Below are 288,358 nucleotides of genomic sequence, written 5' to 3'. Positions count from 1 at the left end.
CTAGGATGTGCACGACAGTTTTCACAGATACAAATGAATGTCCATGTGCAAGCATTCTGCTCATTCCAGTTCCTTTCCAAGTTTAGGGCACAGCCAAGGGTTTTCACCAGTCAGCTCATCAGTTCGTTGCCTTGAAAAAAAAATATAACAGTTTCAGAGTTTTGAATGAGGGTTGCAGCTACCACAGCTGCACTGAATCCTCCAACTGCATGTATTCAAATCGTTGTACTGTTCCAGGAAGAATTTTCGGTACAAATAACTCAATTTTGGCTTGTTTAGATATCAGCGCAGCTGTCCTCTTTTCGCGCAGAGAGCTTTGATGCCAGTTGTTTCAGCGATTTTGAAGCTGATGCGCCAGCTCACCCAGTGCATGCGAAGACAAGCGGACAAAATGTTGCTTTCAACCTGTTATTCTTTGTTCCTATTTGTTCTTTTTAATAGATTCACGGTACTTGTAGGCTTCCCTAAGGCTTTCAGGGCAACTTTTGGTCAGCGGGTTGAAAATTTTCACATCAAAATAGGTTTTTTTAAACCTCGATTCCAAATCCGTTGTCCGTCGGCCTTGATATCTAACCTTGCATCATCATCATCATCATTTGTCGTTGATTTAAGAGCAAAGGATTCAACTTGCAACAGCTGAAGATGAGGTTCGATCTCAACATCATGACTCAACAAGTTCGTTAAGGAATCGCGAAGTTTATTATTTCTCATATGCGTGTATCCTCCTTTCAGACAGTGGAGCGCATATGCCACGGTGAAATTTTCATTGCATTCGCATAGTGATGGCATCTTCACTGTGTCCCAGCCATAGCGAAGGGCGATACCATCACGAAACTCGATTTTGGTTAGGTCAAATTGATATCGGTTCAATGGCATAGCGTTCAACTAGCTTGATGCTCCCTTTTCACAAGCTAAGTCAAGTGAGCGAATCTCGTTCTTATTCAATTCGCTGTTAATTCTCGTCTTTTTTGATTGCAAGCTCTTTCTCCTTATTGATTTCCTGTATGATTTTTGTTGCCTTAGTTCAGCTTCGGGCAGAGATAGGGATAAGGGACTCGACAGTTGAACTGATCGTTCTCATTCCTTAAAGCGGCCCTCAGGTTTGAGGATGTTCATGCCCCCCTCCTTATCGTCAACGAAAGGATATTCTTATATTTCAGATTGTAGGCTGGAGTCTTTAAAAGATTAACTAATAGCTAATCGTTAATTGAGTTCTCACATTCTCGTAGAAGGTCTTCAATATTGGGTGTTGCACGTGCTGTGAGTGTCACACGTAAAAAAAAAGGATGTACTAAAAACCTTGGGTTTCTTGGTTAAAGATTTACGTTAAAACTTGATTTATTACCTGATTTATGGCTGACTCAAGGTTAATAGATGTCAGAAAAGAAAATAGACCTTTGATTAGACAAAGCTCGGGCTTCGACCCAAATCAACAAAACTGACATATCTTTGTTGACGTGGTCAATTTACTACGATGATAGATCTGATAATGGGTACCCACCAAAGCGAGGATTAAATTCATTCATTGAACACCAAACCTACCATCAGAATTAACCACTCGATTAAATCTTAACTTATTTAAATCAAATTTTCTTCGCAATGATCTACTTAATAATTTACCATCTAGCTTTGCATTTTAAACAAGTGCCACGCTCAAATAGCCGAAGACATAGGGTAATGTGCACGGGCGCCTATCAAAGTGGCGACAGAGATTAAAGGTAAATAGAAAAAATTACAGTGTCAATAAGATTTAAGGGCTACTGAAATAGAGTGTCAAAAAGTAGTTCGGGTTTTGAACATTATTATTCAAATAATTTGAACAACAGTAGCTTTTAAATAAAAAACGGATGGCGCGGCACTCCTCAAAAACGCAGTTACCACAGACTTTTACGGGTTCAAATGATTTTGAAAGTTATGTTACACACTTTGAGCAATTGTCACAACTTTAAAAAGGGCTAAAGAAAAGAAACAGTAAGCGGCGCCGAAACCAAAATCGATGAACGCCCGCATTATATTGCGTTAAAGCTACAAAAGTTGGGTAATGATTTCTATCGTAATCTTTTGGAGGACACTAGGAAGATATATGATGAATAGCTTTAAGAAAACATTATTATGATAAACCCGTAGTTTTCCAGGGGAAGCTTGCTAGGAGAGTCCAGCAGCCGGGTGAAAAAATAACAGATTTTCTCAGTGATTTGCAATCCTTAGCCTTGAAAGCGTACACTTGAGAATTTAGCTTTGGAAGCGCAGACAATGATTTAGAAAGAGCATTACTTTTTGCAGCAGTCACGAGAATTGAAGAGAAGTATAATGAGCCGCGGGATTCTGCCATCCAATTGAATTTAAAAAAATCAACTATTTAATTCGATTTATGATTTAGTGCGAAAATTTTAGACTAACCAATCTAACAGGTAAGGTTAATGTGATAGATTAATTTGGTCCTTCCGTTCATCACGGGTTCCAAATTTGGCAATTTCGGTGTTTCTGACAGTGACTTCCAACTTCCCAGGTTCACAAATCACTGACGGGAATTGATCAGTCTTTTGCATAACCGAACCAGGGGCTAACACTTCATATAGCCCGTAAAGGTTCTTTTTGGACCGTCTTTTCGGGTGCTTCCTGCGGACAATTTCTAACTGCAATGTATGCTCCTTGAGGGTATAGGGCGGTGAACTTTTGTTGAGCTTAAGAAGCGAGATTCATTGTCACCCGCAAGCCGTTCACGAGAGAGGGCTTCACTAGTGGCCGTGCACATGTTTTTGTCGACTTCTTCGTCACTACGATAATTTTTCCAATGATCTTCTGGCAGCAATTCATTGGGTGTTCTAAATGATCACACAAACATTGTTCACAAATTTGAACTTTTCTGTAGCCGGCACTATTTTACCGAATAGAAAAAAGCTAAAGATTTGTAAAAATAAAAGTAAAGATAACACCTAGATACTCCATTTTAATATATATAACAATTGTTTTAATAAGTAGAAACACTTTTTATTAGAAATAAATATTGCCGGTAGATTGTCAGAATATAGCTGCTATTGCTTCCTAGATAAAGCACTTTGATATGCTCCAACCCAGAACACGCATGCTTTAACTTCAGCAAGAGAAATGAATAGGACAAAACTTTCTTGCGGACCTTGTTTGTTGAATCTACCATGAATAATTGGAGTAATGTCATCAGCATACTTGATCAAATGTCCGTTCACGTCTGAAACTTGCAACTCTTCGTAGACAAAATTTGAACATTATAGAGCCAAATGTTGTTCACTGAGGACCATCACAACATGACTGTTGGCGCCACTTCAAATCAGCTACGAAAGCCATCAGAGAGCAAGAATTAACATTTGAAACTGAAAAAACTTGAAATTTGTCAAAACTCAAAAATTGTCAAAACTGAAAAGTTGGGACCGAAAATTTGTCCACCCCCCCGATTTTGGAAAGGCAAAACCCGAGCAACACGAGGTTATGGCAGACGGTTAGGGTTACCTCTAAGCTATCCATGGAACCAACGAACATTATTGCATCAGACCCACAAGTGTGGCTATTAGCACTTATATGGTGCAAAATTGGCATTTTTCGATTTTTTGTTATTTATTGTTAAACTTCTTAAGTTGTTTATATTATGATTCTCTAGATGACCATTAAAAGTGAAATACCGTACATTCGAGGCATTTAGAGCCACGTAATAACCATCCGTGCTTATGTTAACAAAAGTAAATATTAATGTAATTTGACATTTATTATGTAAACAATGACCTAAATCATTTTCTTGATTAACCAATCAGAAACAAGTAGCGATTATGTTATAAATGATAAATATTTGTTTGTTTACTTTAAACAAAATGTTTGATTTGTGAAACCGTATTGTATTTAGAACCATTAGAAACTGTTACCAGGAGCAGATGGCTCTCAGATTGACTAAAATTTGATTCTTTAACAACTTTAGTCTTTTTTGTTAAGTGTTGCTAGATCTCTAAGGTCTTGCGAGTTTTAAGTTAGTTGAGCTTACTTGACGAGAAATTTGCAACAATACTAGCTACTGGTTGAAGACTTACAAATTTCAGGACGAGATTAAACATAGATTATCACTAAGGATTTTTTATCTTCAATCAACAAAATTAAAGTTACAGTCCTTTGAATACGTCCGAGTGACTAATTGTTTCTGCGAGATCGTTAGTCAATCAAACGCAGTGAAGAACCAGGCCGGCGTAGAACTCGAGAACCAGGCTGTGATATATCGGTTCCGCTGAGATTCTTGAGCAGCCGCAACATTTGATCCGCCGACCCGGACAGCAACAGCAGCAGTGACACGAACAGCAACAAATCTTTGATTCGACCTGGTGGACCAAAACATAACCAGCAACGATGGCCAGCAAAAGTCCCAACAGACACTGGAAGACAACTGATTGGAAGGCGAATGGTCAACTCAAGACGTTAGAGAAAGAGCAAGCTCACCTAATCAAGTCCTTCTCCAGACACCTCAACGAGCTAGAAGGTGACACAAAACAAAACAGTGACAGCCGAAGGTGCTTATGGATGTTTCTTCGAGACGTACGACAACTTGGAAGACAACCTACAACAGTAAAGGTTACTATTAAAACCAAAGTTATTTGAAAACTTTGACAATGACACCAAGTGTATGTTAGAAGAATTGAGGAAAGTTTTGCAATGGGTAGTTGACAAAGTACCAGATCTCGGGGACATTGAAGATTGTCCCGCAATAGTGGACTACCGGAAAGATACATTGCGAGAGTACAAATTATTGGGAGATTATGTTCAAATTAAGAACGAATTGTTAGAACTCGAAAACAAATTGAAAGCAGAAAATTTAAGCGAATCCGAAAAACAGATACCGTGTGATCAGGCGGAACGGTTATTAGAGAAGCTAGATGAAATTTGCGCAGAAACTCTTCGAATAGCGAAGACAGGAGCTTGTCACCATGGGTTTGCGAAGTTCAGTAATGTTAGGAGTCACTTTCAAGACCTGATCAAACAGTACAGCTCAGCAAGGATTGTGGAAACCAAACATCTCTAGTGTCATCTACATCGGCTGGTGACAAAGACCCAAACGACAAAACTGTATTTTATACAGGAAATGGAGCAATAGAAAACGCTGAGGAGAACGTCGAGGTCTCTTCCAAGAATTCTGCTCCACATGTAAGCAGAAAACAACCCAGTATCGCCAACTCGCGATCATCAAAAAGGCGACAGATCAAAGAAAAGGAGCTTGAAAACCTAAGAGCAAAGAAAGAAACAGAGCATTGACTGCGAGAGAGCCAGTTGGAGTTAGAGCAGGAGCGCGAAGAAATAGAACTTCGTCGCCAGCAACAAGAGTTACATCAACAACAACAACAAGAAGATGAACTGCGTCTTCTACAGCATGAGCGAGCTTTTGAAAACAAAAGAAAAAAAGCAGCGGAAGACGATTAACAACGACGTCTCAAATCTGAGCTGACCAAAGGAAGCTCAAGAGCATCTGGACCACAAGGCAGATGAGATAGAAAGTGTTGGATCAAAACAAAATCACGAAAGAACAGCCGGATGGGCAGAATCAGTGGCTCAACAGTCTGTGCATAGACGGCCACTATCTTCAAATTTTTTTATCGACCCTCCACCGAATATTACACAGGACAGAGTTGACAAACGTTTCAGCACCTACCCGAAAACTACCCCACTGTTCCAACCGGGTGAAGGACTTTTCTCAACGCAACTGACAGAACCGAGAATTCTCATGAAACCAAAAATCCGTAAACCAATTAGAGTAACGGACCAACCAGTACCGCCGTTGACAAGGACGACGTTTCAGCAGCAAGGAACGTCAGCTGTTCAAGACAGAAACAGGAGTCATAGTCCCATTAACAAATTTCGAAACAGGTCTGCCGAGAGCAGAAACAGGAGCACAATGAATCACAGCACTCCCCAACTCATCTAACAACCAGTACCAAGCAGTGGTGCCAGTGGCTTGCCAAATTTAAAACTGACTGAGTTTTCAGGAGACCCACTGGAGTGACCAGAGTGGCCAGGTCTTTTTGTTGTTGTTGTTCATCAAAAGCAAATCAGCGATACAGAAAAGATGCAATACCTGAAGACCAGTCTCACGGGTCAAGCGAAAGCAGCAATATTGGGAATGGGATTCAGCTCACAATCATACTATCATGCTTGGGATATACTCTGTGAGAAGTATGGCAGATCAGATTTCATAGTCAATGATCAATTCAAGAAAGTACACTCACTCATCCTCCAGTTAGGCATGTCGATTCTACGAGCATCGTCAAATTCGCAAATATGGTTACCAATGTGGTCAACACTTTGACTCAACTTGGATACACATCCGACCTAGAATCAGAAGGAGGGTTAAGTTCAGCAACGAGAAAACTTTCTCCACAACTGAGAGAACAGTGGTTGCAGTATATGCAAGATCATCGATTACTGAGAGGCAAACTGATTGTTTTCAAAGAGTGGCTTGCCTCCAAAGCTGTAATTCATGAGAACTTGTTAGCACAGACAAACTCGTCGTTTGACAAAAACAAAACTCAAAAACAATGATAAACCGAAGACGAGTACCTTTGCTTCAAACGCTGAAGAGTCAAGCAAATTCAAGAATCTTGAATGTCACTTCAAAGACAGACAACATCCTATTTGGACGTGTGAAAAATTTAAATCACTACAAGTAAACGAACGACGAGAGCATGTCCAGAAGTTCCGACTGTGTTTCAATTGCTTGAGGCCAGGTCACATGTCTAAGGACTGCAAAAGCAGAACATGCAGTGTACCCAGATGTGGAAGGCGACACAACAGGCTTTTGCACAGCGACCTACCGAAGAAGGAAACTACAAAGAATGTCTCAGATGCTACAACGGCAGTAGCAACTAATATCATCCAAGGAGGACTTCCAGTGGTACGAATTAAGCTGGCAAACAGAGACTTAAGCCTAATTGTACTAGTAATTCGTGATTCAAGATCCTCGATCTCATTTGTAGAAAAGTCTGTGGTGTCTAAACTTCAACCTCAAGGAGGAAAAGCGTCCTTATCAGTAGCAGGGATCCATGGCTCACAAGATGTCAAGACTGAAATAGTGCTGATAGCTGTGTCAGCCTATGAGAAGTCTCGACCTTTGACAACAGTGCAATTCTACGTTCACGAAAAACTGAAATTGGATGACCAGATTATGGAGCTGCAAGAGTTGAAAGACCGCTACCCACATCTGAGGAACTGCCTAATCAGAGCTACAATCAGAGTTACAATCAGAGCTAAAATTGGCTGGGCCTTAAGTGGTCCGCTACCACCGAAGCAGGCAACAACTCTCAACCACAGCAACATCAATTGCAGATGATAAACTAGCAAACCAGTTGAGAAAGTAGTGGGGTATCGAGTCCTACGCTTCAAACTGCGATGTCACCGGACATTCAAGGGAAGAGCAACGAGCAATCAAGACATTGGAGCAAACAACGCGATTCAACGTTGAAAGATCTGAAATAGGACTTCTGTGGCGAGAGGACGAAAAGAAGTTACCAAACAATTTTTACTCTGCAATGGGGCAACTCAAGTCTCTAGAACGACACCTGCAGAAAGACAAAACAAATCAAAATCGCTATCAGGAAACCATTGACACGGTTGTCAACGCTGGATACGTTCGGAAAGTTGATCAAGCTGAACTGAATGAAACCAAAGACAAACTGCAATGGTAATTACCACATGCAGTGTACCCAGCTGTGGAAGGCGAAACAACAGGCTTTTGCACAGCGAACTACCGAAGAAGGAAACTACAAAGAATGTCTCGGGTGCTACAACGGCAGTAGCAACTAATATCACCCAAGGAGGACTTCCAGTGGTACGAATTAAGCTGACAAACAGACGCTTAAGCCAAAATGTACTAGTAATGTGTGATTCAGGATCCTCGATCTCATTTGTAGACAAGTCTGCGGTGTCTAAACTTCAACTTCAAGGAGGAAAAGCGTCCTTATCAGTAGCAGGGATCCATGGCTCACAAGATGACAAGACTGAAATAGTGCCGATAGCTGTGTCAGCCCATGAGAAGTCTCGACTATTGACAACAGTGCAATTCTACGTTCACGAAAAATTGAAATTGGATGACCAGGTTGTGGAGCTGCAAGAGTTGAAAGACCGCTACCCACATCTGAGGAACTTGCCTAATCAGAGCTACAATCTAAACGATGTTCATGTGATTCTTGGACAAGATTGTTACGACATTCATCACCCTTTTGAATTCAAGAAGTCAGAGGACAAAGCTGCACCATGGGCAGTGAAATTAAAAATTGGCTGGGCCTTAAGTGGTCCGCTACCACCGAAGCAGGCAGCAACTCTAGCAACCACAGCAACATCAATTGCAGATAATAAACTAGCAAACCAGTTGAGAAAGTGGTGGGATATCGAGTCCTACTCTTCAAACTGCGATGTCACCGGAAATTCAAGGGAAGAGCAACGAGCAACCAAGACATTGGAGCAAACAACGCGATTCAACGTTGAAAGATCTGAAATAGGACTTCTGTGGCGAGAGGACGAAGTGAAGTTACCAAACAATTTTTACTCTGCAATGGGGCAACTCATGTCTCTAGAATGACACCTGCAGAAAGACGAAACAAAGCAAAACCGCTATCAGGAAACCATTAACACGGATGTCAACGCTGGATACGTTCGGAAAGTTGATCAAGCTGAACTGAATGAAACCAAAGACAAACTGCAATGGTATTTACCACATCATCCCGTCATAAACCCGCACAAACCCGAAAAAGTCCGAAGAGTGTGCAACGCAGCAGCAAAGTATCAAGGTGTATCCCTAAACGACAACTTTCTACCTGGTCCAGACCTGCTGCAGAGTCTAATCGAAATTATTTTTTGCTTCCGAGAACACCAAACAGCTTTATCAGCCGACATAGAGGCAATGTTTCTTCAAGTTGCTGTCCCAAATGATGACAGCCGCTGCTTACAATTTCTCTGGCGAGAAGATCCAGAGCAGAAAATGGAAGTCTACGAGCATACACAACACGTATTTGGGGCGAAGAGCTCGCCGACTTGTGCAAATTACGCTTTTCATCAAGTGGCGAAAGATAACGCGAAAGAAGACAAAAATCTTGTCAAAGCGGTTCCGCAAAACTTCTACATGGACGACTTCCTCAAGTCAGTCAGAACCCCTCAGGAAGCGATTGAAATCTACCAGAAAGTCAGAGAGATTCTTTACAAAGGTGCATTCAATTTGAGGAAATGGATAACAAGTGACGATGAAGTCAAGTCACAGATTCCAGAGACAGACAGGTCAACGAAAGTTGTGAAAACTTTCGAAACGGAAGCGCAATCACCTTCAATCCTAGGACTCAATTGGAATGTTAACACAGACAGTCTTATTGTCTGTTGTGGAACTGAGCAAGAAGTTCCAGCAAAAATAACTCAAAGAATTGTCCTATCCTTTGTCTCAGCAGTGTTCGACCCACTTGGGATTTGTTCACCCTTCACCATATGAATGCGATTTCTACTCAAAACTATCTGGGCAGCTATGGGACAAGCATGGGACAGAGAATTGTCAGCAGAGCACTAAAACTATTCAGTGATTGGTGCTCTGAGTTGAGAGAAATAAGAACGATGTCAATAAATCGACCTTATTTTGAAAACGGATGCACAAATTTGAGACTACACATTTTCACAGACGCGTCAGAAGAAGCAATGTGCATCGTGGCATATCTGCAAGATGAAGGAACGTTAAGACTCACCTATGTGATAGGAAAATGCCGTATAGCACCCAACAGACACATGACGATACCGAAGTTAGAACTCCAAGCCGCAGTTTACGGAGTTCGTCTCAGAACGCAGATTCTAAACGAACATGATGTCAGAATTGACAAAATCTATCATTGGACCGACTCATCAACAGTGCTACAGTAGCTACAGACAGCGCACAAGAAACGACAAGTGTTCGTTGCGAACAGAGCAGCGGAAATACTGGAAAACTCATCGATGTGTCGATGGAGACACGTCAAAGGTGTCGAAAACCCTGCCCACATCGGAACCCGAGGAATGTCCATCGAAATCCTCAAGGAGTCCGTATGGCTAAACGAGCCGGCATGGCTCCAAGCAGATGAAGAAAAGTGGCCAAAGCCGTGGTGCCAAGTGAACGAACTCGAACCTGAGCAAATTACGAGTACTGTAGCAACAGAAACAAAACTAGACCAACTATTTGACTGGAGACGTTACAGTACCCTCAACCGAATTAGAAACTTCCTTGCCTATTGCATGAGGTTCGAGAAAAAGCATTAGGGTACCCTCAAAGCAGACGACATTCATCAAGCAGAGCAAATAATATTTCGATTTGTTTAAAACGAAAGCTTTCCGAATGTTTCGAAGTCTATAGCAAACAGCAAGGAAATTTCCAAAACATGAAACATTGCCAAATTGTCACCCTTCATAGAGAAAGATGGAACAATTAGAGTGAAAGGCCGACTGAAGCATTCAAACCTTGATTATAATGCAAAACACCCAATATTATTAACCGCTAAACGTCCAGTTGTACAACTTCTGTTGGAGAGAGCGCATCAAGACAACCTACATGAGGGCACAGAATACGTGAGAAACGTGCTCCAACAAGAATACTGGATCATCGGGTTGAGAAATGCATTAAGAAAAATCAAGTCAAGATGTATCAAATGCAGACATAGGAACGCCAACCCAATCCACCCACTGATGGCAGATCTACCCCGAGAACGACTAGATGAACATGTTTCCCCATTCACCCATACTGAAGTTGACTACTTCGGACCTTTTGAAGTCAAGTTCTTGCGACGTACCTTGAAGAAATGGTGCTGCCTCTTCACTTGTCTGACAACGAGAGCAGTACACATCGAAGTCGCACAGTCATTGGACACCGAGTCATGTCTAGCTGCAGTGACATGATTCCTTGCAAGACGTGGCTACCCGAACACCAGCATTAATGACAGTGGAACAAACTTTGTTGGAGCAGTCAAAAAGCATTCATGAACGAGTGGGGCAAAGATAAGATTGAGAGTGACTTAGCACTGAAAAAAATTGTTTGGAAATTCAATCCTCCCGGAGCTCCTCACTATGGTGGAATCTGGGAAAGACTTGTTCATAGTTAAAAGAAGGTCATGATTGCAATCTTGGACAACCAAAGCCTCACGAAAAAGTGCTCAGAACAACAATTTTTCTTGTGGAACAAAGACTCAACGCAAGACCCCTGACAGCAGTAAGTGACGACCCTGAAGATTTGACAGCACTCACGCCTAATCATTTCTTGCTAGGACGAGAGAACGCGAGTGCACCATTCATGCCATCCAGTGAACGCTACCATGACCTGAAAAAAATTATTCAAAACGGCTCAAGCATATGCCGACATGATCTCGAAAAGATGGACTTGCAAATATCTTCCACAATGGAACCAGAGATCGAAGTGGTCAAAAGAACATGTGCGAAACCTGAAAGAAGGCGGTTTAGTTTGGCTAGTAGATGACTCTGTGAAACGCTGTGCATACAAAAATGGACCAATCATTGAGATCTTTACTGACAAAGACGGAGTTGTAAGATCAGCGGGAGTCAAAATGGCACATGGAGAGCTAAACCGGCCAGTCGTGAAGTTAGCGCCAGTGTTCTACGATGGTGTTTCCGAGATCGAAAACAGGGCCGGCGATGTTGGCGCCACTTCAAATCAGCTACAAAAGCCATCAGACTGCAAGAAATAACTTTTGAAACTGAAAAAACTTGAAATTTGTCAAAACTCAAAAATGGTCAAAACTGAAAAATTTTACAAGTTAGGACAGAAAATTTGCCCCCCCCCCCGATTTTGGAAAGGCAAAACCCGAGCAACCCGAGGTTATGGCAGACGGATAGCGTTACCTCTAAGCTATCCATGGACCCAACGAACATTATTGCATCAGACCCACAAGTGTGGCTATTAGCACTTATATGGTGCAAAATTGGCATTTTTCGATATTTTGTTATTTATTGTTAAATTTCTTAAGTTGTTTATATTATGATTCTCTAGATGACCATTAAAGGTGAAATACCGTACATTCGAGGCATTTAGAGCCACGTAATAACCATCCGTGCCTATGTCAACAAAAGTAAATATTAAAGTAATTTGACATTTATTATGTAAACAATGACCTAAATCATTTTCCTGATTAACCAATCGGAAAAAAGTAGCGATGATGTCATAAATGATAAATATTTGATTATTTACTTTAACCCAATTGTTTGATTAGTGAAACCGTATTGTATTTAGAACCATTAGAAACTGTTACCAAGAGCAGTTGGCTCTCAGATTGCCTAAAATTTGATTCTTTAACAAGCAGTTGGCTCTCAGATTGCCTAAAATTTGATTTAATCTTTTTTGTTAAGTTAACAACTTTAGTCTTTTTTGTTAAGTTTTGCTAGATCTTAAGATTTTAAGTTAGTTGAGCGTACTCGACGAGAAGTTTGCAACAATACTAGCTACTGGTTGAAGCCTTACAAACTTCAGGACGAGATTGAACATAGATTATCACTAAGAGTTTTCTTAATTTCAATCAACAAAATTAAAGTTACAGTCTTTTAAATACGTCCGAGCGACTAATTAATTCTGCGAGATAGTTAGTCAATCGAACCCAGTGAAAAACCAGGCCGGCGTAAAACTCGAGAACCCGGCTGTGATATATCGGTTCCGCTGAGATTCTTGAGCAGCCGTAACAATGACCAAAGCACTGTTGACTGTTCTTTGTTGATATCCACATATTTGATCCTATTACGCAGAAAACCGGTCATAAAATAAACAATGTCCGACTGATTAGCCACCAACTCCCTCGGGTTCTCCACAATTCGGTCTCTAGGAAGCCGGTCAAAAGCTTTGCTCACATCGAGAGCAAAGATTCGCACATAATCAGAATTCTTGCTGTGATTTTTGCAAACGTGTAGCGTCTGCAGCAATGCATGTTGCGTGGAACTTCCTTTCCGAAAGCCAAACTGATTTCTAGAAAAATTCTTATTATAGGCAGAAACAAATTGTTCAAAAATGAGTCTCTCGAATTGACCAGACAAAATCGATGTTACCTATTTTGGCCAAAGATCGTTCAATGAATTAACATGTCTTTTTTTGGAACTGGAATAACACGTGATATCTTGAATGCCAATTGAAAATAACCATTCCTGAGCAACTCATTGTACAAAGGATGGAGAACAGTGGCCCGGTTTTGAGAAACTGGATCTAATCTGTTTTAGCCCCCCATTGTATTTTATGATCCCCAGTTAGAAATTATTTGTTGTTATATGGCACGTAACTTTGTAAGAAAATAGCACGTGCACCTTGGTGTTAAAAAAAATTCTGCTCACTAAAAAGAGGATGGGGAGCAAAACAGAATATATCGGAGAATTCGGAAACAACCGAGAAAGAAGTGCGTCAGGACCGGGAAAAGATTTCTTGATCTTCTTGGGACTCTTATAAATCTGTTGCAAAGAAAAGGTAGGGGGTAATTTGACACCAACCAGGGAGGATTCAAGTAAAATGTCAGAAAAAAATAGTAGATACTTTAACGTATTTTTCGTTGATCTCACTCGCAGCAAAGGCAATTAGCGCAGCGTTTTGCTATCCACCCAGTACTCTATTGCACGTTTTCCGCCAATCTTTACTGTTGCGGTAGTCCTTGGGCTACGTTTTTGAATTGATAAATCATGAAATCTTGTCCTTCAGACGCCTATCTTCGAATAACTGACACCTCCAAAATGTACGTTGTTTCTTTCTTGAAACATGCTTTATCTGCGGAGTTATATACTTTGGTTGTCTACTAAAAATTTTTACTTGGACAAGAGGACAATCAAGATCCCGGAAAATTGATGTCTTTGAGCAGATCGAACAACTTCATATATTTGGAACTCTGTTTAAAATACAAATCAATTACAAGGATCCTTGTTATTATTATTATTATTATTATTATTATTATTATTATTATTATTATTATTATTATTATTATTATTATTATTATTGTTATTATTATTATGATTATTATTATTATTATTACTATTACTATTATTATTGTTATTATTATTCTTATTACTACTATTATTATTACTATTATTATAAATATTAATATTTTTATTATTATTATTTATTATTATTATTATTATTATTATTATTATTATTATTATTATTATTATTATTATTATTATTATTATTATTATTATTATTATTATTATTATTATTATTATTATTATTATTATTATTATTATTATTATTATTATTATTATTATTATTATTATTATTATTATTAGTATTAGTTGTCTGATCACGCAGCGGAAAAATACAATCAAATGAATGAATAACAAGTTAAAAGCCGGATACAAGAAAAATGTCTGGAGTTAATTGTAGGTTGAAGGGCAACGAAAAATTAAGAACTAAATCAATATATCGTATAAAATTTACTTCACTAAATGAAATGATAATGATGAAGAATTCTACAGGTATCACAGATCTTGTTGAAAGTCTTCAGACCGAGCAACGCCAATTAATAGAAATGGCTTCTGAAAAAGGAACTCAAGCTGGCTCACAGCTCTACCGCTTAAACGTTTCGGTTTCACGCTAATGAAGTCCGAAATTAGAGATGGGCTTAGATATAATATCGAGGCCAAACACCCATTAATTGTCCTTCCGGTGAAAAGTTCAACCTGTCACAATCTCTCTACTGTGTGAATGGTGGGTATACACACTTGAGAAACAACGTGATGCTAGATCATGCACGAAGTTTGCTATGATGTCAAAGATGCGCCAACTCTTCAGTTCCTTCAAGGGGATTCCCTTATACAAAAAATTATTAGCTCTGATTAAAACTCGTGACTGGACAATAAAGCGAATAGCCTAGGGACTCCAGTTTTAGCCGTTATTCCTTCGAGGTGAAGATCTGTAATCCACTCGCCAAGTCATGCCCGAAAAACTCTATAAAAGCGTGTGAATACCATGAGCGGTTGAAGTGCCTCAAGTATGAGCAACGAATACTTGACGTCTAGAAGCGCAATTTTGTTCCATTTGGGATTTGCTGCCTGGGGGTGCACTATAACTATACTGGGACGCAATAACATACATACGCACGAGAAAAAGTTTTGCTCTCCTGCGCAGCGTTATGTTGTTGTTGCTGTTGTTGTTTTGGATTCCCAGTTGGAGGGGCCTGTGCCCCCGCTGTCTGTTCAGAAATTTGTCCAGTTGTTGCTGCAACTCCCACAGTCGCAGCATTGCTGCCACGTGCAGACGTTGTTTTCGGAAAACCGATTTTCCACGTGCCACCACATAAGATTGATGATTCTGTTCTTTAGTCCAACTTTGCAATTAAAGTCAACTTCGTCATGTATTCTGTTCACTATTCTAGCAGTCCTGTAGACAAATTCAATACCTTTTCGCTCAGTTTGTGTTTTAATTAACTTCAGCGTTACTTGCCCTCTGTTGTTCCCTGATTGAATGGGTAAGTTAATTTTGTGCTAATCAATGTGCTTGTAAAGTTTCGAAAGGAACAAAAGATCATCCAATTGAATGAAGTGGGGTAGAGGTAGGACATTCAGTAGTTTCAAATGAGCGTTGTAGTCACCACGGTGGGGTCCGCACACCAATTTCAGTACCCGCCTTTGACGATTTTCGGGCTTCCGTTGATCTGTTCTAGACTGGTACGAGCAATTCAATCCGTAGAGAAAAATGGGTAGTATGGCTGATTTGTATAGTACAAATTTCACTGAGAATTTGATACTGATGGCAACATTTTTCCTCAAACAGTTGATTACTTTTTTTGCTTTCTCGATTCGATGCTCGATGTGCGTACTCCAGTTTAGCGTGTCCGCAATGTAGACTCCCAGGTTTTTCACTTCCCAGGCTCCCCTAGCGGTTGTTTGTTTAATTATAGACATGCGCGTGTCCCCCACAATTTGAGTAAATGGCATTTGTCGATTGCTAGTTTCATTTTATTTGATTTCACCCGTTTCGCATTTCTCTTTATATCAGTTTGAAAATCTTCGTTTGATATACCGATGGCTAGGATTTTTAGGTCGTCCGCAAAAATGAAAGGTTGTTTGAATGTTAGAACATCGGGAAGATCGTTTATAGAGATGCAAAAGAGTAAAGGCCCCAGTAGGGAGCCTTGTGGTACTCCGCTGGTCACTTGTAATTCTTTCGATGTGTGATCTTCAATTCGTACGTATTGTTTTCGCTGATTTATGTAGTCGTATAGAATGTCTAGGAAACATCCACCTGAACCGATGACACATAGTGTGGAGATGAGCAGTTGCCTCACAGGGTGCCGTGGTTCCAAACGCCTGAGTGACAACGATAACTCATACAGTGCCGTAGTGTGGGAGGGGAGAGTAGATGCATAACAAATTGACTTGATTTTTTTCTTTTTCCCTTTAACACAAGTGGCTTTGCTCGTAAGCCGCGTAGGACAATCCAATGGATGAGTAGTGATCCCCCATTATGAGACATCACTGTATGGTAAATGATTTTAAAGACAGGGCACTATAGCTCTTTTAGAGCTGCGGCATGAGAAATTTCAACATAAAAATCACTGCATCGTATTTAGTTTTAAAGACAAGGCACTAACGCTTTTAGAGCTGCGTCAAAAGAATTGAATTCCTATAAAGGATAATATGTTATGAGACAACTCCGCTCAAATAGAAAATCAATTCTCAGCTCTAAAGAGTTATAGTGCCTTGTCTCTAAAATTATATACGATGCAGTGAAGTTTATGTAGAAGTTTAATTCTGATGACGCAGCTCTAAAGGCTATTGTGCCTAGTCTTTGAATTTATATACGATGGAATGTCTCATAGTAAAGGATCACAACTCATTCATTGGATTGTCCTGCTCAGCTTAAGAGCAACCCCTTTTTATTTGCTACCGGAAAATAATATAAAAATGTAGAGAATAAAGTGAGGAATTGGCGAAATAATTGTTGTGATAAACTTATTCAATAGTGTTCTTTGAGATGATGATAGTGAGAGGGCAGCTGTGGTGGCCCTTACGTTTCTCGCTGCGTTTTCGTTATTTGGTGCTCTCCAGTCACAGACGGACGTTGCCAAGAGCCGATTCGAGGGGAAGGGATTTGTCGCCACCGGAGTTCTCTCGGGACTCAGTATTCACGAAAGGCCCAGAAACCGGAGAAATCGATCTTCTATCATATTCGATGGGCAGATCCGTCAACTAAATTTATCATTTGGCACGACGCGATCAACAATTCCTTAGAAATTCGCCCCAACAACTTCAACAACCCCCTTACTGGTCACCAACTTGTGAACTCTTTGAAGTCGATTTTGAACAGAATAAAACTGATAGTTTACTGTCGGAGATTTGAACGTCAATCCGAAGAGTTAACGCAGGACATTTATCAGGAACTGAAAGAAGCCGATCTTCCTGTCGTTAGCGTGGTAAGGGACATAGCATTACGGAAGGGCGCAATAAGTCAAGAATTGGAAGAAAAATACAGCCGTCTTCATCAACCCCATAATCTGGACTTAAAAAACTTCTACGTCGTCTTGAAACATCAAGGGACAAGGACAGCATCTGGCGGAAGAAGAAAAAAAGCTGTCAGGTAGGCGTCGTCGAAATCTGAAACTGAAGGAACTATCATCATCTAGCAGTTCCTCAACAGTTACCCCTGAAGTAAAATCGTCACCCTCTTGCGACCTACGAATAGTGATTAAAACTGGTCAGCTACGGCGACTCAGAATAAAGTGGTCAACACCCAAGCGTTCGGCACCTAGTCTTCGCAGAACCCGCAAAAACCCTCCGATTCATTGACATAAAAGTTTTGATAAGCAAACAATTTTTCGGTTTTATCTAATGCCCGCTCAAGTCAGCAGGGCACAGGTGCAACTCAGGTGAAGTTGAAACTGTAATTGAACAAGTGACCGCTCAAAGCAGCAGGACACTGTGAAATCCGGTTTCATTTGATGTCTCGAAAACATAACACCCGATTAAACTCCGCATAGGAAATGGGACAGAGATTCTGCGAGACATGCAAGCACGATATTTCTGCAGACGAACCAGACTTCCACTGTTTTACTATGAAGTGCGATTTCATTTGACTGAAGCCTGTACAAACCTCAGCAAAGGAGCACTGTATGGAATCATTGAGCTCGGGAGCATTGCTTTACTACTCTGTCATGCATGCGTAACAAGCAAACAGGGGGTAGGTTTATAGAAACCGCTTCGAAAATACAACAGCCGAAAGAGGATAAACAATTGAAGCAACTCCAATCGGAGGTCGAGGAAAATAAAAAGTCACCTCTGAGATAAATGTGACCGTCGACAAGAAGGCAAGCGTCTCGACAGTGCCGCCTCCAAATCAACCTTCTCCAAGGCCACAACCTACGCCACTACATCCTACGTAACCCGAGGGAATCCGAGTTAGGGGAGTGCCTGAAAGCACTTCAAAACTTGCCCGAGAAAGGAGTGGACACGACATGGGAAATAAAAGAAATGCTCACGTTTCTGTCAATCGAGTGTCAAATCTCTGAACTGAAATGGATAGGTGCGTATCAGGCGCATAAGACCAGAACTATTCTCTTCTTCGTAGCAAAAGACCAGAACTATTCTCTTCTTCGTAGCAAAAGTATCAACGAAGACTTATTCTCTTATCGCTGAGCAAACTGAAGAACTACGAAAAGAAGTTTTTTGTCAGCAAAGATCTAACTCCAGAGGAAGCCAAGCAAGAGAGACTACTGCTAGCAAGAAGAAAAGAACTGATTGAATCTGGGGTAAATCGGAAAGACCTCAGAATCAAAGATCTAAAGCTGAGACAGAAAATAGAAGACGAGTGGTAAGAAATCGAAGTAAGCGGTAACGCTTCGACCCATCCATTGACTATCCACAAGCCCCAAAGAAAAAGATAACGAAGTCCATCTTCGTTTGTACAACGTAAGAAGTATAGTGGACATTCAAAGAAGAATGAACTTTGCAAACGTTCTTACAGACTGCGACAACTACAAAATCATTTGTCTCAGTGAAACTTGGCTTGTACCTGAAATACCTGACATCGCTTTGTTTATGGACAGTTTTTTAGTTCACAAAAATGACAGATCATTTCTGTGAACTATAAAACTGTCCAAAAACGCCTTAATTTAGACCCAACATTCTCGGATACCATAGCCTTTTTACCATAGATTATTCTTGCATAATACGTTGTATCTACAGTGCTCCAAAAGGAACTCAGTACCGACACCCACCTCTCCTTCTGTCTGACATTCTTACTACTCTCGACACAATTGAACGACAGTCAGCAGCGAGTGTGAATCTCATTGTGTGTGACATAAATTTTGAGTGCATAGATTGGCAGCAGATGGCATTGTTACATTATGACGAGGCCGTCTTCCTTGAACACCTATACGACCACAGCTTCCAGCAAATGACAAACGGACAGAAAAATCATTTGGATTAAGTCCTTACAGACAGCACTGACTCTATATTGAATGTGTGTGTACACAACAAGATCAAACAGATTCACAATTTGGATCACGACCCCTTCCAATTGAAGTTAAACGCTTCTAACTGGTTCAAAGTGGGGAAACCCAACCTGGAAAATAGAGAATTCAGCATTTTCTCTTACACAAAGCGGATAGGAATCACATCGAAGCTCAGATTGAAGCCCACCCTGTCTTGCCATATTGTTACAGTAATGTGCATGTGATGGTGGATCCTTGTATGAGTGGCTATTTAACATCTTTGAAGAGAACATTCCAAAGAAAACCAAGCGATTGAGTCTTCCTCCATGGGTGAGCAAGGAAACATCCAAATTCATCAAAAGGAGAAATACACAAAAAAAGTAGTCCAAAGAAAGCCCAGTGAATCCAATCACACGAAACTAATTTTATTGCAAAACCTATTAACTGAACAGTTGAATGATGATCAACGAGCATATGAGGAATCAGTCTTCAAATGCGGCTGATTCTCTGAAATACAGAAGTATTTTAAAAGCATCCGAAAGTCTAGACAGCTTCCGTCAAAAATCTGCCTAGACGGAGAGAAAGCCATTACAGACTTACAAAAAGCAGAGCTTTTCAATAAGTTCTTCCAGTCACTTTTTACTCAAGAGCACTATCAAAAGAGATTCGACCCATATGCCGTGTTGAAAATTGACAAATTGCATTTCACACAAACGGAGGTGGAAACAGCTCTCAATAATCTGCCCCTTGGGAAAGCTAGAGGCCCAGATGGAATAGGGAACCTGCCTCTCAAACGTACAGCTCGATCTCTATCTGTCTCTGAAACGTGTTTTCAACACAATTGCAACAAGCATAGGTTTCCAGCCGATTGGAATACTAGCAATATCTTTCCACTTTACAGCGACCGAGACAAACAATGTATCTCGAGTTATCGCCTCATTCCGCTCTTAGCTTGTGTTTCTAAAGTTCTGGAGTCCCTGATTTTCGACAAGTTATTCAGCGCAGTTGGGGGTGTTATACGTCCCGAACATCACGGCTTCACGAAACAAAAGTCAAAAGTCACTCAAATGACTCTCAATCTAAGTACACTCTTTAACAATCTGAACGCAGACACTCTGGCAACAATCTATTTGGACTTGGAAAAAACCTTTGATAAAGTTTGCCACGGGATGTTAACTTAGAACTTACACAACTATTGTGTAATGGGAAGAGCTCTTGAGCTGATTGAAAGCTACCTGCAGGGACGGAAACAAAGAGTACGAATAGGAAACGCAGGTTCATTTGAGCTCGATGTTCAAAATAGAGTGCCACAAGGCTCAGTACTAGGACCCCTATTTTTCGTTTTTTTCATCAACGATCTGCCTCAACGCGTTATATCTGATTGCTATGGATATGTCGACGACTATAAAGTCTTTGGCACAAATAACATCACCATGCAAATTGATGCTGCAAATATCTGGAAATGGTGCACTGAAAATTTAATGAAACTAAACGTCAGCAAATGCAAAGCCCTCTGTATAAAAGGAGAAACGAAGGTTACTTTAAATGGATGGGAGCTTGGAAAGTCAGAAAAAGAGAAGGACCTTGGAATCATGATCCACAAGGACCGCAACTGGACAGCAAACGCCAACCGCCGCTGCGAAAAGGCGTTGAAAGCTTTCTTCACCATCAAAAGGAACTTTGCAAGCCTGGCAAGCCAAGAAAAACCTATATTGGAGTTATATCGTACCAATTATCTCATACGGGTCAGTTCTCTGGAAACAAAACAAACAAGATCTGAAAAAAACTGAAGCAATCCAGATGAAAGCTACGAAATGGATCTTATCCACCGGACAACTGACATACAAAAGCCGACTGCGCAGACGATATCCTTCCTCTATCGCTCTATCATGAGCTCCACGTGCTATTGTTATTTCTGGACATGTTCAGTGTCAGATACGACATTGAATGGCAAAATTTCATACAGGTCACCGAATTGCATGACCAGAACACAAGAACGGGAGATCCAAGACGTTTCAAGACTAGAAATCTTTCGAGTCAGAAACAAGAGAGCGATGATGGGCAAACAAAACACGGTGGGATGTTGATTGCCATCCAAAAACAGTTAAGGCACAAACGCCATAAATAAGAACCCAAATTCTCGGATACCATAGCTTTATTACCATAGATTATTCTTGCATATTTGTTTAATCTACAGTGCTCCAATATGAAACCAGTACCGTCACCCACCTCTCCTTCCTGTCTGACATTCTTACTACTCTCGACACGATTGGACGACAGTCAGCAGCAAGTGTGAATCTCATTGTGGGCGACATAAATTTTGATTGCACAGATTGGCAGCAGATGGCATTGTCACATTATGACGAGGCCGTCTTCCTTGAAGACCTATTCGACCAGAACTTCCAGCAAATGATAAAAGGACAGAAAAAGCATTTGGATGTAGTCCTTACGAACAACGCTGACCATATATTGAATGTGTTTGTAGACAACAAGATCAAACAGATGCAGAATTTGGATCACGACCCCTTCCAATTGAAGTTAAACGCTTCTAACTGGTTCGAAGTGGGAAAACCCAAACTGGAAGTTTGGGTACACATTCAAGCAGATTTCAGCATTTTCTCTTACAGCAAAACGGATTGGAATCACATCGAAGCTCAGATTGAAGCCCACCTTTTCTTGCCATATTGTTACAGTAACGTGCATGTGATAGTGGATCTTTGGTATGAGTGGCTATTTAACATCTTTGAAGAGAATATTCCAAAGAAAACCAAACAATGATTGAGTCTTCCTCCATTGGTGAGCAAGGAAACATCCAATTTCATCAAAAGGAGAAATACACAAAAAAAGTAGTCCAAAGAAAGCCCAGTGAATCCAATCACACGAAACTAATTTTATTGCAAAACCTTTTAACTGAACAGTTGAATGATGATCAACGAGCATATGAGGAATCAGTCTTCAAAAGCTGCAGATTCTTTGAAATACAGAATTATTTTAAAAGCATCCGAAAATCTACACAACTTCCGTAAGAAATTTAACTAGACGGAGAGAACGCCATTACAGACTTACAAAAAGCAGAGCTTTTTAATAAATTCTTCCAGTCAGTTTTTACTAAAGAGCACTATCAAAAGAGATTCGACCCATATGCCGTGAAAACAGCTCTCAATAATCTGCCCTTGGGAAAGCTAGAGGCCCAGATGGAGTAGGGAACCTGCCTCTCAAACGTACAGCTCGATCTCTATCTGTCTCTGAAACGTGTTTTCAACACAATTGCAACAAGCATAGGTTTCCAGCCGATTGGAATACTAGCAATATCTTTCCACTTTACAAGGACCGAGACAAACAATGTATCTCGAGTTATCGCCTCATTCCGCTCTTAGCTTGTGTTTCTAAAGTTCTGGAGTCCCTGATTTTCGACAAACAATACAGCGCAGTTGGGAGTGTTATACGTCCAGAACATCACGGCTTCAAGAAATAAAAGTCAACATTCACTCAAATGACTCTCTATCTAAGTACAGTCTTTGACAATCAGAACGCAGACACTCTGGCAAAAATCTGTATGGACTTTGAAAAAGCCTTTGACAAAGTTTGCTACAGGAAGTTAACTGAGAAATTAAACAACTATGGTGTAATGGGAGGAGCTCTTGAGCTGATTGAAAGATACCTGCAGGGACGGAAACAAAGAGTACGAATAGGAAATGCAGTTTCATCTGAGCTTGATGTTCAAAGTGAAGTGCCATAAGGCTCAGTACTAGGGCCCCTACCTTTCGTTCTTTTCATCAACGATCTGCCTCAACGCGTTATTTCTGATTGCTATGGATATATCAACGACTATAAAGTCTTTGGCACAAACAACATAGCCATGCAAATTGATGCTGCTAATATCTGGAAATGGTGCACTGAAAATTTAATGAAAATAAACGTCAGCAAATGCAACGTCGTCTGTAAAAAAGGAGAAACGAAGGTTACAGTAAATGGATGCGAGCGTGGAAAGTCAGAAAAAAAGAAGGACCTTGGAATCATGATCCACAGGGATCTCACCTGGACGGCAAACGCCAACCGCCCCTGCAAAGAGGCGTTGAAAGCTTTCTTCACCATCAAAAGGAACGTTGCAAGAGGAACTGCCTGGCAAGCCAAGAAAAATCTATATCGGAGTTAAATTGCACCTATTATTTCATACGGGTCAGTTCTCTGGAAACCAAACAAACAAGACCTGAAAAAAGTTTCAATCCAGATGAAAGATACGAAATGGATCTTATCCACCGGACAACTGACATACAAAGACCAACTGCGCAGACGATATCCTTCCTCCATCGCTCTATCATGTGCTCCACGTGCTATTGTTATTCTCGGACATTTTCAGTGGCAGATACGACCTTGAATGGCAAAAATTTCATACAGGTCACCGAATTGCATGACCAGAACACAAGAACGGGAGATACAATACGTTTCAAGAACAGAAATCTCTCGAGAAAGAAACAGGAGAGCGATTTCTGGACTAGAGGCGTCTACCTTTCGAACCTTATTGGTCGAAAAGTTGGTCAAAGTGTCCACTCTATACCAGCCGCAAGCTGAAAAAGGACGATAACAGAAGTCTACACAAGTTTCTTCAACTCATATGCCTATGCCGGAAAGAATTTAGCCTCACCCAAGACCTCCATTGCGCCAAAGGCGGGTATACGCACCTACGACACAACGAAATCAAAGACGAGTTTGCAAACCTGATGGATGACGTTTGCCACGATGTCCAGATAGAGCCAAAATTTCTCACGGAGAAATTTTCTCGAGTAATTCCACCACTACTGATTATGACGCTCGACTGGACATCAAGGTAAGCGGTCTGTGGGGCTGCCCATTTAATCGCACTTTCTTCGATGTGAAGATTTTCAACCCTCATGCGAAGAGCTGCCTTAAGACGATAACAGATGCATACAAATATCATGAGAGCATCAAGCGAAATAAGTACGAAGAGCGAATCCGCGATATTGAACACAGCAGCACTTCAATACATTGGTTTTTTGCTTGCTCGGGCGGTGCTGGGCCATCAGCATTGCGCGCTATGAAACAACTCGCAAACAAGATCATCGAAAAACGCGGAGAGCCGTACGCTGACACTACAAGCTACATCCGAAAGAAAATTAGCTTCTGAGGAGCTGTATCTCTGCTTGAGGGAATGTCGCGCCCTCAAGCCTCGTGTTCTCAGTGAGAGTTTGATTAGCGCCGTCGTGGAGGAGGGAAGGCTGCACTGAGTGTTTGGCTGCTTATCTTTTTTCCTTTGCTTATTCCTTGATATTCCATTTTTGTTTTAGTCCTTCCATATGTGTGCTATATATATATATAAAAGTGCTTTCCCTTCCACAATATCTCCAATTACTTGGGGACATCGTTCAGATGTGCCTTGGACAAGAGATTGGCATCGAACCTGCTATCCCTGAACTCCGGCGGCGCTTTCTTAAAGATCGCACTGAAGGTATCCCACTGATTGATGCCAGGAACGCATTTAATAGCTTGAATAGAGATCTGGCTCTAAAAATCATCAGAAAGCTTTGTCCCTCAATTTATAGAGCAACCAGAAGCTCGTATAAGACCCCATCAGACCTCTTCATTGAAAAAAAGTAATCAAGTCTCAAGAAGGAACAACACAAGGTGATCCAATAGCCATGGCAATGTACGGAATTGGTACACTTTCTCTCATCGACAGGGTCGAAAATCAAAATCTGACTCATAAAGGGTACGCAGATGACGGTAATGTGGCCGGTAGCCTTGAATCAATGCGAATCGTGCTAGATAAGCTCTTTGAACAAGGCAGTGCATTCGGCTAAAAGGGATCAAATGTCATCTTATTACAAAACCTGAATTTTTTCAGAAGGCGAACAAAGTTTTTTCGGGATTACATGTTGATGTTATCAAAAGTCATTGAGTTCTGGGTTCAGTTATTGGATCTGAGAGAAAAGTCAGTGAACTACTCTAACATGCTTGAGAAACTCTCCAAACATAGTAAGGTGTCCCCTCAGAATATGTACAAATCATTTACAAACGGATTGCAACACAAGTTGACTTTTATTGCTAGGACTACTCCAAACGCGGACAGTCTGCTGAGGGAAGCCTAAAAAATAATTGATAAAAATCTTATACCTTCAATGCTGAATTATCCCTCTTACAGTGACAGATACCGGAAGGTTTTCTCTCTTCCTCTTAAAGAGGGTGGGCTAAGCATTCTTCTTACTGAAGACAGGGGAAACGAATATGAAAGATCTATTCTGATTTGTGAGCCGTTACAGAATCATAACGCTATAGATGCAGAGTTTTATCACGGGAAAATACTTCAGAAAATCAGAAAAGAAAAACAGCAACAAGCTCGAGCGAAAAAGTTGGCAATCAAAGATCTCATCAATGAAAAAGAGGCATATTCTTTAGATTTGGCTATGGAAAAAGGAGCATCATGCTGGCTAAACGCACTTTCAATGAAAAGATATCATTTTGATTTAACTAAGGGTGAGTTTAGAGATGGAATTGCTCGTAGATGTGGATGGGATCCCGTAAAATGGCCATCAAGATGCGCATGTGGAGAAAATTTTAATGTAGCGCATGCTCTTCATTGTCCAAAAGATGGCTATACGCACATAAGACACAATGACATCCGTGACTCTTTTGCCAACCTGCTCAATGAGGTCTGCAATGATGTCGAAGTAGAGCCCTGTCTTCAGTCTTTGCAATGGAGAAACTTCGCAAATAGAACTACCACTATTGATGACGACGCTCGACTAGATATCAAAGCTTATGGTTTCTTCAATTCACGCTTCAGCAGAACGTTCTTTGATATGAAAGTGTTTAATCCGTATGCGAAGATTTGCCCAAGAAGCATGCCGGATTCCTACAAATATCACGAGTCCATCAAGATGTTGAAATACGAACAAAAGATAATCGATGTCGAGAAAGCCACCTTCTGTCCGTTAATCTTCTCGTGTACAGGAGGAGCTGGTCCGTCAGCATCAAAAGCCATACAGAGATTGGCTTCCAGGATCAGCGATAAGAAAGAAGATTCATATTCGGACGTGATCAAGTACATAAGGACAAAATTAAATTTCGCTCTTCTACGTAGCTCCATACACTGCCTCCGTGGCGCGCGCTCCATGCGCCGGCGCCCTGCAGTAGAAGCGTCAATAGGAACCATTGTAGAGGAAGGGAGGCTGTTGTGCTAAATGCTTGGTATTTTTTCTAATCTTGATTCAAAATCACTACATATTATACTTTAATTGCTACTTACCTTATCTATTTTGTTTATAATTCTGATGCTTTATTTTCATTATCCTTTGCATCTGATGCATCAATTTTTGACTACTGTCAGAATTTATAAATAGTAGTAGTAGTAGTAGAGAAGGCTTCTGGAAATTCATCCACGGGTGGTCCACACCCTTCTTCGTCAGTTAGATGAGCTTTGTGTGGATGTTACAGTTCGTACATAAGCAGCAAACTCTCCAGGTACAGGGGTCGTTCTCCATAAATCGATTCCCAAGGAATTGCGTGTAGATATTGGTTATCCTTTCTTTTCTTTTTGATTTGCTCCTTAAGTCTGTTATTCTACAAAAAATGTTGTATAAGATAGCTGTTCTTATCCAAAAATTTTCATCGCTCTTACATAGTCTTGTTTTGGCAACAATAACTTCATGTGTGCCTTGTCTTGTTCTTTCATTTGTGTTGTACTTAATGAACTGATTTACATTTATGTTGTATTCGCCGTCGGCAATATTACAGTAAAGTAAGAGACTGTGGAGTTCTAAGTACATCGCAAGAGGTAGAATATTCAGAGTTAGAAGCCTGTTTTTGTAGTCGATGGAGTTTCCAAGGATCCATTTTGTTGCATTTTTCTGTAGTTTCTCTAGCAAGACTAGATCCCCTTTATTAGGGTGCCATACCTCGCTCGCGTATGATATAACGGGGACAACATAGCCTTTATACGCGTTTAGTTTGTTAATGACTGACGTTTTGTTTGATGTATTTCTTTTTAGGTACCAGAGTGCTCGCATTGCTTTGGAAAAACGTCTATTTGCGTTCGCTGTCCAGGTGAGATTTTCCGTAACTACGACACCTAAATTTTTTTGACTGTTCACGGGTTTAACGATTTGGTCGCACATTTTAACTTGTCTTTTTTTCTTGATAAAAAGTTTGCTACATTTGTCTTCGTGAAGGAACATTTCGTTTTCTAGGCACCAGAAATGTAGTTTATCCAAATCTTTTTCGAGCGAATTATAGTTGCTACTGATCAGTTTGTAGTCGTCGGCATACCCATATGTAAGACTATTATCTATAGATTCTGGGAGCTTATTTATACAGGCAAGAAACAGTAGTGGCCCAAGTAGGGACCCTTGGGGGACTCCGCTGGTAACTATTAAAAAACTAGAAAAACTTTGGTTAATTCTTACTTGTTGTTTTCTGTTAGTAAGATAGTCTGCAATGATGTCTAATGCTTTGCCGCCTAGTCCCAGGGTAAATAGTTTCTGCAAAAGTTTATCGTGGGGTACTTTATCGAACGCTTTTTGGAAATCTAGGTAGAAAACCGCTAACTCCTCAGTCAATTTTTGGTCATTGAAAGTGTAGATTTTATGAAGGAAACATGGAAGTTGGACAGTGGTTGAGCGTTTCGGCCGGAAACCGTATTGTGAGTCGTGAATCTGATCGTTAATACAATTGAAAAGGCCGTCAAAAATTACTTTTTCAAAAATTTTGGATGGACATGAGAGACAATTTATTGGTCTGTAGTTATGGATGGCAGTCTTGTTCCCGTCCTTATAAATTGGTGTAATAACACTTTCCTTCCATTGTGAGGGAAATTTTCCTTTATTGAGGCAGGTTTTAAAAATAGAATGTAATGAGACACTCAGACTAGTTGAAAGTTGTTTTAGGATCAAGTTTCCTATTCCGTCCAGGCCTTTGCTTTTACTGATGTCTAATTTCTGTAAAATAAGGCTAATCTGATCTCTTGTGCATGTTATTATGTTGTGAATATTTTTAGGGAATTGTTGGTTGGTATTCTTAGTTTTCGAGTTAAACACGTTATGGAAAAATTGGTTGAAAAGTTCGGCTTTGTTCAAGTCGTCTGTTGCTTTGATTTGACCGTTAGACATTTCGCTGGGATACGGTGGTGCTTTTTTAACTGACCTTAGAAAACCCTGTATTTTACTGAACTTTTTGGAGCTGAACACTTCAGTTTCATAATTCAGTTTATCTTCTTTCGTTCTTTTAGATATTTCATCATTCAATTGAATGATTTTGGATAGTGTTGCTTGGTTGTTGTTTTTTCTGTATTTTCGTTGCATTGTGTCTAATTTTTTGATAAGATGTGACGTTTCTTTAGAGATCCAGGGAGGCAGGTTTGCTCTGTGAGTTGTCACTTTTGGTACGTTTTCGTTCAATAGTTTGTTGAACCAGCGGTACCACTGATTCAAGAGCTCGTCAATATTACTGTAGCAGTACGGTTGAAAGGGTCTCTCTAATACTATCTCGTTTAGTTTTTGCCAATCGACGTTGTTTAGAGCAAATTTTCCCAATCTATTCGTTTTTGATTTATCGACAGAGAAAAAGAATTTTGTTCGGAATGGGTAATTGTCTGAGCACTTAGCGTTGCCTATTTTGTATTGGTTGCCTAGCGTGTTATCAATATTAGACTCTATCCAGAGCTGGGGCTCGTTTACCAAAAACACATCTAGTTGCTTGGTATTACCCGTTAAGTCTCTAAAGTCAAATACTTGTTCGAAGTTAAGTTCAGTTAAAAGGCTTAGACAGTCATTTTCATACTCATCACTTGAGTGCATTGTTTTCCAGTCAGTGCTTACAAAATTAATATCACCTGTAACAATTATTGAATTACATTCCATAGATTTTTGTTTGTTTGTTACATGATTGAAAAAGTGCTGGAATGTGTCGAGACTCCATCTGTAGGGGCTGTTTTTTGGTGGGTTATAAATACATGCGATTATAAAGGAAGAGTTACTTGAAGATATGTTAATTACAACTGTGTCTAGGAATTTGTGACTCGATGAGATGTCTTTGGCATTCAGGGTTTCTTTGACAGCAACAAGGACGCCCCCGTGTTTTGTTTTCCCGTCATCAGATAATCGATCTTGCCGAAAAATTTCGTAACCTTTTAAAAATAGTGCTTCGTTTGGGACTGCGTCAGTGAGCCAGGTTTCCGTCAGGCATATAAAGTCAAAGTTTTTACATAGTAAAGAGTTCGCGAGACAGCATCGTCGCGTGAGCTCCAGAATGCTTCGGACATTAAAAGTAACAATTGTAATCTCAGCTTTGTTCAGGTGATTTAGTCAATCCTCCCAATCTTCAACCCAGTCATTGTTGACTTTCCTAAAGCGCTTAAGATTTTGGATCTTTATTTCATTTCTGTTGATATTGCCTGTTTGGAGCAGTTCAAGTCTTCTTTTCAGTAGTTTGTTTTCAATTTGTACTTCTTGTGGAGTGAGTTCTTTGCTTATGTACACTTTCTTATTATAGTTCCGCAGTTTTGATAAAGACATTAGTAAGATACGTTTGTCCCAGCTGTTAGCGAGTTTGATAAGGATTGGTCTACATTTGTTCACTTTGTATGTACCGAGTCGACGGCAGTCGTTGATTTGGGTGTTAATGTTCAGGAAGCTCATTATTGCATTTACTTCTGATCTGTCTGACTCAGCCCTTTTTCTCGGGTCCTCATTTTTGCTCTCTTCAATTCCTCGGATCCTTACACCATTGTCTTCAACTAATCGCTTGTTTTGGACCTCTTTATGTTCGGTTGGAAGTTCTTGTGGTCCTCCCGTTGGTATCGCTGATACTTTAAGCTTTTCATTTATCTTTCTCTCAATTGTTTCGGTGACCACACTTGTGAGAACTTCTTAATTGTCAGCGCTGGATTTGTTGCTTTGGTGATTTTTCACTGCCTCAATAACGATATCTCTTTTGTTCAGAGAGACGCATTGGTTGCAGAGGAGAAAGATGTTAATATTTACTTCTTGTAGAGCAGCTATGACTTGATCACTCATTTTTGTACATTTCGATGTCATATGCATGGTCTTTTCACAAGATATGCACCTAAAGACGGCCTGATTTTTATTTATGTTGTACGCGCATGTTTCGCATTTGATTGTGAGTGTTTCTGATCGCTCAATCTGCGGTTTTCCAGTAGGGGGGCTCATCGTTTATTTTTAAGCTTTTCCCAAATTCAAATAAAAAAACACAGAAAAAAAGCAAACAATGTCCTGTAGAACCCAAATGGGCACTCTCGGACTTTTTTTTTTATTTACCTAGATTGAGACTGGGGGTAGCGTTTTCAGACAATTCACCGCTGGAACTCAAAAAGGCACCCTTGGATCACTGTCTGAAACTGCCGCACTTGCACGTAACTGCGCACTTTATGTGCTCGGGGTGGCCTCTGCTGTCAGTTGCGATTGAATAGTTTTCGTAAAGTATTTTGTTTTTGAGGATTTTCTTTACTCCGCTAATGCCAAAATTGTTCAGGTGCACCCCGTCGTCGTCGATATGATGTACGTTGCTGTATACTTCGTGGGATGTTCCGCGGTATCGCCACTTCGCGTTGCGACTCAGGGATTGAATCAGACTGTTTGTAGCGACTGAACGTTTGGTCGATTCGCCTCGAGGTGTTATTCCAATAACAAAAACTTCTTCTGCTACTAGCACTAATTCGTTTGCAAGCTTTCCGAGTTCTTCGGCAACGTCGATTGGCTCTTTGACCGTGAGTCGATCGCCGTAGAATAAATCGTTACCACCGATGAATAAAACGATTGTATTGTAAGCGCCTTTTTGAGGAATGTAATTGGATGCGTGTCGTATTTGTGCTACAGGGAGTGATAAAATGTTGAAATTTGGAAAGAATAGGTTTTTCGCTTGTGAGTCTGCAATTAATAAATTCCTCTGGGGTGATGTCTTGAATGTGTGGAATCTCATCGGATTTCACCCGTCCAAGCTAGGAACGGACGGGACTTGGAAAATCGGAATGTCCGTTAGAACCCAATCGGGCACTCTTGGACAAGAAAAAAGAAACTGGTTCGTGTTCCTAGCTACAGTTAATCTGAAATCACACGATTTGAAAAGGGGAAATTATCTATTTAATAAGTTTATCAATGAGTTTATCAATTAATAATGAAATCATCGTTAACTTCTATCAACAAACGCTATTTAATAAGTTTATCACAACACATAGGAGTTGACTTGCTGCCCCCGAGTTGACCGACTGCCCTTTTAGGGGAGGGGCTTTCTCTTAATTGACCCATTTTCTTCCACTTGTTAGTTATTTTTGTGACTGGGCCGTCTTTACACTGTCTGGAGGGGAACAGCTTGGAGTGCAGCATCCGGCTACTAAGTGCTACTCATCATGCCCTATTTTCCGACCTACATCCATCGATGCCGGTGTACACGGCCCTTTATTTTTTTATTTCGTTTTTTATCATTTATACGTAATTACTCCATATACATACGATCGTGGTAACTATAAAATATTGTTTTTCAGATTCAACTGAACACCAATCAGTCATCCACTATGGAGAAGAATATTTCAAAGAAAAGGAAGTTTGTCGCCCATGGTGTCTTCAAGGCTGAGCTCAACGAATTTCTCACCCGAGAGTTGGCCGAAGACGGTTACTCAGGCGTCGAGGTGCGAGTCACTCCAATCAGAACTGAAATCATCATCCTGGCCACGCGAACCCAGAGCGTCCTTGGACCCAAGGGACGAAGGATTAAGGAATTGACAGCGCTTGTTCAAAAACGATTTGGCTTCCCCGAAAACACAGTGGAGCTTTACGTTGAACGAGTGGTAGATCGTGGGCTTTGTGCAATTGCTCAGGCTGAGTCACTCCGATACAAACTTCTCAATGGACTGGCTGTTAGACGAGCATGTTATGGTGTTTTGCGTTTCATTATGGAATCAGGAGCTAAAGGTGTTGAAATTGTCGTGAGTGGGAAACTCCGAGGACAGCGAGCCAAGGCAATGAAGTTTGTCGACGGCTTTATGATCCACTCCGGTAGTCCAGTTCAAGATTACGTGGACTTCGCAGTGAGGCATGTTGAAATGAGACAAGGAATCTTGGGTATCAAGGTCAAAATTATGCACGCATTCGATGAGACTGGGAAGAAGGGACCCAGAACACGATTGCCCGATGTCATTCACATCTGTGAACCCAAAGAAGAGGTTGACCCGAAGGAACCGTGGTCTGAAAACAAGACGCCCAAGCCTCCTGTGGCGCCACCCCAAGCTATGCCCCAACCGGCATTCAGCTGAATGAGTTGAAGACTGACAACCTATTCTTTATCAATTGTGAAATGAATTGAAATGTTGTCGTCTAATTCTTTTCCTGTAACTAGAAAAAGTAACAATGAATGATGATAAACCCTTTTCAGTTTGTGAGAGCCACATAAAAGAAACGGAGCTCTTGACTGCAAAATCATTTGCTGTTGGCCATCGAAGTTTTTTGGCGTACTTAATCTCTTAAAGAGAATAGAAGCAAAAGTCCAAAAAGCTCAATTCAACCTCAAATTTTCAGCTCAGTGCTGAATGGGTTTAGCACTGAACGATTGCTTAGGGTGGTAAATTATAAACACTCCAGACTCTCCTTGTTTAAATTAAGTGCAAATCTAAGAATTGGCGAATGAATCAGCTGTCGTCCTTGATTATCTATGGCCCTCAACTCGGCCTCTCTATGATAGCAACCCCTTTATGGGGAAAGGTGGTGTTGAGACAACAGATAGACCTGCGTTACGCTTTTTAATAGCCGCACAGCGTTAGCTGGGGCTATTATTGGCCTTCTCTTGGTTTTTTACAATTCAAAGAATTTGAATTGTATTGGGGCGCTGTCTTTTTTGTAAGATCTGTTCACACATTTTCATGATTTATGATTTTTGAAGTCAAATTGGATTAGTGATTTTGGTCACGCCGAAACAGGAAATGGAGCGAAAAAACGAGTGGTTTTGCGGCGTGAAATTTTTTTGCTCTAATTTTTAAGCAGAGTGAGAAAACGGTGTTTGAACAAAAATTCACTTTCTCGCTAGTGGTTTTTTGTTCTCATGCGGCAATTTCACTTTGATTTTTACTGTTTTTTCGATTTTTTGGATCTGATTTTTTTTTAGAAATCTGCCCGCTATGTTTTGTAAGTATTTTTTCTACAAAAATTGTGTTAAGTCCAAGATTGACCAATCAGAGCGAGAGAACTATTCGGTTTTTTTGATATTTTGCACTGCGCTCTTCCGGGGTCGTCCAAATTAAGTGAATGCAGAGTTGTTTCGGAAATGAGAAATTGTCTTATTTTTTTCAGCTAATGTAGCATGTTAACGGAGAACCGTTTTTGGCCGTTTTATTCAAAAATGTAAGAATCACGACTGAAGTCAAAATTTAATTGTTTAGCATTTAATAATTAAATTAATTAATTGCTCTCACGCAAAAATTGAAACAATTATTTTAAACGTGTGCTTTTTTCATGCAAAATATTTGCTTGATCGTTTTTGCGCTTTCGTTCTAGAACATTCTTTCCATTTCTGGATTGACGTTCTGACGCTTCACTTCTTAACTATTGTGTGATCTAAAGTGCCCTTATTCAGAAAGTAAGTGGGATCCTAAAACAATTGTATCGTAAGATAGGATGTTACAAGGCCCTTATAGACGAGTTTTTATTGCTTTCGTCTAACTCGCGGGAGCTCGAGAATTTGAACACCTCGCTAGTTGGAAATTTCGCACCTATATTTTTTCTAGGTTACAGCCTTCTTTGAATTAATTTGCCCCGCCTGTCGTCGTTTGAGATCTTTTTGTCCGATATTAGTTGTGTAGTTTAATAGTCAGCATAACGGACGAGATTGTACTGTCTGTCTGGGTAATAAGGGAAACTTTGAACCATTGACACGACACCGATATTTGGTTGTTATATACCTGTGCAAACGTGTTTGGACTTTTTTTATTTGGGAGTTGATAAAATAGGAAACTTGAAGTAAATTTGGCAAAAGTGGGGACCATGTGTTTTGGAACTATTTTTGACTACGAAATCAAAAGTACATGGGAGATCAATGTGCAATGAGTGCAGAGGCATTAAAAAAGCTAAATTTTTTTGAATAAAAATTGAAAATGGATTTTTCTGGATGCTATCCCAAGTTCCTTGTTAATAGTGATACGATAGCCTGAGTTCCAGCTTAACTTGTTTTTAAAGTACTGAAGTTCTCCAATAACAGGGTTTGTATCGGATTGTTACGTGTCCCTAAAATTTGACCTTCATTGAAAATTAACGAAATGAATAATTCCAATCTTGTTATAAGTTAGGACTTACATAGCTAATTTTGTTACCTTTTGCGCCTATTTGTACCTATTTTTGGTATTGTCGGTATCTTACTCTTTTCCATATTATTGTGGAAACACAACTGCAAGTTCCGTTAAGATACATCTGCAAAATACACGTTTTCAATTTGAGCTTTTGTGACAAATTTTCGAAAGCTACTTTCACACAACTCAAGCCAGCTCTTTGATAATGTCAAGTTAAAATCAGGTTACTATCAAAAGCAAAGTTGAGATGTCGTAGTACTTATCAGAATGCGAACCTTTAAAGTACGTGAAAGGGCCTTGGAATGTTTTTCGTAATGCAAAATTTCCGGTAGTTGCTAGTAAGCGGCAGTAACATCTTTCGCTTGTACTCAGTATCGTCTATAACAAAATTTTTTTGAAACTAAATTTTTGTTTTTTAGTGGTTTGATAAGACTGATGTTGGAGACGCTACGTTCCCTAATTGATCAGATTATTTGGAATCAAAGATGTGTGCCTGAGTTTTTCATTGCTGGACCTCTTTAAACTGTTTCTCTGAAACCTATGCATTTGATTTGACCGACACGGTTTTCACATACTAATTCTGCTGCATTTTCTGCACAGTTCAAGTTATCTGAGGTTTTAATTCTAGATCGTTTACAATCTAGAATAAGTGTCCCGCGCATCAAAGTTTTTTGCAGGTACTTATTTTCAGAAATAAATTTTGGACTTAATTTTAATCGAAAAGCGAACAATTTTGTTGCACACTCCAGTTATTGAGATCGTCAAGTTCTCTGCAGGTTGCCAATGTGAGATGCACTAGGACTGAGCGGGTTCAATTTGTCAGCAAAGGTCATTTTTTTATTAAATTTTTAGTTGAAATAATTTCATTCTCAAGATTTTGTTACGGAATGGAACAGGTTAAATACTCCTCAGGTTCACTTGCTCTCAAATAATCACAAATTTAATCACAGTATCAGTATTGTTATTATTATATTAATATTGCAATGGCTCTTTGTTCTGATAGCTATAAATAGGTTTTGAGTGCTTCTTTTTGTCTGTTAACTGGTATTTTCTTGTGCTGTTCGAGCAAAAACTCGGTTAGATCAATTCTAAAAAAGTTTTTTTTGTAAAACTCTCACTGAAGAGGCTAATTTATTCCACTTTGCACGCTTTTTAGGATGAAAGATTTTAGCAAACGACTAGTAATAATTTCAAAATTTTCAGATGCTCCTTAGTGTCTTATAAGTTTGATGTTTCCTTAAGCCAACTTCCGAGGTAGGTCAAATTTTTTTCGAGAATGGCAAACTTTTTTACCCAGTTAATTTGCCTATTTATGTGTTGAATTTTTTTGCTGTAAGAGTTTGAAGAAGTATTTGGCTGAAGGAAGATTAGAGAGTTCAGTTGAAGTGAAAACATCAATTCCTCATTTTAAAGGATTTTGGTTTCTTACAAAATATAGAGAACGAATTGCATTAGCCATTTTACTTAAAACCGAGTTTAGGTAATTTTCAATGATTAGATTTGAATCATTTTTTTCTCCTAGATAACTACAAGCATGAATTGATATAATGTCTTCACCTTTAAAAGAAAACCCTGGATCTGAATTAGTATGAAATATAACGAATAATTCTTTTAACGGCATTTAATGAGTTAGTTCTCTGTCAGGCATTTGCTTGTTTCTTCAAACTTTTTTTCAATTTTTTATGTGTTTTCAAATTTGCGTTCAATGCTAGTCTAAACCAGTAATGGCGATGATAATAATGGCCGTAGAAAAACTACGAAATGATTTTGAGCTAATGTATTATGCTTGTGGTCTAATCATGCGAGTTAGTTTGCCGTCTTTTTTTCTCGTTTCGTATGATGGTATCTAGTTGGGTGTCAACCTAGATTGTAAGACTAGATTTTTCAGATAGGTTTGTAGCATATTTTTAGAAATTTAACCGATGCTAACCCCAGAGAATTCAATTGAATTTTTGTACTGTCAAATTTTAGATTCAAGTTCTCAAAGAAATTAATAAGAATTTTTTTGTGAATCTTTTTTACGTCATCCTGCTATGAATGCGAGTTGAAACGATGATCATTTTGTTTGACAAATCAAATAAAATATTATTATCCAATCCGCTTTTGAGTTTCAAGCACGCATTTTTTTGTTCTGATCTGAAGTTAAATTTTGTCTCGCGCAAAAATTTGCTCTCCAATGATTTGGATCAGTTTGAGTCAATAATGAGCTCGGATGTCCGATTTGATTATTAATCGCAAAATTATTAAAGGTTTGTAAATGTAATCGAACCTCCACAGACGAGAGCAGGAGTGAAAATTAAAATTTTAATGTTAAATCTAAAGCAAATTTCAATTTAGGAACAAACGCATCACAAAGCTAATTGTCTCAAGTTCCGTGAATAGTCAATATGTTTCCGACTATTGCTCATACTAAAAGTTTGTAGCATCCAAATTTTGGGTATCAGGAGTTGGCATTCTTTGCATGGGTTAACTTGAGGGAATATTGTTCACGCGTTGTAAAATTAGTTTTCATGCTTAAGATAGAAAGAAAGACTTCAATTTTACAATTAAGGTATTCAAACAAGCTTTAATCACTTAAGAAACAGTCATTGACAGTCATAAAATAATAAAAAAAAGTCAAAATAAGAAATAATTCTTTTTAAAAGGGGGAAGCAATTTGACTTCGACAAATCACGCAGTGTTATAACCTATTTCGACGAAGATGGCCAAACGTTAAGTGAAAAGTATCGGAAGGAGCTTCCGCATTGAGATTGTTAATGATAACATCTTTTGGATGTTCTCTGCTTCTTGCTATTTTGAGTCCTCAGCTTCTGATTTCTCGCAGTACAAAAGTTTTTATTATACTTGAATTTTTATCGGTTAATGCGGCCCTTCATAATTGAGTAGTTCTATGTCGGCAAATCGCGCTCCCTATAGTTAGATTGGTAGTACACAGGTGGTAAAAATTTGCTACTTTGCGTTACTTGATGTGTTAAATGGAACATTGCGACGAAGAAATGTGAGGGTTTGACGCGCTTTTGTCAGCTTGCGACGCAAATGATGGTCCCATTTTAAATTTTCGGTTTATTTCAAGTCCTATGTCAGGTGTTAGTAACGCTAGTGAGTTCGCTGCTGTCAAGGCACAGGATTCCACTGCAACCTGTGCTTAGATTTATAAAACATCTTTTTGCCTTGACAAGTAAAGCAAATTGATGTCTTGTTTTCGCATTGTGAAGCACTAAACATTTGAAAAGTTTGGTCAAAGGAGCATGTCATCAACAATATCTGAGTTTTCATGATTGTTGCAGCTTATAGCTGCTGTTGATTGTTATAGTAAATCAAGTAAAAATATGTAAAGCAGATTTGCTGTCATAAGGAAGAGATGACTGCTCGTTTCCCAGTACCATAAAAGGCGCAATAGTTGGCTTTGCATTTTTTTAACACGACGAAAACCTTATCAGCATTGGAAAACTTAGGATCGAGAATTGTTCCACACAATAAATGTTCTCGCCAAGGAATTGCTATTAAGTGTTCCGAAGTATAAATGTTTCCAAAGTTGACAAAAGGCTTTTAACTTCCTGCATCAAAATAGTTTCTTCGAAACTTCACTTCGAATGAACACAGGTTGCTTCCAACGTGAATTGGTTACGTTGATACCTGGTAGAAAAATGGACTTAGCTGGTCAGAAAAAAGAATAAGCGAAGCATAGCTCTTCCAGGCCTCTGGGTATTAGACAAATATCAGATCAAACTAATTTCTACTATCATGTGTTGGGACATTAACATTTTATTCGAGTAAAAGATGTTGCGTCGATGAACTTCCAACTTTATCCAAGCATAATAAAGTGGCCAAAAAATTGTCTCAAACTTCTCACTACACGCCACAATCCAGCAACCTTAAAGAAACCTTAACGCGTCCTTTTTTCACTCCCCATATCTTCCTCTCAAGCTTAATCTGGCTTCACTAAGCAACAGCTAGACACTACGGAAACCAATTGAATGACCGTGGGTTGAAAGCAGTTTGCCCGAAATTAGCCGATTTTCTAGTGATAGATGTTACCACTATGTTGGCAATTGTTTTTAGATAAAATTAGTAAAAATTTTGTTAAAATATTGGCTGTAAGCACTGTTAATTAGCAAAATATTCCAACATAATAAAATAAATGTTGGCAAATGCGTCAATTGGAGGTTAATAGCTACCCCAGCAGATGCTGAGTAGCTATTATTGGCTGTTTTGTTTATACGAACCATAGGTGAGTAATAGCTTTCTGGCGTTTTGAATCCAAAGGTTTTGGATTGTGGTTGGCACTGTCTTTTTATAACGATCTGTTCAAACTTTTTCCGACTTTTTGAGTGGCGACTTAGTCATGCTGGTGTTAAAAGGAGCGAGAAAGCTATTGGGTTTGAAGTGAGTGTTTTATCAATCTTTCTTCAAAGTGGGTGGAGAAATCGTGTACCAACAAATTTTCGGGTTTTGAGAGTGATTTTTTGCACGTGCGGCATTTTGAATTTTCACACGTAGTTTTTGATATTTCTCACATCAATTGCTCTCAAATGAAGTTCGTATCAATTATATTAATCCTGTCTTTTTAATGCTATTTTTGCGTGACAGATTTTTTGTCTGACCAATTTGACTTTTCGTCCTCAAAAACGGGATAAACAGGTAGCGCCTAGAGGGCATTCAGTTCTCTTAGTGCCCTTCAGCTCACTAGTCTCCAAGTATGCGATTCACAGAAACTGTTGGAGACTTATGCGTATGGTGCGAAGGGCGGTTCTTAGAGGTTTACCCCCCCTCCACATCAGCCTCTCCTCATTCACCCCACCCCCTAATCCAAACCCATGCACATCGTTCATGCCGTAAAGGCCCCGTGCAGCCAAAGACCTCCCACCGTTGCCCTCCCCCACAGTTGGCCCCAATCACCCCCGGCCCCTTCAATTAAGCTAAAGCTAGCCTAACTAAAATGTAGCTAGCTACTGACAAAGCCAACCGCTCCCCGGTTGTTTGAGAGCAATTCGCCCGACGTTAGTCAGTAATATTCTTTCTCCTTACTCTCAACAATGACATGTTTAGGTAAATTTTTCGCTCTCAATGAAGTTCGGAGCAATTATTGTAAACGTGTAGGTCTTTTTTTGCATATTTTGCTCTTGACCGTTTTTTTCTTTTCTTGAACATTCTTGACTTAAGTGACTTTCACGCTTTTGTTCTTCAGTTTTGAGTGATAACTTGCTCTTATTCGGACTTGAAGCTTGTTGCTAAAATAAAATCGATTGCAGCATAGCAACAATAAGGGCTTGATAGCCGAGTGGGGAGTGGAGAGGGATGGAGAGGTCCATGGTTCGAATCACAGCGTGGTCAACTATTTCTGCACCCATATAGAAATATATATATATATATATATATATATATATATTATATATATATATATATATGTTACAGCCCCTGAGTTAAATTGCATCGCCTGTCTTTCGAGAGCAATTTTTCCGACATTAGTCGGTTTATGTTTAATGTTTTGAGATCATTTATAGTTGCTTGTCTTTGAGACTATAGGCTTGTCTTTCAAACATATAGGCAAAATTTTATCTTTTGGCCGTTTGCTGTTTATTTTGTTACCTTTTCACGCAGTCTCGTTAATGAGAAGGGTCATTGTTTGCTAATGAGGCATAAAATGAATCTAATTATTTGTTTGATAGTAAGTTTTTGGTGACTTTGGGTTTATTTGTTTTTTTTGTAAATTATTAGCGAAAATTTGAGTGTTGTCCTTATTTCTTGTTCGTTTTCTTCTTTTATCGGTTAGCCTCATCAAGCTTAGGTCTTTTTGATCCTTAATGCGGAATATGTGTGTCAATGCGGAATATGAGTTTCATTAAGGACATGTTTAACGGGTTGGTAATGACGAATAGGTTAACTTAACAGACGATTCGAGTTCATAGCTGTTGGTTTCATGACTTCAAAATTATTTTCAAAAAAATTTGCGAATTTTTTTGAATTTCGCTGTTTTGTTGATCATTTTGTTATGCAAACTGGTCCCAATAACCGCAGTTCTTATTGGTTGCTTATGTGGCACAAGTGAAACATTTTAATTGCGTTAGTTTGATGATAAAGTTTTGTTCGACATGACGCTCGCTGACTGTTTTCTAAAATGGTCAGAATTTCTTGATTTTTTCTTCGTTGTTCAATTTGTTCTTAGTCTAATTGATGACAGGCGTTATTGTTTGCGAAGCAGGCATAAGCAAAGTTATGATGCTTTAAATGGTTTTTGTCGATTGCAGTGGCTTTGACGAAATACACTGTTAGTTTTAAAAAATTGTTTCTGGTTCGCCGGTTTTTGCTGCTTCTCTTCAATGGTCCTCAATAATAACCGGGGCATTCTATATATTGTAAACGTGTAGGTCTTTTTTTGCATATTTTGCTCTTGACCGTTTTTTTCTTTTCTTGAACATTCTTGACTTAAGTGACTTTCACGCTTTTGTTCTTCAGTTTTGAGTGATAACTTGCTCTTATTCGGACTTGAAGCTTGTTGCTAAAATAAAATCGATTGCAGCATAGCAACAATAAGGGCTTGATAGCCGAGTGGGGAGTGGAGAGGGATGGAGAGGTCCATGGTTCGAATCACAGCGTGGTCAACTATTTCTGCACCCATATAGAAATATATATATATATATATATATATATATATATATATATATATATTATATATATATATGTTACAGCCCCTGAGTTAAATTGCATCGCCTGTCTTTCGAGAGCAATTTTTCCGACATTAGTCGGTTTATGTTTAATGTTTTGAGATCATTTATAGTTGCTTGTCTTTGAGACTATAGGCTTGTCTTTCAAACATATAGGCAAAATTTTATCTTTTGGCCGTTTGCTGTTTATTTTGTTACCTTTTCACGCAGTCTCGTTAATGAGAAGGGTCATTGTTTGCTAATGAGGCATAAAATGAATCTAATTATTTGTTTGATAGTAAGTTTTTGGTGACTTTGGGTTTATTTGTTTTTTTTGTAAATTATTAGCGAAAATTTGAGTGTTGTCCTTATTTCTTGTTCGTTTTCTTCTTTTATCGGTTAGCCTCATCAAGCTTAGGTCTTTTTGATCCTTAATGCGGAATATGTGTGTCAATGCGGAATATGAGTTTCATTAAGGACATGTTTAACGGGTTGGTAATGACGAATAGGTTAACTTAACAGACGATTCGAGTTCATAGCTGTTGGTTTCATGACTTCAAAATTATTTTCAAAAAAATTTGCGAATTTTTTTGAATTTCGCTGTTTTGTTGATCATTTTGTTATGCAAACTGGTCCCAATAACCGCAGTTCTTATTGGTTGCTTATGTGGCACAAGTGAAACATTTTAATTGCGTTAGTTTGATGATAAAGTTTTGTTCGACATGACGCTCGCTGACTGTTTTCTAAAATGGTCAGAATTTCTTGATTTTTTCTTCGTTGTTCAATTTGTTCTTAGTCTAATTGATGACAGGCGTTATTGTTTGCGAAGCAGGCATAAGCAAAGTTATGATGCTTTAAATGGTTTTTGTCGATTGCAGTGGCTTTGACGAAATACACTGTTAGTTTTAAAAAATTGTTTCTGGTTCGCCGGTTTTTGCTGCTTCTCTTCAATGGTCCTCAATAATAACTGGGGCATTCTAGTGTAGCGTATTTTTTAGTCAATTTAGTGGCCTATGATTTCTGAAGTTGCATGATGAGCTCTGGTCGAGGATTTTAGTATATATTTATGTGTTTGTTCTGACTTGGACGGCACTGGTTTTCAAAAAGATTCTAATTTTTGCGAAGTTTCTTTTCGCACTTTTTGTCGATCATTGATTTTAGCATCGTTGTTGTATGTTATGAGCATCCTAAGAAGGGGCAGTGTAAAATGTCAACACTTTTATAAATAGTTGCTTTTAATTTTTATTTTGCTCTGGTACAATTTTTCCAGATTTTTTGTTCAATTATGCTTGTTTTACTGCCAAGTTCGAGGTTGCTGGAAAAGTGTTGACGTTCAGTTCGTAAGTTAGAAAATCATTAAAATTTAATTCATGAATTCCTGGTATGTTTTTGTTTAGCTAAATGCGAAAGAAGTCATTTTGAGTTACCTCACTCAGATGAATTTTTCACTGATTTGAGTTCAATTGAGGTCACAATGGCAATTTTCTTTAACTAAAAAATATCAGATCGATTGGTTTTGCCTCCCCTTCCCACATGAAATCAATTCGTTATTTTAAGTGTGTATTTCAAAATTCTGTTTGATGTAAATTTTTTGAAGTTTTTCTTAGATTAGAGGATGGCATTAGTTTTTAAGGCAGGAACTTCAAGTGTTTGAGGTAAGACGAAATTAAATGAAATGCCCTCTAATTGGTTTTTGCTTAGTTCAGTTGGAGGATTTGAGATCAATTGAGGCTATCGCAGTCTAATTAATGGCTAGTTGAGGGCAGCTCTACAGTACAAAGTTTTAAAGTATTTAAAGAACACACAAAAATTAGAAAAACCTTTTCAATAAAATGTCTGTATTTTCACTGATAATTTCAGGCTAAGCTTCTGTGAAAATATCGCTGCTATTTTATGGCAATTTACCCGCTATGTTTTGCTTTTGACGCTCGGAGCCACTTGGATATTTCAATCGTTAACTTTGCAATTCTATTAATTTAGGCTGAAAACTATAAAGTTTGTTTTCAACCAATCGGATAACTCTTCTGTTTGTCCATGATTTCAAGTGAATTGAAAATTAGGCGTTTCCTGTTATTTTTACTTTTTTGTTTTCTTACCTCATCAATTTTAGAATGCATATGGCCTAGTTTACGGACACAACCTGAAATCTTTGTTTTTTAAGCTTATTCTTGCAATCTCCAGGCTGTCATTAACTGTGATTGCGTTAACTAAAAGGAGCCATTATTGGTCTTCTCTTAATTGTAACAAAGCGAAGGTCAGTAATGCTTTTCTAAAAAAATGTTTTTCCCAGGTTAGGTTGCTGACGTGATAAAAAGCGAACGGTATGGCATTGCACAGAAGTCGCTCATTATTCGAAGTTTTTTTGCACTGGAGGTCTTTTTTTCCTCGTCTTAGACATTCTGCTGCAACCTTTTTATTTAGCTCAGTAAAACTTTTCGCGTGAATTCACTCAAATTTAACGGAATACATATTCTAATAATGTAATTACGCGTAAAATTGAGCCCGAAACAGCTTTTTCTAGACCTATTTCTCAATTTATTTTTTGATTGTGTTTAGCACTGGTACTTCTTTTTTTTGGCACTGGTACTTCACATTGCAGATAATTGCAATCTCAAATTTGATCTCTCGAGATGTCTATTAATTTTTGTGTTGTTAATTTTGGTCCAACTTTACTGATTAACACAAAATTTTTGGCTTTTGCGAGTTTCTGACTATTTAAGAGTCTGGCTGTTTTACCGATTTCGTTTTTTTTTCATTTTGGACCGGAAACCAAAAATTCATCTGCGTCACATCTAACTAACTTTACATGATTTCTCTGGTTTTTCGTAATTTCGTTGTCTTAATTTCGTGTTTGTTTCTTACGACCGTGTTCTTACTCCCAGTTTACTGATTTCTCGGTCGTTCTTTGGTTCATGCGATTTTAATGCTTGAATTGGAATGAGGTTTTGTATAAATGGTGACACGTGACTTGCCTCACTTCATTGTCAATTTTGCCTTATTCAATCCAGAAAGTTACAGTCAACTGAAGACATCTCATCTCTATTTGATTGTTGTTCCGACCCACTGTAGTGGGGGAGGAACTATATACTCAAACGGGTCTTTCTTGTTCAGTCAATTTTCGCCGATCGATATATTCATCGTAGAGGGTTGTGAGTGGTATCATTAGAAAGCCTGTCCAGCGTAGAATGTGGAATTAAAAAGTTTTTTTTTTAGTTTTTTAATAATATCACTGAATTTAGTAAAAAATATAACTAAAAAGTTTCCTGAATTTCGTTTTTTACACGAAGTTGCCGAGGTTTAAAGTTTTGTAAACATTTGACTGATTTTCGTTGTTTCTGATCACTTTTTCCGTATTTTTATGCAATCTTTTTACTCTCTAAACACATGAGTAATTTTCAACTGTTTGGTTTAATTTTTTGGCTAAAGTTTTTGCTTAAATTTGTCAAATTTCAGCCTTTTTTCCTTCAAAATATCTCGAAATAGGCTTTTGTAATCCAATTTGTTGAAATCTAAAGTATTAATACACCTAATAATTGCTGACACACATTTTTGTGACTCAGACAAGCTAGTTTTAATTGTGGATCCTTTCAGAGTGTACTTGAATTAAACGTTTGCCGGTTATTCGCTAATTTAACCCTTTAATTAAGCAGAATGCATGATTTATGTTTGATATATTTACTTTTTGTCAAATAATCCATATCCATAATAATCTGAACATTAAAGTGTTCCTAATTGACAAGCGGCAATAGGTAAGCTAGTTATGGTCTAATCGTTGTTTCTTAAAGTTCAAAAAACTGATTGTAATCAGTCGATGTCTTTTTAAAAAAAATGATCGCGTTTCCCCATTTCTTAAGTTAATTACTGAAAAAAAACAATTAATATCAAAAAGTACTAATAACAGGTCCAACTGATTGCCTTCCTAGGGAGTTTCAAGGAAACCTATTTTGCTTTTTAGTTGAAAGCTTATGCTGGTTTTAATTTTAAAAATCATTTTTTTAAAAATGAACAATGATTTATTGAGCCCTGCGACTTTCATCTCTTTTCTTGGTCAACTTCTAGCTAAAGGTCAGCAAATACAGGTGACATTCGGTTTTAAATCGATCAAAAATTAACACTTAATGCGACCTTAATGTTTAAGTAATTGTTTTTCTGCTTTGATGCTACAAGTTTTCGTACAAAATTTATAATTCTTTGACCTTTTCCTGTCATTCAGTTTCTTTTTACGCTCTTGTCATTTTTTTGACAGTTCAAGTGTCGTATTCTGGGCATTTTAAAGAAGGCACATTTTAACGCATTGGTTTGTCGGCGAATGGATTACTGCTTAGAGTCTGTCTTCTAGAAGAATTTTATTTTTTTTGTTTTTCGTCGTTATTTGTCGTCTTTTTTGTAGTCATTTGATAAACTGTTGATAAGGTCTGAGTTTCTTCCTATGGATAAAAAAAGGAACCTATGTACTGATTATGGTTGATTGCTAAAGTTTTTCGTGACTTGGAAATCAAATGTTTTAAAAAAAGTATACGGATGTTTTTTTTAGTTTCACGTTTGGCTGTTTATTTTACCGACATGGTACCTATTCTCAATAAATACAGGCTGTTCGTGAACTTATTGTTGACGAAGAAAGTCACAATTGAACATATGGCTTTTTTGGTGAATCGCTTATTATTTTAACGGCCTCGATACCGGTTTTTTTGCAAAAGAAGACATTGTAGTTTGATTTTCGGTCTTTGTTTGTCATTCGCTGTGAAGTCGAATGAGACGCACTGCATAGTTGCAGGTCATAGCGGCTTGCTTTGGAAAAACTTTTGGCTGCTTTCATTTGATAGCTAAAGTTCTTCATGACTTTGCCATCAAATGTTTTAGAAGATATATGAAGATACTTTTCAAAATTGAACTTGGCTGTTTTTTTGTCTACATGTTATCTTGTCTCCTTACCTACAAATTGAATATTGAATTATAAGTGTTAACGAATTGCACAATTGAATAAATATAAGGTTTTTAGTGCAATGCTTATTGTTTTACGCCTTCAATGACAGTTTCTTTAAAAAATAAATGTTTTGATTTTTGTCTTGCTATTTATCGTTGTTTTTGTAGATGTATGACACCTACTGGTTAATAGCTAATCCCAATGATTTTTTGGGAAATAGAAACCCTATTCAGTGGTTTCAGTTGCTTTATAATTCTTTGATGCCTTTGAAGTCAATATTTTTCGAAAAAATTTTTAAAAGTTAAAATTTAAAAGTCAAAATTTAGAATTTTGATAAATATAAATGTATTTTTACACTTCTCCCTTTTTGTTCATTTTTTAAAGCTTGTTACCCAGTCTCATTTTTCAGCTGTCAGATATCTCCCTGTTTGGTTTTAAAGAAGACGCAATTGACTATATCTTATTTTTTACTGATTATAATATGGTTTCAACGGCTTCGTCGCCATTTTATTGAAAAACTTAACGGAAATTTTTGTTTTTCATCCGGATTTGACCTTTATATTTGTAAACGTTCGACATATTCCATAATTTGACAGGTCTAAGTGTCTTTCTTTTATATTACGAATGAAAATAAATCTATTCAAAATTTCAATTGATATCTAATGGATTTCATTGAATTATATGTTTTCGAGAAGACAAACGTTTTTTTTTGTAAATTCGTCCTTTTTGTGCTTTTTCCTCTGCTTGCGTCTGCGTTGCCTCTCATCAAAGAGTGGGCCCATGTTTTTTCAAGCGAAAAACAAGCCAGTTTGTTCAGTTTAGGTTTTATTTGATACTCTTTTTTGACTTCGCAATTGTTTAGTTTCTTCTTCAATAAAATAGACATTGAGTATTGGATGTAAATGCTTGTTGTTGCTATTTGATTTTTTTTTGTCTTGTCTCGTAGTCTTAATAATGACAAGTATCATGGGCCCACTAGCGCGGCAATATTTACTTTAATATGTGATTTGAGCTAGAGACAATTTTTCTTATTCATACACCAATTATTGTTGTTCAATATCGGAGAATTTTTGAAAGTTTTCTATATCTTCCTCATTTGGTCAACAATTAAGCCAAACTTGTGGATATGCGGGGTCGGAACCTTATGTGCGAACGCACATTACTGAGCCTCCTTGTTATTGGTTTACTTTTAGAAAATCTCTAAAATTCTTCACTTATCTAAGATTTTGAATATTTGCAAGCTGATTTCAGAGATCATTACATTTGACCTGATCTGTTCTGCTTTGCAGCATATGTTGTAACTCGGGCTCTGAAAAATAACTACTGGAGATACGTTGTATCAAAAATTACAGAGCATTGTTTAAAATTTGATTCTACCTCTTACGTAATGGTTACGTGACTCTGCTTGAAGTCACTGAGAACTTCTGGCGTTTATCGAGAACCGCGAAGCGTTTCGAGATATTAAGTCAGAATTTTGAAGTGACTTCTGCAGAGTCACTAACCATGCTTAAAACACGAAACGCGCGCGTTTTAAAATGACGAAAGTCAACGAAATTCAACTTCTGGCTAAGTAGCAACTTCTAGCATTTTAACTTCTGGCACTGCAGACTTTCGGCATTTTGAAATGTGCACGTGTGTGTTTTAAGTTCGAATAATTGTTTATCGTGGCTACTTATAACCATACCTCATTTTTTTGATATGAGAAGTTTTTTAAGCTGTACTTTTTGGTTCGTTGCAGTCATAAGGTATTATATCGTTTTGTGACATTGCACAGGTCTTTAAGATGGCATTGATTATCATCCAAATTTTGTTTAAGATTTTTGACGATGCGTGTTGGTCGGGCCTTCAAATTTTTGTCCTATAGCTTTGCAACGTATTACGCAGGTGTGAACGCACATTTGCATTACCATCTGTTCACGTCCAAAGACATTGATGTCCCTCACCCAGTATGGAACATCCCTGAAGAGAGCAAAGCAGCATTCCAGAAACATCAGAAATTAGTCATGGCTACTGAAAATCTCATTCGAGGACAACTTGAACCATCAGATGTGAACAAATATTTCAACAAGCAGTTATTTTACAACAGTCATTTTCTCAGTTTGAAAAACGAGACCATTTTGAAGTACTTTTTGGGTCCATTTCGTCACAGAGTTGAAATTGAGCCCGTTATGGAGTACCACACAAACTGTGGATTTTGCTTATTACTCAAATTTGACCCGGGAAAGAAGTCTTGGTTCTCGCCGTTGTATAGTACTTGTTTACTGTTTGTCAATATGCAGGATGATAAAGTTAGTGGGATGACATTTCACGTGAACCAGAAATGTTTTATCACTGGCAGTTTTAAAAGGAATAGAGTTATGGGTCCTCAGCATGATTTTATCAGAACTGTTAATAGCGTCTTCGTTGATGCAATCTTATCTGTTATGCCAAATTCTGCTAAGATGTAGTTGCGCTATTATTTTTGAATAATTTTCTGATAAATTTTTGATATGCATCCATGATTGCTTCCCTTGAGATGTCTATATTCCATGAAATTTAAGGAATTGAAAAGCTATTGCGTTTTTTGGCTAATTTTTAACGAAGCTATTCTTTGAAGCGTTATAAAAATAACTGAAAATTGGAGTTTGAATTTTGAAATTTAATTTTCAATACTTCAATTTTTTAATTTTTGAGTTGATTCTAAAAGGAGGAACGTGAGTCAACAAACAGGACTAATTTTTGGCGATAGGCCCTTTGTACTCTGATTGCGGTGATGTTAGCTGAGGTTCCTAGTGTCGCATAATTTTGAGATAGAAGTTGGTTTGAGATACAGTGCGCTGGTTGATTTGTTTGTGATTATGACCATATACGGACAGTGCAGTCGGATGAGCCTGTGAGTAAGTAGTCTCCCTCTCTTGAAAATACACACGTCTGTACTGTGTCTTCGTGTCCACTCAAATTCAACACCTGAAATATGAAACTACGTTTGAAGCAGAGATAAAAGACAGCGGTAAATGAAATTGACGTTTCTCTTGTGAATGCATCAACTTCTGTAGCATTTTTCTGTAAAAATCAGTGAAAAAAGTTTTAAACACTAGTAAACCAACTGTGTAGAATTTTTCAATCCATTTGCTGTTTTGAGTTTTGAATCATTTGGTGTTTTTATCCCTCGGTCATTTCTCCCCTTCTCAGGCTACTTTTTGAGCTATCTTTTGCATATTATTCTAAAATTTAGTGTTTTCGTGATCGAAACCGCTATTACTCCACAAACTCTGAGCAGTTAAGCTCTATTGCGGGCTCTAATAATCTTCAATATATTACGACAAAGAAAAGAACCTGTAATTCATTAAAATTTGCTATTAATATTGGGTTCGAATTTTTTGCTACCTGAATATGTTAATGTGTTATTTCTGTTAACATCACTGACAAGACCGACAAAACGTTATCATAACGAGTTCGATATTCTCATCGAAAACTTAAATTCCTTATATAGCTGTGAAAGCGATGGCAAATTGTTATTGGCCTTGTTTATTTGTAAAAATTTTGACAATTTCAATGCGTCATCGGTGGGCTGTCTTTGAAATCTGTTCATCTGATTGATTGTTAAAGCCATTTTAAGGTCAAATTGGAGTGCTTCCTTAAGTTACACTAAAGCGGTAAAGGGAGCAAAAAATTGTGAAAACAATTGTTTGACTTGGCCGTTTTTCGCTTTGGTAAAAAAAATGTAGATAAAACCTGTAGTATTGCTCTCATTGACTTCGAAACCACTAGCAAATGGAACGTTTTTTTTTCAGTTTACTTTTTGTTACTTGTTCATATAGAATCTGAGTTTTAAATCACTCTTCTTGTATGTTTAGGCTGATGTCCATATGTCTTTGGATTATTTAATTGCAGAATTGTAATTCAGGACTGCCTGGGTCTTGCTATGGTTTTAAAAGTCAAAACTTAGAATTTTGATAAATATAAATGTATTTTTACACTTCTCCCTTTTTGTTCATTTTTTAAAGCTTGTTACCCAGTCTCATTTTTCAGCTGTCAGATATCTCCCTGTTTGGTTTTAAAGAAGACGCAATTGACTATATCTTATTTTTTACTGATTATAATATGGTTTCAACGGCTTCGTCGCCATTTTATTGAAAAACTTAACGGAAATTTTTGTTTTTCATCCGGATTTGACCTTTATATTTGTAAACGTTCGACATATTCCATAATTTGACAGGTCTAAGTGTCTTTATTTTATATTACGAATGAAAATAAATCTATTCAAAATTTCAATTGATATCTAATGGATTTCATTGAATTATATGTTTTCGAGAAGACAAACGTTTTTTTTTTGTAAATTCGTCCTTTTTGTGCTTTTTCCTCTGCTTGCGTCTGCGTTGCCTCTCATCAAAGAGTGGGCCCATGTTTTTTCAAGCGAAAAACAAGCCAGTTTGTTCAGTTTAGGTTTTATTTGATACTCTTTTTTGACTTCGCAATTGTTTAGTTTCTTCTTCAATAAAATAGACATTGAGTATTGGATGTAAATGCTTGTTGTTGCTATTTGATTTTTTTTTGTCTTGTCTCGTAGTCTTAATAATGACAAGTATCATGGGCCCACTAGCGCGGCAATATTTACTTTAATATGTGATTTGAGCTAGAGACAATTTTTCTTATTCATACACCAATTATTGTTGTTCAATATCGGAGAATTTTTGAAAGTTTTCTATATCTTCCTCATTTGGTCAACAATTAAGCCAAACTTGTGGATATGCGGGGTCGGAACCTTATGTGCGAACGCACATTACTGAGCCTCCTTGTTATTGGTTTACTTTTAGAAAATCTCTAAAATTCTTCACTTATCTAAGATTTTGAATATTTGCAAGCTGATTTCAGAGATCATTACATTTGACCTGATCTGTTCTGCTTTGCAGCATATGTTGTAACTCGGGCTCTGAAAAATAACTACTGGAGATACGTTGTATCAAAAATTACAGAGCATTGTTTAAAATTTGATTCTACCTCTTACGTAATGGTTACGTGACTCTGCTTGAAGTCACTGAGAACTTCTGGCGTTTATCGAGAACCGCGAAGCGTTTCGAGATATTAAGTCAGAATTTTGAAGTGACTTCTGCAGAGTCACTAACCATGCTTAAAACACGAAACGCGCGCGTTTTAAAATGACGAAAGTCAACGAAATTCAACTTCTGGCTAAGTAGCAACTTCTAGCATTTTAACTTCTGGCACTGCAGACTTTCGGCATTTTGAAATGTGCACGTGTGTGTTTTAAGTTCGAATAATTGTTTATCGTGGCTACTTATAACCATACCGCATTTTTTTGATATGAGAAGTTTTTTAAGCTGTACTTTTTGGTTCGTTGCAGTCATAAGGTATTATATCGTTTTGTGACATTGCACAGGTCTTTAAGATGGCATTGATTATCATCCAAATTTTGTTTAAGATTTTTGACGATGCGTGTTGGTCGGGCCTTCAAATTTTTGTCCTATAGCTTTGCAACGTATTACGCAGGTGTGAACGCACATTTGCATTACCATCTGTTCACGTCCAAAGACATTGATGTCCCTCACCCAGTATGGAACATCCCTGAAGAGAGCAAAGCAGCATTCCAGAAACATCAGAAATTAGTCATGGCTACTGAAAATCTCATTCGAGGAAATCTTGCACCATCAGATGTGAACAAATATTTCAACAAGCAGTTATTTTACAACAGTCATTTTCTCAGTTTGAAAAACGAGACCATTTTGAAGTACTTTTTGGGTCCATTTCGTCACAGAGTTGAAATTGAGCCCGTTATGGAGTACCACACAAACTGTGGGTTTTGCTTATTACTCAAATTTGACCCGGGAAAGAAGTCTTGGTTCCCGCCGTTGTATAGTACTTGTTTACTGTTTGTCAATATGCAGGACGATAAAGTTAGTGGAATGACATTTCACGTAAATCAGAAATGTTTTATCACTGGCAGTTTCAAGAGGAACAGAGTGATGGGTCCTCAGCATGATTTTATCAGAACAGTTAATAGCTTCTTCGTCGATGCAATCTTATCTGTTATACCAAATTCTGCTAAAATGTAGTCGCAATTATTGTCGATAATTTCCCGCCCTTTTTGGCATGCGATCATGATAGATTCCCTTGAAATGTCAAAATTCCATGAAGTTTAAGGAATTGAAAAGCTATTGCGTTTTTTGGCTAATTATGTAACAAAGCTATTCTTTGAAGCGTTATAAAAATAATTTGAACTTGAATTTTGAAATTTAATTTTCAATACTTCAATTTTATAATTTTTGAGTTGATTCTAAAAGGAGGAACGTGGTTCAAACATAAGGACTAATTTTTGGCGATAGCTCCTTTATACTCTGGTTGCTGTGATGTTAGCTGAGGTTCCTAGTGTCGCATAATTTTGAGATAGAAGTTGTGAGATTGTTGATTTGTTGGATTATGACCATATACGGACAGTGCAGTCGGATGAGCCTGTGAGTAAGTAGTCTCCTTCTCTTGAGAATACACACGTCTGTACTGTGTCTTCGTGTCCACTCAAATTCAACACCTGAAATATGAAACTACGCTTGAAGCAGAGATAAGTGACAACGGTATATGAAATTGACGTTTCTCTTGTGAATGCATCAAGTTCTTTAGCAATTTTCTGTAAAAACCAGCGAAAAAAGTTCAGTATAATTTTTAACTCCATTTGCTGGTTTTTTGAGCTTTCAATCATTTAGTGTCTTTATCCCTCGGTCTTCATCCGTTAAATTTCTCCCGACTCTACTTTTTGAGCTATCTGTTGCATATGATTCTAAAATTTAGTGTTTTCGTGACGGAACCCTGTTACTCAACAAACTCAGCAGTTAACCTTCAATATATTACGACAATTAAAGAAAGAACCTTAAATTCATTAAAAAATTTGCTATTAATAAGGGTTTGAAATTTGTATTGCTTGAATATGTTATTATTTGTCAACATGACTGCCAATACCGACCAAAGGTCATAATAATGAGTTCGACGTCCTAGTCGAAAACTTTTTAAATTCCTTATATAGCTGTGAAAGCGATGGCAAACTGTTGTTGGCCTTGTTTATTTGTAAAATTTTGATAATTTCAATTGCATCATTGGTGTGCTGTCTTTGAAATCTGTTCATCTGATTGTTTGTTAATGCCAATTTAAGGTCAAATTGGAGTGCTTTTTTAAGTGTAAAGGGTGAACAGGAGAAGGGAGCAAAAAAGTTGAAAACAAATAGTTGTCTTCACCGTTTTTCGCTTTGGCATTAAATGATGCCAATAAAAGGTTGGTTTTTAAAAAAAAGTAGATAAAACGTGTAGTATTGCTCTCAATGACTTCAAAACCACTAGCAAATGGAAGGTTTTTTTCAGTTTTTAGTTTTTGTGACTTGTTCATATAGAATCTGAGTTTTAAAGGACTCTTCTTGCATATTTAGGCTGATATCCGTGTCTTTGGGGTTATTTAATTGCAGAATTGTAATTCAGGACGGCCTTCTTGCTATGTTTTTCCGTTTTATCAAGATTTTTGTTGCAACCTTCATTGATATCCTCGTTTTTATTGGAGAGTTAATATCAACTGAAATATCTTTATTTGATAGTTTATGGATGATACGCAAACTGGTCTCAAAAACTAAACCCCTTTCATATCCTTGGTTTTGGGGACATAAAATAGCGAGCCAGAACAGATGATCAGCGTCACCACAAATATTGCTAACTCAAGCACCGCTTCATAATAACTCGGTTCGTCAAACATTCGTAAACTTACCAAAATTTATTTACGCTAGGTGTCAAACTACCCACAAATGTGGCTCACAGAATTCGATGTTCAGATTTTAGGTTTTTTCGAAAATCTTAATATCTGTCGTTTGTGACTTAATGTTTTTGTGAGGTGGTTACTACAGTGCTTATAATGCAATAATACCTTGTCGGTTGAAATGTCGACCATCTTGATGGTTCCATCACTACTTGAGAGAGACAGAACTGAGCATCCTGGGTCGAATGCTGCCTTGTTGCAGGGGTAGGGTCCCACATCTATCGTCTTTATAGGGGACACTGTTCGCACATCCCACAGTTTCACTATGCCATACGAATCACACGAGGCAATTGTTTCGCCCCTGAAAAGTAGACGAGGCGCGTAATCAGTTGTTCACGATTCACAGGCTGAAAATGGTACTGTGAAAGTGAACAGTACTGGATTGGAACCAGAATAGTAGTAAGGAATAGGTAGATTATTTTTTACCAGACGGGGAGGCGAGTCTGCGCATTTTGCTGGCATAATTTTGAATCTAAGTGCGAATGGGTGTCATGGCTAAAATGTGTCGAAATCTGGGACAGACCCTCTCGTTTAATACTACACAGTATGTAACTGTGAGCATGTTAGTATGATTGAAGATGCACATATATGTTCTGTTATGAAATGAGTGTGACCTGATATTGAATACAGCATCATTGACGGAGTGAACGTGTCCATAGAATGTCTGAGCACATAGAGCAGTCCTCGCATCCCACAGAGACACTGTCTTGTCAGCTGATGAAGTGCAGACAGTGTTTGAGTACCTGAGGAACTCCACTGAGTTGACAGAATCTGTGTGTCCTCGTAAAGTCTGTCTACATCGCAGTGAGTTCAAGTCCCACACTTTGGCTGTGTTGTCCACCGATCTAGAATGCGGCCAAAAATTTTGGTTAAGTTTTAGAAAGTGGTAATTTAGTTTATTTTAAGAAGAGTAAGTTTGTGTTTGTTGTTCGACATGTTTACGATCTTTCTAAATCGCATTTCAATCGGCTGTTTATGATGGTCTATAAACAATACTTTGTTCACAATATGAAATATGTCGATCATTCATCCTAGAAAAGTGTGTGCAGGTTTTACGAACAAGATTTTCTTGTAAAAGAGTTTAAAAAATTGACAGTTGAAGCGTAGTCTTCAATAAATTTGACCTGGTTTAACGATCTAAAGTATTTGGATTGTTTTGATGTGGTGTTTTTCTTAACATCTACTCACACTTTTTTCGGCTTTTTCACGTCAGTGAGAAGTCAAATTAGCCTGGTGATTTAGTCACGCCTAAAGAGGGAAAGAAAAATCGAGTTGGTTTGAATCGTGATATGCTTTCAAACTACCTTAAAAGTGGAGTGAAAAGTTGGTGTTTGAACAATTTTACGATTTTTGAGATTAATTTTGTTTCACATGCGTGGATTCTGTTTTCAGTGTTTTTTCTTTCTTCAGTGTTTTAATACGATAAATATGTGCTTTAATTGAACCTCTTTGCAATTGCTTGAATTCATCAACCGGCAGTTAATGATTGTTATTAATAGCCGCAAAGCAATAGCTGAGGCTATTATTAGCCTTCTCTTGGTTTTTTATTTATTTCGTTGTCATGATTTTTGTTACAACCATATGACGTCACCACCGTGCGTGACGTCATTTTTCACTCTTAGTGGAGGTAGTTTTTTATAATCATTTGCGTGATTAAATTTTCGGTCACACGTGATTTACCTCTCTTAAAAATGACTTCCTCGCTGAAATTGACTTTTCTTTGCTTTAGTTTAAAGAGATGAGGTCAAATGAGGACTTGTCACTCTAATTGAAGGTTATTTAAGAGCAGCTATTAGATTAGAAACAGCAATAAGTTAAACAGATTCTTAATCAAAATTTAACATCTCAGCCCTTACCCATCTATGAAGCTATTGCGGCTATTTTCTGACAATTTGCCAGCTATGTTCACAATTTGTTGTCGTAAAAATTTAGTGAGTATTTGATTTTTGACCCGTTTTTTTTATTTCTGTTGTCTTATCACATAGTAGCAAAGATCACAGGTCTGATTGACTCAAAATGAGTCAGAAATGAACTTAATTAATGGTTTGAGTTAACAGCTTCTGGTTTGCATGACTTAAACACTTTTTTCAAAAATTTTTAAGATTGCCAGTGTTGTACGTTTTGTCGTCTTCCCATTTAATCTCATTAGGGACAGGTCTCATAGGGTGCTAATTGGTTTTTAAATCCATTTAACTGTTTCTGCTCACAGCTAACGCTTTTTAAGACTTCGAGGTTGAGTATAAGATATTTTATCAATTTTTTGGCAAGGTTTTTTGGCTAGTTACTTATCTCATTGTCTCATTAATGACAGGTCTCATGTTTGCTAATGACGCATAAATTAATCGAATGAGTTATTTCAGACCGTAGCTTATGAGTTTGTGATTTTTACACTATTTCTTTTCGAGAAATATTAGATTTTGTTTTCAAAAATTGAAAGTTGATTCGTTAGTTTTGCATGATTTGGATGTTTTTCCTATGGTTTGATTGCTTTTTCTTCTTGGCTTTCAAGTGTGGCTTACTTGTGGTCAACTTATTAGCTTCAAAATTTAGCGAACATTTTCATTGACTGAGATACCGTTTGTTATCGAAACCGTCGAGTGAATTTGTTAATCTTGCCTTCTTTTGTTGTGATATTTTTTTTCTCCCACTAGAACGGCTTAAAAGTTAATTAATTTATGACTTCCAAAACTTTATGGTGTTCTGCGGTTTAGCATTTTGGTGACGTTGTTTTATTAATTTTAGGCCACTGACTTTCAAATATATTCATTTCTGCCGAATGATTTATATCGTTTCTTTGGTTTTTGTATCAATCTAAGGACGAGTAGAGCCATTGTTTTCATAATTAATAGCCGCCCTCATCTTCTCAGCCGGCTATTATTGCGCTCGTATTGTTTTTTACTTCGTCAAACTTTTTTTCGCTTTACCATTTTGCCGCTTTTTCGACATTTTGCGTGAAATCTTTTTGACTTCTCTGGGCTAGTTTCTCTCTTCTCTCATTCTGCTAAAAGTGATTTTGAACATCAGTTGCTAAGCAAAGCAATTCGAAATGAACAGAGTCGGTATAAAAAATTGAAGTCACAAATAGAAACGGGATAAACCCATAAAGCCCAATTTTAGATGCCCGCTATTTGAACGTCGTTCCTATAAGTCTTAGTTACCATCTCTAATGCTTATTGGTATTGATAGTAGCCCCTGTAGCCTCTGTCTAAGAAACAGAAGTGCGTTATGTTCAACTACGAAATGCCATCAAAATAAATCGGACTTTTCAATATATTCTATTCGTTCAATCCCAATCATGCATATTGGAATCAACGGCGGCTATTTTCCGGCAATCTGCCGGGTATGTTTTGATATTAGTATTAGTTATTCTTAAAACATTACATTCTGGAAACAGAAATCTTCAAATGGTTTTTGGTGCGATTGTTTTGCAAATTTAGGGTCATGGACTTTGTTGACTGCCCTTGTTTGATGTTAATGTAAAAATAATAGCTGTGAGTTCACTAGTGAATAACTTTTTGATTGTAAATCAGGACTTGTTCTGCTATGTTATTTTACTTAGTCGAATAAAAATTTGTTTCGCTTTTGTTGGTACCTCATTTTACCGTTTTTCGACATATTTTACGTCTCTATGCTAGTTTCATTCTGGGCTTACTCTGCTCAAAGTGCTTTTGAACAGCAATCGCTCAGCAAAGCAATATAAAATGAACAGAATTGCTTTTGTTCTTTCAATCCCAATCGTTATGGGAATCAACGGTTGCTATATTCTGGCAATCTGCCGGGTATGTTTTCAATCCTCTGGTGTATTTAAAGTACATTACTTATAACATTAATCATTATATTATAGGCCTATAATTCTTTTGTAGAACAAGAACGTTGAGATTGCCAATTAATTTTTGAAATGTTTTCATATACTGTTTTCGAAAACTAATAATGTTGAGGTCTTATAGAAAACGGATGGCCCGTTCATAGAAATTGTTAAAACAGATGAACCGATCTTTTTCATTATCTGGAAAACTTTCAATGTCATATGAGGTGAATACAAAGTTACGACATTTAGATTCGTGTAAACGCAAAATATTAGTGAAATATTAAAAAAATATAACCGACTAACGTTGAAAGAATTGCTCTCCAACGACTAGTGGGAGCTGGAATATGTTGCGGCCTGCTTCAGTCGGGGGGACTAAGTTCACTTATTGGGGGTTCAAATGACGTCATTAGAAGTTATTATATACCGCGCTATAACCGCTAATAAAAATTAAACATTAAATAATAACAATTAAACATTTTTTTTGTATTAAACCACTAATAATAAATGAGACCAATTTCGCCACATTTTTTATTTAAATTATAGTGGTGAACTGTTGCCATTTGAGTTCAGCTACTGACTCTTGTGATTGAGAGAGGAATTTATATCACGGAAAACGAAGGGCCTAATAGTCACTCCAAAAGTCAAACCGGTCAAGCAGAAATGTTGCATAAAAAGACCGGCTCGTTTACATTAATTGCTTCATACTTCGTTCGAGAGCATTTAAAGTGAGTAAAATTACAATGATTTGGGCGCTCTTTTGATCTGACTTTTGGAATTAGAGAAATTTAGATCACGCAAAACCGAAAACTAGGCGGAAAAACTGGAAAAGTCAAAATGGTTTGGCAAAAGTTTTGCATAAAAAAGAGCAGCACGTTTAAAATAATTGCTTCAGACTTCGTTCGTTTGAGAACAATTAAAAAAATTTTGCATAATGAATTCAGAAAAAGACGCCTAAATACAATGACCATGTTTTAAAATAATTTTCTTCGCACAGGTTTGCATTTAGAATATTTTTTTTCAGTATTCTGGTATGTGAACAATAGTTTGTGGTCAACAAAGCCTTGTTGGTGCGAAGCGGATTTATCCTCACTTTTTTGCTTGTTTTTATTACTTGTTCTGGTTTGTTGACGCAAAAATTGACGTTTGGGCAATTCTATAAATGGCAAAAAGTTTTTTGAAGCGGTACTGAAAAGTCAGGTTTCGTTCTTTTCTCTTATTTTAAGCAGTATTGGTATGCTTTCCCTGAATTGTTTTCATGGAGAATGAAAACATGCAGGATAAAATTTGAGCTCAGGTGTTTGAGGGGTTGAAATATATTGTACTAACGCACATTGCAGAAGTTGTCTTTGATTGCTTTAAGTAAACTCGAGCAAATTGAGTCTCGAGCAAATTTTGAATACAGTGAGACACAATAGACTGGTCACAATCAAAGTATCAATTCTGACGACATTTTAATAACTTATGACGTCATTGTGAGGCCATTGGCTTTTATCACCTGTACACACCTCGGTGAATATACTCTTAGTGTTTTCAAAGTTGTTGCTGCGTTTTACGAGTCTATTGTTTTTAAAAACTAATTTACTGCTTCCAATTCAACTAACGAGCTTGCAACGAAATGTCCGGAGTGATGGTAGCTGACACTCCAGACTGCAAACTGGTGTTCAGCGAATGTGTGGATACACCTGCCCTCTTCGAATGACCACATCTTGACAGTGGAGTCCCCACTGGAAGTGGCCAGTCTCTCCCCATCGTATGAGAAATCGCATCCTGACAGCCATTCCGTGTGTCCCTCCCCTGTCATCACAATCTCACCTGTCGGGATCTGGAAAGAAGAAGAAGAATGTTTCTATCGTAGTTCTACGTGCGAATTGATATCACCCCTTTTAGCGATAATGTTTGAATTGGTTTTCAGAATCTAAGGACATGTTATTAACTCAACACAAACACATCACTCAGATCTGACAGGTCATCGGGCCATCATTATAGAGTTGAGGACAATGGAAAGGCACAATTAAATAATTTTGGCTTTTTCTTTGTTTAGACCACTTCTCGAAAAATAGCACAACCAAACTTGACTTAACCAGGAACCCGGCCGATTGTCAAAATTATTAATTAAAATGGATGCCGAAGGAAAAGCCATACGTTTCGTTGCTTTGCTAAAACATGGTGAAGTGTGCTCATTAATTGAATTATGACGTATATTGTAGGAAAAATTGTAGTTTGACGAATTTTTAGATTTTATTTGCCTGCCACATTTTCCACTTTCTGTCATCACTTGTGGTCACTAGCATGTCCTCTTTGGGATGAAGTGCCATGGAGCTCACAGCCAAATCGTGTGCCTGGAATGTATGTGTCAACCTGAACCCTCCGACCCTCGTCAAGTGTGCACATGGAGGGATGACCTTTGAGAGGTCAGGGTTCACTCCTTTGTCCTTGGGCCAAACTGTGTCTTCCGTATGACGAGGCAGTTTGATATTGGTAACGTCCATAGGGTCAAGGGTGTTGGGTTTAGCATTGGCCAGATCGCTTCTTCTGGCTTCGTAAAGACGTTGCTGGGTTCCGCCCAAAGTGCTGTCAACTCGCGAGGGTGCTTCAGGGGTTCTTGACAGCTTCCCTGTAATTTTACCTCCTTCGGCGAAGGTGAAATTTGTCTGGCTTTCAGAGCGAATATTATTGACTGATTTCAAAGTAGCTTGAAGACCCGATACCTGTCCTAATGCTCTGTCGCGTTCAAGTTTGCTCAGCATTTTTTCACGCATAGCGACTTCGTACTTCTTTTTCAGGTGTTGAAGTGCTGGCTCATAGGAGTCATAGTGCTTTCTAAGCTTTGCAAGATTGTCAATGAGAGAATTTTTCTCCTGAACTACTCTGCGATGATGCATTCGATGGAAGTCGCGCTCTTTCCTCATTTTAATGAAGTGATCCTTAGCGCCGCTTGCCGCTGCTTTAAACCGTTCCAATTCCTGTTTCAAGTACTGGTTCTCGTGATCAAGTTGACTGTTCTTAACATACACATCAGGCACTGTTCCCATATCGGAGCTGGACAGTTTTCCTTTATGCTTAAGCTCATACCATTCATGTTGGAAACAATCTAGTGTGCGCCACATGTTGTTTTTGACTAGGAAGTTCCTCACAAAGTCGTCGACAACCTCTGGTCTGTATGTCAGGGTGGCTTCGGGTATCGGAGGTGGAGTCAAACTGCCCTTTTGAATGTCTTTATCTGCCGATGCCTCTTTCAGGATTTGCACGGCGACATTCAAATCCTCGTCTCCTAAACGACCATCAGCATCAGACCGCCGGTAAGCTCTATCAGTTAAAGATGAGTGATGGTTTTTTTTTATTTGTATGAATAAAATGTATCTTTGTGGTCAGTGCGCCGCCTCTAGTGGTTTTCATGGAGAGATTGCCATGAGAAAATTTCATGGGATTCGATTTCATATCTTTTTAACATTTCTCAGAGTCTGCGTTTAAGGTGAGATTTTTAATTTCTCTCAAAATTAGTCCAAAGCAATTGTTGTGAACGTGTAAGCCTTTTTGTTGACTATTAGCTAGGAATTAAATTATTTTGCTTAAGCAATTAAAGTGGCCTTTTCGTCTTCAAAAGTGGTAATAACTGGTCTCAGCAGCTCTGTTAGTGGTTTAGTACTCTCTTAAGTGTTCGGATTAGCGAAGCTGTTGAGGAAAGCTTAGAGAGGCAGATATTCATGGTTTAAAGGGCGATCTTGAAGCCCTCCTCTTTTATCTTGGCACTCTGAGGAACTCTTGGAACTCTGTTTAAGCTGGCGACAACCAAAACTTCACCTGTCGCTGGAAAGCAGTTGCATCCAACGCTAGCTGGTTATGTTATATTTGGAACTATCTGATAACTGATGCAGATTACTGATAGTAAAATACTTCTTGGGTTAAAACTATAGTCGCAAAAGTCTATTGGACTATTTTTCCGGTTCCTTTTCTGTTTACTATAAGCCGGCTGTGCTTTATACTTGTGATGGATCTTCCAAAACAGTTTTCTAAGCATAAGCGAAGCTTCATAATGTCATGTTTTAATTACTTATGAAAAAACTTTGTTGCTCAGCTCACAACAAGTTTGCTCAAATTTTCACTTACTAGGTTGGACTTTTTAAATTTAGATTTTGAAATTTTAAAGTTCATGAATGGAATTTTTTGATTTTCTGATTACCTCGTTACGTTTTGAAAACCAGTAGCTGAAATCAGTGACAAAGCAAACATTGCAGACAAAATGTGAATAAATGGAAGCTAAATTCGTTAAATCCTTCATGCTAATTTTAGCGACCTTAGCAATGCGTAAATTGGTGACTAATCCCCCCAAATATAAGGACTAAATTACAGTCGGCCACGATATCAAAGGATTAGAGTCAATAAACTTGTCACCATTTTACGCACGTTTAGAATGCGAAAACTACCGATGTATATATCAGCGTTTGAGCGTGTCAGCGTTTTTCGCACTCGCTTACTTTCCTGATCTTTATACATGTGTGCGGAAAACAGCGATCATGCTGAGTATATATATTTAGTACGTTGTGATTTTTGTTTTGGAATGGTGTTTCTGCACTGAGTTATATATTTGTAATTTTTCTGAATGAGCTATATTTCTGCTACTGAGTGTGTACAGGATGCGTCGTTTTGGACATAGGTGTTACTGATCTTCAAAAAAGTTTCAAAATGGTTTTCATCGTTTTCTAATCCAAACATAAGTATCAATTTTTTGTGACGTCTTTATTTTGTATTGTAGTGAGATGTGCTCATAATTCATGGAATAAGTTTCAAAGCGTGTTTTTAATGTTGAAACTGAAAGTGGAGTGGGTAGCGGAGTAGCTTCACATGGTATTTTTGGAGTAGTGTAAAGATGTTATATTTATCTAGGGCAAATGGTAGTCATAAACAGAAGGTGGTCGTTTGAGAGCAATTTGTCAGAGTTTTCTCTTATAATTGGTTATGTTTTCGGGTAATTTTTTATGCTCTGAGACTGCAGCTGTTTCCGACTCGGAAACAGCTCTGAGACTGCAGCTGTTTCCGACTACAGCTGTTTCCGACTACAAAGCTGTTTCCGACTACATTTTCTTTTAAAATGTATTTTGCCGTTAACTAATACTTCGACTCCTTATTTTTAGTCTGGGTAGTCAAGAGTTATTCTGCGATAAAAACAAAGGGGTTGCAGTATCAGCAATTGTATTGGCGCTTGTTGCATGTTTGAAGGTTGCTTTTTAACTGAAGTTGTTTGATTAGTTTCGATGTCTGTTTTTGCACCCTCATGAATGGAATTTGTTGATTTTCTGATTACCTCGTTACGTTTTGAAAACCAGTAGCTGAAATCAGTGACAAAGCAAACATTGCAGACAAAATGTAAATAAATGGAAGCTAAATTCGTTAAATCCTTCATGCTAATTTTAGCGACCTTAGCAATGCGTAAATTGGTGACTAATCCCCCCAAATATAAGGACTAAATTACAGTCGGCCACGATATCAAAGGATTAGAGTCAATAGACTTGTCACCATTTTACGCACGTTTAGAATGCGAAAACTACCGATGTATATATCAGCGTTTGAGCGTGTCAGCGTTTTTCGCACTCGCTTACTTTCCTGATCTTTATACATGTGTGCGGAAAACAGCGATCATGCTGAGTATATATATATATATATATATATATATCTAGTACGTTGTGATTTTTGTTTTGGAATGGTGTTTCTGCACTGAGTTATATATTTGTAATTTTTCTGAATGAGCTATATTTCTGTTACTGAGTGTGTACAGGATGCGTCGTTTTGGACATAGGTGTTACTGATCTTCAAAAATGTTTCAAAATGGTTTTCATCGTTTTCTAATCCAAACATAAGTATCAATTTTTTGTGACGTCTTTATTTTGTATTGTAGTGAGATGTGCTCATAATTCATGGAATAAGTTTCAAAGCGTGTTTTTAATGTTGAAACTGAAAGTGGAGGGGGTAGCGGAGTAGCTTCACATGGTATTTTTGGAGTAGTGTAAAGATGTTATATTTATCTAGGGCAAATGGTAGTCATAAAGAGAAGGTGGTCGTTTGAGAGCAATTTGTCAGAGTTTTCTCTTATAATTGGTTATGTTTTCGGGTAATTTTTTATGCTCTGAGACTTCAGCTGTTTCCGACTCGGAAACAGCTCTGAGACTGCAGCTGTTTCCGACTACAGCTGTTTCCGACTACAAAGCTGTTTCCGACTACATTTTCTTTTAAAATGTAGTTTGCCGTTAACTAATACTTCGACTCCTTATTTTTAGTCTGGTTAGTCAAGAGTTATTCTGCGATAAAAACAAAGGGGTTGCAGTATCAGCAATTGTATTGGCGCTTGTTGCATGTTTGAAGGTTGCTTTTTAAGTGAAGTTGTTTGATTAGTTTCGATGTCTGTTTTTGCACCCTCATGAAAGCAATAGAGCTATCATTATTTTCATGCCCTTTTCATATGAATATTTTTCTTATTCTCTCTCATTGGGGCAAATTTTATCCGAATTGTTGTGAAGTGAATTGTAGTGTTTGTCATAAATGTCTACGTTCTGGCTCATATCAAATTCAGAATTGATCTTCATTGTTTTTTGCCCTCAGAAAGCTGGCAGCTGAACAGTTTTAATCACGTTTTGCCTGAGACCTTCTTTTATAGTTTTTGGATTTCAAACTATGCTAGATTTAATCACTAGTCTTGTGTTGAAGTTTCGCATACGGTAATTCTGCGAAGCGGCGCTTCAATGTTGTTTTCGAATGAACATTCCGTCATAAATTGAAAATACCTGCCCAGAACTGTGCTACGATCTTTAGTTATTCTTCAGTTTTCAAAATTTATTTGTTTCGAACCCTACAAATATAAGTACCAACTCGACTTATTGTCAAGCCATTTTTTGGTCGGGAGATGTTATCTGCGGACAAATACTAACATGATATCATTCAAAAGCTCTTCAAAAAATCAAACAATTTTTCAAATTTTTGATATAAGAATTTTTTGGGTAAAAATGTGCAAAGTATTTTGATTAGTACCATTTTTTGTTCGCAATTCATATTCATTGAGAAAGATTTTTTCAGTGAAACGCATCTTTTGTTCGCCTTGCGTTGTGAAATGGAAGATATCTAAAGTTATATGAAACGTCTTTGGGGACACTTTTCAATTATGTAGTTAACTGGATAATTACGCATTTTCTATAGGAATTGTTTCTGTGTAAAAATGAATTTTGGAATAACTTGCTGCTGATGTGTAAAGCGCCAGTTTTTCTCCGTAGAAAGGGAGATTTGGAGAACAGTTGCATACTTAGATTAATATAAATTTAGACCTATTTCTTTTTCATTTAAGTTGTTTTTCATACTGTAGTTATGCAAAGAGGCGCTGCAATAATGTTTTGGAATGAAAATCTCGCCATAAATTGAAAATGCCTGTCCTGAACTGTGCTATGCTCTTTAGTTCTTCAATTTTCAAAAATTATTTTGTTCCAACCCTACCAATTCAAGTGCCATCTTGTTGGCGCCACCATTGAAAAAGAGCATAAGCCAACAGAATTGGAATCAGATCTCTAAAACTTGAAATTTTGTCAAAATTCAGAAATGCCCAAATCTGAACAAAAATTTTAGACTAAAAAATCTGCTCACCCCACCCGATTTTGAAGGGAAAACCTCAGCAACCAAAGGTTTTGGCGCATTATTAATCTAACCTCTAAGCTACCCATGGACCCAACGAACGGTATTGGATCATACCTACAAATGTCGGCATTTGCATTTAAATGGTGCTAAAAACATTTTTCGATATTTCCCATTCGTGAAATTTCTTATTGCTAATTCTATTATCCTTTAAGTGTTTATTTATGGTCAAATTTCATACATTTGAGGCATTTAGTTTTACCTATGTATCAGTCTTGTTTATGTTAACAAAATCAAATAGTGCAGCAATTTGACATTTAATATGTAAATATTGACCTCAATCACTTGATTAACCAATCAGAAACAAGTAACAATGATGCTATAAATGATATCTTACTGATTATTTACCTTAACCGAATTGTTTGGATAATGCAACGATATTTTATTTTGAACCATTAGAAACTGTTACAGAGAGGAGTTGGCTCTCAGATGGACTATAGTTTGATTCTTAATCAACTTTAGTCTTTTGTGCTAAGTTTTGATAGATTTTAATATCTGCGTTTCTAAGTTAGTTGAGCTTTTAATAAGAAGTTGGAAACATTACTATCATTTGGTTGAAGCCTTACAAACTTTAGCACGAGATTGAACATAGTTTATCACTAAGGATCTTCTTAACATCAATCAAACTTAAATTTACAGTCCTTTAATACGTACGGGAGACCAAGTTTCGACGAGATTTAGTTAATCGAATATAGCTAAGCACTAGGCAGGCTGTGAAAATTAAATTCCGCTGCAATTCTGGAGCGGCCGCATCACAGATGTACCTATTTGAAGCAATTTTTGGCCGGAAGATGTTATCTGCGGAGAAATACGAACGTGGTATCATTCCAAAGCTTCTGAAAAAATTCATAAATTTCTTCATTTTTGGATTCGATATTATTAAGGGTAAAAGTTTGTAAAATGTTTTGATAGTTTCAATTTTTATATGAGTTTCACAATTATTAACGAAGGGTTTATTTTCATTGAAATGCATCTTTCGTTTGTTTGCCGTTGTGAAAATGAAGACATAAAAGTTATGAAATAACTTTGGGGACTGTTTTTAATTATTTTATTTAACCGTATGAAGAACTCAATTAAGCTTTTCCTTTCTAAATTTTTTCGTGTAAAAATGGAGTTTTGAATAAACTGCGGTAAAAAGTGTAAATCGGCAGTTTTGTTTAATAGCCGCACGGCGATAGCTGGGGCTATTATTGGCATTCTCTTGGTTTTTTTTTGTTTCGTTGTCGCGATTTTTGTTACGACCATATGACGTCATAACCACTTCAAATCTGCTTTTTTTCATACGGTCATGCAATTTCAACTGAAATGCGTGCGTGACGTCATTTTTCGCTCTTATTGGAGCGAAATTTTTTATTACAATTCAAAGAATTTGAATTGTATTGGGGTGCTGTCTTTTTTTTTAAGATCTGTTCACACATTTTCATGATTTTTGAAGTCGAATTGGAGTAGTGATTTTGGTCACGCCGAAACAGGAAATGGAGCGACAAAGCTAGTGGTTTTGCGGCGTGAATGTTTTTAGCTCTAATTTTAAAGTAGAGTGAGAAAATGGTGTTTGAACAAAAATTCGGTTTCTCGGTAGTGGTTTTTTGTTCACATGCGGCAATTTCACTCTGATTTTTACTGTTTTTTCGATTTTTTTGGATCGGATTTTTTTCTAAATGGTTTTCCCAATCCATTCAAAGCTCATTCTAGGCCTAGTTTTTTGTGTGAAATAAATTTTCTTTTCTCGTTAGTGGTTTTTTTGTTCACATGCGGCATTTTCACATTGATTTTCTGTTTTTTTCTTATTTTTTTATCAGAATTTTTTAAAAATGGTTTTCTCAATTCACTCTTAGTCCATTCTAGGTCTGGTTTGTCTGTTTAGTCAATGAAAATTCTTTGAATTGTACGTCAGGACTTGTCCTGCTATGGTTTTTCATTCGTGTGATTAAATTTTTGGTCACACTGGACTTAGCTCACTCTCAAAAATGACTTCCTGGCTTTGAAATTGACTTTTATTTACTTTAATTCAAAGAGACAAGGTCAAATAGGTGTGCTTGTGTCACTCTAAATGAAGGTTATTTGAGAGCAGCTAATAGAGGTAGCAAAAACTTATACAGATTTTTAATCAAAATATAACATCAGTCTTCAATGAAAAGACGATTTTTTGGTCTGTCTTTTGTACTGTTTTTTTGAGACTGCAGATCTACGTAGCTATTCCGTCTATTTTCTGGCAATCTGCCAGCTATGTTCCTTAGTGTTATATTGGAGAGAATCGAAGAACAGTTGCATACTTAGTTGTTTAAGATAAATTTTGACCAATTTTTCTTTCACAGAAATCAGTTCCCCTTAGGTAGACATACATATACAATTGTTACTTAATTTTACTCCCAACTTTTTCAAAGCTATTCCTTGTTTGGTTTACAATAGTGACTCAAAACTTCTTTAATCAATTTGAATTTTGTCCGTCTGCTTTGCAATTGAGCTGCGGTTTTTATATCAAATAAGTAATGATTGAAGGCAGGAAAATTTAGGAAGGCTAATAAAATTTCAACAACTTCCCAGGTAAACTTTTAAAAAAAATTGACAAAAAAATTATTTCCGAATTTTTTAACAAATAAAAACAAATTCATTCAAATATCTTTTTTGTCGCAATGGGCAATGTCATTTAGAACTTGTCAGTGCTAACAAAATCATTGATCCAATGGACGCGGGAAGGTCTGCACATGCGTCTGATGGGCTGGTGGGGCACAATATTTTATGCATTGTTTCTTATAAGACGCGTTGAAAAATTGACTGAACGCCCATTACCGATTCTCTTTGCTAGTTTTCAGTCTGACTGACCTTCGTATTGGATGAGAGCTTCGTCATCGTCGATGTGTACCTCTTCGTATGCGATCTCGTTATCTGACTCTGGATCTCCTGGGATGGTGGCTGGCTCCAAGAAGTACGCCTCGTCTTCCCTCTCTCCAGCTGCAGCTCCCACCGATGTTGCCATCTTCACAATACAATACCTCTCACAGTACCTAGTACAGCAGGGTTCTTTCTTATTATAGCACTCCCGTTCACAAGCGTAAAGTTAGTGTTTCAGAGCTAACGCTACCAATCATGCTGTTTCAGATTTTGGTTATTAACTGACGCTGCAAAGACAACAAACATTAAATTGGTAAATTGTCGGCATTCTAAGCTTTTGTTATGATGCAATAGTTGATGAGGGTGTTTAAAGCCGGGTACATTTTAAAGGGAAAAGTTTTTGATTTTCACGATAAGATGGGAGTGCTGTAATGTGAAGAATCCTCTGTTGATCTAAATAAAAATGGAAAGTTCAATGCAAAATTGTAACACACGTAAATTTTATTTTTCAATGCCTGTAATGTGTTTTAGTAGAATGCGTTGGTGTAATGCTGAACGCACGTGTTTATTTTGAAGCCGCTCAATCTTTTCAACTAACAGAAAGGACTTATGAGTTATTTTACTGAATGTCTTTGTTACAAATAAACAACTAATTCACCATTTGTTTACAGTTGATTTAAAACCACTTTGTAGTGTCATAAAACCAGAATCTAACCGCATGTGTATTAAAACTTAAATTATATAGTGTTTACGTGAAGACCTCTTTTTTGGAAAATTGTAATTTTGTTACATACTGCACTGTGCCTGAAGAATAAGTTTTAAATGTTTTTCTTCTACAAATCACTAATTTTTTCAGAGGAACAAATTCGTGTTCCTCATTTTTTGCTATTAAACTTGACAAAGAAGTTGATCAGTTTTTAATTGATAGATCTATCGATTCTCTTTCATTCAGATTTTGAATTTCTCTCCCAAACATTGTTGTTTCATTTTTGTTAACTGTTTTATCAAAATGTTATCGAAACTTTCTCAAACTTCAAACACCGGCAAACGTTTTAAATTTTCAAAAACAGATATTAATATAGTCTATCCCCTAAAGATTTAAACTTGAACCTGAACCGTTCAACTCTCAACATTTTTTAATCGCTCGCTTATTTAACTTGACAGGCAACGCTAAATATCGGTTGATGTTGGAACTTTGACATTTGAAAGGGTGGATTGCGGTGCAACTTCATGGGAAAGACAATATAATTTTTTTTCAGATGTTGGCAATGAATGGCCGAAAACGTTACAGAAAATCTCAACTCTCTGAACATTTCGGTGGAAAATTCCACTTCAGAAGGTGGACTATTATTACAACTTAATAAAACGGCTGGCAGTTCCTCCAATTTTTCAATCGCTTCAACAGAGACCAACTCAAATGGCGATGATGATTCTTGTTCGTCAATAACAGACGGCGAATCAAAATTCACCAGTGATATCCAATCAGATATCGACGATGAAGGTGATGGAAGAAAATCACGACACAGTAAAATCAGTTCTCCTGAAAATTGTGTTTATTTTGTAACGAGCAAACCGGAAGGCAGATTGCTCTATTTGGACAAGAACTCAAAAACAATCCGAGAGTTTCCAAGAAATGAACCGGTTTCAAATGGGTTGTCTAATGAAGATAGTTCATTATCAACTCCAGTTCCGGTTAATATAGTTTCATGCAGTGCGCACAAACATTCTATTTGGGCGTTGACGGATGATGGGTTTATTTATCTCTATCAGTTTCCGGCAGCGTCCAGAATTAGACACCAAGTGCACACATATGAGAACCAGAGATATCGTCCATTCATGGGCGGATGGACCTCAAAGCTGTTGCCGATTGACAGGTTAGTGGTGCATTTTTACGAGCTAATTTATTCGATTCATTCATCTTGAGGGATACCTCTACAATAAATTATTCACCTAACTTCCAGAATGAAGCCAAAAAATTGATCGCGATACACTTGATCAATCAAGTTTAGAACATTCTAGAATAACATGTTAATAGTTGTTGAAGTTTTTATCATTTTCGAAGAACGTGTGTAAAATGTGCAAATTATTATTGCAGTGAAAGTAATTGCTCTAACATTTTTTATAATGGGGGAATATATATATATATATATATATATATATGTGTGTGTGTGTGTGTGTGTGTGTGCGTGTGTGTGTGAGGCTGGCTTTTTTCTTCAGTCAAATTTTCACTTTTTATTTACGCATCGTAGAGTAAAAAGACAAAAAAGCTATTTTGCAGGCTATTTGACAGATCTCTTTGAAATATAAGATAAACAAAAACGGAGAAATTTGTCGTAAAAATAGTTAGGTTAAAGGAGTTTTGAAAATCAATTATTTTGTTTTATTAATAATTTTGTTTTATCACTATATTGAACAGATTTTTAGAAAATAGAGGACTTCTGTCAATTTTGAGCTCACAAAAATCAAATTGGAAAATGTAAAACAAAGCCGCATAACGTATTCTTTTCTACTTTTTTGTAATCTTTTATTTTTGTTGTCGTCATTCTTTTTATCAGAGATATCCATTTCAGTTTTCTTTCAAAACGCGGAGACGTAAAAATTGTTTCATAGGAGGAGCATCAATTCAACCAAAATCTTCATTGAAAAATAAAGATGGAAATCTTCTTATATTTTTAATTTTAAGTAACTTTCTCTGGCATAATGCAAAACAGGAAAATTTGAGAGTTAGACAGTTTATGGACCACCAGGATGAAAATGTTCATTTTTTAAAATTAGAAAATTGTTTTTGGCTTGTTTTTTGAAATTGCTCTTCGAACTGATTTTTCGAGGCTGTGGGCGTTTCTGTAAACTGTAAAACTAAATAGTTCATTATTTATGATACTCATAAAAAACAAAGTTTTTTGAAAGATGAAAAAATAAATTTCTTTGCTTTTCAGTTCACATTAAAATTATAGAAGTTTTCTATTTCGAAAAAACTCCAAACTTAAGAGTGAAAAGGCCCAGACGAAACATTTGCGGAAAACTAATGTACTTCAATGCTACTGAATAAGAGTCTTAAAAGATAGCCTTTAGCGTTCTCTCGCATGTTAGACATAAGTAGAAGTAGAATTCAAAAACTAAGTCAAAATCTTCTAAAAAAATTGATTTGCTACCAATTGGGGTTTAAATTCGTTTTAGAATAAAAATGTTTCTTTAACAGATTTAGCTTTTAACACATCTGCGAGATTTTAAAAAACGAATTGTTTTTTTTATGATCACAAATGATCAAAAATGTTTTAAAGAGGTTTATTTCAAATTTTGGGGTCAACTTTACTGTTACTGATTTAATTGCTTCCAGAAATCCGCCCTTATCTTTCCAGTTCGCCAAGTAAATTAAGCGAGACCTAAATAAACGATGACTAACCGTGGATAAAGATCAATTGATAAAAGGAAAAATTAAAAAAAATTGTCGTGTGTTTGTGTGTGCTTGTCGGTGTATATGTGCGTTTGTGTAATGTGTGTGTGTGTGTGGAAACATATAGAATGCAAAATTTCCCGCAAAACTTCCTGTTACGTACTGATTTTTAAATAGTGATCCTCGTGGTGTTATTGAGGTTTATATTTGAAGTAATTAACTTGAATAATTAGCATTTTACAAGGACTTATTTTGGTGTTTCACAGTGCGATTTTTAGCAGATATATTTTGAATAAAATTAGCTAGTAATAGCCTTTTATTGAGCGGTTCAGATGCGTGATATATCCACTAGTTTGCCTTGCTTTTTAGTGTTAATTTAGTCGCTATTTCTTCTGTAACTAAGTTTACCAAACTTGGAGTTTTTTCAAGAGAATTTCCAGTTCAATCTTTATTTATTTTTAGCAAGAATTGTTTAATAATTTTAACAAGAAGTTTCTCAAGTTTATGAAGTTTTATGAGATGATAGGCAACTGATTGTCAGGCTGGTTCTCCGGTGTTCTGCTGATAGTGGGTTCCGAAAGATTGAGTTGTATTGGTCCTTCGCAAATATTTACTGATTTTCAAGTTGGGCAATTTCCGGCTTTTGTACGTCTCTTGGTGTTTGTTCAGTACATATACAATTCCGTATTAGCACCTACTTTATCAGAATAATTACTTCACCAAGTACATAATCTCTCATGAAGTTATTTACTGATTATGTGAATTTTTCATCAAGAAACTCAAAAAAGTAAATATTGAGGCTTTTAGGCACTTGAAGTGTTTGCTTAGTAAAACTGTCAATCTGCAGTTGTTTCTCGTAAACATAAACAAATTAGAGGTTACAGGCCTAGATGGAAATACTGGCTATATATGGCCTTGAAACGAACTGATATTAATTAATATAAAGCACTTAATTATGGATATTTTAAGGAATATCATCACGTAACTATGAGGGACGAAATAGGGGCGTGACACTACCCGACTTTATGAAAATTTTCCATGAAAAATTTTGAGAAGGAACTGGGTTTTTACAATTTTTCTATAAAACGTATAATCTGCACGAGTATAAGGATATAAACATATTTTTGTTGGAGCCACCCAATTTATGTTTTCTTAGAAAAGTGTTTAGGAACGAAAGCATTTAAGTTAAAGACAATTGAAGAAGTTAAGAGAAATAAAGTTTAAGTTAAGACAAATGCGATAAAGGTTAAAGTGAGGAAAATTAAGACAAGATTAAGAGCTTTGAAGGAACATTAAGAATGTGAAAGTGCGCTAATGTTGAATAAAGAGTGAGAACATAAGATAAAGTTAGGATTAAGAGGAGACTTTGAATTTGCACTGAAAAGAATCGTGGTTATTTCTTTGAATAATGGCACTAAACTTGATGTTGGGAAAACACATATGGTCGAACTGAATGGATGATTTAAAGCACTGGTTTATGATGTGGATTGGAGAACTAGTTTGAACTTATAAAGCACTGATTTGTAGAACTTAATGAATGAAGGGATATTTTAACTGTTAAAAGAATAATACTTGTCGAACTATATAAGACTTTCAAGAGCTTAAAGCATACTCTCCTCTCGGGATTGAGCTTGATGGTCCAGTTCGTCGTCTGTGTTAAATCGGTCCATGGTGTTGAGTGATATGGTAGAAGTTGCAGGCATGGAATTTCGTCGTTGTCGTTTGAGGGTTCCAAGTTTTTCTGGAGAGATGACTGTTGGCGGTTGCTTGAGTTGTTTGTCAAGAGTTGTGACTAAATCTGCTTTTAGATGTTTGGGCACGGAAACTACTGGGTTTAGCGGTACATTGGTTCCGTTGAGCTTCATGAAATTTGGTACCATTCTTCGTACAAAGGCTACTTTATGGTATAAGAACATGAAGAGAATATGTAACGCTAGATTTCCGATAAAAACAATAATGGTTAATGAAAGGGAAAGTTTGATCGATACGTAAGATTCAAGTTTATCAATTAGTGCTGGCTTGAATGTCTTCATTTCAGTGGTAATTGGCTTTGCTATGGCATCTAGTGACTCTGTTGATAATTTTCTGTTCGAGTAAATAAATTCCGTTTTAACTTTCTTCAATAAATCGAGATTTGCTTCGGTGGGAGAGTCATATTTCAGAAGTTCATGTATGTTAGGCACTGAATCAATTAAATGGGCAAGTGGATCTGGTAATTTAACATTAATTCTGGTTGCTGGAAGGTACTGACAACTTTGTAAATCAGCTCGAATCTTAATGTTGTCACTGAACATTGTATGTCCACATTTTAATGTGATTAAACAGATGTTACAACCTTTGTGAGGAACATTGATGTGTCGGCCATTTTAATCCGTACCAATCTCACTAAGGGTATAATCACTTGAAGCTGATGTGAGGAGCCAAATTCCATATCCGAGGTTCTGTGCTCGTTCTGGGTTGGGTAACACAACCTTCTCTGTATCACATACTTTCAATGCTGAGATTGTGTGGTGAAACTTGAGGGTTGCTAGACACGAGGAGAATCCTAGGTGGGTTTCCATTGTCTCATGACAGATTCTGTATCGTGGCGATCCAAGGCAGTTGTCATACTGAGCTTTCGTCAGTACTGTGGTTTCCATCTGTCCTTCTGAGATTGCTAAGTACTCTCCCTCTATTACATATCGTAAGGCGTCTATGGAGTCCTTCTGAGGCATAGGAAGTACTATTGCACGATAAACTTCGAACACTGTCTGGCTAGAGGCTAGGGGAATGGCTAGTGTCAGTAAAAGTCCGTCTTCAACTGTCGAAATCTCTTGTACTAATTTTGCATCGTAGTACGAAAGTATGTCAGTCATGGGTATTGCCAAAGTTAGACGATCTGGGGCGTTCTTTTGGCTATCATGGACTGAATCAAGGATCTTTATCAAAGATTTACGAGGTACTAAGGAGATTGGAAGACGTTTGTCAAGCAAAGTAGGAATTGCGTTTATAACATTAATTCGAAAAGAATATAAGGCTGCTCTGTAACTTTTAATATCTGCATAAAGAGTGAGAAGTAATGAAGCTGCTGTATCAAAGTTAAAATTCAATTGTTGCTGTGATAATTGGATTTCCATGCAGGTTGCTAGTGCGTTCAGATTGTGATCTATAATTGCAAACTGTTCCTCTACTAGTTTCCAGTTTCTGTTCTGGTTTTCTTGCATTTCGTTTTGAACTTTGTAAACCTTTGCAAGTTCGTCGGCAACTAGAAAAAATTTCTCATCGGTTTGTGCGCCGATTTCCATTACATAGTCATTGAGGCTGTTGAAACTGTTGGCTAATCTGTCGATGTTCTCAGCATTTTGGGACGTTCGCTGACAAGATCCGAAGATTCCTGTAATTCCACCGCATCCCCCGCTACTCATTGCGATTCCTGGACCAAAGAGTCCAATTCCAGCAACTGCGGCTGCTATTGCAAGCGGGGCGGCTCGTTTTTGTCGAGTGTGAGGGTCTTCTTCGACTCTAGTAAGGAGTTTTTCAGTCTCGTTGCACAATTTTAGGACTTCAATTTCGGCTTCTATGGTTTCATTGAGTATTTTCGTGTAAAGCCAATCAACATTGAAGGCAGCTGTTTGGTTCCGGTAAGTAGTGCTATGGGTAAGGTTGCAAAATTCCGATTGCGTGATCCATTTTTTCGAGAGTTCATTAAGTAGAGTCTCTACTTGTTGTCTGATAGTGAAATTATAGCGAGGAAACGGTACTAAAAATTCCACATTTATGAACTTCTCGGTAATCAGAATCTTTCCTTCTTTATGGAAGATGATGCCTTTATCCAGAGCTGCTTCTGTATTAATCGGGGTTTCAAAAGTGGGGCCGAAAAGTAAGAGATTCAACACAATTATGAGTAACATTTTCATATTTCAATAATATCGACTATGTTTCAGGACAATCTTCTACTGATGTGGCTCTTCTGAGTGTTTCAACTGGCTATTTGGTCTTCCGGTGTTTATTTGCTCATTTATTTACTTTTACTCGGGCTTCTAGATCTAGTTTTCTCAATATGGTACTTGTTTATGTGATGTTTGTTTATTTCAGGTGTACTTTACTTTTAGGTGATGTGTGCTGATGTGTGTATTTATTGATATTACTACTGAATATGGTGTTTAAACATATTGAAGTGTGGTTATTTGGTTGAATGATGGGTGTGTGATGATGGGGGTAGTGGTTGGGGGGGGTCGAATTATGCAGTCTTTACATGTTTTTTCGAGTTTTTCAGATTATTTTGCCCACAATATTGCACCATGTGCTTTAATATCACTGTTTCTGTCATAATTATTGGGTGCTGTGTGAATGGGACCAGGTTTGTTGGAAGGAACGCTGTTCACTGGTCAAGATTGAAACATCCAAAGTGCAATATGACAGCAGTAGATGATATAGTTATTGATAATGGGAGTGGTGGTGGGACTGAGTGGTGGATTATTATTATATTAGTATTCTTTTTATTATTATCATTAGTATCTGGATTGTTGGGAGTGTGGGCAAATCGAAGGAGGAGGAGGAGGGAAGTGGGGAGATCAGGGGAGGCTGTCGAGGAAGATTCAGTGTGACTTATTGCTTATTTTTATTTTATTTAACTATTTTAATAGTTGTAATATTGTGTAATAGTAATATTAATATGACTGTGTAAGGACTATTGGGACTGACTGTAATATTGTAAATTTACATGTAATATTGACTGGTGCTACTTATATACTTCGTACATGGTGCTAGTAATATGGTAGTAATTAATATATCAAGACTTGTTTTGTGGCGGGGGGGTTGAGGATATAAGTAGGGGACAAAAGGGAGAATTAGAGAGGCGTAGTAAATAAGTGAATGCTAGTGAAGGGTGTAATTGTGTGTTCAAAGCGTTGTTGTGTGTTTTGCGGCATGTGTTATTAACTATTAGTGGTCATTATAGCATGGTATTTAAACGTCCTTTGCATTTATTGCATAAATTGTTCTGTTTGTGTGTTTTCATTCCTGTGATTGTTCATTTTTAACTTAACACTTTAGTTTTCTGCTTGCTTAATAACTAGTTTGACTCAATTTTTAAACTTTCAGATAGTTATTGTGAATCATGGATGTTGCTCAGTATGAGGATTTTCTGACTTTCTTGCGAAGCAAGTCGTTGTCTCAGTCTAAATGGATGTATCCATCATTTGTTCGGTCATCTGAGGAGCGACGAGCTTATCGGGACAAAGCAGAACATATGGTTCTGGGGACAAAGAACGTGGGAACATCAGAATTGGCCGTACATCGGGAGGTGTTGATGTGATGTACAAAGTGGAAGTGAAGGTGGGCAGCGAGATGCAAGTTCAGGAGAAGGAAAATCCAACTCAGCAGATGGTGTCTCAGGAGTTGGCTTCGCTTCATGTTGGGTTTAGTGCTTCAGCAAAGCACATTACTCGTGTGAGGTCACAAGTCGATCGCCTGAAAGCTGCTGGGTTCTTCTTTCCACGGTCAATGGGAGGATTGCAGGCCGCTGTTGAAAGGTAATTGCATATATTTATAATTATTTATATTTTTATTTGTTTTTCTTTAGTTTGTGTAGTAGTTGTAGTATTTTACTAGTTGTGAAGTGGTGTATGCTTATTGTTTAGAGCTAATCGTGAGTGTGTGCCATGTTTCGTGAAGAAGATGTTCGGCAAAGAGGTGCACTGCACTTTTTTCCGTGCAAATCTTCGTGCAAATGTGTGTGCCGAATTGGGGTACGAGTTTTACAATGACATTTATGCTGAGCATGTGGACATAGTGTCATTCAAAACTCCAAAGTTGCTTGGTGCGGCTGGTGTGAGGGCCGAAGTTGGTGGTCTGTGTGCTCTCAGTGCTCTGTACTACACCTTAACTGGTCGGAAGTCAGGTATTTGTTGTGTTTTGTCGCAATTTTCACTAAGTTTATTACTTTAATTCACATTTGTTTGGTTTGTTGCAGACAAGAAGGTTCCCAAGCATAATGTTCGCGCTCTACGCTTGGCTATTGTGGCCAAGATGAGTTCGCCTGGATTCTCTGAGCTTGTAAAGGACCAGTTAGGGTACTTTGTGTCGGAGTATGAGATTGCTGAGAGTGAAGATAATGGGTCGTTGGCCGAGTTCTGGGTAAAGTTTTATTGTAATTACTATTAATTCTGATATGTGCATGTGTAGGTAGGTACTCTTTGAGGTTTAGTTGTTTAGTTTGTCGGTATGGCTTCTTTCCTGGGATGCAACGTCAATATTTATTGGCAGTATACTGAGGAAATGGGGGGCGGCTGGGTGTGTTACAGGCATTCTATCAATGCTAAAGCCACCGCTCCTGCTGTACTGATCCAGTGCATCGGGAAATTCATCGACAATGAGTATCGGTACCATTGCGAGCCAATTGTGGACTTTCCAAAGTGAGTATTTAGCTGTTTGTTGTGCAGATTTATCGTGTTTTTTATGTAATTTCCGGGCTTTTTGTTCATTATATTGACATTTAAACAGGTTAGACGATGCTGAGCGGTACTTGACTCGTTCTACTAGGACAAGGGGTCAGTCCGGTCAGTGTACTAGTGGTCGTGGTACCGTAGCTGAGGATAGCGCCGATGAGAATTGACTAGTGTCGGTGCAATTATATTCATCATGTAGTTTAGTTTCATCTATAGGTGAGTTTTTACTTATTATTTGTCAATTGTAGCTTTGTTAATTGGATTTGACTGTTGGGACTAGCAGCTGTGAAGTGTGTGAACGTGTGGTAACATTTGAATTGCAGTGTGTGACTTTATAATGACATATTTGTGAAAGTGAAATTTTGGTGACATAACTTTTTTGATTTTTGGGGATTAACTTTAATTTACTTGTCAATTATTGATCATAGACTGGTTCTAATGGTTCTAGATACTTGTCCTGGTTGTTGGCAGCACTTGTATGTAATTTGGATTGATTTGGAAGAGTATTTGGTACTGATTTTCACATGTAATTTTTTCGTAATTTTGGTCATTTTTCCGCATCAGGGCTGGTGTGGTAAATATGTGGATTTTTCAATTTTTATTGAACTTTGGGCAAATTTTTTGGCTTGGCCCACTCAGTAGACATCGGTGGGGAATAACTATGCAATAAATTCAGGTTTTTGGACACTTTTTGGTCAACTTTTTTACTGATGTCTGAAAAAGCGAAAAATGCGAAAAATTGAGGGCTCCAGCGTCACTCAATTTTTAGATTGCTCCGATTGGGCTCAAAATTGGTAGGTCGCCTCAGTGGCTTAAAAAACCCTGCAGCGCAAAAATTTGGCGCAATTTAAGCTTTTTTCGCAAAGTTATGATTGTTTTCGTGATCTGAACCTGGCTATTTTTGAATCATGAAATTTGAGTTGCATAAGTCGTCACTGTTCATACATTATCAGTTTTGAATGGTTAAAATGGTGCTGTCTGTGCTTGGTACTAATGTAGATTACTGAATTATAGGGTTTGAAGCTATTTATCGGGTCTTAGCGTTGATTTTTGGGTCCAAAATGCAAATTTTCAAGCATGATTTTTCCACTAATTAAGCTTCTTCGAGACATGTGTCAGTCTGGTGATTCTCTAGTGGCCTAAATCAGGTGCTAACTGTTGTTACTGATATCTGTGGCTATCAGGGGTAGCATTTTGGTAGGTTTGGAGTTGATTAACTTAGGTTTTATACCAGTTTTTCTGTGAAATGTACTGAATTTTTACTTGTGAAGCGTCATGTTTGGTGCATAAGTTGACATAGATTGAAGATAATTGATTTTTGACAGTAATTGTGGGTCATACTAGTGAGTACTGTGTTGGTGGCAGCTATTGGTGTGGTTTAATGCATTATTTGACTATAATATATTGAGTTTTTCACTTTAGAATTTCGGACCAAATTTTGTGAAATATGTGCAATTTTCGATTTTTTCACTTTTTTCAACATTTACGAATTTCTATGCGATTGTATGGATTTATTAGGCTTAGACAACTACTAGGGAGACTGAATATTGGATATGGGCTCATAATTCGGCTATTTGATACTATTTTTCTGGGCTAAATCTGGCTCTATTTTGGCAAATTTGAGAAGAGTTTGGTAGGCTTCAGTTTTTTACTATTATTTCAACATTTTACTTAACAATTTTCAATATTCAATTTTGATATGGGCGTGTAGAGCTTGAGCATGCGGATGTTTTAAGCTAATAATATCGGATTTTCAATCAATATTTTGGATTTTATGAACATGTGCGTGAATTTTCAAAAAGTCTCCAAAATTGGGGGGCCCAGCGTCACTCAATTTTTAAAATGCTCCGATTGAGCTCAAAATTGGTGAATCGCTTTATCGGCTCAAAAAACCCTGCAGCGCAAAAATTTGGGCAGTTTCAACTATTTTTTCATGAGTTATAACGTTTTTGCTGCAGTGAACCTGGGTTTTTTGAAAAGGCTCAGATAGGGGATAGGTTATTGGCTATGAGGCTATGAAAACTTGTTCAGAATGATTGATATTGCTATGGTTGGACTGCTCATGAGTGGGGCTATCCGAATTAACGATAAAATTGGGCATATTCGGGTATTAAGATGCATGTTTGATCACTTTTTTCGGAAATTTCACTCGATTTTTTGTGACTTTCGTTACTATGGCAGTCTTTTCTCAGCTTATATTGGCACTAGGGGGCTGGGAGTGCATATTGTGGGAGCTATAGATGTGGGCGTGCTGATGGTATGGTTAATTTTTGTCAGATGTTAATATTTTTGACTCTAGTGGGAAATAACTGGATTTTTCCTGACAAAATTGTGGCGTTTTGAGAGCTTATTTGGGTTTAAGTCTTCATGGTTGATACTGGGATGAGCTGCGACTGGTTTTTATGGTACTACCAAGCTAGTGGGGGGTTGCACTAGGGTTGTAGGGGGTATAGGTGGCTTTTATCGGTTCAGGTGGAGAATAAAATGACAAAATTTTTGAAGCGGAGGATTGAAGCAGAAGCGCAATTTTCGTTTTTTCGTCATTTTTCAACATATACTTGGAAATATTTGGTTTTAACGGTTGTTTGAGGTTGTACCATGTGGGTGGCAGCTGAGGGTAGCTGCTGGAGGCATTTGGGACAGTTTTTGGCATGTTTTTGGGATATAATTTACACTACATTTTAATCAATTTTAACGCACTTTGATAGGGTTCGGTATTTTTGTCATAACTCAACTTCTATTGTTTTTTGACGGGATTTTTGGCTACTGGGATGTCAAGCGTGAGCAGTAGGATGGTCTAGGGCTATAAAATGGGTCAATTGGGTGTTTTTTGTGGGAGTTATCATTGAATTCGAGCGGATTCGAAAAGTGTCAAAAATTGAGGGCTCCAGCGTCACTCGATTTTTAAAGTTCTCCAAATCGCTTCAAAATTTGCAGGTCGGTTCCTCGGCTTGAAAAATGCTGCAGCGCAAAAATTTGGGGTGATCGGGGCATTTCTCACAATTCTATGACTATTTTTCTGAAGTGAACCTAGGTTTTTCGGAAGGGTCAATTTTAGGCTAAGTTTTTGGTACTTAGAACGGGTCGAATGGGGTCAATAATAGCTGGAATCGCTTTTACTGGATAAGGGCTTTTCAGAACAATAGGTTAATCCAGGTTCAGACAAGTAGTTCTGGAGATATAACAAAATAACTAGGATTTGAGGTCAAAATTTTTCGAATTTTTGGCGATTTTTGGACTTTAGGGCTAAGTTGCTCAGGCTTGTTGGGCTTCTGGGGCTAATGGAGGGTAATACTGGACTGTACTTGCTAATGGATATAGATGGTTATAGGTAGAGGGTCGAAGACTTGACATATAAGCTCAAAAATGATATTAAAATCCAATTTATCATAGCCACTAGCGAGTTTTGGAAGACTTAAGTGTTTAATTTCTGCATCTATTACTATTTCTCTCAGTTCATAAAGACTTGCTAATACAGATTCGTAAGTGGGTTTGTGGTAGTATCTGAATTTTATAACTAAACTGAAGATGTAACGTTCAGAAATGGGGTCGAAGTAAATTAAAACTGAGCCGATATCAGGTGGATATCTAAGTCTAATTGCACTTGGGGCTGCTGGGTACCAGCTTTTGACTTGTCTGGCTAATCCCTTTGCCATTGCAAGGTCTGCTGATATACAGTGTGCAAAAGAATGTGGAGAGTATAAGATATTCGTTGGTGAACTTAGATAAGTTGCATTTATTTCTTGACTAAAGTGATTTAAGTTTTGATTTGAAGAGCCTGGTGAAGAGTTTTTTGTTTGAGATCTGGTTACTGGTTTGTTTGCTGAACTGCTGGGCTTTTTCCCTGAATATTTTGCTATGCTTGCTCTAACTTGATCTAGTTTTGTCTCTCTACTTGGAGTATTTGACTGTTTTGATGCTTGTGCTGATGCTTTTATTGCTTCGCGTTTTTCTTCTTGTTCCAGTCTGGCACGTGCATTTTTTAGTCTAGGACTGCCTGATCTTTTAACTCGGTTGGTTAGGTAAGGGTTTGTTCGATCTTCTTTATGCAACATTATTTCTCTATCACGTTTAAATCCGCGTACATTTTTCCGCTGTTGGTAGTCTGTTGATTTGAATGAACTTTTCTCTGGTTTTCGTTTTGGGTTATAAGGTCTGGCTCTTATTTTTCTATCAGTTAAAGCAAATTGTTCTTCGTGTGTTTCTGGAGGCGATTCAATATCGAATGGTACTATTGACGGTTGTGGCTGTTGAGATGGTAGAAACATTTCATCGTCTGATGAGGATGATACAAGAGGAACACGAACTTCTGGTTCTTGCTGTCTAATTTCGTCAGCAATTAACGGATTAACTGGTATTCGGGCAATTTATTCTGCGTCCAGGTTTAGGTCAGCTAAATTTTCATCTGAACTGCTATTTTCATCAAATAAATTTGGGACTGCTTCGTCTGAACTTGAGGAATCAAATACTGGAAGATGGACTGGGGCAGTTCGTGGTCTAACTGCTGGTGCTACTACCCTTGGTGGTGCTGGTGGTACTGCTGGAGGTGCTGCTACTGCTGGTCCTGCTAATGGTCCACCTAGGGGAACATTTATGGTCACTCTGACTGTATCTTGTTTCTCTTTTGTAGCTTGTTTTGTTTCCTTTTCTTGTTCATTTATCAGTTCTGGAATGTGTCTATCAAAAAGCTCTGGCTCCATGTGTTGTCTTCTAGATGGATCTGGTTGAAAGTTTACTGGGTTGATGACTTCGAGGTCTTCAGGAGTTTCACTTGGTTGGATTGGTTTCAATCTGATTCGATGAACACATTGGGTGTAATTCGTATTTACTTTTCGAATGATCAGTAAGGACTTTTTCCACTTTATATAGCGGTAGCCATTTCTGAACTTGGGAAGCTATTACTGTTGATTGCTCTAATAGCTTAGGGTTTAAAAGTAAACAGAATGATTTCTCCAGAATCGGTTTTGCTGATGCTTTTTGATCATAATACTTTTTGTACTTCAAGTATGCAGTTGTTAATTTTTCTTTGTTTTCTCCAAACTTTTGCATCATGGCATCTTGCAGTTCATTTACAAAATCGGAATTTACTGCTACTGCATCCATTACTTTTCTGGAGAATCGTATGTCAAGGGTTTTATGGGTTCTCTGCCATGGAATAAAGTTGAAGGACAACAATTTGTTGCTGAATGATATGAAGTATTATGAATAAAGGTTGCAAGAGGAACATATTTATGCCATTCTTTCCATTGTTCTTCTGTATTAAGTTTCAGAATTCGCTTCAGTGGTCCGTGAGATCGTTCTACTGCTCCAATAGTCTGAGGGTGCTTTAGTGAGGCATGTTTTAACTTTACTTCTAGTAAACTTGCTAGTTCTGACATTAATTCAGAAGTAAAGTTAGTTCCTAAGTCACTAAGTATTGTTTGAGGAATGTAGCTGTGTTGGAAGAACACCTTTACTAGTTCTCGGGCTACTGTGTCGGCATATCCATTTGTTAATGGAACTGCGAATAGGTACTTTGTGAAGACATCTATTGCACTCAAAACATACTTATACTGCGATGACTTTAGGGGGCCTACTAAATCCATTTGGAGCATATCTCCTGGATATGATTGTAGTGAACTGACTGGTTGTAACTTGGGTGTGATGTGGCTTTTTGGTACTCTGTTAAGTTGAAGACAAGTGAGGCAATTTTTGATGAAACTAATGAAATGTTCGGTGAAGCCTGGGTAATAAAATCGCTTTCTAAATTCCTGAATTGTTGCTTTGATGCCTAAGTGACCTGCTGTTTGTGAATTATGGAGCCTATATATAGTCTCTTTCCACAAATGCTTAGGTATGCAGAATTGTTTATGAAGTACTTTTCCAGTATCATCATAAAAATTCCGGTATAAGACATTCCCTTCAAGAATTAATCTATTTAGATGCTTATGGTACTTTTTTAAGTTGGTTGTAGCATACTTTAAGTCTGGTTGTTGATTATTTTGTTGAATCCAGTTTATTACTGTTCTATTATCTGCATCTCTTTGCTGTTCTTCTGCTAAATTCAGGCTAATTAGGTTATCTGTAAGGTCTGGAAACTCATCTAATGGATTTGGGTACTCAATTGAATTTATTTCTTGTTTTCTTTTAAGTTTTAGTAGCCCTTGTATTTCTGTGATTGGTGAATTACTTTGTTTCTTTTTATAATCCTCATACACTCCAAGTTTTTTAAGGACGTCTAGTTCAGCGTTGTTAGCTTCGTCGTCAAAGTTGTCAATATCAAATAATACGTTCAGTTCAACATCAGGATTTTGTGCTTCTGTATCAATTTCTATTTCTCTTACTGGAATTTTATCTGTTAACTTTGAAGACATTGTTGCTGATTTGTCATTCTCCATTCGCGAGAGAAAATCCGCTGCGTAATTAGCGCGTCCAGGAATGTGAGCAATTACTATATTAAAGGCGAGTATTCTGTCTAAACAATTCCAAAGAGATGGTGGTATTACTTTTGACTGGAAGAATTGTGTGAGGCTTTTGTTGTCAGTGAGTATAATTACTTGTTTGCTTGATCCCCAAATGTAGTGTGAAAAGTAGTCCAGTGCATAGTACAAAGCTAGGAACTCTTTGTAATAAATTGAGAACTTTAATTGTGTGGCATTAAACAAATGCGATCCAAACGAAACGGGAGCGTATGTTTTCTTTTCTTTCTTTCCTGTTTCATTTACATAGTCTTCCACCATTAGTACAAAACCTGCACCGTGGTAACTAGCGTCACAAAGAATTACATACTGTAGCCCTGGTTTTGGTAATCGCAATGTTATATTCGTTGCTTCCATTAGATCCTTCTTTATTACTTCTAATGCTTTTACATGTTCTTCTGTGGTTTCTATTACTGCATCCTTCTTCAGGAGCTTGTAAAATGACATTAGTTTTTCACCTAAGTTAGGAATGTAATTTCGGAAGAATTGCGTGAAGCCAATTAGTCGTTTTACTTGTTTTGTCGTTTTTGGCATTCTAAATTTATCTAAAAATTTAGTTATTTTCGCTTTTTCTGGTGATATTCCTTCTGCACTGATATTATTTCCAAGGAATTTCATTGTATCTGTTGCTATTTCACACATTCAGGAGACAATTTCAGTCCCGATTGACGTATACATGTAAAAATTTCTCGTAAAGAGGGTACCAATTGTTCAAAATTTGTTACTGCATTTCCAATATCATCCATAAACTGGGTACAGTTTCCTGAAGCTAAGCATGGGTCCAAGTAATGTCTAATAAAGGAACTGAATCCTGTTACTGACTTATTCAATCCTTGTGCAAGACATTTATAAGCATAAGTTCTCGAAGCAAAGTTAAATGCTAGCAGTTGCACTGATACATCGTCTGCCATTTGCACACAGTGGTATGCTTGAGAACAGTCAAGTTTCGTAAACAATTTTTTTCCCGGCAAAGTAATTTATTGCGTCACTCATGTTGGAAATCGGGAAGTTGGTATTCACGTAGTCATTTTTCAACAAGTGGTTTACTTTTCTCAAGTCAATTAATAGTCTAAGTCTTCCTGAATTCTTTCGTTGTGCGAAAAGTGGACTACTATATCTTGATTGAGACAAAGTTGTTATAAGTCCGTAATAATGCTCTAGTGCGAGCTCTACTTGTAGCTCATTTCTCAAATGGACGGGCGTTGGAGGGCCTTGTTCGTAAATTGGTATGCTTCTTTCTGGAGTTAACTTTATTTTTAAATCTATTATATCCAACGTCAAATCTGTGCTTTGCAAAAATGTCACTGAATTCAACTAATAGTTCACCTACTACTGCTTTTTGCTCATCATTGAGGGCCGATTTTTCCCATGGGAATTTGCTCAAAAAGGTTATTTTATCCTGATAATTACCCTTTGGATCTAATTTCTCCATTTCTTGCAGTTTTAACAATTGCTCAAATATTTCTCTCTGCAAAGGCGACAAATTTGTCGGATCTGGGCACGTTTCAGGCGTTGGGAACCACAATTTTTCATATTCTGGTGCTGGTTTCGCTGGTTGAGCCTTTCTTTTTGGGGTGTCTGTAACTTGAATTAGTTGATTTATTTCTGTTAAATAATTTTCGCTCCTTTTTGCCACATTAATTAGTTGAGGATCTACTTCTAACAACTTTTCAGCTTGGTCTGATGTTAAGAATGAAAATTTGGCTATTTCTTCGCCTTTATTTATGGTAATTGGGTGATCGGTAATGTTCAGGACATAGATGTACAGAATGTTATTTTCAGCAACTTTACTTAAAGAAGATGTTAATATTACTTCACTGTCTTTTTCAAAGATTTCGTTTGGAATTATTACCCCACAGAGGTCAGTGAATGATTCTAGTTTATCATAAAGCTTACATTCTAATACTGCTTGTTGATTTGGCTGTAAGACTTGCTTTTTCTGTGTATAAACTCCAAATTTTTTACGTTTTACCACTCTTCTGGGTTGCTTTTCTGGCTTTATTTCGTTTATTTGTAGTGTTTGATCAGGGAATTTAATGTAGCTTTCTCCTGGGCAGATGCTAACTTTATGTGTAACAAAGAATGGGTTGCCTAGGATTACAGGAGTTGTGACAATTAATACAAGGAAATCTTCTGTAAATGTTTGTGTGCCCAATTTAAATGTAATTTTAATTGCTTTATCAATTTTAACTATGTTTCCGTTTGCCATTTTAACTTTATCTAGATCTGGCTTTTCTATTTCTGTTATTGAATTGATATTTGTGTTAATTAGTTCCTTGTAAAACTCACGACTTATCACATTTGCAAATGCTCCTGTATCAATTAGTGCGCGTCTTTCTAATTCTCCATTAAACTTAACTTTAACATAGGACAATGTTCTGCCTAAAAGTGGGACAATGCTGAATAATTGCTGAACATGTGGTGTTGGCTTTGGTACGGGTTGAGGTACTTGCGTTTGGAGTTGCATAGAATTATTAACTTTACTTTTATTATTATTACTTTTGCGTTTTCTACGCTTTTTGTTACTTTTAATATAAACTGGCTCTATTACTTTATCTAAACTAGGACTAGACGTGCTTTCGTTATAATGGTTAACTGAGTTTTTATAATTTTTATTTTGTTTTTTAAAGTTGGGTGGCTTTATTAGTTTTTATTAGTCATACCTCTCATATTTCTACTTTGGAGTGCACCAGCACGACTAAATTCTTTTGCTTTTTGCATACCATATCGGTCTTGTGCTGGACTATCGTAAACTATACCCTGTCTAAGAAGGTTTTGAGGAGTATTTTTCGTTGGGAACCGGTAAACTGGTCTATTAACATAAGCTGGATGAACAAATGGGGGACTGTCTGAAGGTTCGGTCCAATAATTACGAGTTTGTGGCTGTTCGTTATAATGAAACGGTCTAGGGGCATTAAATTGTGGTCTAAACTCTCGGTAATTATTAGCACGAGGGGCATACTGTTGCTGGGGCCGATAGTTTTTCTGAACTGGACGGTAATTAGACTGATATTGAGGGTAATTTGGTCGATAATTTTGGTATTGGGGGCGGAAATTTTGTCTATAACTTTGTCTGTAGAATTGTTGAGGGTAATGTGGTGTGAATGTGTTTACTGGGCCTTGTTCTGATGGCTCATTTTTAGGTGCTGTTCTCTGCTCAAGTTTCTGCTCAAGTTCTTTCTGATTATTTGAAATAGTAGCTATTGCTTTTAACATTTTATCAGTATTTGCTTCCGTTATTTCATTAAAACCGTCGTCAAAGTACTCTTCTCTGTTACACATCTCCCTTATTGCAATTTGTTGGCTAGCTAAGGTGCATAATTGATCAATGGTATCTGTATCTGGCCTTTCTAAGAGCTTAGGCTTAAGCCAGTTTGGCATAGACTTAATAAAGAAGCGCTTTATTTGCTCGTTTTTTCGATTTTCTGACATTTCAATGGCAGATTCTCTTGCTGCTGTCTCTCTTTCGAATCTACGAGCCTCTGGGTCACCTGCTCCTGCTGGCGCTACCACTATTTCAGGTGCTGGATATGCTTTATTGGCTTCAGTTTTTAATTTTACTAAGAAATTTTTAACAGTATCTGTTTTTGGATTAAACTTTTGATTCTCTAACTTTATAAATCTGATCTCTCTCAAGTCATCCTGCGTGAATCTATTTCTTAGAGCTGTTATACTGTCTTCGAAGACTAGTCTGGTAGCCTCTGGTAAGGTCAAGAAGTATCGCAAGGCATCTCCTTTTAAATGTAATTGCAAAAAGTTCGCTTGTTGTGCGTTTGCGATTGCTGCGACTCCGATTGCACCTGTTATTAGTTGTTCAAACTCGTTAAAATTGTCAGTTTCGGATCCGGAAAAGGGCGTGATGTTGATCTGCGCGTGTGCCATTTCGCTTTTTACCCGTTTAGATTTTTACTTTTCGTTCAATCAGTCTTATTTTCGTTCTAAAGTATTAAATAGCACGCTTAACTTAACTTAATGGAGAGATTAAGGGGATTTAAGTGAAGAAAACAGTTAAATGAATAGCACAAGAATATCAGAAAAGAAACTACTGAAACCATTCGTTCTAAAAATAATAAAGAAGGGCTGCTTATAGACCTATTCCTAAAGCTCCGGTCGAATCGTCAGACTTATATCGTTGAAGCCGTATGGGCCGCCGAAGTCTCACCTCTAAAGAGTGCCCCTTAGTTTAGGAAAATTCGTGGGGACCACGACCGCACAGGCCTTGTGGAAGCTGCACTCAAATAGGCAACAGCATAATTGACCGAAGTCACTGTTTGGTTCATTAACCTCCGGAGCTGGGTGGGGAAATAAAATATAATTGTTTTTTATTTTAGTTTAAACTTTTGTTTTGCCCTCTTTTTTAGTTAATAATTAAGTTATGGTTTCAGTAATTTATTATTCTGATGTTATCTGATAATCAGTGATGATGTTATCAAGGTTAATTTCTTTATCAGATTGAAGTTTGTGACGGATAAGTCCAAATTTACGAGATTTCTGATTTAAACTTTTTGCTGTCCAATAAATTGCTACACGTTTATCGTCTTTATCTAGCACATAAATAACAATAGACTTATAAACTGAAGATGAAAAAGCGGTTACTATCTGAGCTTGCGTTTTACTGTTGTTTTGGGTATAATTAATGTGGTTTCCTTCAATATGTTCAGCAAAATTAGGGGAAGCACGACAATTGTTAATAGCGGGGAGAATTTGTTCTTTATAAATAGACATAAATAAAGCACCAAAATTAATTTTACAAATTCATTTACTCACAATATCCTCGCTTGCAAATACCCTGTGTTGTTTTTGTCCGTTGTGGCGGCTGTGGTTGAGTTTGTTCCAGTTATTGTCCACTCAAACACTTTTGTATTACTGTTACACTTAGTCCACAGAGACACAAACACAGTTTCCACCCATTCTTTCCTTTGTTACTGCTTTTTGTGTTATCATCTTGCTCGGAAAGGAAGTGCTGGATGTGGTTCTGGATGATTGGAGGCTCTTAAGGTAATGTAGAGGAAGAGAAGAAAGAAAACAACAGAATAAAGAAAGGAAATATCGAAAATATCAAGGAATTAATCGAATTATCGGTCCGTTAAACTGGAAAACAGTTAATAACTCCTGTCACCATGTTACGCACTGATTTTTAAATAGTGATCCTCGTGGTGTTATTGAGGTTTATATTTGAAGTAATTAACTTGAATAATTAGCATTTTACAAGGACTTATTTTGGTGTTTCACAGTGCGATTTTTAGCAGATATATTTTGAATAAAATTAGCTAGTAATAGCCTTTTATTGAGCGGTTCAGATGCGTGATATATCCACTAGTTTTCCTTGCTTTTTAGTGTTAATTTAGTCGCTATTGCTTCTGTAACTAAGTTTACCAAACTTGGAGTTTTTTCAAGAGAATTTCCAGTTCAATCTTTATTTATTTTTAGCAAGAATTGTTTAATAATTTTAACAAGAAGTTTCTCAAGTTTATCAAGTTTTATGAGATGATAGGCAACTGATTGTCAGGCTGGTTCTCCGGTGTTCTGCTGATAGTGGGTTCCGAAAGATTGTGCCTTGAGTTGTATTGGTCCTTCGCAAATATTTACTGATTTTCAAGTTGGGCAATTTCCGGCTTTTGTACGTCTCTTGGTGTTTGTTCAGTACATATACAATTCCGTATTAGCACCTACTTTATCAGAATAATTACTTCACCAAGTACATAATCTCTCATGAAGTTATTTACTGATTATGTGAATTTATCATCAAGAAACTCAAAAAAGTAAATATTGAGGCTTTTAGGCACTTGAAGTGTTTGCTTAGTAAAACTGTCAATCTGCAGTTGTTTCTCGTAAACATAAACAAATTAGAGGTTACAGGCCTAGATGGAAATACTGGCTATATATGGCCTTGAAACTAACTGAATATTAATTAATATAAAGCACTTAATTATGGATATTTTAAGGAATATCATCACGTAACTATGAGGGACGAAATAGGGGCGTGACACTTCCGAAAACAGTTTTATTTAAAAGTTTATTGTCAAAATTACAATTACCGATACAGTTGCCTCAAAAACTCCGCACCTAGTTATATAGGAAAAGATCAGTTGCCAAAAAGAGAATTTTAAAGAATTGTTCTGTTTTGGTGTTGGGGTATGTTTTTGTGTGTTTAGTATAATGTTCTTGGTATATGTTTTTGTAAGTTTTGTCTTCGTCTTTTAAATTGTATTACACTTACCTATCTGGAAGAGAGATTTAAAAGATTTTAGTTTTTGCCGCAATAGGGCGGCTTAATTTTCGGTTCAAACAGTACAAGTAATTTTCTCCAATGCTTATAAGTTGTTTTCAGATACTCTCAACGGTTTCTCTGACAGAAATTAATGGTTGTTTCTGCAACCTTGAGAGGAATGATGGAACATTCTGTGCTACGCACAGACACGCACGAGCCGTCTTGTTCAAAGTTATTTAAGCTACATGTGTTCAGTTATCTACCAACACAGTGCATAGCTCTAATACTACTCCTGTGTTTTGCCGTCAGAAAGAAAATTTTTGAGATCAAAATTTGGTATATTGCATTTGATGACCGCATTTGATGAACAGATTCTTATAAATTGATTCCAATAAATGGAACACTGATAAATATCTGGTGTGCCGTACCGAAAACTTGTCTTTCATACACGTTTCGCTTTATCTTTAAAATACGTGTGAATTCAAATACCTTTTGCCTCGATACGATTACAGGTCTTCTTTATTGGAAAGTTTTTATTGGGAAATGTTTTAACGATATTGAAGTAAAAACATCGAATGTGCATTTTGTTGCCTTTACTGAAAACTTTTTTAAAAAATGACAAGTTTTCTGCCACTTACGTTAATCAGCAGACATAATTCACTCAGTTGAACAAAATGTCATTCCTCTCAAATTTATCTTATCTTAGTTATTGAAGGCAACCTTTTTGACAAAATTACGACTCCGCTCAAATCTTCCATTTATTGCAACAATTATTTTGACAGACCAAAAACAAGAGTTGGGGCCTGCAGTTACACCCTTAATTAGAACTTTACTGGGTCAAGGAGAGCCAAGATAATTATCCACGCGTAAAAAGTTTTATGGTAAAAAGGCAAATTTTTGTCAGGAGCGCAACCAGAAATAGAACATAAAAACTGCACCATTTTTTCGCTCAAAATTTAATTCGAACCCGTTATTGGGGAAAGACATCTCTTCATTGCGTAACTCTTGATGAAATATGTTTTCTAACTGTCGTTTATTTGACGAAGCTTCTCCTTAAGCTTGTTCAATGGTTTTTGTAATAATTTAACTTAAAATGGCTAATATTCACACTGCCGAATAATTGCAGATTTTGATAACTTTTTAATAGCAACAAACTTACGAAGTTTGTTGAGGCAATTGTAAACGTGCGTCTTTTTGATGCAAAATTTTGCTCGATCATTTCTTCTGGAAGTTCTTCCTATTTCACTTCTCGAGTAACTTTTTCACGCTTGAATTCTTAATGTTTGCTCGGGTTAAATTGCTCTTATTCAGAAATTCAGTCTGTTGCTAAAAGAAAAGCGATTGCAAGACAAGTTATCACAAGCTTCTGATAGCCTAGTGAGTAATAGGTTAGTATAGTACGCAGGTCAGGAGTTCGAGACCTCCTTGGGTGGAATTTTTTGTAACCATAAAATAATCTAGACTACCCCCCTTGAATTATATTGCCCCGCCTATAGGTCAAGAGCAATTTATTGTTTAATTGTTTTAACTATTAATATTCCTTCGTTTTTCTTTAAAAAATATGTTTGTCAATTCAGTTCGTCTGTTATAAATTACCTCCGGCAATGATAAATGAGGCCATCAGTTTTATGAAGTTACCCTGGAACAAAAACAATCAGAAATTTTGCAAGATAAATTTTTTGTCGTCCTAAAATTTTCAAGGCTTATTCTCTTGGAAGAATTTCTCGTAGAGCTCCACTCTGTATGCATTTAGATAATTGAGTTGCAATGAAGCAACAGCTTGTCTGTCGTTGATATTACTTGAAGTATTTTTTTAGGTACCCTTGGAGTAGCAAAGGAGGCCAGAGATCTCTTCCTAAGGATTCCTTTCACCTCTTCAACTCTCACTGTTGGGAATGGGAATCGCCGTGGAAGCTAGCTGAGGTTGTCGATGGACAGGCGACAGAACAAGGTGTGTACGTGGTCATCTTCAGTCTAGCGTTTGAGCTGCTTTCTCAGTACTGGCGTTCATCGAGAACCGGCTATCGGTTCCAGATGTTACCCAGGATTCCGAAGTGACTTCTGTCAAAGACGAGAGTTGAAAATGCCGAAACTTCATGCAAGTCAACTTCTGGCTCTGCAGACTTTGAAAAATATGGCGTGTTTTGGGGTTAAGAATATAATGAGCACGGCATGCATTAAGCTGGTTCGGGAGTGCGGGGGCATCAAAGGAATAGATCCAATTCTGACAATTAGTTTGAATGAAATTTTTAGACGGGTGGCAGTACGCAGGGAACTTTACGAGTCACAACTTTGGTGCCAAGTCAGTGTTGACTGTTTGCAGACGTCGGAAGTGGATTCGAAACATGATCTACTCTAAATATCACGAGTGGGTTAGAGTAGACCTGGCATCCACCAGTCCCAACATATACCCAAAGTCTGGCACTGAAATATTCCTCAGATCCAGGAAGAGGGAGATTGTCTGTCTGGCTGTTGGAGGCTCCAGACTCAACGGGGCTGTCAAAGGTTCAAATTTAATTTTGGGAGCTTTTCCGATGTACTATGTTATGGCACGGGATCCATTACTGAGGTGTTGCATAACGAAAAGATCCGAGTTTTGCTATGATTGTAAATTTTGTGAAATTGTGAATTGGAGTTTACAACTGAAGGCTCTTTTATGTTGAGGGGTCACAAAACAGAACCTTCAGGCCCTACTTTGCTCATTCCCAACAGTAGTAATATGCGAGCACATCAGGGGGGTAAGGTAAAAAGACGTACCTATGTATAAAGATTACGTATAGCCATTTTCCCTCAAATCCCAAAGACGTACCTCACAGCATGACACCTAAGCTATTCACACGAAGGAGATTAGCCAGATAATCTTTTAGTAATAAATCAGTAAGGTTCTTTGCCCACTCTCCTATTACACTTAACTATTGTCGACTTACCAATGACGTACCTCGCAGTATGATACACAGCTGTTCACACGAAGGGTATTAGCAAGATAATCCCTTAATAACAAAATGGGTCATTTAATCGTTCCCATATTACACTTTGCTAATGTCAATTGCAAAAGACGTACCTCACAACATGATACCCAATCTGTTCACACGAAGGGGATTAGCTATGTAATGTTTTAATATTAATTTAGATAGGATGACTCATTTACAGTGATATACGGCATACGTGATTTTCAAAGACGTACCTCACAGCATGACACCTAAGCTATTCACACGAAGGAGATTAGCCAGATAATCTTTTAATAATAAATCAGTAAGGTTCTTTACCCACTCTCATATTACACTTTACTATTGTCGACTTACCAATGACGTACCTCGCAGTATGATACACAGCTGTTCACACGAAGGGGATTAGCAAGATAATCCCTTTATAACAAAGTGGGTCATTTACCCCCTTCCCATCTTACACTTCACTAATGTCAATTGTCAAGGACGTACCTCACAGCATGATACCCTAGCTTTTCACACGAAGTGGATTAGCAAGATAGTGCCTTAACAACAAATCAGTAAGGTCATTTTTCCTTTACCATATTACACTTTACTAATGTTAAATCCCGAAGACGTACCTCACAGCATGACAACCAAGTTGTTCACACGAAGGAGATTAGCAAGATAGTGCCTTAGCAACAAATCAGTAAGGTCATTTATCCCTTACCAAATTTCACTTTACTAATGTCAGATTCCAGGGACGTACCTCAGAGCATGATCCCCAAGCTGTTCACACGAAGAGGATTAGCAAGATAGTACCTTAACAACAAATCAGTAAGGTCATTGACCCCTACCATTTTACACTTTATAATGTAAACTCAATCTCATGTCTCTTTTTTGAAAAACGTCAGTTAATCCCGCGTAGATAAAAACTACCTGACTCTTGCGAAAAAAAATGTTGCTGAAAAATACCATATTGCAAAAAGGTTCCCAACTATTGCTAAAAAATACCCATTTTTTGGCATAAAATACCCAATTCTCGGCAAAAAATACCCAATTCTTGTTAACAAATACCCAATCCTTGGCAAAAATACCTAATTCTTGCCAAGAAATACCCATTTTTTTTACCAAAAAATACCAAATTATTGCCAGAAATTACCCAATTATTGCCCAAAACTACCCAATTTTTGCTTAAAAAAATACCGAATTCTGGCCAAAAATTACCCAATTATTGCCAAATACCACTTATTGCCAAAAAATACGCAATTTTTGCTAACAAAAATACCGAATTCTTGCCAAAAATTACCCAATTATTGCCAAATACCACTTATTGCCAAAAAATACGCAATTTTCGCTAACAAAAATACCAAATTCCTGCCAAAAATTATCCAATTATTGCCAAATACCAATTTTGCTAAAAATTACCCAGTTTTTGTTAAAACATACCCAATTTTTGCCAAAAGGCACCCAATTATAGCCAAAAATTAACCAATTCTTGGCATAAAATACCAAATTCTTGTTAGAAAAAACACAATTCTTGCCAAAAAATACCCAAATCTTGACAAAAATACCCAATTCTTGCCAGAAATACCCAATTCTTACCAAAAAATACCTAAATTTTATCCAATAAGTATCCAGTTTTAGTCAAAGGCACCGAGTTTTATCAACACTCTGAAATTGAGATCAAAATTTTACTCGAATTCTTAAAAAATTGTTCTAACTTACTCCCAATATTCCCACAATTTCGTAATTTCAGAACTTTACACGTTTCAAAAATTTCTTGAATAAAAAATCTACAGAGGATTAATTTCAAATTACGATTTATTTGACTCTTTTGAGACTCTTGAGACTTTTTAAAACGAAAAATTAAGAACTGTTTCACGCTGCTGAATAAAATTTTCAAAGACGTACCTCACAGCATGACACCTAAGCTATTCACACGAAGGAGATTAGCCAGATAATCTTTTAGTAATAAATCAGTAAGGTTCTTTGCCCACTCTCCTATTACACTTAACTATTGTCGACTTACCAATGACGTACCTCGCAGTATGATACACAGCTGTTCACACGAAGGGGATTAGCAAGATAATCCCTTTATAACAAAATGGGTCATTTACCCCCTTCCCATCTTACACTTCACTAATGTCAACTGTCAAGGACGTACCTCACAGCATGATACCCTAGCTTTTCACACGAAGTGGATTAGCAAGATAGTGCCTTAACCACAAATCAGTAGGGCCATTTTTCCTTTACCATATTACACTTTACTAATGTTAAATCCCGAAGACGTACCTCACAGCATGACAACCAAGTTGTTCACACGAAGGAGATTAGCAAGATAGTGCCTTAGCAACAAATCAGTAAGGTCATTTATCCCTTACCAAATTTCACTTTACTAATGTCAGATTCCAGGGACGTACCTCAGAGCATGATCCCCAAGCTGTTCACACGAAGAGGATTAGCAAGATAGTACCTTAACAACAAATCAGTAAGGTCATTGACCCCTACCATTTTACACTTTATAATGTAAACTCAATCTCATGTCTCTTTTTTGAAAAACGTCAGTTAATCCCGCGCAGATAAAAACTACCTGACTCTTGCGAAAAAAAAATGTTGCTGAAAAATACCATATTGCAAAAAGGTTCCCAACTATTGCTAAAAAATACCCATTTCTTGGCATAAAATATCCAATTCTCGGCAAAAAATACCCAATTCTTGTTAACAAATACCCAATTCTTGGCAAAAATACCTAATTCTTGCCAAGAAATACCCATTTTTTACCAAAAAATACCAAATTATTGCCAGAAATTACCCAATTATTGCCCAAAACTACCCAATTTTTGCTAAAAAAAAAATACCGAATTCTGGCCAAAAATTACCCAATTATTGCCAAATACCACTTATTGCCAAAAAATACGCAATTTTTGCTAACAAAAATACCGAATTCTTGCCAAAAATTACCCAATTATTGCCAAATACCACTTATTGCCAAAAAATACGCAATTTTCGCTAACAAAAATACCAAATTCCTGCCAAAAATTATCCAATTATTGCCAAATACCAATTTTGCTAAAAATTACCCATTTTTTGTTAAAACATACCCAATTTTTGCCAAAAGGCACCCAATTATAGCCAAAAATTAACCAATTCTTGGCATAAAATACCAAATTCTTGTTAGAAAAAACACAATTCTTGCCAAAAAATACCCAAATCTTGACAAAAATACCCAATTCTTGCCAGAAATACCCAATTCTTACCAGAAAATACCTAAATTTTATCCAATAAGTATCCAGTTTTAGTCAAAGGCACCGAGTTTTATCAACACTCTGAAAACGAAAAATTAAGAACTGTTTCACGCTGCTGAACAAAATTTTGTTTGTGAAAGAGATAAGCCTTTTTTTAAACTATTCATTTCAATTCAGCATGAAACTCAAGTTGTTCACATGAAGGAGATTAAAAGATAAAGCCTTAATAACAAACTATTTAGGTCATTTACCCTTTCCTATATTACACTTCACTAACGTCAATTTCCAAAGATGAACCTTACAGGATGATAGCCAAGCTGTTCATACGAAGGGGATTAGCAGGATATTAATCTCTTAATAGCAAACTATTTAGGTCATGTACTCCTTCCCATAGTACACTTTTTAATATAAAATTCCAAAGACGTACCTCACAGCATGATAGAATCCGTCCATAATAAAGGGATTAGCAAGATAGCGCCTTTACAACAATTTCTTTGGGTCATTTACCGTTTCCCATATTACACTTTAATAATGTCAATTTCCAAATAGGTACCTCACAGCATGATAACCACGCTGTTCACACAAAGGGGACTAGAAAGATAATCCCTCAATAACAATTAGTTAGGTCTTTGACCCCTCCCCACACTTACACTTTATTAATGTCAATTTCCGAAGACGTACTTGACAGCATGATACCTAAGCTGTTTACACGAAGGGGATTAGCAAGCTAGAGACTTATCATCAACTTTAAAAAGTTTTAAAACTTTAAAAAAAACTTTGAATGTCAATTTAAAAAGATGTATCTCACTGCATGATGTGCAAGCTGTTCACGCGAATTGGATTAGCAAGATGATCCTTCAATAACAATTTCCAGCTCTTGAAAGAAAACACCCCATTATTGTCAAAAATGCCCAATCATTGCCAAAAACACCCAATTTATGACACGAAACATCCAGTTATTGCCAAAAATAGCGAAATATTGCCAAAAAATACCAAATTTTTGCCAAAAAAGTCTAATTCGAGTTCGGAAATACCCGTTTCTAGTCCAGAAATACCCCATTTTTAGCAAAAAAACAATTGTTATGTTAACAAAAATTTGTTCCTTCCAAAAAAGAACCCAGTTATAGCAAAAACAGCCCAATACCTACCAAACAAAAACACAAATCTCGCCCAAAAATTCTCATTTTTACCACAAAGTGGCGAAATCTTGTCAAAAAAAACAACAAACTCTACCCAATTTATTAGAATTTTGAAAAATATTCAAAAAGCAAGCAAATTAACAAAATTTCATCAAAATTCATCTAAAACATAAAAAATTAGACAATCTTGCCATCATCTGTATTTATCAAAATTCTTCCCGACACTCCATTTATTTAGTGACCTTACAAACATCAACTTTTGACATCTTTTGTGAATACAAATTGTCTCAGCTGATTGATATAGGTTTTGTGAGCACAAATTTGTTAGAATTTTTTACTATCGTTGAAAATTAGTTATAAAATGTATGATTTTAATTATAGTAGTTTAACAATTACGCACTTCTATCTTCAAAATTACGGACAGTTAGATGATCTCATCCTTGTAGATGGGTCACTGACCTCTCTGAAACAAAGTTTAGTTCAACTACGTTGTATTATTGCCACCATTACGGAAATCCAGGTATTGTATGGGCTCATTGAAGTCATATGAACGAAATGTAATCCACACTACTTACGATATGATTATTCATGCTTTATCAAAGCACGCACAGCTAACGTGATATAAGTTTTGCTCATAGTATCGTAATAATTCACTATTGCGTCATAATGATATCAGTTTTCATCATAGTGTACAATTAAAAGTCCCATTCATTGTGTTTTTTTCCTTCTCTTCATCAGCTCAACTATAGCTAGCTTTTATTCTTTTCTTGAGACAATTTCAATATCCTTCTTTTACAAAACTAAGTTGTTAACTATAAACCCTTCAGTGAAGTTTCGTCATCTCTTTGATCTCTTCCTATTTCCCATTCCACTAAGTCTTTTCTGTTATGAAATATGAAAACAGGCAAGAAAAAACAAATAAATGGCTATAATGTAAACTCAATCTCATGTCTCTTTTTTCAAAAACGTCAGTTAATCCCGCGTAGATAAAAACTACCTGACTCTTGCAAAAAAAAAATTTTTGCTGAAAAATACCATATTGCCAAAAGGTTCCTAACTATTGCTAAAAAAATACCCATTTCTTGGCATAAAATACCAAATTCTTGTTAGAAAAAACACAATTCTTGCCAAAAAACACCCAAATCTTTGCAAAAAATACCCAATTCTTGCCAGAAATACCCAATTCTTAACAAAAAATACCTAAATTTTATCCATTAAATATCCAGTTTTAGTCGAAGGCACCGAGTTTTATCAACATGCACTGAAAAACTACCCGAAATTGAGCTCAAAATTTTTCTCAAATTTTTTAAAATTGTTTTAATTTACTCCCAATATACCCACAATTTCGTAATTTCAGAACTGTACACGTTTCAAAAATTTCTTGGATAAAAAATCTACAGAGGATTAATTTTAAATAACGATTTATTTGAGACTCAATTAAAACAAAAAATATAAGAACTGTTTCCCGCTGCTGAACAAAATTTTGTTTGTGAAAGAGATAAGCCTTTTTTCAAAACTATTCATTTCGACTCAGCATGAAGCTCAAGTTTTTCACACGAAGGAGATTAAAAGATAAAGCCTTAATAACAAACTATTTAGGTCATTTACCCTTTGCTGTATTACTTTTCACTAACGTCAGTTTCCAAAGATGTACCTTACAGGATGATACCCAAGTTGTTCATACGAAGGGGATTAAACACGTACCTCACAGCTTGATAGAATCCGTCTATAATAAGGGGATTAGCAAGATAGCGCCTTTACAACAAATTTTTTGGGTCATTTTCGAAGTGGATTAGCAAGATAATCCTTCAATAACAAATTCCAACTCTTGAAAGAAAACACCCCGTTATTGTCAAAAATGCCCAAGCATTGCCAAAAACACCCAATTTATGACACGAAACATCCAATTACTGCCAAAAATAGCGAAGTATTGCCAAAAAATACCAAATTCTTGCCAAAAAGATCTAATTCTAGCCCGGAAATACCCGTTTCTAGTCCAGAAATACCCCATTTTTAGCGGAAAAAGAATTCTTATGTGAACAAAATTTCGTTGTTCCTTTCAAAAAAGAACCCAGTTATAGCAAAAACTGCCGAATACCTGCCAAACACACAAATCTCGCCCAAAAATTCTCATTTTTACCACAAAGTTGCGAAATCTTGTCAAAAAAAACAACAAACTCTACCCAATTTATTAGAATTTTGAAAAATATTCAAAAAGCAAGCAAATTAACAAAATTTCATCAAAATTCATCTAAAACATAAAAAATTAGACAATCTTGCCATCATCTGTTTTTACCAAAATTCTTCCCGACGATCCATTTATTTAGTGACCTTACAAACATCAACTTTTGACATCTTTTGTGAATACAAATTGTCTCAGCTGATTGATAAAGGTTTTATGAGCACAAATTTGTTACGAATTTTTTACTATCGTCGAAAATTAGTCATAAAATGTATGATTTTAATCATAGTATTTTAACAATTATGTCCTTCCATCTTCAAAATTACGGACAATTAAATGATCTCATCCTTGTAGATGGGTCACTGACCTCTCTGAAACAAAGTTTAAATCAACTACGTCGTATTATTGCCACAATTACGGATATCCAGGTATTGTATGGGCTCATTGAAGTCATATGAACAAAGTGTAAGCCACGCTACTTTTGATATGATTATTCATGCTTTTAAAAAGCACGCACAGCTAACGTGATAAGTCTTACTCATAGTATCGTAATAATTACTTCACTATTGCGTCATAATGATATCAGTTTTTATCATAGTGTACAAACAAAAGTCCCATTCATTGTGTTTCTTCTCCTTCTCTTCTACAGCTCAACTATAGCTAGCTTTTATTCTTTTCTTGAGACAATTTCAATCTCCTTCTTTCACAAAACTAAGTTGTTAACTATAAACACTTAAGTGAAGTTTCGTCATCTCTTTTATCTCTCCCTATTTCCCATTCCACGTGTCATTTCTGTTATGAAATATGAAAACAGGCAAGAAAAAACAAATAAATGGCTGTTTTTATCATCGTACTCATTCGCAAATAGCATATTAATTCAGCTAGGTATTCAGAGGGGGCAATTTAACCTTAACTTAAGTTTTTTCAGGATTTCAACCGTCTTCAACCATAAAAAAGATGGAATAATGAACGTCAAATCTGTCAAATTGAGCGAAAATCTCAAAGACCACTTCTTCCCCGATTTCACTGATTATCTAGCAATTATAAAGGCGAGAAAAACATGCTTCGGCTGGGTAGCTGATCCTCCATTCCCAATTCCGAGGCAACTTCTGGTCTTCATTGTTGCTATCGAGACTTTGCCTGAAGTCTTTGTACCATATAAACGACAACTCTAGGTTTCTACCAAAACCACAACAAAAACAATTTTACAAGTCTCAGACAACAAGGAACTGAGCAGATCAGTCCGTGAGCAATTCTGTGATTTTGATTTGTCCTATAGAATAATATATGAACATCAACTGGGATTTTTTGAGGAGGAGAGGGAACTTAAATTTCTCTGGTGTGTGTCTGACGAGAAGTTGTGAAGTTGAATTGGAAATAGTTGGTTTGGAATTAATGTGGTTATCCGATAATGGACCGTAGTCGACATACGACCGCAAATTATCTGAAAAGTTCTCATATGGATAGGTTTATTAACAACAGGTTTCTCAAGTCCCTGAATGAGCTGACAGACCAGATTTTTGAGGTAGAAATGAGCAAGCCACGTACTAAGCATAAAGAACTAATAATTGTTGGGTTCTTTATTTTCCTGTTCGTCAAAGTTACCATGTTGCAACTTACGTTTCTTATCCTCTCTCTGCGGTCCAGAGAAATATGAGTTGATTGAAATGGATACTGCTATTCTTTACTTACAATTTAGTAAGGAAACATTTGACGAAATCAGTCTACCAGAAATGCAACCATTGTGGTACTGGATGTTGCAAACCGATTGCAGTGATAATTTTGCAGCAGACTCCGGCAGCAATTGTTTACCAGGAGAACAATGCAATAATCATGCAACCTTTGAAAACAGAACGCCTGGTTTTTTCGTCTCAGAAAATACTAGTTTCAGATATGAAGTTTTACAGGAAGTACAAACAAAAATAATCAGCCAAAGGAATAACTTCTGATTGCCAGTTTCAGTTACCATATAACTCAGCAGGTCGTCTCAGTTTGCTCGATGGAGGACACATTTTTTCTTCCTTCTCATCACCTTCTGGCTTTCTACTTGCCTCACTCTCAGGGTTGTTGACAACAAGAGCCCTTCTTTTGACCGTCTTTTTTGTGCAATACGCCGGTTGCTCACATTTGAGGGAAGTATTTTCAGATATGGCTTCAATTGCATCATGAAGAAATATGATCTTGGTAATCTAAACATTCATCGACTACTTTACTGAGGATAGTTCTGGCAGACTTGAGTGGAATATTTTTAACAGTGGATGCTCCCTGTACTTCTTTCATTGAATCTTGTCCAGTTTTTATAGAAAAACACGAAAAGGGGACAGCCGTGTTACAGTTTTTACTGCCAAACTTGAGGTCAAGTGCGATCTCTTTTTTACACTTGCAATAATACTCTCTGTCAATGGCCCATTTTCCCAATCGTCACAATCGCGATCAGGTTTCTGCTCTTGCAAATTGCCATACTCGTAAGACACACACCAGAGAGATTTTAGTTCCCTCTCCTCCTCAAAAAATCCCGGTTGATTTTCATACATTGTTTTATAGGACAACTCATAATCACAGAATTGGTCGCGGACTGATCTGATCAGTCCCATGTTGTCTGAGACTTGTAAAGTTGTGTTTTGGTTGTGATTTTTGTAGAAATCTACAGTTGTCTGTTTGTATGGTACAGAGACTTTAGCCAAATTCTCGATAGCACTAATGAAGACCACAAGTTGCCTCGGAATTGAGAATAGAGGATCAGCTTCCCAGCCGAGGCACGTTTTCTCTCCTTTATAATTGCTACATCATCATTGAAATCGGGGAAGAACAAATGGGCTTTGAGATTTTCGCTCAATTTCACAGATTTGATGTTCATTTTCCAGCCTATTTTTGGTTGTAAACGGTTGCAAATCTGAAAAAACTTGAGTTAAGGTTAAATTGCCTCCTCTAAATACATTGCTGAATCTTTCTCTCTGAAGAATTAATATGCTATTTGCGAATGAGAACGATGATAAAAATAGCCATTTGTTTTTTTTCCTGTTTTCATTTTTCATAACAGAAATGACTTTCGTGGAATGGGAAATAGGAAGAGATCCTGGAGAAGACTAATTTTCTTTGAAGGGTTTATAGTTGACAACTTAGTTTTGAAACAGAAGATTGAAGTTGTCTCAATTTAAGAACAAAAGCTAGCTATAGTTGAGCTGTTGAAGAGAAGGAAAAGAAACACAATGAATTGGACTTCTATTTGTACACTATGATGTAAAATTATATCATTATGACCTAATAGTGAAATAATTATTACGTTACTTAGGATTGGTTCTTATATCACGTGAGCTGTGCGTGCTTTGATAAAGTATGAATAATCAAATCGTAAGTAGTGTGGATTATACTTTGTTCACATGAATTCAATGAGCCCATGCAATACCTGGATATCCGTAATTGTGGCAATCATATGACGTAGTTGAACTAAACTTTGTTTCAATGAGGTCAGTTACCCATCTACAATGACGAGATCATCTAATTGTTCGTAATTTTGAAGATAAAAGGACGTAAATGTTAAACTACTATTATTAAACTGATACATTTTATGTCTAATTTTAGACGATAGTGAATAATTCGTGACATGTTTGTGCTCATAAAACCTATTTCAATCAGCTGAGAAGATTTGTCTTCAAAAGGTGATGTCAAAAGTTGATGTTTGTGAGTTCACTAAATAATTGGATTGTCGGGAAGATTTTTGACAGATACAGATGATGGCGAGATTGTCTAATGTTTATATGTTTTGGATAAATATTGATGAAATTTTGTTAATTTGATTACTTTGGATTTTTTTTTGAAAATTCTACTAAATTGTGTAGAGCTTGGTTGTTTTTTTTGACAAGGTGTCTCTATTTTGTCGTAAAATGGGAATTTTGGGCGAGATTAGTGTGGTTTTGTTTGGCAGGTATTGGGCAGTTTTTGCTAGAACTGGATTCTTTTTTGGGGAGGAACTATGAGTTTTTGTTAACATAAAATTTGTGTTTTTTGCTAAAAATGGTGTATTTCTGGACCAGTCACGGGTTTTTGGGCTAGAATTGGTTCTTCTTGGCAAGAATTTGGTATTTTTTGGCTATACTGCGCTAATTTTGGAAATAATTGGATGTTTCGTTTCAAGAATTGGGTGTTTTTGGCAATATTTGGGCCTTTTTGACAATAATGGGTTCATTTCCTTCAAGAGTTGGAATTTGTTATTGAGTGATTATCTTGCTAATCCATTTCGTGTGAACGGCTTTGACATCATGTGGTGAGGTACATCTTTGTAAATTGACATTTGTAAAGTGTAATATGGGAAAAAGTGAATGACCTTACTAAGTTGTTGTTAAGGCTCTATCTTGATAATCCCCTTCTTGTAAACAGCTTAGGTATCATGCTGTGAAGTACGTCTTTGCAAAATTGACATTAGTAAAGTGTAAGTGGGTGAAGGGGTTTATGACCTAACTAATTGTTATTGACGGTTTATCTTGCTAGTCCCCTTCATGCGAACAGCGTGGGTATCATGCTGTGAGGTACATCTTTGGAAATTGACATTAGTAAAGTGTAATTCAGGAAAGGGTAAATGAGCTAAATAGTTTGTTATTAAGGCTTTATCTTGCTAATCTCCTTCGTATGAACAACTTGATTTTCATACTGAGTCAAAATGAGTAGTTTAAAAAATAAAGGCTTATCTCTTTCTCAGAATTATGCTCAGCAGCGGGAAACAGTTTATTTTTTTTTGTTATATGTGAGTCTCAAATGAGTCGTAATTTACACTTAATCCTCTATAGAGTTTTTAACCAAGAAATTTTTGAAACGTGTAAGGTTCTGAAATTATGAAATTGTGGGAATATTGAGAGTAAATTAGAACAATTTTGGAAAAATTTGAGTAATTTTCGTTCAATTTTGGATAATTTTTCAGAATATGTTGATAAAACTTGATGCTTTCGACTAGTTTGATATTTTTTCATTAGATTTAGGTATTTTTTGCTAAGGTTTGGCTATTTTTTGGCAAGAATTGAGTATTTTTTGTCGAGAATTGGATTATTTGTCAAGAATCTTGTTTTTGGCAGGAGTTGGGTAATTTATGCCAAGAAGGTTATTTTTTGCCAAGAGTTTTGTTTTTTTGGCAAGAATTGGGTTTTTGCCAAAAGTTTGGTATTTAATGCCAAGAATTGGTCTTTTTTGGCAATAATTGGGTACTTTTTGCCAAGAGATGGGTATTTCATAGCAAAAATTGTGTACTTTTTAGCAAAGTTTGGTATTTTTTGGCAATAATTGGTTTTTTTTTGGCAACAATTGGGTAGTTTCTGGCAATAATTGGGTTTTTTTGCCAAGAATTGGGTATTTGTGGGCATGAATTGGGTGTTTTTCGCCAAGAATTGGGTATTTTATTCCAAGAAAAGGGTGTTTTTTTAGCAATAATTGGGTTATTTTTCAATAATTGTGTATTTTTTAGCAAAAAGTTTTTTTCGCAAGAGTCGGGTATTTTTTATCTACGCGAGATAAACTGATTTTTTTCAAAAAGGACATGAGATCGAGTAATAAGCTTATATCCCAACAGTTGAATAACCACTGTTTCTTCAATACCCTACTGAACCCCTAGTTCCATCTGGTGAACATAAGATTCATCCTAATTATTTTGTTGTTATGGCACTATCTTGCTAATCACCTTCGTGTGAACAGCTTGGGTGTCATTCTGTGAGGTACGTCTGTGGAGGTTTACATTATAAAAGTGTAATATGGTGTGGGTCAATGACCTTTCTGATTTGCTGTTAAGGCACTATCTTGCTAATCTCCTTCGTGTGAACAGCTTGGGTATCATGCTGTGAGGTACGTCCTTGAAATCTGACGTTAAATTGAAATTTGGTAAAAGGTAAATGACGTTACTGATTTGTTGTAAAGGCACTATCTTGCTAATCCCCTTCGTGTGAACAGCTTGGTTGTCATGCTGTGAGTTGAGTCTTCGGGATTTAGCATTAGTAATGTGTAATTTGGTAAGGGAAAAATGACCTGATTTGTTGTTAAGGCACTATCTTGCTAATCCCCTTCGTGTGAAAAGCTAGGGTATTATGCTGTGAGTTACTTCCTTGACAATTGACATTAGTGAAGTGTAATATGGGCAGGGGGTAAATTACCCATTTTGTGGTATCATGCTGTGAGGTACGTAATTTGAAAGTCGACAATAATAAAGTGTATTATGAGAGTGGGTAAATGACCATACTGATTTTTTAAGAGATTATCTTGCTACTCTCCTTCGTGTGAACAGCTTGTGTGTGATGCTGTGAGGTATGTCTTTGAAAATCGCGTGTAACGTACATAACTGGAAATGAGCCAGCCTATCTAATTTAATATTAAAACATTACCTAGCTAATCCCGTTCGTGTGAACAGCTTGGGTATCATGTTGTGTGGTACTTCTTTGGCAATTGACATTAGTAAAGTGTAATATGGGAACGTTTAAATGACCCATTTTGTTATTAAGGGATTATCTTGCTAATCCCCTTCGGATGAACAGCGTGGGTATCATGCTATGAGGTACGTCTTTGGGATTTGAGGGAAAATGGGCTATACGTAATCTTTATACATAGGTACGTCTTTTTACCCCCCCCCCCCCCCCTGATCTGCTCGCATATTACTACTCTCAACCCCTGGAGGAAGTCTGATATGAATTTAAAAGATCGAATCTCAATGCTTGCACAATTTGTTGAGCTAATTTTCCATGTTCTCTTGGGTCACCGTTAACAAATTGAAAGAATGTTGGATATAATTGTGGTCTTTTCCAAGATCTGCTGCGTAGAGAGATAAAATGCTTCTTCGTTTGATTAAATCCCATTTTATTTTGGCTAAATTAATCTTCTTTTAACAAGTTCCCAATTCATATCTTATTTCCCTGAGAATTAACATGAATAGACAAAAGGCAGTTCGGATATGAGTGGTACGATTTTCTCCCTGATAAAAATTGCTTAAAATAGATCAAAGCAGCTTTTGGTACTCATCACTATCAGTCCCAAGTTGTGTGACTTGATGCTGGAACTCTTTATTCTCCAAGCTCGTCTGGAATACATTTTTAGAATAGACGCTTTCTAAAACCTCTTCTCGCTGAGTTCTTCCTCTCAAATGAAAGATTTATGCGCATATTTGGCCCCTTAGTGCAAACGCTTAATTTGGTTAGCAATTGTATCTCTAGGTTTGCACAGTTTCATGAATTCTGTCATTCTGTCGCTTTTTTTCATTTGGCCCTTTCTTCTGATCTAAAGAGAGGTTGGCCAATATCTTTTTCTTCGGATTCACTCTTTTGGATAGATTGCGTGGTTTCGGAAGTTTCTGATTGATTGCTCTGGGACAAATTTAAGCAATTATTGTTAACGTGTGTGTTCAAAATTTTTTATGCAAACCATTTTTGCGCTCCTGGCTGTCTAGACTATTCTTTGACTTCGTAAGTGACCCTATAAATTGAATTGCCCCGCTCGTCGATCGAGAGCAATTCATTCGATATTATTCGGTTAAGTAAAAGTAAGCATTTTGAAAGCAATAAATTATTTCCTGTTTTTTTATTGGTTAAAATGCTGTTAAAGTTAATCATTCGATAGTTGATGGCAACTGAAGGTAGTGTTCATTCAAATCATAAATTTGATTTTTTTATTGTGGCCCTTGCAAATGACTGAATCTGTCAGATTTCGATGAACAAAACCAATTAAATTTTAAATAGAATGAATACTGCAAACTACTATTTTTCGACGTATTTGAATCGATATAGATCTCAGAAATGCTTACCTGCTGGAAATTATTCAGTGATATCATTGTTTGCTCAAAAAGTTTTAGTTCCCCTCAATCTAGGATAAAAGCAATAAGTAAAAAATCTAACAATATTTCTATAATTTGTTGTGATCTTAAGAAGTATTTTTGAAAATTATTTGGTGACTCAAAACAACATGAATGTAATAAAATACAACGGATTCGAGTTATATTCAAAGATGATAACAAGAGAAACAAACTGTCAAAAGTTATACTTTGCATAGTTGGGAAGTTCTCGTCAAATTTGTTCAGACCTTAATTTCATTCTAAAAAAATGGTTGGTTACAGGTGTTATGTGCGATTTTACAGATTTGTACAGAGAGTTTAAGATTGTAAAAGACTTAAGATTGTTCAAGAGTGCCAAAATTTTCTGTTAAATCATCACAAAATAAACGAAGAAAACATTTTCAACTGCAGAGATACCATAGACGACTTTGAAGCATTTCTAACATTTGCCCTGTAAGTTACAAACATCTTTCCATTGTCTTCGCATTAAGATGCAATAACAGAAGGGAAAGGAAGTGGTTTGGGAAAATTTTAGACAGAAACTATTTTGCCTATAGAAACCGGAAAAATGATATATCTGAAACCAAATTATTGGATAATTCAAAATCTAAGAAATAGTCGGGAAAAAGGAATCGAAAATGGCAAATTAATTAATATTTCATAAAAAATTCAGATCCTGCTTGGAGAATGTTGAGGAATGTATAAAATACTGCAAGAATTACAGGGAGTGAAATCTAGAGAATCCCAGTTTCCATTTCTTGACACTTGTGAAAGAATATATGACAGCCTTCTCATTACAAATGCGCAAGTTCCTCAATGAGTATCTTTCATCAGCAATCTTTAGAGCTTTGGCAACAAATGGGATTAAATTGATAACAAATTAAACAGATAGCAAATTTTCTTGGGCTGACGATATTTGTAATGTTCTAATCAAATTATCTGCAAATATGTTTTTGCCCTATTTGAGTTAGATCAACCTTTCAGTCTGATTGCCTCATTCCTCTAAACTTGCTTAACTTACTATGGAACATACTGAACCAACAAAATGAGCTAGTTTTTTAAAATATTTATTTTTGGATCTCAAATAAAGCTTTTGATACAATAATTCACTCTCTGCTCTTGGAAAAGATACGGCATACACTAAAAGCTTAAATCATACTAGAGTAAAAGATATCAAAAGTGTATTGTGGATGGAGCTTTGTTGTAAGGGTAGCCCTATCATGTAAAGAGCTAGCTGATGATTAGTTTTAAGCCCGCTATTATTGTTTTACGTTATTGACCTACCATTATGCTGAAAATATGTTATTATCGTATAATGCTGTTCTTTTTCTGTCTTGCTTCCAATTTTGCTGACGCAGAAAAGTACTAAATTTATATTTTGCAGTAACAAGTTGCTTCTCAAGGCTTACTCTTTCAAAATGTCTTTCTCATCGTTAATGAAATGCATCATTCTGAGCTTGTTGACATCCAAGGTGGCTACTAGATGCCTGAAAAAAAGCTATCGATAGTATTACATAGGATCATAAAGAAAACGACTCTGTACAACACAAACAGTGTTCTGGCAGAAATGGAAAAGCGCTTTATCAAAAAACATTATCGATAAGTGGAAACGGGACTTGGATATTCGAAGTGGAAAAACTGGAATGAATAACCAAGCCTTCATTAACAGGCCGAAAGAGAACGAAGAACGAAGAAGAAAGCATCAAAACTAAGGAGGCAAACAATAAGAGACCTAATAGTGAGGACAAAGAAACGAAAAAAAAAAGACCGCGATTTAATTCTAACAAAGTAACCAAAAATGTGGAAAAAATGCACGTTGTCTGTAAGACTTTGAAATTAGGATTAAAGAAGTCTTTAACATGTTTATGGTTAGAATTGGCTCATCTATTAGCTATCAATGCATGTATTTTTCTCACACATCATTTTTTCAAACAAAGCTATCACCCACTAAAATGGATAACAGGAGAAAAGGCAACATATTATTGCTATAGAAAACTTCAAAAAGCTCTAATACTGGCATTAAAAAGCATCAAAACTCAAAAAATCAAGTTGTTCCGGTAATGACAACTTCCGATAAAAACTAGCTGATAAAGACTAATGCTATAAATTTTTAAACGCCTATTTTTTTTATTTATAGCGAAGAGATTAGTAGCTAAGGAAGCTATTGCTGTTCTTTTTAGCGGCTATGTCTGGAAGCACGGTCCAGAGGCGCATTTTTATTAAGCTATAATTGTTCCGACCCCTCTTGAGGGGGGGGAGAACTATATACTCAAATGGTTTTTTTTGTTCAGTCAATTTTGGCCGATCGATATATTCATCGTAGAGATTTGAGACTGGTATCATTGGAAAGCTTGTCCAGTGTAGAATATGGAATTAAAAAGATTTTTTTGATTTTCATTTTTGACCGGGAGATATCGAGGTTTAAACTTTCGAGAAAAAAAGAGTGAATTCGGTTGATTTCATTCACATTTTTTCGGAATTTTTGACAAAATTCTGCCAATTTTGATAAAATTTAATAAAATTTTTCAAAAAAATCTTGTTGATTTTACGTTTAAAGAAAAAATATATTGTCGGCTCATTGAACTTTTTTCGTCACAAACTCCGGCTAAATATTTCACAAAATTCAGACTTTTTCATCAAAAACAGCACGAAATAAGTTTCTTTAGTCGACTCTGATTAAACTTTCAGGAAGTGCACACCCAAACACCACTAGCAAAATCTTTGTAGACTGAAAGGGGGCTAATTCCACTTCAACTTCCTTTGAGAGTACTCTGAAAATAAAATTTTGCCGTTTTTTGCTAACTTTATTCGTTGATTATCAAAAACGCAGCATTTATTTTTGATTCTTTAACTAACAAAATGTCTATATCAATGACATTCCAAAAATTAAATAATCCTTATGGACAATCAGCATTAGCAGGACTAGTTCTCTACCAATCCTGGACCGTTACAATCCAAAAATAATTTGGATTGTCATCAGTCTGTTTTTTATTAAAAAAATTTGATCTTTTTCATGTTATTTAAATAACAGAACATTTCAAATCAAAACTCACTAGTGATAGGTTCTATTGGCTTCATAATTAGATTGAAATTAATTTATCTAGTTGATTCCTTGAAAGTTTATGGTCGTTTTGACTTGTAAAATATTTGATTTTTAAATAAAAAATGTCTTATTGAAGTTTGCCTCCATTTTTCTCTTTTTGGTCAACTTGTAGCTTAGTCTCAGCAACGTAGAGTGCTCCTTCTTTCTGCTGATTTCAAAATTAATCTTTATTGCGGTTGTACGCCTCAAATAATGGTGTTCTGGCCTTGATACTACTAGATTTCACAATTTTTGTTTAAATTTTTGGGTTTTTGCCCATTTTTCATGTTTTCTAGTTTTGTCAAATTATCACGTTATTGTCAGTTCATATATCAGAATTTTAGCGATCAAAATCACATACAATTGATAATATTTAAATCCTTAAAGATATAGATTGTGGTTCTTTACCGCTTTGACAATACTTTCTCGAAGATTTTAATTGAATTTTTTTTAGTTTTGTCTTTAACTGTCGTATTTACTTTGTCTTTTTAGTCGTATTTAATTTTTTGTACAATGAACTGGTTTGATTGGTTTTTCCTGGAAATTAGATGAGCCGATGATCTGATATTAGAAGCTAGATAATGGCTTTCTTGACTTTGAAAACAATTGTTCTCCAAAATGAGAAAAAAAACATTTCAACTTCGCAATTTTGTTCCTTTTATTGTTTGTTTGTTACCTGGTCTCGTTAATTAAAGGTTAAAGATGACATTTTTTTGTCAAGAGAAGGTGTTAAAAGAGTTTGGTGTCACAAAATGTAATCTTTTTAAAGAATTCGTTATGACTTTACTGGCTTCGACACGGGTTTTTCACAAAAAAAAGTAAATTTTTTTTTTGATTTTCGTCATATTTGACATTTTTTTTGCAGACGTAAGACATGTTCTGGATAACTGCAGGTCTCGAAGGCTTCTTTCGGAAGAATTAACGAACCTATTCAATTTTTTCATTTTATAATTAATGGCTTTCATGTCTTTGGAAATAATTTTTTTTCGATTAAAACAAGTATTACATAATCTTGCTTTTTTTCTTTTGAGTCCAATTGTTACCTAGTTTTATTAATGAGAATTCAAATAGTACATTTCAAGGGAAGGTATCAAAAGGGATTGGTGTCACAAAATCTAATGTTTTAAGAGAATTTGTTATGACTTTACTGGCTTCCGCACGGGTTTTTCACAAAAAAAAAGTAAATGATTTTTTGATTTTTGTCATATTTGACGTTCCTTTTGTTGACGTAAGACATATTCTGGATAAATGCATGTCTCAAGGGCTTCTTTTGGAAGAATGGACGAACCTATTCAAATTTTTCATTTTGTAATTAATGGCTTTCATGTCTTTGGAAATAAATTTTTTTCGAAAAAAAAGTATTACATAATTTTGCATTTTTTCTTTTTTTGTCTAATTGTTGCTTATTTTCATTAAAGAGCGGCCGCATAATACATTATCGGTGTTCGACGAAGGTGCGATCAAACATATTTATGGGGCCAAAGTATGGCTTTACGGCTTCCAAAGCGTTTTCTTGCAAGTTTTAATTGATTTTTAGTTTGATGTCTATTTCTTGTTCTTTTTGTAACTGCATAAAACATTGATTATCAAGAGTTCTTAATTCCCTTCTTTAGAAGCATTGGTAATTTTAAACCTGTGGGATTTTTTGTTGATTCCTAATGGTTTTCATTACTTTGAATTTAATTTTTTTTTTAATTCAGCGAATTTTCTAACTTTAAAGTTTCTCTTCTTTTTTTTGTCTAATTGTTACCAAGCCTGATTATGAGCTGGTGAATAACTATTTTGTTCGGGTGAATTACAAGTTATTTTGTTTTGTTTCATCTGACGCTATTTTGACTTTGTTATTAAGTTTTGTTTTTTTAAAACGGACAAATTTTTTGATGTAATTAATGTTTGTTGTTGTTTGATTTTGCCGTTCGTCTTCGCTCGCTTTCTTAATATCGGCATATCTCATCAATCTAATGCATCATTTTTACTCCACTGAGTTATTGGCTTTGGAGGCTATCTTTTCGTTCATACATCAGTTTTTTTGAAAAGTACTTGAATTTTTTGTGTTTTTCTATCTGTTCCTCATTTGGTAGACAATTTTGCCAAAATTGTGGATGAGCGGGGTCGGAACTTTATGTGCAATCGCACGTTACCGAGCCGCCTTGTTTAGTCTTTTTAGATACAATGTTTATTACAATGTTGATTATTCTTTTTCCAACTCTTGGTCATAACACTCGTTGCTTCAGGATTGTGAGTTTCGCACTAGTTTGTTTCAATCAGTGAGAAAGTTTATTGTCCGTACAGGCCAGTCTGCTTTTTGTGATTTGATTTTTTTGCTCAGTTCAATTTTGTACAAATATCCAATTGTATATCACAGTATATATATCTCTGGCTGAATTCTTTGTGGTACAATTTTTGACTCCAGTAGTTTTAATTCAGCTTACCGTTAGTAATTCGCAGATATTCAATGTTTTGCTCATGAATTTAATGGAATTTTAGAATAGCAATTTTTTCTTGTCACCCATTTTGGTGTTGGATTTTTTCAGGACATCTTTCGGTGTGGGCCTTGACATCCGACAACAGGGTTCTGTTCCGTGACGGAGTTTCAGCTCACAGACCAGAGGGATCCCACTGGCGTCTTGTGGACTCAGTTGTAGAATCCATTAATCAAATAGCAGTCGGTCCAACAGGTGCGACCTGGATCGTTACTTGGAACGGAAGTCTCCTCGTCCGACGAGATGTGAGTGCTAGAACCCCTTGGGGTTCTAAATGGGTTACCCTAGTCGCACCCGAGGATAGAATTGTGCCCAGATTCCAAAGAGTCAGCATAGGAGAGAAAAGTGCCTGGGCCATTTCTGCCAGCGCCCAGAAAGTTTACTATTTGCCCAACATTGATGCCAAATTCATCGACTATAAATGGATTGAAGTTGTGGGTGAAATGTTTGGAGTCTATGTTGGTCTGAATAATCACGTTTGGGCAGTTCCTCTCACTGAAAGATCTGGTATTTTTTACAGAGACAAAGTAGTCCCCGATGAGATTTGCGGCCGGTCATGGACAAAGTTAGAGGTCGATTTGAAAGATGTGATTTTTTGCAGTTCTCAAAGTGATGCAACTTCTACTTTTACGAATGCCTCTGAAATGACTGTGTGCAAAATAAGGGAGATTTCGTCTACTTCATTTGAATGGAATCCTGCGATTGCCTTTAGTTGCTTTTCAAAATCGGCCAAGTTTAAAATTCAGCCAAAATCACGGCTTGAAGTTATAAATAACTTCAAAAGAAGAAATTCGAAGGAGTTTACACCTTTCTATCTGGAAGCTGAGTTTTTGGAACATCAACTGATTGAAAAGGATGAAATTTATGATAATGTAGATAACAGAGAGCGTTTAACAGTAGAAGTATACACAAATATTCAGACATCAAAAAACAGTTTGAAAGTTAACAGCAAACTCTTGAAGTGTCAACTTTCGGTTAAGCCTCAACTTGATTCCAATATCGAGTTTCTAAACTTTGAATTCGAAGACTCAAATATTTGGGCAGTTTATCTAGAAGTTTCGAGAATAGTTTGTGTACGACAAAAACACGACCTGGACAATGCTACTTTAATGGTCAACATCTTGCCTTTCGATAATAACTCAGGGTTCTTTTCAATTGTGTTTCCTACTTACAAGGAATTGTTCACTTGGTGCGATGATTTCAAATGTTTTACCAGTTCAATTCAAAGCAGAGCTAACCTTACTCAGCAGTGTCGATTCGATAATCAATTGTTTTTCATCGATGACTTAGGAAGTGCATTTGCTCATTCAAAGTCAATAACAAATGAAAGTTTCACTATGACGTGGGAACCTTTAGAAGGACATTGGAGTGATATTCTGGTATTTGGAAGACTTCTCTTGGGTGTAACTCACGATAAATCGATATGGATAAACAACTCTGTCACTGCGGAAAAGAACGTGGAAGAAACTATGGATCTGGATGTAATGCATGATTCTGTGTTTGTAACTGTGCAAGAAATCGAAACTTGGACCGTTGCCATTGGATACCGTGGTAAATATTTTACATGCTCCCCAAGAATATTCTGGAATGAATTGATGGCGAGCAACAAGTACGAATCAACTTCGGATCTGAGTTGTGTCCAGCTGCCGAACACGAGATGGGAATGGGCATCGAATGACTGGGTCGTGGATTACACGAATGCCGATCGCGATGGGTGGTCTTACGGATCAGACATTGAGAACCCGAGGTTATTTCACCCAGTTCCAGACAGAGGCGACCATTACAGAAAACGGACTCACAAACGTCTATGTATTTTCAAACAGAAAAGTAGCTGGAAGCTGTTATCGACGAAACCTGCTATCGTTGAACTTGCGACCACTACTCAAAAGCCGAAGAAAGGGATTTTGGTGCTCGACGAACAATCCAGTCAGAAAATGTCAAAATGTTTTTCAAAGGATTCCTTATCGTCTTCAGATTACTCAAGTACCACCACTGCGTATCACAAGTCTCATCAGTTGTGGGCTTTGGACGAAGATGGGTTTCTGTTTAAAGCAGTGATTGATGTGGATAAAATTGAAGGCAATTTGAGTGGAGAGGAGTACTGGGGGTGGAGTGAGTGTTTGTCGTGGAAACAGGTGGAACTGGACAATCAACTGGTGTCGATCACTGCCGTCGATTATTCCGGAGGGTTAGTATTCTGAATACAATCATATGCATTTAATTAGCAGATTGATAGCAGTGTGAACGAATTTTGAACGAGAAACACTGATTTTTAAATTGAGAATTATGCTTATCGAGAAAAGCCGCAACTTTAAGAAAATCCATAAATTTAATTTTCCATTTTTAAGTTTCTCTATTTTATTTTTATAGCTGCGAAGCTGTAAGCTGAGCGTAGCTATATTGCGGTGCTCTTCGTTTTTTGTTTCGTCGTCTGACGCTCCATTTTCGTTTTTTATTTGTTCTAGATCATTAAGTCTCGTCACTGCTTAAATGGTTTTTTTCGCGCTTGATTTCACGCTTTCTGCGTGACCTAAATTGCGGTTATTCAGAAGTTGTCTGTTGCTGAAACAAAGTTGATTGTAAGAGGAAAGATTGTATGGTCCGTCAGCCGAGTGGTTAAGGTGACTGGCTGTTCATCAGGAGATCGGCCGCGGCTGTGAAAAATTTTTTGCACCCAAAAACAACCTATCAACTACTCATTTCTGTATCTTTTTCCATCTGTATTTTACAGCACGCAAGTCTATTTTGCAGCTATTCAGAAATCTGCCGGCTATGTTTATGATTGGAAAGTTGCGAGTAGGGGTTGTCTGCTTCTGGTCCTGTTGTCTATGCTCGTGGAGTCTCTTTGTAATGTACAAAGTGACAAAACTTTTCACTCCAAAATTTTAGACAAAACTATCGGAGAAATACATTCTTTTTTTCTTTTTCTTTCTTTCAACAAAGTCGTTTTAGTTCATAACGAACGTCTTCTGCGAATATGACTGTGTTTTAAATCAAAAATTTAGATTCTTTGCGTTTTGCTCTTGTTTGATTTTTCATTGTTCCGACCCCCACTTTAGTGGGGAGAGAGGAACTATATACTCAAATGGTTTTTTTGTTCAGTCAATTTTGGCCGATCGATATAATCATCATAGAGAAGTGAGTGGTATCATTAGAAAGCCAGTCCAGCGTAGAATAAGGAATTAAAAAGATTTTTCTCAATTTTCCGCTTTTTATAGGGAGATATCGAGGTTTAAAGTTTTGTGAATAATTGCTGTTTTTATTCACATTTTCAGTATTTTTGACCAAATTTTTATCAATTTTGCTAATAAAATGTAAAAATCGTTAACTGTACTGCTTTTTATTTCATCTCTAAAGATAATAGAGGGTTGCTGATTTGTTCGATCCGTGTTTTTTTGGCTAGAATCTATGCTAAATTTTTCAAAAATCAGACTTTTTCGAGAAAAATAGGACCACATTTGCTTTTTTAGCCCACTTGCTTTAAATTTGCTGGAAGTAGACACCTTAAAACTGCGGTTGAAGTCTTCTTCAGCTCAGAAAGGAGCTAGTTGTAATCTTGCTAGCTTTATAAGTCTGCTGGATCATAATTTTGCAAGTTTTTTTTGCAAATTTAAACTCGATAATTACAAAAAAGAGCATTATTTATTTTTTTGACAAACTGAAAATTTTGTTTAAAAACTGATCCATTTCGCAATCGTTGGAACAATTGAATGTTTTGCTAGACGCGCAGCAAGATCTGGACTTATCTTGATCTGACCGTGTATCCTTACGATAAAAAGTTTTTAGATTTAAATGGGGCGCGACCTTTTTTTCAAATCATTTCCGCTATGTAAATGTTTTTATGTAAATTACTGACCAGAATCTCAAATCAGGGCTCAATTAATGACAGATACTATTTGCAAAAAAGATGTCCAACGAAATTATAACATGGTTTAAGAGTTAAGCTCATGGTTTTCACGGCTGTGACCAATTGTTTTCGAAAAAGTTTTATAGATTTCTTGAGTTTTGCATTCATTTGTTATACGTTTTGTAGCCCAACGACTTAGTGTCCCCAATCAAAGATGCGATTAATTTTGAGGAGGGGTAGATGAACCTAGACAATTCTTTCAGTTTTTATCTAATGTCTCTTATGTGTTCGAATATACTTGTTTTAAGGAGAGATCGGTGAATTTTTGAACTTTGCCACTATTTTATCTTATTTCTCTCAACTTCGGGCTCAGCCTCAGTAAAAACAGGCAAATACCAATTCCGTGTGATTAATACATTTTTGTTGGAAACGGTTTTATATTCAACTTATGTTTTCCTTGTTTTGATACTACGCGTTTTCAAATATTTTTTTTTTTTTCATTTTCATTTTTTAGAATAATTGAATTTTTTATGAGTCCATTTCGTTTCCTTCTCGAATTATCACATTGTTGGCAAATCTAATTGAAGAAAGCATAGACTTTTGCTTTGGAATTTTTGAACAGCGTTAGAAAAATGCGTATCTGAATATATTAATTGTTTTTGTTGAATAGTTTATGCTTTTTTGGGCTGAGACCAAGTTATCTCGCAAAATTTTGTGCATTTTTTGCTGTTTTTTAATGTTTGTCTTTCTTTTTGTTGATTTCTGCCATTTACTTGATAACGATAGGTCTCAATTGCTTCCCCAGGACGTATATCTCCACCTAGATAAAGATCTCAGTTTAGAGCTGTTTGCTTTAATGACTTTCAAATTAAAATTTTTTAAAACAGTTTTTTTTCAACTGTCTCTTTTTTCTCAACTTGGCCACCATGTTACTCAATCTCACTGATTATAAGTCTCAATTACGTTTGATGATTCATCCATTTTTATTGCGCTTTGTTATACGTTGTGACTGATTGCTTCGACCATTTATTTTCAAAAAAAAATTTCGAGATTTATATACTGTTCAACTTTCGAGTTCCATTTTGTTGTCTACGTTGTTCTTTTATAGGGAAGGCTCCCTGATGTAGAGATGAGGAGAAACATGATTTACAGTTCTTGCTTGTAAAATCTAATAAGTATAGTGCCTTGAATAGTGTGATGTAAAATTGTTTGAAGTTTTGGCTTCTTTGTGTGTTTGTTATGTATTTGTTATTTTGTGGGGTCGTGGCGTGTTCTCATTATTTATAGGCCCAATTGGCTTTCTGAGGTGTTGCAACTTAATCCATCGCTTTTTGATGAAATCTTAAATCTGTTATGACTTTTGGAAATGTTTGTTACCAAAACAAATTTGGGTATTTGAGCTTTGTCATTTTTTTTTTTTAATTTTTTGGTCAAATTGTAGTTCATTCTTTGCAAACACAGGTCACAACCCGTTTGCAGTGAGCTATAAATTAACCCGTGCAACATTTTAAGCTTCAAACTTCCGTTTCTCGGCTTTTTTGTCACTTTGACTACGAGACTTCATAAAATGTTTGAGATTTTTATATATTCGTACATTTTAGAGGATTTTTATTTTTTTTTTGGTTTATAACAATAATCGTAAGCCCCATTGGCTTCAAAATTTTGCGCAATTGAAGATTGGAGATTGGTGTGTCTCAATTGCTTAGTGTGGAGATATAACTAAAAGTTCAGTGATTTCAGGTGATATTTAATGACACTAATAGCTCTGAAGTTAATTGTTTTCAAAAAAAGAAACGTATTTTTTAACTTTGCACCTCTTTGCTATCTTTTCACTTTTTGTCGAGCTGTTAACCTGTCGCATTGAGAACCGGTCCCATATTTTTTCTAATGAAGTATAGGTTAAACTGTTTTGTTTAGATTTTGTCTGATGCGAGTTTGATTTTGTAGACATCGAGTTGTGGTCGTAAATAATGTTCGTTTTTTGATTTTTTTAATGATCTTTTTAGTAGTTTTATTATCAAAAACTGTCATCGGCCCTCTAGCGTGGCATTATAATATTCCATTGGTTGTTAATTGAACGATATCTAAGTTTTTGGTCTCTTCATATGGTAGCCAATTAAGTTAAGAATGTGGATGAGCGGGGTCGGAACATTATGTGCGTACACACATTATCGAGCCTCCTTGTTTCGTTTTGTTATCACTTAGTCTCAATTTTGGTCCGTGTCATCGGTTTCTGTTAAGGCATAACTGATTGGAAATCATCTCTTTGGATGCAATGGATATATGGTAGTCTAATTATTGATTTGAAATCATATCTGGTGGTCTTAATGATGTATGCAATTTGTTGTCAAAAATATTTGAGTTTTTGAATTTTGCCGTTTTTTGTCTTTGCGATCTTCTGGTGAAATTACCCCTAATGCGGTGTAATTTAATCCATTTATCGGCTTTCTTTTAGATATTTTATGCTGTTGTATGATTTTTAGTATAGAATTATGTTTTTGTTACTTAAAAATACCAATTTTCAAAAAGATTCTGGTTTTATTAAATTTTGAATTTGTGCCCCTTTTTACTTTGTCTGTCATTGATTTCTGAAGACCTTGAACTCTGAAAACGTTGTCAGAGTTTTGTTCAAATTGATTTTTTACAACACTAGTTTTCGCAGAAATTGGTCTTTAATTTTTGTTTTTTGTTTGTGGATTTAGGGTGATATGCTTTATTAACTGTCAAAGTTTACTGGGAAGTTTAATAACTGTCAAAGATCTAGTAATTTGATGATGTTGAGGTCATCAGTTACTACATGTTTTTAGATTGTAATTCAGGACTTGTCATGTTTTTTGTCACTTCTTTAATGAACATATGACGTTACGCTCACTTCAAATCTATCTTCATACATTCACGCAGTTTTGACTGAACTGCGTGCGTGACGTCCTTTTTCACGTTTTTTTTATCTGTTCAGGCTATTATGTCTTTGGTCGCTCGTGACTTACCTAACTCTCAAAAATGACTTCCTCGCTTTCGAATTGATTTTTGCTAACTAATTGAAGGAGATGAGGTCATGTCAATCTGAATTGAGGTTATTTGAGTATAGCTAATAGTTAAACAGCACACAAATTGTACAATAGAATAATTATACAAAAGACCTCGGAGCAATTAGTTATAAAAACTGATATTTCTATTATTCGATTTCATGTTTTTTTTTCATGATCTTTTCGAGACTGCAGAGCTTCAAAGCTATTGCAACTAATTTCCAATGATCTGCCTGTGAGCTTTTCTTCTTTTTCTTTTTTCTATCTTTCCTTTCCTTCCTTTCTCTTTTTTTAAATTCTCAAACAGTCGTATCCTTTAACAAGTTGTAAAAGTTAGAAACGCGAAACGCAGAAAAAGATAGCGTACATACTTGACGGACAGCAGAAGGCAACTTTGCCTAGTTAAAAGACTGGAATTTTTTGAGGTTTAAAGCTTTTGAACATTTTTTGTAACTTGAATCGAATCCAAGTTTAAATTGCCTTGGTCTCTGAAGTGTCCGCTCAATTTGATGCTAGTTTTTGTCAAAGTTTTAAAGCTCGTACTCCTTTACCCAATAAAGTTTAGTTGGTAAAGGTAGTTTTCTTCTGACGCACCGATGTTTTCGAAATATTATACGGCTGATTTGATTTTCTATTCTATTGATTGGATTGTTGTTTTATTTGATTGGACCGATCTGTATTTAAGTATTCTACAATGAAGAAGACATTGTACATTTGACATGAAAGCTAAAAATGAGCTGCTTTATACTCGGTCCTTTTTTGCGTGAATTAACATCGGAAATGAAGACATGTGCTTGTTCAGACAATTACTGATTGGATTAAGCAACGATGGTATCACCCTTCTCTTCTTCTATCGAGACTACTTCAACCCGGTTGATGGTCCGTACATCGTGGAACCCAAGAAGCATCACAAAAAGTTGACCAATATTTGTGCAGGAGGCGATGCTTGCACTTTGGCAGTCCTGGACTGTTACAAGACCCTGTGGATTAGAGAGGGAACGTCCTGGGATTTTCCGGAAGGTCACGGTTGGACGAAATTAGTTCACAACGTATCTGACGTCAGCATTGACCTTGACAACTCTATATGGGTCGTGCTATCTGATTATAACAGTCAGAAAGGAGTAATGGCTTATCTTTTTGATTCGTCTACAGGGTGTAACTACTTAGAATCAGATCCTAATATGGTCCAAGCACCCAAACTGAGTTTGAACAGAAGGTATCAGTGTGGAGTTGTGATTGGACCAAACATCAAGCATATCTCTTGTCAGTCATTTTCCGTAAAGCCATCGGTATAATCTATCTATAAACGGCAACGGTTTTTTCGTTTCACACTAGGACATAATAATCACAATGGTGCTGTATTTATTACTATGAGTACTATAGAGATTAATTTAGAATTTTGATAGCATATGTTTCTGCTTGACGATAATATTTTATATTTAATTGGGATTAGTTGATTGCTGAGAAACGGAATTTTGGGTTTTTATTGTCAGCTAGTTTTCACCTACCCAGGTTTAATTAACTTCTGCGTGGTAAAAATTAAATGGCAGCATTATGACTAAATATTGCTTAATAACTTCAACTGCTAACAATTGTGACCTCTGAGAAAAGTTTGACTCGTCGTAATTCGTTTTTCCAAAATGAAGATGGTGTGTTTAAAACTTCTAACAATTTTTCGAAGTATTGCTTTTAACTACACTGCAACGAAATTTGTAGCAATCATTGGAGTCCTGGTGACGTTTTATGTTAAATTGTTCATTTGGTTGGTTGACTTTTCCTCTACAAACGGGACAATTTAGTGAAGCGCGAGGGCATGAAATTGCACTGTAGATCCCACAGATTTTCACTAGTCTCTAAGTGTACACATTTGTTAGTTCTAATCTAGTGCTAATGAAATTTTTCAATTTATACTTGATCAACATGTACATATACAGATCTGTGATTCTTCAATAAAACAAAACAAAAAGGGATAAACCATGGATTCCAAGGAACTCAAAAAATTAATAGCAGAAAAATATCATTTGTACAGTCAATACAAATTTTCTCAAAACTACGATGTTTTCGACGAGTTCGAAAAATGCCGTAACCTAGTGAACCGAAAATTACGAGATGCACATCACAGATATTCTGCTGATGTTTTTAAGCAATGTGAAACATCGAAGCAGAAATGGAATTTCATCAATAAAAAATTAGGAAACCACAAACAAGGTATGTGTCTGAAATTGAAACAAACGGAGCCAAGACCGTAGGCAAAAAAGCAATCTGCAATGCATTTAATAAATATTTCTCGGAAATGGATAAATTTTCTGGTGATTTCGTTCCTCTCAATATCCATAAGTTGGATCACTGTTCTGAAAAATTCATTTTAAGAGTATTGACTTTAAAAGAAATCTACAAAACCTTTGACAGTTTAGAAAGAAGTAAATCACCGGGTCCGGTATTTGTCCATGCGTGGTCTTTAAAGGCGGCGAAATACGCAATTGGTACTCATCAGCAATTTATTTAAAATTAATATATTCAAAACAGTGTCTTTCCAACTTTTCTAAAACTTGCATATGTCACACCAATTCACAAAAAGGATCAACAACTTAAGTGTGCAACTATCGACCAATTTCGATCACACCAACTTTTGCTAGGCTTTTCGAGAAGCTTCTCCTTTCTCAAATGATGGATCACATTATAAAAACAATCTGTTGAATAAAGAGCAATTTTGTTTCCAAAACAAAAAATCTTCAACAGATGCAGTATCATTTTCCATTGAGACAGTAATAGAAAACCATGAAAATGGGAAAAACACTGCAGCAATTTTCTTGGACCTTGCAAAAGCATTCAATTCAATTTCGCCCAAAATATTTCTTAAAAAAGTAGAGTGCTTCAGCTTCTCTGAGCCTGCAGTTAATTTATTGAAATCTTTTCTCGAAGATCACAATGCGTCAAAATAGGCACCGAGGTCTTAGAACACATTTTCGTTAATCATGGAGTACCGCAAGGCACAGTGTTAGGACCCCTAATTTTTCTTTTATACGTTAACGATTTTTCAGATGACTTTGAGCCTGTTGAATTTGCAGACGATACTAGTATTTTATGTCGATATGAACCAGGAGAAACAATTGCAACAAAATTGAAAATATTTTATTGAAGCGGACAGTTACTTAAAGGAAAATCAACTCACTTTGAATGCTGATAAAACAGACTTCTTTATTTTTCTACCAGGGACGAATTAGAACTAAAAATTACTTTTAACGGATATTGAGTAGTCTGCTGAGGGTTGTTGTTATCTAGGAACAGACCTTGACTCAAAATTTAATTTTGAAGCACATCTAAAAGAAGTTTTTTTTAAAAAAAAAATGGCGGCCGCCATTTGCTCACTATATTTGGTAAGAAACCATTGTTATTTGGAAGTAAGGCTGCAAGTTTTTGAAATTTTTGTCCTGTCTCATTTGTCATTCAGTGGAGTTTATTTACAAACATTGTCAGTAAAAAAACATACAGCGTATAAATCGAGAGATTAACTGGGGCATAAAAGTGTGTTATATGCGTCGTAAATTCGAACCTTGTCCTGCTATCCTTCTCAAATTGTTTGTCCTACCTGCTCAATTAATTATTTCAAAGTTTAATATATTGAATTTCCACAGACTTGAATCACAGAATAGTATCAGAAACATTTAAAATGTGCAAACCGCCTACAGTTAAAACAGAACAAACGGACAAAACAGCTGATAATAAGAATGCAAAAGTATACTAAGCAGAGTAAAAGATCTTGGATTTTGAAGAGCATACAAAAATGGAATAAGTTACCCTTTAACGTAAGAGAGACGGAGAACAACTCTTTTCAAAAGAACTTTAACAGAGTTTTTGCATCGTCAGCATGAAAAGTTTCCAATAGATAGACAGTTAGGATCATTCGTGTCTTATTTTTATATTTAGTGGAACTAACAGCTTTATGGATAAAATCAATTAATAACCAGAAGATTAATGTATAATTTTGATTATTTGAATAAATATTCCTGATTATTCTGAAGGCATGTAAACTTTTACCTCTCGGTAATTTTATTAATTTCATGTTTGAAAAAAAACGGATTGTCAGCTGGAGGCCCTTGCAGTGCTAAAATTTCAAAGTGATCTGGAAAATCAGGATTAATCAAATAAATATAGGTTTTAAAAAACAATTTTTCCTCTCTTATCACATTGTTGAAACAATTGGTCTTTGAGATTGAAACACAAGTTTTCAAGAAAAATACTTCGTTCGAGAGGCTACAGAAACCACCAAAGAGGCCAACGAATTTCAATTTTGAAAATATTTTTCTAGAAATTTTGGTTTCTGTATTTTACTTGCAGTTGAGTTGAGGAGTATCACTGTTGTTCCTTTGAATTCTGCTTCTGACAAATGAAACTAGAGAAATTTATTATGTGGCAGTAATTAGTTTTCTTAAGTTAGTCATTGATTTCAAAGACGAATGAAATTGAATGTTTTTTTCTTTTTTTTAAAATACAAAAATGTATGTTTAAATTTTTGATTCCCATGTCCAAGTTTTCTTGTTTTGATTAAATCAAAAATTTATTGCAATAGTTAAAAGTAAAAGCCTAAGCTGAGTCTTAAGAAGAGAAAGAATATAATTTAATAATTTAATACACTCCTTAACGCGTACTTTTCCCAAATTTTTTTCTTAAAAAAGAAATGCCCTTTTCTTGTTTTCATTTCAATTTTTAAACAGCTCCCCTTTTTCAACCGGCAATGAAGTTAGTTCATTTTTTTTTATAAATATCAAAATTAGCCTTCAAGGGCTAGAAAATGATGTTTCTCTTTTTTCTCTACGATGCCTAAAACAAAAAAGTGAAAATTTGACTGAGGAAAAAGAAAAGAGCCGGCCGCGCATATATTCCTCCATTTTTAAAAAATGTTGGAACAATAACTTGAAATTTAACTTTTTTGCACAAATAGGAAAAATTGATTATCTTAATGCACAGGGGGAAGACGTAGCAAAAATTTAGTTAAATTGCAAGAAAAGTACTTGTAGTTAACTAAGAGGACGCTGGCAAACGCTGGAATTAATGCTGTAGCAGTTCAGAAGTCAATTAGTTTGTAGCACGGTTAATATCATCGAGATTTTATTGCGTCGATTAAAAGCTGTTTTCATGTGTAAGATATTGTATGTTCATAAATTGTTTATGGAAAGGGGAGAATTGGGCAAAAGAGTTATGTAACGCAATATGTTGCTTGCTGAAATTTAGGATTTTGTTTCTCTGCTATGAATTAAGTAAAGAATAATTGAAACTGTAAAATGATCTATCGTCAATTGCGTTGCGCTGCTTTTTTGACCCAACAAAGATTTACCATTTGAAAATATTCCTTATACTCGCCAATTTTCCAGCCTTATCTGAGAACGGAAACGTACTTCGTTGATATTTGAAAATGGATCATTGATAAAACTTTAAATTATTAAATCTAAGCGAACAAAATTTTGCAATAAATTATTCTAGAATATCAAAATTGTATCTATCAAGAAATGTACATCTAATTAAATATCTAAATTTCAGAATTAATCTATCCATTTAATTGTAGCGTTTGAATTGTAACAGTTAATATTAAGTCCTTCTAATATATTGCAACTGTATACTGCTTGCTGAAAGGACTCGGTCTATGGAAGTGGGCATGTATATTGTAATACTGTGATACTTTTTACAAAGTGGCTCATTGCTCGGCTAAGGTGAATAATTGTGTATCCGACATTTGAATCGGACTGGCTATTTGTCATCTGTCCACGGTTGCGCTGTTGTTGTCGTGGGATCCTTTTGCTGAGAGATGTGACATCTTTCGAGGAGTTGTATCTTCTAGGTCGGAATCGTCGCTCATTATTGTTGTTGTTATTCTGTTGTTTTTGTTTAATGTTTACACCCCGAAACCACCGCCCACTGTTCCCTGCTCAAGGAGAATTCTCATCAAATCTTCGTCCATTTTAGATCCGACTCAAAATAAGATATAAACAAAGTTTTAGCCTTTTTGGGCAACTTTACCGTTTATTCGCTTAACAAGGAGTGAACGGAAGGGATAAAAGTTATAACTAGAGAAATTAAGTTACTCCAGTTAGATTTTTCAAGTTCTTCCTTAAAGTTTATTTGAAACCCAAGTAAAAACGATTTGAAATGGGCTGCTTTATGATAAAGTTTTGTTCTGTATAGGTTGAGTTATCTAATAGGCGTTGGAAAAGTTTTCCGCTTACTGGAGCAAATTTTGCAAAGAAAGTTTGTTTTTTATAGCTGACTGTTTTGTGGATTGTGTTGGTTTGGAATGGCTGATTTAATTGTGACTCTCTCTTAAATGCTCTCTCTCTCTTGGAATTGGTTCAAAAGCTGACTTAGTTCGAACAAATGTCAAGTATTTTGGAAAGGTATTGTTGATTAATGTTTTGTTGATTACTGTTCTCACCAAATATGGACATGGCTTTGATGAGTGATTACGTAAAGTATGTTTGACAATCGATAAGTGTTTTGCTAGCTTTCAAGTCACTCTCTTCAGTAATGACGTCACTGAAGTACTTGTTTGTTGTTGTGTTGCCAATTGAGTCATTATTACATAATTTGCAAACTTACTACAAAGCTGCTCGAGAATGTTCGCCGCGTGAATTTCATCTGTTTTAGGATTTTAATGCTCTCCCGGTATAAAGCCTATTTTGGAATAAATACCAATGTTATTGTTAAAGTATATTTAAGTTCTTCAACTTTCAACTGACCGATCGGCTTTCATTTAGTCGGTAAATTTTGAGTTGTTTTAATTGTGGGCGTTTCAAAAGGGGTTTGACTGAACTTATGCCGACAATACAATATTGTGAAGTTTTCTCTGTGGTTTGACTTCATTATTTTGCCATTCAATGGTTACTTAATTATTATGAAGTCAAATTAAATGCGTCATTTCGTGAACAGATCTGCCATTTTGATAAAGGTAAAGGTGTGTTTTGTGGAGCTAAAGATAAGGCCAGAACAGTAGGTTAAAGGTCAGTGATTGCCTGGTTTGGGTCGTTGGAAGCTCACAGATTAACTTGATAAGATCATTTTAAATTCAAATTTAAATTCAGGGTGACGTCATGATTCATTTGCAGGAGTGCAATTGAAGAATACGAAAAACGTTTGGTTTAAAAGATCGATCAAGTTTAAATGTTAAAAGTAGACATTCAAAGATATTTTGTAGCATGACTAACGGATGTGATCATTTTACTTGGCTGTAGTCTAGGAAGAGGTCGAAACCACAGGACACCTTCTTGAGAAGGTTGAATTCATTACTCGAATGTGATTCGCCAATTGCAGCAATGTGTTCAGAAGTTTAAAGCTGCTGTGATCTGAAAAAAAGTAAGCTTTTTGTCAAAAGTCATCAACTATACTGCTTTGCGTTGATTTGTAGTTAAACTCTTATAAGCATATTGCTGTATCTGTGCTGTGTTACTTATGCGTTAAATAATTCGTTTTCGGAAGTCAATTAGCTGACAGATATTGCAATATTTTTTGAGCCACCAAATGTCACATCAAAATTGAGCATATTCTAAGTTCTCATCCTGCCGTTTTTACTGACTACTATTTTTAATTGCTCTTGAAAAGTTTGAAGCATTTATTGTAAACGTCTGTCTTTTTGCAAATTTTTTTGCTTGACCGTTTTGTTTGAGAACATTCTCCGATTTCACTTCTGCAGTGACGTTTTCGCGCTTGATTGCTTGATTCTGCGTGACCTAAATTGCTGTTAATCAAAAATTAAGCGTGATGCTTAAACAATTTCGATTGTAAGATAAGCTAACACATGGCAATGATAGTCAAGCGATCAATGCTTCTGTCTAGTGCGGCGAGGTCGAAGAGTTCGCACACCTCCTTGGGTGGATTTTTTGCACCCAAAACAAATTCTCTATGCTACAGCTACCTCTGAATTAAATTGCCCCGTCTGCCCTTCGAGAGCAGTTTGTCGGAAGTTAGTCGGTTCATTGTGGGGGAATATATATGCGAGGCTGGCTTTTTCGTTTTCGTCAAAGTTTCACTTTTTGTTTATGCATCGTAGCGAAAAAAGACTAATATCATTTTGTACCCCTAAGAGGCTAGTTTTGAATTTTGTGTTTTGGATGTAAATAATGTTTCTTGTTGTTAATTGGTTTTGTTGTTGAGAAAAGGCAAAAACAATTTGAAGTACATTGTTTATCTTTCTGTTTTATCGTTTTCTCGCAAAGTTTAGTTAAACTTCTGTTTTCTGTCTTGATTTGTTGTTTGTTTTTGTAGACGTAAATGAAATTCTGGATAATGACGGGTCTTAATGACTTCATATTGAGGTATGATTTAACATGAACTTATATTGTTTGTCTTGTCTCGTAGTCTTAGTAATGACAAGTCTCATCGGCCCTTAAATGCGGCTTTATTTATTTTACAAAGTGGTTTGAATTGGAAGCTTTTTTAAAAAATCATACAGCAACTATTTTTGAACAATATTTGTATTTTTGAAAGTTTTCTCTCTCTTCCTCATTTGGTAGACAATTAAGCCAAAAATGTTGATAAACGGGGTCGAAACATTGTGTGCGAACGCACATTACCGAGCTTACTTGTCATTTTGAAGGTTAGCTCGAAATAATTGATATTGACTCGTATTATCAAAACCCTAATGTTCTGTAAATTTATAGTTAGCTGGAAACAGCTGAAAATTGTATTAAAAGTATTAAATAATTTGTAGTGCAAAAATTTACCAACATTTTAGCATGATTAATAATGAAGGAAAAAACTGTATTAATATTATTCAAGTAACCGTTTAAGAAAGTTTGCGAGTCGTTTTTTCCGAGTTGATAAATGCAAATTTTGCATTTCAACCTCTGCTAGAAAACTCAATTTCTAACTGGTTTAACAGTGGTACTTTAGTAAAGGTGACAAAACATTCGTTTGAGGTTCTTTTCATAATCAAACTATCTTTTTCTTCAATAAAGCAGCGCTATCATCGTACAGGCAGAGGCAATTTTCCTTTGTTGGAAACTTTTGAAAATTTTACTGAAATTTTGCTGATTACCGAGGAAGGTCTTTTATCGGTTATTTGCACAAATGCTTTCAATATGACTAAATTTGGTACGAAAAATTGGAAATTAAAGAGCAATTGTTTCCCAATTTCACCATTTGTATCTCTAAATTTGTTAATTTAAAATATCGACATTGAAGAGGTAACAGTTTAGTAGGAGTTGGGAAATCCTAACTTAATAATTAAACACGCCTTTCCCTTTAAAACAACAGGTGTGTATTTTTTTACTGTAATGGAAGCATATAGAGATATCAACTGTAATAAAGACAATCAGCAAAGCTTATGAAGCTAAGACGTGGTTACATAAAAATCATGACTTCTACATTTCCGATTTCATTTTTAACGATTTGACTTTCTTACATGACTATACTTGATACAATGACCTCTAATTGCTACTGTATCCTACATATCTCCCCCTCCTGAGTGTCGGAGACCCAAAACACCGTAAAATTAGAATATCCACCAAAATTCGCAAATTACCCAGAATATCGTAGAGTATCCATCAAAACTCGCAAAATATCCAGAATATCGTAGAATATCCTCCAAAATATTACCCAAATCGTCCTATAGGTTGTCCACAATGCCCAGCAGCTTGTCCACATCGCCCAGTAGGTTGTCCAAGTCGTCCAAAAGTAATGGCGAAAATGGAAAGTAATTAAACAAATATATATAGCAAACAATGTCTTAATACCAATAAATGGTTACAATTGACTAAAGAATGCTTAATTAAGCAAAGTTTCTGTCGTAAAAGAGGAGAAATTATGTTTTAAAATGGACGAATTTGACCAAAATTTGGGAAAATTTTGTGCGTTTTCGTACGAAGCTTGCCTTTAAGGTTGCTTGTAGTTGTAAATAATGGAAAATTTTTCCGAGTTGATAAATGCAAATTTTGCTTTTCAACCTCTGCTAGAAAACTCAATTTCTAACTGGTTCAACAGTGGTACTTTAGTAAAGGTGACAAAACATTCGTTTGAGGTTCTTTTCATAATCAAACTATCTTTTTCTTCAATAAAGCAGCGCTATCATCGTACAGGCAGAGGCAATTTTCCTTTGGAAACTTTTGAAAATTTTACTTGAATTTTGCTGATTACTGAGGAAGGTCTTTAATCGGTTATCTGCACAAATGCTTTCAATCTGACTAAATTTGGTACGAAAAATCGGAAATTAAAGAGCAATTTTTTACCATTTATATCTCTCTAAATTTTTAAATTAAAATGATCGACATTGAAGAGGTAACAGTTTTGTATGAGTTGGGGAATCCTAACTGAATATTTAAATACGCCTTTCCCTTTAAAACAGTAGGTATGTATTTTTTTTCTGTAATGGAAGCATATAGAGATATCAGCTGTAATAAAGACAATCAGCAAAGCTTATGAAGCTAAGTCGTGGTTACATAAAAATCATGACTTCTACATTTCCGATTTCATTTTGAACGATTTGACTTTCTTACATGACTATACTTGATAGAATGACCTCTAATTGCTACTGTATCCTACATATCTCCCCCTCCTGAGTGTCGGAGACTCAAAACACCGTAAAATTAGAATATCCACCAAAATTCGTAAAATTACCCAGAATATCGTAGAATATCCAACAAAGTAATACCCAAATCGTCCCATAGGTTGTCCGCAATGCCCAGTAGCTTGTCCACATCGCCCAGTAGGTTGTCCCTAAAGTAAAATAAGCTGAAATAACCTAAAATAACCAAATTTATCAAAAATAGCGAAAATGGAAAGTAATTAAACAAATATATAACAAACAATGTCTTTTAATACCAATAAGTGGTTACAAATGAGTAAAGAATGCTGAATTAGGCAAAGGTTCTGTCGTAAAGGAGGAGAAATCATGTGTTAAAATGGACGAATTTGGCCAAATTTTGGGAAAATTTTGTACTTTTTCCGTACGAAACTTACCTTTAAGATTGCTTGTAGTTAATAATTGATAGTAAACAATGGCAGTTTTTATTACTTTCAATTTGATGGGGAGTTCTTGGGACAAAATATAAATAGATAACCGGAAAAAAATAATTGGGGAGAGTAACAATGTTGCAAACAATCTGCAAAAAGCTGCAATTAAGTCAACATAAAGGCAAAATTGTTCAATTACTGCGCGTGTTCTCAGATTCTATGCGCACATACTTGACAGTGAGAGCGCTTTTGCACGTTGAGCAGAAACATGAGCCTTTTGGGTGTGCTCTTAAGCCTACAAAATCTAAATGAAAACATTTGATGAGGCAATTTTTGTTAAAACATTTGGGCATTGATCGATTATATGGCTCATTACAAAGACAATAGCGCTCTTGAAAAGTTAATTTTGTCTCAACGTTGCTCTTAATTGGGCTTTCTTTTGCATTACTTTTTGGCTGATGGCTCTTTTGGCGGCTAAAGGCAATTTGCACGGTTTTAGCCTTTGCGCTGTTTTCAACTCATGATTTGAAAGAGAGTACATCATGTTGACCAGAATAAGGAGCCTCTAAGGGCTGTTTTACACGGTCAACACGCAGCCAGATATGAGAACATTCAGAGAGTTCTTTCGGAATAAAAATGTTGACTTTGGAACTTGATCTTCTTTTTCTCTCTGAGGGGAAAACTAAACATTCTAGATGACTTTGTAGCTGGCGAATATACTCAGAAGGCAACTTTTCTAATTTATCATTGACTATGGCATTCGGGAATAGATCATCAAGACCAGTGGTGGCCGATAATGCAGAAATTCCATTTTCGTCAGGTTTAATTCGAATTCCAAACAGAACAATAGGCAAGGCTCTGAGCCAATCGCTTCTAGCCGACTTTAAAGCCTCTTCATGTGTTCTATAAAATCTTTCCATCTGACCGTTTGATTGAGATTGATAAGCAGTTGTTCTTAGTTGATAAGAGTCAATAGTTTTTGCTAAGCATTCGAAGAGTTCTCTTTCGAATTGAGAACCTCTGTCTGTGGTTATGTATGAAGGCACGCCAGATCTAGAAAACCAGGAATTTCGAAAGGCATCACTTTTAACAACAGCTGTAATTGATGGTACAGGTTGTGCTTCAACCCATTTTGTCATTCTGTCGGCAAACGTTACAAGATACCTATGAGGAGAATCGAACTGCTGAAAAAGGTCCCACAATATCTGGATGTATATGACTGAATCTGGTAGTGCCTTCATTAAACTGGCATGTCTTAGGTTTTGTGTGTCTTGAAATTTTGTTCTGTTGGCACTGAAGATATTCTTTGCACCACAATTTGATATTTTGTCCAGCTTTGGCCATGTAATTCTTGCTAGAATCATCCTTTTTGCAACTTTCCAATCAGGATGACATAAGTCATGGAACTGGCTGAAAATAGGAAAGCGACAATCCGGAGATAAAATAGGTCGTGGAACAACAGATTTATTACAGAGAAGTTTCTCATTGCCAATAGTAACCTCTTGAACTCCGTTCAAATTTTCATTTGTCATTTGAGTACGAAAATTTGTCTGTCTTTTCGCTATTTCTGGTAAATCAAAAATATCGATATAGACGCCGGATATATTTTGAGATTGTTCATTAGTACCAACTAAAGGACAAGAGAAACAATCGGCATCGATATTTTTTTCGATCCAGACAAATGGTGAATTACATCTATATATTCAGCTATAAAAGAAAGCTGTCTGGCTTGTCAAGGACTATGGTTATTAGATGCGCTTAATCGATAAAAAGTGCAAGCTATAGGCTCGTGGTCGGTGAAAACAACAGTTTTTTTGCCTTCTATGAGAGAACGAAATTTAACGGTTGCAACATAAAGTGCAAGCAGTTCATTGTCAAAAGTGCTATAATTTCGTTCTGCCTGTGTTAGGCGTCTAGAGAAAAATGCAAGTGGTCGGTTTTTGTCTGAACTCGATATCTCATTGAGAGCTGCACCAATAGCTGTTTCTGAAGCATCAGCTGTTAATGACAAGGTGGTATCTTGTGATATATGGTGAAGAAGTACTGATTTGCTCAAGCCTTCTTTAAGTGCGCTAAAAGATTCTGAATGCTGGGGAAGCCAATCATAAGTGCTTTCCATGGTATTCAAAAGCAAATTAGCTTTATTCATTTTTTTCCTGTGTTGGTTGACTTGAATTAAGAAGATGCTGGAAAGGTTCAATAATTTGGGCATATTGCGGAATATGCTTCCTGTAAAAAGAAGACATACCCATTATTCTTCGGAGCTCTTTGTAACTTTTGGGTTCTTCTAAACCAATCAAGCTTTCAACTTTTGATGCAAGTGGTTGAATACCATCAGAGGAAATTTCAAATCCTAAGAAATCAACAGTTTCTTTAAGCCATAGTCAGGTTTTTACGCAAGCCATAATCATTTAATCTTTTTAACAAGCGGTCAAGTGTTTCAAGATGTGACTCATTATCAGAGGATGCAACCAATACGTCGTCTTAGTACACAAACACATCTGATACATCGTGAATGACGCGTTTTTCCTGAATTCTTCAGACCGAATGGCTTTCTGATAAATTGGAACAAACCAAAAGGTGTAGTTATGGCTGTTTTTTTCTATATCATCTGAGTGAAGCGGCATCTGATGGTATGTTTTGACCAAGTCAAGTTTGCTAAAAATTTGTCTGCCATTGAGTTCAACCATTGAAAGCTGAGGCATTGAATAACTATCTCTGGCAGTTATAAGATTTAGAGATCGATTGTCGCCACAGGGTCTCCAGTCGCCTATTTCTTTCTTCGGAACCATATGCAAAGGCGATGAATACAGACTCTTAGATGGTCGTATTATACAGAGCCGTTGCATTTCATCAGAAGCGTTTTTGGCAATTTTTAGTTTTTCTGGAGTCAACTGTCTTGGTTTAGAGAAAACTGGTTTCCCGGATGTTTCAATTTTTTGGACTGTTTTATTTTCTGCTTCGACATCAAAACTAACATCAGCAAAAACATCAGAATATCTTTCCATGATTGCTCTTTGTCTATCGTTTTCAATTGACAGAAAAACATTTAACAACCTGGACTGATAAATGACTGTATGCAACTGGTGTTAAAGATTGTCTCGTAGAAAGACCTGTGACGTTGTCAGTTAAGGTGAGGTTATCACAATTAACTGTAATGTTGAATTCATTCAGGAAGTCTAAGCCATTAATATTGTCTTTGACATCTGCTAACAGTTCTAGTTTTGACATCCATTGACAGTTCTAAGTTTTGTTACAGTAGGTGTTAAGAAGTTTGTATTAACAAAACTTGGCATAATAATAATTGATTGAACCTGTGTCTGCTATGAAATCAATTGGATTGTCTCCTAATTTAGCGGCTATGCGAATGCAGAGATTAACCCAAGAGGTTGCCGCGCACAAACTAGGGGTTACTAGCTTGACGGATTTGCTAGAGAGTTTGCGCGAGAAGTTGGTTCTATGTTTTTGGGCTTCTGTCCTGGCCACTGACACCATGTTTTACATGATTTTGCTTTTTCAGCAAAGTAGAGATGATAGCGACAAATTTTTGGTCTTTGACCTGCTGTGAAAGGTCTATATGTGTTCTTGATTGATGTTTGACTTTGAGTGGTTTACTGATTGGTTGTTTTTCGTTGAATGCTGATTGTACAATGGTCTTGTTGGCATCTGCTGTGTAGAGTCTGCAATTACGTTTGGAGGACTTGTGGCAACTACAGTATTTGAGTCGCTGTAAATTGTATCAGCTAATTTGGCAAATTGTTCAACAGGAAGTTTTAGGTGGGCTGAGAGTGCTGTTTTCACAGAATTTGGCATTGCTTGCATTAACCTGTGCTTTATGACATCGTCATCTAACGTCAAGTTACATTCAGCAAGCTTTCGTTGAATTCTCATCAAGCACAATGAAGGTTTTTGACCGTCAAATGAAATCATTCCCAGGGCTTCTTCAATCGTTTCTTGTTTTGACTTCTGGAAAATGCCGGAGATATGATCTTTGATGTCTCTATAATTGTCTATGCCCATTGGAAGATTGATTGCAACGTTTTCAGGAATTGCAGCAAGTATGTGATGGAATTTTGTCTCATCATTTGTTATTCCGGCAAGGACAAATTGAGATTTCATTTGACGGAACCATAATCCAGGATTTGACCTGTAGAAAACAGGAGGTTTCACAGAAACTCTTCCAACGTAACCACCTGAAGCTAAATTTTGCTGAGCAAGCAACAAAATTGGATCTATCGCTCCAGCAAGAGTTTGGGACCCTGATGGAAATTGTCCCCCAATACCCGAACCTACCAAACCTGCAGTGTCACCTGAACCTGTACCTATTCCTGTACCCGCTATACCAATACCTGTTATTACCATACCCGAACCTGTACCTATCAATCATCGACCAGTACCTACCAAACCCTGACGAGTACCTACCGAAACTGAACCTACCGTACCCAACCCCCCCCCCCCAAGCCTGTACCTACCGGGCTACCCCTTGAACCATACATCACCGTAAAACCTGTAATGGGAAAAAATATTGGGGCCCCGGAAAAGAAACGCGTATATTAACAGTTAAACGTCACCATTGTAGGAGTTGGGGAATCCTAACTTAATATTTAAATACGCGTTTCCCTTTAAAACAATAGGTATGTATTTTTTAATGTAATGGAAGCGTAAACAATATTTGTATTTTTGAAAGTTTTCTCTCTCTCTTCCTCATTTGGTAGACAATTAAGCCAAAAATGTTGATAAACGGGGTCGAAACATTGTGTGCGAACGCACATTACCGAGCTTACTTGTCATTTTGAAGGTTAGCTCGAAATAATTGATATTGACTCGTATTATCAAAACCCTAATGTTCTGTAAATTTATAGTTAGCTTGAAACAGCTGAAAATTGTATTAATTAAAAGTATTAAATAGTTTGTAGTGCAAAGATTTATCCACATTTTAGCATGATAAGGATTAAACTGTATTGTTGTTATTCAAGTAGCTGTTTAAGAAAGTTTGAGAGTCGTTTTTTCCGAGTTGATAAATGCAAATATTGCATTTCAACCTCTGCTAGAAAACTCAATTTCTAACTGGTTTAACAGTGGTACTTTAGTAAAGGTGACAAAACATTCGTTTGCACTTCTTTTAATAATCAATTTATATTTTTCTTCAATAAAGCAGCGCTATCATCGTACAGGCAGAGGCAATTTTCCTTTGTTGGAAACTTTTGAAAATTTTACTGAAATTTTGCTGATTACTGAGGAAGGTCTTTAATCGGTTATTTGCACACATGCTTTCAGTCTGACTAAATTTGGTTAAAAAATCGGAAATTAAAGAGCAATTTTTTCCCAATTTCACCATTTATTTATATCTCTCTAAATTTGTTAATTGAAATTATCGACATTGAAGAGGTAACAGTTTTGTAGGAGTTGGGGAATCGTAACATAATATTTAAACACGCCTTTCCCTTAAAAACAATAGGTATGTATTTTTTACTGTAATGGAAGCATATAGAGATATCGACTGTAATAAAGACAATCAACAAAGCTTATGAAGCTAAGACGTGGTTAGATAAAAACCATGATTTCTACATTTCCGATTTCATTTTGAACGATTTGACTTTCTTACATGACTATACTTGATACAATGACCTCTAATTGCTACTGTATCCTACAGTTTTTCGTTATGTCATTACAAAATCGAGAGGCTGATAATTTAAAAGTTTTTTGTATAAAGTTTTAATCTTAAGATTCAGTTTTTTAGTTGAAAGAGTAAGGTGCAAATTTCCCTATTGAATGACAGAACAACTTGATTACTTTTTGATGTTTCATCTCAAACTATTTCCATGGCCTGTTCTGGATCCATGCAGCAATGTTGTTTCTACCATGTTCGTTGTGTTCACTATATATTGCTGTTTCAACATCTTTTTCACGATGCTTGTTGTTATATTCCTCATAGCTGAGAATTACTCTAGAACCTTTGAATTTAATTCGTAATTGTAATTTTGATTTTTGTCTTTCTCCAATGATTTATTTGAACTTTAAAGGCGGTTTGTTTTCAAAAAGGCGGTTTGATTACTTCAAGGCAAAAACAGCCAAGTCCGGAGGCAATACTGCCTTCTATGTTGCCTGGAGACCTTTTTTTATGTACAAAGTTGAACTTTGATGTTCTTATTTTGGTTTGCCAGTAGGGCTTTGATAAATTTGGCTAATTGGGTGACTCGTATATTTAAAACGACTGACATTTTTCTTCTGATGTTGGCCTATTACTGCCTCATCACTTACTCCAATTATTTTTGCCCAAAATGAAACAGTGTAAAATGTGGACCTACTTCTTTGCGTGCTTTCAACTTCTCTTCATGATTTGGCGAAGAAATCAAAAAGGAAAACAAAACGAAAACGCAAACTTTTTTTAAAAAACATCAAAATGTCAAGCAAATTAGTTGAAAATTTGACGGTTAACTGTAGGCGCTATTTTGTTACGCCAGAAGGTCGAGTGTTCGCATATGGCGGATCCTCGCAATTTGCTATTTGTCTTGCATTCAGTGGGCTGACAGACTAGTTCATTGTTCACTTCGCTTGTGTGTCTCAGTTGTCAGTTCACGACATAATTGCTAAGAGATCACATTCAACTGCAATAGTTTAAAAGCATCGAGTGGTTTAGGTACAGAACTTCGGCTGTGCTGCCTTCCACCTGAGGACTGTTTCGTGTTACAGGGTTTCCCATAACGTTGAAATAAGTCAACTTTTAAAAGTCACTTGACAGTTCAGAATTCAAATTTCTCGTGAAAAGAAACCTGATGAGATCAGGAGCGGACGTTCGAATTTATTACATTTAGAAAAAATATATTATAAATTTGAACTTAATTCAACTTAATGAAGAAAGTACGAAGACACAAATGACAAAATGGATCTCCATTTGAATGTTAAGTGCCTTTATTTCAACTTTATGGGAGACGCCATATATAGCGTGTCCAATAAAGTTGAAATATATAAAAGTTTCAAAAATCACTTGACAGAGTTTGAAGTTCAAACGTAAAAATGTTACACAAAACAAGTTGAAAATGGATGTTGACAATCAAATGACAACCTGGATGCTAACTGCATGTTCTTATGGTTTTCGGACGTTTGATTATTGTTCCAACCTTTTCCGAAATGGGGGAATAGTTAAAATGGAGTTTTGATTTTCATGAGTCTTTTAAAGTTTCAAGCCAAAAAATTAAATATTTTAAACTATTTTTAAATCTTTTTTCTGTTTTAAAAAAATTCGTAAAAATAAGGTCTTATGCGCCAGGTATCTTTTCTCCTGATTGAAAACTAGCGAGTGAACCAATGTCTTTATGTATCGAAAACTTTGTTGATTGATTAGAAAGCATTCAGAGCTCCGAAAATTCTTTTTGGTATCAATTCGACGTATTTCAGAGCGTATAACTTTTTTTTCAGTTTCAAAACCGCGGAGACGTAAAAATAGATGAAATCAAATTTAAAAAATCAGAATTTTTCAGCGAAAAAAATGGTTTTTTTTCTTTTCTTTATTTTGTCAGAGAAGATATTGCGAACTAGTGTGATGTAGCTTACAATGCCAAAGAGTTTGAAAATTAGGGAGTTTACTTTTTGCAAGGCTGAAAAAATTGATATAAAATATATTCTTTTAAATTTGAAAATTATTTTGACTACCCTTCATTTTGAATTTGTTCCTTGACTTGGTTTGTTTCTGTCTATTGAAAATTAAAGTTTGAAATTTAAGAAAATTTGAAGCGAACTTTCTTTTCTTTTCAGTTTTAAAGAAAATTATTAAAATTTTTGTTCTTTAGCAATAGAGGATGGAAACCTCAAATTTCCTGAAAATAAATTTTGTTCAGCACTAATTAACTGCCTTTTAGGCCAACAAAAGTGTTCTGTTAAATGTTGGACACAAATAGAGGCAGCGTGTTAAAACTGTTAGAAATCTTACAAAATTATAAAAATTGCGGTTTTAGAGATTCTTCTAACACAATTTTGTTGTCACTTAAGCAAGCTGTTAAACCATCTGTCCGATTTTGAAAAATTAATTTGCCCCTTTACCTCATGAAACATCAAAAACGACGCAATTTTTCGATAAACTTATTAAAATTTCATTTCTATGTTTGGTGTCAGTTTTTTGTATTGTTCATATTTTCAGGGAAGATCGTCACTGTAATCTGATGTAGCTAACGCAATACCAAGGAATTTGGGAGTTTGAGAGTTTAAGGATGGCCAGGCTCGTAAACTCAATACAAATGTTCATAGTTTTTTAATGAAAATTAGAAAAATATTTTGCCTACCCTTCCTTTTGAAATTGCTATCCTAACTGATCTTTCAAGTCTTTGAGCATTTTGTCATTAGAAAGTTAATTTTTTTGATAGTTTTTGATTTCTTATATTTTTCAAATTCAAGCACCTAAGGGCTGAAAACAAATTATTTGCAGCACAACTAAATTTCTGCATTTTAGCCCAACACAACCGCTACCAAACATATTAAACAAAAATAAGGCAGAGTGTAAAAACTGTTCGCAATTATACAAAATTAAAATAATTGCTAAAAGTTTGCCACAAATTGCGGTTTTTAAACATTTTTAACACAATTTTGCTCTCATTAAATCAAGTTGATAACCCATTTGGGAGATATCAAAATAAAAATTGGTCCCTTAATCTCGTGAAGCGTCAAAAAGGCCTTAATAAAAATTATAAGTTCCTTTGCAAAATGTAGTTGCAAAGATTTTTTGGTATTTAAGCTGCTGCTGAATAATTGAACACCAATGAACTCGAGATTTAGAAGGTTAACGGATCGCCAAGGTTAAAAACGTCGTACAAATGTTTAAAAGTTTTTTTTTGAAAATAGAAGAAAATTATTGTTAGTCTCTGAGTGATCTGTTAAATAAAAATTGAAGTTTTTGTATCGTGATTCTCATCAAATAAAACTGAGACTTATTCAAGAACTTTAAAAAAATTTAGTATCTGTTTTTCAGTTCTTGTAAATTTTATTAGAATTTTCTTTCTTTAAAAATACATTACAATGAGTGAAAGGCCGATATCATAAAAATTACACAACGAGTTTTTGTCACCACTACTAATTAACTACCTTTTGGGCAAACAAAAGCGTTCCGTTAATTGTTAAACACATAGAGGCAGAGTGAAAGATTCTTCTGGCAAATTTGTTTTCACCAAATCAAGCTGGTAACCCATCTGCAAGATTTTGAAAAATTAAGGGGCCAATTAAGCTCATGAAGATTCAAAACCGACACAATTTTGCGAAAGACGAAAAGTTCCATTCAAAGTTTAGTGTCAAAATACGATTACTGATACAATTACCTCAATTTGTTACAAGTACTTTCCTACAATTGATAAACGTTGCTTTCGGAAACTACCAACTATTTCTCTGACAGAACTTAAACTTATTTCTGCTTCCTTGAGAAGTATGTTGCAACGTTCTGTGGTACGCACAGACTCTCACGAGTCTTCTTTTTTTCAAGTTTATGGGACAGACTATATTTAAAACAATTACAACCGGTAATTGTTCCTATTATTGTTACGTTTTTGAAGGCTCCAATTCTTTTCCCTCAGATTCGTATAGCCCCGCGTATCCTAAGACCATATCATCTCACCCCTCTATCATTTCAACCCGCAAATTTTTCAGCCCAATACCCGTTTCCAAAACTACTTATCCCATAGTTTGGGTGGTAATACAGCAATATTTTACCCAAACCATACGTATGCCTAATCTTTTATGTCAATGGTACCAATTATATATGAATCAAATCGAGGTGAAATGCTGGAGGGGCAAATTAACAGAGGTTAGACAATTGGTGTTTACTCAAATAGGGGTCAGAAAGCTGCGCACCTTTTTTGAATTAGAGACCAGTAATTTGCCTGCTGACCCCTCCTATGTTCTAGACCACCGCATATGTGATTCCTTACAATACCTATTTTTTTTTCTGTTTTTACGTAATTACAGTTTAAACTTGCGGTTAAGCAGAGATTATATTTTAAGCAATTGCTTTTTCTCTTGATGAAATTATTCATAGCCCCCAGATTTTGTTGCTGAAAATGTGAAACTGATTTGAATGCTGCGCCAACTTAGTCGATTTAACAATTTTAGAATTGGAAATGAAGCTTTTATTATCTAATTTTTTCCAACCCAGCTCACACCTCGTTAGAGGTTATAAAGTTTATTGTCTTAGACGTACTCTTACCCCCTCCCCCATCTCTCACCTGCTGTAAAATATGTACCCTTTTGTCCTTTCATGTGTGCATGGTCTAATTGATTTGGTACAACATGGGAACAGTATAAAGTGGTGTGTCAAAGGGCTGTTATTGATGCGTGATTTTATGGTTTCAAAATTTGATTGATATTTTTCCTTGTCTGATTTGGGAGCACCTTTTCCCTTATCTACACTCAAATGCACTCTACCTCATTTCACCTCCTTCTATTTCTCAAATCCCACCAAACAGCGCTTAAGTGAATTTTAATTGCCCAACAACATTTTCTGCGTTTATTCAACCATTTTTGAATGACATGCATTTGAAACTCTTTTTGTGACCCGTAAGCGTGTGCTTCCTTTTAGCGCCCATAGTTTTGGGAAAAATCGATTTGAAATTCAAAATCGGCTTATATTAACGCCTGTGTGTCTTTTAATTACCTACCGCTCATAAAATTTTCTCATCGTATTTTGGATTGAATTGTTTTTTTTTGTAGATAGCTTTAAGAAGGTAGTTCAAAATTAATTTCAAAATATAAGCAAGTTAGCAGTTATTGTTGGTGTGAGCAAATTGAATAAGTAATGTTTGTTTGATTCAACGTCGTTCGTATCAATAAAAGCGTGTTTATCTATTTGGAAGCTCTTTTATCTCTTATTTGTCTGAAGGGCTTTTATGTTTATTTATCAGGCATCATTTGATGCTGTCTGCCTTTTATTCAAATCATGCTTCCCATTTCTGCGATTTATTCCTGCCTATGTTTGCGTTCCTAGAACGTTCTTTGTTTATATTTGTTTCTCTATTGCTGTTTTGTGAAACAGTAAATCAGCTGGTCCCCGAGTTATGCTAATAATTGCTTTGTTATAACCGGTTGTCATTTTCACGTCTATGAATTAAGCAAAAATGTCAGCAACGTTTAAATTTTCTCTTTACGCCTTTCAGGATTATAATTTGTTAGAGAGTTGCAAAACGTTATTTTGACAAAAATTTGTGGTCATATTTATTCCATTGATATTGGATCGACTTGTCGAATTCCATGTTTTGTTTTCTTTTCATGATTGTTTCACGATCCATTAACTGGCCATTGTTTAGTATCCTTCACTGTTGGCAGATGATTGTTCACTTTTATTACGGGCCAGGACACAAAAAGGTCTCCTGGTTTAACTATCCAGCCGTTCTTGTATATTTTTATTGCTCCCTTTTTAGCCATAATTTTGTCCCAGTTATTGCCGGCTGTTAAACAAGTGAAGCGTTCTTTCTTTACTTCCAATGGACAAGGAGGTGAAAATTCGAATCTGTTTTCTTCTCATAGGTGAGTTGGGTTATTTTTGGGTTTTTCTGTTTATAGCCCCAAATACAATTATAACCCAAGTGATGTGTTGGGTAAAGACTGCAATGATTAATTAGAGATAAATTGGGCATCTGTGATACTGATTACTGTGAAAATGGTCGAATAAATACAGAGCAGATGACAATGATCTTGTACTATTTATCGTGTGCGAAGATCAGAATATATGTTTAAACCTGCTCTTAATATCGCCCATGTGCCTTTATTTGATTGATCCATTTTTATCTGCTTTGGAATCTTAAATACATTAAAAACCATTAAAATTTGCTATGATTGTGCAACCTAAGTAATGCAACGAGATATTAAGGTTCGATCGAAAGAGTAAGATTTACTTTCTGTCTTTGCTCCAAATATGCAGTTTTTAAATCTATTTTAATGGCCATGAATTCCCAGTCTTGTCAACGTTTAAGGAAGTCAATTGAAGATGTAGAAATTGAGGCCATAAAAAACGTGGACTGTCATGTGGAAGAACTTTATCAGTATTGAATGGAAAATAAATCTATTTTCTGGTCATTCTACTCTCATAATTGGTTAGAGTGACTTTTTAATGAGCATTCAAATATCAGCAGTTTTTGAAATCAATGAAGATGGTTGTAAAAGTAGAAACTTAATCTTCGTCGGTTAGCGCCATGACGGTAGCGTAATGGCCATATTCAGTACTGTCTCATCTTATGATTGTCAATGGCTTCATTTTTACAATATTATAATTGTTTCTTTTTTGTGCTCTAATAGTGGCCCTATTATCAAATACTTTTTTGTGAAGTTGGACAAAATTGCACTGATACTTGGAGGCTGTTGAAATATTCTCTTAAGTATTTCTCGAGGCTGTATAGTTATAATTTGTTGTTTCGGGAGTTATAGAAGCAGAGTATTAGAACTAATAGAAGCAGCAATAAGTTTTACAGATTACAATCAAAATCTGACATCTCCACATTTAATTTAAAAAAGTAAAAGAAACAGACCAAAAAAGAACCTTTCTTCTGTAATTGCACATCTACAAAGCTATTGCGGATACTTTCTGGCAATCTGCCAGCTATGTTATGACTGTTGTTTACATGATTGAAAAGAAACCGTTCACTTGACTTGTGGTTCTAGTCAATTTTTTCCACATTTGCTATATATTAAATTTTTACTTGCAAGTCAAAGTATCCGACAATTTGTTTATGGTTGAGCTGTGGCCTTGATAACCCAGATAATTTTTAGGCAATAACTTTTTTCTCCTGCTTCCACAATTGCTGTGGAAAATGAAGCATCTTTGTATTGTTAATAGCATTGTCTACGCAACCGGCTATTGTTGAGTTCCTAGCGGTTTCAATTATATTAAACGTGCGGTCTTTTTTCCAGACTCAACTTGTCTCTTTTTTCATCACTCTGAGAAGCAGGAGTAAGCCTAACCACATAAGGCAATCTAAATAACGTGCATATTCTGATTATTAAAAAATCACTTGTTCTAATCACAACCGACAGTATGAGAATCAATCAACTCCTATTTTCCATCCATCTGCTCGGAATTTCATGTTTGACCATAGTTATCAAATACTTTTTTTTGCGAAGTTGGAGAAAATTGCACTGATAGGCTATTGAAATGTGCTCTTAAGGTTTTCTCGAGGCTGTTTAGTTATAATTTGTCGGATGGTATGAGAATCAATCAACTATTTTCCAGCGATCTGCTCGGTTTTTCATGTTTGACTATAATGATTAAATCAGAAAGATGAGATTTAAGTATGAGTTGTTATTGTATTTGCCTCATTAGTGTCTGGCCTCTAATTGAAAAGTTGAGGATTTTAATAATGGCAGCGAAGTGTACCTGTTTTTTGTCGAGGTTACGATCGCTGCTGACTTCTATGAGTGCTATGTGGTGAAGTATAATTGAAAACATATTTAATTTTAACGTGATTTTTTGTGTATGGTAAAACATTTTATCCCATTTCGTGATTAACTTTTTAACCAGTAGTGTTTTCTCAACAGACATGAAAGAAATTTGCATGATGACGACGAACGTATTTTATGAGCCGATGAACGTGTTTTAGATAAAAATTGATACTAAATTTGAGTAACAGTACTGTTGGTGAACTGTTCGTTTGATTGCGTTTGCAAGGTGACATTGACACGAAAGCTCAGAGTTTCGTGGCCGAAGTGTTAATTGAGGCAACCTGGGCCTCAGAGGAATCTGGAGATGAGTTCGATCCCAAACTGGTCATCACCAATCTGGAGGAGTCCAGGAAAGAAACAACATGGCGCAGCTGCGAGTATGACACAGAGTCAGAGACCTCATATGTCACCATGCACTGGAGAATCAAAGGAGTATTCTATGAGAATATGGAGCTGGAAAACTTCCCAAGAGATGTAAGTGCCTTAACGTTTAATTCCGTGTTTTTCAATCTTCGTAAATCTTTGAATGAAGCAGATGAGTATCCTAGTTGTTCAGATTTTTTGGTTAAATTGTTTTAATAACATGTCATTTGTCTGCCACTTTTCTCTAAAATAAACTTCTGAAAGAATTTAAACAAATGAGTCTGAGCTAAATTGCGCTTGACATTAATTTTTCATAATCCAGACTGCATTAAAACGAAGTTCTAATAGCTGCATCATTAATGGATTCGGATATAAATTACTGACTCTAGCTGGGCAAAAATTTTAAACAAAACTTGATAACATGGAAGAGCTCAAATGTATTTTGATGAACTTGTTTTTCTGTCTCAGGTGCAAGATATAAGTATCAGCGTATCAAGTGACTGGCATGCAAACGAGATTGAGCTGATGCTGGATTACTCCAAGATGAGCACTCTAGATGTGGCCAACTTCCAGGATGACCAGGAGTGGACTCTGTTCAGACATGTGGAATTGGAAAGAGTGCCGGAGGATCCGGAAAGTGAAATTGAACTGGGATATACGGCTGGATTTGTGATTGCCAGGTGCAGAGTGGCAAGGAGATCCAAGTTAGTCTTTAATTATTTGCACTTTTTTGAGGTCTTTACCCACAATTATGGCCCTCATCTTCTCTATGCTACTCGTTCACTTTTTTTCAACACTGAAGGTCCCTCTGATGACGTGCACTCATCTATATCTACATTCAGGAATTCTTCAATCATTTTGTCCATAATGTTGAGTCTGTCCCCACTGTATTTCGGTTAGCACAGCATACTCAGGAGTTTCTCACTGATCAGAAATCTCCAGCGCGTCGTTAACAACATTCATGAAAACTATAGCCTTTCTGACTTCGAATCTTCAAGAGCTCCACTTGAGTCAACTTTTGACTACTGTTGACATAGGATTGCGTGCTCCATAACATTGTTGCACAGCCAATGCGCGACTACATCAGAGGAGGAGTTGTTGCCACCGTTCATCAGAGGAGCAAGTGATATCGACATAAAAATTTGTAACGTTGAAGCGTTTGAACTTGATTTTAATTTGCTTGGTGGCACTCCTAAGTAATTTGACCAAATCTTGTGACCTTTTTAATTGTTCCACGACGGTTGACTGCGCTATAACTATGTAGTAATCCATTTAGAACTTTTCGCAGACTGGCTGCTCCTCATCGGAGATCTCTGACTCTGTCTCTCGCGTTTCGCAGTAATGCGTAATTTGCGAACGTCGGTAAATCCTTCGCACCGAAGATGTGCCTGGTGTACTGTTGCACCCCGATGTTTATGAAAAACGCCACAATAAACAACGAATCCGTCGCAAGTGCACATATACGCAAGAACATACCTTCACAGGCAGTTTCAACGGAGAACTGATGCTGACGGAAGGGCATCAGAGTGTGGATTAGTTTCTTCGACGAGTCCGTACTGGTGGGATATATCTTCTTGAATGTCATGCCTTAAAATTTTGAAGCTCTTTCCAGACCCCTGCAAACTTTTTCTCGTCTTGTTGGCGTTTACAACCGAGTGATGAAGTGGAAACAATTCTCTTTCATTACAATGCTTACTATTCCGATCTTTCAGATTGATCATATAACCTTCTTCGAGAACGTCGTGTATGGTTCATAACGTTCGCGTATTATGGGATACTTGCTGAACCTCTTTCCAGGACTTGAATTGAGTCGTCGCTTTAAAGTAATTTTTGGGTAGTTTTATATGATAACTCTTCTTCTGCTTATTATTTTCTACCTTTTAGAATCGGCTATGTAGGTGCTAATGCCAAGTGCTATATTGCATGAAGACTGAGTTATCGTTGTAGTTTCCTTTCTAGTAAAGGCTTAAAATTGCGAGTTTTTGCTAAGTGCTATTCAGAGCAGGGGTTCGGTAAAAACGCTCTTTTTCTGCTACAAGTTTTTTATTCAAGTCCAAGTAACCAACTGAACTGTAGTGAGCAGAATCGTCTTAATGAATTTCAAAATAATGAATGCGTGCTGTATAAATTTACAAGTCTTTTTCAACCAATCAGAATTTAGCATCGTCATATTTTACTTCATCAGAAGACCAGAGCTTGCATACATACCTGATAGTTTGTACTAAAAGGGGTCTGTGGCTGTCTGCATCTGGTCCTATTTCGACTTATTTACTTATAGGCAGTTGAGCACAATTCCGATTTAGCAGAGTGAGCTGGAGGCATACAGTGCTATTAAGCAGGTCAGTAGTAACATGAGCAAGAGTGGAGGGGGGGGGGGTAAAAGGATGTACCTATGTATTAACATTAGGTATAACCTCTTTCCCTCCAATTTCCAAAGATGTACCTCCTCAGAGCATGATAGCCAAGCTGTTCACACGAAAGGGGTTAGCAAGATAATGTTTATTTTATAAATTAGATAGGATGACTCATTGACAGTTACGTAAGATTTGCGTAATTTTCAAAGACGTATCTCACAGCATGATACCCAAGCTGTCTATACGAAAAGGATTAGCAAGATAGTGCCGTAACAACAAATTATTTAGGATGAGACATATGTTCAGCAGAAGGAACCAGGGGGGATTAGTAGGTTGCTAAAGAAACAGCGGGTATCCAACTGTTGGGACATAAGCTAATTACTCATTCTCATATCTTTTTTTTTTTAAAAAATGTCGTTGAACTTAAATAAATTTTGTTTAAAAAATGTCGGTTTACTTAAATAATTTTTGATTTAAAAATGTCTTTTTTTACAAAAGGTTTTTAACAAAAAATGTACATCTTGATTTTTCTTAAGTTTCAATTTTAACATATTTCAATTTTATTAAAATCATCTTTTTGTTTAAAATAGCGTTTTACTGTGTCGTTTTAAGCTGAAGATTCATTTTCCCGATTTCAGAAAAAGTTGTATTATTTTTTTTGAAAATTTCCATTTGTTCTCCAATAAAATAATCTGCCAGATCTGATTTTTGAACGTGTTGCTGATCAGAAACATGATCGATTTATTTTGTTTTTTGTCTTGGTTGAACATAAGTGGTCTAAAAAAATGCAAATAACTCCGATTCTTCCTTTACTTCCTTCAACATCTTTTCTTTCAAAACTTCATTCAGATTTAGATTAAGCTCCTAACACGGAAGCATCAACATTTAAAACGGTATTAACCGATAACAATTTGTATTATACTTTGAGGTGGATTGCACTAGAATAAAAACAGAGACTACTAGCTTGACACTTCCGAAGGATTTATGGAGAACTTTAGAGGCAGCTTGACATCATAATCTCCACCTAGTCGAAGAAAAATTCAACAATTCATTGTGTTCTCTCCAAACTTATTTTCAAACCATTGAAAGAATTCCAAAAGAACAAGGGTTTCACCCGTTGAAAGACAGCAAAGGTATTCTGCTCCCGTACTCTCGTGACGTAAATCACTACGGTGTTTGTTGGGTAGAAGACATGTTCTGCAAACGTGCCGACTCGTTTTCTAAGAAATCAGAAGCCTTCAATCTTCCCTATATCGAGGACCTTACTCTTCCTGCGATCCTGGAAAATTCAAATGACAATGATGAGAGTGAATCATCTCAACCAAATATCCCTTTCTCGAACTACGTGTATTCTCCAATCTAAGTCTTAATAGTGAGATAACTCGCATGTGTTCGATGCCAAATTTTCCCTCACGTGACTAAATATAGAAAACTCATCTTTGACATCACGTGATGTTACTGAAAACAGAATTGACATATTTGTTACGTCATGATATACACTCCATTTTTACTAGTTACGATTTATTTCGTAAGATCTTATTGGTTACGAAGTTTTTTTTCGCAATTCTTCTCGTTCTTACCTAAATTTCATTGGTTCAATATATCACGCTCTTTCTTGAAGATAATTCATTCATTTTTTCTTTCCACTTTCAATATTCAGTTACCCTTGTATACCCAATTTTTCTTATTTCTGGCTTAAAAACTTGTTTTAATAAAAGTACTTCACATTCTCGCGTCACAGATGTATCAAAGCTCAGTCTCACTTAACTCCAAAAAACATTTCTGTCCCATCAGCAAACGAAATCTCAAAGGAAAACCAGTTGTTCCCTCACCACAGTTCGATTACCATAAAGTTCGATTGCCATAGTTACCATAACTTATCAACGATAAAAAGACAACACCGACTCAAAACCAAATGAGGAGCACTATGGAAGAAACAACTGTTTGTCCCTTCAAGAATATGATCATCGAATGTTTCAAATCAGCATCCCAGAGGAAACCATCGACACAAGCTATAACTGGACTCATTTGAAAGTCTTTCGCGAAAAATTGGAAACTGAACTTGTTTTGCATCAGTTTCTGATGCTATCGGTCGGAGAATTGAAGCTTGTTGTTGAAAAGTTACGTGAGATGATAAAAGAAGCACTAATGTTCAAACCTACTGTAGGCACTGCAAAGCTGGTGATTGATGACACTTTGTTCAGGCCCACTTATGTAGAAAAAGCTCGATATGTTCTGGGAGCTGAGTGAGAGACGGAAGATGTGTGTGACTAGAATATTTCTCCACGATGATCCGAACCGATGTTGTTCCACAATCAAGCTGTTGACACGAGAGACTCAAAAGGAGAAATTTAGAAGAAAAAGCTTTTTTTTCGGTCGGAGTTGGGGAGACGGAGAAACTACTTAGAATGACTGATAAAATTTTTTCGGTCACAAACCAATAAAGGTTGCAAAGTGCATAAAAGTAGTTTTAAATTTTTGTATTGTACTTTGTGATGTTTGTATTCAATAACTTTTTAGTATTTAATGTTTCGATACAGTTGCTTGATATGAACATTGAGGAAATTGCCGCGTTAGAGAAAAAAATCAGTAAAGTGAAAATACGAAAAGGAAAAACTATTTTTTAGCTCTCTGTCCAAGCTTGGACAAAAGTGTAGATCTGGATAAAATCAACAGAGAAGCTCTGTTGTGGGGACTAATAGGAGGTGGTGACTCAAAGCTAGAAAAACTTTTCAAATGGTCAAAAATTTTTATGACATGCTACATTTCTTGATGCCGCGGTATACCTGAAAATAAATCTGAATATCGGCCCTGGATATTGTTATATGGTACGATTTTTTAATTCTATAATGAATTTTTTTTCTTGGGACATGTTACAGGTCTTGCATATTGTTGTATTTTTGAATTGTCACCACGATTCCAATTAATTAAAATGCGAATCATCATTGCCTAAGGACGAACAAAAATCAGTTGCTCTCTAATGACAGATCATCTCAATCATGCATCTGACTTTATATTCGATAATAATAATCAAGAAAGGCCTCCTTGGAAAGTTTGTGGACGCACTTGCTCTCGAACAGCTTTTGTCATTTTTGCAGTGCTCAGTTGTAATACTACTGCTTCTGTTTTCAATTGTTAACCTTATTTTTGCTAGCTCTTGTGACGAACGAACAGTTTGGAGTGCTATTCTATCAAGTGCCGTTAGTTATATACTTCCTAATCCCAGAGCTTAAAATGAACAAGATCATTTCAACAAACGAACGCATTATGTATCTTGTTGGTCCTTCCGGATCTGGAAAAACTGTTTTTTATCAATGATATGCTATGAATGATCACTTTTCAGCCATCATTTGATCGAATTTCATGCTTTTATAAGCAATTTCAGCCATAGCAATTGCAGACATAGAATTCATTCATGGCGTTGAGTTGGATTTAATTGATAACTTAACCGCTGACGGCAATAAATTTTTACTTATATTTGATGATTGATTGGACATTCTTTCCAATTCAAAAAAAATTCAACGGAGCTGCGACAGCAGGTAGACATGGAAATCTAAATTGTGTCTATATCATGCATAATCTCATCCATAAAAACAGAACTGGACCTGTTGCCGAGCTGCAGACTACTCATATTGTTTTGTTCAAATCACCGAGAGATGTGCACCAAATTAATATTTTGGGAAGACAGCTAGATCTCGGAAAACAATTAAAACAGTGGGATGATGATGCAACACAAGATGGTCATCTTATGATTGTTTTGAGACCGTCTTTACCTGATTTGTTAAGATCTTGTTCAAATGTAACATTATTTCCCTCAGAATTCTTTATACCAAACAGTCGTGCTCGTATTTGTGATATTAATGATAAACGCACAAAACTATTATACTCTGAAGCTCTTTCGGAGTCTCAGCAAGGAACTTCAACCTGCTTTCCTTCTACATTGTCCTAAGAGTTCATCAGACTTCTCTGTAAGTGTATTGTAAACTTGATTGAAGGAAACCTCACAGGAGTAAGGAGAAACCAGTTTGCTCGCTTCCAAAAACAACTTAGAAGCGTCACTTCAAAATCAACAACCCTATATTCCAAAAGACTTATATTGGGTTCAAAAGCTGGAATAACAATTTTAAGTTACAAATATCAACCTTGTATGAAATTTTGAACTTTCTTCAATGAGTGAGGTCAAAACGTTTGTTCTTGTTCCAAATGAACTGTGGGAGACCAGAAAAAGAAACTATCAGAGATCTATAAAAAAGAGGAAAGTTTTTCCAGTTATCAAAAAAGCGAAAGAAGTTAATGCTGAAGAAACTGATCGTCCACCTAAAGAACTTAAGACAGATCTGGAATTCACTATAAGAATAATCGGGAGGCATTGAAAACTTTGAAAGAGATACACTAGAACAAACGGTTGAAAATTTCACTTTCCAAAACAATTTTAACAACGTTGACACAGGAGCTGATATAAAAACCTTTCTTCATTCAATTACAGTGAAAAACGCTCCAGTTGATCCAAACTCTTACATAATTCTTAGAGTGCTAAATCTCAGACCAGATCTGGTTAAAAATAACATTTTGAGGACACAGTATGGCTCAGACTGTCAATTACAGTTTCAGATAGAATCAAATTGCAGAAGTTGTATGAAGGGAAGGGACCAACAGCTTTCGGCTCTATATTTAATCTAACAAAAGCAAGTGTACTCAGTCGCGACAAAGTTACAGATTTTATACAGTCAAGAGGCTCCTATACAAAGTACAAAGGGTTACACAAAATTATCCCCGGCTAAATACGCATGCTCGCTATATTGAGATATGGTGCTTAGATCTCGCACAATTGGGTAAACTATCACAATGGAACCGAGGTATCAAATTTTTACTCGTTACTGTTGATGATTTCTCGTATTTTGCAAGTAGAAGAATTACGAAGCAAAGGAGCAGAGGCTGTGAAAGCAGCTTTTATCAAAATCTGTTCGAAGAACAAATTGAGTTTTCCAAAAATTTATGGTTAGACCCAGGGGAAGAGTTTTTTTGGAGATTTGGCCAATTTCTGCGAGGACGTGGGAGTCAAATATTGTCACAGTTATAGTGAAACAAAAGTAAATTTTGGCGAGAAAGCTACACAAACCCTGAATTTACCGCTACCTGCAAGAAAACGACACATCCTACATCAAAGACCTGCAACTGTTTGTTGACGTCTTTAACTCTAGAATCCATCGAAGTATTGGGTTGGCGCCCAAAGATGTAGTAAATGCTGTCTTTTCAACTGTCGTACAAGCGAATGAAACTACGAAAGAACAAGAAGCCCAAGTTCCAAGTAGGTGATAAAGTTAGGCTAGCATTAGTAGATCACACATGTCAAAAAGGATAAAAAGCCTCACTATGCACACAAAATTTTTCTAAATCGAAAAAAAACACTTTGGCGACTTCCCGAATTACTTCGTTGTTGATCAGAAAAGTGAAAACTTTGATAGAATCTTTTACAAGCAAGAAATGTCAATAGTTAAATAACTATTTATTTGGTCGCGCTAGAAAATGTGTGGTTACAATATGCCTTATAGTAAAGGATTTCCTCGTCAGAGAGGGCGTGGTTTTGGGAGCGTTGGCTAGAACAGTCGCTAGAACAACTGTTCTCAAGAAATACGTTTTACCTGCGGCAAAAAATTGGACGAGATGTAAGCGAGTCAGCAATTCCGGAAATTGGTGGTGTTTTATCAGAACAGACTTCGATTAAAAAAGCAGTAAAGAAAACTGCAAAAACTTCAATAGGAGAACAACTTGGTGGTAAAAAAAGAGGGTAAAACACTAGGCAAAATGTTGTTCGGCAAAAAATTTGGAAAGACTTTCTGAAGAACCTTGACTAATCATTTTCCCCAAACAAACGTCACACAGAACAGTCAAACAAACGTCACACAGAACAGTCAAACACAGAACAGTCAATTCGTTTATCTAGAATTGGTTTCCAACGCTTCCTCTCAGGTTTATCTTCAAAATACAATAGCTTAGTTCTCTAATTTTCTTCCCGACAAATTTGAACTGGATGGATCTGGTGAAGTAGCTGTAGTCGTAGTGTCGTGTGCCGGTATTTGTTATAACATTGAAGGCGGATTGAAGACATTTCTTTATGATGAGAAATTGAAGCTTGTATTCTCCATTCAACCAGCAGTTTTTAACTCTATGGACGAATTTGCTAAGGGTCTTACAGATATACCAAAAAAGCACGACATCCCACAAAATTAGATCCTCAATTTTCTATCAACATCGACAAAACGAAGGCTGACTTGTTGCAGTAGAGGATCTCAAAATATATCATTCAGCAAAATTTTGGCTGCTAACTTGGGCGTTAAAGCCGACAAACCCGTTATGCCTTAATCGAAAGGATCATACAATACCAAGTCATGGGCAACTGCAGATCTGCCTTTTGATATTACTGGAACACATACAGTTTGACTCTACTTAGATATAGTTGAACCCAATTAAAGCGGTGGTGCGAAATGTCCTCTTTACCCTCCTTCCCATTCAAACACCGAAAGTTCCATAATGATGAGATTTTTAACAGATCTCAGGTTCTGAGTTATCGCAGTTTCGAACACTTAAATATTTTAAAAATAGCCCAACAACTATGACAATTTACAGTCCAAACCTCGTTTAATTAGGTAAGTTGCTATGTAATAAATGGAATGTGGCCTTTTTGTTTCCTTTCTCCATTTTCTTCTGATATCCTTTTTTCCAGGTATGGTCCCGAAATATTTCCCGGAATTTTGGGAGAGAATCTTAATTTCTCACTGCTTTCCGGTAAGATCTCAACAGATGATCCTGGAATTCCTGCCGAAAATTACTTCCCGGATGTCCCGGGGAATCTTGATATCTCCCTGTTTTACCGGTAAGATCCCGACAATTGATCCCGCAGTTCCTGCCGGGAATTTTCCCCCGAAATTCCTGTCAGGATTTTTAAATTTCCCTGTTTACCGCCGGGAAATGCGTTATCTCACTCCATCTTACCACATCCTACATTCCCCGTAAGTTTCCAGGTAAGAAAGACGGATGTTTCTCGGAACTCTCCCAGATCTTAGTGGGAAAATATCTGGGATCTTACTAAGATATCCGGGAATCGTTACCCTGGGAATAATCAAAGACTATGATTCTTAACTAATACTGGTGGTAGTTAAGTAGAACGTCTAAATCACGCAGTTGGTTATGTTAAAGAAGATAAAAAACATTAAAAGACTAAATTAGAAGTAGTTGTTGACCGTAAATATAAGAAAAGAGAAGATTTTAAATGTTAACTTTCAAACATATGGTTATATGACTTAACAAAACCCTATGGATCTAAATCAATGGTTACAGTTAACAAGAGAGACATATAAAGGTTTTGATTTTGAGTTAAATAGGATTTTAAAAAGTACAAGTAAACATAAAAAAATCAAACAAAACTATCAATTCGTAGTTGTGTAGAATTACCCTTATATCTTAAAACAAAAGCAAAAGCTGTATTGAATTATATTAATAATAAGTCTAATTGTTTACGATTATGTATTACAGCGGCACTAAATCCTGTTACAAACTGTTTTTCGGAATCAAATTCTTGGGGATAAATTGATTGATGATTGGAACAGTGAAGAGAGTATGAGTGGTTATGTTATTAAAATACAAAACAAATTTAATATTGACATTGGTTTTACAACGTTGCTGGAAATAGTAATGTAGAGTTATTACAAAGAAGTGTACAACTTAAAGAGGATAAGAAAAAATATTAGAGTTTTCATTTGGGTAACCATGCAGCTCTAAGAAAATGAGTTTTGAGAAAATATGTTAGAAAGAGCAAATAATACTAGACTTAAATTATGATTTTGTGATAGATGCACCATTTGGTATTATTCTGGTTCTAAATATAGTGAAAAGAAGAATGTGGTATTACAAATACTCCTAAAAGTTTTCGAAAGACACACTTTGAATTTATACATGCACACTAAAGCTGAGAAGTGAAGAAAAACTATTCTGACATTGAATGTAAGACTAGTGATGTGAAACAATCAATTTGTTTAAAGACATCTTAACACATCCCAATTAGTGTAGTTATATATTTAATGGTGAAAATACATCACACTTCGGTTTAGATTGCATTAAAGAGGTTGCTGAAGATAATTAAAATAGACACTAAATACAGTTTAAACTTTAATGAACCAAATACTTAACGTACGTTACATCAAGAAGTTAGTAATATAGCTTATAGAAGTAAAAATGAACGTAGAAGAAAATAAAGAGATCATTGTCATTAAAAAGGAAAAAAGCGCCCATGTTTAAAACATGTAATCTTAGATGTAAACCCGAAAACTTTATATCAGTTACATTTCATATTGGTAGTAGATAATTTAGTGTCATTGTTTAAGGAATGGCCTAAACAGGTCGAAGATGTTTTTAGATAATAACAGTTTTGTAAGATAAGATAGCTAATTCACAACAGGACATCAACAGCAACATGAACAGCAACGAATCTTCAATTCGATTTGATGAACCAAACCAAACCAGCAACAATGGAAAACAAATGATTAGAAGGCAGGTATTCAACTCATCGAAAGGATCATACAATACCAAGTCATGGGCAACTGCAGATCTGCCTTTTGATATTACTGGAACACATACAGTTTGACTCTACTTAGATATAGTTGAACCCAATTAAAGCGGTGGTGCGAAATGTCCTCTTTACCCTCCTTCCCATTCAAACACCGAGAGTTCCATAATGATGAGATTTTTAACAGATCTCAGGTTCTGAGTTATCGCAGTTTCGAACACTTAAATATTTTAAAAATAGCCCAACAACTACGACCATTTACAGCCCAATCCTCGTTTAATTAGGTAATTTGCTATGTAATAAATGGAATGTGGCCTTTTTGTTTCCTTTCTCCATTTTCTTCTATCCTTTTTTCCAGGTATGGTCCCGAAATATTTCCCGGAATTTTGGGAGAGAATCTTAATTTCTCACTGCTTTCCGGTAAGATCTCAACAGATGATCCTGGAATTCCTGCCGAAAAATACTTCCCGGATGTCCCGGGGAATCTTGATATCTCCCTGTTTTACCGGTAAGATCCCGACAATTGATCCCGCAGTTCCTGCCGGGAATTTTCCCCCGAAATTCCTGTCAGGATTTTTAAATTTCCCTGTTTACCGCCGGGAAATGCGTTATCTCACTCCATCTTACCACATCCTACATTCCCCGTAAGTTTCCAGGTAAGAAAGACGGATGTTTCTCGGAACTCTCCCAGATCTTAGTGGGAAAATATCTGGGATCTTACTAAGATATCCGGGAATCGTTACCCTGGGAATAATCAAAGACTATGGTTCTTAACTAATACTGGTGGTAGTTAAGTAGAACGTCTAAATCACGCAGTTGGTTATGTTAAAGAAGATAAAAAACATTAAAAGACTAAATTAGAAGTAGTTGTTGACCGTAAATATAAGAAAAGAGAAGATTTTAAATGTTAACTTTCAAACATATGGTTATATGACTTAACAAAACCCTATGGATCTAAATCAATGGTTACAGTTAACAAGAGAGACATATAAAGGTTTTGATTTTGAGTTAAATAGGATTTTAAAAAGTACAAGTAAACATAAAAAAATCAAACAAAACTATCAATTCGTAGTTGTGTAGAATTACCCTTATATCTTAAAACAAAAGCAAAAGCTGTATTGAATATTATTAATAATAAGTCTAATTGTTTACGATTATGTATTACAGCGGCACTAAATCCTGTTACAAACTGTTTTTCGGAATCAAATTCTTGGGGATAAATTGATTGATGATTGGAACAGTGAAGAGAGTATGAGTGGTTATGTTATTAAAATACAAAACAAATTTAATATTGACATTGGTTTTACAACGTTGCTGGAAATAGTAATGTAGAGTTATTACAAAGAAGTGTACAACTTAAAGAGGATAAGAAAAAATATTAGAGTTTTCATTTGGGTAACCATGCAGCTCTAAGAAAATGAGTTTTGAGAAAATATGTTAGAAAGAGCAAATAATACTAGACTTAAATTATGATTTTGTGATAGATGCACCATTTGGTATTATTCTGGTTCTAAATATAGTGAAAAGAAGAATGTGGTATTACAAATACTCCTAAAAGTTTTCGAAAGACACACTTTGAATTTATACGTGCACACTAAAGCTGAGAAGTGAAGAAAAACTATTCTGACATTGAATGTAAGACTAGTGATGTGAAACAATCAATTTGTTTAAGGACATCTTAACACATCCCAATTAGTGTAGTTATATTTTAAATGGTGAAAATACATCACACTTCGGTTTAGATTGCATTAAAGAGGTTGCTGAAGATAATTAAAATAGACACTAAATACAGTTTAAACTTTAATGAACCAGATACTTAACGTACGTTACATCAAGAAGTTAGTAATATAGCTTATAGAAGTAAAAATGAACGTAGAAGAAAATAAAGAGATCATTGTCATGAAAAAGGAAAAAAGCGCCCATGTTTAAAACATGTAATCTTAGATATAAACCCGAAAACTTTATATCAGTTACATTTCATATTGGTAGTAGATAATTTAGTGTCATTGTTTAAGGAATGGCCTAAACAGGTCGAAGATGTTTTTAGATAATAACAGTTTTGTAAGATAAGATAGCTAATTCACAACAGGACATCAACAGCAACATGAACAGCAACGAATCTTCAATTCGATTTGATGAACCAAACCAATCCAGCAACAATGGAAAGCAAATGATTAGAAGGCAGGTATTCAACTCATCGAAAGGATCATACAATACCAAGTCATGGGCAACTGCAGATCTGCCTTTTGATATTACTGGAACACATACAGTTTGACTCTACTTAGATATAGTTGAACCCAATTAAAGCGGTGGTGCGAAATGTCCTCTTTACCCTCCTTCCCATCCAAACACCGAGAGTTCCATAATGATGAGATTTTAAACAGATCTCAGGTTCTGAGTTATCGCAGTTTCGAACACTTAAATATTTTAAAAATAGCCCAACAACTACGACCATTTACAGCCCAAACCTCGTTTAATTAGGTAAGTTGCTATGTAATAAATGGAATGTGGCCTTTTTGTTTCCTTTCTCCATTTTCTTCTGATATCCTTTTTTCCAGATATGGTCCCGAAATATTTCCCGGAATTTTCGGAGAGAATCTTAATTTCTCACTGCTTTCCGGTAAGATCTCAACAGATGATCCCGGAATTCCTGCCGAAAAATACTTCCCGGATGTCCCGGGGAATCTTGATATCTCCCTGTTTTACCGGTAAGATCCCGACAATTGATCCCGCATTTCCTGCCGGGAATTTTCCCCCGAAATTCCTGTCAGGATTTTTAAATTTCCCTGTTTACCGCCAGGAAATGCGTTATCTCACTCCATCTTGCCACATCCTACATTCCCCGTATGTTTCCAGGTAAGAAAGACGGATGTTTCTCGGAACTCTCCCAGATGTTAGTGGGAAAATATCTGGGATCTTACTAAGATATCCGGGAATCGTTACCCTGGGAATAATCAAAGACTATGGTTCTTAACTAATACTGGTGGTAGTTAAGTAGAACGTCTAAATCACGCAGTTGGTTATGTTAAAGAAGATAAAAAACATTAAAAGACTAAATTAGAAGTAGTTGTTGACCGTCAATATAAGAAAAGAGATTTTAAATGTTAACTTTCAAACATATGGTTATATGACTTAACAAAACCCTATGGATCTAAATCAATGGCTACAGTTAACAAGAGAGACATATAAAGGGTTTGATTTTGAGTTAAATAGGATTTTAAAAAGTACAAGTAAGCATAAAAAAATCAAACAAAACTATCAATTCGTAGTTGTGTAGAATTACCCTTATATCTTAAAACAAAAGCAAAAGCTGTATTGAATTATTTTAATAATAAGTCTAATTGTTTACGATTATGTATTACAGCGGCACTAAATCCTGTTACAAACTGTTTTTCGGAATCAAATTCTTGGGGATAAATTGATTGATGATTGGAACAGTGAAGAGAGTATGAGTGGTTATGTTATTAAAATACAAAACAAATATAATATTGACATTGGTTTTACAACGTTGCTGGAAATAGTAATGTAGAGTTATTACAAAGAAGTGTACAACTTAAAGATGATAACAAAAAATATTAGAGTTTTCATTTGGGTAACCATGCAGCTCTAAGAAAATGAGTTTTGAGAAAATATGTTAGAAAGAGCAAATAATACTAGACTTAAATTATGATTTTGTGATAGATGCACAATTTGGTATTATTCTGGTTCTAAATATAGTGAAAAGAAGAATGTGGTATTACAAATACTCCTAAAAGTTTTCGAAAGACACACTTTGAATTTATACATGCACACTAAAGCTGAGAAGTGAAGAAAAACTATTCTGACATTGAATGTAAGACTAGTGATGTGAAACAATCAATTTGTTTACAGACATCTTAACACATCCCAATTAGTGTACTTATATTTTAAATGGTGAAAATACATCACACTTCGGTTTAGATTGCATTAAAGAGGTTGCTGAAGATAATTAAAATAGACACTAAATACAGTTTAAACTTTAATGAACCAAATACTTAACGTACGTTACATCAAGAAGTTAGTAATATAGCTTATAGAAGTAAAAATGAACGTAGAAGAAAATAAAGAGATCATTGTCATGAAAAAGGAAAAGAGCGCCCATGTTTAAAATATATAATCTTAGATATAAACCCGAAAACTTTATACCAGTTACATTTCATATTGGTAGATAATTTAGTGTCATTGTTTAAGGAATGGCCTAAACAGTTCGAAGATGATTTTAGATAATAACAGTTTTGTAAGATAAGATAGCTAATTCACAACAGGACATCAACAGCAACATGAACAGCAACGAATCTTCAATTCGATTTGATGAACCAAACCAAACCAGCAACAATGGAAAACAAATGATTAGAAGCCAGGTATTCAACTCAAGTTGTTAGAGAAAGAACAACTTTATCACCTCAATTTTTTCTCAAGACACCTTACGAAGATAGAAGGCCACCTGACACCAAACAAGACAATGACAGCAGAAAGTGCTTATCGATGTTTCACAAGACTTACAGTTTAGATGACAAGACTCAGCAACAGGTTTTTTTTGAAACCAAATTACTTTGGCGAGAGGTGTATGCTAGAAAAGAGAAAAGTTTTGCAATGATTAGCTAACAATGTACATCTCTGGATTATTGAAGGAAATCGTCCAGTAACTAGCTACTGTCTGAAAGACACGTTGCGATTCAATAACAAAGATAGCTACGCAATTGAGCACGAATTGTCATTATTGGAAAAGGAGTTGAAAGCAGACAAATTGTGCGACACCAAAATCAGACATTGTAATAAGTTCACAGAGCTCTTAGGAAAGCTAGATGCAATGTGCACAGAGAGCATTCAATTGGTGAAGTCAGAAGCTTGCGCTCAAGGGTTTACGATCCTCAGTTAACAAAGAAGCCTCATCAAGAAGTACGGGCACACTAAGGACGGTGGTAACCAAACGTCTCTAGTGGCATCTACCCACATAGCGGAAGCAATCCCAACCAGACCGTAATTGGCAATAATAAAAACGCATTAAAAAAGAGCATTTGAGAAAGTGCGGAAATAAAAGAATGAATGAGAAGAAAATCAGCTATGTTGACAACAGCAAAAACACGAGCAAAAATCACGTCTGCAACAGCAGGAGCAAAAACTAGACTGCGACAACGAGAGCCAGAACTCGAAGACAAAAGAAAGCAGGATTACAGGAGCAGCAGCGACAACCCCAGATTGAGTTGAGATAAAGAATCTCAAAGAGCATTAGTATCTGCTGTAGACGTTGAAAGTCTTTGATCCAGCAGCAAACATGAAACTACCGAAAAAATAGTTAGACCAGTACCCGAAAAATACCTTTTACTCTACCATTGTTTTCAAATGTGAACATAGACAACAAATATAGTCAAAATGAGCCAACGACACACCTTCCTCAGTCCAAGGGGAGCTGGGAAACCAACAGAGACCAGAAACGACAAAAACAATTAGAGTGACAGAAGCGAAATTTCCCTAGACGTACAATTGTTCTCCAACGAACACCATTTCAGAACAAAAACCGGAGCCAGAGTCTCTCGCACAACTCTCACATCAAATCCATAAACTCTCACATCAGATGCATAAAGAGCCGGGATAAAATTAGTGAAAAAAAACACTCAGGTCATAAACCAAACAAGTGAGCGGTGGTTCCAGTGCCCTGCAAAACCACGAACTAACCGAGTTTCAGTTTGATTCCCAAGAGTTCCCAAAGTGATGGGTTCGCTTCGATGTTGCTGCGGATCAGCAATAAATCAGCCATACAGAAAAGATAATATTACCAGTTTCACGGGTAAGGCAAAAGCAGTTGTATCAGAAATGGGGTTCAGCTCACAAACCTATCTGAAAGACTTTGATAATTGTAAAAGAGGTGGTATATGCGGTACTTATGGGCAATAGATATGCTAATACTAGTAGCAAGATTAGGTTAAATATCACTAATGATAACAGTAGTGATAGTATTGCCAACAGATATGGCAATAGCGTTAGTGATAGCAATAGGGAGTAATAACAACAGCAACTGTGGTAGTAATTGCAATTGCATGTTTGATAATAACTGTTCGTAAAGATTCTAGTGATAGGACTGTCTGGTACATAGATCCTAATAACCTATATGGACTAGATATGATGCAGAAGTCAATTGAAATATTTATGGATAAATTAGGGAACGTACAAAAATTTTATCTGACTTTCGAGCCAAGGGAGAATATTATAAACAGCTGGGTGACGATCATTCGAAAATATTTAGATGAGGTTGTGGTTGAACCTGAAGTTTAAGTCAAACTTGATTACAAATGTCTCATTATGGTAAACCATTTGATAAATATAAAGGACTAAAAAATCATATGAATGAACATAAAAGAGATACTGTGGATTAATTTGATAATTATAATATCAATATTTGTAATAATCAAAGACAATTATTTGTAAAAGATTATTTGTAAAGATTCTTGTGATAGGACTATCTAATGCATAGATGTTAATAACCTATATGGACTAGGAATAATGCAGAAATCATTTACCTTCAAAAATAATCATGGATAAAGTAGAGAACGCAATTAATTTTTATTTGACTTTCGAGCCAAAGAGAGTACCAGAAGTATCAGTTGGGTGACGATCATTCAAGAATTTTGAGATGAGGTTGAAGTTGATTGGGGGACAAAATATCAAGAAATTGGGGTTTAAACTTTGTCTGAAAATTGGCTGAAAAAGTTTTTTTTACGGGTTCATTACTCTTTTGGGAAATGATGGATATGGGGTCCAATCGAATTTTGGTAAAATTATGGTTTGAAAATAGTTTAAATGGAGCGCGAAAGGTGTATTTTTCAAGTCAATTTGCTCTAAAAACAGACAAAATTTTGAAAAAAATGCAAGACTTGGTGTTTTTTGGTTGTAAAAATTTTTTAAAAATGTTTTTTGCCGCCAATAAGACTTTTATTAGATGTTAAAAAGTGTTAAAATATAGTACGTGAATTACTGTTGGAATCTAATTTTTATTAAATACTTTTTAGTGATAACTTTTACCTTTATTTTTTTGATGAACAATTAATAATGAGTAATTGGGTGTTGGTTGCATTCTACTTTGATGAATTTTTGTCAATTTTTGGAAAAAATATTGAGATTGATGTTTCTCGGACTAGGAATACAAAATAGAACATTGTCTCTTAGTTGAAACCCAATTTGCAATGAGGTTTTCTTGGTAAACAGCTTGCCGAAACAAATAATACAGACTAACTGGGTGCTGCTTGTATGGTGTTTTTCTTGACCTTTTTATGTTTGTAGTTAAAGCTATTACTATTTTGCAAAACAATTGTTATAAAGGAACAGTCTGCTAAAGTAGATGATGTCAAATTGTACAGTCTTCAGTGTACAATGTCGTTTTTATTATTTGTGTTGAATTTTTGGATAAAAAGGTTTCAGAGAAAAACAACCAAAAGGCATGATTTTGACAAGTTTTCCGACGATTAAGACACTTATATTTCTATAAAGATCGCATTGAAGTTTTCATGTAAGACTTCACTACTTGATAGACAAAACTTGGGTTTGGCAACCATTAAACTAGGCTGAGTTTGAGTTTGGGTTATATTTTAGCGTATCTGTGCAATCGATCATGTGAAAGCGAAGTGAGGAAAATTGCTCTTAAAGAGTTTTATTGGCATTGCATCTTCTTTACAATCCATTTCAAAGCAAGCCGGATATTGTAAATTTCTTGTACAGTGTTTTGATACCATTTAGAGTGTATTTTTTGTCCGCAACGGAAACAAAGTTATGAATGAAAAGTTCTCCTTTCAAGATAATAGTGACTTTTACCACGAAATTTTGAGCTCTAGCAAACGAATTGTTGTTGCTTCAATGAAAACATACGAAAGAACGGGAATATATATTACTCTACGGCTCTTCAAAAAGACTCCGATGAATTTCGTTTTAACCAAAGAATAACTCTCTCAGCTGCTAACTTCGATCTTGTTGTCCATAAAATAGAAACGATTCAAGATCTATCGTCTCGAGGAAATTCAAACAAAAGTAAACAAAAGCAACGAACTGGTTGTGAAAATTATCTCAAGGAAAGACTACGAAGGTTCAAGAGCAAAAAAAAAAATACGACAAAAAATTACAATTAAAGCAAGTGAAAGTGGCAAAGAAATTTAATTGTCAAAATGGTGGAGGCAATGTTTGAGCGCACACCCGAATATTTTCGTCAGTTTGCCAAACAATATCGTTCCTTTATATATCAAACTGAGCCTATATTTGACCAGACAGTAACAAAGAACTTTGCCTACAGCTTGCATATGAACGATTTTTGTACCTGGATTTCATCGTGTTGCCTCCAACGATCAACTTCCTTGTTTTTTCAAGTCTACATCCAAGCCGCTCAGTATACCTTGTCTCTTGACCTGTTTCAAACCACTTATTAAAACTAACTTAACAAAGATCATTTTTTGAGGAGAAATAATGACAAAATTCGGGGAACTACAACCAGCAACACCAATTGAACTTTGCAAACTCTAAGCGAAAACTACCTAACGTTGATAGGCGAAAACTACCTAACGTGTTTTAATCAATAGTGTTCAAACTCAAACAGACTTTTTGCCTACTTGTACGATTGATCGATTTTATAATATTTATAATGGTGGTCTGTTTGGTGAGCTTCCCAAAATACTTGATATATTAAATAGTGACCATGGTTGTTTGCATGTTGACAAGTTTAATTTTGATAATTTTTAATATCGAATCGAAATCTTTTTATTAATAATTGTGTTCTTTGTTGTCTTTGAAGAAAGAATGGAGCGAAAAAAGTTAATAAAATTGTTAGAGCATTTGATTAGCAGAGCGTAGCAAATCATTATCGTTCATATTCAACATTAAAGGATATTCGTAACCAAATATCACATGCGCAATGTAAATACAAAAAAAACCACAGTTTTGTTTTTGAAATGGCTTAAGCTTGAGCTAGTCATTGTAAAACTGTACCAGACGGGAATACAATAATTGGTTGTTTTGTGACGACATTGCTAGCGGATAAGCCAATTAAACATTGATCTCGTGAAACAAAAGAACCATCCAATGTTTTTCTTCATATTGCGCCGGTTAAGCATTTTATAATAAATCCTTCTCTTGTTAGCTTTGGGAAATTTTCTGCTGCAAATACTCCATAAAAACAGTATTTCAAATGAATACATATTTCCAACAAATAGCGTATTTCATAACTAACCATCGGTGGGGTAGGTGATAATTGAGTTTCATGGCAATAATTCTGTATAGCGATACACGGCAGGTTTTTTTTGGCAGAGTTTTGTCAATTGCCGACAATGATCCGCTATTGTCAGTTTTCTAACGTACAGATTATTTTCAATTACTTGAACTTTGTAATGTTTGTTTGACTCTGAAATTACAACAAAATCGTTTGTAGACATTCTAAAAGAAATTCGCAGAGTGACACCACTAAGTAAGTGTTTATCACAATTTAAAATATTACTCGCCGGCTTTCCAATTGAAGTTTTCCTGGGAATTAGCTACAAGAGCGTTTCTGGCCGCTACGTCTTCTGTGCGACCGTCGGCGACATCAATTTTAGCTGGATAATCCTCGTAGAAATATCCCTGATAAACTAGCCATGAGTTTTTTTGCAGTTTTTCCTGACGTGGAAGTTTTTTTGCAGCTTTTCGTGAATAATTTATGTTTGTGTTGGAAGTTTTTTTTATCGTTAGCAGATACAGTGCATTGTGAAAATAAAGAATGTAGTGCTTTGTTGCTTAACTAAGTCGCGTCTGTATTTGCAGCGTCAGTGCCTGTCCTTAATTCGCCGTCCTTGTTTCGTGAGATTTTACATTTAATTTCAAGAAGTTTTTGTAAATCTATGAATGTGATCCTGTCACCCAAAACTTCAAACTCAAGCATTTGACCGTTTGGGGAATATGATGGTCCGACTTTTTGAATAAAAGCACTGTCAAAAGTGATAAGCAGAGGCTGTTTTTCAAAAAAAATCAAGTGTGGTGTGTTTTGCCTCTGCATGCAGTAAATTAGTAATCATTAGCAGGCCCGCAAACGCATCGCAAGAAAATCATTGAAATGAAGGTTTAGAAAAATTTGATTTTTATTTTGTGTCGCCTCGGGCTGCAACCGATACCCCTTGTTCATTAGCCTCGTTCATATTACATTACGTTACCGATTTAGTTGTTTTAGTTTATTAGCTCAAGTACCGGACATTTCTTCAACTTTGGATTTGCTATATTGCATATTTAAGGAGCGCTACAGATATCCAACTTCTACATGGTGGAATAGCGTAACGCTTTGAATAAGTTGGCCTGCATGTTTAAGGAGCGTTAAAAAGAAAGAAAAGGGAGAAAAGAAAAATTGAACGGGAGAGAAAATCAAGATATGAAAGAAGGAAAGAAAACAGACAGAAATGCGAGAAGTGAAAGAAAATAGAACAAAGGAAGGAAAAAGAACGGGAAAGACAGAAAAGAACGAAAAAAGCAAGAGATGAAAGAAAGACAGAAGGGAATTGCAAAGGAAACGAAAGAGAAAAAGACAGCAAAAAAAGACGAAAGACAGAAATTCAGAAAAGAGAGAGAAAGCAAGGAAACAGAAAAACAATCAGAAAAAAGAGAAACGAAAGAGAAAAGACAGAAAAAATAAAAAGATAAAAAAAGAGAGAAAAGCAAAAGAGAAAAGTGGAGCCAGAAAACAAGACAGAAAGGGAGAGAGAGAAAAGAAAGAGTCAAAAGAGAAGAGACAAAAAAGACCCATGAAAGAGAAGCGATAAGAGAAAATAAAGATTCGAAAAAGAGAAAAGAAAGAGAACCGAAATGGAGACAACAAAAATAAAGAAAAGGTGGAAAAAGAACAGAAAAGAAATACAGTGAAGAGGACAGAGAAAAAAGTAGGAAACAAAAGAGAATGGCCAGAGAGAAAAGAAAAGAAAAGAAAGACAGATAAGAAAGAAAAAGCATGCGAGACAAGAGATATTGAAAGGAAAGAGTAAAGGAAGAGAAACGAAAGAGCAAAACGAGAGGGAGAAAAAGAAAAATGAGAAGAGAAAGGCGGAAAAGAAGATCTGAAAAAGAGGAAAAGACAGAAAAGTATGACAACGGAAAGAGAAAAGCAAGAGGCACAAAGAGAGAAAATAAATAGGAGAGATGAAAAAAAGAAAGAGGAAATGAGAGAAAAGAAAGAGAAAGAAAGATATCGAAAGGAAGGGAAACGAACCAGAGGAAAGAGAAGAAGGAAAGAAGGGGAGAGCAAAAAACAAACAAGAGAATTGAAGGAAAAAAGATGTTTTTTCGAGCGTAAAGCAAACATATAATTATTTATTTGCAGCCTAACTCGCCTGATCTTTAAAAATCTAGCAAGAAGTGATTCAGTTAATTAAACATCAGTTGTTAAAAACTTTTATGAGACAGATCAAGCAACGCTGAAAAAAAGAAGCAAAATATTGTTTAAAAATCGAATAAAATATCACGCAAACACTTTACCCCAATTACCAACAATGTTTTGTTCAACAACTTTTGGGATTTGTTTTCTTGCATATTTAAGGATCGCTAAGATTTGTACAGAAAACGAACTTCTAAATGGTAGCATAGCGTAGTGCACGTAGTACGTTGGACTGCATGCTTAAGGAGCGTTAAAAAGAGCAAAGGGAAAAAGAAACAATGAACAGAAATAATAAGTAGAAAGAAGGAGAGAAAGCAGACAAAAATAGTGAAAAGAAATTAAAAAAGGAAGTAAAAAACAGGAGACAAAAGAACGAGAAATGCAAGAGATAAAAGAAAGACAAAAAGGAGTGAGAAAAGGAAGAATCGGAAGGAAAAAGTGGCAAGACAGAAATTCAGAAAACAAACAGAAAATGCAAGAAAGAAAAGGGGTGGAAAAACCAGAAAAAAAGAAAACGAAAGAGAAAGAGAAATGAAAGAGAAATTTTGTCTGTTTTTGGTGCAAAATGACTTGCAAAATACACCTTGAGCGCTCCCTTTAAACTATTTTCAAACCGTAATTTTATCAGAAGTCAATTGGCCCCCATATGAGCATTTCCCCGACACAGTAGGGAACCCATAAAATCAATTTTTTAACAGATCTTCGGACAAATTTTAAGACCCAATTTCTTCAATTTTTCGGTCAGTTTTCACGATATTTGTCCTCCATTCATTCTCATGCGCTATTTTCAGTTCGAAACTCAACTTCTCTCCAAGCTTTAAATTGAACAATCTTCCAATTTCATTACTTCGCGCTTACTTGTTAATTCAAATATATGGGCAAAAACCCATAAAATTAATACCACTAGTGCGGTCTCACACTAGCAAAACTACTAAATTTCTTACTTTGGAGTAAAATTTAAACTAATAAAAATTAAATTATCTTTTTGCTTAACTTGCCTCAGTATATATCAGGTTAGTCACTTTTGATTTTCAGTCCATCATTAGTCTCATTAGACTAGAAAAAGAATTCAGAATTTACAAAAAGCGCAAATTTTTCGAATAATATTGCAAGCTTCACTCATTCTCTGCGCCAAATTTTCTCCAAAAATTTTACAAGTTCCACCACTCTCACAACACCAATTTCGCAAAAAAAAATACAATTCTTTGCCAACCACGAGAAACAATTTTCAAATATTTTTACAAGTTTACTAAAAGAGGCCACGCTGGTATCGTAACGGGGGGACAGGTCTCCCCCCGTTAAAATGCCGGCCTTTCCAGTTGCTACAAATGGTTGCTACTAGGAATTTAAAGTTAAATGCATAGAAATCGTCGAATCTTCTGAGGTTTTCTATGCAGAAAATAAACTTAACTATTGTGACAATTGAAGCGACGTATGCTGTAAGAAATTCTGATTTGGTGTGGAGTAGTGCAGGGCTCCACGGAGAGATGCAGTGGAATCAACCGACGTCTCACTTCTCTGTGGATGACTGCTCGAGAAACTGTGAGACTCTCTGAAACGCATAAATCAATCAAGTCTTATTTGCAATTGATCGGGGAAATGGTGCGTCCGATAACAAAAATCTCAATAAAACAAATGGCACTAGGTTTGAGCTATTGCTATAGAGAAAGCTCTGTCGACATACCTGCTAGTCGTCGTCATCGCTTCGATTACACTACTATGGTCTCCTTCAATATGCCACTTGATTTGACTGAAATTCCTAGAACGCTTATGACACTATCCGCATCTGAATTCAATATAGTTAGTGCCGCGATGATCTGTTACCAATTGAATCGAACTTTCAATTGCACTAAGATTTTCATTTACCTTGGTACTGTTGAATCGAAACATTTTTGGTACCATCCGCTTGAGGCTATTCAAAGAATCTTATTTCATGATTAATTTTCTCAAAAATATTTTGTAACGATACCATATTTACAGATCTTCATTGAACGATAGGCTGAAACCCCTTGTTTTGGTAAATTTTTGGTAACTCTTACTACTAATACTAATTGAAGGGGCGTGAGGTAAGCGCAGCTCAGTTGGGGGATTCATGGGGTCAACGGTGCGGGGAGGGGTCTTTGGCTGCATATAATTGCTACAAACTTTGTTTGAGAACGATAATTTACATAACTCTGTTTGAGAGCTTTTAAGAAAGACGCTCCAGCAATAATTCTCTGATTCGCAAAACAACAACAGAGCTCCAACATTAATCAAATTCGTTGCATTGTTAACAAAATAGGCCCGCTATACTAGCCAGCTACGATTAGGGCGGCTATTAAACATAACCGGCAGATTGCTGAAAATAGCCGAATTTGGCATTTGACCACTGATTATTAGAACTTACCGCGAACTACATAAACATGTTTCATGAGCCCACGTTAAATGCTCAAATCGACCTTCGTCGGCGTTCTCATCAAAGGATTGTTTACTTTTGTTCTTGGTATTTGTGCGGATGGTCGTGTTGATGTTCGTGTGGATGTACCAGCTGAACCATAAATTACCCCTTTTTTTGATGCACTGATAGAGCGAAAAAAGCTGCAATGTCAACCTGACTTACGTATGCAAGACTGCTATTCATCAAATATTCCAGACTAAAACTTACTTGACGAGGCGTTTCTCGTGCATGGTCTCCGCAGCGTTCGGGCTGTGTTACTTCTTGGCTAACTTTCTGGCTCTTTTCTAAAACAGCTGCTCGGTAGCAAACTGGCCGTGATTCTGTCGTTTTGTTTTCTTGGGACGGGACTTTGTTTTCCGGTGATCCGAATCTTTGAAACAAAAAATCTGGCATGAATGAAAATGAGGAATTTTACATCAAAAACCTATGCATTGCGCAAAAGATCACCAGTAAGAAATAAATTTACCATTTCGAAGGCTGAATTGGATTTTAAAAGGGATATCCGAAGCTCGTGTTTTATACTCTCTGCTGCTCCTCTTAACTCTTGACCAAACAAAATAAGCTGGGTTTCTTTCCACGTGTAAATCTAATTAAACAACTATTATAAGCAAACTACTGTTACATCCTCAGTAGCTAAATGAGGAGTCTAGCTTCATAAGCCCAATTGAGGGAAGGTGAACATTAGAGGGGTGAACCTGAGTGGGGGCGTTGGCAAGTGTGCGGGTCTAGGGAGGAAAGAGGGAGGGGGCGCAAGAGGTGGTGGGAGTTAAGTCAAGGGGGCTAATAATGAAAGGCTAAAACCTAATTTTCAAGCAAGCTGGCATCGCGCGTTTTTTTGTGGAACATTGTGAGCATTAAAAAAATAGCTGGCAGATTGCCAGAAATTAGTCGCAATACCTCCGTAGATCTGAAATCTCAAGAAGATAGTCAAGAAACATACCAAGAAATTCTTTTTATTAAATGCTGATATTATGATTTTATTAGGAATCTGTTTAGGATATTGCCGCTTTTATTAGCTGCTCTCAAATAACATTCAATTAGATTTATACTCACTCACTAAAAATTTTGAATTAGAGTAAACGGAGGGAAATTTAAAGGTCGGGAAGTCATTTTTGAGAGTGATGTAAGTCACGCGTACCAGAGACTAAATCACGCGAATGGACAAAATGACTCGCTTAAGTAAGGGTGAAAATTGACGTCACGCAGGCAACTCCGCTGCAATTGCATGAAGGAATGCACACAAAAACAGATTTGAAGTGATTGTGACGTCATATGGTCGCAACAAAACTCTTAACAAAAGAGAATTATGGAAGAGCTAACGTCGGGCGAATTGGTCTCAAACGACTGGCAATCAGTTGGCCTCGTCAGTAGGGAGCCACGTTTTATTGAGGCTAGCTTTAGCCTAATTGAAGGGGCGCGAGGTGAGGTTAATAGATGATGACAATTAGCCACTTAACAGCTGAAAAAGTTGAGGAAGAGAAATACCAACCGACAGAGAGAAAGAGAGAGAGAGAGAGAGAGAGAGAGAGAGAGAGAGCACGCTATAAATTTTTTCCTTGATGAGAATCGACTCTGCAACTTCTAGTTTTTTAGCCTTGTTAGTAATTAAATCACAGAGAAACTGAAAACTGCAAAATTTAAAAAAAGTTTCCAGATTTTGCACGGAAAAGTTGTTCAAAACGGCTTTTTGCCTATGGAGTTTTGCAATGTAACCCATCTGGAAGACTGGAAAAGTTTCGTTGGCCAGTAATGATCGTTAAACTCAGAAACATACAAAGACTTTCAAAAAATATAAAATTGCAAATTTTAACAAAGTTTTGCAAAAAATTGTGTCAAATTCTTCAGAACCTTTTCCTTGCCTCAAGACACTATCCAGTATCCCTATATCAAGCCTGAAACGGTTTCACTGACTCAGAGATCCATAAACTTGGGTATGATAATAATTTTCCGACAGTATGAAGAAATGTTAATTTTTATCAAAAAATTTCTAAAACTGGAGTCATTAAAACATTGATTGCCTCTCCATTAGCCCTAGAAACTATGCAACGGCTTATTATCAACCCTTTGAAGAGGTCCCTTGGCCCCTGATGCTGGAAAAAACAAAAAAATTAAAAATCTTCAAAAAAAATGCAAAAACTTTTTGAACAAATGCTTAAATTCGTGATATTAAGATCTTGAAAAAATATTCATTCGATCTGATTTATTAGTTTCCCACTCAATTAGAGAAAAAAGTAAAGAGTAAACTTGCGAGGGTTATCCATGTTTTTTCAAAGTGAGGGAATGTATGCCAGACAGGCTTCTTCCATCAGTCAAATTTTCACGTTTTGTTTACCATCGTTGCGGAAAAAACATTTTATAGCCCTTAGAGGCTCTGCTCGATTTCTATGAACAATGAAAACTAAGAAGAAAAAGGAAAGAATTTCGGTTGGCGGGGATTTTAACAATTTAGCTGTGGTCAAAGTATTAATGTATTGTATTGAATTATGCAAATCTGCTTAATAGCCAAAACAAGGTGCAGAATTTCTTAAGCACGTCAAAAAATGTTTCCACCAGAGACAACACAGAACAAAAGATTTTTTGCTACTCACATAATACTTTTCTGCCTCTTAAATCTTGTTATAATTTTTTATGAGTTTTTTGTAGTTTAGTATTGTAAAAGTAAAATGAAATACTTTGTTTTTTTTGAGATCTTAAAACGAGGAAAAGATACCAAAATTGAAATAAATCAAACTTTTTTTCTGATGATTTTCTGATTTTTCAACAGTTTTTTTGCTAATAACGGCCTCTATTTTCTAGACTTGTTTTTTCAACGTACGCATTATTTTAACAGTAACGTATTTGTGTCGATTTGAAAGATCGAACGTTTTTTGAAAAGTTAAATCTTCTCAGTTTGTGCGAGCACTTAGGTATTTTTTAGAGCATCAGATTGTTAAATTTCAATTACTGTGGAATGCTTTCGAAGACGTTTTCCTGCAATTTATTATTGGTTCTATTTAATTGAGAGCTGATTTGATCACATTGCGAATCTTGTGACAAAAAATGAGAAAAAAACGATGAAAAAAAGTTACTGCTTCATTCCTCTCAAGTGGCGTATGATTGACAGTTAAAAATATCTTGTGCAATTGCTCCAAAATTGAAATATGAAATCACAGCTTACTCCAAAATCCACCAGCGTGATTTAATTGAGATACAAAATGGTCAGTTCGAGCACAATTTTAAATTTTTTGAAAAGATTGAAAAAAATTGTTTGATTGCTTCAAGTTATGCAAATTTTAAAATTGTGCAAATATAGGACACATGAAAATTAACTTGAAATTGTTTTCCTTTTAAAATGCAAAACCTGGCGTATTCTACTTGTGATGTCATTTTGTTCGTTAACTAAAAATTTTCTTTCAAGAGGTTCTCCTTTTGAAGTTTTCGAGAAAGTGTTTTTTATAATGGTAAATAATTGACAACTCATTTTATCTGTTAAAATTATTTCAATAGGACGGCTTTGAATTGTTCCAAAATAAATAACTTAGGGTTGCTTCGAGCTCACAATGAAGTTCTTGATCTAATGAAAAGCCATCAATTGTTTTTCACAAGTTTGGAACGTACTTGAGATATTTTAGAAATTGATTCAATGAAGTGTTGCTGCTAGTTTGCTTCCTACTGGATTCAGAGCCTTGCAAACGTTTTATGTTGTAATTCTGCTGTGCAGACATTTGCTTATTTGAGCGGTTAAAATTCAGCATTTGAGCGCTTATTCAAGGTCGTAAGTTTTTAGTTTCATTTCAAGATTGCGTGATAGATATCTCACCAATTATAGCTTTTAATGTTTCTTTAATCAATAACTTCGTCTTACAAATTTTTTCAAGATGTATACGGCGAGTTCCTGTCTTATCAGAGTTAAGTTCTTGCAATAAGAGGCAACTCCAAAATACATTCACGGTCATAGTTTTTTTCGTATGATCTAAAGTGTTTTTTTTGGATTGATCCGATTATTTGATGACTTTTTTAAGTGAAAATTTAAAGTAAATTATTTTTGGGATTTTTTTATACGCTCCAAAATCAAACACAATGGCAAAAAACTATGGCCTGACAGTTTATTTGAAATAGCTGCTCAATACCAGGAAGTCATGCTTTACTGATTTAAATCAGAGAATGAACAAATTTTAATTAGTTTTTTACCACTTTACAATTAGTGTTTTTAAACAATAGGTTCTTTGCGGATGTACCAGTGGTGATTATACAAAAGTAATTTTATGATAATCAACCTAACGAAATATCTCTTTTTTGTGAATATATGTTTATTATGTTTGATTGATTAGAGCTAGACAGTGGTCTGTTATTTCAATCTTAGTATTATCAGCTTTCCTGAATTGTTACTAATTGAACATGTTTATTTTATTTGAACTTCGAAAAATTGATATTCAAAAGAGCTTTCCCTCTAAGATTTATCAAAAGTTTTTGATCACCTTGGAACGTATGTTAGAACAATCTGTGCGACGTACAATCTCGCGCTAGTCGTCTTGTTAGGCCTACCTACTCAGATTATCGCGCAACAAAAGATGAACCGTAAAGTGTTTCCATTGCTAAAGAACGTACTTCATGTGTTTAGGAAATTGAATTTAAAGGTTTTGCTGCAACAGTTTGCTGCCTACTTGATTCACAGCTTTGCGAACGTTTTGGTCATGATTCTGCTTCATTCCTCTCAACTGAATTTTGGTTGACAGTTAAACATATTTTGTGCAATTGCTCCAAAATTGAAATATGAAACCACAGCTTAGTTCAAAAGCCACCAGCGTAAGTTAATTGAGATACAAAAATTGTCAGTTCGAGTACAATTTTAATTTTTTTAAAGAAATTTAAAAAAATGATTTGATTGTTTCAAAATTGTGCAAATGAAATTTCAAAATTGTACAAATATAGGACACAAGACAATTAACTTGAAATTGTTTTCCTTGTAAAATGCAAAACCTGGCGTTTTCTACTTGTGATCTCTTTCTCTTCGTGAACTAAAAATTTTCCGCTCAACAGGTGCTCCTTGTGAAGTTTCCGAGAATATTTTTTTATAATGTTAAATAATTGACCACGCATTTTACTTATCTGGTAAAATTATTTCAATATGACGGCTTTGAATTGTTCCAAAATAAAGTACTTAGGGTTACTTTAGCTTACAATGATGTTTTTGGTCTAATGAAAAGCCGTCAATTGTTTCCACTACTTTGGAACGTACTTGAGATATTTTTGAAATTAATTCAATAAAGTGTTGCTGCTAGTTTGCTTCCTACTGGATTCAGAGCTTTGCAAACGTTTTGTTGTAATTCTGCTGTACAGGTTTTTGCTTATGTGAGCGGGTAAATTTCAGCATTTGAGCGCTTATTTAAGGTCGTAAGTTATCAGTTTCATTTCAAGATTGCTTGATAGATATCTCACCAAGTTCCTGTCTTATCAGAGTTAAGTTCTTGCAATAAGAGGCAACTCCAAAATACATTCACGGTCATAGTTTTTTTTCGTATTATCTGAAAAAGTGTTTTTTTTTGGATTGATCTTATTTGAACTTCGAAACTTTACATTATTTGAACTTCGAAAAATTATAATCAAAAGAGCTTTTGCGTCTAAGATTTATCAAAAGTTTTTGATCACCTTGGAACGTATGTTAGAACAATCTGTGTGACGTACAATGTCGCGCTAGTCGTCTTGTTAGGCCTACCTACTCAGATTATGGCGCAACAAAAGATGAACCGTAAAGTTTTTCCATTGCTAAAGAACGTACTTCATGTGTTTAGGAAATTGAATTCAAAGGTTTTGCTGCAAAAGTTTGCTGCCTACTAGATTCACAGCTTTGCGAACGTTTTGGTCATGATTCTGCTTCATTCCTCTCAACTGAATTTTTATTGACAGTTAAACATATTTTGTGCAACTGCTCCAAAATTGAAATATGAAACCACAGCTTAGTTCAAAAGCCACCAGCGTAAGTTAATTGAGATACAAAAATTGTCAGTTCGAGTACAATTTTAATTTTTTTAAAGAAATTGAAAAAATGGTGTTTGATTTGCTTCAAATCATACAAATTTCAAAATTGTGCAAAAATAGGACACATGAACGAAAACTAACTTGATGTTTTCTTTTATAAAATGCCAAACCTGACATATTAAACTCTTACTTGTGATATCATTTTGTTCGTTAACTTAAAATTGTTGTTCAACTGGTGCTCCTTTTAATGTGTCTGGCGCTCAACTGGTGCTCCTTTTAATGTTTCTGAGAAAGTGTATTTTTTCTAATGGTAAATAATCGACAACGCCATTTACTTTCTATCTGGTAAAATTATTTGAATATGAGGGCTCTGAATTGTTCTTTCTTTTTAAAATAAAGTACTTAGTGTGGCTTCTGGCTTCAATTTGAGCTTCGAAAAATTAACACTCAAAGAGCTTTCCGTCTCAGAACTATGAAGTTCTGGATCTACTTGACACTTATGCTGGACCAATCTTTCTTACGTAAAATTTCGTGCTGGTTGTTCGGCCTTCTTACTCAGACCATCACGCTAGAATTTCAGGAAATGTTTAGTGCCGTGAGCGGGTAAGTTATCGATTAAATAAAAGTGAACACCCTGACTGAATTCTATGTCTGCAACAGATTGCATCATTGTGTCGTATTGAAAGTGCCTATTAAAGTATAAAATTCGATCAAGTGAAAAGTTTTCATTCGTAGTATATCATTGATAAAAACAGTTTGTCGAGATCCGGAAGGACCAACAAGATACATCAGAATGCGTTTGTTTGTTGAAATGATCTTGTTTTTTTATGCTCTTCACGGCACTTGAAAGAATAGCAATCTAAAGTTCGTCACAAGTTCTAGCAAAATAGCAAAAATATGGTTGGTAATTGAAAACAGAAGCAGTACTAATACAATTAAGCACTAAAATTTTGATAAAAAGCTATTCGAGATCAAGTGCGCCCCCAAATTTTCCAGGGAGGCATTTCTTGATTGTTGTTTTTGATTATAAAGTCAGATTCGTGGTTGAGTTGATCTGTCATTAGAGGGCAACTGATTTTTGTTCGTCTTTAGGTAATACTGATTCACACTTTGATAAACTGGAATCGTGGTAACATTTTCAAAAAACAACAATATGCAAAGGCCTGTAATATGTTCCAAGAAACAAAAATTCAATATAGAATTAAAAAATGGTACCATGTAACAATATCCAGGGCAGATATTCAGAATTGTTTCCAGGTATCCTGCGGCATCATGAAGTGTAGCATGTATTCGAAAAGTTTTTGACCATTTGAGAAGTGTTTCCAACTTTGAGTCACCACCTCCTATTAGTACCCACAAAGGAGCTTCTCTGTTGATTTTATTCAGATCTACACTTTTGTACAAGTTTCGACAGACAGCTAAAGAATAATTTTTCCTTTTCGTTTTTTAAGTGAAAAATACACTGATTTCATTCTCTAACGCTGCAATTTCCTCAATTTTTATATCAAGCAGCTGTACTGGAACATTAAATAATAACAAAATGATTAAATACAATTATCACAAAGTACAATATAAAAAATGTGCAATTACTTTTATGCACTTTGCAATCTTTTTTGGTTTTTGAGCGAAATAATTTCATCAGTCATTTTGTGTAGTTTCTCCATCTCCGCAATTCTGACCAAAAAAAGCATTTCCGCCTAAGTTTGTCCTTTTGAGTCTCTCTTGTCAACAGCTTGATTTTGAAATAACGTTGGTTCGGATCATCGTGGAAAAATATTTAGTCAAACACACCTTCCGTCGAGCAGTCTCTCACTCACCTCCCAGAACATCGAATTTTGCTTCTTCTACATAAGTCGGCCAGAACAAAGTGTCGTCAACCACCAGCTTCGCAGTGCCTACAGTAGGTTTGAACATTAGTGCTTCTTTTATCATCTCACGTAACTTTTCAACAACAAGCTTCAATTCTCCGACCGATAGCATCAGAAACTGATGCAAAACAAGTTCAGTTTCCAATTTTTCGCGAAAGACTTTCAAATCAATCCAGTTAGAGCTTATGTTGATGATTTCCTGTGGATTCTGATTTGAAACTTCCGGTTACCGTGTTCTTGAAATGACCAACAGTTATTTCTTTTATCGTTCTCCTCATTTAGTTTTGAGTCGGCGTTGTCTTTTTTATCGTCGATGTCTTTAAATAGTGAAAACATAATCTCATTATGGTAATCGAATTGTGATGAGGGAAAAACTGGTTTGGTGAGGGATAAACTGAGAAAAAAATGTCGAGCCAATGAAATTTAAATAAGTACGAGAACAGTTGTGAAAAATAAACTTTGTAACCAATGAGATCTTATACAGTAATTCGTAACCAATGAAAATAGAGTGTGCATCATGACGTAATAACTGTCACTTGTGTTTTTAGTAACATCACGTGATGTCAAAGATGAGTTTTCTGTATTTAGTCACGTGAGGGGAAAATTTAGCATCGAACACATGCGAGTTATCTCACTTTTAAGACTTAGATTGGAGAACACATGTAGTTCGAGAAAGGGATATTCGGATGAGATGATTCACTCTCATCATTGTCATTTGAATTTTCCAGGATCGCAGGAAGAGTAAGGTCCTCGATATAGGGAAGATTGAAGGCTTCTGATTTCTTAGAAAATGAGTCGGCATGTTTGCAGAACATGTCTTCTACCCAACAAACACCGTAGTGATTTACGTCACGAGAGTACGGGAGCTGAATACCTTTGATGTCTTTCAACGGGTGAAAATCTTGTTCTTTTCGAATTCTTTCAATGGTTTGAAAATAAGTTGGGAGAGAACACAATTAATTTTTGAATTTTTCTTCGACTAGGTGAAGATTATGATGTCAAGCTGCCTCTAAAGTTCTCCACAAATCCTTCGGAAGTGTCAAGCTAGTGTTCTCTGTTTGTATACTAGTGCAATCCACCTCAAAGTGTAATACAGATTGTTATCGGTTAATACCGTTTTAAATGTTGATGCTTCCGTGTTAGGAGCTTAATCTAAATCTGAATGAAGTTTTGAAAGAAAAGATGTTGAAGGAAGTAAAGGAAGAATCGGAGTTATTTGCATTTATTAAGACCACTTATGTTCAACCAAGACAAAAAACCAAATAAATTGATAATGTTTCTCATCAGCAACAAGTTCCAAAATCAGATCTGGCAGATTATTTGATTGGATAAAAAATAACAAATGGAAATTTTCAAATTAATAATACATAACTTTATCTGAAATCGGAAAACTGAATTTTCAGCTTAAAACGACACAGTAAAACGCTATTTTTGACCGAAAATTGATTTTAAAAAAATTGAACTATGTTAAAATTTAAGTTAAGAAAAATGACGATGTACATTTTTTGTTAAAAACCTTATGTAAAAAAGGACATTTTTGAATCAAAAGTTATTTAAGTAAAATATTTAAAAAAAGATATGAGAATGAGTAATTAGCCTATGTCCTAACAGTTGGATACCCGATGTTTCTTCAATACCTTACTGCTGATCCCCCTAGTTCCTTCTGATGAACATAAGACTCATCCTAAGTAATTTGTTGTTAAGGCACTATCTTGCTAATCCTTTTCGTGTGAACAGCTTGAGTATGATGCTGTGAGGAGGTACATCTTTGGAAATTGGAAAGAGGCTATACCTAATGTTAATACATAGGTACATCTTTTTACCCCCCCCCCCACTCTTGCTCACATATTACTGCTCAGGTCAATCCACGTTGAGCATCCGATCAACGAGCAAATGAAACTCTCGAAGTATCCAACATACACGAAGGAAGCTACCATCTAGATATGCTTTGGTCCTCTGACGAAGTAAAAGTTATTAAAATTTAACTTACCGCTTTGGTTCAGGATAAAGCCGTGAAAAAAAGGTTAAGCAAGTTTCCCGAATTACGCGAACGTCACGCGTAGACGGTACAAGACGTAGTCGTAAAAGTTTGTGATCAAATTGAAATATTGGGATAGCGAACGTTGCTATGGAAGAGTGGTATCTACTCATTACTCGATTGTAAACTTGAGCTAGCCGGAATTTGTTCACAGGTTTCTGGATGGTGATTTGAAGTTGCAAGGCAATTCTTGGGAAAAAAGCGTTGCTCACAGGTCCAAAGCTGCTGCAGTGACTAATCCACACGCTGATGCGATTCGAGAAATTAACCATTTCTGATGAAATTGAATAAATGTGCTTGCAAGTAGGTGCCTCGCGAAAAGTTTCGCGCTTGTTGCTGCAAGAGGACCCTTCAATTGAGATGCATCAAGCACATGTTCTGTCCGATTGACTTGCGCAATGTACGCGTTGGTGCAAATCGCGACAAACACATTTAGATGTTTCCGCTGCGGCGTTGTTAGTATACAAAAAGTTCTTAAGTAGATGACTATCTGGACGCAGCGGAGTCACCCGTCGTGGCTCTAAAATTTTCGTGACTAGAGCAACTCAAAAGCATGGGTTTCAAATGCTTCACTGCTGGTTGTTGGATGCCATATGCGCCCGCAATGGCCCAAATTTGGTCTGTACAGGGGAGGGACTGTTACTATGTATGAACTGGGATGAACAGGCAATTGGTTCGCAGTTGGCTTGAAAAAGAATCAAGCTGGCTTTCAAACCAATTGCGTCTCAGCATCAGGGTTGGATTTGATGAGTGCTAGTGCGCTGTTTCAAGCAAACGATTTACGCAATCCTCAGTGCTCATTGCCTCAGATGATGTATATGTCACTCTTTCGATTAAATTGAAGAGTCACTGAACAACCATCATTAGCACGTTTTGTTCTGATGGCAACGGTTTAGATTCCTTGATTTTGAGCCATTTCCTTTCGGGAAATCACAGTTCTTTCCTACTTTCACTCGCTCTAGTTGATGACTCTGACCTCCTTGGTACTCTACCAGATGTGAGCAAACTAACGCTAAAGCAATTTGGGAATGGTGGTTAACATAATGTTCCGATGTGGAAGGGGGCACCATACACTCGCTCCGTTAAGTCAATGGCAGTTCAATGATTTTCGAATTTTATCCGGACCCTTAAATTTCTTCAATTGATTCTTCTTGGGTTACAGAATCATTACTTTTGGGACCTGAGAATATTGCTAACTGTTAGGGGGTCTATTCAGGTGCAACTACTGTGAAAATGGACCAGTACTGGATTCGAACCAGCATCTCTTACTTGCAAGCCTAGTGTGCTACCCAATTACACCAACTGGTCTTAAGCTCTCGAACTTGGGTGTCTCTTATAACCCATTCTCACGTTCATTCTTGTTCCTCAAGGCTTCATTTCTCTAGCCAAGTATACGCTGAACAAGTAGAGCTTCTTGTCAAGCTATGTCAAGCTTATCTTATGCACAATTTACATTAGGTTGTTCTCTTTCAACCTTCTAACACTAACCCAAATACGTTTAAGTACTTTAAAGGTGTACTCTACCTATACGTTTTCACAGCTAGTTACTAAAACCGATATAGCCTAGCGGTTAGAACATGGGTCTTTTAACCTCGAGTTCCGGGGTTCGAGCCTCTCTGGGGTCAATTCTTTTTATATTTTGAATCTAAGAGGTCACACTAATAGGGTTTTGACCTTTTCTGACTGTGAAAAGAGCATCAAATACATTTTACCAGAGTCAGTCGATTGTAGCCCTCGTTTATAATCTGTTTTTAAAACGTCTTGATCAAGCAGAGTTGCATTCGGAGAACCCTCGGCGTTGCTTGTTCAATTATATTCCATATTTATAGTGATTGAAAAGCAAGGTAAAACAAGCAACTTTTAAAAAATCCACTGAACTTTTTTATTATTCCTATTTTTTTGCCTTCAATGCAGTAGCAATTAAAAGTAGGGTTTCTTCAAAAGATGGTTTTCTTTTGTTGTTTGTTGTATTTTCTCGGCCGATCGTTCTAACATGTCTAATATAAATGTTCTTTCTGTGAAACGATGAAACGAACAGTCCTAAGCAAGCCTTGTTTAAATCTGTTCTCAGTCTGAATTGTGTACTGCAACAAGCATTCCAATCTAAAGTTTTCATCTGATAAAAATTTGTATGTTGTTTAAGGTTTTTCATGGTGAACAACGTGCTGCTAATGTTCAGCTTGATAGTGCTGTCTCTGACCATATTCGCATATGACCCGGATTGGAACATGGCCAGAATCAGTTCCTCAATGACACTTCTGTTGGTGGCTGTCGCTTTCAAACTGTCCGTGGCTGGCACCCTCCCTCTCATTTCATATTTGACATATCTCGACATTTACATTTTGGGTTAGCACAATTTTGTGTATTATCAAAGGATCTTATAAATTTATTACAAAAGCTTGATCTAACTACATGATGTAGTACACAATTTATTCTATTCGGGCTATTGTTGTTTAGTTTTTACGTTTAGTGGAGTTCTGATATATTTATTGTATTCACCTTCTCAGATATTGAGGTTTCTGGTTTCTTGTGTGCCCAAGTTCTCATATTGGTTCCCGCCATGTAGAGCTCGTTTTTCATTACTCTTCTTTTTCAGAACTCTCGTTTTTCATTTTCTTGCTTCCCCTATTTTTCCTCTGACGCTTGTAGTTTTCCGTCCTCAGAAACAGGATAACAGGTAGCGCCCGGAGGGCATGAAGTTCTCTTAGAGCCTTTCGGCTTACTAGTCTCTAAGGATGTGATTCGCCCAAACTGTTGAGGAGACCTTTTCATGGTGTGAAAGGCATTTCTTAATCTTAAGGGTTTGAGCCCCTGTCCAGCCTCCTCCGCCTAGCTATCTGGACCCACCATTCATCCCGCAGCCCCCCATCGTTCACCTCCTTCCACACCGTTCACTGGATTTTATTGGTACTCGGTAAGAACTTAGGTTGCATTGAGGCGTTGATTGTTACGACTCAAAGAGGAATACTGGCGGAACGTCTTTTCTTGATTGATAACTGTATTTAAAATATGGTGCAAAAGTTAATGCCACATGTGAAAATAAAGCGTTTGGTTTGAACGGTTGATACAATTGAAGAGAATAGAGAAGAAGGATTTTTAATTGTACTAATTGTTTTAGAGAGAGCAAGGAAAGTAGGATGTTGAAATTTTTTCGATAAGCACGCAAAATTTAATTATGTGCAGGTCTTTTCAAGCCGTTTTTTTTTGGTTTTTACTTTACTTTTTCTTTTAAATCGTTTTTCATATAAAACATTATACTAAAAGTGTACATGTGACAGCTTTTCTGCCTATCTAAATGAAATATAAAAATTTTAGATGCAATCTTGATCTTATTTTCTGATTAAGATTTTTCAGACTCTTTTTATAGCTGCGAAGCTGTAAGCTGAGCGTAGCTATATTGCGGTGCTCTTGGTTTTTTTGTTTCGTCGTCTGACGCTCTTTTTTCGTTTTACATTTGTTCACACAGCAAAGCTGAAAAAGTCAAAATTTCTGAATGACTTCTTCCTCTCCCTAACGGCGTTTGCGCGCGTGACGTCATTTCTCACTCTCTTTAGCAAAAGTTTTTTGCGTGATTAGATTTTGATCACAAGTGACTTACCTCACTCAATAAAATGACTTTTGCACTTTAAAACTTAAGTTTAATTTGAATTTGTTTAAAGTCAAAGGAACTCATATATGCAGTAAAGGTCCTTTTAAGAGGCTTCTGCGGAATGAATTTTAACAAGCTTTATTAATTTATCGCTAAATTTTTTTACCTAGTTTTTTGAGCGGCGTCGATTTTTGTTCAATTTAGATCTGTATCTGGTTCTATCTCTATTATATGGCACGCAGGTCTATTCTTTCGCAGCTATTCCGGCAATCTGTCGGCTATGTTTATTGTTTTTGTTTTTTTTCCTATCTGGAGTACTTTTTGTTGGTTTAGTTTTTAATTGCATTTGAACGAAGTTTTAAACAGTTGTAGAAAACGTGTGTTTATACGGCAAGTCTTTTTTGCCTCATTGTTTTCTCAAATTTTCTTGCTATTTCTTGTGACCTTTTCTCGCTGCGTGTCATTTCGAGTGACTTTTCTAGCTTGATTTTTGAATTTTTTAGTGATTTGAGTTGCGGGCATTCAGAATTTAAATTTGTTGCTACACTAAAACAGATCGTGAGATGGTTGTAAACTTTTTTGAAGTTTTGTTGGCTTTTTCCGTTTTTCTATTAGAATTTTTTGTTTTAAAAGATCCTGGTGGAAGTGTTTTGGAAGTAAAAAGAAAATAAAATTTTGATAGGCCAGATTAAATAGACCACTTCGGCTGGTTTCTATGATTTTTAAAAAAAATTCGCTCATTTTTTAAAAATCTTTGCAGTACGTTTGGTGTCGTTTGGGTGCTCAAATAGTAAACGGAAACTGATTTTAAGGCGTGTTGAGAACAATTATTGTGTTTTTCTAGTGAATGTTGTTTTGAATGTTTAAGCTGTTTGCCTTTTCCAAGAAGTGCAGTTATGTTTTTTTTCTGTCTAATAATTGTCATTTTTCCAGCTAAATAATTATATATAATGTTATAAACAGTGATTGCGGTGTGCAACTTGTGAAAAGTTTTTAAGAATACGTTATCACATTTTGCTTTTTCTTTTGATTTTATTTCCTCGGTTCGCGGTTTTATGTTTAATGGTATAACGAACTAAAATTTATTGCAGCTAGTGGTTGGCTAGAATGTATGTTAAGTTTTAGTTTAAATGGATTTGGAATCAAGAGTTCTGCGGCTATTTTTGTAAGATCTGTTTGCACTGTTTTCAAATGGTTGTTGTTGTTGACGAGAAGTCATATTAGAATTGACGTCGGTGTATTAAAAGGAGCGAAAAGGCTATTTTAGGGCTTGATTTAAAATAAGCTTTTAAAGTAAAAGCAAAAAACTTGAACTCAACCACTAACTGCACCAAATAAGATTTTCGGGATTTAAAAGCAAATTTTTTACGTGCAACAATTTGACTTCTATTTTGCTTTTTGTTATCTCGTTTTTCTTAACTAATGGTTTTGAAAGGTTGTACTTGTCATATTTTCTTATAATGCATAGCCGATTTTTTGAAATTCTTAAAAGAGCAGGCCGTAGACATATTTTGTTTTTATAAAAAGTTTTGGATTTTGCCTGATTTTTAGTTTTTTCTCTTGTCTTGTTTCTTAGTCTCCTTGATGACTGCATGTTGTCATTGGCTATCTAATGAGGAGTTTTCGAAGCTAATTAATGGTTAAAATTGTCATCTAAAGGTCTTAAAAATTGCTTCTTCATTCTTTTGGTTTTCTTTGTTTTGGGTTTTACGAAGGGTAAAATTTTTTCTTCAAGTAAAGCTTACCAATTGTTGACTAATTACAATGAATCCGAAAAAAGCATGGGTCATTTGTTTGGGTGTTTAGGGGGCATGTTGTTCCTTTGTGCGATGACCATCATCTTCGCTCTCATCTCTCCCTTCAAAGGAGATACAGACCTGGCACTTGTCATTGACCAGTACGCACTCATGTCCTTGGCTATCCTTATAGCTGTGTTTCACGTGGTCTACGCATTCGTGTTCCTGCACAACACTAACAAGTTTGTCTTTTACTAACATTTTTAGTCTATCTAAAAGACCACTTTTTACTAGTCTAGTCTTTCGGATGGTGGTCAATTGTGGTTTTATGTTACTGCTGTCATTCCGGACCCAATTACATTGCCAGTTAGGTTAGAGCTGTTGCGTTAAATTATTATTTCCATGGTCTTTCCTTTATTGTACTAACTATGAATCCTTTGAAAAATGATGGTTTGCTTTATGCCGTACAATAGATAACAATTTCAGTTTCTCAACATACTTATTTGCTATCTAGGAGAATCAATGAGATGAAGAGAAAGGACAAAGAATACGATCTGCAGCTAGCAAGACATCGGGAGATGGAGAAACTCATGAAAATGGCCAAGAAATCCAGCCCTTCTCCCCCCTCTAAAAACTGGACTAAAACTACCCGGGTTGAAAAACTCCCTTCTCCAAGCGACTCAGTGTTCAGAGAAGATCCAACCATGCCTTTCATTGATGAGACGAGAGGTATGGATATATTATTTACTTCGATACACTTAAATCAAGGGCTGTTCTAGAGTTCTTAGTTATCTACTTCGTTTTGCTGACTGTTCTACTCCTTTTCACTCGATTCATTTAGTCGCCTTTTTAAAAACCATGTGATATCACCCCTCTGTCATTTCACCCCGCAAAGTTTTATCCCGAAACCCTACTTATCCTTTATTTTGTGTGTTAATGTTGCTATTCTATACCAAAGCTCTACATATTTCTAATGTTCATGAGTCTAATGAGTCACATTTCTAATGAGTCTAATGTTCACATTTCTAATGAGTCACAACTAGGCTACCTCGAGTCACCCCCTGATATTCTTTGTCTAACAGAAACCTGGCTTAAAGATAATATGACACCGTATTGCTTCAAGTTATCAGGCTATAAAACGCTCGTTTCTAAAACAAGACCCTACCGTGGAGGAGGTGTAATGATTCAATGCCGAGAAGCAGTAAAATTAGTCGCTGAGGAACAGTGCAACTTAGATGAAAGCCTTCTGATTAAAGTAGAAGCAAATAAAAAATACTACTTCATATTGGTTGTTTACAATCCTCCAAGAAATAACAAAATGGAGTTTCTTGCACGCCTTGAAGAAACCTTAGAATGTTTAAGTAAAAAAGACTGCAGCGTTATCATTTGTGGTGATTTCAATATCAACATTTTGAAGAAAAATGATCTAACAGCAGCCTATTTTGATATTATTAATAGTAATGGCTTCGAGCTGCTAAATAGCGATCCGACACGAATTTCAACTTCTACAGTTTCCTGTATCGACCATTTTATAACAAAAAATGTGGAAGGCAAGATTAAAACTCACAAAGATGAAAGTTTTTCAGATCACTATCCAATTTCCCTCGAAATTGTTGCGAAACATAGCAATTTTAAACCAGAGTTAAATTTTCGAGATATCTCGTTTACAAAATCTCAAGTGAAGTCTGAGATGTTTTGTTTTACATTGAGTCATCAGTTGCAAAAAATTGAATTAAAGGGTGAAATGAATAAATGCTTCAATTCCTTCCAACATTGTTTTCAGCTGGTTTTTGATCATTATGCTCCTATGAAAGTTTATTGTCATAAATCAAATCTGAAGCCTAAATGGTTAACTAACAATCTAAAAAATTTAATCAACAAAAGAAATAAAGCACATGGCCAATGGTCCAAAGATCGGAATAACGCCAGTTTGCGAAAGAAATTTCTACTTTTGAGATACCGAGTTGAAAAAGAGAGCAAAAGATGCAAGCGTAATTACTATTTTAAGAAATTTGAAAAATGTCTGGGTGACTCGAGGAAAGTTTTCAAAATATTAAATGATCTTCAGGGCAAAAATGAAATGTCAGATCAAATACCTATGTTGGAAACGGAGTTCGGACAATTAACAAAACCATTTGATATAGGGCAAGAAATGAACTCTTTTTTCTCTTCTGTTGGAGAAAAACTCGTCAATTCATGTGTTCAAATTCCCTTAAATAGCAATGCTTTCAGTCAGCACACTAATTTTTCAATCTGGTTCTATGATACCAATGTAAAGGAGATATCTGATGTCATTGATAACCTGTCAAATAAAACTTCTTGTGGTTTAGACGACGTATGTTCCAAAGTAATAAAGGCTTGTAAAGACGTAGTGGCTCCCTATCTATCAAAACTAGTTAATATGTCCTTCCATCAGGGTATTTTCCCTACTGCCTTGTCCATCGCAAAAGTTTTTCCCCTTCTCAAATCAGGAAATAAAGATGAAATAAAGATGCTGTAATGACTACAGGCCCATCTCTCTTTTAATATGTTGGGGCAAAATCTTTGAAAAAATAGCTTACTCCAGGATCTATAATTATCTTGAAAGCAACAATCTCTTACACAAGAATCAGTTTGGTTTTAGGCGCAAGCATTGTACTATTGATGCCATAGCTGAATTTACGGAAAAAGTAAGAGCACTTAATGATAAAAAAACAACGGCAACTGTCTTCATTGATCTAAAGAAAGCTTTTGATACAATTGACCATGAAATTTTACTCAGAAAGTTTGATCTTTATGGCTTAGTGGGTCCTTGTAAAAATTGGATGAAAAGTTTTCTAAGCAATCGTAAACAGTGTGTTGAAGTAAATGGTGTAAGATCTAAGCTGTCTGATATAAAATACGGCGTTCCTCAAGGTTCAATTCTAGGCCCTTTGTTGTTCATCATTTATATAAACGACCTCCCTAAGGCATGTAATAGCCGTGACGTGTTTCTGTTTGCAGACGATACTAACATTGCGGGCATTAACTGCTCCAAAAATGAGCTGGAAGTGGATCTAGCTAGTGTAAACACTTGGCTGTTAAATAACAAATTAACACTGAATTTAGAGAAAACGGTTCATGTTAATTTCAAAAATGTGACTCCAGACTCTAGTTATCTAAACATAGCTGGATCGTGTCAAGTTTCCCAATCGCACTGCAAGTACTTAGGAATCGTTTTGGACAATCAACTTAAGTACAATTACCATATCGAAACAGTTCGTAAAAAACTTAGTGTTCAGTGTGGAATTTTGTGCAAGCTAAGGCACTTAGTTCCTAGAGTTTTCTTGCTGAGGTTTTATGATACAAACGTTAAACCCATAATTCAGTATGGAATTTTAGTTTATGGATGTACATCGCTGAATGCATTAAAGCCTATTCATATTCTTCAAAAGAAAATATTGCGTACAATCTATTTCATGAAAAAAGACGAGCATATTGGTAATCTTTTTGTCCAGAATAAAATTCTTTCGGTCTATGAACTGTACATATATGAGCTTCTGAAATGTGTTCTTCTTTCTACCGGAAAATTGCATTCGGAGGAATATATGAATAGCCTGTTTCAATATAAAGAAAACCCCCGTTTAACGCGGAGTGCTCAGAAAAATCTTCTAAAATTGCCTTCCAAGTCAAACAGGTTTAAAAAATGTTCGTTAGCCTATAGAGGAGCTAAATTGTTCAACTTGCTGATTGAAAACGGTGTTCTTGAAACACCTCTTGAGATAGATAATGCATTTTTTTCCAAAATTGTTCATAGTATAAGGGATCTATATATTCTAGGCAATATAGACTTAACTGACTTTGTGTTTGGATAGTTAAAGTATAGTATAGTGAATAGAGCAGTCAGACTTCCTCCTAACGAACTTCTAAGAATTCCTGGCCACAAAAGTGGTGCGGGTTGTTCGTTGCAGGGGGAGGAAGTCTGTCAACGTTACATAGATCTTGGGTTTTGGAATCTTGACACTTGGGTGTCAGAACCTAACCTTGATCAATGTAACGTACCCCTTCCCTCAAACAAATCATGCATCACTTCAAAGCCTCTCAGTATGCTCTACATCAGTCAGGTAGCTAAAATGCAAAACAATTTCAATTTTTCTTTAAGTTACTCTTTTTTTTAATGTTTCGTTTTTTTACTTGCTTTGGTGAGATTGGGATACTTAAATGGACTTAGTTGATAATTATTCATTTTCTGTAATACAATGTTATTGGATTAGGGCAGCTTCAAGTGAACTAATTGGTTCCGTCTGCTGTCCCCTTTGTGCTAAATATATATTAGACTTTGTGTTGCTAGTATTATTTTGTATCAGAGAAATAAATTCTTCTTCTTCTTCTTCTTCATGTAAATATTGGCAATTATATACAGGATAATAATCCGGGTACAATGACAAGGAGCGAAGTTCATTAGGGTGAAAAGGATTTACCTACTGCTTCAGAGTGTATTGAATTAAAACTAGATTTTAACGAGGTCGGTTGATACCAGTAAAAATTGATTTTACTGGCATGCTGTTTTTGCAGGGGATCATGTTTAAGCACGAGCAAAACTGGAAATACCTTGGCTCTCTTCAATTTACAAGAGTGGCTGATTCTGATTTGCAATTTTGGTGTTGAGAAGTTTTGCTGGAGCTGCTAAATGAACAGATTCAAAAAGGGCATGCCTCTAAATCATAAGCTGAGGAATATATACATCCGTGTTGAGTAATCGAGTTTCTGCCCACCCAAAGCAAAATGAGCATATAACTAACATCCCGCAAGAGCATGTGTTGGGTTAACATAGAAACATTCTTTATGAGTACAAATAGTTAGTTACGTAATGGTTTGTTTCGTATGTAGTGTGTCGTAATGGGAACATTAGATCGACCATCGTATGCTCTCGGGAATACAGACTTTTTTCAGTCAAAAAATCCCCAGATCTAAGAGACTCGAAGGGGGGCACTCAATTGGACTAACTTGCCTCACCATCAAACAGAGTTCTTGTATCAAACTGTACCTAGACTTGATTCTCAATTTATTTAGGTCGTGACAATTCAGTGCGGAAGACGTTGAGTGTGGAAAGCAACCGGAGTGCTCTGAGAAGAGGTCTGAGGACTCCCAAGACTAACGGCATCTCCGATTTCTCCAATGGAGTCTACACTGAGATATCTGAGATCAGAGACTTTGTCACTCTCAACATGAATCATGCAAAGCGGGCCAATGAGTATGGCTATGATTCCCGTCTCAAAGGCAATTGCTAATCATCTCGTTTTCCCCTGTAATAAAATAACATGTCGTTAATTTGTATGAACAAAGCATACTTTTTTGCACAACAAGTAGGCTCTCTTCGCTTAAAAGAAAGCTTGAATCTCATTGCTGGAGCATTACAATTTGAAGATATAACATTATGAAGATATATAAAAGTTATGTCTTTACAACATTGAATTTTTAATGGGGGGAAAGAAATTCCATTTCTTGAAAATACCCAATAATGGGAACTCATGAATTGTGCTGTTATATGATTTGAGTTGATGTGGCTCTGCATTTTCTGGTGTATTATAATAGCAGAAACTAATTTGAACTTTGTGCGTTCATTCATAAACTCATTTGTGCAGCTGTTTATAAAAATATTTTAAAAATTTATTCTTATGATCTCAAGTCTATATTGAACCGATCGGTTTTTGTTGCTTTAGCTAAGCACTCAGCTGTAATTACTGACTAAGATAGTAAGTTGTGTATTTTCAGATAACTCTTGCGATCTTTGTCAAGAATGTAGCTTAATTGAAGCAGTCCTTTTATAATATTTGTGCGTTCACTGTTTAATTATCGGCCAATTTGCTCAGAGAAAGACGCGTTACAAAAATGGGTAATTACAAATCTCGGCCTTCAACTTCCTGTAGCGAAACGTGGAAAAACGGTATCAGTGAAAATTACGCAGTTGTACGCAGAAGATTAAATGAAGATTTGTGCCATTTGAAAGACCAGAAGGTTGCAAAACGATGCGAAGAAAGTTGTTGTTCACATCAACGGGCAATCATATCACGCGACCCGCTCAAGTTTGAAGGGTTCCGAGATGCGTGTGCGAATTGCGACCCTGAAGGAATCAAATCTTGTGTCAATGAAGAAATCATAAACTTCAGATTAGATTCGGATCATTTCACGGGTATGCATTACGCAGTAATAAACAACTCGGCGACTAAAGAGAACCAGTTATTGTCTATCAAGCTACTTATATCTTATGGTGCTAAATGTAGTAACTTAGTAACAAGGAATCTATTCTCTCCTTTGCATCTTGCCGTCTTCAAATCGGACCCTCAAATGGTCTCATTAATTGCTCACTTGTGTGCCTCCGATTCGGTTTTGAACTTTGCGGGTAATGAGTCCTTGACCTCGTTGCATCTAGCATGCCTGCATGGGTCCGAAGAGGTGGTGTCTATTTTACTAAGAGAAGGTGCCAAGCCTGATTTGGTCGATGCTGTCAAGTTCTCACCAATGCATGTTGCAATTTACGCTTTGAATGATCAGAGCAAAACGACTGCTATTGTGAAGAAATTGGCTGAACACGGGGCTCCCTTTTGTTACCTCAACAGTGCTATCAAGTCTAAAGGTAAAGATTCGTTTTCCTCCAAAGAACTGGCTTTTGATGACTTTGACGCTGAACATATCCCGATCATATTACTGGCTGCGTCCAGACGTCAGGTGGAAACTATCACTTTCCTGCTGGACCAACCCGGAATTGACGTGAATACAATTGATCTGGAACAAAATACTGCTTTGCACGTTGCCTCTAAGCAAGGTCACGTATCAGTTGTAAAATTACTGCTTCACAAACAAAATGTCGAGCTGAAAACCAATGTTTACGGCGATACAGCTGTGCATTTAGCATGCTACAGTGGCAAAATTGAAATTGTGCAAATTTTGATTGAGCGATTTGGGAAGGAATGTTTAGAAGACGTGAACATTTTTGGCGAGACTCCCTTACATGCAAGTTGTACGTTTGGAACCAACTTAGAACTTATTGAGTTCCTGCTTTGTGAGAACCCTAGACTCGTCAATTTTCAATCTCAAGATGCAGGACATACTCCATTGCATAGCTGCTCATTTCATGGACATTTCGAAGCTGCGAGATTGCTGGTCCAGAACGGCGCGGATGTTACAATTTTGGCCAACAGTCGAGACACAACTTTGCTTTCGAAGACTAACGAGGACAGCGGATGTGGTGGGTGTGAAGATAACAGTATTACGTCATCGGAGAGTAACAGCCGGGGCGATTTGTTCACGGCACTATATCATGTAAGTAGGTTATCTTCGAAGGTTGGTTTATTTATTAGCGGCCGTCAGCCTCAAAGGCTAATATATAGGAGGCGCCTTTTCACAGTCCAAGAATTTGATTGTATTGTTGCTGTCTTTTTTATCATCAAAAGAGTTTGCATTTTATTGGTGCTCCCTCTTCTTACGACTTGGAGAGAAGTACTGGTATTCTACAGGTTTTCAAAGCTGAGGCAAGTTTTTCAAGGTAAAAGAAATTACTGTCGGGCAGCTGGGTTCTCCAGTATCTTGCTGGCATTAAGAGATGCTAATTTAGGGGATAATTTAATTTGTTTCTATTAAATGGATTTTAAATTCATTGATTCAATGAATTGCGCAATATAGTGAATACGGTTAAGGGCAAAGAAGCAAAATTAAAAGAATTGGAATAAACTGATAAAGTCCGGCCATTAAGTCTTAGTGCATCAGCTTTCCAGAGTTCATTAGAGCGACTGCTCGCAGGCATCAGTGTTAACATTTGGAGTCGTTACTTTGGAAATTGAATTAAGGTTTGTTACACAGTAATCTAAATAGAACTGCACACCAATAAAGAATGCTTTTTGAAACTTTGAAAAATTACAAATTGACAGCCTTTTTTTGTTTTTTGTTTTCTGTTAAAATCCCGATGGGCGTGAAGTGAGTCAACGGCGGCTATGTACCGGCAATTTGACTTTTTTAGTCCACAGAATGGAACTACTTTTGAAATCAATTTTTGAGTAGTTATTTTTTTCACGCAAAAACAGGCCATGAAGAAAAAAATACGGTTGGTTTTGTGGCGTGGCCCGTTTATACAGTAATTTTAAAGTTAGTGAGAAAAATGTGAAAAGTTGAAACAAAGTTGTCTCATATTGGTTTTCTCTAAACTTGCGGATGTATGACTAGGGTTTTTATTGATTTTTTTCTGTCAATCCCGATAGACTCCTACTTGGCTAACAGCGGTCATTTTGGTCAACCAGCTGGCTAAGTTATTTACGTCGGGCGCTGTAGTTTTGAGTTTGGATAGTGTGGTCTTTCAACTTGGTTGTGATATAAACTCTGATTAAATTTACAAACTTGGCCTCTCACAAAACCTTTAATCAACACGCAAAGCCGCTAACCACTTTGAGGCAAACCTTTATTTTCACAATTGGGCATAAACAGAGATTTCTATTGTATTTAGTTTTAAGTTAACGAATTTCTCGACCTCACCTTTATGCTATTTGAAATTTTAGGTCTCAACGACGTTATGTGCTTTTAAATAGCCAAGTGTAGAGCTCGCTCCAAAAATGGCATACACTATTGCATTCATTGATTACCACTGTCAGATCTCATTTTAGTTAGTTCTGACGAGTAAAGCAGTTATGCTTGCGACGCTTTTTAAATGTTTAATGTTTTTGCGCGTTTTAAGTATTTAATTTTTTTTTTGAATTGAGGTATGCTTTTTGTGGGATAGAAAATGATGGAACAATCTTAGCCAATGCTTCGGTCTCTTTCCTAACATGAAGTGAATATTACTTTCAGATTTATCTGAGTCCGATTCACTACTGAGATCTCTGAACATTTGTAATTATCAGATTTAGGACACATCTATATTTCTTATGAAATTGTGTTTATTGAAAGGTGTAAATTATGGAAATCTTGGTTTATAGCCCATCATTGATAATATTCATTATCAGTTTGAATCAGTTCGAATTAGCGTCGTTACCGTCTTGGAAATATCTTTACAGCCCAATTTTTTCCTGCAACTGATTTACAACCCATACGATAAGATATTGATCTTTGAGCTCCACACTCGTTGCGTGAGACATCGAAACTCCTTAGTGTTTGATGTTCCCGCTCATTGGGTGACACATTTCCAAGGATGAATTTGAGGGTCTTGCGAACTGTCTCTGAAAATCCCCAAAACCATTGGAAGGCCGAAGGAACGATTATAATTCCGACTTCGCTACTTTTCTGGGCGTAATGTTCGGAATTTTGTCCTCAGTAGCTAAGAGGGCTAAAACCACACTTCTTCGCCGCATTTGAGATAAAACTTGGTTGCAAGGGAGAGGTGATTGTAGTTTCCAATGCTGCTGGCTGATGCGCATTCAATAGTTCGGAATATGTCGCCTGGTCTGGAGTCTTTCGGGCAGTAAACATCTGCGCACAGATGGGTGACAAATCTGCGCTTGAGCAGCCTGACATAAATTGGTCTCGTATATGATCACGATAGGCCAACATATCACCCCGACCGTAGAATCACACGGCATGATAACCAGGCACCTGATTGATGTACAGAAAGGCACCTGACTCAGTGTTTTCCGGCCGAAATTTTGCTTCGGCTGTGACTTTGGATGGATTTTAGATTTGATAGAAGAGAAGGATACTTTTTATGTATGTGTATTACCTACAGGTATCTAAAACATCATGCTTAGTTTTCTGCAACGGGTCTTTTCTCTGCAGAATTATGTCTACAGGGCTTAGAAAAATCTAGGTTGCAGGAGGGTGCAGGTTCGAATCCCTCCGATGTCGATATTTTTTGCTTCCATAAAAAATGCTTTCCTTTAGTAGAGCCTCTCCTATCCGCCTGTCGCTCGATCAATTTCTCTGAAGTTAGTCGGTTTATGTTTTGTGCTCACGCTCCGCTGCTTAGTGGGTGTACTCCAAGCTCACGTGCTATGTTAACGAATTGATTAGCTGTATAATGGAACGTGTTCTATATGGTGTACATAAGGTTACGGAGGGGGTAGAAACGGAACTGAACAGAAAAGATGCGCTAAATATATGTTATTAACAAGGGAGTGTGTTGTGCTGTAGGACACGTGTGCTCAATGGGCAGCTGAGAATGGACACGATGACTTGGCCAATTGGTTGAATCAGTGCAGGAGCAACGGAGACTCTTCTTCATACAGATCAAGTGGAGGATACACCACAGAGAGCTCATATGTTCCACTCCCCAGCAAAATAGGTACAAATCGAGACATTTTTAAATATTGTTGGACACTGGTAACAAGACAAGGAGTCGGAACACTTTGATTGGCGTAATCATGTGACGCGTTGGCTTAAAATGATTTCCGATTTTTCCAAACTTGCAAGTTGCATGTTTTAAGCAACGGTGCGAGACTCCGTAGAAGTCATATGGAGTTTTCGGGGTAACATTTTGAACCGCTTTTTTAAGCGGTGCGTGTGATTTTTTTTTCGAATTAGTTAATATCGCGTTTAAAGAAGGAGGGATCTATTCTGTTTTGCCCCCCCCCCCCCCCAGCTTAGTGGGCTGATATTTTTCACGCCTCCCCCAAGCGCACGTGCTATTTTTTACATAGTAACGTGCTATATAACAAGACATAATTTGTAACTGGGGGCGTAAAAAACGGGGGGGGGGGAGGGAGGCAGAACAGAATAGATCCGGAAGGAGATTGATTTGAATGGAATTATGGGAATATTTCAGGGAAGATCAAATCGGTGACACAAGAGAAGATAGGAGTGTTGTCTCTTCGTGCCCAGTTGCCCAAACACATGCAGATAGAGTATTGTGACATAGAGAGAATTGAACACATTGGGAGTGGTGGATTTGGGAAGGTCTACAAGAGTAGACTGAAGAGCAAGAACGAGATAGTGGCTGTGAAAGTGTACAAACATCACCACCACAACTCAAAGACAGACATGGACATGTTCGTCAGAGAGGTTAATCTCCTCAACCTCTTTCATTGACTTCACTCACATTGCACAACCTCTGTAGTTACATTTCCAGCCAGGAATTGATACGGAGTTTTCGTATACTATAAGTTTTCCTTTTGACTACTATGCACAGTGCTTCAGATTTCGAAGTTAACGTTTTGCAAACAAGTTTGACACACCTGTTTTTGAGCGTTAATAAGTTCCTATCCTTCAAGGCAGTTCATTGTTTACAAATACGGTGACATGAGTGATCCAATAATTGTTTACTTAAGGTGAAAATCCTGTGGCAGTTGGACAACCCCTTCATCATCAAGTTCTACGGGGTGTGTCTGGATGATGCCTCCAACTTCTCTCTCATCACGGAGTTCTGTGCTCATGGATCCCTCTACGACTTCCTCCACAAGCAGAAGAGGTGTCTGGACCTGCCAGGGAAACTCGTCATACTCCAAAATGTTGCAACTGGTTAGTAGTAGTAACTTGATTTATAACGAGTAAATTGTTTGTCATGGTTTTTATTTTATCCTCGAATTGTTGAATTGTTCATATCACATTTTTTCATTAAGTTTATTGCAAAGAGCAAGGGACCTGGATTTAATCTATCAGCTATTAATAAAGGTTTCTGTAATTGGACGAAACTACTTGTGTCAAAGTGGAGAATTAGTAGTAGTAGCTAAGCAGGGCAGGGGGGGGGGGGGGGGGTAAACGGATGCACCTAAGTATTAACATAAGGTATAGCCCATAATCCCTAAAATTCCAAAGATGTACCTCACAACATGATACCCAAGCTGTTGACACAAAGGGGATTAGCAAGATAATCCCTTAATATTAAATTAGTAAGGACATTTACATTTTCCCATTTTACACTTTACTAATGTCAACTTTCAAAAATGAACCTCACAGTATGATACCCGAGCTGTTCACACGAAGGGGATTAGTTAGGTAACGTTTTAATATTAGATTAGATAGGAGGATTCATTTACACTTATGTACGGCTTACGTGATTTTCAAAAATGTACCTAACAGCATGATACCCCAGCTGTACACACAGAGGGATTAGCAAGATAGTGCCTTAACAACAACTCAATAAGGTCATTTACCCCTTACCATATTACACTTTAATAATGTCAATTTCTTAATACGTACCTCACAGCATGATACTCAAGCTGTTCACACGAAGGGGATTAGCAAGATAATTGCTTAATATTAAATTAGTAAGGTAATTTACCCTTTACCATATTGCACTTTTTTTAATGTCAGATTCCAAAGACGTTCCTCACAGCATGATACCCAAGCTGTTCAGACGAAGGAGATTAGCAAGACACTGCCTTAACAACAAGTCAGTAGGATTCATTTATCCCTTACAATAGTACACTTTACTAATGTCAGTTGCCAAAGATGTACCCCACAGCATGATACCGAAGCTGTTCACACGAAAGGGATTAGCAAGAGAATCCCTCAATAACAAATTAGTTTGGCCTAATCATATATTAGCCACTACTCCTTTTCGTTATTTCAATCAACTTCTAGAAATCAGTTGGTCAAAATTCTAGTTTAATTTACCTTTTTTTCAGATAGTCTTTGTTTCTTTTTCTTTGCAGCGAGAAGAATTTCAGGTTGAACACTTGAAGTGTTGAAGCGGGTAAGCGAACAAATATAACTGATAGATATCTTCCTTTGTTCCTGTATTTAAACTTCCCCCAATAGTAGCTATTGCAATACTTCACTTCGCTTCCAAATCCAAAAACAAACTGGTAAGTTAGCTTTTATTAAAGCCTGGTTTTGGGAGGTAAGAATAAATACCCAATTATTGAATAAAAAACCATTAATAATCATAAAATTCTCACGTGATTAGACAATTAGTCACTAAATTATCGTCACAATTAATCATGACATCACAATTACATCATAGCACGTCACAATTAGGTCATAATGTTGTCATATTTACGTCATAATAACATCACATTTACGTCATTCTGTTGTCACAGCTTAGTCAAAGTGTCGTCATATTTACGTCATAATAACGTCACAATTACGTCATTCTGTCGTCTCAATTACGTCATTCTGTCGTCACAATTACGTCCATAAGTCGTCATAATAACGTCACAATTACGTCATTCGGTCGTCTCAATAACGTCATTCTGTCGTCATAATAACGTCACAATTACGTCATTCTGTCGTCTCAATTACGTCAATCTGTCGTCTCAATTACGTCATTCTGTCGTCACAATTACGTCATTATGTCGTCACAATAACGTCACAATTACGTAATTCTGCAGTCTCAATTACGTCATTCTGTCGTCACAATTACGTCATTATGTCGTCATGATTACGTCATATTTGATAAAGGACATTTCATTTCTGTTTATTTTCCTTTTTCTGATTTACAGAACTTAGTGCAGTTTAGTACAATAATCATTTCAACTTCTGAAAAAGTTTTATTCCATCGCAACTTTCATTTTAACAATATTTTTACTCCTTTCTGACTTCGAATCTTACATTTTATTTCATTTCAGCGAAAATGCCGAGAAATTCTAATCCAAAGGAACAGTGTTCTTCATGCAAAAAACTCATTTTGAAATCTAATATGAGCAGACATCAGAAGCTTCACGCAAAAAGATGTTCACAATGCTTAGTCATTTACGGACAAAGATAAATTGCAGAAACTTATATTGCTTCCATGCACTGTCTCTAATTATCAGAAGAAATTTTTTCTTGTATTAGCTGTCCCTTATCCTTCTCTCTTCTCTACGTATTATCAACTTTTACATCACAAACGATACAGTCACAAACGTTCAACTCCTAGCACCTACGATGAAGTTGACTTATCTATCTATGGAGACTCTGTAGCTCTTCATAGTGAAATTCAAACGGTTCAACACTTTCTGCGAGACTCGGTTTTTTAATTGTCCAGAAAGAAAGTTCACAACTTCAAAATAATGGAGATCGACCATGAAACAGTGATCGACAAATTGGATTGTGTCTACCCAGTTCAGCTAACATCAGTATTTCATTTGGAATCGTGCTGCAGAGTATGCAAAATCCTGAAGAATTTCGGTACTACTACGGAGCAGATGACAACCCCGTATTCTTAAATCACATGGTTCTCTCTGATGACTCTAATCTCAATTTTATCAAATCAAAGCTGAGAGAAGATTAAGTTTTACCAAATCTAATTATTCAGCGTCCAGATACAAAATGGAAGTTTTTTTGTGTTACAAATGTCACTTTCTTTGTATTTCGCCTCAGTGTTGTTCCGCTAGGATGCATAGAACAATCAATTCAATCAGCCTGAGTCAAGAATCTTTTAGTTAAATGTTTTGTATGTGACTGCGACAAAAAGCCCTACCAAGATAACTTGTGTATGTTCCGTGCTCTGTCCTACGAAATAAATGGCAGCGATGAGCTACAGCAAAATACGTTCAAATTGATGCAGAATTTCCTCTCAGCGACAAGGAGAGATGTGAAAGTTTTTCAGGCATACATGAAGATGATATATCTGTTCTTGAAGAGTTAACTGACAGAAATTTTCAAATTTACTGCATTTTTTCGACGAACAAACTGAATTGTTTGCTGAACATTCTCACCACTCGTCGATGAAACGCACAAAGACAACTTCGCGGTTGAGATATGAGAATCATATCTGTTGGACAGCAGACGTCAATAAGTGTCTAAAGAAGTTGCTACATATGTGATCACTTTTTCGATAGATCAAACAATTTGTTGGTCAATCTAAAGAATTAATTGTGTTCGATTTTGAGTCTATAACAGTTACTGGCATGACACTCAACAACAAACAACACAAAATTGACTTCTTAGATCGGGAAGCATGTTCCCATTAGTGTGTCGATATCTTCTAACCTTCTTGGAGAGATAATTTTCCTTTGCAACTCAGATCCAAACCAGTTAATTCAAGATTTTGTGTCTAACCTTGAGCTGATATCGCAGAAAAGTGCAATCTTTCTGAAGGAAAAATTGCAAAACTTCATTTCTCGACTTGAAGAAAAGTATTGGCTGGCTCAAGACAAAGTTCCCATGCGAGAAAATGAAGCACTCGTCAATGATGGAGCAGAAACTGTTGAGGAGGATGGAGAGGATTCCAATTCTACTAGAGACCGACGAGAGCTCAAAATTTTATCGAGATTGAGACAAGATTTGGAGAATTGCTACAGTACAATCCTCGTGTTTGGTTTCAACAGCTCGCGATATGACTTAACCTTGATTAAAGAATATCTTTTGCTACATTTACTAACAGAGAGAAATGTAGTTCCCAAGGTGATTCGCACGGGAACAAATATATTGGAATGAACTTTCTTGGTCTACAGTTCCTGGATATTTTAAATTTTCTGGGTGGAGCAACGTCTTTGGATAATTTTCTGAAAGCGTATGGAGCCAGTGAGCAGCAGGTTTTTTTTCCTTTATGAGTGGTTTTATTCGGAAAAGTTGAATGAGTCCTAACTGCCACCAATTGAAAGTTTCTGGAGTAAGTTGAAAAACCATAACGTCTTTTCAGTCGATTACGTTAAGTTCATAGATTACAAAAATGGCGAAATGAAGAAAAGGAAGCTTAAAAAACTGAAATTGAAAACAGTCCCCAAAAATGCAGTGGAAACTACCGGGAACTTCAAAACTTTTGGGAAAGGGAGAAAATGAACCCATTCCTTGACTTTCTCAAGTGGCATAACAACAGAGACGTCGTGCCCACTCTTGATGCGATGACAAAGATGATTCAGTTCTACCACTCAAAACAAATAGATATGTTGAAACGGGGCTATACGCTTCCCAACTTGGCAGACAGAATTCTCCATTCATTAACCGATGCTGCATTTTTTCCAGTCTGCGAGCAAGACAAGGAATATGATAACTATATCAGAAATTGGCTGACGGGAGGACCCTCGATTATCTTCACCCGATATGCAAAAGTTGGCGAAACGAAGATTAGAGCGTCCGAAAATGCGTGCAAGTCTATTGTGGGCATTGATGCAAGTCAACTTTACTCATTCTCAATGACCAAGCAAATGCCAACGGGACTCTACACAAAATGGGTAAAAGAAAAGCCGCTGTTATTTGAAGATATAGAGAACGGAGTAAAGACACGGGAACGAGATAATGATCGAAGAGAGTATCTACAGGGTTTAGGATACACCGTTGTTGAAATTTGGGAGTGTCAGTGGAAAACGTTGAGGAGGAAAACATAAATGGAGTAAAAGAGTGTGTCGACAAGAAATATCCATTTCAGCAGTGCCCTTTCCCAAAATGCTCTTATTGAAAAAATAAAACGAGGAGATTTGTTTGGAGTTGTTGATTGCAGTCTCGAAGTCCCCGAGCACTTGTAGCCTTTTTTTGAAGACTTTCCTCCTATTTTAAGAATTGTGAAGTTGGACGAGACGACATTGGGGACCATACGAAAGAATCTGCTGAGTGACACAAGTTATTTATCAAAACCACGAAAAATGCTCATCTCTAGTTTCAAGCTTGACAGAGGACCAATTATTACTCCGCTGTTTTTGTTTTACCTTGAAAAAGGATTAGTCTTACCAGATGTCGTCTGGTTTTCACAATATACTCCGCGAAAGTGCTTCCAGTCCTTTGTGCAATACTTTGTTGATGCTCGCCGCGAAGGACACCGAAACAAAGAGCCAACAGTCATTGCGGAGACCATGAAAAAGCTCATACGGATATCAAATATTGGACCGTAGTCGTCACACAAACACAATATATGTCAAGGGACCTCAAGTTGATAAGTTTATCAACAACAGATTTTCCAAGACCCTAAATGAGCTGCCGGAAGAGATTTATGAAGTGGAGTCAAACAAGACATGTATCGTACATAAAGAACCCTTAATAGTTGGTTTCTTTATTTTGCGGTACGCCAAGCTTACAATGTTAAAACTCAAGTACAATTTTTTCTCCACATTCTGAGACAAAAATAAGTACGAACTCATTGAAATGGATACCGACAGTCTTCACATGGCCTTTAATGAGGAAAAAATTGATGAAATCATTCGACCAAACATGCAATCATTGTGGTACTGGATGAGACAGATCGACTGTAGTGATAATTTTGCAGCAAACTCCAGCAGCAATTTCTTCCCAAGGGAATGTTGCAAAAAAGATGCTGCCTTTGACAATAGATTCCCTGGATTTTTTAAGGAAGAATTTAGATGCTCCGAAATGATTGCTCTTTGCTCAAAGACGTACTGCTGTTACGATGAAGAAACAGACGCAGTTAAACTATCAAGTAAAGGACTCAACAAGAACAACATTGAGGCGCCCCTAAACAAGTATAGAAAAGTTCCTTTCGATGAGGAGCGAGTTTATTCAACAAATCGTGGCTTCAGAGTTGTTGACAACAAGAAAGTTTGTACCTATGAACTAAAGAAAGTGGGACTCGTATTTTTATCCCAAACGTAAAGTCTGTGAAGATGGTATACACACTACTCCTTTAGATTTATAACTCGTTTTCCTTAGTCTTGTATTTAAATCGCCTCTTTTCTACTTGTATGTTTTTAATTCACTGTTTACCTCCCAATATCTTTTCAACAAAAGGCCTTTTTTTGAAATAAATGAATTAGATACAAATACACAAACAAATAAGTAAAAACAAAAATACAAAATTTACAAAACCTTAGAAAGTTTTGAAAACCAATATTACCATTTTAAGGATTTTTGTTTAAATTTTAAAAGATTCTGGTTTTAAAACTTACAAAACATCAGCAAAAACTTCATTATATGAAAATCATTGAAATATTTAGACGAGACTTTAGAAAATAACACATACGCGACATATATAGCATATAAACCACACAATTCTGAATCTCGGAGTTTCTCCTGTTCTATTGAAAGAAAGTTTGATTTCGTCTTGATGCCATAATTTTGCAACATTTCTCCCATAGAATCTCCGTAGAAAAGCTTTCCACTTTTATTCGCGAGCAAAATCCAGTGGGAGCCCGGTTGAGTAGATGGATAAGTGTTGATTATACAGAACGTGTTTGTAGGTAAGTTTCTTGGTCGAAGATCAGCAGGGAAGGAACCGTGATATTTGAACTTGAGGTGTGGGAACCTGTTGACAACATGTAAGAGTTGTTGGTTATCCATTTTTAGTAATCCTGATCCCTCCTTGTCAATTGCAATGGAACTTATGTGTTCTCCACTAACAAACAGTTCTACAGTATTGGTCAAATTGCTAGCAAACTAGAGCTCCAAACGAATTCCTGCTCTAACTACATCAGAAAAATGCATCTCGACATTTGCCTCCTGTGTTGAATTAAGATAGAAAATTGAAAGTGATTTTCCAAATCCTTGTATTGAATGTTAGGACCGTCATCATCAAACTTGAGTGCTTTCATCGTTTCAGCATAAGCCCTCATGTGATTTTTTGTTTTCAAGTTTACTTTAGTGTGATTCCCGCGCACAATTTTAAATGGCCGAAGTCCTAACTATCGAAAATACGGATACGTGTTGCATGTTCCACTGAACTGATCATTAAGATTTATAGCAATATCAATCATTCGAATTGGTTTGTTTGAAAATATATTTTCTTTTTAAACTGGTTCTGTCCTGTAGGAATGATAAACGGTTTTGTAATTTCTTCATTATAGTAAAATATGGCAGTTTCTCGAAGCAGTCTGCTTTTAAAACTTCTCATCCAGTTATCTGAGATTGCTACCTGTCTAGCAAAAAGGCAAGCTTCCAAAATTAGGGCCTCAGAGTTCAGCCCACCAGTATCGATCATATAGAGCGCTGGAGATGATCGGATCAATTTCAGTCTGAGGTTGACATTCGGGAGAAGTAAAGTTTCACAAGCAAATAGAACTATTGCCAACGGGCCATAAAATGTAAATTCATCTTTATCCTTTTGAAAAAAAACATCTGTAAATGGTCTTTTTGTAAAATCGTTTGGCTCAATCTCGTATCGATATCCTTGACATTGAGACAAGATTTCCTTCGTTCCTTTTGTCCCTGAAAACTTTGGGACAGAAGAAAAACTCTTTTGGTGGCAGAAACAAAAGATGAGCATAGGGAGAATTGGAACTGAACTTGTTCATTGTTTAGATAGACTTCGCAGTTAGAGAAAAGAGAATGAAGAGCATTTTTTACCAATAATGTTTCTTCGGCATTATCCAAACGTGTTCGATCTCGTTTAATGACTCTTACTCTGATGAATAATCGAGTAGATCGCAAGTCAGTGAAAATATTACGATCAGTCTCCAATTGAAATTCGATTGTTGACTCGTTTGACGATTTTGTTGGAAATATTTGTTGTTCATTGGACCAGAGAAATTGGGGTCTAAAATTGGAACTTTCCCGAAAAAGTTGAGCATAGAGTGAGACAAGGAATTCATTTGCATTTTAGCCGACTGTTTTTTATAGTGATAAGTGAGGAAATGATCAAAATTTTTTCTGGAATAATAAAGTAAGTTGAACTTGACCAATAGGGAAGAAGGGAACAAGGAGTCCAGCAGTGTTCCTTAATTCTACATGGATACTGTGGAAGTTCGATTTGAGCACTTTATGGAATCTCAAGTGTTCGAAACTGCGATAAATCAGAACCTGGGATCACCTAAAAATCCCATTGTTATGGAACTCTCGGTGTTTGAATGGGAAGGAGCGTAGAAGAGGACATTTCACATCACCGACTGAATTGGGTTCAACTATATCCAAGTAGAGTAAAACTGTATGTGTTCCAGTAATATCAAAAGGAAGATCTGCCGTTGCCTTGGACTTGGTGTTGTATGATCCTTTCGAATAAGGCATAACAGGTTTGTCAGCTTCAACGCTCAAGTTAGCAGCCAAACTTTTGCTGAATGATACATTGATGAATGATTCTCTATTGCAAAAAGTTAGTCTTCGACTTTTTTTGTCGACGTTGATAGAAAATTGAGGATCTAGTTTTCGGGATGTCGTGTTTTTTGGGTTTATCTGTAAGACTCATTACAAATTCATCCATAGAGTAAAAAACTGATGTTGGAATGGCAAAGACATGCTTACATTTCTCATCATAGTGAAATGTCATCAATCCTCCTTCAATGTTATAACATATACCGGGATATGATACTTCGACTAAAGGTACTTCCCAAGATCCATCCAGTTCAATTTTGTCGGGACGAAAATTAGTGAACGAAGCAATTGTTTTTTGAGGATAAACTTGAGAGGAAGCGTTGGATACCTATTTCAGATAAAACGAACTCATGATAATTGACTGTACTGTGTGACGTTTGTTTGGGAAAATGTTTGGAAAAAGTCAAGGTTCTTCAGAAAGTCTTTCCGAATTCTTTGCCAAACGATACTTTGTCTAGTGTTTTTTTCCTTTTTTTTATGCCACCACCAACTTGTTTTCGTATTGTTTATTTTGCAGGCTTCTTTACTGCTTTTTTAATTGAAGTCTGTCCTGATAAAACACCACCAATTTGGGGAATGGCTGACTCGATTTCATCTCGTCCAATTTTTTTTGCTGCAGGTAAAATGTATTTCTTGAGAATGGGAAGAGTTGGTCTAGCGACTGTTCTAGACAAGGCTCCAAAGCCACGCCCTCTCTGACGAGGAACTTCTTTCAAATAAAGCAGACTGTAACCGTCCATTTTCTAGCGCGACTAATTGAAAAATGATAATTTAACTTTAAAAATTCTTGCTCGTAATTTTCCATCAATATTTTTTACCTTTCCGATTAACAATTAAGTAAGTCGGGAAGGGTGCCAAAGTGTTCATTTTTCGAATTAGGAAGATTTCATGTGTATAGTTAGGCTTATATCCTTTTTGAAAATTGTGCTCTTCTAATACCAACCTAACTTTATCACCTACTTTAAAATTAGGCTTCTTGTTCTTTCGTAGGTTCATCCGCTTGTACATTACAGTCAAAAAGTCGGCATTTATTACATTTTTGGGCGCCAACCCAATACTTCGGTTGATTCTAGAGTTAATGACGTCAACGAACATTTGCAGGTCTTTGATGTAGGATAATGTGACGTTTTCTTCCAGGTAGCGGTAAATTAAGTTTTTCAGGGTTTGCATAGCTCTCGCCAAGAGCTACTTTCGTTTTGCTATATGTGTGACAATATTTGACTTCCATGTCCTCGCAGAAATTGGCCATATCTCCAAAAAACTCTTTTCCTTGGTCTAACCATAACTTCTTTGGGAAATTGAGTTCGTTCTTTTTCAAACACATTTTGATAAAAACTGCTTTCACAGCCTCTGCTCCTTTGCTTCGTAATGATTCTACTCGCAAGAATCGAGAAAAAACATCGACAGTAACTAGTAAAAAGTTGATACCTCGGTTACATTGTGATAGTTTATCCATTTGTGCAAGATCTAAGCACCAAATCTCATCAATACAGCGAGCAAGCGCATTTTAGCCGGGGAATTTTGCGTCTGCTCCCTTTGTACTTCGTGTAAGTGTAAGTGTTAGTGTACTTTCGTGTAAAAATTCTGTAACTTTGTTGCGACTGAGTCCACTTGATTTTGTTAGGTTGTTGATAGCACCGAAAGCTGTCGGTCCCTTCCTTTTGTACAACTTCTGCAATTGATTCTATTTGAAACTGTAATTAAACCAGTCTGAGCCATACTGTGTTGTACCTCAAAATGTTGTTTTTAGCCAGATGTGGTCTCAGATTTAAAACTTCAAGAATTATGAAATAGTGTGGATCAACTGGAGCGTTTTTCAATTTGATTGAATGATGGTATGTTTTTATATCGACTCCTGTGTCAACGTTGACAACAATAATTGTATTGGAAAGTGAAATTTTCAACCGTTTTTTTCGTATATCTCTTTCAAAGTTTTCAATGTCTCAGGACTGTTCTTATAGTGGAATTTCAGATCTGTTTTAAGTTCTTTAGGTGGACGATCGGTTTTTCCGGAACTAACTTCTTCTTTCACTTTTTTGATAACTTGAAAAACAGTTTCTTCCTTTTTATAGATCTCGCAGGAGGGTTCTGATAGTTTCTTTTGTCTGGTCTCCCACAGTTCTTTTGGAACAAGAACAATTTTTTTGACCTCACTCATTGAAGAAAGTTGAAAATTTGTTCATACAAGGTTGATATATGTAACTTAATATTGTTATTCCAGCTTTTGGACCCAATATCACTCTTCTGGGATTTGGGGTTGTTGATTTTGAAGTGAGCGTTCTAAGTTGTTTTTGGAAGCGAGTAAACTGATTTCTTCTGACTCCTGTGAGGTTTCCTTCAATCAAGTTTACAATACACTCACAGAGAAATCTGATGAACCCTTTAGGACAAGGTAGAAGGAAAGCTGGTTGCAATTTCTTGCTGAGATTCTGAAAGTGCGTTTATCATTAATTTCACTAATACGAGCACGACTGTTCGGTACAAAGATTTCTGAGGGAAATGATGTTACATTTGAACAATATCTCAACAAATCAGGTGTAGATGGTCTCAAATCAATAATAAGATTGCCATATGGTTCTTGTGTTGCATCATTATACCACTGTTTTAGTTGTTTTCGGAGACCTAGCTGTCTTCCCAAGATATCAATTTGCTGCATGTCTCTCGGTGATCTGAACAAAACAATGTGAGTAATCTGCAGCTCTGCATCACGTCCAGTTTTGTTTTTGTGGAAGAGATTATGCTTGATATATAGACAATTTAGATTTCGATGTCTACCGGCTGTCGCAATTCCGTTGAATTTGCGACTTGGACAGAATGTCCAATGAATCATCGAATATAAGTAAATATTTAGTGCCGTCAGCTGGTAGATTAACGATTAAATCAAAGTCAACACACTGAATGAATTGTATGTCTGCAACTGATTGCATCATTGTGTCGTAAATTGGCTGAAAGTGCTTATAAAAATATAAAATTTGATCAAATGATGGCTGAAAAGTTTTCGTTCGTAGCGTATCATTGAAAAAATAGTTTTTCCAGATCCGGAAGAACCAAAAAGATACATCAGAATGCGTTAGTTTGTTGAAATGATCTTGTTCATTTTATGCTTTGGGTTTAGGAAGTATAGAACCAGCGTCACTTGGAAGAATAGCAATCCAAACTGTCCGTTCATCACAAGTTCTAGCCAAAATAAAGTTAATAATTGAAAACAGAAGCAGTACTAATACAACTAAGAACTGAAATATTGACAAAAAAGCTGTTCGAGAGCAAGTGCGTCCACAGATTTTCCAAGGAGGTCTTTACTGATCATTATTATCGAATATAAAGTCAGATGCGTGATTGAGGTGATCTGACATTAGAGAGCAATTGATTTTTGTTCGTCTTTAGCTAATAATGATTCACACTTTGATCAATCGAAATCGTGGTGACATTTTCAAAAAACAACAATATGCAAGACCTATTATATGTCCCAAGAAACAAAAATTCAATATAGAATTAATAAATGGAATCATGTAACAATATCCAGTGCTAATATTCAGATTTGTGTTCAGGTATCCCGCGGCATCATGAATTTTAGCATGTAATCGAAAATTTTTTGACCATTTGAGAAGTTTTTCTAACTTTGAGTCACCAACTCCTATAAGTCCCCCAAACGGAGCTTCTCTGTTGATTTTATCCAGATCTACACTTTTGTCCAAGCTTCGACAGACAAGTAAAAAATAATTTTTCCTTATCATATTTTCAATAAAATTTGCTGATTTCTTTCTTCAACGCTGCAATTTCCTCAATGTTAATATCAAGCAACTGTACTGGAACATTAAATTTTAAAAAGTTATTAAATACAAACATCACTAAGTACAATTTAAAAAATTTACAATTACTTCTATGCACTTTGCGATCTTTTTTGGTTTTTGACTTTGTTCAGCACTGAAATAATTTCATCGCTCATTCTGTGCAGTTTCTCCATCTCCCCAATTGTGACTGAATGAAAGCATTTCCATCTAAATCTCTCCTTTTCAGTCCCTCGTGTGAACAGCTTGATTGTGAAATAACATCGATTCTGATCATCTTGGAAAAATATTCTAGTCACACACACCTTCCGTCGAGCAGTCTCATTCACCTCCCAGAACACATCGAATTTTGTTTTTTCCTCAACATCAGTTGGTTGGAACACAGTTTCGTCAATCACCAGCTTCGCATTACCTACAGTAGGTTCGAACAGTAGTGCTTCTTTTATCATCTCAGGTATCTTTTAAATAACAAGTTTCAATTCTCTGGCCGATAGCAACAGAAATTGATGCAGAACAAATTCATTTTCCACATTTTCGCGAAAGACTTTGGAGTGAGTCCAGTTAGAATTTGTGATGATGGTTTCCTCTGGGATGCTGATTTGGAACGTCTGGTTACCGTATTCTTGAAAGGACCAACAGTTTCATCCATTGTGCTCCTCAATTGGTTTTGAGCCGGTGTTGTCTTTTTTATCATTGGTGTCTTTAAATAGTGAAAACCTGCTCTCATTATGGTAATCCAACTGTGGTGAGGGAACAACCGGTTTTCCTCTAAAATTTCGTTTGCGGACGAGAAAGGAGAATTGTTTTTTGGAAGTAGGTCAGACTGAGCTTTGATCCATCTGTGGCATCAGAATGTGAAGTAAGTAAAAAATGAGTTTTTAAAGCAGAAATAAGAAGAATTGGGTATTTAAGCGTAACTGAATATTGAAAGCGGAAAGAAAGAAATGAATGAGTTATCTTCAAGAAAGAGCTTGATCTCTTGAACCAATGGAATTTAAAGAACGAGAACACTGGCGAAAAATAAACTTCGTAACCAATGAGATCTTATAAAATAATTCGTAACCAATGAAAATAGAGTGTGCAGCATGACGTAATATTTATGTTCTATCTATTTTTGGTAACATCACGTGATGGCAAAGATGAGTTTTCTGTTTTTAGTCACGTGAGGGAGAAATTAGCATCGGACACAAGCGAGTTATCTCTCTATTAAGACTTATATTGGAGAACACCTGTAGTTCGAGAAAGGGATATTTGGATGAGATGATTGACTCTCATCATTGTCATTTTCCTGGATCGGAGGAAGAATTAGGTCTTTGAAATCGGGCAGATTGAAGGCTTCTGATTTTTTTTAGAAATTGACTCAGCATGTTTGGAGAGTATGTCTTCTACTCACCAAACACCGTAGTGATTTATGTCACGAGAGTACGGGAACAAAATACCTTTGCTCTCTTTCAACGGGTGAAACCCTTGTTCTTTTCAAATTCTTTCAATGGTTTGAAAATGAGTTGGGAGAGAAAGCAATGAATTGTTGACTTTTTCTTCGTGTAGGTGGAGGTTATGATGTGTAGCTGCCTCTAAAGTTCTCCACAAATCCTTCGGAAGTGTCAAGCTAGTAGTCTGTGTTTTTATTTTTACTCTATTGCAATCCACCTCAAAGTATAATTCCAAGTTGTTATTGTCAACTACCGTTTTAAATGTTGATGCTTCCGTGTTAGGAGCGTAATCTAAATCTGAATGAAGTGTTGAAAGAAAAGATGTTGAAGAAAGTAAAGGAAGAATCGGAGTATTTTGCATTTTTTTAGGCTACTTATATTCAACCAAGACAAAAGACAAAATGAATCGATAATGATTCTCAGCATCACTATTCCAAAGTCAGATCTGTCAGACTATTTGATTGGACAAAAATCGGGAAAAATTGAAACTTCAGTTTAAAACGACACAGGAAAACACTATTTTAATTAAACACAGTTAAACAAAATTTATTTAAAAAAATTGTGAAAAAATCTGTAAAAATCGAACATTAAAAAAACGTACATTTTTTGTCAACTAATTTGTTATTGAGGTAATATCTTGCTAATCCCTTTCGTGTGAACAGCGTGGGTATCATGCTGTGAGGTACATATTTGGAAATCACGTAAGCCGTACATAGCTGTAAATGGGTAATCCTGTCTAATTCAACATTAAAACATTACCTAGCTAATCCTCTTCGTGTGGACAGCTTGAGTATCATGCTGTGAGGTACGTCTTTGGAGATTGACATTAGTTAAGTGTAATATGGTAGGGGGTAAATGACCTCATTAATTTGTTGTCAAGGCACTATCTTGCTGATCCCCTGTGCTGGGAGGAGGTACATCTTTGGAAATTTACATTATTAAAGTGTAATAGGGTAGGGGTTCAATGACCTTACTGATTTGTTGTTAAGGCACTATCTTGCTAATCCCTCTGTGTGAACAGCTGGGGTATCATGCTGTTAGGTACATTTTTGAAAATCACGTAAGCCGTACATAAGTGTAAATGAATCCTCCTATCTAATCTAATATTAAAACGTTACCTAACTAATCCCCTTCGTGTGAACAGCTTGGGTATCATACTTTGAGGTACATTTTTGCAAATTGATATTAGTAAAGTGTAATATGGGAAATGGTAAATGACCTTACTAATTTAATATTAAGGGTTTATCTTGCTAATCCCCTTCGTGTGAACAGCTTGGGTATCATGCTGTGAGGTACATATTTCCCCCCTGTCTTGCTTAGCTACTACTACTACTAGAATTGTTTCATTGATCGCTCATTTCTGAGAGCGGGAAGGTTTTCTACGAAAGCTTTCCTTCCGGTTTTTCCAATAAAGGGTGTCCCTCTTTCACCCCTATTTATTTAACCCCGGGGTTATTCACCCCTCTATCATTTCACCCCGATTTTAATCTTTTATCAAATAAGGACTATTAGTAAAGTAAATTAGTAAAGTAATCACTTTGCCATGCTTCAGTGGCCCGTGGGACTTGATATGGAACTATCACAACCGAACGTGGGATTAAGTTATTCGCTTAGCTATGACAGAACATGTTTTTAATGTCGACTGCTAATTGTTGGGATGAAAGATAGAGGGGTTAAATGAATTGGGGTGAAGAGAAGTAGAACCCAGTAAATAAGAGCATCAAGCGCGGCTCTTTTTTTTAAATCAATTACCATACTTCTAAAATAATGTAGTGCGAATGCTTCAGGCATGAACTACCTCCACACCCTAACAGAGCCAGTGATCCATCGAGACCTCAACAGCTTTAACATCCTTCTTAGGGAATCCATGAATGCTGTCATCGCTGACTTCGGCGAGTCCAGATTCATCGATCGACTTTTGCGACAAGAGATGCTGACTAAACAACCAGGAAACCTTCGCTGGATGTCACCCGAAGTGTTCAACCAGTGCACAGAGTACAACACCAAAGCAGATGTTTTTAATTTTAGTCTTTGTGTTTGGGAACTACTTAGTGGAGAGCTTCCATTTTCATCGCTGACTCCTTTGCAGGCTGCCCAGGAAATGGCAATCAAAGGTGTAAGACCTCCGATCAACGATTCCTACCCGGAGAAGTTGGTCCAGCTTATGACAAGATGTTGGACTGAGAACCCTAATGATAGACCTGACTTCGCCACTATCATGAAGGAGTTGAACGACTTGCTACTTTATAATCACGTGAATACAAATATATCAAACTTGAGCTTGAACAGTCCTACGGCTTCTTTCGTTAGTCGAGATCTGAGTGAGAGGATCTCAGTGGCCGAACTGAGAAGTAACTTCGAAAGCATATCGCCCGTGAATCAGGGCGAAACGAGCAATCCAGCATCCAGGCCTAATTCTGGGAAATCAAATGGAAACAGTTCCCAATTGTCAGCGGATGGAATTCAGATTTGCTCGGATTCGAACAAAACACTGACGAGGTCTCCTTGTGGAATTATTGATGGAAATGGCTCTGACACTTCGCCTCTCATGGAGTCAGGAAGCGGCGACGTCTCTCAAAGGTTCCTGAGAACGTCTACTCTTACTAATTCCATACCCTCAGACAATCAGAATCTAACAATTCCTGGTGCTCCAATATTTTCTCAAACTCGATCTCGTGTTGCACAACAACAACAACAGCAAACTCCATTTATGGCCATGTCCAATGGATATGTGTGTGATCCTTCCCAGCCCAGACTGTTAATGGCGGCACAGAGAGCTCTGCAAGAGAACAACAACAACTCTGTATTTCCACACAATCCATAATGAATAATTTAATTAGCTCCATTAGATGCTTATGATGTAAATTGAAAAATAAAAGATTAGTTTTAAACTTAGAAACCTAAACTTAAACGTAGAAAAAAGTTTTATTTACAGGAAAAGCGATCAAGGCACTGACTTGGTGAACTTTGAATGTATTGATGGAAATGGCAATGAGACGAAATTGATATAAAAGTGATCACAAGGAGTTCTGTACTGGAAAATCAATCGAATGATTAAGGTACAAAGTCGAACAAAAAATTTAGCTCCGTTCTGGTAATGCTGACTTAATTTGATCTAAGGTTCTGTGAAACTAAAAGTTTTCCCACAGAAAAGTTTGAAAAGACGATAATTGGAAGACAAAATAAATGAGCTCTTGATAAGCAACCACTGTCTGATAAACGTGATCTGGAAATATTATCTATCATGTCATCGCACAAAAATACCAGAAAGATAAGGGTAAATGAAATCAGACGCGAGACAACTAAGATTGAAGCGTGTCATGAGCCCTTAACGTTAAGCGAATACAAATCCGATAACAAAAAGAAAACGATGTATAGATTCCCAGAAACAGTAATAAATCAGAGATGACATAAATATAATACATGATAAAAGAGAACTGTGATCAGAAACGGTTCAAGTAAAAGTAATCAATTTTCACCTCAATTCTGATCTTACGCCGAATTGGTGAATCACTTTTGCCTTGTGCACTAACACAGGACTATCTAAAGCAACTTGCCTGTTGGTCATCTGGCAGTGCATTCATTTAAAAACTTTTCTGAGTACATCTTCGTTCGTGTATCTGTCTAACTATGCTTCCCTTCATGAATTATTTTGTTTTGAGGAAAGACTCTGGTATCTTCACGAAAAAATGTGCTAGTTCTCTTCTTTCCAAGATCCATCAAATTATGAACAAAAAGATCATTGGAATAAAATTTAAAATTGAGCCAGCCGAAGTTACCTTTCAAAAACTTTTGAACGTATCCTTTGTCTCTTTTAACAGCATGTTGACCAACTTACTTATAAGATCGATGTGACAATAGTGAATTCACAAACTTTGGTTTCAGCGGTAAATTAGCATGGAAACATATGGGCTACAGTTAGAAATCAAATCATGCAAAAGTCAAATTAAGAAACTCGCGAAATTTTGAAGCTTGAGCTTCAACACTCCGCGACAAGAGGAGGGCGCGCTTAAAATTAGGGCGGAAACTGAATACTCTAGTGATAAATCAAAACTGATATAAAGCATATTGAGTTTGTGACGTATAATCTCTTTTATACTGGTTGCCTTTCTCTTTCCATTGTCAGCTGCATTGTTTGTTAAGCAATCTTGTTAGCTGCTGGTCACTTGTTTTGGAATTGATCTTTTTGGCTTCTGATGTTGTTCTGAGTTGCAATTCGTTATCTCGAGGTGGCTTGACGATTGAAAACTAATTGGAATTTTTTTAAATTTTTTTTCAATGTCTTTACAATTTTAATTTTATCTCAGAAGTTTTAGTTGCAGTTCGTTGTTTCGGGGTCACCAATGTTGACCAACTTGCTTATAAGATCGATGTGACAATAGTGAATTCACAAACTTTGGTTTCAGCGGTAAATTAGCATGGAAACATATGGGCTTAAGTTAGAAATCAAATCATGCAAAAGTTAAATTAAGAAACTCGCGAAATATTGAAGCTTGAGCTTCAACACAGCATAAATGTTATTAACAACAGCTGTATTCATACATCTAAATGGTGTTGGGTCAATAAAAGTCTTATGGAGAACCCGGACCAACAATTTTCCGCAAAACTAACGGAGAAAGAGTGCAAAAATTGAAAAAAGCCTATTTCGCTTAATGAAGGTTGGAAGAGTGTAATAATTATAACGCATTTTTGAAATGAAATTGGTAGGACGTAATGACAATTGATCTCCTCGTCTTCTATCTGTGGCGCATCTTACGTTCATTTTTGCATTAACCATTGCGCCGACTACTATCATTAAACGTTTCAATTTGGTTAGAATGGTAATTGTATAATAGGAATTTTTTAGCAGTCTACTATAAATTACACTCGTTGCAAAGTGGATAAAAGGATAAATACAGTGCTATTTTAAATATCACACTTTTACAATCTTTTACCCAATAAATAGGAGTAGAATACGCATTGCACACTAATCCCTGCTAGTTGGGTAGATTAAGGGTGAAACCTCGGCCCGGGTAGAGCCGCGATGAAAACAGCATCATGAAATCATTGTGCGATGCAGTTCCATGGGTAACGGCAACCAACCTAACAGCCATCAATCATCTGAGGAGAAACCCAAACAACCACCTGGGACCCAAATGTGACTTACTGTCTGGTCCGCGCTAACTCAGAGTTTTTTGGAAGTCTCCACTCACGTTTCAGCTCGATTCAGCTGAGTTAACTATGCCGAAGTAACAGAAGTGTACAATCATGTGGACTTGTTGACTGCAGCGAAGTTGAGCCGCAATTAAAAAGCAACTTTCAGCTCAATTAATGATTAAGAAGTTTTATATTTTCAGAGTCATTATCACCAAAACATTCCAATTACTCTGATTTTTTTACTCGGGTGGTGAAAAGAGCTGTTCTTAAAACCAATAATCACAAGATTTTGACAAAATTTCAAGGCACGCTGAATTAGGAAACAGCACGACAAGAAGCATGTGACTCGTTGCACTAAATGTACAACGATCGGGCTCAATACAAATTAACATAACAATTGAAAACAAAAAAATAGACGTTCAGTACTTTGCATTTGTTGGTTTTTTTCTACTTGTGCAAACCCGCAAAGAACAAAGCAAAAATATCAAAGAACAACGCCAATCTTCGAAACGACATAGCGTGATTTCCAGCAAGAGTAATAAGAATATCAAATGTTGCATTTTAAATGGCCTAACGACAGAATATTTAACAGATATTTATAGTCCGTATCAGTTTTAAATATGACACGTCGGTCTCTTTTTGATTAGCTGATATGCATTAATTTACACTTTGTGTATGAACAATTCTAGCCCTTGCCTTATATGGCACGTGCAATTTTGGCAGTTATTGATCTGTTATCCCAACCTGAGAACATGTCACTGATATGTACTGGGAGGATTCGCGTTTTGGTTTAGCATCATTACTATTGATGGGTAGATCAAACTTATCACCTAAATTTATCGTTTTTGTACACTGATAAACTTGTATGTTCAAAATTGCAGCAATGATTTGGTTCAAATTATATTACTTTCACAAAAAAATTAAGATCTTGCTCGAGAAAAATGGGAGAAGAAACTTGTGCCCATGAATCTACGGGATTTCTGCGGATTAATTTCCCTTACCCGGAAACATGAACAAATGGAATGATAGGCGCGACTCGCCGAAAGTATTGGGGTTGGTGATGTCGAAGAAGAAATTCCAATCAAGAAAATTTGATTATAGACACATATGAAACGGGAGCAGATCTTTGAATCCCTTTTGCAGAAGTTAAGAGGCGAGTCAGCCTTGAATAGTGTGTCATCCATGAGCGGGGACAATCTTTAGTGATAAGTTTTTTGACTCACCCAATGAGCGGGGAGCCAAAATTTAGTGAATTTTCATACTAGTCGTACAGCAGTGGCGGGTGAAATGTGATTGCCCAGAACAGGAAGTTTTACCTCAAACAATTTTTCCAAGAAGGAAACTAGTGTGATTGCATTGGTGATTGCATGAGTCGAACTGATAACAATGATCGTTTATGAACCAAGATTTTCTAATTGTAAGTTTCTTGTCTGCAAAAAAATTATGTTTATCAGAAAATTCTCTCTGAATTCATGAACCCTTGGTTTTCTTTGAAAAATGCGCACAGCTCAATCAAATAAGGCAAATAACTAAGCCCAACATAACAATTGAAGCATAACAAACATCAGCCATAGGTTTAAAATGAATCAATTACCAACAGCGCTGCCTAACATAAGTAAAAAGTTTAAATATAACGGCGAATGACGCTGCCTAAAATAGCAAGATCTGCAAAATGAACCAAAAAGATTTTTTTCTGTATCTATGATGGCACAGTAGTTACTTGGTGAGTATTGATTTGGCATCTCAACCACCTTCGTGAAGTTCTCCGCAAACATTTCCTTCAGTTTGTGCTCTAATTCAACTCGGTTGTCCCTAAATAGTTTCAGATTTCTAATAACACATTTGGAATCTGCACAATTCAGGTTCTAACACATAAAATAAATTTTGTTTAAAAAAACTGTTTGTTCTTTTTGACTGTTAACACTCATGCCATGTCTAAATATACCACATGCGATGTCTTTTTTATCTAAGTTGGGACAAAATTCCGTTTAATATGCGAGGTAATTTTTTTTATGTTTATTTAAAACCCAAATATTTGTGGCCTTTAAGTTGCAGTGTTTGTTAACGAAGGAGCAAAGTTTTTATCTTACTCTAATTAATAGTCCTTGAACGTCCAAAGATATGATTCGTCATTGTAATCACAATGTTTTATCACCATCTTGGAGTTTTTTTAACTCCGAGGCCAAGCCGAACTATTATCATTACTTTGAGGAAGCTTTATCAATCGCGCGGTTATGTTTTTAGTTGACCCTCGTAAGCAACACAATGAGTAGAGTTTTGCATCATTAATTTGTAATTAGAAAGCGAAGCTCCACCGCGTTCTTTTCCACCGTTTTTCACATAGCAACTGTGGTAAGAACTTCGTCCTGTAGTCGGAAGATATGCGAAATTAGATTTGCGAAATAATCCTTTTGAGTTGTAAGTTTATTTTAGTGATGGGATATTCAACTAGTATCATTGCAACCGAAATTATCAAGTGTAGGTAACGTTGTCTGACTACACATTACTTGGCGAATAGCTGTTTTCGAGATTTTGAGCCTATTTTACCAATAGTTTGTCAGAGCTGGCAATTTTGCGTCATTATCTTTAATTGCTCTGAAAGGAAGTTTGTAGCAATTATATTAGTCCTGTGGTCTTTTCTGTGCGATTTTTTGTCCGACCTATTTGACTTTTCATCCTCAAAAATGGGATAGGCAGGTGGCGCCCCATTACTTGCACCTGACCCCCCCCCCCCCCCCCCCCCCAATTGCTTGACCCCCTTCACTCCGCTCACACCCACTTGATGCGTTCTTAAGCCCCAGCTGGCTACAACCGCAGCCCACCGCGCGTCGTGTGAGAACAGTCCGACCGACGTTAGTCGTTTGTTTGATTTAGAAAGCTAGTGACGTCCCTACCAGAGAAAGTTCCGAAATATTGAAAAATGTTCCCTTATTTTCTCCAAATAGCGAAAATCTATTCCACAGATGAGTTAACTAAGATCCCCGTTGCAAAAGTGTGCAAATGGAAGAAAAAGTGCAGACAGGAAAGTTTACAGACAGAACAAAATGAACTGCATGCACTTATTCGGCGTTTATTATTAGCCATCTGAGCGCTGAGTTCTTATGAAAGACGTCGCGTTAAAATCTATGTGAAAGCAAACGGAAAAAATTGCAGTTGTAAGAGAATGTAGATAAGGATTCAATTACATTGTTCTAGACAGTTTGTTAAGTTTTTTTATATCAGTTTTAAGTTGCGGGAACAATCAACTCGTTTTGTTTGCGATAAGGACAAAAGTCAATGTTTTATCAAGTTTCACTTCTGACTTGATTGTTGCACAACATGCTCCAGGGGAAAGAGGAGGCCAACTAACTCATCACAGACAGTTGACCAGATCGTCGAAGAGGGTGTAACTCAAGTTGCCTAGAGAACCGTTTCGGAAAAAGGTCAAGAAAAAAAGGACTAATCAGCCCAAACGCGTGCGAGCGCGGAGACCGAACGAACGTACGTGCCGTAAGCCGTTTTCACCTTCACCACACGGTGTTGTGCATCTCGTCCAGGGTAGACTTCGAGAACACGTCCAAGGGGCCAAATTCCACGTGGAGTCATATCTTTCAGAATCCAAACGATGTCATTGACTCTGAGTGGTGTTTGGTCACTATTGCTCCATTTGGACCTCTTTAACAGTGTCGGAAGATACTCCTTGACGAGTCGTTCTTAGAAATGGTTGACCATTTGCTGCAGATTCTTCCGAGACTTGAAACTGGCGGGTTCTTGACTGTCGAACTTTCCTGGTGGGAGAGAGTTGAACGGTCTGTTGATCAGAAAATGTTTTGGCGTGAGAGGCATTTCATTTTCTGGAAGGTCAGCGACAATCGTTAGTGGTCTGGAGTTCAATATAGCTTCGGTCTCGACCAAAATTGTCCTGAACACATCAAGCGACAATCTTCTGGAGCCTTAAATGATCAACAGAGTGCGTTTCGCGGTCTGGATCAAGCGCTCCGAAATACCGCCAAAATGAGGTCCATAGGGAGGATTGAACTTCTAGGTTGTGTTCGTTACTGCCATTGCCTTGTAGATTTTGTCGTTGTCGAGACGTTTCACAGATCTTTTTAATTCTTCAGATGTACCAATAAATGTCTTGCCATTGTCACTGAGCATTGTTGTTGGCTGACATCTGCGGCTTACAAAACGTCGATAAGCGTTTAAAAAAGTGTCAGTGTTGAGATCGGGACAAGCTTCTAGATGGACACACCTAGTAACCAGACAAGTGAAGATCAGGCCGTAGTGTTTTTCAATCTGTCCTTTGGCATCTTCTATATAAAAGGGACCAAAAAAATCGACACCGCTGTTCGCGAAAAGATACTGGGTAGATTCTGTCGGAAAACGGCAGGCAGGAAGGGAAGCCATGACGGGTTGAATGTTTCGAGCGGCAAATCGTCTGGAGAGAAAACATCGGTACTTTATACTCAAAAGTGTTTTTCTGAGTCCAATGATATGGTATCTTTTCTGCACAAAAGCTTTCACTGGCTCTGTTCCTTGGTGAACGCAAATGTTGTGTGCATGCTCTATATAGAGTCTCGCTATCTTGTCTTTTGCGTGCAGTACAATCGGACATTTCTCAACTTCGAGGTTTTCTGGCGCAAATTGCCATCTTCCGCATGACCGAAGAATTCCATTGTTGTCCAACATTTGGTTGAGCGAACGGATTTTGCACTTTGAATCTATCCTGGAATCACGTTTCAGGGCTTGGATTGTTGAGAAGAACAAATTTTGCTGCGATATTTTGATCAGCCGATTTCTTGCAAGAATGACGTCTTCTGTTATATACTGCTGATCTTTAGGCCTTTGATTTCTGATCCGAAAGACCAAATTGAAGACATTTGCTAATGTCAGGAGCAACTTGTTCCCAGTTGAGACCCGTGTCGGGTCGATTATTTGCTGCGACAATTTGCGTGAAATTTCTTGCGTTGCTAACACATGCTTTCGAGAATTTTCAGGAGCACTGAGATGTCTTGTGGAAAGTAATGCTGGCGCTGTTAGCCAGTTGGCTGGTATTTCGTCTGGATTGAGACCACGGGTCCCGTGGTCAGCTGGATTTTCTTTGGTGGTAACGTGTTTCCATTGGTAAGCATCAGTTGATGCAAGGATTTCTTTGAGGCGATTCGCAACAAAAACAGGTTGCTTCTTGGTTGAGGATAACCAGTCAAGCACAACTTGACTATGTGTCCAGAGTGTAGAACGAGTAATGTAAAACGATGACTCTTTCATGATGGTTGAAAGAAGGCGCACTCCGATGACTGCGGTTTCCAACTCTAATTTGGGTATGCTGATTTGTTTAATTGGAGCAACTTTGCATTTGCCTATTAAGTAACAAGTTTCAACATCTGTGGCTAAATTAGGAACTGTTTTCAAGTTAGCAACGGCTGCAACTGCTACAGCTGAGGCGTCGACAAATATATGGATATCATTTTCACTTTCTGGTGAATGGCAACTCTTATTGAGAGTTCTGTTCAATGTCACTTTTGGTGAAGAAAAGTATAAGTCCAAGTTCTTTTGAAGTGGTTTAACTACTTGAGGGGCAATTTGTTCATCTCATTTTTTCCCAAGTTTCCACAGTTCTTGAAGAACTATTTTGAAACGGATCGTTGATGGCAACATTATCCCTATTGGCTCGAAGATCGAGGAAACAAGACTAAAGATCTTACGTTGAGTGTACGCTAAGGCATCTTTTGGGAAATCAGTGAATGGTTTCATAAGGAAATAGTCTTTCTCAAGATTGCATTTAACACCAAGAACTCGAACAATATCTGTCTGGTTGTCTTTGTCTTCAGGAGGGACTTGGTTTAGGACTATAGAGCTGTTTGAATTAAATTTTGTGAGTCGAAACCCCCTGTTTGTAGACAATGTTTTGTTTCAAGAACTGCCTTACAAGCGTCTTTTTCTGTTGCATGTGATTGGATGTAGTCATCCATGTAAAAGTGGTTTCTGACGGCTTTGAGGGCTTCTTGGAGATGTTGACTGTTCTCTTTGGCACAATTGTTAGGAACGTATATTGCGCACGAAGGCGAGCAATTTGCTCCAAAGATGAGTCTGGTAAATTTGTATTGTATCTGATTGTCTGCTAACCCGAGAAATCGAAGAGCAGATTGATCAATCTGATGGATGGCGATTTGCATAAACATGCCTTCGATGTCGGCAACGGGATGTTCTCGAAATCTCATCAGGACACCTAAAAGGTTATTAAGGAGATCTGGTCCTGTAAGAAGGTTTGAATTAAGCGATTGGCCGCGGAATTTTGAAGCGGCATTTGCAACTCGGCGGACTTTTCCGGGCTTATTGATATTTTCCACAGGATGGTGTGGCAGGTACCAAATTCTGTCTGGCTGAGGATCTTGCATTTCCACCGGTTTGACATAGTTTTTCTCAATGTCTGTCAAGAGAGTCTTATTGTATTTTTCTTGCAACAAAGGTTTACGCTGAAGGCGTGTGTTGAGGCTTTTGACTTGGTTCAGTGCAGTATAGCAGTTGTTTTCCAACTTTATTTCTGATTTCCAGGGCAGTTTGATTTCATATCTCTCACCATTGTGATTGATGGAGTTCTTCAAAATATCAAGAAACTGTTCTTCTTGTTTTGTGTAAACTTTTTCACGGTCCTTTTGAATGCCATCTGCTTCAATACTCCAGAACTGTTGAACAAGTTCGTCAAGTCCGCGTTCATCTGTTCTGTTTCTTGACACATGGAAAATAAATTTCTTCTTTTGCTGACTTGCGGGCTGCTGAGTGGTGGCTGAGATACAGTTCTCATATTCAACGGCGAGGGTCCAACCAAGTTTAGTTTTCACACCAAACGGTTGATTTTGATTGCCAGGTATAACATGTGTAGGTTAGGTGAAAGCGAATGCATTAACACCGAGGAGGGTGCCGATTTTGCCATCGGCGCCCTCCTGAACGTTCGAGAGAGTTCAAACGATATTTCAGTTGACTTAAATGGAGTTATTGTGACTGACTCAACAATTTTTGAGAGGGACATGCTGTTCTCTGTATTGAGAAATTGTAGTGGTACTGACTGTTGAGTTTCAGGCGGAAACTCAAGAAATTCAGCTGTGGCGTCCAATACAAAGCTGAATTGGCTACCGGGATCAATGAGGGCGTAGATATCGAATGCTTTATCCCTCTTGAGGAGTGAAACCGGAATAAGCTGCAATTGCTCTTACCAATTTTTCGGTGTTTCTGAGCATTGGTTAATGCTGAACGATTGGTTAACTGCATTGCCGTTTAAATTACGTCGTTGCACGTTTTGCTGGCTTTGGTTGTTGAAAGTTTGGCCATAACGGCTGTTGGGGGCTTTGTTTGTTTGACTTTTCTGTTGAGAAGATGTATTTGGATTTTGACTTGAAGCTTTACTACTAGACGAAGCTGTTAGATTTCTACCAGAAACAACTTCAGTAGAAAAGGCTGCTGTATGGCGTTTGATTTGCTTGGCAGGATCATGAACAGTTGTGTGGTGAAATCCACTGCAAACCTGACATCGTTTTTGCGATGGGAACGATTGTTTGTGGTGTTTGTTGCTCAAGCAGTTTGTAAACAAATTGTTTTGGCTGACCAGGTTGTATCGATCACCTGGTGAGCACTACTGATACTCAGGGCATGTGGCAATGCTGTGTTCTTGTTTGCACTTCTCACAAGATCGTTTTGTGTTAAAAGTTTTATTCGGAACATTTTGTGAAGTTGACGGTTGTTTTTGCTGAGGAGAAAAGTTCCAATGTTTTCTGCTGTTTTCCGCTGATGCATTGTTGACTGACAATGGGAGGTTGCTATTGTATGGCTTAGTTTGCAGCTTGTTCGAGTTGACAAACTTTGAGGCTTGAGAACTGATGGTTCTTTGATTGCTTTCTCGACTCACTTTGTCATAGGTTTGAGCTTGGAGCTCTAACCATTGTTGAAAATCCACAAGATTCGGGTGTGAGCTTAGCTCGGTAAAACAATGTTCAGTCCATTTCAGAACCAAATGATGTGGTGTTTTCTCTTTGGCTTTCTTAATGAGTGTTGTAGACTGGAGGTCTGCTGTAAAGCCAAGGTTTTGGAAGGCTTGCACAAGTCTTTTCAAAAATGAGGAAAAGGCAATGAAGATTTGCTTGTTTTGGAAGTTCATTTGCCAGTTTTCGAGCTGGTTAACGAACGCATTAACAACCATAGTACGATCACCGAAATGTCGGATTAGTTCATTCAGTGCTGTCTGATAATAAGATGGATCGCAGGAGTAAGCATGAATCAAGTCCTTTGCTTTCCCACTCACGGAATTCTGCAAGTAGGTTATACGATGCGTGTCTGTAATGGAGGTGTTGTTGTGAATCCTTGTGTTGAAGTTATTGATCCACTCCTGAAAGTGGATAGTGTTACCATTGAAATTCTGAAGTTTCAGAGGTGGCAATTTGATTGAAATCAATATTTCCTCTTTCCTGTGTTACATTAGTGTTCGAGTGTATTGAGCTAATATGTTGATTGACAGTGAGTAGTAGACTTTGGTTGATTAAAGGCTGGCTGAACAGATTTTTTCCAACAGGATTTAGCTGTTGATTAATGCACATTGGGTCTTGGATTGTGGAAGTTACTGGGGCTTGAAGCTTCGATTGGATTTGAGAGCCAGGAACAAACTGGTTGTTACACAACTGACTGGGTTGTGCCATAGTTTGATTAACTGGGAGGGTTGTGCTGACGAGGCCGTGTTGACTGTTCACAGGCTGTGGAAATTGCAGAGGAGCTGCAATTAAGTTTGATTGTGAAGCTACCTGGTTTGGCAGAAAATTAGGAGCTGCAGGATTTAAGAGTGTATTTTGATGCGGTTGTTCCATGAGTTGCACGGTAATTGGAGGGACACTTGCGGAGTGTACCCCAGTTATAGGATTAATACATTGATTGGATTGTAGGCAATTGTTTTCTGCGACTATTTTATCAGTTTTACTTGGAGGATGTGAGGTTCTATTTGCCACTGTGGGTAAGCAGGGGAGTTTTTGCAGATCACAGTTCAACAGTTGACTATCGAGGTATCCATTTGTTCCTATTTGAAATTGAGAAGGTCCATAATTCTGTTGCAGATTGGGAAAATTATGATATTGAGGATTTTTATTGGCATTTGAATCCTGATTGTTTCTTTGCTTTGGCAACTTTAAGTTAAAGGTTTCCTCCAATGCCGAGTTTTGGTCAAATAGACCATCTGCATGGAATTGAATAGTTGAATCTGCCAAATTGAAGGAGTTTGAAAGTGAGTTATCACTTGAACTGTTCAAAATTTGGATTGGAGGCAAAAGGTTCTGCGATGTGTTAAAGTTGTCACTCAAGTTGATTTGAGCTGTTTCAATTTCGCGGACATCTCTATTTACCAGATTGGAGGAAATTTCGAGTTTCCCTAATCTTGTTGGAGATGTGAATTCCTGGCTGCTATCTTTGTCAAAGTAGGGAAAAGGATTGGGAGCATTTGTTTGGTTTTCAAAGTTTTTTTTCGATTTTAGAAGATTTTCATGAACTTCCTTTTTAGGATTTCTTTGGTGGGCTTCAAGCACATGATGAAATTGAAGTCCTGGTGCATTTGATGTTTGTAGAAACAATGATGGTTGTCTGGGCCGTGGTGGTATTGGGGGCGGCTGATTGATGATGTTACTGCTGGTCTGCTTTTCTTCTATATCGCGCTGATGCTGGATTCGTTCCTTGTCGTCACTGGGCTCAGGTGTTGATTGCCGAGACAAGTTTCTTCTGCTTGAGATCATGCTGACATCATCTCTAATGCGACTGGAAGACTGACTGAGCTGGCCATCATCGTCCAACAGATCGACTTGCAGTTCCAATTCATTGAGTCGAGTTATTAATGTCGTTTGCCTATTCAATATTGATGATGCAGTGCCTTGATGTGGCTGCTGTCTCATCACTTCCTCTGAGAGTTTTTTGAGCTCTGCTTCCTGGTCTTTGATCTTGTTGATCATCAAAGACAATGGCCGGAAACTCCTTTTCTGCTCCACAGTTTTCTCAAGGAGATCGAGCAGTTTCTTCATTGACATTTCTGTCGCTTTAAACATATTGATGGCAAACTGACATTCAGCGCTGTTCTGCTTCGACATCTTGGTGGCTGTTGCTTTGTTGAAGCCGATTGTTGGTGCTGTTGGTGAAAGAGCTCGTTACTGAAGGTGAAAAACGGCTTTGAGAAACGGAGCGACGCAAATTTTTTTTACTTAAAAAAGGTTTTCTAAGGTTTGAATGCTAATGATCCTAGTTTTTTCTTGTTCAAAAAACCAGCGACGCAACTTTTCTCAAAAATGATGTCCTACGATGTTGTGCTTTGTGCGCTAAATCTAGCCTTTTGCACTAAAAAACCTGAAAGCTTTTGCGAACGTTCGCGCGCTTTAACCGATTTTCGTTCAACAGACCTAAGTAATTGCTTGTTTTTTGTTGAATTAACACACGTTTCGTTTAAATAGCTGGTTTTAACTGTTTGAACTAGTGTGTGTGGCTACTGTGGTTGACAGGAAAACTGTGCTTTGCTGCAATTATGCAGATGAACCAATATTAGACCAGAACTCAAATAATTGTTACATTAAACTCCTTTTTCTTGAAAACTTCAATAAACTCGTCTGTTTCTCTCACCTACGAATAAATTACCAAACAGAAAGCTGACAAAGCTACCCAAAAAATTTCTCCTTAGCTCCTTAACCCTAGCCGAGCACTATGATTAATAAATACCTCTCACAGTTTTTTGCGAATTTATAACTTTGAAACTTGTTTTTTTTCTAGGAGTTTATTGTTGTTGTGACGGCTAAAAATAAGAAATTTGTAAAAATGCGATGCGTTTAGGCAAGAAGAGTTACAGAGGGGCTACTGAATGCTTGAAAATTGCAGACACGAGTCATATTGTGGAAATCTTTAGAACTCTTTTGTGTATTGTCTTTTTTCGGGTTTTGCAAAAATTTTTTTATTTTCTTTAAAATCGTGTGACTTTATCTGTTGTTTTTCACTCTGTCTTCGTTATCTTTAATCTGCATTGACTGTACTAAAATTTCAAAGCTATCTCCGACAAATAACGTCTTTCAAAATAACTGAAAGTAGGAAAAAAACATCAAATTGTCTGGTGACTACTGGAATCATATTTCTTCGAAAACTCCTCTTCTGCTGATGGTAACGTCTGAAACCAATGGGGTAAATGGACTTCGCAGACGGCAACGTCTGAGACCGAGGACTTCTGCAAAAAATCAAATTTTGGAAATTTTCTCCAAAAAAAATTAAAATGGTATTTATTTTCGTCAAATGAAAGTTTTGATATTTTGTGTGGCGCCTAAGGACTTTCTATTTACTTCCCTATACAGGTGAAACTATCAAACCGACTGACAAAGATTTTTTTAGGGTTCTCTTTAGTGGTTTATTTAGCAATTCAAATGAATATCAGAATATCGTCAAATGAATATCGTCAGAAAACTAACTTGTGTTTTTTAAATTTTCTGATTTCAAAAAATTTTTTCTGACATTTCCCATTTATATGATACTGATTGGATAAATCGAAGGAAATGGCTTTCTTTTTGAATGCAAACCAATTCAGGAGTGTTTCATTGGTTTGATCCGCAATTGAAATGGATATGGATTCAGAAAACTAAACTGTGTTTTTTGAATTTTCTGCATTCAAAAAATTTCTTCTAACATTTTTTATTGATATGATGCTGATGTGATATATCGATCAAAGTGGCTTTTTGTTTGATCGAAAACCAATTCAGAAGAGTGGTTTAATAATTTTTTTGGCAATTGAAACGGATATGTAGTCAGAAAACTAAATTGTGTTTTTTGAATTTTCTGAATTCAAAAAATTTTTTCAGACATTTCTTATTTATATGATACTGATTGGATATATCCATGCAAACAGCTTTCTGTTTCATCACAAACCAATTCAAAAGAGTGGTTTAATAGTTTTTTCCGCAATTCAAAAGGTTATGTAGTCAGAAAACTAAGTTGTGTTTTTTAAATTTTCTGATTTAAGGAACATTTCTCTGATTTTTGTGTTTTTTTCGCAGATTTTTCTTTAAAAATGAGAAAATTGCCTTTACTCGCTTTGAAAATAATGAAACTAGTCAAGTTTTATCAATCGAGGTGTTACAGTAATAAGAAAGGTTTTTTGGGGGACAAATACCAATTTTTTAAGGCTTTTTGTCGAAAAAAAAATAGATATTTTGGATGGCTCTAACCGTGGAACAGGACATCAGAGGTAACGTCTGAGACCTCGGGCGGACTTCTGCTGGTGACGATTGAAACCAATAAAAAAACTAGATCCTCTCGTCGGGGTGACGTTTGTAACCCAAACTTGGCTTCGTCGCTGCTGAAAAAATTGCTTGTCTTTTCTTTTTTGTGACTTTTCTGTGCCTCTTCCGTGTCTTTTCTGTGTCTTTTCTTTGTCTTGACTGGTTGCCAGCTTTCGGGTTCCGTTAACTGTGCTCGGCACTTGATGGTTGCCCTGACCGCTGATGCTTTCTTCAGTGCGTCGCACAAGTTGTGGAACAAGAAACTTTGCCAGTAACAGGGGAGACTTTTGTCCTCAAAATTGTTTTGGGGAAAGAAGGTTTTGTTCTTTGAACGAGTGATAAACCATAAAATGTAAGAGAATTTAGATAAGGATTCAATTACATTGTTCTAGACAGTTTGTTAGGTTTTTTATATCAGTTTTAAGTTGCGGCAACAACCAAATCGTTTTGGTTGCGATAAGGACAAAAGTCAATGTTTTATCAAGTTTCACTTCTGACTTGATTGTTCCACAACAGCAGTCATTTTATTTTAGTTCCAAGGAACTTTGAATCTCACGAGAAAGCCTAAAAATTAACGATTTTAACTACTTGACCAAAAGTGTTTTTTAGAAATCATTTTTTTGTTTTTCAAATCTTTGTTAATTTTCATCCATCTCTCCGCCTTCTGCTGATTCAAAACTATTGTAAGTACCACTGTTTCTGTGTGGAACAGATTTTTTGGAGAATGGAAGATTTCAAGTAATTTATAGCACTCTAATTAGTAAAAATCAGCTTGGAAAGTGAAACTGAAAGCAGAAAAATTTTTCTTCTCAAAATCCTAGAGTCCGTTTTGCAAAATTTTCTTTTCTGGTATGAGAATTAATCTTTACAGTATTTTCAATACCACTTAGACGTAAAAGAACTGCTTTGATTGATTGAAAATCAAATCAACAAAATTTTTTTATTGGAGAGCAAAAAATGGAAATCTTTTCTTATTTATTGCTCTTGAACGAAGTTCATAGCAATTATTGTAGACATGTGTCTTTTTTACGCAAAATTTTTGCTTGACCATTTTGACTTTTCGAGTGACTTTTTGTCTTTGACTTTTTGCAAATTGCGTGATCTAAAAATCTAAAATTCTCTCTCTCAATCACAATTTGATACTAAAAGTCAAATGAAAAGAGCGCCAAAACTGGTGCGCTTTTTCACTTTAATTCTTAATAGTGGTATATGATAACCTCTAATGTGGTTGTTTGAAGCCCACTGCATAGTCATATTTAGACCCCCCTGTCATACACTATTTAGATTCGACCGTCACTTGCAGAGCGCCTTCGCTTACTTCTTTCAAAAGTGCGATTCGCGGAGCGTAATCCAAAGTTAATCTACTTTCGTTTACTTGCGGTGCGAGATTCAAAGAGAGATTGGCAACTGAATTTGAATTAAGAAAGTGAACTTATGAAACTCAAGTGCTTGTAAGCAACTGAAGAAGGCGTGATCAGACATGTCTGATCACGAGGCGGGAAACATAGAAAGGATGAAGATGAACAACTTAAGTCAAGGAATGAACGAACATAAAAATGATAATCAAGGGCAAAAGAAATTAAACTAAATTAAATGCATCGTATGAACTTTTCCTGCATCAAATAAACAAATGAAATATGATCTACATGGGTATCACACCCCTTGTTGCAACAGAACCAAAAGAACGATGATCGTTTACCGGAGCTTCAATAATTGCAATATAGTTTTTGTTACAGATGTTCTTTACTTCATGACCAACCAAACATTTCGTTTGATCCAGTCGAATAAATGGGGGAACTCCGTGACTTTCGATGTAAATGTCCAAAAACTTCAAACAAAACATTCGGTCCATTAGCTTTTTCATATATACATGCAGTGGGGTATTTAGAAAAACGATCAATAGCGGCTTAGAAGTATACCTCGTTACCTTTTTCACCGAAAATTGGACCTCAAAAATCAATTTGAATTTCTTGATTTGGTTCAACACACGGCACATGAGGTCGAAATTGCTTAGCAGGAATTACAGACGCAGGGTTCTCATCAATCACTGTACAAGGCTTGCGCTCTGTCGCTTTAACAATATGTTTGTATATCCACCAGCACTGCGTGGCCATGCAAATCATACCCCAGGTACCTGGGTGGCGTGCATGGATACCATCAATCAACGCCTCTCGAAGGACGTTCGGGATTGCGACCTTTTCATCAACACACAAACAGCCGAAACGGACGTATAGGTCTCTCCATTAGGAATGGGTGTACGGGTTGAGTGCTTTTAGGCGGTTTTCATTGTTTGTGTGTATACAATCCCGTACCTCTTTTAAAACAGCGTCCTTGCTTGTTAGAGATGCAATAAGAGACTTACTGACAATTTTAATTACAATATGATTAAGTGTTGGGATCTGTGGGCTAGGCGTAGGAGGTGTACTGACGTTAGAAGACAGGGTTGGGGATGTTGGTGGTATTATTTGGGTAGAACTTGCGGCAAGAGTATCGTTTGGAGAGTTAGAGCGTTGATTTGCGGAGCGAGGTGGAGGCGTATATGGTTGATTCGCAGTGCGAGAGGCGGCAGTGAAGCGAACTCTAGTGATACGCTTTTTAGAAGGCATGCTGTATTTATTTTTGTTAAAATAGTTAGTTTCTAAGATGTATTTGAATTGAAAAGAATTATTTGAATAAGAAGTGAGCAACTGATTTCTAAAATGATTTAAGGCAAAAAGCACTCTTTCTATTTTTGGGTGGTGGCTTTTAAAGATATTTGTAGAGAGATTATTCATTCCGATTTTGGAAGGATTGTTTACAATGAGTTGTTAACAATGAGTTGTAAGCCCCATAGACATCAATCAAAAGAACCATTTGAAATCAAATCAGTTTTCTAACATTTCATTGCGTTTTTCGCTTTTTAAAAAATCAACTAGAGGTTTTGTATAAGCATGCCCTCAAATTTTCAATTGGATTCAGGTCGAGACTATTTGCTAAACATTCCGGTTCCTCCCGCTCTTCCTCTTCAAAGAAATTGCTAGCAATCATCGAATTATTCACAGGAACTTTATTTTGTTGAGAAATAAGGTCTTGAAAACGCAACTTTCCGTTTTTTTTTACAATTTTAACGTAAACTAGAAACGTTAGTTATTTTTTAACTATGTAACAAAGTTTTTGTCTGTCTAGCTTTATTAACACAAATTATTGGCTACCATTAAAAAATTTTTTGGCTACCATTACTTGATTGCATTGTAGCCAAAAGTGATAGCTTGTCTGAACTCACTTTTTTGCAATTTTGTCAAGAAATCTTGTTCCGTTTCTTCAAAGAACTCGAACAACTCGTTCGCTAGAGACGCCTTGAGCCTGATGGTTGTTTGCTGTCCTTTACAAGATATTTACTAGCTCCCTGCTATTACTTTTGTGTTTTTTGTCCATGAAAATTGGACATTTCGAATTTCAACAGCGTGGCAAACCTAAAAAAAAGAACAAAGCAGCTTAAACTTCATTTCTGTGTAAACTGTTAAGATTTTGAGATTTCCCACATCTCTTCACATCTTAGTGCAAATCAAACGTTTTGATCGAAAGTAACACTTAAAGACCCCAAATTGTGGTGTAAGCAGCTCATTGTTACCATAGTGTAGCATCGGTACCACAAAAATTTTAGCGAGATAATTATTACTAATTGCGCGCCATTGCCATGCCTCAGTAGAAATCCCCGCCATGGCCATGCAAATGAGGATTAAAGCCGATAAACTCTCTGCGCGGCGAGTCTGAATGGAGCACAACTCGACAACAAACCATAGACAGAGTGCGACAACACGTGATTTCTAAATTTGAACCAATCAGATTACTTGACAAGAGATTTTGATCTTATAGATATAATTATTAGTAGCACCTTGCCTCAGCAGCCAGTGAGATTTTATAAATAAAACTATCACAACCAAATGTAGTCAGTATTATTCGAAAAATACTTTTTTCAACATTTGGGTAATATTGAAACCAGTTTCATATTTGGCACTGCTAGTTTTTATAAATGTGGACAGATCAAATTGCAGATAATGATAGCTTTTTTCTAGTTTGTAGGTTTTTTCAACTATTTAGCGGATTTTTAGTCGAGTGTAATTATTTCTGGCCAGTTGCTTTCCTTTTTGTGGGCCTTTTCTTGCAAATCAATTGAAAATTTTTTGGTATAGTGTTTTTTTACGGAACATGACAGAAACTTTCGTTACCATTTTTTTTCAATTTTTTACATTTCTTAGTCTTTTTGAAAATTGGAGATCTTTGTGAGCTTATTATGGCTTGTTTGAATTTCTATTTTTTACTATAATAGTATCGATTGCATGCGTTAAAAATTTGTGTTTACAAAAATTTCAAAAATTACAAAATACATGCAAACATTTTTTCAAATATATTTTCAAAAATTTTGACAATTAGTTTTGGTGCTCTTCGCGCCAATGAATCAATTTTAATGCTAATGAACGAGATTGGATAGTTTTTCTTTTCAATGTAATTTTTTTCAACATGTTAGTATTGCGAAAATTTGCCATCTTTTTCAAAGTTTCGTCGTTTCTCTAGTTTTATTCAGAATCAGTGGATAGGTAAACTTCTCTAGGGTTTTTTAATAGGCTGTTTCAGCTAGTTTTTAGCGGCAATAGAATGCTTTTAAGCATTTTTAACAATTTTTTTTTCATTTTCTTGAGTTGCTCGACCTATATGTGCCAGCAATTTTTTTCTAGGCTTCACATTGGTTTACTGGTTAGTTTTTTTGAAAACGAAATGGTTTAGAAGGAATAAGAAATTTTGTAAAGTTTGTTCAATAGCCGCCGTCAGCATCAAACGGCTATTATTTAGTCGCTCTTTTAATTCGTTTTACCTTTCGACTTGCACGAAAAACGTACCCAGATTTTCACATTTGTATTCTTACTTCACTCACTGTTTCAACTGAATGAATTTTAAATTCATTCAAGCATTGCATTACGCAATTTAGTGAATAAGGTCTAAGTCAAAAGCCCAAAATCAAAGGAAACTTGATAAACACTGATAAAGCCCGGTCATTAAGTCTTTTTAAATGAGAGCAAATCAAAGTGCATTAGAACGATTGCTAGCAGATATTAGTATTAAAACTAATACCCCTCAGTTTTGAGGCTGAAGTATAGGTTAATATCTGAAACTGCACTCCAATTTTTCTAATCAAGCGCTTCAACGGCGGCTACTTTCCGGCAATCTGCCAGCTATGTTTTCAATTGTTTACATTTTGGTCATTAAAATTTATGTCATTTTCTTGAGTTCTTCCAGCTTCAAGGCCCAATGAAGTCTAGTAGATGGCGATACTGGACAGATCAAGATCCGAGAGATAGTTTTCAGAAAATTTTATGTAATCTTCAGTAGCGGTTTAACATCTTTCACCGCTTGTGTATTCACCGCTTGTGAATGTGTTTAATATGTTGATTTCAATTGATCAAATTTTGCCTCTAGGGTAAAGATGTGAGTTTTAGCAATGAATGTTTTTTTGTTTGCTTCATTTGAAGCTCGCGACTTTTAAGGCTGTCTTTTTTGCTGGCTTCTCAATTGTGCTGGTCAGACCGTGGTCCATTCAATTTTATTCAATTTTCAATTTTAACAACCTGCGTCCCATTTTTTAAACAAATCGCCATTTTTCCCCTTTGACTTCTGACTTATCTTTCAACTGAATGGAATTTGAAATTGATGAAATTGATTCAACAGTAACTGAAATGCGCCAAAAGGTCAGAAGCCAAAATCAAGAGAAACAGGACAAACAAATCCCGTACACTTGAAGAATGTTTAGTGCATTAAGTTATCGAAGTTCCTTAAATTATACTGTAAACCGATATTAGTATTAAGCTGATTGTCTGAATTGACTGAACTGATAAAAATTAAAATTTTTAAATCCGGATTATAATAATTAGAACAAATGTTCAAACTGGGAACACTTCCGAGTTATTTTTAGATATCAGTCATGATTCAGATTTTAGATGTATCAATTTATCTTTTGAAGCTTGCCAGTCTAAATGAGGCAAAATGTAAGACTAACCGCTCTCAAACGCAATTTGTAGAGAACATGGCCAGCAGAGTGCCGGTAATTAGCCGCCGCTGACCTGACTGACCATCCATTATTGTTCAATTGAAAGGAGCGTTCGCCGTGTATCTAATCTAATGAAACTGCAGAAGAAATTAGAACACTTTTTAACACTATATTGTCTTCAATTTGTTCTTTTCTGACAGCGTCAGTCCCAAAGATGGTCAGTGAGGTCAGCGGCGGTTATTTTCCGGTACTCTTTCCGTCTATGTTATGTTCTCCACAACTTACGTTTTGAGAGCGGTTAATTAGTCTTACATTTTGCCCTATTTAGACTGACAAGCGTCACAAAATGATACATCTGGATGATGCATCTGGATGATATCGAAAACTAACTCGGAGAAACGACAATTAAGTTTATGTTTGTTTATTTTGTGTTAGTAACGATTATACATTATCGCATTCTCTTCAAAAAGTCTTCGGTTCGTTCCTCTGCCCTTCCATTGAGGTGGACGAATCTTTGTACTCATCCACGATTAATGATAGTCCATTGGCAGCTTCAGCACCTCTGTTCTCACTGGATACCATCACAGGCTGCAAACAGACCACCATTGAGCATCACCTGCATTATTGCCCAGATTTTCCAACAATCCCAGTCATGCCGCAGCAGCATAGTTAAAATGATAAGACTAATAGGATCTTTCCCGTGTATCCTCCTCTCCCTTCAACTTGGTGGGTGCGTATTATGACCCCCCTCCCCCGATACACGTGCATTCCATATTGTGCCCAGCCCCCCCCCCCCCCCACCCCCCTAACGAGACGTGCCATCTCATTTCCCATATTGTAATGTAATACAATGGCGCGTGCACTCACTGTAGCTCGGGGGAGCACATCGTATTGGACGGTGGGAGTTAGGTGGCCCTGGGAGGATTTTCATTGCCATCTAGATGCGCCTGACCGTCTGAAAGAGTAAACGATTGACAACTATCTCGAAAGTTACCCATAAGTATTATGCGTCTAAACCTAACATATTGACTCCAATCCGCTTATGTGAAATGCAACCGTCAATTAGTATAGTAATTGTAGTAGTAGTAGTAATAAATATTACCCTCTTTCGCCCTCAACAGGTCAGTTGTCACCGCTCGACCCAAGACAACCGACCATTTCCTTTGCTCACACCAGTCCTTCGCTCAATGTTGCTGAAATACGAAATCCGCGTTCTTTAGCAGGAGACTAAAAAGTTTGGTGGATACCGTCGCAACTTTTGAACTTACCAATCCTGAGCCTCAGCTCCACTGTACTACTGTTTTCCGATACATTCCAATCCCATCTGAACTATGTATCCCATCTAAGTCAGGCCGCCTCCTGATAAGACTGATGACACATTTATCCAATCAGAATCTAATTAAACTGGACAATAGATCGAAAGCAGAAAAATTAGGACAATAGATCGAAAATTAATCTATTCTCATTGGCCGCAATTAAGCATTGGCATATAATTACTGCTTCAGGTCATGCTTTTTTTGCGATCGAACAGGTAATACGCTATATTACAAGTAAGTGCTCACATGTGATTGGCCAATATGCAACTTGAACTTTCGATTCGTTGTCCCAGTTTTCGCTTTTGATCTGTTGTCTTTCGATCTATTGTCCTAGCACCTATTGTATAGTCTGTCCCATAAAGTTGCTACAATCGAAAACTTCCAAAACATGCAACTAAGCATAACATTTTTTGTCAACGCTTTTTTCATTCAGCTTCATTTCATCTTTTTTCTACATGTTTCTACATGCTTGGCTTTGAAACGTTTGATAGCGTTGCGACTTTATGGGACTGACTATAACCAAGATATGTAGCGATTAAGGTGGTTTTTGGCTTATGAATATGTTCAGTTTTTCTAAACAACTGTTGGCGAATTATGACCGATTTTGACTTCAATAACATTAGACAAAGACCTGTTATATGAACACCTCAAAACCTTGCCGTCTAAGTTTCACTTGTTACTCTATACGTTGCTTCATTTTAACACTTTGCTGATACGTTACTATAGTCAGTCCTATAAAGTTGCAACGCTATCGAACGTTTCAAAGCTCAAAGTTCAAATTTAAAACATGCGGATATCTAGCAAAACACTGTCCATTTGCATGCCCCGAGCTTTTCGAACGTTCGATAGCGTTGCAAATTTATGGGACTTGATTATATATAGCGTCTCTCATAAAGTTGAAATAAGCGAACGCTTCAAAAAACGCAGGTCAGAGTCTAAAGTTCAATTCTAAAACATGTATAAAAAAGTTAACCACATTGATGCTCAATTGTACGTTTTTGGCGTTTTTCGAACGTTAGCTTGTTTCAACTTTATGGGACAGCAAACAATATATAGTCTGTCCCATAAAGTTGAAATGACCGAAAATGCCAAAACATGCTATTGAGCATGCAAATAAGCAATGTGTACAGTGTTTTTGAACTAAAATTTTGTCTAACCTAATTTTCAGTAAATAGTCTCCCGTAAGTTGAAATTACCAAAGACGACAAAACAAGCAATTGAGCATGCAAATGAGTAAAGTAGACAGCAAGGGCCTTTGCTAATTGCAACTTTATGGGACACGTTATACAACCACAATATGTACTGAATGTGGTTTAAGGGGTTTTAAGCTCAATTTTTTAAGATTTTCTAGGCGGTTGTTGACCTGCATCAGACAAAAAACGTGTTATAGCGTGTACCACAAAGTTGAAATAAGTGAACGTTTCAAAAACCATGTTGAGTTCAAAGGTCAAAGTTCAAATTTAAAACAAGTAGAAAAAATTGGAATGAGAACCTAATGGAGAAAACGTTGACATTCAAATGAGCACATTTATGCTTAATTGCAATTTTTTGCGTTTTTCGAACGTTCGCTTATTTCAACTGTATGGGACAGACTATATACAGTAAGTCCCATGAAGTTGCAACGAAAGCGAACGTTCAATAAGCTCGGGGCATTCAATTGGGCAGTTCTGCTAGATATCTGCATGTTTTAAACTTGAACTTTGACCCTTGAAACGTTCGATAGCGTTGGAACTTATGGGACTGATTATAAAATTTAAATAAAGTTCCAATGAAATTGTGGCGCCTGACAAAGGTCAGCTTTAAAACATGCACATAACAGAGGAATCGGATTAATCATATGCATGCCTAGAAATTCAACCTTTGCTTGCTTTTTAAGTTGACGTCGCTAGAAGACAATATGCCGATATCTGCATGCAGTTAAATTTGGAGCTTAACCTTTAAAGCGTTCAACTAGTGTTTCAACTTTGTGCTATGAAGAGGCTCAGTAATGTGCGTTTGCACTAAGTTCCGACCCCGCTCATCCACATTTTTGGCATATATGTCTACCAAATGAGGAACAGTATTTTCAAAAAGAAATGTATGAACAAAATGATCGCCTGCAACCCAAATAACTCAGTGGAGTTAAAAATACCGCATTAGATTGAGATCATTCACTATTAAGAAAGCAAGTCAAGACCAACAAAATCAATTAACGAACTATTTTATCCGAAACTTTACGTCCACTTTTTAAAGGAAACTTAACAAGTTAAAATAGCATCAGATAAAACTGAAACTAAACAAAAACTTTTATTTCACTAGGAAAGTTTTGGGGCCACTCCATGAGGCTCGGTAACCATTAAACAAAAAAACAGCAATGAAAAATTGGGTTTTTTTTCAACAGTTAATTTTGATTAATGAACACCATTCGATAGCGTTTGAAACAATACAACATGTTTATGATCACATAAGTTTCTATAGGAAGGCACTAAGACCTGTTATTATTCATGTTTTTCTGCGGTTACAAAAAGAACAAATAGAGACAACAAAAAATTCGAAACTTGCAGGAAAAAAAAACTGTCGAAGCCGTAAAGCTGGATTTTGCCCCAAAGGAAATTATCAATTGAGCCTTTCTCGAACGCCTTAATGTGGTAAGTAAACTCTCATTAATGAGAGTAGGAAGCAAGTAGACAAACGAGGAAAAACCAATGAATAGTTCAATAACAGCGGAATGATATCGGGCAAGTTTTAACGTATTACTGTTGAGCATTTAACGTCTCCAGTAGCTATCTGGTGCTCAGAGAAGCTAGCTTAAGCTTGTTGGGAAAGGGAAAGCTTGAATAAGGAGGCATTAGGAGATGCTAATTTAAGGCGGGGATAGGGGTGCTCGAACCAGACGCGTTGTTTTCTGATTGCAGAACTTCTAGAAATCTAGAGCATGCATGTCACTGGAATTTTTGTGGTACTTGGGGACAATTTATTGGTTTGCAGTTACTACGAAATTGTTGTAAAGATGTTAGTATCACAAACTTAAGCTACTTTTGAATAAAATTGTCATTTTTTTTATTTTTTTGAGAAAATTACTGTTTTTTGAGTCTTCCAATCTTTAGGGGCCAATGATTGTTATAGAGCTGGATAATGGATAATTTTTATCTGTCGAAAATTGACTATTAGGACAAATAATTTATGCCACATTTCATTAATTTCTACATTTTTTAATTTTTAACTTTTGTCGTTCTTACTTCTGCTTTTCTGACATACGTGCTGCTAGATTACCACCGACCCACAATTCTTTGTAAAATTTAGCAAGAGAAACTGCATGTTGCGTGATGTCATTTTAAAACATCTGAAATTAAGTTGTCAATTAAGTATTTTGGAGCTTGGTGTTGCGCTTTTCCTTTTTTATAGTTTTGTTTTTCAATATATTGTCACCAAGAAGCAGTCAATTCTTTCATAACTTCTATTTATACCATTTATTAATATTCGCTAACAGCCTCTCAACGACTGTTGTTTAGGCGCTCTCCTTTACAATTGAAAAATTTGAATTGTATTGAATTGTAAAGATCTGTTCACACATTTTAAAGATTTTTGATGCCAAAACAGGAGGTGGAGCAAAAAAGCGAGTGGTGTGAAAATATTTCACTCGAATTTCGAAGTAGTGAGAAAGTTGTAATTGAAAAAAAGTTTGCCTTCCCGCTAGTGCTTCTTTGTTCACATGCGGCATTTTGACATTGATTTGTGATTTTTTGGCTTCATGGAATTTTAGCCGCCTCTCAAACTGCTATTACTTAACCGCTATCCTTTTTAAATCGCTTTACCTTTTGATCACCTTTTTCGTTTTACATAAGTCACGATTTTTCACGTTTAACTTCTGACTTAAATCATTCGCTGTTTCAACTGAACGGATTTTCATTTTTTTTAAGCATCGCATTACGTAATTTAGTAAATACGGTCAATCTCAAAAGATCAAAATAAAAAACTGGATAAACTGATAAAGCCCGGTCATTAAGTTTTTTTGAATTTATCATCAAAGTTTGTTAGAGCAATTGCTGGCTGACAGTAGTATTAGGCTTACTACCCTTCATTTTAGCAGCTGAAGTTAGTATAAGTGTAGAATCTAACTGAAACTGCACACTGAAATAGAACAATTTTTGAAACTTAGAAAAAATTTTGTCAATTTCTATCTGATCTTTTCTCTTTTTCTGTATCATACCCTATTTGCGCCCAGCTCGGCAGCGGTGGCTATTTTCCGGCAATCTGCCGGCTAAGTTTTTTTTCCAAATGGTTTTCCTAATTCATAGTCTGTTCTAATTCATAGTTTAGTCAGTGGAAATTCTTTGGATTGTACGTCAGGAATTGTCCTTCTATATTTATAAATTCGCTTTACCTTTTGATCACGTTTTTCGGTTTACGTAATTCAAGATTTTCATGTTTGACTTCTCACTTAGTTCACTCAGTTTTAACTGACTGGATTAAAAAGGCTATCACTCATTGAGTTACCTAACGTAGTAAATACTGTGGAAGTAAAAGGAGCAAAATCAAAAGAAACAGGATAAACTGATAAAACCCGGGCATTAAGTCATAGTTCAAGAGTTTATCAAAGTTCATCAGAGAGATTGCTAGCTGTCATTAAGCTTAATAGCTTCCAGTTAAGAAGCTGCATTAGCGTCATTTTAAAATCTAACCGAAGTTTAACAATGTGCACAATAAATAAGAATAATTTGATGATAAGTATCACTTATCTTTTTCTGTTTGGATCCCAGTGTGCGTCAAGCGGTTCAACAGAGGTCAGTTTCCGACAATTGGCCGGCTATGTTTGCTTTGGCTGCCTCTGCTTGCTTTTTATATCAAGCAACTTTCTGATTTGGCAAGTTTTCTGCTTTTTTCGCAATTTTGATCACCCTGGTATTCAACACGCTAATACAAAAGTATATACACTCTGAATGTCATTGGTCTTCATCTGACAAAATAAGTATAGTGGAACTATGTTTGTCTGTTTGGCTCATAATTTTTTGTTGGTATAGTGTTCAGGCAGACTAGTTTTAGTTTTTCAATCGATTCTTTGGATTGGATTTCAGCAATTGCCCTGCCACGTCTTATTTTGTTTTATTTTGATCACATTTTTATGTCACGTTTGACTTCTGAATTTTTTCTCCCACTGTATCAATTAAAAATTTTTAAATTTATTGATTCAATGAATTGCGCAATATAGTGAATACGGACAATGACAAAGGAGCAAAATTAAAAGAAAAGGGGAAAACTGATAAAGTCCTGTTATTAAATCTTTAGTTTATCAGAGCTGATTAGAGCGATTATTCGCCGATATTCGTGTTAAACTGATGAGCTGTTAGTTGAGAAATTGAATTCAGGAATGTTATTCAGTCACATAACTGGAAAATTGCACACCAATATAGAATACTTGGACATTGAGAAAAAATACAAATTGGCCGTCTTTTCTTGTTTTTTGTTCTCTGTTACAACCCCCCCCCCGATAGGCGGGAAGGAGGTCAGCAGGGACTAACCTTCTTATTTGTACTACGCAAGGTGCTGTCGTTTCTGATCTGTTTTTTCGTTTTCGTAGTTTTTTAAATCAAATTTTGAATAGTTATTTTGTTCACGCCAAAACAAATCATAAAGAAAAAAGTTGTTGGATTTGTAGCGTAAACTTTTATACTCTCAATCTAAAGTCGAGCGAGAAAAAATGTAAACTCAAAGTTGCCTCGATATTGGTTCCATGTAAACTTGCTGACGGATGACTCCGGATTTTATTTTTTTCTCTGTCAGTCCGATAGACTTCTAGTGCACCAACAGTGGTCACTTTTGTCGACCAGCTGGCTAAGTGGTTTCCGTAGAGCACTAAAATTTTGTGTTTGTATATTGCGCTTGAAAAACTGAAAGCTGTAGACTCTGCTTAGATTAACAAACTTGACCTCTTGCCAAACCTTCAATCAACACGCGAAACCATTTTGAGACATACCTTATCCGATTCGGCATAAATTTGGTTTTCTATTATATTTATTTTTAACTAAACAAATATCTCGATATCTCGGCTCTTAAATCTTTAGTGGTCTCATGAGCTGTTTGACATTTTAGGTCTCAACGACGTTTTTTCGGCAAACGTCAAAGCGTGCCCTGATGTTTATTATAAATGAAGTTATATGATTCTTTTGAAGGTATAAGCCTTTAAATAGTCAAATGTCCACCTTGCTCCTAATGGCAAAATGGTTTGCGTTCATTGATTATCATTGTCGGATTTCATTTCTGGTTAGTTCTGACGAGTAAAGCAGTCATGCTTGTGACGCATTTTAAATACTTAAAAAATCGATGGACATCAAAACCGTAAAAGCATTGAGAAAGCCGTATTCGTTTAGAGGACAGTTTTGTTGATAATTGTCTTTCAGGATTAGACTGTTAAATTTTGACAATTGGCTGGTGGTGTCAGAATTTTATCTTATGACTGGCTCTGCGACTCACTTTCAGCAGTGTTGATTTTGTCTGCGCGGTGCGAATTCGCCTGCGGTATTCAATTTCGAGAGGGACACCACCAATGTTTTACTGTTGCTGCGGAGTTTATTCTTGTTTTTCCCTCCTCCTTTGTTCTATTTTGAGGTGCTTGGCGGTCTTTTGTACTGTTGCTGTTTTTGCGTAGGATAGTGGTTGTCTCTGAGCATAAGCCCATGAATGGTTTAATTGTTTGACAATTATGCTCTGTTTACCAAAGTCTTTGTTCCCAACAAGAAGTAAGCTATGCTCAGTTTTTTTATTGTGCACCTGGACAATTTCATTTTTGTTATCAATTCTTTACCATGGAATTAGAGCGGACTGCTACAGATCGTGCAATACGGGATCTCTTTATTTATGCCGATCTAACTTGATAAAAGATATAACAAATCGAAGGCAAAGATATATGCCTAAGAGCTGTTTGTGCTTTTAGTCTCAATTTGAAGATTGCGGACTGAAATTTAATTTATGAACGAAAAAAAAACAAACGCTGACGAATTATCTTGTTAATCGCGTTGAGCTGGGGTAAAATTATTCTTGCTGTTTGGAGTAGAAATTGTAGTCTTCTCTGATCAGTCTTCAAGTTTAAATGGGACGCAAAAACTTGTTGTTAATCGTGTTTGAAATTATTGTTTTTTTTCTAGCTTAAACTAGAGTGATGTTTAACAGAAAGATATTCTGGTCGAAGGGAAGATGACTGTTGTCTGCAGTCCAAAACTGTTACTATAAAACAGTTTCTCCCACTTCGCAGAGAACAAATTAAAAAATTATTCGCAGCTGCGTTCGGTCCGATAGGGTACCCAGAATCAATGTTCACGTTCATAGTGAAATGATTTGCTATTTTTCCTATTGGCCGCGAAATCGAGAGAATTAACTTTGCTCATCTCAAAAATTTATTGTTGTTCATTCTTTAAAAAAATTTAAAAAGAGGAAGCCTTTAAGCCCGTTTTACTTTTAAGTAGGCGATCTAATTTCTCCCCTTCCGCTTTTATAACATTAAAATTGTGAATTTAGGGCTCTTCTTCAGATGCACCTGCTCTGCTTTTAGCAGTTTCCCTGAGTTGCAAATGTCAGTCAAATACCAGGGAAGTTGAACATTACTAGTGGCGCTTTTCAAACTTCTAATTCCAGTTGCAATTTGGTCTTGGATAATCCGCGTTAATTTATTTGACGGGTGCTAAGGGTAGTGGTAACTAAAGCTTAAAATTATGCGTTCGTTATGCGGGAATAATTATCCGTTCTTTTCTAGCAGCTCTAATAGTACCACTCGACAGTACCAAAACAATTGTTTGGAAATATGTATAAAAAATGATTTTTTGATGAAGTGGGGTAGATAGCCTACAAGTATACAAAGGTGTCGATTTATTTTTACTAAGTTTCGGTGTACTTTTACTATAGTTCGTCAGAAAGAAGTGGAGGAAATGAAGAGTCGTAAGTGTTTGTTGGGTTCCCGGATCGAAATGTGCGCTAGTGTAAGCAGAAAAAAAGAGATGCTCTGAATACGCTGAAATTTTGTAAGGAATATGCTGAATGTGCTGAAAGTTTAGTTTTAGGTGCTGACTGTGCTGAACAATATTCTTTTCAGCGCTTGTCAACGCAAATCTTGCATAATTTCAACAAATTTGTCAGCACTTCTCTTCAAAAATTCAGCACTTCCAAAATGCCCAATTTGAGCACTTTCAGCACATTCATTACATAATTTTGACACATTCCTTACATAAAATCAACACTTCAAAAATTCAGCACAATTTTTACATGATTTCAGCTCTTAAAAAGATTTTCAGCATTATAGAAAATTGTAAACAGCACATTAGTACAATTGTAATCATGAACTAGTCGAATGAGTTATGCTCATTCAGTGGTACAGGTATTTGTAGTTAGAATATAATATACCTTCGGAACATTATCCACTATTTCTATTTCAGCTACTTGATTCAAAAGATTTCATCGAAACGTTTCTTTTGATCCCCACGTTTTTGTGATTGATTTCAGGTGGCAAAATCTAGTCAAATCTAGCTTAAAAGAACAATGCTTTCTGCTATATATGTCCCCCTCAGGCTGCTAAACTTTTGTCTACAGAACGTTTAGATATGTTTGTGGTTTTAGTCTCGTCGACTGTTTTTTATCTACTTTTCAACTTTGTTAAAACCAATTAATAAACTAAGCTATATTATCAAAGATTATTGACACGTTGTATTAATATCAATCTATTTGGTAATGGTTACTAGAAAATAAAAAGTAGGAACTCCAGATCAAATGTTTTTTTACAGAATTATTGGAATAGAAATTGCTCTTTTGACACCATTTTTTTAAAAGTGAGTCTTTTCCGCTTCAGCCTCCCCCTCCTTCTCCCAGGGCTGTTAAAATCCGCCGTTAGATTCCCCCACTACAAAGTAAACCGATATGGAGAAAATATGACACGCATGGGAAATGCAATAAACACACCGGGGGGGGGGGGGGTGACACTAGCGATACCCAGGTTTAGGTGCGCGACCCTAGACCGCTCTGATTTGGGTCGCACACCGTTGGCGTGGTGCGACCCAAAATACATGGTCTGGGAAACGCTTGAGTCGCACGATGGTCTGGACAATGGTCGCACTACGGTCTGACCAGAGGGCAAAGTCGCACTAATAGAAAAAAAATTAGAAAATTTTACAAAAAAAACAGACGAATTTTTTGTGTTTCTGAACTTCATTTTTCTCATGTAATCCTTTTTGAAGTATTGACCTGAAAGCAAAACTTTTTTGTTCATTCATTAAGCCACATTTAATCTATAGCTCATGGGAGAAGGCCCCCAAAAAGGCAAAAAGGAAATGGCGAGGCAAAGTATGGGTCATAAGTTGTTTTTGGTCTACCTGAGTCTTTTCACTACTTGAACGAGCCAAAGTATGGATCATGAACATGCTTGGTCTTTCTGAGTCTTTTCATAAATTTAACGAGCCAAACTCTGTATCATATAGCATTTTGGTCTGGACGTGTCTTCTCATAATCGTTTTTGAACGCGCACATGAACGCACCGAAAATTTGAACGAGGCAAAGTCTGGATCTTAGGCATTTCTGGTCTGCCTGGGTTTTTTCATAAGCAAAAATAGTCTGAATGGGTATTTTCATAGATCATTTTGTCTGCAATGATGGTTCTGTCAAGGTTTTCAACAAATTTTATTTTCGAAAAGTAATGTCATCTCAATTATTGTCAGTTACGTCAGGCAAAAAACAAAGCAAATGAGCCTGGTGGCGTAAAAAGCATGAAGACTAAGATGGAAACCGAAAAAGAAATAATGCAATGGATTGTTTTCTTTTTTGCCCCAGTTTATCGGGTGCTCATGTTTTGTACCTCTAGAAGCAGAAGAATCTGCATACCAACGTCTTTGCTATGTAATGCCAATTTTTTTGTTGCTTGAAGATCGCACGAAATTTGGTCGCAAGAAAATTGCACGAGTTTCTGGATCACTCGAAATTTGCACCATTTTTGGGTCGCACAAAAGTCGCACAAATTTTCTGGGTCTATTACTTGTTGAGTGTTAGTCTAGAATTGTCTATAAACGGCGCTGCTCAAACACCCATATTGTCTCATACCATCCCATCATATCATATACGATTACGTACAACTATGCCGACGTAATACTATGCCGACGTTTAAGAGTGCCGAAAACATGGAAAGAGTCTTTCTGTGAATTCAAGAGCATCTAAAGTAAATTTTAAAAAAATTCAGGGTACGCTGATTACATGTTCGGTTGTGATAGATTCATATGAAGTCCCACGGGCCGCTGAGGCATGGCCATTGCCCGCAATTACTATTGTTTACTTAATATTCGTCTTTCTGCAATTTTATTTTACCAATAAACAATAAGTTTTATATGAATGCCGAAATTGGTTCTCGATATTGTGATTGACCGATAATTTTTTGCTTCATCTCCGTAAAATGACGTGATTGGTTAAGAAATTTGAACAAATTTTCGGCACTCTCATAATCGGCATAATATTACGCCCGCATAGTTGAACGTCACCATCACATACACATGAATATTTGATTAATTTGTCACTAAAAACTATATTTCTTATAGTGCCATCTCTAATCGTACTATAAAAAACATAAGCAGTGTAAAAATATGCAGTCATTTGTTCACACATGACTGCATATTTTGCTTCTCAGCATATCCGTTGGGTCAAACAGGGATCCTGCCTTGTCTCTGGAAACTCCTCACCTGCCAGCATTCTTCTCAAGTTGGCCTCCATCTTTCGTCTATCAGCGACCTCATCCATCAGTCTCTCCATCACGTCCATGTATCTTCGCTCTGCCCAATTAGCACCCCCGTACTCTCTCTTTCGGAGAACATCCGCTTCAATCACCCCAATATAAAGGAAAAACACGGCAATTTTATACATCACGTATACGGCAAAGGTAATTAATGAAAACTAAAATCTCAAGTTTAACTTCTGGCCTTTTTCAACCGAAAATTACGGGTATCTTTACAACAATTGCCCCCCTCCCTTTGGTACCTAGTAAAGAATCGCCTCCCCTTCTGTGCTATACTTTACCACAATATTAGTTGGCCTACAGTTTATATAGCCGAATAATATAGTTTAAGCGCAATTGCGGACCGCAGTTCATGGCCGTGCCTCTCATTTGATGTGAGATGTAATCCGGAAATCGCGGGTCGGTTATCGCGCCCACTGACCCGCCAGTCGGAAATTCCGGTTCGGCTAGTTGCCATACCACGTATTTTATTCTATTAAATTTGACATAATATGCGCATGCGTGGAAATTTATTAGTCGTCTCTGATTGGTTAATAAATTGCTCGCTTAAATTCTATTCAAGAATAGCTCCCCCCCTTTTGCAAAGGGGGGGGGGGCAATTGTTGAAAAGATCCAATTACGGGATCCATATTTCTGAACTAAAGATTACGTAATCGCATTTTTTTCAACGAAAGGTTACGCAATCGGATAATCGGATCTTTTCTGCTATTACCACCCCCATTACATAGAAAATTATTATATGGTTATACAGATCATGCGCCTAGGCGCGGGGGATAAAACCAATATCTAATCTGGGAGAATGCCTTTATTCAAAATTGGTCTGAATGATTGTTGTTTGTTTACAAGTCTATTTGTTTTTTGTTTCTTGAGGAATTTATCAAGTTGGATAAATTAGTTGGAAAAAGAGATAACACAATGAAACTTTTCCGCTCGTCAAGATTGCATGTTGTTCTTTTAAACGGAATCATTGCAATTTTCTTCTTACAATTCAAAGAACTTGAATTGTATTGGGGAGAAGTCCTTTTTTTAATCAATCTTATTGGAGTGATTTTTGAAGCGGGAAATGAAACGCGTGAAAAAATTTGGAGTGATTTGTTTGCTGAACAAAAGTGGAGAGCGGAGCAAAAAGAGAGTGATTTTTTGTTCATACCGCTGTTTTTGAGAGAGCGAGAAATTGATGTGTGAAAAATTTTTCTCTGGGCGAGGGAATTTTTTTTGTTCTCGTGCGGCTTTTAAAAGCAGTTTTTTGCAATTTTTCTTGTTTATGAGGTGTGATTATGATATTGTATTGGATTTGGGTTCGTTCTGATAGGAATTGAAGGTTTCAAGTAGTTAATTTGGGTTTTATGCAAATTTGGAGGTTTTTGATCAGTTTTGCTGATTTTCCAACGAAATTTAATGTATTTTGTCCTTTCGTTTTGTTTACTGCCTCAAGTGCAATTTGCATAGAAGCTCGTTACTCGAGGAATATCAGCGATACAAATTGATTACAATTTTATTGGTATAAACCAATTTTTCTGAAGAAAAATGACAGAAAAATAGAGAATTTTTAAACCTTTTTTTTAGTTTTTTTGTTTTTTTTTTCGTTTTTTTTTTCAATCGTAGACAATTTTTTTTAGCTTGTTATGGTTTGCCCATTATTTTGCGAGCATTTCATTGCTCCATTTGTTCAAAGTAATTTTATTTGGCTTTACTTTTTCTAGTAAAATTTGAAAAAAACACCTTACTTTTTCTCGTTTTTTTTGTTCAGTTTGGTTTTAAATGTCGTTTCTATTCTTCCTCAACCTTTGATAGCATTTTGGGAGTTTTCTAGTGGCAGTCAGTTGTTGTAGCCCTTTTGAATGTCTCTCATTTTGATTGATTTTAGTTTCGAGTTGTTTTTGTTAAAGAAAATTGAGTAAATCAGAGCAAGTTTTGGCCACTTTTTGTCTTTTTTCTAAATTTTTGGCCTATTTCTTCCATTTTAATCTTTTTTATTGACAATTTTTTCTCAATAAGAAGAATTTTTGTAGGTGTCGATACTATGAATTTGCACTTGGAGGCTTAGCAGGGCAGTTTTCATTTAAACAAATTATACAAAACTCTAATTCGTTAAAGAGTTTTCCTTTGTCTTTTTTAATTTGTTGTTTAAGGTTTCTCTGCAAGTACTAGGTGATCGATTTATCTAGCCAAATATAAAACTAATTGATTTCTATGAGTTATGGATGGTATTGATTTTGTCCTTTGTCAAGTTTCCAGTTCTCCAGTCTTTTCTTTGTGAATTGGTAACACTGTCTGTCGATTGGTAATATGGTGATGATGCATCTGATTAGTGAGAATAGTCAGATTTTTACTTCGAGTCGTTTCTGGAATTCTTCCGGCTATGATTTTTTAAAGATCTGTTCACACTTTTTCATGATTTTTGAAGTAAAATTGGAGTGGTGATTTTGGTCACGCCTAAACTGGAAATGAAGCAGAAAAGCGAGTGCTTTTTTGCGGCGTGAGCTTTTCGCTCTTTTTTTAGAGTAGAGTGCGAAAACGGTGTTTGAACAAAAATTCGGTTTCTCTGTAGTTGTTTTTTGTTCACATGCGGCAATTTCACTCTGCTTTTTTACTGTTTTTTCGAATTTTTGGATCGGATTTTTTTCTAAATGGTTTTCGCAATCCATTCACAGCTCATTCTAGGCCTTGTTTGTCTGAATTAAATTTTCATTTCCTGCTAGTGTTTTTTTTTTCACATTCGGCATTTTGACATTGATTTTCTGCTTTTTTTTTCTTATTTTTTATCTGATTTTTTTAAAAATGGTTTTCTTAATTCACTCATAGTCCATTCTAGGTCTAGTTTTTCTGTTTAGTCAATGAAAATTCTTTGACTTGTACGTCAGGACTTGTCCTGCTATGTTTTTTTAAGATCTTTTAACACATTTTCATGATTTTTGAAGTCATATTGGAGTAGTGATTTTGGTCACGCCGAAACAGGAAATGGAGCGAAAAAGCAAGTGGTTTTGCCGCGTGAATTTTTTTTGCTCTAATTTTAAAGTAGAGTGATAAAACGGTGTTTGAACAAAAATGCGGTTTCTCGGTGGTGATTTTTTGTTCACAAGCGGCAATTTCACTCTGATTTTTACTGTTTTTCCGTTTTTTTTTGGCTCAGATTTTTTTCTAAATGGTTTTCCTAATCCATTCACAGCTCTTTCTAGGACTAGCTTTTTGTTTGAATTAAATTTTCATTTCTTGCTAGTGCTTTCTTTGTTCACATGCGGCATTTTGACATTGATTTTCTGATTTTTTCTTATTTTTTGTCTGATTTTTTTAAAAATGCTTTTCTCTATTCACTCATTTCATTCTAGGTCTATTTTTTCTGTTTAGTCAATGAAAATTCTTTGAATTGTACGTCAGAACTTGTCCTCCTATGTTATTCTATTTCTTCGCGTTTGCTTAACAACAATTGCATAACTTACCAATGAAATAACTGGTTAGTGCATGAATATTACCACGAATGTGTGAAACGGAGGTGAAAATGTGATTGCCTGATATACTTTGTTTTGGGCCACTTTGTTGCCACTGTTGCTGTTTGAAGAGTGGTGTAAGAGAAAGTCGAATCAAAATGCATGATGCCCTAGCCTTAAGTTTTGCGGCTCTTTTCTGTTATTGCCCCCACCCCCCGTCCCACGTCCATTTGCACCCCCCCCCCCCCCACTTATAACATATATTGCACCCCCCAGTTATAGCATATTAGTTGCATTTCATACACTTACATATACAATTATATACAAGCGGCATTTACAATTTAATTATGCAGCGAAGTTTTGAAATTAAGACGTATACGGTAATTGAATTTTGCTTCTAATGTAAGCGGACAAAAAAATAATGTGTGTTTTTATTTTTCTTGCGCTTTTCTTTCAAAGCAATAGCTTTTTGGCACTAATTTTTTTGACATATGGAAACAAAACTTCATCCATTCTCCTACCGGTACCGGTAATCTATTATGGCTAAAGTAAGGGATCTCTAAGGGCCAAAAAGTACATATTTGGAGGGTGCAAAAAGACCGGCTATATAAGGCTGAGGGGGGAGGGCAATAACAGAAAAAAGCCAGTTATGCAACTGTTGTATTTGCGACGAAAATTTATCAACAGCACTATAGCACAAGGCTGCCATCGCCCTTTCGGAGTTATTCAACAACTCGGCTGCGCTAAGGAGTTTGATGGCAACTTATCAATGGCAAAAGCATCTGTTTGGTCATTTTTGTTAACTTAAAATAAATTGGCAAAGTAATATTTTTTTAGAAAACTGTAACCCACGAAGGTGACAAAGTTTTGCGCTTTTAGTTGATTGTTGATAAGCTTTCTTTTGAAGAAAATTCTCACAATGTGAACAGTTAATACTGAGCTCGTAATTTTTTTTCAACAGTCACGTGCATGCCGTGTTGCTTTTTCTACTCTTCTGAGCACCACAAATCAATTTAACCAAGGTTAATTTTGTGAAATCTTTTCAACTGCCCCCCCCCAGCCTTATGTAGCCGTTAAATTTGCATCCCTCAAAATCTAAGTTTTCGCAAATTGTAAGAACCATATTTGCTTTTCATTGAAACAAGAGTGTCTAGATAGATTGAAGGCAGTTTCAGAAAAGTTTTCTTAAAAATTTGTACACAATCAAACCCTTATTGAAGCCGATAACAACAAACACGATCCAATAAAAAAAAATTTTGGCGCTTACGTTATGTGCTACAAATTTTCTTTAAATACGTAATTTTTTCAAACCATAGCTCTGCTAGCTTTTAGTAAATACACATTGTTCATATATAATTGCGTACAAGATTACTTAGCTTTAACAGTATGTTTAAACATTTATAAATGGGGGTGCATAACTAAGCGGGGGGGGGGGGGGGGGGGCGCTAGCAGAAAAAATCCCTTTTGTGTAACTGGCTGCGTTGAGCGTTTTTGTTGTGAAATGTCCGCAGAAATTGGAGTGATGTATGGGTTGCTGTAATATAATTTGAACAAAATATGCTACTTGAAATTACTGCTGTTAAATGGCAATTGAAAAACTAGCAGTCATACCTCAGAAATGTGCTTATTTAACTGTGCAGATATTACGCAAATAAAGTTTCCTTGTGAAAAGTATGCAGAGATGGGCGTAAGAGCTAGTATAATTCAAAAATTCTGTTGTGCTGTATTACATTTTTATCAGACATCTTGGCATGTTTGATGACAATTAAAAATTAAAAGTTTTTTGTCAGCCCTGTCTGTGACAGTGCAGTGTCTGTTTGTGTGTGTGTGTGTGTGATGTGTGCGTGTGTGTGTGTGACTTGTAACGGCTGCTTTCCTGTCAATGAAAACGAAAGTTTTATACTGCCCAGTTCGTTATTAGCAGTGTACAAGCTGTCGGGATATTAAGTTGTGCTGTTCGCTTTTGTAACTTTATATCCGCGATTCTGTAAATTACCGTCGCTTTAGGCGTTGTTTTATTAGTCCAAATAACTAATCGTTCACTTTTGCTGAATAAGAAAATCGATTGTTGGAATTACTCAGTTAGTTCCAATTAGAGTTTTGATTAATAACTCAATAATTCAAATTGGGCTACTATCAAACCAAAAATTATTTGTCCCTATAGGTTGCTCACTGTTTATGTTTATAAAGGAATCTAAGGGGGTACATTCGATTTCACAATAGAAGACAATTCACGGGGGAGAACCCATCTTTTGCCATGAGCGGTCTTGAATTGTTGATCAAAACAGAGGTTCTCCGTAAGTCACTGGGGCCTGAAGTCTGTGAACTGAAAATTTATCTTTCACCGCCTATTACTTTCAACGATCTGATTATAAGTCGTTCGTCTGGTCAAAGAAGAGGAACTTTTTTCACCCTAATGTTCAGCTATCAGAGTTTTTAACTACTTTTCTCTCAAATTACTCATACTTTCAAGAAAAAATGGATGATAAGATAAATTACAAGTTTCACGATAAAAATTCAGTATTTTAGTGCTCAAATAAGATTTAAAGGTTAGGCAGACTGGATTTTGCTGTGAAAATAGTTTTCCTAGCTTTTCAAAGCCAGCTTGACTTAGACAAAAATATCTGGGTTCTGCTCAACGTAGAGCTCCCGTTTTCTTTATTTTTGCGCAAAACTGAACCCGGTTTCTATGATAACAACAAATCTCAGGCATAATGATCTGACTCTTCGCAGCAATCTGCGACACAATCGCGCTTAATTTTGTTAAGCTCTGATATGTGTGGATCCAGACCTCAGACCTATGCGGATTTTCACGAAGCTTAGTTCTTTCATTTCATTTCTTTGTACGTGGCAGCAGCTATGATTTTTTAGGAAAAGCAAACTAACACTTTGTTCTTACCAAGTGGAAACTGCAATTTTGGTTTATAGCAGTTTTATTGACCTTGTTTTGTTAAGATTTTAACCCGGACAAGCAGTACACACATTTGCAAAGCTTTTTTTACTCGTTTACTAAATTAATAAATTCAGAAACAGAATATGTCGACATAGAGTTGTTTTAATAAAACAAACGTTTTAGGAAATTGTTAATGATAGGCCTTCACATCGCAGTCCCTGTTTTTCACCATGAAAACATCTTTACTGTTTGCTAACACAGGAGCGAGCTTGACCACTAGTCTCCTGTAACTCTCACTGATCGAATCACTCCGTTGGACCCTTCGATGGTCTCCGTGACTAGACCCAGATTATAATACCCTCGTTTGTCACTGTCTTCGATCAACCAAATAAGATCATCTTCTGTAAGGTGTTTATTCGCTGTAGATCGCCACTTTTGCCGATTATTCATCGTTGGCAGATACTCTTTTCGAAATCTGTCCCAAATGCGATTTGCATAGGCTTCAGTTTGTCGAAAGAGCTTCTTATGAGCGATAAATTCTTCTACGCATGGTAGGTATGGTAAGCAGACCTTCGTGTTGCCAAACAAGAAAAATTTGAGGGTCAGTGCTTCTAGGTCATTAACATCTGAACTTAAGGAAGGGAGTCAACGGTCTCGCATTCAATGTTTGCTCCACAATACACAACGTAGTTGAAAGAACGTCTTCTGCCACTGCTAGGGTCCTCAAGACTACATGCATTGCTTTTTTTGCAACTTCTTACCAACAGTTCCCATGCCACTCCAGAGTGGGGTGCTGCGGGCGGGTTAAATTTCCATCTGATTACTTGATTGATAAGATGTTCCTCGTTCTCATCTTTGTTCCATGCAGCAATGTACTTTGCAAACTCTCGTTCAGCTCCAACAAATTTTGTCCCGTTGCCGCTTATGTAATGGGTTGGCCTCTTCGTGCTACAAATCGCATAATTGCATTGAGACAGTTATCCTTGTCTAATTTGGATACCACTTCTATGTGCACCGCTCTCACAGTTAGACACGTGAACAAACAACACCATCGCTTTTCGTTTCGCTGCCCAATTTTCACAGTGAAAGGGTCAAAGTAGTCTACTCCAACATTTGTAAAGGCAATTGAAGCGTCTAAACGCTCTTCGGCTAGATCTGCCATTATTGGTGTTATCGTTTGCGCTCTGTTTTTTCTGCAGGTAACACACTTGTTCTTGTTTGATCGTAAAGCGTTCCGGACAATATTCCTGACATGATCTAAGCCTTCGTGTTGGTTGTTCTTGTGCTCGTTTTGCAGGAACAATTAAACTGCATGATGTTTCCAATTTAAAAATACTGGATGTTTTCCGTTGAAGCCCAATGGATTTTTACCTATTCTGCCTTTGGCACGAATAAGTCCTTCCTCATCCAAAAAAGGTAAGAATTGTAAGATTTTGCCGCTTTTTGTGGTTTTTTTTCAATTTTGAGAGATTTCATCTCTTCACCATACTTTTCTCGCTGTAGTAACTTAAAGATGATTGATTTTGCTTCCTTTTCTTCAACACTAACAAAGTGTTGCTGGTTTGTATTTGCTCAATGTTCGCTGTACGTTTGCCACTGTGTTTACCAGTCTGTTAAAGATACTGAATCGTTCCGACTAACTAACAGCTTTCTTTTCTTCAGCCTGTGTCATGAAGACTGATGCAAATATTAGGTTCACCTGCTCTGGGCGCTCACTTTCTAGTCTTTTTAACCAGGTCGGCACAAAGAGCCACTTACTCCTCCTGAGTTCTTCAATGTTGATTGCTCTCGTGCCAATATCCGCAGGGTTGTTGATACCGCTCACATCTTTCCACTGCGAAACATCAGTGGTATCCAATATCTCAGCCTCTTGATTGGCCACAAACACTTGTTGATTACGATCTGTGTATCCACTGCAGTACTGACCAAAAACTGCAACATGGTATCTTCATATAGTGTTCTTTGACTACCTGTTCCTCCAAGCGTACTGCCATGACCGCCGCTTGCGATTCAAGTCGTGGTATTGAAAGATGTCTCATCGGTGCAACTCTGCATCTTCCAATTACAAATGCTAAGTTGGCTGAGTATTCCTGTGGTTGAGATCTTAGATAGGTCACTGCACACATTGTGTATTCAGATGCGTCAGCAGACACTTGAAGTTTCGTTTTGTAATGAAGTATCTTCTATCGATGCTTGTTTCAGCTACGGTTTAGTTGCTCCTTCCACTTAAGGTCTGCTGCATACTTATCAAGCTCCACTTCATTGTCCAAATGCTGCCCGTTGTTAGTCCAGATGCCTTTCAGAAGTCCTCTCATGTGAACACTGAACGGAGCAAACAACCCGATTGGCCCAAATACTGATGATACCTGTGACAAAATCTACCTCTGGGTTATAGGGGCTTCATTTTCCTTGTTCGTACCTCGGCACACTTGAAGAATATCATTAGTAACAGTCCATTGTAGTCCAAGCACTGAAGATCCCTCTGTGTTGGGTTCCACTTTGACTTGCTTCGTGTTGCTGATTGATTTCAGGTCGACTGAGATTGCGTCGGAAACCTCGTCACAGTAACCTTCCGCTTTATAAAACGAAACTTGTGCTGCAAAAGTAGATGTCGCAACTGAGTGAAGACTTCGATAGCCTCTTCATGGGTTTCTGCTGATTTGATGAAATCGTCCATGATGAAACATTTCTTCGTTATCGAGTCCCACTTGTCTAAGAGCATTGTTTGCACAAATTGGAGAACACTTAGCTCCAAAAACATGACGCTGATATTGGTATATTTGAACGGGTTCGATAGTTCCTGGACGTCATAGAAACCTGAAGCAACATTTTTACTGCTCGGGAAATTGCACTTGCAGGAAAATCGATTCGATATCTGCGGTCAGGGCTACTGGTCTCTCACAGAATCTGAAAATTGTTTCAATCGAACAATGCAGCAGATCAGGTCCTGCTAGTAGCTTATCGTTTAGGCGTACCCCTTCGTACTTTGATGCAGCATTGCAAACACGTCTCAGTTTGCCAGGATTGTTCGGACTTAGCACGGGCTTGTTCGTTCTTTCCCAAATGTGCCTTTCACGTCGGAATCGTCCAATATCTTTTTGAATACTTTCTTTGCTTTTGTATCTATTGACTGTGGATACAAATTTTTAAAGTTTGGGTCCCTTTGGAATCTTCGCTCCAGTGAGTGAAGCTGAACCAAGACTGAGTGGTAGTTATTCTGCAGGTTGGGCCCTGTTTCACTCTAAAGCATTCCCATTTGATACCGCTCGCCTGTAAAATTCGTCGTAATCTCTAGCATCTTTTGTGCCTGCAAATCTTTCTTTGACTGACTGGCGACGTTAATTTTGGAAGAATAGATTTCTATGTCCAACCATTTTTGGATGATCTCAGCCACTTTCACATCTTTTGTGAAGACGAAATGACAACAATTCTTCGTCTCTTGTCCGTCATGTGTCCACTGACTACCCATCCTAACTCTGTTAGAACGGCGAAAGATTGCCTTCGTGTTATTATCCTTCAGTCCAAGAGTTTTTTTTAGATCGTAAGCATCTTGACCGATAATGATGCCCACGTCCATCAAGTTGAACGTTTTATTCGGAGAGAGTTCAAGTGGTTGAAGCTTTGCTTCAGCTTGTTGTAGTCGTATTTTGTGGTTCCGGATAATATTGACGGGTGTACAAACGCTTCGATCGAATCTTTATTTTTATTGACACTTTTTCTGTCTTCAAATCTTTTGTTCCGGGTATAACGTCTTTGTTAGGCGTAACTTCAGTACCTTTGGCTCGGAACTCTCATTAACGCTTTGATCAATGAATGATACCGTTGATCCACTATCGAAGAAAACATATGTGTTTAACCTGTTGCTGCCACTCTGAATCAAGTCTAGAACTATGTGAAGAGAACTCGTAACTTCGTTACTTTGACTGATCGTTGCTGCGCTAACGTTGACTACAACGTTGCCCTCGTCCACTGTTTTTCTGAGTGTAGCAATTGGTTGTGCTTGTTGGTTTATACATTTATACCACAAGCGTTGATTGTACAATCTTTGGTTCCATGATCTTTTCACAGAGATCCGTAACATATGTGTTGCTTCCGCATGCTTCCATCACATCTGCATAACGCTTATTCACGTTCAAGTTTTTAAAAAAGGACAGTTCGTAATTTCGTGCATTCGATGGGCTAATGGGTAGTGATCGCTATCTGTTGCCTGTGCTTCGTTTACGATTGAACTCGCTCCAAAGTTCGAGGATTTAGAGAACTGCTTAGTTTTGTTCGCTTTTCGTCGATGATCCTCCTTTTCTTCCCCTGGGGGATGTGGCATGCCTTCGTAAACGGATGACATTCTGCATAACCAGTTCTGTAGGAGATAGAGATTTGGTTGGTCCTCATTGGCTTCTTCTACATAGAACCACAATTTCTCCTTCACCTTAGCTGGCAACTTTTAAATCGCGATTTGCGGTGTTGCACTAGGTCGCAAGTCGTCTTCATATTTATAGTGCTTCAGATCTTGAACTACGTTTTAATGGTTGTTGAATAACTGACTGAAGCTTTTGAATCATGCATTTTGATGGCCTGTTGAAATTTCAAGCTTATCTGTTTGGTCGAGTCCACCAAAGACGTCCTTGCTCCTTGGACTATTCCAATTGAAAGGCGATCGGCTTTTTTTACTAGGCCGGGCAGCATCATCAAAACAAGAATCTCTGGCATCAAATGCTTCCTTTTCGTTTTGCCCTTTGAGCGCACATACTTCCTCCAAACAGTGCAATAACATCTCAAGCTCCTTTTGCTTCATTTACTTTTCAATTGTTCTCAGACGCATTTTGGCGTTAAATTCTTTGTCTAGAGCTGCAAGCTTCTTTGTTCTTTTTGTCCATTTATCGGAAAACGCTTTGGACTTGTTGTCCTGGTTTTTGTTTTGTTGATTTTTAACTGAAACATGGGAAATTTCTCTCAAAGATCTAGGAACTTTATCCTTTGGCTCTGCAGCCTTGATTTGGAGAGGGATCTGATTCTGCTGATCCACCATGCTTGTTTCACTGTGGATATATGGCAACCAATCAGCTTCTAAAATGATGAAATATTCACGTTGTTGGGTTTTGTGTCGTCGGTAGAATTCCAAATTGTTAAAGATATCACTTCTCTTGTCAGGCAGCTTCCCTAGGCTAATATCGAATTGAAAAATTCGATTAAGTACCATTCTAACTTTGCTAGGCTGATCTTTATTTTTGATCAATTCGTAGCTTTCTTCCTGCTCCAGCTGAATCTGCTTTAAGCAGTGTTTGATTTGTCTCTCGAGGTTGCTGTGAATACGTGACCCAGTTTCAATTTGTTTACTTTTTGACGCCACAGTTTGACGTTTTTATGTCCCGTGGTTTTTTTGACAAAATTGATACCTCAACATCGTTCGAATGTGCAACTTAAATTGCATCGTTGGCCTTTTGTGTTGTTCGAGATTACACAGCAGTTTGTACTCCACTGTTCGGGTCGGCGCACCAAGTGTAAAGGCTGCTTTCCTATCAATGACAAGGAATTTTTTTTACCGCTAAACTCGTTATTAGCGGTTTACAAGCTACCGGGATACTACGTTATGCAGTTCGCTTTTGTAATTTTATATCCGCTATTCTGTAAACGCAGTAAACCTTGTTCCATTAGTCCAAACAACTACTTGTTCAGCTTTGTTGAAAAAAAAATGATTCCTGGAATTACTCAGTATGTTCCAATCAACTAGTCACATAATTTTTTCTGAGTTTTGATTAATAACTCATTAACTAAAGTTGGGGCTATTATCAAACCAAAATCTTTTTGTCCCTATAGGTTAGTCACTCTTTATGTTTTTAAACGAATCTAAGGGGGTATATTCAGTTTCAGAATAGGACACAATTCACAGAGGAGAAACCATTTTTTGCCGTAAGCGGACTTGAATTGTCAAAACAGAGGTCCTTCGTTAGTCACTGGGTCCGAAACCATAGAAAAGACGAAGCATCTTGGTTTTTGGTTTGGAAAATTGAAGTCTGTGAACTGAAAATTTTTCTTTCACCGCCTATTATTTTCAACGAAATTTTGTCACCCTAATGTTCAGTTATCGAAGGTTTTTTATTTTCCTTTCACTCAAATTACTCAAACTTTCAAGAAAAAAGGGATGATAAGAAAAATTACATGTTTCACGTTTCCAAAACACAGTATTTTACTGCTCAAGTAAGATTGAACGGTCAGGCAGACTGGACTTTGGTTGTAAAAATAGTTTTCCTAGTTCTTTCAAAGCCAACTTGACTTCAACTAAAATCTCTGGGTTCTGCTCAACCTAGAGCTCCAGTTTTCCCTATTTTTTCCAAAAAATTGAACCCGGATTCTGTGATTACAACAAAGCGCAGGCATAATTATCTCATTCTTCGCAGCAACCTGTTACACACAATCGCATAATTTTATTAAACTTCGAAATGTGTGGAATCAGACCTTTGCGGAATTTCACTAGGCTTAGATCTTTCACTTCACTTCTGTATAAGTAGCAGCTGTCATTTTTTTTTAGCAAACTAGCACTTTGTTGTTACCATGTGTAAACCTTAACTTTGGTATATAGCAGTTTTAGCGACCTTGTTTTGTTAAGATTTTAAACCGGTCAGTCAGTTCGCACATTTGGGGCTTTTTTTACCGGTTTACATATTTAATAAATTTAGAAGTAAAAAATGTCGACATGTTAAATATGTCGAGATGTCGAAATAAATGTTTGAGGAAATTTTTAATTGTCGGCCTTCACATGTCTCTATTGTTTAATACGTTTGATAGAAGTTAGGAAAGTACAGACAAAAATGCAAATAAGTATTTAGCAACAATTTGCAACATTCAAGAGGTTCCCGTGCTCTAAAGACGTGCAATGAGGTTGACAGAGTTCAACAAATGGTTTTATTTTTCTGTAGCAAAATTTTTCCAAATAAAACTTTTTTCATAAAATCGCAAGAAAAGAATATTATTTTAGGATATTTTTCTAGACCGGAAAATTTACGTTTATTAAAAACGCACATTTGGACAATTTTATGAATCCAAATGCGACGTATGCGTTCCTTAACAATTTTGAGTTTCCGGTTTAAATTAAAGATCCGAGTCACTATATTCAATGAAAATATTTACAATGTGAAAAAACATACAAGTTATTTGAGCTAATGTAAGTTTTGGGAGTCAACTAACAAAGGCGTCCGTCAAGGAACGGTTTTGGGGCCTCTCTATTTTCTTCTGGTAATTAAAGCCTTTAAAAAAGTACAGAGAAATTTTGACGCTGATCAATTTGCGAATGGAAAAAGTTTTATGTGATAAGAAAACGGATGAGTACAAAACAAGCTTACAATGAATTCTGATAAAAATGAATTTACTTTAATTATTGAAACATCAAAATGATGGTTGTCTGCAAAGCAAATCTCAACGGGGAACTGCAGATATTTAGGAGTTGGGATTGTTTCAAAATTAAGCGTTCAAAATCTACTTAATACTGTTCTTCCAAAAATGGCAGTGACTATAAATCAAGTCATCAATGACCACATAAACTACGGTTAATGTTGTTCAGATTCATAGTACTGTCAGATTTGTTTTTTTTCAAAATCTTAACAATTCTTCAAACAACTAATAACCCGACCTATAATTGGGGAATAAACGTTTTCAAGAGCCATATGAAAAACAAATTTGAAAGGTCAAGAGATCTTTCAGCTACATCGGACATCATACCAGCGGAAATTGAAATCACTCCAATTTATTTTTCGAAGTTGATGAGTATTGCTCCAGGAACTCTCAAATGCTGATAGAAAATTCTCAAAAAATCTTTGAAAGAAGTTTAAAACAGCATCAGCTCCATATATACACACACACACACACACACATATATCACATATATATATATATATATATATATATATATATATATATATATATATGCTGTTTTAAACTTTATGGAGCTGATGCTGTTTTAAACTTCTTTCAAAGATTTTTTGAAAATTCTCTCAGCATTTGAGAGTTCCTGGAGCAATACTTATATATATATATTATATATACATACTATATATATTTACGTTTTATAACTTAAATTGATGGAGCTAAAGCTGTTCTAACCTTCTTTCAAATATTTTTTGAGAATCTTCTTTCAGCATTTGAGAGTTTTAACCGTATATAAGTTTTAAATGACTGGTGTAAAAACATTACGTATCTTTTTTTTTCTTTGCTTCCTGTTGAATAATATGTTACTTAATTAACATAATTGAAAATGAAAGATTTGTTTCATTATACATTACCAGACTTACACACCGACAAACTTTTTTTGCACAAGCTGAGAAAATTCAATTTGATTATTTGCACAAACATGCTGCAAATTAGCTAAACTTAAAAATCTGGATATTTGAGTATTTTACTTCATTTGTTGCAAAGGTAGAACTATCGCACCAATTGCTAAGTATAGTTGCAAAATAAACTTTTTCCTTAATACTTATCATGGCTGCAAGATTTGTTAAATCTTTTTGGTAAAGATTTGTTAGTTTCAGCAATGAATATTTTTTGTTTGCTTCGTTTGGTGCATTTGACTTTTAACGCTGTCTTTTTCGCTGGCTTTTCAATTGTGCTGGTCAGACCATGGTTCTCATGGTTCGAAGTTCTTCGTTTCCGATTCAGTCAATGTCAGAACTTGTCCAATGTTTTTAAAAAGTCGCCACTTTTCTCCTTTGTTGCCTAATTTAGTTGAATCTGAAACTGCGGACAAAATTTATAAATGTTTCAAACTGGAAAAACTAATCTGTCGTCAACTTTTCTTGTGTTAAGTTGTGCTAAGAGTACACTGCTAACAGGCGAGTTTTGTACAATTGAAAGGAGCGTTCTCCATTTATCTAGTCTAAAGAAACTGCAGAAATTCGAACACTAACACTTAAATTTTTTTTACAACGTCAGTCCCAAAGATGAGTTCAGCGGCGCCTATCTGACAAGCTTCAAAGGTTGATTAAATTTAAATTCATCATAAAACTAAACTAATTAAAATTCATAAAGCTAACTAAAACTAATATAGTTCAAGTTTATGATTTGTGTTAAGGATTATCCATTAGCACATTCTGTTCGTTCCTTCGTAGCCGTTAATACCTTCGTAGCCTGCCTTCGCAGCTTCAACACCTCTCGGCGGTTCTAACTCGATGCCGTCACAGGCTGCAAACAGACCAACATTTAGCATCACCTACAACAGGAATTATTGCCCAGATTTTCCAACAATCACAGTCATGGCGCTTTCTGACGCGGTAGTTAAAATGATAAGGCAAATCGGATCTTTCCCGTGTATCCTCTCCCTTCAACTTGGGTGCGTATTATGACCCCCCCCGCGAGACAAGTGCCATTCCATAGTAATAATGTAACACAATTTACCTACAGTGAGTACACGTGCCATTCTATTACATTATCACAATGGGATGGCACGTGTCTCGTGGAAGGGGAGGGGGGGGCTGGGCAGAATATGGAATGGCACGTGTCTCGGGGGGAGGGGCATAAAACGCACCCAACAAGTTGAAGGGAGATGAGGATACAAACGGGAAAGATCCGATTTCTTTAAACGTTCCTTTTAATTATATAGTCAGTCCCATAAAGTTGCAACGCTATCGAACGTTTCAAAGGTCAGGTCAATTTTAAAACATGCAGATATCTAGCAAAACGCTGTCCATTTGCATGCCCCGAGCTTTTCGAACGTTCGCTTGCGTTGCAACTTTATGGGACTTACTATAAAGCTGCGGCAGAGAAAGCTCCATGATGACTGGGATTGTTGGAAAAGCTACACGATACAGCTAAAATCCCTTCACACCATAAACTATACCGAGCATTGTCTCTGGTCTCGTTCCTCCTTCAGGCCTTGTTGCTGGTGCCTTGGTTAAATTATTGTCAGTCACATTGTCAGTTGTTCCTCCTTCAGGCCTTGTTGCTGGTGCCTTGGTTAAATTATTGTCAGTCACATCATTGTCAGTCTCTAAAAGGTGTGTGTTGGCTAATTTGTATGTCGGCCAATTGACCGGCTACGGAATGTTTGGGTATAGTCTGTCCCATAATAGAAAACCACCAAAGCACAAAACTAATCATTAATTTCCATCAAGCTATAGTATAGCTTGTCCCATAAAGTCATAAGCGAATGTTTCAAAGGATACGGATTCGATTTCAAAGGTCAAGTTCAATTTCAAACTGTCGAAACTGTAGAAGTTCAAATTTGAAACTGTTTAAATTTTGAAATGTAAAAATTGGTGAAAGAAAACTACATGGAGAAAACGAGAAAACGTTGACAATCAAATGAGCACATTGATGCTCAATTGCACGTTTTTCGTGTTTTTCGAAAGTTCGCTTATTTCAACTTTATTAGTCCCTTAAACTTGCAACGCAAGCAAACGTTCGAAAAGCTCGGGGCATGCAAATGTACAGTGTTTTGCTAGATATCTGATGTTTTAAATTTGAACCCTGACCTTTGAAACGTTCGATAACTTTATGGGACTGACTATAAATGTTTTAGGTTGCCTTTGAAACGTTTGATAGTGTTCCGACTTTATGGGATTGACTATAACCACGATACGTACCGATTAAGGTGTTTTGTTTCGGCCCAATATGTTAAGTTTTTTTAGACAACTGAAGGCGGATTATGACCCAGTTTTGAAGTCAATAACATCAGACAAAAGACCTGTTAATTGAAAATCAAAAAAAACCTTGCCGTCTAAGTTTCACCTGTTACTCTGTACGTTGCTTTATCTTAACACGTTGCCGATACGTTACTATAGTATACCGTGACCCATAAAGTTGAAATAAGCGAACGTTTCAAAAGCCACAGGTTAGAGTTCAAAGGTCAAAATAATAGTTTAAAACATGTAGAAAAAGATAATGGATGAGAAACGTAATGGAGAAAACATTGACATTCAAATGAGCACACGGATGCTCAATTGCACGTTTTTGGCGTTTTTCGAACGTTCGCTTATTTCAACTTTATTGGACTATAGGTCCCGTGAAGTTGCAACGCAAGCAAATGTTCGAAAAACTTACTTATTTCTGCATGTGTTAAATTAAATTTGAACTTTGACCTTTGAGACGTTCGATAGCGTTGCAACTTTACGGGACTGCCCTAGTCAAGACCTGGAACTTATAAAAAGACCTATTAACTCCAGGTGAGGGGTTAATTATTGAATTAAGTTACACGGTCGAGGATCCTACTTAAATTCGAGGCCAATTCTTTCCAAAAGTCCAGCCAAAATTTTTTTTTCATATGCAAAAATGAGGCAAACTAAAAAGTTCGACAACATGTGGGTTTGAACTCGTGACCTTCTCCAACCTTAATCAATGCTTAACCAATTGAGCTACATGTCCCTAACTTTGAAGGAAATTAAAAACAAGTCATTATAACGGACGCGAGCTTAATTCCAGGACATTTTTTTTATTGTCTAGCCAAATTTCAGAACGCTTTTTCTGTCCAGCCAATTTCCAGAACACCTTTATTGTCCAGTCAAATTCCAGGACGTATTTTTTTTCCAGCCCAAGTCTAGGACGGTTGTTTTAGTTCCAGCCAAAGTCCAGGACATCCCATTAGGTCCAGACAGTCTTTTCATACCCAATATCTGTTGAGGATAGTCTTTTCATACCTTAAATCCATCGAGAAAGGTCTTTTAATATTTCCAGGTGTCGACTAGGGTGACTATAGTAGCCATAAAATAGCAACGCAGGAGAACATTCGAAAAACTTCTGACCTGCAAATGAACATGAAAATGCTGATACCTACATGTCCTAATGTTGACCTTTGAAACGACCGCTAGCGTTAGAACTTTATGGGACTGGCCATATGTTGAAAGCTCTGAAAAAGTTTGTTTAACTTAATTTTCTGTAAATATAGGCTCCCGTTAGTCCGAAGACCGAAGACGCCAAAAAAATTGAGAATGCAAATGAGTAATGTAGACAGGGTCTTTGAAACGTTTGCAACTTTTTGGGACACGTTATATAACTGAATGTAGTTTTAGGTTCAATTTTTTTCAGATTTTCTGGACGGTTGTTGACCTGCATCAGACGAACAACATCGAAGAACATCGAAGAACGTTGCCGTCTAAGTTTTACTTGTTACTCCGTACGTTGCTTTATCTTAAGGAAGTGTTTATATGCTGCTATATAGTAAGTCCCATTAAATTGCAAAGCAAGGGAACGCTCGAAAATCTCTCGACAAACGAACAACGAAATACTGATCGGTGACCTCTGATCAGACCATCTTTGAGAGCACACATGTTCTCGGTGCGCTCGAATTACATGGTCTGGAGAAAACTTCAAAGCAAACTTTTTGTCTGGACAATGGTCTGGAACTTGTCTGATCAGAGGTCAATTCAGTCTGGGAGGGTCTGACCAGAGACAGTTTTGAGCGCACACTTGTCTGATCACAGGCCGATTCAAGTGTTTTTTTTTCATTTTTTGTTTTTTACTGACTGCGGCTGTTTCTCCTAAGAGTGAACAATACAGAAGCATTCTGATCAGGGACTCATTGAGAGCCTGCTGCGTTGATCAAAAGCAAGAGGTCCAGCTGATATCAACTGCTGGTCCCCTTTTGAAAAGCTTAGGACCACGCGTAGATGAAGACATTATGTAAAGTTGTTTAAGTTCATCTATTAAGTCAAAAACATGAATTAATGCCACGCTCAACAAATTGTTTCTGCGGCACTTGGGGTTTCTTTTCATTAGCAATAATGTATGAATAGGTTTTTCCTTAAATGAATATATTACTGCAAACATCAATTTACATAAAAGGAATAAATTATAGCAATATGGAGAGATTTATGTTCAAATCCCTGCTCTGATTAGACTATTTTGAACACACTTTAGTCTGATCAGAGGCAATTTCGAGCGCTCTTCAGTCTGGTCAGAGGTTAGTTTGAGCGCACATCAGTTTGGACAGAGAAGATTTCGAGCTCACATTAGTCTGATCAGAGGTGGATTCGAGCGCACACTCGTCTGAGCAAAGAGTGACATTCGAGCGCATAATAATGTGATCAAAGGAAGTTTTCGAGCGCACTTTAAGAGCACACATAGATACCAGCTTACTCTAGTCTGATCAGAGGACAAATAAGTCTGGGTTGGTCTGATCAGAGTTCACTTTTGTCTGGGATGGTCTGATCAGAGGCCATTTCGTTCTGGACCTCAATCTGAGGATGCTTGAATAAGGAGGCATTAGATGCCTATTTAGGGGTTCGGCGGACCAGAGGTTTTCCGATAGTTGAGACTTCAAAAAATCAAGAGCATGCAAGGCACTGGAATTTTTGGGGGATTTGGGGGACAATTTATTGGTTTCCAGTTACTACCAAATCGTTGTAAAGATGCTTTAGCATCATGAACTTTAGCTGCTTTTGAATAAAATTTTTCATTGTTTTTGTTTTTTTAGTCTTCCAATCATTTGGGGCCAATGATTTTTACAGAGCTGGATAATGGGTAATTTTTATCTGTTAAAAAATGAATATTAGGACATCTAACTTATGACACATTTCATTATTTTCGACTTTAAACTTTTGTCGCTCTTACGTCTGCTTTTCTGACATACGTGACATACGTGCTGCTAGATTACCACAGGCCCACAGTTCTTTGTAAAATTTAGCAAGAGAAACTGCATATTGAGTGGCCTGATTTTTAAACTCGCTGAACTTGTTGTCAATTAAATATTTTAGAGCTTGGTATTGAGCTTTTCTTTTTTATAATAGTTTTGTTTTTTAATATATTGTCACACCGAAGCAGTCAATTCTTTCATTAATTTCTATTTAAACAATTTATTAATAGTCGCCGACAGCCTCTCAACGGTTGTTATTTAGGCGCTCTCCTTTACAATAAAAAAGTTTGAAATGTATTGAATTGTAAAGATCTGTTCACACATTTTCATGATGTTTGGTGTAAAATTGGAGTAGTGATTTTGGTCACGCCGAAACAGGAAGTGGAGCAAAAAAGCGAGTGGTTTCGTGGCGTGAATTTTTTCTACCTCAATTTTGCCTTTTCGCCTCAATTTTGCCTTTTCGCTAATGATTCCTTTGTTCACATGCGGCATTTTGACAATGATGTGTGATTGATTTGGCTTCGTGGATTTATAGCCGCGCCTTCAGCCTCTCAACGGCTATTATTTAGGTGCTACCCCTTTTTCAATTCGCTTTACCTTTTGATCTCGTTTTCCTTAAATCGGTCATTATGCATTAGATTATCAAAGCTCAGTAAAACTATTGCTAGCTGGCATTATTATCATGCTCGTAAGTTTTCAGCTTAGAAGCTGAAATAAGTCTAATTTTAAAATGTAACTTTATATGCAGTATTTACACACCAAATTGTCTTGACACCAAAAGAATTTTCTTGAAACTATGGAAATTCTGGCAAGTTTCTCTCTGAATTTTTTCTTTTTCAGTTTCAATCCCAATATACGTCAAGCGAGTCAACGGCGGCTATTTTTCGGCAATTTGTTGGATATTTTCTGATTAATAGCCGCCTTCAGCTTCTCAAACGGCAATTATTTCGGTGCTCTCTTTTCTTAATTCGCTTTACCTATTGATTACGTTTTTCGTTTTACACGAGTCACAATTTTCACTGACTCTGACTTAATTCACTCGCTTTTTCAACTGAGTGGATTTTAATTTCTTTCAAGCATTAGTTACGTAATTCAGTGGATACGGTCAATGGCAAATTCAAATGAAACGGGATAAACCAATAAAGCCCGGTCATTAAGTCATTTTGAATTTGATCATCAAAGTTTGATAGAACAATTGGCGGCTGATATTACTATTAAGATTAATACCGTTCAAATTAGCAGCTGAAGTAAGTATAAGTTAAGAATCTAACTAAAACTGCACACAGAAATAGAACAATTTTTGAAACTTTGTCAATTTCGATCTAATCTTTTCTCTTTTTCTGTAGCATACCCGATTTGCATCTAACTCGGCAACGGTGACTATTTTCCGGCAATCTGCCGGCTATTTTAGTTTTCTCAATGGTTTTCGTAATTCATAGTCTGTACTAGGTCTAGTTTAGTCAGTGAAAATTTTTTGAATTGTACGCCAGGACTTGTTCTGCTATGCTTTTTTAGATTCGCTTCACCTTTTGATCACGTTTTTTGGTTTACATAAGTCACCATTTTCATGTTTGGCTTCTGACTGACTTCACTCAGTTTTAACTGATTGGATTTCAAAGGCTATCACTCCTTGAGTTACGTAAGGTAGTGAATACTGTGGAAGTAATAGGAGAAAAATCAAAAGCAACAGGATAAATCAATAAACCCGGGCATTAAGTCATAATGCATTAGTTAGTCAAAGTTCATTAGAGCGATTGCTAGCTGACATTAGGCTTAACAGCTTCATCAAGTGAAGAAGTTGCATCAAGCGAAATGTTAAAATCTAACCGAAGTTTAACAATACTTTTAAAAAATACTAAATAAGAATACTTCGACGCTAAGTATCTCTTATCGTTTTGTGTTTGGATCCCAATGTGCGTCAAGCGGGTCAACGCCGGGTAGATTCCGACAATTGGTCTGCTATGTTTGCTTTGGCTTCCTCTGCTTGCCTTTTTATATCAAGCAATTTTTTCTGATTTGACAAGTTTTCTATTTTTGCAATTTTGATTGAACACCTTGGTATTGAACACGCTCATCCAAAATTATGTATTGAACACGCTCATCCAAAAGTGTCATTTGTTTTCATCTGACATAAAAAAGTATTGAGGGACCATGTTTGTCTGTTTGGCTCTTAATGTTAAGTTGGTACAGTGCTCAGATAGATTAGTTTTAATTTTTCAATCAATTCTTTGGATTGGATTTCAGGAATCGCCCTGCTTTGTTTTTTTTAAACCTTTATCTCATATTTTTAGCCACGTATGAATTATGACTTTTTTCTCTCACTGTATCCATTAAATGCATTTTAAATTCATTGATTCAATGAATTGTGCAATATAGTGAATACGGACAATGGCAAAGGAGCAAAATTATAAGAAAAGGGGAAAAGTGATAAAGTCCGGTCATTAAATCTTAGTGCATAAGTTTACCAGAGTCGATTAGAGCGATTACTTGCTGGTATATGTGTTAAGTTAATGAGCTGTTAGTTGAGAAATTGAATTCAGTAGTGTTATTTAGTCACATAACTGGAATTGCACACCAATATAGAATAACCGACATTTAGAAAATATACAAATTGACAGTCCTTTTTCTTGTTTTTGTCCTCTGAAAATATTCCGTTGAGTGGAGAGGGGGTCAGCTGGGGCTAGCCCTCTCATTTGAACTATGCAGGTTGCTGCCGATTTTGATCTGTTTTTTTCATTTTCGTAGTTCTTAAATCAAATTTTGAAGAGTTATTTTGTTCACGCCAAAACAGATCGTAGAAAAAACTGTTGGATTTGTCGCGTGAAATTTTGTACTCTTTTTTTAGAGTAGAAAAAGAAAAAATGTAAAATCAAATTTGTCTCCATATTGGTTTCATGTAAACTTGCTGACTGATTACTCCGGTTTTTTTTCGCTGTCAGTCCGATAGACTTCTAGTGGATCAACAGCGGTCACTTTTGTCGACCAGCTGGCTTAGTGGTTTCCGTAGAGCGCTTAAGTTTTTTGTTTCTATATTGCGCTTGAAAACTGAAAGCTGTAGACTCTGCTTAGATTAACAAACTTGGCCTCTCGCAAAACCTTCAATCAACACGCGAAACCATTTTGAGACATACCATTTTCCGGTTGGGCATAAATTTGATTTTTTTTAGTTTTAACTAAACACATTTTTTGACCTCTCGGCTCTTAAATCTTTAGTGGTCTCATGAGCTGTTCGACATTTTAGGTCTCAACGACGTTTTTCGGCAAAGGTCAAAGCGTGCCCTGATATTTATTATAAATGATTTTATATGATTCTTCTGAAGTTATAAGCCTTTAAATAGCCAAATGTCCACCTTGCTCCAAAAATGGCGAAATCTTTTGAGTTTTATGATTATCACTGTCGGATTTCATTTCTGGTTAGTTCTGACGAGTAAGCATTTCAAATATTTAAAAAATTTTGAACATTTTAAATACTAATTTTTTTGAATCGATGTATGGTTATTTTGGGACACAATGGTGGAACAATCGTAGCCAACTATTTGCTCTTGTTCCACGCATCAAGTGATAATTACTGTTTCAAATTTATTTGGGTCTGATAAAATTGTATGCCGGAAAAGACCTTTTATGACAAAATAACGTCGTTGCTTGTAAAAATTTTTTTCCAATCGGACATTTTGCTTTGGCTCTGACCTTTGACTGGATTTTAAGTTTGATAGAAAAGAATGATACTTTTCAACTTGTATGAATGTGTTCCTTACAGGTATCTAAAACATAAAGGTCAGATTTCTGCAACGGGTCTTTTCTCTGCAGAATTTTGTCTACAGGGCATTGCAAATAGTGTTTTTATTTCTCAGAATAGCGAAATTCGAACAGTTTCAAAATTGTAAATTGATAGCCACTGTTAGCTATACTTAACAGCCGTAACTTTAGAAGCGCAAATAAGTACAGATGGGTAATATAAGGGAAAAAGCGCACTTTAAAACGTGACTTGCATTTTTTCTGTGTCAGAAAAACAAGTGTTTAGCATAATTTGTTATTGAATTGTTACCACAATGTTGATTTTTACAGAAAATTGTAAGTTATTGAACTAAATATTGAGCAAAAGTCACTTTTTTAAATGGCTCTTAAAATTTGAATTAATTATATTAGCCTGCTGGTCTTTTTGTACTACAAACGATTCGATTTTTTGTACTACAATGCGATTTTTCGTAGTATGTGTGAAAATTTAACCTTTTCTCCTCAGAAATTGGATAACTGAGCTTAGAGGGCAATAAGTTTCTCTTAGAGAATTACGGTTCACTATTCTTTAAGTTTGCTATTCGGCGAAACGAGTTAGGAGTCAAACGGGATAGGAGTCATCCCCCACACGTCATCCCACTGAACCTCTGCCCGTAACTACCCACGCTCGCCCCACCCCGCTCTCTCCCCCATCCTCACCCTCTCCGCGCGCCCTCGCAGCCATAATCCCAAAAATAAAGCTAAAGCTAGCTTCCCTAAGCCACAGCCAGGTAGTGAGGAAGCCGACGTCTCAATCGTCGTTTGAGAGCAATACGCGCGACGTTACTCGGCTAAGTATTTGGTTTTGTATATTTGGTTCTTAAAATGGGCGAGGAAGACCATCAACTAATGTGGCCTCTGCTGAGAAAATTTTGATAGTGAAAATGTATATCTTTACTGAGCTTCTTTAAGGGGCTTGTTTTAGATAATGGGGTACCCGAACTTCAAGTAATTAAAATTTGATTAAATGCTCTGGGACGAGGTTTGACACAAGTTTTGTGATTGTGGGTCTGCTTGTGCAATTTATTTCAAGACCGTTTTGTGTGAAATGTTGTTTCGCTGGCTTGACTTTCAGGGAAAAGTATTTTTCATAAATAGTGCCAAACTTATATGCCCTAATTCTTGAGTATTAGCTTGAGTTTTTGATTTTGAAAGTCAATTTTGAAAAAGCTTTTTCAGGGCTTTTTCCTTATAGACCGTATGTGTATCATAAAAATGACAGTACTTATCTAACCCAAAAATTCTAGTGGTCTACTAAAGGACTTTTGGTCAATCTGCCTATCTTGTTTCTTTAGTTGTTCCAATTCATGGAAGGCCAAAAGCGTCTATTGCGGCTATTTTCTGGCAATCTGCCGGCTATGTTTTAATTAGCTCCATTAGATGCGTGAGCTTTCTTGTTTCACTTTCATTGTGATGTTAAATTCGTTGTCTGCTGATAACATTTTCAAAAAGTGTCAATTATGACTTAATACCAAACAGCGGATGAGTTTCGACAAAAACCTTTACAAACAGCAACAAGTAGCCTGACTGTCTTTTGATCAAATAACATAATGAATTAGGGAAACTGGAAATTGAGGTGAATGCAACATTAAAACTGGGATACGTTATTCACGTACTACATTTTCCCCAAGCAAATAATTTACTGATATTACGTCATTATTAACATGAATGTTTATATAAAAAACAATAATAAGATTTGCTGGTTATAAAAACAACCATGTTTCTTTACTAGTTATTAAAACTAGTGAAACTAATACATTAAGTTGTATGCAATAAAACATGGTTTTGAAGTTAGTTGAGCTTAGGATGTATTTCGTTTTCTATATCCTAGTCATATGCTTCTAGACTGTAATTGGCAGTCTGGCTGGCCTAATTCGGGGGTGTGATGGTACCACGGGTCCAACCGCAAACATTTTGAGTACCTGTTCAGGATACCCATTTAAAAGATGTCTTTTCATTTTCTGGACTTTATATATACAGTATTGAAGTTTTGTTGTGCTGGATCAACGCCGGAAGTACTGAGGAGGGTTAAGCATTTCAATTGCTTCTACATTTGAAAAAAGGCACTTACTTCGACTTTTTTGATGTTTGCTGGATCAAAACCGTAAAAGCGTTCAGCCAGCTGTGTTCGTATGGAGGACAATGTTGTTGACAATTGTCTCTCAGACTCAAATTGTGTTAAATTGTGAGGATTGGTTCATCTGATGACTGGTACTGCGACGTGCTTTCAGCAGATTAGATTTTTGCTCCCCGTATTCAATTTCGATGGGGCAGCACCCAGCTGTAGTTCTTTCTGTGGCGTTTATTCTTGTCTTCTGCTCCCTGGTTTTGATCTATTTCGTTCAAGTGCTTCACAATCTTTTCTACTGCTGCTTTTTACGTAGGGTTGTGGTTGCCTCTTAGCGTAAGCCCATGAAGGTTTTAATTATTTGGCAATTGTACTGTATTTGTCAAAATCACTGTTCCTAACTATCATGCAAGCTGTGCTTCCTTCTTTTATTGTGCACTTGGCCAATTTTTATTTTTGTCATCAATTCGGTACTAAAACTTTTTTTAAAGAGGAAAACTAAATTGCGCGTGCTTCAGTCTGATGGTCTGACAAGTCTAGAGTTAAACTCAAGAAGAAAAAAGGGGCTGAAAATTTATAATTTGCAACTCATTGAACCCCTTCCAAAACGTGGAGCCGTGTTGTGTTGTTGTTCAGTTGGGGAGAGCAAGATAATTGGTTCGCACAGAACACAATTTTCAAACGGTTGGATTATTCTATGTCCTCCTCCACACTCATAGTAGCTTTTTACGCAACCTTGTTGAAAGAAATGAAGAGCAGATGGAAAAAACAAGAAGAACAACCTGAGGGCCAATAAAACTGTTGATCATAGCGACCCAAAAAGTACTCAAGCTACAAATGCATGCAACATTCAAACTCACAAAGATTCTCACACTGGATTGACACATAGACGAAGCCAACAAACTTTTAAAAAAAAGCCTGTGCTTGAAAATTTTTAGCAAAACACCAACATTTGATACTTTGGATCGCATTTGATACAGAAATGTTGCATATACTCTAAGTCGATTTGGGCATTTTCCATGTTCTAGCAAATCCCGAGCCTTCGAGAAAATATCTGTAACTTAATTCAGCCAAAACTGAAGAGCTCTAAATCACTTCTGATCGAAACTTCTACTCTGATCATTGGGGGACAATTTTGTTAAACATGGAATTGTTTTGCCTGACCTGTTGACAAAATTGAGCACAAATATGTCGAATTGTCATTTTTTTCTGTACAGTTCCGATACATGTTCTCAATAGTTCGAATAGTAAACAACTGCATACAAAACGCAGAGGAGATGTTCACTTGAACTGGCAAAAACTATTTTCGGTATCGAAAAGCACCCTTAGATTGGGCAACCTTGCAGGGAAGAAACAAAAACGTGACTTAGAACAAAGATGGTTGAAAACTTTAGAGCGCTGGAACCCTGCTGAGTTTGGTAGTCTTTGGAAGGAAGGAGTTGATTGAAGCAATCGAGAAGACACAAGGGAATGGAAACCGTAGAATTAGCAAAAAGCAAAAAAATTTTGATTTTTAAAATTCAATACGGACAAACTGATAAAAATTTTAGCCTCTGATGGACCTGCAAGAGTTTTCTTTATGAACATCTGATTTTTTTCAACACATACACTGCTGCCGGACTTTTCAAAATGTATCCTGAGTGTTTAATCCACTCAGTGCAACATACAAATTTAGATCAATTGGAACCACCAATATAATTATAAGCACAATTTGTCAATGCAGCCACTAGAGGAGACGTTACCACTTTCGTGTCTCAAACACTATGTAGTGTTTCACTAACTGGTCTCCAGAAAAAAAAACGGTTGGAGTAGGCCCTTTTGTAGTTAGCAAGCTAATGAGGCAGTTCATAGCAAAATATTTGGTGATGGAACCCAAATCTGAAGCATTCACCCAAAAAAACTCGACCCGGGTTACAACCTGACCAGAAACCCGAACAGCTACCTTTGCACCAAATGTGAAACAACCAGCCTACTGGCGCGTCCCCCTCTTCCGCCTGGCTGTCTTTTTTACCATGCTGGCTGACCGTCAGACCAAACATTAGACTGAAATATACCTTTTGAGTTAGATCCAATTTTACATCTGCAAACATGTGTTTTCCAAGACAATAAATGCTCATGAACACTCACGAATTTAGAACTCCTGATTTAACAGAATTTGAATTCATAACATGGTCCATCAGAGACTCTGAAAAATGCAATCTGACCATTCCTGGTGTTCTATCTTTATCCTAAATGAGATATTCTCTTCTTCTTTAACAATAAACTCGACTTATGGTAATGTTTCATATTTACGCTCGTGATCAGTCCCATCTAATTCTGCTGATTGCTGAGTACCACACAACCCGTAAACATTACCACCCGGGTCGAGGTTTAGCGATCAAATTTCGTAAGAAATGCGATGAAAAAAAAATAACTTTCACCGCGTTTTTGTTGCATCTTTTTGCGGGTTCGAACATCCATGCACGGGTTCGAATATCTGACCTCCTGCATGCCTTCAAATTATTATTCCACTGCGCCAACGGTCACTGATTTCTAGAATATTTCTAATGAATTTAAATCAGATTGAGTAAATTTTGGAAAGCAAATTCGGTGAATTTTTGTAAAAAGAAATGCGGTGAATTTTTTTTCACCGCATTCACCGCATTTCTTACAGTAATTTTCCACAAAAATCGAATTTTTGTAAGGAATGCGATGAAATTTGCGGTGAATTTTTGTAAGAAATGCGGTGAAAAGCGGTGAATTTTTTTTACCGCATTCACCGCATTCACCGCATTTCTTACAAAAATTCACCGCATTCACCGTATTTCTTACAAAATTTCGCCCAAAAACCTCGACCCGTCAGTATTGAGAAACATTTTTCTTATATTCATCCTACTTGCATATTATGCGTCATTGAGTTATTAAATTAAAATGTTTAAAATGTCAAACTACCATTTCGTCAGAAAAATTTTTATGGCTAAACTTTTATAGCACTAGTCAGAGTCTCAGTTTCACCTTGCATCTTTTTCTGTTAGTTTTGAAATCTTATGACTAGAGCTATTCCCATAAGTACCTTATTACTCAGAAATTGGATTTGGTAAATTTTCAATCGCTTTCAAATTATTTTAAAAACTTGATTTTCTATAACTTGAAGTTAATGAAGGCTCCATGACTACAAGGTTTCATAGATGCCAAAACAAAAAGGTTGCTTTTTTATATAATTTTTATATTGAATTATGAGGTAAACCCGGGTACTATTAGAACCTATGATATTTAAAGATGTACATCGGCGAATTTTCATTCCTTTTTGATGATCTAATCATGCATTGAACTTAACTCCCAAATATAAAAAGATTTATATACAAGAAAAGTAGCATTAAATATACATATTATCTCCCAAGAAATGACGCCTCAATTGATTCATAAAAGTTGTAACCTTGAAATAGAATATTGAATGATTTAGTAGAAGTGGTTATAAGGAAAGTTATGATTTGTGTTTTATGGTGTTTCAATAATCTGAAATTCATCTTTAACAAGATCCTCTTTCGTTCCCATTTGATGATCTAATCTGGAATGCATTGCAATCGATCTACTGGAATCCAATCTGGAGGGTAAACTAGACCCTTCTTAGAACAGATGAACATCCGGAAAGTGTTTCCAGAACAAGGACAAGTGAAGAACTCCATCCCGGGTTTGATACAGACACAGAAATAAGATTCGTGAGTCACTGAATTGTTTGTGTTCCAGAGGATCTCTGTCACATCCTCTGAACCAGATGCAGAGATCCATTTCTGTGATGAGTTGTCATACATAACCCCAAAGAACAGAGTCTTGCTGTGACCTAAATCATACGTTATTCAAACTAGACTACATGAATGTTTCCACTACTATTATACAGTCAGCCCATCAAAATGTTTTGTAAAATGTTCCGAGGAAACAATTACTATATAATTTTAGACGACAACAGGCTTTAAGAGCAAAGTGTTGGGCCTCATCTCACTAGCCATGCAGGTATATAGTGAATCAGAGGAGTTCCTTATATAGTGAAACCAGAGGAGATGCCAAAGCTAGCTTGTATTATGAACAATTTACATTAAGTTGTATTCTCTCAAACTTCTATCTCTGAGGATGACGAATAACTCTGCTGATTATGAGATTGCCAAAATCTTACTCGAGAATTAAAGAAGTCCCCTCCCTTAAAAAGGCAGTCAATCAACTCGGGGGCAGCAAGTCATTTCCTATATAAAGTATAATTTCTGACAGAAGGCAAAAATCAAATAGTATCAGACGCAAGACAAAAACAAACTATTTAAAGAAAAACGGGGAAAAATATGCAAAAGATGGTTGAAGCTGAACAAAACAGTCTTTCGATGTGTTTTTTTAATTGAATAATCAAGTAGAGATCGAGCAACTTTTACGTAAAAGCTACTGTAAGCAACGTACTATACGAGGGGGGTTACTAGATTTGCCGGTTTCTACAATATCAAATTTACCACAAAAATTCACAGTTCAAATAGGCCAGTGTTACAGTTTTTTTTTCTCAGCCTCTGATTGCTCTCTGTTCGTCTTGAGAAAGCTTTGACATAACTCGGGGCATCATGAGTGATTTAGAATCTCTTATGATTGCTGGAATGATCATGGTCCTGTAGTACTCTTCAAAGTTAACCCCATTTAGACGCGACTGGACACTCTTCTCTAGTGTTCCCGTGTTGGCCTCTAACTCATCGTCGTCCTCTTCGGTCGGAGGTAGTAAGTGTTTGTAGGTATCACGCATTGAAGCAAAATCACCGTACTTGTAGTTCAGTTGGCGGACGAGGTCACTCCCATAGTATGATGAATTTTGAGATGATATTTTTGCACCAATTTCAACTCACTCCACTTTCAATCTCAATTTGACACAATTCGCACACATTTCAGCACCATGAATTAATACAACACAAGTGACGAGATTAACATTAGCGTCAATGAATCTCTCAAGTTAAGACACATTGAATGTAATTGACTATTTGCATTGATAGGAGTACACGCACGAACATTTCAGAACTTAAGGTTTGTACCAACGCATAATTATCTTCCAAAAGGGCGATAAGAAGTGATTGAAATCAAGCCAGCAGCAACGTTGACTAGCATATAATCTAATATATTAAATGTAAGTCGCACTTGAACGCAATGGTTAACAACGCTCCTATCTTCACGTGTTTTAGCGATCCTTAAACATTCAGACTACACGACCATGCTTAAGTGCCTGATCTGTAAATGTTTTTTTGCTCAATATGCGTACGGCTTAGCAAAAACAAGCGCGACAAAAAGCCATCGACCAATATTCGTATGTAGCCTCAACGGATAGACAACAGTAACAGGCATTGGTAGTGCAAGGAATTAGACTTGTGTCTGAGAAACGAGGGGCATCGGTTCGAGACCGAGTCGGTGCGAAGAATGGACTCTGTTTTTGGTCTCATAAATGGTGAATCTTGTTTTCCATCCACTACTGTTTTTCGTTCTTGCTCCCTTCTTTATTTCACTTCTTATTTATTCTTCTATATCTTCTAATATATTAAATGTAAGTCGCACTTGAACGCAATGGTTAACAACGCTCCTATCTTCACATGTTTTAACGATCCTTTAACATGCAGCCTACACGGCCATACTTAACTGGCTGATCTGCAAAAGTTTTTTTGCTCATTAAGCAAACAGCTTAGAAAAAACAAGCGAGACTGAAAGCCATCGACCAATATTTTCGTAGGTAGCCGATTCAATAGACAGCAGTAACAGGCGTCGGTAGCCCAAGGGAATAGACCTGCGGCTGTGAATTGAGGGTAATGGGTGCGAGCCCGAGTGGGTGCCAGAAATGGCCCTTGTGTTTTGTCTCAAAAATGGTGAATCTTGTTTTTCATCCACTACTGTTTCCGTCTTGCTCCCTTGTTTATTTTTCCTTCTTATCGATTCCTCTATATCTAATATATTAAATGTAAGTCGCACTTGAACGCAATGGTTAACAACGCTCCTATCTTCACATGTTTTAACGATCCTTTAACATGCAGCCTACACGGCCATGCTTAACTGGCTGATCTGCAAATGTTTTTTTGCTCAATATGCGTACGGCTTAGCAAAAACAAGCGCGACAAAAAGCCATCGACCAATATTCGTATGTAGCCTCAACGGATAGACAACAGTAACAGGGGAATAGACCTGCGGCTGTGAAGTGAGGGTAATGGGTTCGAGCCCGAGTGGGTGCCAGAAATGGCCCATGTGTTTTGTCTCAAAAATTGTGAATCTTGTTCACCCACTACTGTGTTTCCTTCTTGCTCCCTTCTTTATTTCCCTTCTTATTGATTCTTCTATATCTAATATTTTAAATGTAAGTCGCACTTGAACGCAATGGTTATCAACGCTCCTATCTTCACGTGTTTTAGCGATCCTTAAACATGCAGACTACACGACCATGCTTAAGTGCCTGATCTGTAAATGTTTTTTTGCTCAATATGCGTACGGCTTAGCAAAAACAAGCGCGACAAAAAGCGATCGACCAATATTCGTATGTAGCCTCAACGGATAGACAACAGTAACAGGCGTTGGTAGTGCAAGGAATTAGACTTGTGTCTGAGAAACGAGGGGCATCGGTCCGAGACCGAGTCGGTGCGAAGAATGGACTCTGTTTTTGTTCTCATAAATGGTGAATCTTGTTTTTCATCCATTACTGTGTTTCGTTCTTGCTCCCTTCTTTATTTCACTTCTTATTTATTCTTCTATATCTTCTAATATATTAAATGTAAGTCGCACTTGAACGCAATGGTTAACAACGCTCCTATCTTCACATGTTTTAACGATCCTTTAACATGCAGCCTACACGGCCATGCTTAACTGGCTGATCTGCAAATGTTTTTTTGCTCCTTAAGCAAACAGCTTAGAAAAAACAAGCGAGACTGAAAGCCATCGACCAATATTTTCGTATGTAGCCGATTCAATAGACAGCAGTAACAGGCGTCGGTAGCCCAAGGGAATAGACCTGCGGCTGTGAAGTGAGGGTAAGGGGTTCGAGCCCGAGTGGGTGCCAGAAATGGCCATTGTGTTTTGTCTCAAAAATGGTGAATCTTGTTTTTCATCCACTACTGTTTCCGTCTTGCTCCCTTCTTTATTTTCCTTTTTATCGATTCTTCTATATCTAATATATTAAATGTAAGTCGCACTTGAACGCAATGGTTAACAACGCTCCTATCTTCACGTGTTTTAGCGATCCTTAAACATGCAGACTACACGACCATGCTTAAGTGCCTGATCTGTAAATGTTTTTTTGCTCAATATGCGTACGGCTTAGCAAAAACAAGCGCGACAAAAAACCATCGACCAATATTCGTATGTAGCCTCAACGGATAGACAACAGTAACAGGCCTTGGTAGTGCAAGGGATTAGACTTGTGTCTGAGAAACGAGGGGCATCGGTTCGAGACCGAGTCGGTGCGAAGAATGGACTCTGTTTTTGGTCTCATAAATGGTGAACCTTGTTTTTTTCAACTAGCTCAGAATAAACAGACTTGGAGAGGAGTGCGTCTCGAGCCCACGCTTCAGATGACATTGCAGGTTTATTACGCGACATAGAACGTTTAGCCATCGTTGTAGGAAGGCCTATCTTTGAAACCGCGTTTTATTATTTGAACCTGTCTCCATAGTTGGCGCTCAATGAAAAAAATTGACAGGAGTATGATTCTCACCACACATCCGAAATAATGCATCCTTAACACAGCTCGTTAGACCGTTCGGACATCGTGTTTTATCAATATAGCTTGCTTTCGTTCGAGGCTAAATTTGTTTCGTAATTTGTTTGCATAATTGGCACAGAATAAAGTGACAGGAGTGGAATTCGAACTCACACATCCGAAGATACTGCGGCCTTAATGCAGCTCCTTAGACCGCTCGGGCATACGCCCAGTGAATTTCAGACGAGTTGGCAAGGGCGTATACATGTATTGCTAAAATTGTTTCAATTATTGGCGCACTATGAACCTAACAAAGCTGAGTTTCGAGCCCACGCTTCAGAGGATATTGAGGTCTCTAAGCGGCGCCCGAGACGGCTCGGTTATTGTGCCGTTCAAATAAAGCCGGTTTCTAAAGCCAATTCTAAATTTGTTTGAAAACTCTGATCATGATTGGCACAGAATCAGAGTGGGATTCGAACCCACGCAAATGGAGATACTGCGTCCTGAACGCAGATCCTTAGACCGCTTGTTTTCTTCCAGGGTAATTTTATGTCAAAATTTGTCTCCATAATCGGCACAGTTTCATTAAGTTGACAGCAGTGGTTTCTAACAGACGTATTTGAAGATAATGGAGACTTTATGCAGCACCTTAGATCGCTCGGGCAATCTGCCGTCTTAAGTGTGACCAGTTTGCAAGCGAGTCTAATTTTCTGTAACATTTATCACCGTATTTGCACAGAATCAATAAAATGATGCCCCTGGCAATTTTTACCCAGGCACCAGAAGATGCTGCTGCCTCAACGCGGCGTCTTTGACAGCTCGGGTATCCTGCCGATGTTTCAGTCGAGCTTGCGAGGGAGTCTAAATGTATTGCATTTTCCCCCACTAGCACAGAATAAAGATGTGGAGAGGAGTGCGTTTCGAGCCCCCGCTTCAGATGACATTGCGGCTTGAACACGGCGAAATGGACTTTTAGGCCATCGTGCCGTTGTAAGAAGGCCGATTTTAAAAACCGGGGCTATTTTTTATGAATTTTGTCTGCATAAATGGCACACAATCGAAAATTTGCAAGGAGTGAGATTCTCAGTAGACATCGGAAATAGTACATCTTTAACGCAGCTCCTTAGACGGTTTGGACATCGTGTCTTTATCAATAGACCTTGCTTTCGTTGGAGTCTAAATTTGTTTCGTAATTTATGTGCATAATTGGCACAGAATAAAACAATGATAGGAGTGAGATTCGAACCCACGCATGCAAAGATACTCCGGCCTTGACGCAGCTCCTTAGACCGCTCGGCCATCCGGACAGTGAAATTCAGACGAGTTGGCAAAAGAGTATACATGTATTGCAAAAATTGTTTCAATTATTGGCGCAGTATGAACCTAACAAAGCTGAGTTTCGAGCCCACGCTTCAGAGTTTATTGAGGCCTCTAAATGGCGATCTAGAGGGCTCGGTTAATATGCTGTTCAACTTAGGTCGGTTTGAAAGCCACTGCTAATTTTATTTGAAAACTCGGATCATGAGTGGCACAGAATCGGAGTGGGATTCGCACCCACACATATGAAGATACTGCGTCCTGAACCCAGCTCCTTAGACTGCGTGTTTTCTTCCGTTGTAATTTTATTTCAAAATTTGTCTCCATAATGGGCACAGGGTCAATAAAATGATGTGCGTGGCATTTGGACCCAGACACCAGAAGATACTGTTGCCTCAACGCGGCGCCTTTGACAGCTTGGCTATCCTGTCGACCTTTCAGATGAGCTTGCAGGGTAGTCTAAATGTATGTATTGATTTTTTTCCCACTAGCACAGAGTAAAGACTCGGAGAGGAGTGCGTCTCGAGCCCACGTTTCAGTTGACATTGCAGCTTTAACACAGCGACATAGACCGTTCAGCCATCGTGCCGTTGTGGAAAGGCCGATCTTCGAAACCGCGTTTTTTTTAAATTCGTCTCTATAATTGGCACACAATAAAAAAAATTGACATGAGTGGGATTCTTACTACGCATCCGGAAATAATGCTTCTTTAACGCAGCTCTTTAGAGCATTCAGACATCGTATCTTATCAATAGGACTTGCTTTCGTTCGAGGCTCAATTTATTTCATAATTTGTGTCCACAATTGGCACGAATTCTTTAAAACCTATTCCTTCAAGTTATTTTCTTGTAATGATTTTGAGGGCCTGCTAGCGTGATTTAAATTATCAAAGGTGCATTGTCTGCATTGTTCAATTTCTTAGATTTTATGAGAGATGGTTTTTTGTACAGCTTTCTGTCATTCAAACAGCAATATAGAAGAATTGTGGGGACAGCCCGGGAGTGAACCCGGGATCTCTCGCATCCTAAGCGAGAATCATACCACTAGACCATGTCCATGGAAATTTAGTTGTTGGAACTGTCATTAGGTTTCTTAAGTTGATTTTCAATATTTTTTGACGTTTGATTAAATTGTTGAGTTTTAAATTCAAAAGATTAGAAAAAATTTTACTTGGATCGGATCGGGTACTCCCTGTAACCTCAGCTGAAATCACCCGTCCACGATTGTCCCTGAATGTTGATAGGCGTATTTTTTTCTTAGACTTTCGTTTTGTGATCTTGCGATGAATTGAAATTTGTATGCTGGGGACTCAAGCTGTTTGTATTTAATTTTTGTGTTTAAGTATCTGATTTTAAAGTTTTTACAAGTTTGATAACGGTGAGAGCTGGGTTATGATGTTGAGATTTGAGTTTTTGTTTTTGCTGAAGCAGATAGTTTTGCCAACAAAGAATAATGAGTTTTTCAAAAATTCCGTTTTGCAATGTTTAAGTTCATCCGTGTCACCTTATCAAATAATATTGGAATTTTATTCAAGTTATTAAAGATGCATTGTCAGCACCGTTCAATTGTTTAGACTTTTATGAGAAGTCTTTTTTTTCTGTACAGCTTTCTGTCATTCAAACAGCAATATAGAAGAATTGCGGGGCAGCCGGTGATTCAACCAGGGACCTCGTAGCCTAATCAAGAATTATACCACTATATCACTGTCCCTGAAAATTTAGTTATTGGAACTGTCTTCCTACTTCTGAAAATCATCTTCAGTGATTTTTTGACGTTTGAAAAAATTGTTGAGTTTTAAATTAAAAAGGTTAGAACTAAACTTCGCTTGGATTGGATCGGGTAGTCGTTGTAACTTAATCACCGGTACACGTTTGTCCCAGAACGTTGATAGGGGTAGTTTTTTTCTTATAGTTTTTCATGGACTTGCGTTTTGTGGTTTTTTTTGATCTTGCGATGAATTGAACTTTGTTTGCTGGGGACCCTAGCTGTTTGTATTTAGTTTTTCTTTGTTAAACTGTCTCATTTTGAAGTTACTTCAAGTTTGATAACGGGAGTTATGATGTGATCAGATGTGTTGTTGTTTTGCTGAACCAGATAGTTTTGCCAACAAAGAATAATGAGTTTGTCAACAATTTTGTTTAGCAATGTTTAAGTTTATCCCTATCACGCTATCAAATTATCGAGGAATCTGATTCAAGCTATTAAGGGTGCAATGCCTGCACGCACCGTTCGTTTTTTAAACTATGAGAAGTATTTTTTCTTGTACAGCAATCTGCCGGCTAGGTTTTACGTTTTTTCATGCCGTTTTTCAGTCGCTTTTATGCACATGACATCATTTTTACACTCATTTGCGTAGCTTTCTAGTTGTCCATTTAGTTCCACAAATCTGCTGAGTTGTCCATTTAGTTCTGATGAATCTGATTTTGTCTTTTCAAAAATGAAAATGTGGGGACAGCCGGGGATTAAGCCCGGGACCTCTCGCACCCTAAGCGAGATTCATACCACTAGTCTACTGTCCCTGGAAATTTAGTTTGGAACTGTCTTTCCATTTCTGAAGTTCATCTTCAATGATTTTTGACGTTTGAGCAAATCGTTGAGTTTGCAATTCAAAAGCTTAGAATTAAGCTTCGTCTCGATTGGATCAGGAGTCGTTGTAACATAACCCGAAATCACCAGTGCACGTTTGTCCCAGAATATTGATAGGGGTAGTTTTTTCTTAGACTTTTTCATAGACTAACGTTTTTGTGGTTTTATGATCTTGCGATGAATTGACTTTGCTCGCTGGGGACCCAAGCTGTATGTATTTAGTTTTTCTGTATAAAAGTATCTCACTTTGAAATTATGACAAGTTTGGTTACGGGGACAGACGGGTTTTGATGTGATGAGATGTGTGTTTTTTTTTGTTTTTCTGATGCAGATAGTTTCGGCAACAAAGAATTATGAGTTTTTCAAAAACTCCGTTTTGCAATGTTGAAGTTCATCCGTGTCACTTTATCAAATTATATTGGAATGTTATTCAAGTTATTAAAGCTAGAATGTTTTCAGGAAGGAACTGACAGAGTTGTGAAATTGAATGAAAAACTACTCATAGCTTAAAAGAATCTAAACAATCTTGTTCGTATGAAATTGTGTCTTGTCAATATCTTTCTTATTGATTGCTCGCCCTTTGATTCTTCTCCTTTGATAGAAGTTCAGTTTCTTTGTCATGATTGTTGTTTTGAACCATGTCGTGACAAAACTTTCTCAAATTGTCAAATATTCCCAGACAAATTATTCCAGTAAAAGCTAACAAAATAGTCTCGAATAAATATCAAATCAACTGTAAGAAAGACTCGAAATTTCGTTTAAATTTGCTAACATTTTTTGTGTTATTTTTAATCTATATGTTGCTTTTAGGCACTCCTCATTTTGATATGGGTTTTACGGCTGGCTAGCTAGAAGCTGCATGTCGGAGATATTTCTCTTAACATGCCTGATCTCACTTTAGAACGTTGTTGGAGAATAGAAAGAAATTACTTTTGCTTATACAAATTGATTAGACCGCTCACATATAAAATTAACAGTACTCAATTAAATAGCTCAAAAGGTACCTTGATGACTTTGCGGCCCCTGAATGGATTGCGTGCTGTAAGAAGAGCACACAAATATTTGAAAGAATTTTGCAGCGAAGCTTGATTGTTCTAGTTAAGAGTAAATTTCTTGCCTGTGTCATTTCTGACATTTTTTTAATCTTCAAAAATGTAAATTTAAAGTTATAACCACAACAAAAACGTTTGGTTAAATATTTACATTTTCAAAATCGCCTCGTAAATATATGAATAGTTTGGTCTTTATACTTCAGTAGAACAAATTTCTAAAGCCTCTGACTTGTCTATCTATTGAAACACGTTCATGCAGTTTGACCATTTCGCTTAGTTTTTCCTTAAATTTATTTAGTTTTCTCTTTTCGGATTTCAATTGGCAAATTATTCCACTTCCTAGAAAAATTTCTAATCAGTGACCTGTCACTCCATTTGGAATGGCACTTATTCTTTGGAAAGTACTGGAGAGTTCTGGAGTTTTTGGTCAATTCGTACTTTTCAAAAATCCTGAATAAGGAGTTTTTGGTTTCTCGACTGCTCTCTTTATATTGTGAGAGGAGGTCAAAAAATTTAATAAGACAAACGTTTTTAATGAAAAGCTCTGCTGGTAAAATTTTGTCTTTCAATAATAGATCTCTTGCACTGTCAAAATTTTTGCGCAGGTGGCAAGCCTTTATTCCCCAATTTATTTGTCTATTAACTCTCTGAAGTGACATAACCGACAACGATTGAAAAAAATGGCACTGAAATTGAGATGGTACAAAACAAGTGATTTAAAAAGCCCGATTCTTGCTTTTAATGGTAGAAAATGTCTTACTAAGTAAATTGACCTAATAGCATTTGCCATTTTTGTTAACGTTTTGTTTAGCTAAAATATCAAAATTTAGATTGTTATCAATCATTATACCTAAATAACGACAACTTGTTTTTGGCTCTATGATAATTCCATTATAATGAAACTGTTCAATTTTTGATTCACCATTTTTTGAAAAAACCACAATTTATGTTTTATCTCGGTTTAAAGTTAGCATATTTTGCCTCATATAACTGTCAGTATTTTCAAATACACTGTTAATTTCGCATAAAAGATTTTCATCGGATTTGGAATGACAAATAATGCATGTGTCATCTGCAAACTGTAAAGCATCCTCTCTTTTCATTTTTTTCTGGGAAATCGTTGATATACATTATAAAAATTAAAGGTCCGAGAACTGTTCCTTGAGGTGTGTTTTTTAATTGAATAATCAAGTAGAGATCGAGCAACTTTTACGTAAAAGCTACTGTAAGCAACGTACTATACAAAGACAACATTCAACGGCACATCAGAATGCCTCGGCAAATCTAGTTAACTTTGTTGGCAGGTCTTAGTCTAGGTCACCAATTTAAACTATTCCGTTCAAAAAACCGGATTTGTTAGGCTAAGCGAACAGTTTTGAGCCATTTTGGAAGTTATTCTTAGTGGTAAATCGGCTTTGGTATTTCTCAGAAATAATACGTGTGTTGCGTTTAGAACGGAAAATCTAAGCGAAAGTTTTGATATAATACGCACAAAAATTCTCTATCCAATGATATAACTTATTCAATTCAATTTACTCGGTAACAATGGTTTTATATCCTTTTAAAACCTCCAACAGAATTTATTGGGCGATTTAATACAACTGCTCTCCTTAACTGTGGTTCCAATGAAAGCTTCATCGACGGATCCCACTACACATGCATAGAGTTAGATCGTCAGCTGCGAAAACCACGCAGAGGTTAGGCAGCAAGAATCTGTATGAAAAACGAGAATTTTTATTCTGACATGATCATATAATACAGGACAAAAAATAGTTTTGCGCTTTGGTGTCGCTGCTTGCTCCAATTCCGCGGTCAATGTACCAGAGTCCCGGTTTCAAATCCATTGAAGTCATAGAACGAAAGGGCAGTTATTGCATTAGATCACTCTATAAATTTTTAAATGTGGATTCAAAATAATCAAATAATCACTTCAAAATAATATCTTCTCTAAAACCTCTTAAGTTATAATCTCTTTGTTTTGTAAACGATGCAATTTGATGTTTGTCTACAGCCAATAGTTATACATGTATATAAGACCTGTCTTGCCGTCCCTGTGTTTAAACTACTACCATTTTAGGGCAGAGGCATTCTTTTAATTGAGTTTGTTGCCTATTTTGTAATAATTACACTTTCTGAGACTTCGGTTTGCTTTTTCGCTTAACATTTTTACGTCATGGCAGTGCCATCAAGGCAAAAATTTGAAAGCTGCAACAAAAATAATTCAAGCAAAAAAATTAAGGGAAACAATTTAATTTCTGCCAGAATTGTTCTTAAATATTTTAAACTTCTGCTGAAAAATTGATCAAATTTTTTTTACGGTCAGCGTCAGACCTAGGCATGATTAATTTTGACCCATAGCGAGCAGGTTTTAATTGCTTTGTTAATTTTTGAAAATGCAATGGACGTGAAGTGTTCGGTGACTTTTCAATTAAACCAATCTGTACGCTTATTTTTTCAGCCAATATGTCGTCATTCAAAATTTCAGCTTTCAAAAAGATAGCGCGAGTCACCAAAAACAGGACGCCGGAGAGTTAATGCATTGAGTGCCTTTAAACTTGTCAACCTCAAGGATGAACTAGAAAAAACTTCGGTAATTGTCAGCTATCAGCGCTTCGCATACAGATTATATGGAAAAGTTAACAGCTAACAAAACCACAAATATCGACACTCACCATTTGAAAACTCAACATTAGAGTTTCTGTAGTGACGAACACAAGACTAAATATTTTTTACTGACTTGAGAAAGTGATTGAAATAAAAAATAAAAATAAAGAGTGCAGAAATTGCTCTTAACAGCTTTTTGTTTCCCAGAAACAGCAATAACAATTTCCTTGAACAGTGGGCACATCAGATCACAAAAAAGTACAGACAAAAGTTGAAGACTACTCATTTAAGAAAAGGTTCTATCGAACTTCTTGAAGTAGATATGAACAATTTTTTTAAACTTTTAATCGAAAAGTGACGAAGATTTTTGAATTAGAAACTTCTTATTTTCAAACTGCTTTGGCAAGCTATATTTGTATAGAGCAGTTTTAATGTAATATTTGAAGAAGAGACCAGCTTGTGTACATAAGATTCGCATTCCGATACAATGAGCCCTACGTTTTTGGGTGGAATCTTTTTTCGAAATACTTTTTCATTGAGAAAATAGTTCTCCTTTTTTTATTGGGCTTAGATTTGTCTAGGTCGCGACCTAAACATTTAACAGAGTATAGCTCTGTCGGTTATTTTTAAAATCCCCCTCTCAGGACCCGGACCCAAGTGTCATAAACTTTCAGTACTGATTCATTAGATTCCCATAGTAGGATCTTAAGTCAGTACTGAATCATAGTAACCTAAGGGTAAGGTTACCTTGCATTATGTTCAGACAAAACGCAGAATCAAATTTTTTATGAGTTTTGTCTGTTTAGTATGATTTTCCGTTTTCATACTGTTCATAGAAATTTCAGAAAAAAAATTGAAAATTTCGAAAACCATTTTGAATTTTTGGGAGACATCAATTTTGAGCATGAAGCGAAGGATGAGCGGTGTGCTGGCCGACTTGACTTTGACTATTGTAATAAAACAAGTAACCCCCCCCCCCCTGTATTTACTAATACAGGGGGGGTGTACCAACGAGAATTTGACGAAATAGCAGGCGAATTCGACATTAGATATTTGAAGGAATTGAGGATGGCACAAATAATACTACAAATACCGGATGCGACAAATACGGATGCCACCACCTTGATATAGTAGAATCGGGGGGGGGGGAATGGATCTAGAAGAATCGAGTGGGGGGGGTTGGATCTAGTGGAATCGGGGGGGGGGGGGGGGGAGAATAGTCTACGCTCATTTTCAAACTACGGTTGGGTAAAATCAAAACATTCATTCCATTCCCAATTAGATTCCCAATTAGAATTAGATGATAAAATCCTTTTATGCTTTTCATCGCATTGTGGCTGTGGGTCATAAAAGATTTATGCTCACTGAGCTGGGGGGGGGGCGAACAGAGTAGATCCGGCCGATTTATTCAGTCATTGAGCAACTAAAAATACCTTTCATTTTGGCGCAGTACCACAAAAAGTAAACGAACAACAGGTACAAAAGAAGGCTGTTCAACATCAACCCAGGCTGCAGGGAAAATTTTAGTACATTCCTCCCTTTCTTCGTCTCGTCTCTGAGGTAGTCCGATTTCTGGCCGTAGGTCGGGTTCTGTAGGTTTGTCAAGTTTCGGTACCAGTCGTACTGGCCAATGTACTCTGGATAAGCTTGGAACCAAAGAACCATAGTTGGGAATGTCACTTGGAATGTGATGTCATTTATTCCGATCGCGGGGGGGGGGGTGCCTCCAA

The 288,358-nt window shown here is 36.7% G+C and overlaps 5 protein-coding genes and 1 long non-coding RNA gene across 7 annotated transcripts; 4 read left to right on the top strand and 2 right to left on the bottom strand.

Annotated features, from left to right (window-relative positions):
* The first annotated feature begins 31,899 nt into the window (after nt 1-31,899).
* On the top strand, nt 31,900-32,753 carry LOC142352041 (small ribosomal subunit protein uS3A-like). Its single transcript, XM_075404386.1, has one exon. The coding sequence runs from the start codon at nt 31,951-31,953 to the stop codon at nt 32,686-32,688; it is 738 nt and encodes a 245-aa protein (XP_075260501.1). The 5' UTR covers nt 31,900-31,950; the 3' UTR covers nt 32,689-32,753.
* Nucleotides 32,754-52,475: 19,722 nt separating this feature from the next.
* Nucleotides 52,476-68,593, bottom strand: LOC142352146 (sperm-associated antigen 16 protein-like). The gene is made up of 6 exons (XM_075404537.1): nt 68,366-68,593; nt 60,118-61,142; nt 59,473-59,693; nt 54,678-54,908; nt 54,172-54,364; nt 52,476-52,801 (listed from the first exon to the last, which is right to left on the bottom strand). Exons 1-6 carry the CDS (start codon nt 68,517-68,519, stop codon nt 52,691-52,693), a joined length of 1,935 nt encoding a protein of 644 aa, XP_075260652.1. The 5' UTR covers nt 68,520-68,593; the 3' UTR covers nt 52,476-52,690.
* A 1,004-nt stretch (nt 68,594-69,597) lies between these two features.
* LOC142352311 (uncharacterized) lies at nt 69,598-121,999 on the top strand. The gene is made up of 5 exons (XM_075404844.1): nt 69,598-70,248; nt 92,683-92,816; nt 93,119-93,370; nt 113,770-115,906; nt 121,394-121,999. The coding sequence occupies exons 1-5, from the start codon at nt 69,647-69,649 to the stop codon at nt 121,884-121,886; spliced, it is 3,618 nt and encodes a 1,205-aa protein (XP_075260959.1). The 5' UTR covers nt 69,598-69,646; the 3' UTR covers nt 121,887-121,999.
* A 5,866-nt stretch (nt 122,000-127,865) lies between these two features.
* LOC142351768 (uncharacterized) lies at nt 127,866-190,877 on the top strand. Of its 2 annotated transcripts, none has more exons than XM_075403918.1 (7): nt 127,866-127,935; nt 145,166-145,413; nt 145,771-146,006; nt 182,050-182,252; nt 185,302-185,473; nt 185,746-185,960; nt 190,263-190,877. In XM_075403918.1, the coding sequence occupies exons 2-7, from the start codon at nt 145,351-145,353 to the stop codon at nt 190,478-190,480; spliced, it is 1,107 nt and encodes a 368-aa protein (XP_075260033.1). In that variant the 5' UTR covers nt 127,866-127,935; nt 145,166-145,350; the 3' UTR covers nt 190,481-190,877. The 2 variants fall into 2 exon arrangements, with proteins under 2 accessions (XP_075260033.1, XP_075260032.1); XM_075403917.1 differs by lacking the exon at nt 127,866-127,935 and adding an exon at nt 141,286-143,031.
* Nucleotides 190,878-190,940: 63 nt separating this feature from the next.
* On the top strand, nt 190,941-213,105 carry LOC142351767 (serine/threonine-protein kinase TNNI3K-like). Its single transcript, XM_075403916.1, has 5 exons — nt 190,941-192,512; nt 195,303-195,453; nt 195,934-196,169; nt 196,436-196,625; nt 212,010-213,105. Exons 1-5 carry the CDS (start codon nt 191,082-191,084, stop codon nt 213,044-213,046), a joined length of 3,045 nt encoding a protein of 1,014 aa, XP_075260031.1. The 5' UTR covers nt 190,941-191,081; the 3' UTR covers nt 213,047-213,105.
* Nucleotides 213,106-233,954: 20,849 nt separating this feature from the next.
* On the bottom strand, nt 233,955-235,064 carry LOC142351977 (uncharacterized). Its single transcript, XR_012760988.1, has 4 exons — nt 234,900-235,064; nt 234,734-234,824; nt 234,499-234,586; nt 233,955-234,219 (listed from the first exon to the last, which is right to left on the bottom strand). It is a non-coding gene; the product is annotated as an uncharacterized LOC142351977 (long non-coding RNA).
* Nucleotides 235,065-288,358: the final 53,294 nt, after the last annotated feature.

This window comes from Convolutriloba macropyga, chromosome 13 (assembly GCF_964194025.1).
Source record: "Convolutriloba macropyga chromosome 13, txConMacr16.3, whole genome shotgun sequence".
Classification (NCBI taxonomy): Eukaryota; Metazoa; Xenacoelomorpha; order Acoela; family Convolutidae; genus Convolutriloba; species Convolutriloba macropyga.
Note: the sequence above shows the minus strand (reverse complement) of the source record. Positions and strands in the feature narration are given on the sequence as shown.

Bases quoted from the DNA above. Each gene is read 5' to 3' on its own strand.
- LOC142352041 (XM_075404386.1), top strand. From the start codon at position 31,951: ATGGAGAAGAATATTTCAAAGAAAAGGAAGTTTGTCGCCCATGGTGTC.
- LOC142352146 (XM_075404537.1), bottom strand. From the start codon at position 68,519: ATGGCAACATCGGTGGGAGCTGCAGCTGGAGAGAGGGAAGACGAGGCG. The intron at 61,143-68,365 runs GTCAGTCAGACT...ATGGTCGTTTAG, and splicing joins AGCTCTCATCCAATACGAAG to GAGACGAGGATTTGAATGTC. The intron at 54,365-54,677 runs GTCACACTCATT...TCTACTTTTCAG, and splicing joins GATGCTGTATTCAATATCAG to GGGCGAAACAATTGCCTCGT.
- LOC142352311 (XM_075404844.1), top strand. From the start codon at position 69,647: ATGGCCGAAAACGTTACAGAAAATCTCAACTCTCTGAACATTTCGGTG. The intron at 70,249-92,682 runs GTTAGTGGTGCA...GTATTTTTTTAG, and splicing joins AAGCTGTTGCCGATTGACAG to GTACCCTTGGAGTAGCAAAG. The intron at 93,371-113,769 runs GTTCAAATTTAA...GGATTTTTTCAG, and splicing joins ACTCAACGGGGCTGTCAAAG to GACATCTTTCGGTGTGGGCC.
- LOC142351768 (XM_075403917.1), top strand. From the start codon at position 142,989: ATGGACAAGGAGGTGAAAATTCGAATCTGTTTTCTTCTCATAG. The intron at 146,007-182,049 runs GTTAGTCTTTAA...ATGTTGTTTAAG, and splicing joins AGAGTGGCAAGGAGATCCAA to GTTTTTCATGGTGAACAACG. The intron at 185,474-185,745 runs GTTTGTCTTTTA...TTTGCTATCTAG, and splicing joins TTCCTGCACAACACTAACAA to GAGAATCAATGAGATGAAGA.
- LOC142351767 (XM_075403916.1), top strand. From the start codon at position 191,082: ATGGGTAATTACAAATCTCGGCCTTCAACTTCCTGTAGCGAAACGTGG. The intron at 195,454-195,933 runs GTACAAATCGAG...GGAATATTTCAG, and splicing joins TCCACTCCCCAGCAAAATAG to GGAAGATCAAATCGGTGACA. The intron at 196,170-196,435 runs GTTAATCTCCTC...TGTTTACTTAAG, and splicing joins TGGACATGTTCGTCAGAGAG to GTGAAAATCCTGTGGCAGTT.